At 31.6% G+C, this 260,895-nt stretch overlaps 1 protein-coding gene across 1 annotated transcript; it reads right to left on the bottom strand.

The window, feature by feature from the left end:
* Positions 1-18,244: 18,244 nt before the first annotated feature.
* On the bottom strand, positions 18,245-220,051 carry LOC130450403 (carbonic anhydrase-related protein 10). Its single transcript, XM_056788779.1, has 9 exons — positions 219,880-220,051; positions 219,200-219,250; positions 90,502-90,638; positions 85,681-85,872; positions 67,917-68,012; positions 55,134-55,200; positions 54,826-54,980; positions 27,289-27,429; positions 18,245-18,410 (listed from the first exon to the last, which is right to left on the bottom strand). Exons 1-9 carry the CDS (start codon positions 220,049-220,051, stop codon positions 18,342-18,344), a joined length of 1,080 nt encoding a protein of 359 aa, XP_056644757.1. The 3' UTR covers positions 18,245-18,341.
* Between the last annotated feature and the right edge of the window lie 40,844 nt (positions 220,052-260,895).

The raw sequence follows: 260,895 nt of genomic DNA, 5'->3' as shown, positions 1-260,895 counted from the left end.
TACAAATAAAAAATGAGAAAAAACTGGTTTTTCTTATATATAAAAAATTTTTAATATCATTAAAAGTCATTTAAATCCACTTCTGGACGTTCTGTATAAATTTCTAACTCCAAATTTGTTATAAATTTGAAAAATTTCGAAATATATTCAGTATTGTACTAGTATGATTAATTATTATACGGGGAAAATCGAAAGTAATTTAATAATAAGATACACGTCTTGTATTTGACAGTTACACGGACTGAATCTCTTAATTTAGGTTAGAAACGATTACTAACACTTCATCCCCACTCTAATCGAAGACTTGGAAGGAAAAATCACTGATAGAAATCAGCGATTAAGTGATTTTGAGCTAGCAATACTAAATAAAGAAACTACCTGGTAGATAGACGGTTCTAGGTTTTAAATTCTCGGTAATCTGATAAAAAAACACACTACTATGATAGAGGGAAATATAAAACGTCGTATCAGGGAAGATTTAGTACCTAGGGGAGGAAAACTTGTGGACAACATCTCAGAGTATCCAGAATTCGAGGTACAAACACCTGGATAAACTTCAGAGTTTCCTCAGTGATGTAAAATGGCGTTTGATCGACTGAATCTTCTAATTTAGGTTAGAGACGTTTACTAAAATTTCATCCCCACTCTAATCGAAGACTTGGAAGCAAAAATCACTGATAGAAATCAGCGATTAAGTGATTTTAAGCTGGCAATACTAAATAAAGAAACTACCTGGTAGATAGACGGTTCTAGGTTTTAAATTCTCGGTAATCTGATAAAAAAACACACTGAAATGATAGAAGGACATATAAAACGTCGTATCAGGGAAGATTTAGTACCTAGGGGAGGAAAACTTGTGGACAACATCTCAGAGTATCCAGAATTCGAGGTACAAACACCTGGATAAACTTTAGAGTTTCCTCAGTGATGTAAAAAGGAGTTTGATCGACTGAATCTTCTAATTTAGGTTAGAGACGTTTACTAAAATTTCATCCCCACTCTAATCGAAGACTTGGAAGCAAAAATCACTGATAGAAATCAGCGATTAAGTGATTTTAAGCTGGCAATACTAAATAAAGAAACTACCTGGTAGATAGACGGTTCTAGGTTTTAAATTCTCGGTAATCTGATAAAAAAACACACTGAAATGATAGAAGGACATATAAAACGTCGTATCAGGGAAGATTTAGTACCTAGGGGAGGAAAACTTGTGGACAACATCTCAGAGTATCCAGAATTCGAGGTACAAACACCTGGATAAACTTTAGAGTTTCCTCAGTGATGTAAAAAGGAGTTTGATCGACTGAATCTTCTTATTTAGGTTAGAGACGTTTACTAAAATTTCATCCCCACTCTAATCGAAGACTTGGAAGCAAAAATCACTGATAGAAATCAGCGATTAAGTGATTTTAAGCTGGCAATACTAAATAAAGAAACTACCTGGTAGATAGACGGTTCTAGGTTTTAAATTCTCGGTAATCTGATAAAAAAACACACTACTATGATAGAGGGAAATATAAAACGTCGTATCAGGGAAGATTTAGTACCTAGGGGAGGAAAACTTGTGGACAACATCTCAGAGTATCCAGAATTCGAGATACAAACACCTGGATAAACTTTAGAGTTTCCTCAGTGATGTAAAAAGGAGTTTGATCGACTGAATCTTCTAATTTAGGTTAGAGACGTTTACTAACATTTCATCCCCACTCTAATCGAAGACTTGGAAGCAAAAATCACTGATAGAAATCAGCGATTAAGTGATTTTGAGCTGGCAATACTAAATAAAGAAACTACCTGGTAGATAGACGGTTCTAGGTTTTAAATACTCAGTAATCTGATAAAAAAACACACTACTATGATAGAGGGACATATAAAACGTCGTATCAGGGAAGATTTAGTACCTAGGGGAGGAAAACTTGTGGACAACATCTCAGAGTATCCAGAATTCGAGGTACAAACACCTGGATAAACTTTAGAGTTTCCTCAGTGATGTAAAAAGGAGTTTGATCGACTGAATCTTCTTATTTAGGTTAGAGACGTTTACTAAAATTTCATCCCCACTCTAATCGAAGACTTGGAAGCAAAAATCACTGATAGAAATCAGCGATTAAGTGATTTTAAGCTGGCAATACTAAATAAAGAAACTACCTGGTAGATAGACGGTTCTAGGTTTTAAATACTCAGTAATCTGATAAAAAAACACACTACTATGATAGAGGGACATATAAAACGTCGTATCAGGGAAGATTTAGTACCTAGGGGAGGAAAACTTGTGGACAACATCTCAGAGTATCCAGAATTCGAGGTACAAACACCTGGATAAACTTTAGAGTTTCCTCAGTGATGTAAAAAGGAGTTTGATCGACTGAATCTTCTTATTTAGGTTAGAGACGTTTACTAAAATTTCATCCCCACTCTAATCGAAGACTTGGAAGCAAAAATCACTGATAGAAATCAGCGATTAAGTGATTTTGAGCTAGCAATACTAAATAAAGAAACTACCTGGTAGATAGACGGTTCTAGGTTTTAAATTCTCGGTAATCTGATAAAAAAACACACTACTATGATAGAGGGAAATATAAAACGTCGTATCAGGGAAGATTTAGTACCTAGGGGAGGAAAACTTGTGGACAACATCTCAGAGTATCCAGAATTCGAGGTACAAACACCTGGATAAACTTTAGAGTTTCCTCAGTGATGTAAAAAGGAGTTTGATCGACTGAATCTTCTTATTTAGGTTAGAGACGTTTACTAACATTTCATCCCCACTCTAATCGAAGACTTGGAAGCAAAAATCACTGAAGAACAAGAAAGGGTTGTTGGTTTTGTTGGTAATAACCACCACTTCGATTGGGTCGATTGGTTTCTAGTTTTATTAGCTCTTGAATCTTTAGGTGACTTACCAGGCTTCTTCTTCTTCTTTTCTCACTACGAGTTGAAGAGGAGGCGGGTTCAGTAGCACCACAAAGTTTTCCAAAACTTTTTGTTTTGGAATTGATTTCGTTTCTAATTTGAATGAATATCGATTATCGTCAAGATTGACCCTGTAGGATCAGTATTTTCGCAACGGGAAAATAACGCGTCTTCCTTTAGCGACGCGGGAATAATACGATAAAGGAAATAGCGTCAACGGCGTCCCCCCGTCATCGACTTGGACCGGCAACAGACTGAAAATGATTTAGAATTGAAAATTGCATTCATATCGTGAAATATGGTGACGCGATGTCACCACCTCGATTCTATTCAATGCATTGAATTCAATTGAATACGTCAAATTTATGTATCTGACTTTCCGCGAGATTTATTTTTGTTTTGTAAATTATTACCGTTGGGGAAATCGTACAAGTCGAAAGATATAAATTTTTTCCTTCCTACCAGTCGGTTTTATAACATATATATACATAAAAAACAATCGAAACAACGTGGACTGACGAGGGAGGACCGGGTACGTACAAAACGAAGACCGTTCCGTTTGTACTCAAGGTCATGACGTTTTTTTGGGATAATTTCCATTGAAATTAAAAAAACTATCAACGGCGATTACAATACAATCAAAATCAAAGCAAAAACTCCCGAATTTGACTAAGAAAAAAGTGTTGTTTACACCAAAACAACCAAAATGAATGAATTGCTACTTCAAACACCCAATTGCCAGATTTAGTCCCTTTTTCAAAATTTTTGTGTGCCAGACACATCTGGAACCCTAATAAATCCCGAGCCCAACGAAAAATAGTCGAACGGGTTCAAATCAGAGCTATATAGTGTGATTTCGAGCTTATCTCAGAGGCTGAGACTTGAGAACTTTCGTTGGCCTTTAAAGTGCAAATTTCCTTGTGGAAACTATTAGAATCGATGTCACATGACCTCGGATGACCGAATCGCACCTTCTTCATCAAGAAAAAACTCGTTATCAGACAGTTTCGCCCCCCAATTGACGATTTCTGATCGAAATTATTTGCGGGTGCATCGAATCCCTTATCCAAAGTAACCCCTTTTGTGTGCAAATCCGTATCTATGTTCACGAGAATTTCGTAACGGAAAGAATTTATCGGTAACTTCACCGCGGCTAGCGCCCTTTAAGTTTTCCGAAAAGTCCCGCGGATTCAAGCCGCTTAAATAATTCGATTTCAAATTTAATTCTTCGAGTTTATTGAAGCTTTTAAAAGCTTTATTTGCCACTCGAATGATCGCGTCGTCGGCCGAATTCAACACCACGAGGTTATCCAGATTTTCCACGGAATTTCGATTTTTTTTTAACGTTAATAAATTTATTCTTAATATTATTCATTGAATTTCGTTGATTTCTCGTATTTTAATCGATTATCGCAATTGAATATTTAGTATCATCTTTCATTTCTGTCAATATTTTAATCGATTGTTGCAATCGAAAACTTGGTTTCACTTTGATTCTCGATTCCGTCTATGTCGAGACAAATGATTATTAACCTCGACAACTGACATTGACAGTTATGACACATTTTGACTTTCTTATTGTCTGTGTTTTGTAGGTTATTCTTCTTTCTGTTTTAACTTGGCCTTTGCCCATTTGGTTACGCAGTAATCTAAAATGAATAGCGTTTTTAAAAGCGAATTTTAGGATTCGGGATTTACTATAAAATTGACGTTAATAAATTAAAACTCAAATTTATTCTTAATATTATTCATTGAATTTCGTTGATTTCTCGTATTTCAATCGATGATTATCGCAATTGAATATTTAGTGTCATCTTTCATTTCTGTCAATATTTTAATCGATTGTTGCAATCGAAAACTTGGTTTTACTTTGATTTTCGATTCCGTCTATGTCGAGACAAATGATTATTAATTTCGACAACTGACATTGACAGTAATGACACATTTTGACTTTCTTATTGTCTGTGTTTTGTAGGTTATTCTTCTTTCTGTTTTAACTTGGCCCTTGCCCATTTGGTTAAGCAGTAATTTAAAATGAATAGCGTTCTTAAAAGCGAATTTTAGGATTCGGGATTTACTATAAAATTGACGTTAATAAATTAAAACTCAAATTTATTCTTAATATTATTCATTGAATTTCGTTGATTTCTCGTATTTTAATCGATGATTATCGCAATTGAATATTTAGTGTCATCTTTCATTTCTGTCAATATTTTAATCAATTTTTGCAATCGAAAACTTGGTTTCACTTTGATTCTCGATTCCGTCTATGTCGAGACAAATGATTATTAATCTCGACAACTGACATTGACAGTAATGACACATTTTGACTTTCTTATTGTCTGTGTTTTGTAGGTTATTCTTCTTTCTGTTTTAACTTGGCATTTGCCCATTTGGTTAAGCAGTAATTTAAAATGAATAGCGTTCTTAAAAGCGAATTTTAGGATTCGGGATTTACTATAAAATTGACGTTAATAAATTAAAACTCAAATTTATTCTTAATATTATTCATTGAATTTCGTTGATTTCTCGTATTTTAATCGATGATTATCGCAATTGAATATTTAGTGTCATCTTTCATTTCTGTCAATATTTTAATCAATTTTTGCAATCGAAAACTTGGTTTCACTTTGATTCTCGATTCCGTCTATGTCGAGACAAATGATTATTAATCTCGACAACTGACATTGACAGTAATGACACATTTTGACTTTCTTATTGTCTGTGTTTTGTAGGTTATTCTTCTTTCTGTTTTAACTTGGCATTTGCCCATTTGGTTAAGCAGTAATTTAAAATGAATAGCGTTCTTAAAAGCGAATTTTAGGATTCGGGATTTACTATAAAATTGACGTTAATAAATTAAAACTCAAATTTATTCTTAATATTATTCATTGAATTTCGTTGATTTCTCGTATTTTAATCGATGATTATCGCAATTGAATATTTAGTGTCATCTTTCATTTCTGTCAATATTTTAATCAATTTTTGCAATCGAAAACTTGGTTTCACTTTGATTCTCGATTCCGTCTATGTCGAGACAAATGATTATTAATCTCGACAACTGACATTGACAGTAATGACACATTTTGACTTTCTTATTGTCTGTGTTTTGTAGGTTATTCTTCTTTCTGTTTTAACTTGGCATTTGCCCATTTGGTTAAGCAGTAATTTAAAATGAATAGCGTTCTTAAAAGCGAATTTTAGGATTCGGGATTTACTATAAAATTGACGTTAATAAATTAAAACTCAAATTTATTCTTAATATTATTCATTGAATTTCGTTGATTTCTCGTATTTTAATCGATGATTATCGCAATTGAATATTTAGTGTCATCTTTCATTTCTGTCAATATTTTAATCAATTTTTGCAATCGAAAACTTGGTTTCACTTTGATTCTCGATTCCGTCTATGTCGAGACAAATGATTATTAATCTCGACAACTGACATTGACAGTAATGACACATTTTGACTTTCTTATTGTCTGTGTTTTGTAGGTTATTCTTCTTTCTGTTTTAACTTGGCATTTGCCCATTTGGTTAAGCAGTAATTTAAAATGAATAGCGTTCTTAAAAGCGAATTTTAGGATTCGGGATTTACTATAAAATTGACGTTAATAAATTAAAACTCAAATTTATTCTTAATATTATTCATTGAATTTCGTTGATTTCTCGTATTTCAATCGATGATTATCGCAATTGAATATTTAGTGTCATCTTTCATTTCTGTCAATATTTTAATCAATTTTTGCAATCGAAAACTTGGTTTCACTTTGATTCTCGATTCCGTCTATGTCGAGACAAATGATTATTAATCTCGACAACTGACATTGACAGTAATGACACATTTTGACTTTCTTATTGTCTGTGTTTTGTAGGTTATTCTTCTTTCTGTTTTAACTTGGCATTTGCCCATTTGGTTAAGCAGTAATTTAAAATGAATAGCGTTCTTAAAAGCGAATTTTAGGATTCGGGATTTACTATAAAATTGACGTTAATAAATTAAAACTCAAATTTATTCTTAATATTATTCATTGAATTTCGTTGATTTCTCGTATTTCAATCGATGATTATCGCAATTGAATATTTAGTGTCATCTTTCATTTCTGTCAATATTTTAATCGATTGTTGCAATCGAAAACTTGGTTTCACTTTGATTCTCGATTCCGTCTATGTCGAGACAAATGATTATTAATCTCGACAACTGACATTGACAGTAATGACACATTTTGACTTTCTTATTGTCTGTGTTTTGTGGGTTATTCTTCTTTCTGTTTTAACTTGGCATTTGCCCATTTGGTTAAGCAGTAATTTAAAATGAATAGCGTTCTTAAAAGCGAATTTTAGGATTCGGGATTTACTATAAAATTGACGTTAATAAATTAAAACTCAAATTTATTCTTAATATTATTCATTGAATTTCGTTGATTTCTCGTATTTCAATCGATGATTATCGCAATTGAATATTTAGTGTCATCTTTCATTTCTGTCAATATTTTAATCGATTGTTGCAATCGAAAACTTGGTTTCACTTTGATTCTCGATTCCGTCTATGTCGAGACAAATGATTATTAATCTCGACAACTGACATTGACAGTAATGACACATTTTGACTTTCTTATTGTCTGTGTTTTGTGGGTTATTCTTCTTTCTATATTAACTTGGCCTTTGCCCATTCGGTTACGCAGTAATCTAAAATGAATAGCGTTCTTAAAAGCGAATTTTAGGATTCGGGATTTACTATAAAAGAACGTTGAATTACTGAGAAAAGAAGAATAACCTATCTAACCTATATTTTATACAATTTGTATAATATTTTGTATATTTTTTTTGTTAAAATTAAAAAAGAAACTACTAACTGTGGAATTATTTTTTATTAGTTGTTCAAAAAGGTAAATAAAAAACTATTTCAAACATTGTATCGATTCAGATATCTAGTGTATCTCCTGGAACTAAGTTTGGGACAAACTATACCTAAAATCGTGTTGAAAAATATCGATAGAGCGCAACTGCTCAAAAAATCTTCCAAAGTTCTGAAAGCTGTATGAGGCGTCGGATCATTTTTGATTAATTTAATTATTATTATGATTAATATGAATAGGAATTTGTTCATGACGTTACGGTTGATTTTGACATTTTTACTGCGGTTATGTGTCAACTTAAATGTCGAAGAAACGGTAAATGAGAAGAAGAATTTTGAGAAGGAACATAAAAAATAGGCATACGACAAACAAATAAAGAATCTGGTACAAAATTTGTTCAAGTTTAGTAGTTTTTTGATGTTTTGTAACCGAACTATTAGTTTTTTCAAAAAATTACCTCAGACAAAAATTATAGATCAAGAACTTACCTATAAAAAACGTATCATACTTTTTTTTGTAAACTCTACCGTTTCTGAGATATAACGATTCAAAAATTTATCTCAATGAATTTTTGTAGTTTCCCTATTATTTTTTATCTAATTTGACTAGACTATAACCCACGTAATTCGGAAAAAGTTGGTTACAATCATTTTGATGTTGTCTAAAGTTTCAAAATGACGTATGTCAAATTTCAATGCTGTCAACTTTCGATTCTCTTAACGATTTAATCGATTTTTGCGATTTAGAACTTTGTTATTCTGTATCTTCATTGTCGATTCTGTTTTCGATTCTTTTCAAGTGACACATCGATTCTCGATTCTATAGAAATATTCTAATCGATTCCGGTGATTGAAGGCGTCGTTCTTTGATCTGTCAACTCTCGATTCTCTTAACGATTTAATCAATTCTTGCGATTTAGAACTTTGTTATTCTGTATCTTCATTGTCGATTCTGTTTTCGATTCTTTTCAAGTGACACATCGATTCTCGATTCTATAGAAATATTCTTATCGATTCCGGTGATTGAAGGCGTCATTCTTTGATCTGTCAACTCTCGATTCTCTTAACGATTTAATCGATTCTTGCGATTTGGAACTTTGTTATTCTGTATCTTCATTCTCGATTGTGTTATCGATTCTTTTCAAGTGGCACATCGATTCTCGATTCTATAGAAATATTCTAATCGATTCCGGTGATTGAAGGCGTCGTTCTTTGGTGTGTCAACTCTCGATTCTCTTAACGATTTAATCGATTTTTGCGATTTGGAACTTTGTTATTCTGTATCTTCATTCTCGATTGTGTTTTCGATTCTTTTCAAGTGGCACATCGATTCTCGATTCTATAGAAATATTCTAATCGATTCCGGTGATTGAAGGCGTCGTTCTTTGGTGTGTCAACTCTCGATTCTCTTAACGATTTAATCGATTTTTGCGATTTAGAACTTTGTTATTCTGTATCTTCATTCTCGATTGTGTTATCGATTCTTTTCAAGTGACACATCGATTCTCGATTCTATAGAAATATTCTAATCGATTCCGGTGATTGAAGGCGTCGTTCTTTGATCTGCCAACTCTCGATTCTCTTAACGATTTAATCGATTTTTGCGATTTAGAACTTTGTTATTCTGTATCTTCATTGTCGATTCTGTTTTCGATTCTTTTCAAGTGACACATCGATTCTCGATTCTATAGAAATATTCTAATCGATTCCGGTGATTGAAGGCGTCGTTCTTTGATCTGTCAACTCTCGATTCTCTTAACGATTTAATCGATTTTTGCGATTTAGAACTTTGTTATTCTGTATCTTCATTGTCGATTCTGTTTTCGATTCTTTTCAAGTGACACATCGATTCTCGATTCTATAGAAATATTCTAATCGATTCCGATGATTGAAGGCGTCGTTCTTTGGTGTGTCAACTCTCGATTCTCTTAACGATTTAATCGATTCTTGCGAATTGGAACTTTGTTACTCTGTATCTTCATTCTCGATTGTGTTATCGATTCTTTTCAAGTGGCACATCGATTCTCGATTCTATAGAAATATTCTTATCGATTCCGGTGATTGAAGGCGTCGTTCTTTGATCTGTCAACTCTCGATTCTCTTAACAATTTAATCGATTTTTGCGATTTAGAACTTTGTTATTCTGTATCTTCATTGTCGATTCTGTTTTCGATTCTTTTCAAGTGACACATCGATTCTCGATTCTATAGAAATATTCTAATCGATTCCGGTGATTGAAGGCGTCGTTCTTTGGTGTGTCAACTCTCGATTCTCTTAACGATTTAATCGATTTTTGCGATTTGGAACTTTGTTATTCTGTATCTTCATTCTCGATTGTGTTATCGATTCTTTTCAAGTGGCACATCGATTCTCGATTCTATAGAAATATTCTAATCGATTCCGGTGATTGAAGGCGTCGTTCTTTGGTGTGTCAACTCTCGATTCTCTTAACGATTTAATCGATTTTTGCGATTTGGAACTTTGTTATTCTGTATCTTCATTCTCGATTGTGTTTTCGATTCTTTTCAAGTGGCACATCGATTCTCGATTCTATAGAAATATTCTAATCGATTCCGATGATTGAAGGCGTCGTTCTTTGGTGTGTCAACTCTCGATTCTCTTAACGATTTAATCGATTCTTGCGAATTGGAACTTTGTTACTCTGTATCTTCATTCTCGATTGTGTTATCGATTCTTTTCAAGTGGCACATCGATTCTCGATTCTATAGAAATATTCTTATCGATTCCGGTGATTGAAGGCGTCGTTCTTTGGTGTGTCAACTCTCGATTCTCTTAACGATTTAATCGATTCTTGCGAATTGGAACTTTGTTACTCTGTATCTTCATTCTCGATTGTGTTATCGATTCTTTTCAAGTGGCACATCGATTCTCGATTCTATAGAAATATTCTTATCGATTCCGGTGATTGAAGGCGTCGTTCTTTGATCTGTCAACTCTCGATTCTCTTAACAATTTAATCGATTTTTGCGATTTAGAACTTTGTTATTCTGTATCTTCATTCTCGATTGTGTTATCGATTCTTTTCAAGTGACACATCGATTCTCGATTCTATAGAAATATTCTAATCGATTCCGGTGATTGAAGGCGTCGTTCTTTGGTGTGTCAACTCTCGATTCTCTTAACGATTTAATCGATTTTTGCGATTTAGAACTTTGTTATTCTGTATCTTCATTGTCGATTCTGTTTTCGATTCTTTTCAAGTGACACATCGATTCTCGATTCTATAGAAATATTCTAATCGATTCCGGTGATTGAAGGCGTCGTTCTTTGATCTGTCAACTCTCGATTCTCTTAACGATTTAATCAATTCTTGCGATTTAGAACTTTGTTATTCTGTATCTTCATTGTCGATTCTGTTTTCGATTCTTTTCAAGTGACACATCGATTCTCGATTCTATAGAAATATTCTAATCGATTCCGATGATTGAAGGCGTCGTTCTTTGGTGTGTCAACTCTCGATTCTCTTAACGATTTAATCGATTCTTGCGAATTGGAACTTTGTTACTCTGTATCTTCATTCTCGATTGTGTTATCGATTCTTTTCAAGTGGCACATCGATTCTCGATTCTATAGAAATATTCTTATCGATTCCGGTGATTGAAGGCGTCGTTCTTTGATCTGTCAACTCTCGATTCTCTTAACAATTTAATCGATTTTTGCGATTTAGAACTTTGTTATTCTGTATCTTCATTCTCGATTGTGTTATCGATTCTTTTCAAGTGACACATCGATTCTCGATTCTATAGAAATATTCTAATCGATTCCGGTGATTGAAGGCGTCGTTCTTTGGTGTGTCAACTCTCGATTCTCTTAACGATTTAATCGATTCTTGCGAATTGGAACTTTGTTACTCTGTATCTTCATTCTCGATTGTGTTATCGATTATTTTCAAGTGGCACATCGATTCTCGATTCTATAGAAATATTATAATCGATTCCGGTGATTGAAGGCGTCGTTCTTTGGTCTGTCAACTGGAAATTTCAATCGATTCTTGCAAATTTAAGGTTAGGAATGAATTCTGTTCATCGAGTAATTTTTTTTTCAAATGAAACACATAATTAATAAACAAATATCAGCTTTATTTACAACGTCGCTTATAATTTTACGAAATAAATAAATTTTTGAAACACAAATATAATAAATTGTTTATAAACATTTCGCAGACTATTTTTTTTCCTATTATATATATATAATATTATACATCATTTTATTTAAATACCTTTTAGTATTTAATCCGTTTTCGATTCATAATTAGGCCAAAAGAAACTACTAATCGAACGAAATAAAAAACAAAAAAATAACATTTCCAAGACGAAATTATACTGATGAAGCACAACGATGTCGAAATCTATCTTTACTGATCTTAATTTGAAATCGAAGGATGATATGATATCGATAATTTATGAATGAAAAGTTTTTTTTTTTTCATAAAATTTTGATTTTTGATTGTCTTATCGCTTTGAATATTTCATCAATGATATAACAATCGTTTATTATATTAATATTACGATTTAATTATTGATATTGATATTAAAGTACTCCTAGTCGAAATTGAATGAAATATTTTGAAAAATTCGAGAAAATCATTTCAGTTTTCACGTCCTTTTATGATTTTACGAGAATGGTCCTGGAATTGTTTGAAAAATATTAGAAAATACACAATATCTGGCTGAGACTGCTCCTTTGTTAATATTAGTAACATATTGGATAGCAGAGTTTCGACGAGACCGCACGAAACGCGAAGATCAGCAGCATGAGGTGGCGAATTCAGAAATGCTGAAAAAAATCCTCAAAGCGGTACTGTATGATCGTCGATTGAAAGCGTGTGAGCTAATATCAATTGGAAATTTGGACAGGAGAAAGTTCTGTGTGAGATGGGTGCCCGCGTTTACTCACAATGTAACCACGCGTTTCCATCGAGTGTTTGGCAATGTTTCACAGAAATTTTTGCGCTGTTTTATAACCATGGATGAACCGTGGGTCCATCACTTCACGATAACAATCAAAACAATGTGCTGAAGAGGTAAAACTAGCTCCAAAGAAGGCAAAGACAAATCCATCTTCAGCGTCGGTTTGAATTGCTGTCTAATACACCCTATTCGCCAGATTTGGGCTCCTCTGATTATTTCCTTTTCCCAGACTAGTTGAAAATGGATCGGTGATCAAAAATTTTCCAATAATAAAGTTTTTTAATATAAAAACGGTATCGAACTTATTGAACATCGCTGGGAAAAGTTTATAAAGCTAAAAGTTGATAAATATATTTTTTTAAGGTACTTCGGGGACTACCCTCGTATAATAATGGAAAAGACGAATAGAACGTAGTCGAATTGTTGTCATTTTTCTTAATATTATTTAAATAAATCGGAATTTCTAGACTAATTTCGATCTTCGCATGCTTTCTAATTCAAATTAAATCATAAATAACATATACAGGGTGTTTTAATAAAAAATTAATACTAAATGAGCTGGTATCGTCGATTCAGAGATAAAACTCATTTATTAACCGTAGAAAGGTGAAATTAATTGCGTACAATCATGATATTTGTTATAATTCCAATGAAACTTGTACGGACAAGATTTCGTAAGTAATCTAATCAAAAATTTTGCTTAACGTCACAAAAAAATACCTGCAAGGAACTATATAACGAAAAAGTGGAAAACTAAAGTCCCAGTCGCCCAAATGGATGCGAATATTCAGATAAAAGAGGTTTTTTGGAAACGATCTGATTGAGTTTAATGCAGCTAAGACCCAGACTGATGTTTTTACAAAGAAGGCTGGCTGGATAGCTCAGAAATTATCTAAGACAGCTTCACAACAACAGCAACAGCTTCTAACTACCTTCGATCGGCCCAGCTTCGTCCAGGATGGCTCACATGTTTAGAGTTCGCTTTCCAAGCACGCTCTAAGGAAACTCGGCTCAATACGGAATAGATTTGACCAAAAACTTGAAGAGTTTTGAGCATAGAAGATCTAACTCTGTTTTACCACTACAAATGCGAAGAAAACTAGCACTGCAGCTCAGGAATGAGCTAAAACAGCTTCACAAAAACTTGGAGATCTCTTTAAGATCAAAAAGCAACAGCTTCCAATTATCTACGAGGCTCAGCTTCGTCCAGGATAGCTCACATGTTTGGAGCTCGCTTTCCAAGCACTCTCTGAGGAAACTCGGCTCAATACGGAAGGGATTTGACCAAAAACTTGGGGAGTTTTGAACATAGAGGATCTAACTCCGATTTACCACTACAAATGCGAAGAAAATTAGCACTGCAGCTCAGAAATGAGCTAAAACAGCTTCACACAAACTTGGAGATCTCTTTAAGATCAAAAAGCAACAGCTTCCAATTATCTACGAGGCTCAGCTTCGTCCAGGATAGCTCACATGTTTGGAGCTCGCTTTCCAAGCACTCTCTGAGGAAACTCGGCTCAATACGGAAGGGATTTGACCAAAAACTTGGGGAGTTTTGAACATAGAGGATCTAACTCCGATTTACCACTACAAATGCGAAGAAAATTAGCACTGCAGCTCAGAAATGAGCTAAAACAGCTTCACACAAACTTGGAGATCTCTTCAAGATCAAAAAGCAACAGCTTCTAATTATCTACGGCGCTCAGCTTCCTCCAAGATGGCTCACATGTTTAGAGCTCGCTTTCCAAGCACTCTGGGAGGAAACTAGGCTCAATACGGAAGGGATTTGACCAAAAACTTGGGGAGTTTTGAACATAGAGGATCTAACTCCGATTTACCACTACAAATGCGAAGAAAATTAGCACTGCAGCTCAGAAATGAGCTAAAACAGCTTCACACAAACTTGGAGATCTCTTTAAGATCAAAAAGCAACAGCTTCCAATTATCTACGAGGCTCAGCTTCGTCCAGGATAGCTCACATGTTTGGAGCTCGCTTTCCAAGCACTCTCTGAGGAAACTCGGCTCAATACGGAAGGGATTTGACCAAAAACTTGGGGAGTTTTGAACATAGAGGATCTAACTCCGATTTACCACTACAAATGCGAAGAAAATTAGCACTGCAGCTCAGAAATGAGCTAAAACAGCTTCACACAAACTTGGAGATCTCTTTAAGATCAAAAAGCAACAGCTTCCAATTATCTACGAGGCTCAGCTTCGTCCAGGATAGCTCACATGTTTGGAGCTCGCTTTCCAAGCACTCTCTGAGGAAACTCGGCTCAATACGGAAGGGATTTGACCAAAAACTTGGGGAGTTTTGAACATAGAGGATCTAACTCCGATTTACCACTACAAATGCGAAGAAAATTAGCACTGCAGCTCAGAAATGAGCTAAAACAGCTTCACACAAACTTGGAGATCTCTTCAAGATCAAAAAGCAACAGCTTCTAATTATCTACGGCGCTCAGCTTCCTCCAAGATGGCTCACATGTTTAGAGCTCGCTTTCCAAGCACTCTGGGAGGAAACTAGGCTCAATACGGAAGGGATTTGACCAAAAACTTGGGGAGTTTTGAACATAGAGGATCTAACTCCGATTTACCACTACAAATGCGAAGAAAATTAGCACTGCAGCTCAGAAATGAGCTAAAACAGCTTCACACAAACTTGGAGATCTCTTTAAGATCAAAAAGCAACAGCTTCCAATTATCTACGAGGCTCAGCTTCGTCCAGGATAGCTCACATGTTTGGAGCTCGCTTTCCAAGCACTCTCTGAGGAAACTCGGCTCAATACGGAAGGGATTTGACCAAAAACTTGGGGAGTTTTGAACATAGAGGATCTAACTCCGATTTACCACTACAAATGCGAAGAAAATTAGCACTGCAGCTCAGAAATGAGCTAAAACAGCTTCACACAAACTTGGAGATCTCTTCAAGATCAAAAAGCAACAGCTTCTAATTATCTACGGCGCTCAGCTTCCTCCAAGATGGCTCACATGTTTAGAGCTCGCTTTCCAAGCACTCTGGGAGGAAACTAGGCTCAATACGGAAGGGATTTGACCAAAAACTTGGGGAGTTTTGAACATAGAGGATCTAACTCCGATTTACCACTACAAATGCGAAGAAAATTAGCACTGCAGCTCAGAAATGAGCTAAAACAGCTTCACACAAACTTGGAGATCTCTTTAAGATCAAAAAGCAACAGCTTCCAATTATCTACGAGGCTCAGCTTCGTCCAGGATAGCTCACATGTTTGGAGCTCGCTTTCCAAGCACTCTCTGAGGAAACTCGGCTCAATACGGAAGGGATTTGACCAAAAACTTGGGGAGTTTTGAACATAGAGGATCTAACTCCGATTTACCACTACAAATGCGAAGAAAATTAGCACTGCAGCTCAGAAATGAGCTAAAACAGCTTCACACAAACTTGGAGATCTCTTCAAGATCAAAAAGCAACAGCTTCTAATTATCTACGGCGCTCAGCTTCCTCCAAGATGGCTCACATGTTTAGAGCTCGCTTTCCAAGCACTCTGGGAGGAAACTAGGCTCAATACGGAAGGGATTTGACCAAAAACTTGGGGAGTTTTGAACATAGAGGATCTAACTCCGATTTACCACTACAAATGCGAAGAAAATTAGCACTGCAGCTCAGAAATGAGCTAAAACAGCTTCACACAAACTTGGAGATCTCTTCAAGATCAAAAAGCAACAGCTTCTAATTATCTACGGCGCTCAGCTTCCTCCAAGATGGCTCACATGTTTAGAGCTCGCTTTCCAAGCACTCTGGGAGGAAACTAGGCTCAATACGGAAGGGATTTGACCAAAAACTTGGGGAGTTTTGAACATAGAGGATCTAACTCCGATTTACCACTACAAATGCGAAGAAAATTAGCACTGCAGCTCAGAAATGAGCTAAAACAGCTTCACACAAACTTGGATATCTCTTCAAGATCAAAAAGCAACAGCTTCTAATTATCTACGGCGCTCAGCTTCCTCCAAGATGGCTCACATGTTTAGAGCTCGCTTTCCAAGCACTCTGGGAGGAAACTAGGCTCAATACGGAAGGGATTTGACCAAAAACTTGGAGAGTTTTGAACATAGAGGATCTAACTCCGATTTACCACTACAAATGCGAAGAAAACTAGCACTGCAGCTCAGGAATGAGCTAAAACAGCTTCACGAAAACTTGGAGATCTCTTCAAGATCAAAAAGCAACAGCTTCTAATTATCTACGGCGCTCAGCTTCCTCCAAGATGGCTCACATGTTTAGAGCTCGCTTTCCAAGCACTCTGGGAGGAAACTCGGCTCAATACCGAAGAGATTTGACCAAAAACATGGAGAGTTTTGAGCACAGAAGATCTAACTCTGATTTACCACTACAAATGCGAAGAAAATTAGCACTGCAGCTCAGAAATGAGCTAAAACAGCTTCACGAAAACTTGGAGATCTCTTCAAGATCAAAAAGCAACAGCTTCTAATTATCTACGGCGCTCAGCTTCCTCCAAGATGGCTCACATGTTTGGAGCTCGCTTTCCAAGCACTCTCTAAGGAAACTCGGCTCAATACGGAAGGGATTTGACCAAAAACATGGAGAGTTTTGAGCACAGAAGATCTAACTCTGATTTACCACTACAAATGCGAAGAAAATTAGCACTGCAGCTCAGAAATGAGCTAAAACAGCTTCACGAAAACTTGGAGATCTCTTCAAGATCAAAAAGCAACAGCTTCTAATTATCTACGGCGCTCAGCTTCCTCCAAGATGGCTCACATGTTTGGAGCTCGCTTTCCAAGCACTCTCTAAGGAAACTCGGCTCAATACGGAAGAAATTTGGCCAAAAACATGGAGAGTTTTGAGCACAGAAGATCTAACTCTGTTTTACCAAAGCAAATGCTTTTCTGAGCTGTCTAACATAAGGGTTCGAGAGCACCAAGCTCGTCTGTAGATTTCCTTCTTTGGAGAAGAGCAAGACGGGGCTCTAAGCGGCTCTATCCTACATAATTTCAAGATCAATATCCACAGGTATCTTTTCATCGTTTTGTGCTTGCTTTTTACGTAAAAAAAAATGTATTTAGTGACCTCTACCTATAAATCGACGATGATTAAGAAACAATTACACTAATTTACACTTGTAGATTTTTATATACCCCCAAAAAAATCAATGTCAATCTAAAAATCAGAAATTTTCGCCATATAAAGTGACTTCAATTCAAATTTCGACAAATTCTACTAAAAATAATAAATAGATAGAAGATGTTATCGAAGATTTATTCCCTTCACTAACGAAATAAAAGATTTAAGGTTTTTTCGGATAAAAATATATTAAGAGATCCCTGTTTATGTATAATAAACAAAAAACGATTCAAAAACGACGAATATAAAGTCGAAATTTGTCATTTTAAACCTTTGAGCTGGGGGTATATATACATCCACGTAAATCAGAGTTATTTTCATACAGGCCTTGTATATATATACATAAATCTTTTTCGCAAATATGATATGTTTTATTTTGTGTTGTTATTAGCGCTAAGAAAGTTTGGTCACTTCACATTTTCCATTTCGAATTTCCACTTATTAGTTTTTATTCTAATCGAAAAATCAAAAAATGAAAAAAAAAAAAAATTGATATGGCACAATTTTCACGCGTCTAATGTTGTCTCCAGCTGTTCGCTCTGTAGTACACGTCTTTGTACATACTCGGACACTGTTTGCCGATCTATAAACAAAAAATATCGATACATACACATATATAATGACGAAAATTTGTTGTATCGTTAATCCTAATCCGTCAATAATTGATAAACCGTATTTTGAATTAATGACCGCGATTAATACGGTTGCTGGCGGCATCGAAACGAATTTAAATTCATCCCGAACATGATAATATTGATAATATTGAAAATAATGATGAAGAAATTAATAATATCGTCGACGGATTCGGGAAAATTGGAATTATTTGTGATTTTTTTGAGTTTAAACGGAAAAAAACCGTCTTTTTTAATTTATGAGTGGATAATTTTTACTACTGGGATCAGCATGTCCACCAATTAGTCCAGAAAACACTGTTGCTTTAGCAAAAATGGTCCTCTTGCAGAGCTGGGTCTTCTTGGATGATTAGAGACATCATTCATTGGACTTTTCTCTAAATAGACGCCATTTTCACGTTATGGGTATCGACGGTTTCCAAATGGTGAATGGAGATGGAAGAAACTGCAATCCACGTCATCTCTGAGTGCCTAGCAATCGATTTAAATACTTGGGAAAGCTCCACAGTTTATTTAATGACTCCAGAATATTCTAGCTGAAGCGCTTGGTTGTAATTTCAATTGGGGCAATATGTCTAAGTGGCTAGAGATCTTTGAACGCCCAGTATCTTTCTATGGCTACGAGAATGGTCCCAGAAGTACCTGGTTCGATCTGGAGTAGGTAGTCGCTCGAAAAGTCTCGATGTATTAGAAAGTACATGATCTATGCGGTAAATGTTCCAATTGGGGCAATATTTCTAAGTCCTTGGAGATTTTTAAACGCCCAGTATCATTCTATAACTTCGATGATGGTCCCAGAAGTACCTGGTTCGATCTGGAGTAGGTAGTCGCTCGAAAAGTCTCGATGTATTAGAAAGTACATAATCTATGCGGTAAATGTTCCAATTGGGGCAATATTTCCAAGTCCTTGGAGATTTTTAAATGCCCAGTATCATTCTATAACTTCGATGATGGTCCCAGAAGTACCTGGTTCGATCTGGAGTAGGTAGTCGCTCGAAAAGTCTCGATGTATTAGAAAGTACATGATCTATGCGGTAAATGTTCCAATTGGGGCAATATTTCTAAGTCCTTGGAGATTTTTAAATGCCCAGTATCATTCTATAACTTCGATGATGGTCCCAGAAGTACCTGGTCCGATCTGGAGTAGGTAGTCGCTCGAAAAGTCTCGATGTATTAGAAAGTACATGATCTATGCGGTAAATGTTCCAATTGGGGCAATATTTCTAAGTCCTTGGAGATTTTTAAATGCCCAGTATCATTCTATAACTTCGATGATGGTCCCAGAAGTACCTGGTCCGATCTGGAGTAGGTAGTCGCTCGAAAAGTCTCGATGTATTAGAAAGTACATGATCTATGCGGTAAATGTTCCAATTGGGGCAATATTTCTAAGTCCTTGGAGATTTTTAAAGGGCCAGTATCATTCTATAACTTCGATGATGGTCCCAGAAGTACCTGGTCCGATCTGGAGTAGGTAGTCGCTCGAAAAGTCTCGATGTATTAGAAAGTACATGATCTATGCGGTAAATGTTCCAATTGGGGCAATATTTCCAAGTCCTTGGAGATTTTTAAATGCCCAGTATCATTCTATAACTTCGATGATGGTCCCAGAAGTACCTGGTCCGATCTGGAGTAGGTAGTCGCTCGAAAAGTCTCGATGTATTAGAAAGTACATGATCAATGCGGTAAATGTTCCAATTGGGGCAATATTTCTAAGTCCTTGGAGATTTTTAAACGCCCAGTATCCTTCTATAACTTCGATGATGGTCCCAGAAGTACCTGGTTCGATCTGGAGTAGGTAGTCGCTCGAAAAGTCTCGATGTATTAGAAAGTACATGATCTATGCGGTAAATGTTCCAATTGGGGCAATATTTCCAAGTCCTTGGAGATTTTTAAATGCCCAGTATCATTCTATAACTTCGATGATGGTCCCAGAAGTACCTGGTCCGATCTGGAGTAGGTAGTCGCTCGAAAAGTCTCGATGTATTAGAAAGTACATGATCTATGCGGTAAATGTTCCAATTGGGGCAATATTTCCAAGTCCTTGGAGATTTTTAAATGCCCAGTATCATTCTATAACTTCGATGATGGTCCCAGAAGTACCTGGTCCGATCTGGAGTAGGTAGTCGCTCGAAAAGTCTCGATGTATTAGAAAGTACATAATCTATGCGGTAAATGTTCCAATTGGGGCAATATTTCTAAGTCCTTGGAGATTTTTAAAGGCCCAGTATCATTCTATAACTTCGATGATGGTCCCAGAAGTACCTGGTTCGATCTGGAGTAGGTAGTCGCTCGAAAAGTCTCAATATACTAGAAAGTACATGATCTATGCGGTAAATGTTCCAATTGGGGCAATATTTCTAAGTCCTTGGAGATTTTTAAACGCCCAGTATCCTTCTATAACTTCGATGATGGTCCCAGAAGTACCTGGTTCGACCTGGAGTAAGTAGTCGCTCGAAAAGTCTCAATATACTAGAAAGTACATAATCTATGCGGTAAATGTTCCAATTGGGGCAATATTTCCAAGTCCTTGGAGATTTTTAAAGGCCCAGTATCATTCTATAGCTACGAGGATGGTCCCAGAAGTACCTGGTTCGATCTGGAGTAGGTAGTCGCTCGAAAAGTCTCGATGTATTAGAAAGTACATAATCTATGCGGTAAATGTTCCAATTGGGGCAATATTTCTAAGTCCTTGGAGATTTTTAAACGCCCAGTATCATTCTATAGCTTCGAGAATGGTCCCAGAAGTACCTGGTTCGATCTGGAGTAGGTAGTCGCTCGAAAAGTCTCAATATATTAGAAAGTACATGATCTATGCGGCAAATGTTCCAATTGGGGCAATATTTCTAAGTCCTTGGAGATTTTTAAACGCCCAGTATCATTCTATAGCTTCGAGAATGGTCCCAGAAGTACCTGGTTCGACCTGGAGTAAGTAGTCGCTCGAAAAGTCTCAATATACTAGAAAGTACATAATCTATGCGGTAAATGTTCCAATTGGGGCAATATTTCCAAGTCCTTGGAGATTTTTAAAGGCCCAGTATCATTCTATAGCTACGAGGATGGTCCCAGAAGTACCTGGTCCGATCTGGAGTAGGTAGTCGCTCGAAAAGTCTCACTGTATTAGAAAGTACATGATCTATGCGGTAAATGTTCCAATTGGGGCAATATTTCTAAGTCCTTGGAGATTTTTAAAGGCCCAGTATCATTCTATAGCTACGAGGATGGTCCCAGAAGTACCTGGTCCGATCTGGAGTAGGTAGTCGCTCGAAAAGTCTCACTGTATTAGAAAGTACATGATCTATGCGGTAAATGTTCCAATTGGGGCAATATTTCTAAGTCCTTGGAGATTTTTAAACGCCCAGTATCATTCTATAGCTTCGAGAATGGTCCCAGAAGTACCTGGTTCGATCTGGAGTAGGTAGTCGCTCGAAAAGTCTCAATATATTAGAAAGTACATGATCTATGCGGCAAATGTTCCAATTGGGGCAATATTTCTAAGTCCTTGGAGATTTTTAAACGCCCAGTATCATTCTATAGCTTCGAGAATGGTCCCAGAAGTACCTGGTTCGACCTGGAGTAAGTAGTCGCTCGAAAAGTCTCAATATACTAGAAAGTACATAATCTATGCGGTAAATGTTCCAATTGGGGCAATATTTCCAAGTCCTTGGAGATTTTTAAAGGCCCAGTATCATTCTATAGCTACGAGGATGGTCCCAGAAGTACCTGGTTCGATCTGGAGTAGGTAGTCGCTCGAAAAGTCTCAATATACTAGAAAGTACATGATCTATGCGGTAAATGTTCCAATTGGGGCAATATTTCTAAGTCCTTGGAGATTTTTAAATGCCCAGTATCATTCTATAACTTCGATGATGGTCCCAGAAGTACCTGGTCCGATCTGGAGTAGGTAGTCGCTCGAAAAGTCTCACTGTATTAGAAAGTACATGATCTATGCGGTAAATGTTCCAATTGGGGCAATATTTCTAAGTCCTTGGAGATTTTTAAACGCCCAGTATCCTTCTATAGCTACGAGGATGGTCCCAGAAGTACCTGGTTGGATCTGGAGTAGGTAGTCGCTCGAAAAGTCTCACTGTATTAGAAAGTACAGTACATGTTTGAAGTTTGAAGACACCACGTGATTTAGTATTTGTTTGGCAGCTTATAGACTATATTTAGCACCCTCTGATCCCATTCCTGTTCCCAGATTTGAAAAAAATTATTCATTACTCAAAGATGTCCCGATAATGATTAATCTTAATTGCGAATGTGAAATTTTCCATAAACAAAAGTTACATCGATAATTTCCAGGCTTTATAAAGTTAAAAGGGCTATTTTGGGGTTTTCTGACAGTTGGCATTACGCGAAATATTCCTAAATCGAGTTTTTATCGACCGACAAGTGAATATTTCCGACGGAATCGTCTGTTTATTTTTCTTATATTTTGAATGCCCCTCGTATCGGAATGGATAGTAATTTAAAGTAATTCCGCCGGCGGTTAACATAACGATCTCGATCTTAACACAATGTCTAAACTTTCCAGTCGATTTACCGGGAAGGGTAACTTGAAGGGCGATATCCCGTCATAGGTACCTAAAATCAAATTCTCCAAGAAATACCAACGCGATAGGTATACACGAAACGAGAAAGATAGATGACTAATGATAACGGGATAACAATGTACTTAAACGTACCTTGTTAATATCAACTTCTACACAATCTATGCTGTTATCAAACAATGAGATTATCATAAATCATCATAAGCCAGCTGTCTAAACATTTAAGTCTTTACATACGCTTGCCGGGAGGTTAATCACCTGCTTGATGTGTCGTTGAGTGTATGTAAATTCGATGATTTTCTCTTGGTGTTGTTGTAATATGAATTTTTTTTTATGTTGATACCAGAATTTACGAAAATGACGCACTCCCATAGCCGTGGGTTGGTTTTGAAGTTTTGAAATTCCGTTACCTGAACTCACCGCAGTTCAATTTTATTTATATTCGATATATATATCGATGAACTTTTAGGTTCCAAACACTTCTTTCCGATTTTTATTTCGAGATCTGTTGGAAACGTTCCATACATTTGACATTTGACATTTGACAACCAACTGTATATAGATTGATGATAAATCTCATGTTTTGTTACAAATTAAGTGTTTGAACGGAATTATATTTGACATTTGACTAGCGATTTTATGTATATTGATAAATTTCAAGTTTTGTTACAAATTTAATGTCTAAACTGCACTATATTTGACATTTGACACGAAATTTTATGTAGATTGATAAATCTCGAGTTTTGTTACAAATTTAATGTTTGAACGGAATTATATTTGACATTTGACAAGCAATTTTATGTATATTGATAAATCTCAAGTTTTGTCACAAATTAGGTGTTTAAACGGAATTATATTTGACATTTGACAGGCGATTTTATGTAGATTGATAAATTTCAAGTTTTGTCACAAATTAAATGTTTGAACGGAATTATATTTGACATTTTACAAGCAATTATATGTATATTGATAAATCTCAAGTTTTGTCACAAATTTAATGTTTGAACGGAATTATATTTGACATTTGACAAGCAATTTTATGTATATTGATAAATCTCAAGTTTTGTCACAAATTTAATGTTTGAACGGAATTATATTTGACATTTGACAAGCAATTTTATGTATATTGATAAATCTCAAGTTTTGTCACAAATTAGGTGTTTAAACGGAATTATATTTGACATTTGACAGGCAATTATATGTATATTGATAAATTTCAAGTTTTGTTACAAATTTAATGGCTAAACTGCACTATATTTGACATTTGACACGAAATTTTATGTAGATTGATAAATCTCGAGTTTTGTTACAAATGAAATGTTTGAACTGCACTATATTTGACATTTGACACCCGTTCATATGTATATTTGTGAATCTCAAGTTTTGTTACAAATTTAATGGCTAAACTGCACCATGTTTGACATTTGACACAAAATTTTATGTAGATTGATAAATCTTGAGTTTTGTTACAAATGAAATGTTTGAACTGCACTATATTTGACATTTGACAATCGTTTTTATGTAGATTGATAAATCTCGAGTTTTGTTACAAATTTAATGTTTGAACGGAATTATATTTGACATTTGACAAGCAATTTTATGTATATTGATAAATCTCAAGTTTTGTCACAAATAAGGTGTTTAAACGGAATTATATTTGACATTTGACAGGCAATTATATGTATATTGATAAATTTCAAGTTTTGTTACAAATTTAATGGCTAAACTGCACTATATTTGACATTTGACACGAAATTTTATGTAGATTGATAAATCTCGAGTTTTGTTACAAATGAAATGTTTGAACTGCACTATATTTGACATTTGACACCCGTTTATATGTATATTTGTGAATCTCAAGTTTTGTTACAAATTTAATGGCTAAACTGCACCATATTTGACATTTGACACAAAATTTCATGTAGATTGATAAATCTCGAGTTTTGTTACAAATGAAATGTTTGAACTGCACTATATTTGACATTTGACACCCGTTTTTATGTAGATTGATAAATCTCGAGTTTTGTTACAAATTTAATGTTTGAACGGAATTATATTTGACATTTTACAAGCAATTTTATGTATATTGATAAATCTCAAGTTTTGTCGCAAATTAGGTGTTTAAACGGAATTATATTTGACATTTGACAGGCGATTTTATGTAGATTGATAAATTTCAAGTTTTGTTACAAATTAAGTGTTTGAACGGAATTATATTTGACATTTGACAAGCAATTATATGTATATTGATAAATCTCAAGTTTTGTCACAAATTAAATGTTTGAACGGAATTATATTTGACATTTGACAGGCGATTTTATGTAGATTGATAAATTTCAAGTTTTGTTACAAATTAAGTGTTTGAACGGAATTATATTTGACATTTGACAGGCGATTTTATGTAGATTGATAAATTTCAAGTTTTGTTACAAATTAAGTGTTTGAACGGAATTATATTTGACATTTGACAAGCAATTATATGTATATTGATAAATCTCAAGTTTTGTCACAAATTAAATGTTTGAACGGAATTATATTTGACATTTGACAAGCAATTTTATGTATATTGATAAATCTCAAGTTTTGTCACAAATTAGGTGTTTAAACGGAATTATATTTGACATTTGACAGGCAATTATATGTATATTGATAAATTTCAAGTTTTGTTACAAATTTAATGGCTAAACTGCACTATATTTGACATTTGACACGAAATTTTATGTAGATTGATAAATCTCGAGTTTTGTTACAAATGAAATGTTTGAACTGCACTATATTTGACATTTGACACCCGTTCATATGTATATTTGTGAATCTCAAGTTTTGTTACAAATTTAATGGCTAAACTGCACCATGTTTGACATTTGACACAAAATTTTATGTAGATTGATAAATCTCGAGTTTTGTTACAAATGAAATGTTTGAACTGCACTATATTTGACATTTGACAATCGTTTTTATGTAGATTGATAAATCTCGAGTTTTGTTACAAATTTAATGTTTGAACGGAATTATATTTGACATTTGACAGGCGATTTTATGTAGATTGATAAATTTCAAGTTTTGTTACAAATTAAGTGTTTGAACGGAATTATATTTGACATTTGACAAGCAATTATATGTATATTGATAAATCTCAAGTTTTGTCACAAATTAAATGTTTGAACGGAATTATATTTGACATTTGACAGGCGATTTTATGTAGATTGATAAATTTCAAGTTTTGTTACAAATTAAGTGTTTGAACGGAATTATATTTGACATTTGACAAGCAATTTTATGTATATTGATAAATCTCAAGTTTTGTCACAAATTAGGTGTTTAAACGGAATTATATTTGACATTTGACAGGCAATTATATATATATTGATAAATTTCAAGTTTTGTTACAAATTTAATGGCTAAACTGCACTATATTTGACATTTGACAAACAATTATATGTAGATTGATAAATTTCAAGTTTTGTTACAAATTAAGTGTTTGAACGGAATTATATTTGACATTTGACAAGCAATTTTATGTATATTGATAAATCTCAAGTTTTGTCACAAATTAGGTGTTTAAACGGAATTATATTTGACATTTGACAGGCAATTATATATATATTGATAAATTTCAAGTTTTGTTACAAATTTAATGGCTAAACTGCACTATATTTGACATTTGACAAACAATTATATGTAGATTGATAAATTTCAAGTTTTGTTACAAATTAAGTGTTTGAACGGAATTATATTTGACATTTGACAAGCAATTTTATGTATATTGATAAATCTCAAGTTTTGTCACAAATTAGGTGTTTAAACGGAATTATATTTGACATTTGACAGGCAATTATATATATATTGATAAATTTCAAGTTTTGTTACAAATTTAATGGCTAAACTGCACTATATTTGACATTTGACAAACAATTATATGTATATTGATAAATCTCAAGTTTTGTCACAAATTTAATGTTTGAACGGAATTATATTTGACATTTGACAACTAACTAATATGTTGATCGATACCTCAGTCATAGAATGCAGAGATACAGAGTGGATTTTGGAAAATTAAAAGTTATCTAATACGAAGAATATTAATAATAATAAAATATTCACGTTAAATTATATTTTCACAGATTTTTTTTCGTTCTGAACAAGATTTGATAATAAAACTAAAATCGATGAGTGTTCACCTTCACAATCTTCTTAACAAAGAAAATTTCTACCCCGAATGGCGACAAGATTTCCATTAAAAGGCTTATTACTGTTTGCGTAGTGTGTAAATACTTACATCACTTCGATGTTTAACATTGAAGTCAATATTTGTCCTTACTGGTCGGTGATGCAACGGTTGCGGTGGTCTGAAATTGTTTCCTAAGGGCGCTTTGGGGTGTTTGGCGTCCCCTTGCATTAGTCTTCGGAGACCGAGCATCTGCAATAAAGAAAATTTCGATTGAATTCGATAGGAAGTTGATTTTCAGAAGTGGGACTTGAATTTATCGCATTTTCCAAGTACTCCGGAAGGGATAAGACCCTCAAGATTCACCCGAATACAAAAGACTTCATATTTCAATCGATAATACCTAATTTAACTCACAGATGGCGGTAGTTACTATGATAAACATATCGGGTAGCAAAGTTTCGACGAGAGCGTACGAAATGCGTAGCTCAACAACACACTGGTCGACCAAATGAGACGACGACTATTTTTTTTTTCAAATTTTCGTATATAGAAACGAAACTTTCAGATACATAATGAATACACTCCGTATTTCGTTAGATCAAAGTATAAATCAAAGTAAAATAAACCGAAAGTAAAAAGGTTTGTGACCGTGTGAGAAACTTCGTAATTTGCATCGCTCGAAATGTAATTCAAAGTACTACATAGTTTCCGTTTCCCGTAGTGAGTCTAGATTTATGTTGCGACGAACTCTTCTAATCTGGATTATTTGGTCGGGTCGCCGCCTCCGCAAGACGACGGCGGCTGCTAGTCAGGCGGTCTCTGGAGACTTAACAACATCGGTCTTTACACTTAGACTGACGGAAAAGTAGAATTAGTACACTCGAAACAATTTTTGGTATCGAATCTATCAAAATTATCTCTATATTCGTGTCGAAATTGAGTTGGAACCAACGGGAATTTATCAATTTTATCAATTTAACATTTACACGTTCAAGATGGCGTGTACTTTATCACGAATTTTATGTATTCAGGTTACTTGGAGTGAATAAAACCTTTAGATAATGTTAATGGTCTGTTAAATATTGTAACCTTAGAAGATTGTTGTTGATTTACTATCAAACCCCTAATTTGGAAAGGTTAACACGTCTACGAGGGATCCTCGATGAATTTTCGTTCAACATACACCACAACGACAAACTCGAACCCACGACCGGCGAATTCGAACCCGAACGCAATTAAAGTGGTGGGATATACTAACAGTAGGGAACCTTTAGATCCCAAGCTCATAAAACCACGTACAAGTGAAGGTAATTAAAAAAAAAATGATTGATTATATAAATGAAATACAGTTTGTGATTGTTGTTGTTGTTTTTATGATTTCGGTGCGTGATTTTTGCACTATCTGTCGTTTATTTGGTTTTATTCGTTTTTCAGGATATTCCGAAGACTTTCCTGTGAAGTTTGTCCCACAACTCAATCAGATAGAGCGACTGTAATTGATTGAGATCGTTGTCATGCTGGATAATGAATTTTCATCAGATTATCAGTCGTATTTTCGCTGTGTTTCAAAGTAGAGTTAACACATGGATCTGACATCTGTTTCTTCTTTGACCTATGCAAAATCTTCAGCTAGATCCAAAAACCTCAAATTTTGATTCCATGAAACTCTTTCTCATTTTTTAATCGTTAAATTTTTACGTTTTTTAGCCCACTGCAACTTTGACATCTTCTCCAGCTTCTCAGAACCTCCCTTTCACTGTGAATGTGGGTACTCAAAGGTAGATTTGTAGATTCATTGATCTAAAGTACTATCTCTAAGCCTCTTAGTTAATATTCTTGCCATTATTGCAGGAATTACGAATTGGTATTCAAAAGAAGGTTTGGTCTAAAAAATATCGATTCTAGTACATTTATGCGTCTCACAGGACTAAACTACAATCATAAACAACGAAATAATCACAGTCGGAAAGTAATAAACGAATCAAATGGTACTTCCAAGTCTGAATTTGCGAGAACGAAACCAATTCATCAACGAATTCCACAAAAAGATGTTTTGGTTTAAAAAATAACGAATCTGGTACATTTATGCGTCTCACAGGACTAAACAACAATCATAAACAACGAAATAATCACAGTTGAAAAGTAATAAACGAATCGAACGGTACTTCCAAGTCTGAATTTGCTGCACGCAACCAATTCATCAACGAATTCCACAAAAAGATGTCTCGGTCTAAAAAATATCGATTCTAGTACATTTATGCGTCTCACAGGACTAAACTACAATCATAAACAACGAAATAATCACAGTTGGAAAGTAATAAACGAATCGAATGGTACTTCCAAGTCTGAATTTGCGAGAACGCAACCAATTCATCAACGAATTCCACAAAAAGATGTCTCGGTCTAAAAAATATCGATTCTAGTACATTTATGCGTCTCACAGGACTAAATTACAATCATAAACAACGAAATAATCACAGTTGGAAAGTAATAAACGAATCGAATGGTACTTCCAAGTCTGAATTTGCGAGAACGCAACCAATTCATCAACGAATTCCACAAAAAGATGTTTTGGTTTAAAAAATAACGAATCTGGTACATTTATGCGTCTCACAGGACTAAACTACAATCATAAACAACGAAATAATCACAGTTGAAAAGTAATAAACGAATCGAACGGTACTTCCAAGTCTGAATTTGCGAGAACGCAACCAATTCATCAACGAATTCCACAAAAAGATGTCTCGGTCTAAAAAATATCGATTCTAGTACATTTATGCGTCTCACAGGACTAAACTACAATCATAAACAACGAAATAATCACAGTTGGAAAGTAATAAACGAATCGAATGGTACTTCCAAGTCTGAATTTGCGAGAACGCAACCAATTCATCAACGAATTCCACAAAATGATGTATCGGTGTAAAAAGTATCGATTCTAGTACATTTATGCGTCTCACAGGACTAAATTACAATCATAAACAACGAAATAATCACAGTTGGAAAGGAATAAACGAATCGAATGGTACTTCCAAGTCTGAATTTGCGAGAACGCAACCAATTCATCAACGAATTCCACAAAAAGATGTCTCGGTCTAAAAAATATCGATTCTAGTACATTTATGCGTCTCACAGGACTAAATTACAATCACAAACAAGGAAATAATCACAGTTGGAAAGTAATAAACGAATCGAATGGTACTTCCAAGTCTGAATTTGCGAGAACGCAACCAATTCATCAACGAATTCCACAAAAAGATGTCTCGGTCTAAAAAATATCGATTCTAGTACATTTATGCGTCTCACAGGACTAAATTACAATCACAAACAAGGAAATAATCACAGTTGGAAAGTAATAAACGAATCGAATGGTACTTCCAAGTCTGAATTTGCGAGAACGCAACCAATTCATCAACGAATTCCACAAAAAGATGTCTCGGTCTAAAAAATATCGATTCTAGTACATTTATGCGTCTCACAGGACTAAATTACAATCATAAACAACGAAATAATCACAGTTGGAAAGTAATAAACGAATCGAATGGTACTTCCAAGTCTGAATTTGCGAGAACGCAACCAATTCATCAACGAATTCCACAAAATGATGTATCGGTGTAAAAAGTATCGATTCTAGTACATTTATGCGTCTCACAGGACTAAACTACAATCATAAACAACAAAAGAATCACAGTTGGAAAGTAATAAACGAATCAAATGGTACTTCCAAGTCTGAATTTGCGAGAACGCAACCAATTCATCAACGAATTCCACAAAAAGATGTCTCGGTCTAAAAAATATCGATTCTAGTACATTTATGCGTCTCACAGGACTAAATTACAATCATAAACAACGAAATAATCACAGTTGGAAAGTAATAAACGAATCAAATGGTACTTCCAAGTCTGAATTTGCGAGAACGCAACCAATTCATCAACGAATTCCACAAAAAGATGTTTTGGTTTAAAAAATAACGAATCTGGTACATTTATGCGTCTCACAGGACTAAACTACAATCATAAACAACGAAATAATCACAGTTGAAAAGTAATAAACGAATCGAACGGTACTTCCAAGTCTGAATTTGCGAGAACGCAACCAATTCATCAACGAATTCCACAAAAAGATGTCTCGGTCTAAAAAATATCGATTCTAGTACATTTATGCGTCTCACAGGACTAAACTACAATCATAAACAACGAAATAATCACAGTTGGAAAGGAATAAACGAATCGAATGGTACTTCCAAGTCTGAATTTGCGAGAACGCAACCAATTCATCAACGAATTCCACAAAAAGATGTTTTGGTTTTAAAAATAACGAATCTGGTACATTTATGCGTCTCACAGGACTAAACTACAATCATAAACAACGAAATAATCACAGTTGGAAAGGAATAAACGAATCGAATGGTACTTCCAAGTCTGAATTTGCGAGAACGCAACCAATTCATCAACGAATTCCACAAAAAGATGTCTCGGTCTAAAAAATATCGATTCTAGTACATTTATGCGTCTCACAGGACTAAATTACAATCATAAACAACGAAATAATCACAGTTGGAAAGTAATAAACGAATCGAATGGTACTTCCAAGTCTGAATTTGCGAGAACGCAACCAATTCATCAACGAATTCCACAAAAAGATGTCTCGGTCTAAAAAATATCGATTCTAGTACATTTATGCGTCTCACAGGACTAAATTACAATCACAAACAAGGAAATAATCACAGTTGGAAAGTAATAAACGAATCGAATGGTACTTCCAAGTCTGAATTTGCGAGAACGCAACCAATTCATCAACGAATTCCACAAAAAGATGTCTCGGTCTAAAAAATATCGATTCTAGTACATTTATGCGTCTCACAGGACTAAATTACAATCACAAACAAGGAAATAATCACAGTTGGAAAGTAATAAACGAATCGAATGGTACTTCCAAGTCTGAATTTGCGAGAACGCAACCAATTCATCAACGAATTCCACAAAAAGATGTCTCGGTCTAAAAAATATCGATTCTAGTACATTTATGCGTCTCACAGGACTAAATTACAATCACAAACAAGGAAATAATCACAGTTGGAAAGTAATAAACGAATCGAATGGTACTTCCAAGTCTGAATTTGCGAGAACGCAACCAATTCATCAACAAATTCCACAAAATGATGTATCGGTGTAAAAAGTATCGATTCTAGTACATTTATGCGTCTCACAGGACTAAACTACAATCATAAACAACAAAAGAATCACAGTTGGAAAGTAATAAACGAATCAAATGGTACTTCCAAGTCTGAATTTGCGAGAACGCAACCAATTCATCAACGAATTCCACAAAAAGATGTCTCGGTCTAAAAAATATCGATTCTAGTACATTTATGCGTCTCACAGGACTAAATTACAATCATAAACAATGAAATAATCACAGTTGGAAAGTAATAAACGAATCAAATGGTACTTCCAAGTCTGAATTTGCGAGAACGCAACCAATTCATCAACGAATTCCACAAAAAGATGTTTTGGTTTAAAAAATAACGAATCTGGTACATTTATGCGTCTCACAGGACTAAACTACAATCATAAACAACGAAATAATCACAGTTGAAAAGTAATAAACGAATCGAACGGTACTTCCAAGTCTGAATTTGCGAGAACGCAACCAATTCATCAACGAATTCCACAAAAAGATGTCTCGGTCTAAAAAATATCGATTCTAGTACATTTATGCGTCTCACAGGACTAAACTACAATCATAAACAACGAAATAATCACAGTTGAAAAGTAATAAACGAATCGAACGGTACTTCCAAGTCTGAATTTGCTGCACGCAACCAATTCATCAACGAATTCCACAAAAAGATGTCTCGGTCTAAAAAATATCGATTCTAGTACATTTATGCGTCTCACAGGACTAAACTACAATCATAAACAACGAAATAATCACAGTTGGAAAGTAATAAACGAATCGAATGGTACTTCCAAGTCTGAATTTGCGAGAACGCAACCAATTCATCAACGAATTCCACAAAAAGATGTCTCGGTCTAAAAAATATCGATTCTAGTACATTTATGCGTCTCACAGGACTAAATTACAATCACAAACAAGGAAATAATCACAGTTGGAAAGTAATAAACGAATCGAATGGTACTTCCAAGTCTGAATTTGCGAGAACGCAACCAATTCATCAACGAATTCCACAAAAAGATGTCTCGGTCTAAAAAATATCGATTCTAGTACATTTATGCGTCTCACAGGACTAAATTACAATCACAAACAAGGAAATAATCACAGTTGGAAAGGAATAAACGAATCGAATGGTACTTCCAAGTCTGAATTTGCGAGAACGCAACCAATTCATCAACGAATTCCACAAAAAGATGTCTCGGTCTAAAAAATATCGATTCTAGTACATTTATGCGTCTCACAGGACTAAATTACAATCACAAACAAGGAAATAATCACAGTTGGAAAGTAATAAACGAATCGAATGGTACTTCCAAGTCTGAATTTGCGAGAACGCAACCAATTCATCAACGAATTCCACAAAAAGATGTCTCGGTCTAAAAAATATCGATTCTAGTACATTTATGCGTCTCACAGGACTAAATTACAATCATAAACAACGAAATAATCACAGTTGGAAAGTAATAAACGAATCGAATGGTACTTCCAAGTCTGAATTTGCGAGAACGCAACCAATTCATCAACGAATTCCACAAAAAGATGTCTCGGTCTAAAAAATATCGATTCTAGTACATTTATGCGTCTCACAGGACTAAATTACAATCATAAACAACGAAATAATCACAGTTGGAAAGTAATAAACGAATCAAATGGTACTTCCAAGTCTGAATTTGCGAGAACGCAACCAATTCATCAACGAATTCCACAAAAAGATGTTTTGGTTTAAAAAATAACGAATCTGGTACATTTATGCGTCTCACAGGACTAAACTACAATCATAAACAACGAAATAATCACAGTTGAAAAGTAATAAACGAATCGAACGGTACTTCCAAGTCTGAATTTGCGAGAACGCAACCAATTCATCAACGAATTCCACAAAAAGATGTCTCGGTCTAAAAAATATCGATTCTAGTACATTTATGCGTCTCACAGGACTAAACTACAATCATAAACAACGAAATAATCACAGTTGGAAAGTAATAAACGAATCGAATGGTACTTCCAAGTCTGAATTTGCGAGAACGCAACCAATTCATCAACGAATTCCACAAAATGATGTATCGGTGTAAAAAGTATCGATTCTAGTACATTTATGCGTCTCACAGGACTAAACTACAATCATAAACAACAAAAGAATCACAGTTGGAAAGTAATAAACGAATCAAATGGTACTTCCAAGTCTGAATTTGCGAGAACGCAACCAATTCATCAACGAATTCCACAAAAAGATGTCTCGGTCTAAAAAATATCGATTCTAGTACATTTATGCGTCTCACAGGACTAAATTACAATCATAAACAACGAAATAATCACAGTTGGAAAGTAATAAACGAATCAAATGGTACTTCCAAGTCTGAATTTGCGAGAACGCAACCAATTCATCAACGAATTCCACAAAAAGATGTTTTGGTTTAAAAAATAACGAATCTGGTACATTTATGCGTCTCACAGGACTAAACTACAATCATAAACAACGAAATAATCACAGTTGAAAAGTAATAAACGAATCGAACGGTACTTCCAAGTCTGAATTTGCGAGAACGCAACCAATTCATCAACGAATTCCACAAAAAGATGTCTCGGTCTAAAAAATATCGATTCTAGTACATTTATGCGTCTCACAGGACTAAACTACAATCATAAACAACGAAATAATCACAGTTGGAAAGTAATAAACGAATCGAATGGTACTTCCAAGTCTGAATTTGCGAGAACGCAACCAATTCATCAACGAATTCCACAAAATGATGTATCGGTGTAAAAAGTATCGATTCTAGTACATTTATGCGTCTCACAGGACTAAATTACAATCATAAACAACGAAATAATCACAGTTGGAAAGGAATAAACGAATCGAATGGTACTTCCAAGTCTGAATTTGCGAGAACGCAACCAATTCATCAACGAATTCCACAAAAAGATGTTTTGGTTTTAAAAATAACGAATCTGGTACATTTATGCGTCTCACAGGACTAAACTACAATCATAAACAACGAAATAATCACAGTTGGAAAGGAATAAACGAATCGAATGGTACTTCCAAGTCTGAATTTGCGAGAATGCAACCAATTCATCAACGAATTCCACAAAAAGATGTCTCGGTCTAAAAAATATCGATTCTAGTACATTTATGCGTCTCACAGGACTAAATTACAATCATAAACAACGAAATAATCACAGTTGGAAAGTAATAAACGAATCGAATGGTACTTCCAAGTCTGAATTTGCGAGAACGCAACCAATTCATCAACGAATTCCACAAAATGATGTATCGGTGTAAAAAGTATCGATTCTAGTACATTTATGCGTCTCACAGGACTAAACTACAATCATAAACAACAAAAGAATCACAGTTGGAAAGTAATAAACGAATCAAATGGTACTTCCAAGTCTGAATTTGCGAGAACGCAACCAATTCATCAACGAATTCCACAAAAAGATGTCTCGGTCTAAAAAATATCGATTCTAGTACATTTATGCGTCTCACAGGACTAAATTACAATCATAAACAACGAAATAATCACAGTTGGAAAGGAATAAACGAATCGAATGGTACTTCCAAGTCTGAATTTGCGAGAACGCAACCAATTCATCAACGAATTCCACAAAAAGATGTCTCGGTCTAAAAAATATCGATTCTAGTACATTTATGCGTCTCACAGGACTAAATTACAATCATAAACAACGAAATAATCACAGTTGGAAAGTAATAAACGAATCAAATGGTACTTCCAAGTCTGAATTTGCGAGAACGCAACCAATTCATCAACGAATTCCACAAAAAGATGTTTTGGTTTAAAAAATAACGAATCTGGTACATTTATGCGTCTCACAGGACTAAATTACAATCATAAACAACGAAATAATCACAGTTGGAAAGGAATAAACGAATCGAATGGTACTTCCAAGTCTGAATTTGCGAGAACGCAACCAATTCATCAACGAATTCCACAAAAAGATGTTTTGGTTTTAAAAATAACGAATCTGGTACATTTATGCGTCTCACAGGACTAAACTACAATCATAAACAACGAAATAATCACAGTTGGAAAGGAATAAACGAATCGAATGGTACTTCCAAGTCTGAATTTGCGAGAACGCAACCAATTCATCAACGAATTCCACAAAAAGATGTCTCGGTCTAAAAAATATCGATTCTAGTACATTTATGCGTCTCACAGGACTAAATTACAATCATAAACAACGAAATAATCACAGTTGGAAACTAATAAACGAATCGAATTGTACTTCCAAGTCTGAATTTGCGAGAACGCAACCAATTCATCAACGAATTCCACAAAAAGATGTCTCGGTCTAAAAAATATCGATTCTAGTACATTTATGCGTCTCACAGGACTAAACTACAATCATAAACAACGAAATAATCACAGTTGGAAAGTAATAAACGAATCGAATGGTACTTCCAAGTCTGAATTTGCGAGAACGCAACCAATTCATCAACGAATTCCACAAAAAGATGTATCGGTGTAAAAAGTATCGATTCTAGTACATTTATGCGTCTCACAGGACTAAATTACAATCATAAACAACGAAATAATCACAGTTGGAAAGGAATAAACGAATCGAATGGTACTTCCAAGTCTGAATTTGCGAGAACGCAACCAATTCATCAACGAATTCCACAAAAAGATGTTTTGGTTTTAAAAATAACGAATCTGGTACATTTATGCGTCTCACAGGACTAAACTACAATCATAAACAACGAAATAATCACAGTTGGAAAGTAATAAACGAATCGAATGGTACTTCCAAGTCTGAATTTGCGAGAACGCAACCAATTCATCAACGAATTCCACAAAATGATGTATCGGTGTAAAAAGTATCGATTCTAGTACATTTATGCGTCTCACAGGACTAAATTACAATCATAAACAACGAAATAATCACAGTTGGAAAGGAATAAACGAATCGAATGGTACTTCCAAGTCTGAATTTGCGAGAACGCAACCAATTCATCAACGAATTCCACAAAAAGATGTTTTGGTTTTAAAAATAACGAATCTGGTACATTTATGCGTCTCACAGGACTAAATTACAATCATAAACAACGAAATAATCACAGTTGGAAAGGAATAAACGAATCGAATGGTACTTCCAAGTCTGAATTTGCGAGAACGCAACCAATTCATCAACGAATTCCACAAAAAGATGTTTTGGTTTTAATAATAACGAATCTGGTACATTTATGCGTCTCACAGGACTAAACTACAATCATAAACAACGAAATAATCACAGTTGGAAAGGAATAAACGAATCGAATGGTACTTCCAAGTCTGAATTTGCGAGAACGCAACCAATTCATCAACGAATTCCACAAAAAGATGTCTCGGTCTAAAAATATCGATTCTAGTACATTTATGCGTCTCACAGGACTAAATTACAATCATAAACAACGAAATAATCACAGTTGGAAAGTAATAAACGAATCGAATTGTACTTCCAAGTCTGAATTTGCGAGAACGCAACCAATTCATCAACGAATTCCACAAAAAGATGTTTTGGTTTTAAAAATAACGAATCTGGTACATTTATGCGTCTCACAGGACTAAACTACAATCATAAACAACGAAATAATCACAGTTGGAAAGGAATAAACGAATCGAATGGTACTTCCAAGTCTGAATTAGCGAGAACGCAACCAATTCATCAACGAATTCCACAAAAAGATGTCTCGGTCTAAAAAATATCAATTCTAGTACATTTATGCGTCTCACAGGACTAAACTACAATCATAAACAACGAAATAATCACAGTTGGAAAGTAATAAACGAATCGAATTGTACTTCCAAGTCTGAATTTGCGAGAACGCAACCAATTCATCAACGAATTCCACAAAAAGATGTCTCGGTCTAAAAAATATCAATTCTAGTACATTTATGCGTCTCACAGGACTAAACTACAATCATAAACAACAAAAGAATCACAGTTGAAAAGTAATAAACGAATCGAACGGTACTTCCAAGTCTGAATTAGCGAGAACGCAACCAATTCATCAACGAATTCCACAAAAAGATGTATCGGTGTAAAAAATAACGAATCTGGTACATTTATGCGTCTCACAGGACTAAACTACAATCATAAACAACAAAAGAATCACAGTTGAAAAGTAATAAACGAATCGAACGGTACTTCCAAGTCTGAATTAGCGAGAACGCAACCAATTCATCAACGAATTCCACAAAAAGATGTCTCGGTCTAAAAATATCGATTCTAGTACATTTATGCGTCTCACAGGACTAAATTACAATCATAAACAACGAAATAATCACAGTTGGAAAGTAATAAACGAATCGAATTGTACTTCCAAGTCTGAATTTGCGAGAACGCAACCAATTCATCAACGAATTCCACAAAAAGATGTATCGGTGTAAAAAATAACGAATCTGGTACATTTATGCGTCTCACAGGACTAAACTACAATCATAAACAACGAAATAATCACAGTTGGAAAGGAATAAACGAATCGAATGGTACTTCCAAGTCTGAATTAGCGAGAACGCAACCAATTCATCAACGAATTCCACAAAAAGATGTCTCGGTCTAAAAAATATCAATTCTAGTACATTTATGCGTCTCACAGGACTAAACTACAATCATAAACAACGAAATAATCACAGTTGGAAAGTAATAAACGAATCGAATTGTACTTCCAAGTCTGAATTTGCGAGAACGCAACCAATTCATCAACGAATTCCACAAAAAGATGTCTCGGTCTAAAAAATATCAATTCTAGTACATTTATGCGTCTCACAGGACTAAACTACAATCATAAACAACAAAAGAATCACAGTTGAAAAGTAATAAACGAATCGAACGGTACTTCCAAGTCTGAATTAGCGAGAACGCAACCAATTCATCAACGAATTCCACAAAAAGATGTTTTGGTTTTAAAAATAACGAATCTGGTACATTTATGCGTCTCACAGGACTAAACTACAATCATAAACAACGAAATAATCACAGTTGGAAAGTAATAAACGAATCGAATTGTACTTCCAAGTCTGAATTTGCGAGAACGCAACCAATTCATCAACGAATTCCACAAAAAGATGTATCGGTGTAAAAAATAACGAATCTGGTACATTTATGCGTCTCACAGGACTAAACTACAATCATAAACAACAAAAGAATCACAGTTGAAAAGTAATAAACGAATCGAACGGTACTTCCAAGTCTGAATTTGCGAGAACGCAACCAATTCATCAACGAATTCCACAAAAAGATGTTTTGGTTTAAAAAATAACGAATCTGGTACATTTATGCGTCTCACAGGACTAAACTACAATCATAAACAACAAAAGAATCACAGTTGGAAAGTAATAAACGAATCAAATGGTACTTCCAAGTCTGAATTTGCGAGAACGCAACCAATTCATCAACGAATTCCACAAAAAGATGTTTTGGTTTAAAAAATAACGAATCTGGTACATTTATGCGTCTCACAGGACTAAACTACAATCATAAACAACAAAAGAATCACAGTTGAAAAGTAATAAACGAATCGAACGGTACTTCCAAGTCTGAATTTGCGAGAACGCAACCAATTCATCAACGAATTCCACAAAAAGATGTTTTGGTTTTAAAAATAACGAATCTGGTACATTTATGCGTCTCACAGGACTAAACTACAATCATAAACAACGAAAGATTTACAGTTTGAGAAGTAATAAACGAATCGAAATTTTCCTTAAGAAATTTTTGATACATCCAAATATTAATACCCTTATACCGTAACCATTGTTCTAAAAGTAATTTCTAATTAGTTCCCGGGGATTATACGAGGGAAAACTAATATTTAGATATTAATTAAAGGGGAAATTTACGTAACAATGCGATTAGGAATTACGTTGAAGGTAAGTATGATGAGAATGTCCTCATTTGAAGGTATTGAATTACGTCTGTCACGCTAATGGACAGTTTATATGAAAATTTTGCGGGAAATGGTTTTACGTCTAGTACCGAGCGTGGAAAATAAATTGGTTAAACTTCAGGAGGGATTTTAAGTTGTGGAATAAAGTTTTACGGCACTTTTTATAGTTGTTATTGTTAGAAATTTTAATTGCGTCACTATTTATTTAAAACCGCGTTCACACGAATCATTTATATACCTAAATAACATTCTACAAAGTTCTAGAAACAAAAAAAATGAATAATTATGTTAAGTGATGAAAGGAAACGTCGAAGGCACGTCTGCTGTTTATAAAAAGACTCCGCGCGAATTCGCCGAATTTTAAAATTCCATCGAAGCTCGACAGGGACGGACTAAGGACTTATATCCCTATAAAAAGTCTAATGGCGTTAGATCAAAACTAAAAAACATAACCAAGCTAGTGAATATTTTGCTAATTGTTCTTTGAGGTAGAGGCGACAAATTTTTGAACTTATCCTGTATGGAATATGATTATTTGGAGTTATTTCTGTTAACAACAATTTGCTAAGTCACTGGAACTAGGGTGGGATTCATTTAGAATTATGGCGAACTTGTTGTTGAGCTACGTTCGCCAAATTTGCTAATTCCAATTTGGATAACTTTGAAATTTTGGCTGAAAGGCCCAGAAGGCTCAAAATGTAAACCATTAACTTCGAGAGGCAAATTAAATAATTTTACTGAAAAATACGGTTAAATAATAATATTTAAAGGAAAAAATTTATTTAGAAATATCGTTATTTATTGCTTTCGAAATTTTACGACTTCCATTTGTGTGTTTTGAATTTATATTATAAGTTATTTCGAGACATCACTGCCGGAAACCAAATAAAAATTTTAATTCGATACGTTATTAGTATTTATTTACTTCCTCGAGATGGAAATAAAAATTTTTCATTTACTTCTTTGCCTCGTAAATAAGAAATATCAAGAATTCCTTTTATTTATATTGGAATTATTGGACTAAAAAATTAGATAAAATATGATTGATCCAGGGGATATTTCGAAAATTTAGTAGAAAAACGTTGTATGTCGATCGATTTTTATTGGTTAAGAATCGAAATAAGTTAGAGGACAAAAAAGTTTCTCAAAATGTTAAAAAATAGTTATTTATGTGAAAACTCTCAAAATATTAGTGGAAAAAGGCATTTCCATACGAATTTCACACAATATTCCATCTATTAGCAAAAAAAACTAGAAAAATAAATAATCTCGCATCGACGCGATTTGAACCTGGGACCTATCGTATATGAGCCTTGAACACTAACCACTACACTAGGGAGACCTTAATAATACGTTTTTTTCACGCTCTATTGCATAAATTAGAGTTAAACAAACTCGAAAGTGTGTCTAAAGTAGAAAAAAAGTTTTATGGTAAAACTGCCTTTAAAATTGACATTTTTAATGACATCAAACAGTGTTAAAAATGATCAACATCGCTCTAGGAACGCAATAGATTTGTAGTGCACCTTTCCTTCCTGTATTTCAGGAAAAAACGATGTTGTTTGATAAAAATAATTTTATACAAACTTCAAACGAATTCCGTTATTTACAAAAAGTACATAAAACGTGCGGCGACTTCGCCAAATTTCAAAATTCCATTATAACCGTACAAGACCGGTTTCACGGCCCACATCGTGGACTTATTCGTAACAATTCGTAAAAAATTACGTCGATCTTTATAAGAATCGCTTGGTTAAGAATCGAAATAAGTAAGAGGACGAAAAAGTTTCTCAAAATATCAAGAAATAGTTATTTATGTGAAAACTTCCAAAATATTATTGGAAAAAAGGCATTTCCACACGAATTTCACACAATATTCCATCTACTAGCGAAAAAAAAAAAAAAAAATAGAAAAATGAATAATTTCGCGCCGACGCGACTTGAACCTGGGATCTATCGTATTTGAGCCTTGTACTCTAACCACTACACTAGGGAGACCTTAATAATACGTTTTTTTCACGCTCTATTGCATAAATTAGAGTTAAACACACTCGAAAGTGTGTCTAAAGTAGAAAAAAAGTTTTATGGTACATCTACCATTAAAATAGACATTTTTCCCTCCTGTAGTTCTGGAAAAAACGATGTTGTTTGATAAAAAAGGATTCCGCATAATGTACTTACGAAAATAATTTTATACAAACTTCAAACGAATTCCGTTATTTACAAAAAGTACGTAAAACGTGCCGCGGCTTCGCCAAATTTTAAAATTCCATTATAACCGTATAGGACCGGTTTCACGGCCCACATCGTGGACTTATTAGTAACAATTCGTAAAAAATTACGTCGATTTTTATAAGAATCGCTTGGTTAAGAATCGAAATAAGTTAGAGGACAAAAAAGTTTCTCAAAATGTTAAAAAATAGTTATTTATGTGAAAACTCTCAAAATATTAGTGGAAAAAAGGCATTTCCACACGAATTTCACACAATATTCCATCTATTAGCAAAAAAAACTAGAAAAATAAATAATCTCGCATCGACGCGATTTGAACCTGGGACCTATCGTATATGAGCCTTGTACACTAACCACTACACTAGGGAGACCTTAATAATACATTTTTTTCACGCTCTATTGCATAAATTAGAGTTAAACACACTCGAAAGTGTGTCTAAAGTAGAAAAAAAGTTTTATGGTAAAACTGCCTTTAAAATTGACATTTTTAATGACATCAAACAGTGTTAAAAATGATCAACATCGCTCTAGGAACGCAATAGATTTGTAGTGCACTTTTCCTTCCTGTATTTCAGGAAATAACGATGTTGTTTGATAAAAATAATTTTATACAAACTTCAAACGAATTCCGTTGTTTACAAAAAGTACGTAAAACGTGCCGCGGCTTCGCCAAATTTCAAAATTCCATTATAACCGTACAAGACCGGTTTCACGGCCCACATCGTGGACTTATTCGTAACAATTCGTAAAAAATTACGTCGATCTTTATAAGAATCGCTTGGTTAAGAATCGAAATAAGTAAGAGGACGAAAAAGTTTCTCAAAATATCAAGAAATAGTTATTTATGTGAAAACTTCCAAAATATTATTGGAAAAAAGGCATTTCCACACGAATTTCACACAATATTCCATCTACTAGCGAAAAAAAAAAAAAAAAAATAGAAAAATGAATAATTTCGCGCCGACGCGACTTGAACCTGGGATCTATCGTATTTGAGCCTTGTACTCTAACCACTACACTAGGAAGACCTTAATAATACGTTTTTTTCACGCTCTATTGCATAAATTAGAGTTAAACACACTCGAAAGTGTGTCTAAAGTAGAAAAAAAGTTTTATGATACATCTACCATTAAAATAGACATTTTTCCTTCCTGTAGTTCAGGAAAAAACGATGTTGTTTGATAAAAAAAGGATTCCGCATAATGTACTTACGAAAATAATTTTATACAAACTTCAAACGAATTCCGTTGTTTACAAAAAGTACATAAAACGTGCGGCGACTTCGCCAAATTTTAAAATTCCATTATAACCGTACAGGACCGGTTTCACGGCCCACATCGTGGACTTATTCGTAACAATTCGTAAAAAATTACGTCGATCTTTATAAGAATCGCTTGGTTAAGAATCGAAATAAGTAAGAGGACGAAAAAGTTTCTCAAAATTTCAAGAAATAGTTGTTTATGTGAAAACTTCCAAAATATTATTGGAAAAAAGGCATTTCCACACGAATTTCACACAATATTCCATCTACTATCGAAAAAAAAAAATAGAAAAATGAATAATTTCGCGCCGACGCGACTTGAACCTGGGATCTATCGTATTTGAGCCTTGTACTCTAACCACTATACTAGGGAGACCTTAATAATACGTTTTTTTCACGCTCTATTGCATAAATTAGAGTTAAACACACTCGAAAGTGTGTCTAAAGTAGAAAAAAAGTTTTATGGTACATCTACCATTAAAATAGAAATTTTTCCTTCCTGTAGTTCAGGAAAAAACGATGTTGTTTGATAAAAAAAGGATTCCGCATAATGTACTTACGAAAATAATTTTATACAAACTTCAAACGAATTCCGTTATTTACAAAAAGTACATAAAACGTGCGGCGACTTCGCCAAATTTTAAAATTCCATTATAACCGTACAGGACCGGTTTCACGGCCCACATCGTGGACTTATTACTAACAATTCGTAAAAAATTACATCGATCTTTATAAGAATCGCTTGGTTGAGAATCGAAATAAGTTAGAGGACAAAAAAGTTTCTCAAAATGTTAAAAAATAGTTATTTATGTGAAAACTCTCAAAATATTAGTGGAAAAAAGGCATTTCTACACGAATTTCACACAATATTCCATCTATTAGCAAAAAAATCTAGAAAAATAAATAATCTCGCATCGACGCGATTTGAACCTGGGACCTATCGTATTTGAGCCTTGTACTTTAACCTCTACACTAGGGAGACCTTAATAATACATTTTTTTCACGCTCTATTGCATAAATTAGAGTTAAACACACTCGAAAGTGTGTCTAAAGTAGAAAAAAAGTTTTATGGTAAAACTGCCTTTAAAATTGACATTTTTAATGACATCAAACAGTGTTAAAAATGATCAACATCGCTCTAGGAACGCAATAGATTTGTAGTGCACTTTTCCTTCCTGTATTTCAGGAAATAACGATGTTGTTTGATAAAAATAATTTTATACAAACTTCAAACGAATTCCGTTGTTTACAAAAAGTACGTAAAACGTGCCGCGGCTTCGCCAAATTTTAAAATTCCATTATAACCGTATAGGACCGGTTTCACGGCCCACATCGTGGACTTATTAGTAACAATTCGTAAAAAATTACGTCGATTTTTATAAGAATCGCTTGGTTAAGAATCGAAATAAGTTAGAGGACAAAAAAGTTTCTCAAAATGTTAAAAAATAGTTATTTATGTGAAAACTCTCAAAATATTAGTGGAAAAAAGGCATTTCCACACGAATTTCACACAATATTCCATCTATTAGCAAAAAAAACTAGAAAAATAAATAATCTCGCATCGACGCGATTTGAACCTGGGACCTATCGTATATGAGCCTTGTACACTAACCACTACACTAGGGAGACCTTAATAATACATTTTTTTCACGCTCTATTGCATAAATTAGAGTTAAACACACTCGAAAGTGTGTCTAAAGTAGAAAAAAAGTTTTATGGTAAAACTGCCTTTAAAATTGACATTTTTAATGACATCAAACAGTGTTAAAAATGATCAACATCGCTCTAGGAACGCAATAGATTTGTAGTGCACTTTTCCTTCCTGTATTTCAGGAAATAACGATGTTGTTTGATAAAAATAATTTTATACAAACTTCAAACGAATTCCGTTGTTTACAAAAAGTACGTAAAACGTGCCGCGGCTTCGCCAAATTTTAAAATTCCATTATAACCGTACAGGACCGGTTTCACGGCCCACATCGTGGACTTATTCGTAACAATTCGTAAAAAATTACGTCGATCTTTATAAGAATCGCTTGGTTAAGAATCGAAATAAGTAAGAGGACGAAAAAGTTTCTCAAAATATCAAGAAATAGTTATTTATGTGAAAACTTCCAAAATATTATTGGAAAAAAGGCATTTCCACACGAATTTCACACAATATTCCATCTACTAGCGAAAAAAAAAAAAAAAAAATAGAAAAATGAATAATTTCGCGCCGACGCGACTTGAACCTGGGATCTATCGTATTTGAGCCTTGTACTCTAACCACTACACTAGGGAGACCTTAATAATACGTTTTTTTCACGCTCTATTGCATAAATTAGAGTTAAACACACTCGAAAGTGTGTCTAAAGTAGAAAAAAAGTTTTATGGTACATCTACCATTAAAATAGACATTTTTCCCTCCTGTAGTTCTGGAAAAAACGATGTTGTTTGATAAAAAAGGATTCCGCATAATGTACTTACGAAAATAATTTTATACAAACTTCAAACGAATTCCGTTATTTACAAAAAGTACGTAAAACGTGCCGCGGCTTCGCCAAATTTTAAAATTCCATTATAACCGTATAGGACCGGTTTCACGGCCCACATCGTGGACTTATTAGTAACAATTCGTAAAAAATTACGTCGATTTTTATAAGAATCGCTTGGTTAAGAATCGAAATAAGTTAGAGGACAAAAAAGTTTCTCAAAATGTTAAAAAATAGTTATTTATGTGAAAACTCTCAAAATATTAGTGGAAAAAAAGGCATTTCCACACGAATTTCACACAATATTCCATCTATTAGCAAAAAAAACTAGAAAAATAAATAATCTCGCATCGACGCGATTTGAACCTGGGACCTATCGTATATGAGCCTTGTACACTAACCACTACACTAGGGAGACCTTAATAATACATTTTTTTCACGCTCTATTGCATAAATTAGAGTTAAACACACTCGAAAGTGTGTCTAAAGTAGAAAAAAAGTTTTATGGTAAAACTGCCTTTAAAATTGACATTTTTAATGACATCAAACAGTGTTAAAAATGATCAACATCGCTCTAGGAACGCAATAGATTTGTAGTGCACTTTTCCTTCCTGTATTTCAGGAAATAACGATGTTGTTTGATAAAAATAATTTTATACAAACTTCAAACGAATTCCGTTGTTTACAAAAAGTACGTAAAACGTGCCGCGGCTTCGCCAAATTTTAAAATTCCATTATAACCGTACAGGACCGGTTTCACGGCCCACATCGTGGACTTATTCGTAACAATTCGTAAAAAATTACGTCGATCTTTATAAGAATCGCTTGGTTAAGAATCGAAATAAGTAAGAGGACGAAAAAGTTTCTCAAAATATCAAGAAATAGTTATTTATGTGAAAACTTCCAAAATATTATTGGAAAAAAGGCATTTCCACACGAATTTCACACAATATTCCATCTACTAGCGAAAAAAAAAAAAAAAAAAATAGAAAAATGAATAATTTCGCGCCGACGCGACTTGAACCTGGGATCTATCGTATTTGAGCCTTGTACTCTAACCACTACACTAGGGAGACCTTAATAATACGTTTTTTTCACGCTCTATTGCATAAATTAGAGTTAAACACACTCGAAAGTGTGTCTAAAGTAGAAAAAAAGTTTTATGGTACATCTACCATTAAAATAGACATTTTTCCCTCCTGTAGTTCTGGAAAAAACGATGTTGTTTGATAAAAAAAGGATTCCGCATAATGTACTTACGAAAATAATTTTATACAAACTTCAAACGAATTCCGTTGTTTACAAAAAGTACATAAAACGTGCGGCGACTTCGCCAAATTTTAAAATTCCATTATAACCGTACAGGACCGGTTTCACGGCCCACATCGTAACAATATTTCATATTTTATCAATCTAACCGATTCTATATTTCATTTATGTTATTTGTTATTACAATTTTAGTTATATAGTATCCAACTAATTGAAATGAAACCCGTATCGTCGATATATTATCGTTAAATAACGAGCCGTTTATGTATGCGTTTCTTGACGTTTAATCATTCAATCAAATTAACAATGTCAACAGTAGGGGGCGCGGGTGTACCACATAAATATAATGGTGTTTAGGTAATTTGTTAAGTAGCGGTTTATATGAAAGAAACGTGAGATAAACATCAAGGTTTCACCGGCTAACTATTATTAATAATACAATTAATTTTTTATAAGGAATTTCTACACGATCGTTAATTGAATATAATATATACGAGGGCTGCTATTGAAGTTTTCAGTTGGACAAACAAAAACAAATATAAATATAAGAGTTTATCATCATTTTCAAAAATAAATTCATTCTAAACGGATCTATGCCGCGTTTGGAGCACGTTCATCGTAAAACAGTGTTGCCATATCTCAGAAATTAAGTAACAAGCAGTTTTATTGAGAATTTGTTCGATAAATCGTCTCGGTTCTATTTTTTTTTGTTTAAACATCTGATTAGTACCTTCTATAGAATTCTCCCTATGGATGATGATAAAAAAACAATTGAAGGACAAAATCTGAGGAACTAGCCAGGAATTAGTCACCATTTGGACTAAATCTGGCGAATAGGGTGTTTGAAATAGCAATTCAAACTTTAATACATTGATTTTGGTCATTGTATTAAGGGATGTGTGTACTGGTGCATTGTCTTGGTCAAACCAAGCCAAACTCGGTCGTTTCTGCTTGATTTCTTCGTCCAAACGTTGCATAATTATCGCCGTTGATATAATTTTACTTTTTTCAAGACAATTAATGAAAATTATCCCAAAAAACCGACGCCATAACCTCGACCGAAGACGGAACGGTTTTTGTCTTCTTGTCTCCATTGTTTCGATTATTCTTTGATCGATCTACGTTTCATAAAACGACCAGACACTCGACGGAAACATCTTCGTGCTAGATCGTGCACTTTCAGGTGATGATACTGCTTTGTGAATTTTCTAGAGTCGTTATCTGGTTTGTTAGATCACCTTTTTTGGTATTCGTAGGTGGTACGGTCTCGTCGAAACGCTACTCGATATGTTACTAACGGTAACGAAGGAAAAATCTCACTGGGAGCTTGTATATCGGTTGTGCTAAGGCCTTTGGAAAACGTGGCGTGTCTTCGAAGTTATTTTTGAAGAAACTATCGCCGGCTACTTCAGGAACCGTCCTCGTATTATGGAATTAACAAGAAATATGGGGGATCATTGATCGCTCGGCTATTTTCGATGGTGATTAACATGTAGAATGCAGATACTTTTATCGGAACTTTTTATCTCTTAAAACGGGTTTTTTGGCGTTACGGGAAATGGTGATTGAGTTATTGAGGACGTTCGCCTTGGATTTCTCTATTCGGAACACCTACTGTTTCATTTTTGGAATATGTATGGGTTTACAGTAGCGCAACAAACATTTCGGATCTGGTAATTCATCTGGAAATTATGTTTGAATCGTGTAAAAACAGAAATACTTGATTGGTTCAATGGAAATCCGCATGGTCTGCACTTTGAAGTAGTGTAAATGTTTTATAATACATGCAAAATTTCGAATCAATCGTCGGAATTGAACAATACCTTCGGTAGAGTCGAATAATTTGAAGGGTATTGTTGTGCAAATGAGGCTTTTATTGAAATTTCCTGTACTAGGGGGCTGCGTGCCCGATCCTAACTATATAATACAATTCATTTCGATTTTTTAACTTTTAACGTATCAGTGGGCAGAGAATAAGTAACTACCATATTGTTTTCTGTTTTAAGTTTACGAATTTGATAAAATTCCGCGCAAAAAGTGGAAAAAAAGCTCAATTGAAGTTGATGTAGAGTTTTACCCACAATCCAATCAATAAACCGTCGAAACGGTGTCTTATGCGACAAGTTACTGGTTGATTCGTTTATTACTTCTCAAACTGTGAATCTTTCGTTGTTTATGATTGTAATTTAGTCCTGTGAGACGCATAAATGTACTAGAATCGATATTTTTTAGACCGAGACATCTTTTTGTGGAATTCGTTGATGAATTGGTTGCGTTCTCGCAAATTCAGACTTGGAAGTACCATTCGATTCGTTTATTACTTTCCAACTGTGAATCTTTCGTTGTTTATGATTGTAGTTTAGTCCTGTGAGACGCATAAATGTACTAGAATCGATATTTTTTAGACCGAGACATCTTTTTGTGGAATTCGTTGATGAATTGGTTGCGTTCTCGCAAATTCAGACTTGGAAGTACCATTCGATTCGTTTATTACTTTCCAACTGTGATTATTTCGTTGTTTATGATTGTAATTTAGTCCTGTGAGACGCATAAATGTACTAGAATCGATATTTTTTAGACCGAGACATCTTTTTGTGGAATTCGTTGATGAATTGGTTGCGTTCTCGCAAATTCAGACTTGGAAGTACCATTCGATTCGTTTATTACTTTCCAACTGTGAATCTTTCGTTGTTTATGATTGTAGTTTAGTCCTGTGAGACGCATAAATGTACTAGAATCGATATTTTTTAGACCGAGACATCTTTTTGTGGAATTCGTTGATGAATTGGTTGCGTTCTCGCAAATTCAGACTTGGAAGTACCATTCGATTCGTTTATTACTTTCCAACTGTGATTATTTCGTTGTTTATGATTGTAATTTAGTCCTGTGAGACGCATAAATGTACTAGAATCGATATTTTTTAGACCGAGACATCTTTTTGTGGAATTCGTTGATGAATTGGTTGCGTTCTCGCAAATTCAGACTTGGAAGTACCATTCGATTCGTTTATTACTTTTCAACTGTGAATCTTTCGTTGTTTATGATTGTAGTTTAGTCCTGTGAGACGCATAAATGTACTAGAATCGATATTTTTTAGACCGAGACATCTTTTTGTGGAATTCGTTGATGAATTGGTTGCGTTCTCGCAAATTCAGACTTGGAAGTACCATTCGATTCGTTTATTACTTTTCAACTGTGAATCTTTCGTTGTTTATGATTGTAGTTTAGTCCTATGAGACGCATAAATGTACTAGAATCGATACTTTTTAGACTGAGACATCTTTTTGTGGAATTCGTTGATGAATTGGTTGCGTTCTCGCAAATTCAGACTTGGAAGTACCATTCGATTCGTTTATTCCTTTCCAACTGTGATTATTTCGTTGTTTACGATTGTAGTTTAGTCCTGTGAGACGCATAAATGTACTAGAATCGATATTTTTTAGACCGAGACATCTTTTTGTGGAATTCGTTGATGAATTGGTTGCGTTCTCGCAAATTCAGACTTGGAAGTACCATTCGATTCGTTTATTACTTTTCAACTGTGATTATTTCGTTGTTTATGATTGTAGTTTAGTCCTGTGAGACGCATAAATCTACCAGATTCGTTATTTTTTAAACCAAAACATCTTTTTGTGGAATTCGTTGATGAATTGGTTGCGTTCTCGCAAATTCAGACTTGGAAGTACCATTTGATTCGTTTATTACTTTCCGACTGTGATTATTTCGTTGTTTATGATTGTAGTTTAGTCCTGTGAGACGCATAAATGTACTAGAATCGATATTTTTTAGACCGAGACATCTTTTTGTGGAATTCGTTGATGAATTGGTTGCGTTCTCGCAAATTCAGACTTGGAAGTACCATTCGATTCGTTTATTACTTTTCAACTGTGAATCTTTCGTTGTTTATGATTGTAGTTTAGTCCTATGAGACGCATAAATGTACTAGAATCGATACTTTTTAGACCGAGACATCTTTTTGTGGAATTCGTTGATGAATTGGTTGCGTTCTCGCAAATTCAGACTTGGAAGTACCATTCGATTCGTTTATTCCTTTCCAACTGTGATTATTTCGTTGTTTACGATTGTAGTTTAGTCCTGTAAGACGCATAAATGTACTAGAATCGATATTTTTTAGACCGAGACATCTTTTTGTGGAATTCGTTGATGAATTGGTTGCGTTCTCGCAAATTCAGACTTGGAAGTACCATTCGATTCGTTTATTACTTTCCAACTGTGATTCTTTTGTTGTTTATGATTGTAATTTAGTCCTGTGAGACGCATAAATGTACTAGAATCGATATTTTTTAGACCGAGACATCTTTTTGTGGAATTCGTTGATGAATTGGTTGCGTTCTCGCAAATTCAGACTTGGAAGTACCATTCGATTCGTTTATTACTTTCCAACTGTGATTCTTTTGTTGTTTATGATTGTAATTTAGTCCTGTGAGACGCATAAATGTACTAGAATCGATATTTTTTAGACCGAGACATCTTTTTGTGGAATTCGTTGATGAATTGGTTGCGTTCTCGCAAATTCAGACTTGGAAGTACCATTCGATTCGTTTATTACTTTCCAACTGTGATTCTTTTGTTGTTTATGATTGTAATTTAGTCCTGTGAGACGCATAAATGTACTAGAATCGATATTTTTTAGACCGAGACATCTTTTTGTGGAATTCGTTGATGAATTGGTTGCGTTCTCGCAAATTCAGACTTGGAAGTACCATTCGATTCGTTTATTACTTTTCAACTGTGATTATTTCGTTGTTTATGATTGTAGTTTAGTCCTGTGAGACGCATAAATCTACCAGATTCGTTATTTTTTAAACCAAAACATCTTTTTGTGGAATTCGTTGATGAATTGGTTGCGTTCTCGCAAATTCAGACTTGGAAGTACCATTTGATTCGTTTATTACTTTCCGACTGTGATTATTTCGTTGTTTATGATTGTAGTTTAGTCCTGTGAGACGCATAAATGTACTAGAATCGATATTTTTTAGACCGAGACATCTTTTTGTGGAATTCGTTGATGAATTGGTTGCGTTCTCGCAAATTCAGACTTGGAAGTACCATTCGATTCGTTTATTACTTTTCAACTGTGAATCTTTCGTTGTTTATGATTGTAGTTTAGTCCTATGAGACGCATAAATGTACTAGAATCGATACTTTTTAGACCGAGACATCTTTTTGTGGAATTCGTTGATGAATTGGTTGCGTTCTCGCAAATTCAGACTTGGAAGTACCATTCGATTCGTTTATTACTTTCCAACTGTGATTATTTCGTTGTTTATGATTGTAATTTAGTCCTGTGAGACGCATAAATGTACTAGAATCGATATTTTTTAGACCGAGACATCTTTTTGTGGAATTCGTTGATGAATTGGTTGCGTTCTCGCAAATTCAGACTTGGAAGTTTCAAAACCATAAAACTATCTGTGAAAACACGTGCTTAAAATGAAAGTACCTAGAACGTGAAAAAATATGGATTTGCCTTGAGATTTTGCTACAGTAGACAGAAGATTCAGACAAACTGGTCGTTTTGAAAGGATGGTACTGAAGAAACCTCTTTTTGGAAGTCCAAATGAAATCAAAAAGATTACAAGGGGCTAAAACAGGAAAAAATTGGAGGCTTGGAAAGGGAGAGAGAATTTCATGCATTAATGAGTCAAATTTTAAGATTTTTGAGTGTTTATGCGCAGATCCAAACAAGATGCACGTGTAATCCTGACTGTAAAACAATGTGGGGGCTCGGTATTGCTTTGGGATTGTTTTGGAGAAAAGCCGATTGAAGATCTAGTGAAAATTGGAGATTACATACAAATAAAGTGCGGAAACTATCAAGATTTATCTAATTTTTTTTTGTATATATAGGACAAACAATCCAAAGACCACAATTTGGTAATCAACATAAGTTTTAGACAGGAAATCTCACTTGATCGGTTTTATAAATAGTTTCGCCCAGTATTGGGGAATTTGCGAGGACTATTTTATACGAGGATAGTCCAAAAAGTCCCAACAAATAATAAACAAAATAATATATCCATTTGATGCAGATACTGGTTGTTTTCTGATAAAAAATGTCATCGATGGAGATCGTGAGTGGAAATGGATCGAGAAAATCATATTTTCGACAAAATAGGTTCGTTAAAATGACGTCATTACAATAAAATCTATTATACTGAAAATTACATTAACAAATGTGGAAAGTTTCGAAATGGACGGTGAGATATGGATAATGTCGCTCGCTGTTTTCGCGTCCATAATTATTACATATCGTTTATAGGCATCGATAAAAGTTTTACGATGCTTTCAATTAGAAAATCGATAGTTAATACTGAACGACCTCAACAATTGAACGCGATTTTTACCGAAATGTTTTCGTCATATCATTTAAATCGAAACTTTCCCGAAAATTTTCAATTAATCGTTTATCGAATTATTTATTTGTTGATATAACTTTTGGAAAACGTGAATCCGCGTTCGGTTGTACTACCAGCGAAAAAAAATACCGAAATTATCGTACAAAAAATTTTTTTGTTCGATTTTCCATTTTTTTCAAACTTCGGCGGCAGCGCATGTTTCGCATCCGCCATAAATTAAAGTCTGAACGGAATCGTGATTGCAATAATTCATACAAATGAAAAATGTCGGTTGTAGCACTGAATAATGATTAGGTTACTTCCAAAGCATTAATAAATTATTCAATTTTAATTAATTACGTTATAAAACCTTAAAATCCATCGGGTATTTGTACAAATTTACTTTAAACTTCATCAGCATCATTTTGTGTTAAGCTTGGTTAGGTTATGTCTAGTTCTAGTCTTATTTTACCGCTTCTGCATAATCACAAATAATGCGAAAACATTTACAAACACAACTGGGATTTCAAAACTTCTAATTTCGATTCTAGAATATACCCACGCCAATTTTTCTGTACCTGGCCTGTCCTAGAGATGGCGGTAGTTGGTTAGGTTGGGTAGCAGAGTTTAGACGAGACCGTACGATCTTCTAAGTCTAAAAATAGTGATCCAACAAATGAGGCTACGAATTTGTAAACACATTCGAAAGGTTTCAGTCCAACCAATATAAAATCTGAACTAGATTCTACTCGGGGTGAGATTCCTCCTCCCCAGAAGAGTAATAACCGATTAACGAATTGAAATCCGACAGATTCATCCCTCTCAGATTATTTTTTGTTCCCAGTTGACAAGATATCAAAAAGCTTGAGTTGTATTCGAATGTAGATTTAATAAAAATCAAATCATAGACGATAATAGACAAAAAATTGATTTTTTTAAGACTAGGGTGTTGATTTAAATGGGGGAAATATACTGTACCTGTTGCTTGGTGATGTAAATTGGTTTGTTGAGAATCATCCAAGTGACTGTCTCGTGGCAAGCCGGCATAGTCGTCGAACCGTCGTACGTCATGTAGTAGTCCGTTTCGGGGAGTAGACCCCGAACTGACAGACGTTTCACTTCGATTTCATCCCCTGGGATACGCGTCGGAAGCGTGCATAAACAAAATCGACATTGTAAATACCAGAAGGGTGAATGTTCTATCACCGAAAACAGTGTAAAACAACAGATTATGAATTTTTCGAAACGAAAAAATATGATTTTATTGTTAAAATTATACTACTCACCCCCGTATCTAATTTTGTCTAGTTGATCGGTCAAAATCCTCAATTCAGGATTGGATAAATCCCCTAACTGTGAAAAAAAATAGGATTACATACAAAAATCGTTTTTTAGAATTCAAAATTTGTATACTACATGCTATAAACATTATTGATGATTCGATAAATGCGGTGATGTTTGAAAAACAGTTTTCCTAGCGATCCAATACTAATTTGCGCAACGATTTGAGGTTTTCAATATTATTGATGATTTGATAGATGCGCTAATGTTTAAAAAACAGTTTTCCTAGCGATCAAATACCAATTTGCGCAACGATTTGAGGCGATTCAACATTATTGATGATTCGATAAATGCGCTAATGTTTAAAAAACAGATTTCCTAGCGATCAAATACCAATTTGCGCAACGATTTGAGGTTTTCAATATTATTGATGATTTGATAGATGCGCTAATGTTTAAAAAACAGTTTTCCTGGCGATCATATACCGATTTGCGCAACGATTTGAGGCAATTCAACATTATTGATGATTCGATAAATGCGCTAATGTTTAAAAAACAGTTTTCCTAGCGATCAAATACCAATTTGCGCAACGATTTGAGGTTTTCAATATTATTGATGATTTGATAGATGCGCTAATGTTTAAAAAACAGTTTTCCTGGCGATCAGATACCGATTTGCGCAACGATTTGAGGCAATTCAACATTATTGATGATTCGATAAATGCGCTAATGTTTAAAAAACAGTTTTCCTAGCGATCAAATACCAATTTGCGCAACGATTTGAGGTTTTCAATATTATTGATGATTCTATAGATGCGCTAATGTTTGAAAAACAGTTTTCCTAGCGATCAAATACCAATTTGTGCAACGATTTGAGGCGATTCAACATTATTGATGATTCGATAAATGCGCTAATGTTTAAAAAACAGTTTTCCTAGCGATCAAATACCAATTTGCGCAACGATTTGAGGTTTTCAATATTATTGATGATTCTATAGATGCGCTAATGTTTGAAAAACAGTTTTCCTAGCGATCAAATACCAATTTGCGCAACGATTTGAGGCGATTCAACATTATTGATGATTCGATAAATGCGCTAATGTTTAAAAAACAGTTTTCCTAGCGATCAAATACCAATTTGCGCAACGATTTGAGGTTTTCAATATTATTGATGATTTGATAGATGCGCTAATGTTTAAAAAACAGTTTTCCTGGCGATCAGATACCGATTTGCGCAACGATTTGAGGCAATTCAACATTATTGATGATTCGATAAATGCGCTAATGTTTAAAAAACAGTTTTCCTAGCGATCAAATACCAATTTGCGCAACGATTTGAGGTTTTCAATATTATTGATGATTCTATAGATGCGCTAATGTTTGAAAAACAGTTTTCCCAGCGATCAAATACCGATTTGCGCAACGATTTGAGGCAATTCAACATTATTGATGATTCGATAAATGCGCTAATGTTTAAAAAACAGTTTTCCTAGCGATCAAATACCAATTTGCGCAACGATTTGAGGTTTTCAATATTATTGATGATTTGATAGATGCGCTAATGTTTAAAAAACAGTTTTCCTAGCGATCAAATACCAATTTGCGCAACGATTTGAGGTTTTCAATATTATTGATGATTTGATAGATGCGCTAATGTTTAAAAAACAGTTTTCCTGGCGATCAGATACCGATTTGCGCAACGATTTGAGGCAATTCAACATTATTGATGATTCGATAAATTCGCTAATGTTTAAAAAACAGTTTTCCTAGCGATCAAATACCAATTTGCGCAACTATTTGAGGTTTTCAATATTATTGATGATTCTATAGATGCGCTAATGTTTAAAAAACAGTTTTCCTAGCGATCAAATACCAATTTGCGCAACGATTTGAGGTTTTCAATATTATTGATGATTCTATAGATGCGCTAATGTTTGAAAAACAGTTTTCCTAGCGATCAAATACCAATTTGCGCAACGATTTGAGGCGATTCAACATTATTGATGATTCGATAAATGCGCTAATGTTTAAAAAACAGTTTTCCTAGCGATCAAATACCAATTTGCGCAACGATTTGAGGTTTTCAATATTATTGATGATTTGATAGATGCGCTAATGTTTAAAAAACAGTTTTCCTGGCGATCAGATACCGATTTGCGCAACGATTTGAGGCAATTCAACATTATTGATGATTCGATAAATGCGCTAATGTTTAAAAAACAGTTTTCCTAGCGATCAAATACCAATTTGCGCAACGATTTGAGGTTTTCAATATTATTGATGATTCTATAGATGCGCTAATGTTTGAAAAACAGTTTTCCTAGCGATCAAATACCAATTTGCGCAACGATTTGAGGCGATTCAACATTATTGATGATTCGATAAATGCGCTAATGTTTAAAAAACAGTTTTCCTAGCGATCAAATACCAATTTGCGCAACGATTTGAGGTTTTCAATATTATTGATGATTTGATAGATGCGCTAATGTTTGAAAAACAGTTTTCCTAGTGATCAGATACCGATTTGCTCAACGATTTGAAGCAATTCAACATTATTGATGATTCGATAAATGCGCTAATGTTTAAAAAATAGTTTTCCTAGCGATCAAATAGCAATTTGCGCAACAATTTGAGGTTTTCAATATTATTGATGATTCGATAAATGCGCTAATGTTTAAAAAACAGTTTTCCTAGCGATCAAATAGCAATTTGCGCAACAATTTGAGGTTTTCAATATTATTGATGATTCTATAGATGCGCTAATGTTTGAAAAACAGTTTTCCTAGCGATCAAATACCAATTTGCGCAACGATTTGAGGTTTTCAATATTATTGATGATTCGATAGATGCGCTAATGTTTGAAAAACAGTTTTCCTAGCACATAAATACCAATTTGCGCAACGATTTGAGGTTTTCAATATTATTGATGATTCGATAGATGCGCTAATGTTTAAAAAACAGTTTTCATAGCGATTAGAGACCAATTTGCGCAACATTTTGATTCAACATTATTGATGATTAGATAGATGCGCTAATGTTTAAAAAACAGTTTTCATAGCGATTAGAGACCAATTTGCGCAACAATTTGATTCAACATTATTGATGATTAGATAGATGCGCTGATGGTTGAAAAACAGTTTTCCTAGCGATAAGATACCAATTTGCGCAACGATTTAAGGCGATTCAACATTATTGATGATTCTTCAGATGCGCTGATGGTTGTAAAACAGTTTTCATAGCGATCAGATACCAATTTGCGCAACGATTTGAGGCAATTCAACATTATAAGTATGACATATGATATTCATGTGATACAAGTATTTTGAGTGAAAAACTTGTTTCCTTGTACACTTCCTAATCTTTGACATTTATTAATTCTTATTAATTCTTTATTGTTGTTTCTTTTTAATCAAAATTAATGTTTCTAATATCTGTAAACAACTGTAAATAGAACCCGTTCCGTATACGTCCGCCATTAATGTCAAACTTCATGATGTCTATGTCAGATTTGACATATTCCCCCCAGTGTTGCCACTTTAAACTTGAGTAGCTCCCGTATATCTTTTTAATGGTTAAGTTGTTTATCTTCTGTTTTTTTGTTAATAAAAATCGTTATTTTTCTCAATAGATACATTGATTAATTAGTTAAATACGTTCGTTTCCGAAAACAATGTAATATTAAATGATAATAAAAAAATTAAATAGGAAGTCTACTTAAAAACAAAACTCCCAACATTCAAAATCTCCTTAATAATTCTCCTTTGTTAACTATTTTATCAACTTGCTCTGAAACATAATTTGTAATAGACAACAAGTCAAAGTGAGTTAATTTATACGGAACTACGAGACCTCAAGTTTCCGTGAAACGATAAAAAAAAGTTAAAAAAGAGATGGAGATGCAGTTGATGTTAAAAATCCACTCTCGTGATCCATCGGAAGGATTTTAATTCAAAACAAAATTTCGAAGATATCGAAAATACCAAATTTCAAAAAGTCGTACAGAAACTTTAAGCTTTGACGTATGGTAACACTGATTTGATTATGTCAAATCTGTCATTACAATCTGAAGTTTGACACATACGTTTTCGAGCAGTCAAAACGTCTACGATTCTAACCTTAAATTGGTATTTTCCAAATTGAATTGATGTTTACAGTCTTTTACGTGATTTTTAAACACAAAATCAGAATTTAATGATGGGGAGACAAGGAAAATTCGTTTGGTACAGTTGTGATTGCGCTACCCTAGGAGAAGTCTTCCGGGTGAAGCTTCGACGTCTGTGGAGTGGCAGCTGAGTTTTCCTTAATGAAAAATGCAATTATAATAGAGGCAGGTACACGATGAAATTTGCATGATTACCTACCAGCTTAAGGGGGTTTTAAAAGTTGGACTACAATACAATTTGCATAACAAGGAGGGCGGTAGCGGCGGCGGCGGCGGCGTCAGCGCCGCTTGTGGTTGCAGAAACATTTACCTCTCCTTTATGTCTTTCTAACCGGTGGAGACGACGAAACCAAGATATGGCGAATTGTATAGTAATTTCCAGTTGTTTCCAAATGACATGAAACGTCGCGATTCAAACAGAAATATACAGGATGTTCTAGTTGAAACAACAAAGATTTTCTGGAGTTAAACAGTGAAAGTTTTTAGATGCTTGTGGAAAATGGACGACGTCGTTGGAAGATTCGATGTAGAACTAACGTTTGAGGCACTAAAAGTGGTTGAGGAACGATCAGAAGTTGAGCTGAATAAAAAATTAAAACCTAGTTTTAGGTGTAGAAACTACGGAAAACATTTACTAAAAGAAAATTTCGAAAAAAAAGAAGATAGAAGTGCCGTAATGAATTGAGCACTGTCATTGAACTTGTGAAAGGATGAAAAATGATTCTACTAGAAGAATTTCTGGTTTTTAGTCTTCATAATTTGGTTGAGAAGATGCCGTGGCTTCTAGAGGCTACAAAAAACATTTACTGGAGGAAAATTTCGAAAAAGAAGAAGATAGAAGTGCCGTAATGAATTGAGCACTGTCATTGAACTTGTGAAAGGATGAAAAATGATTCTACTAGAAGAATTTCTGGTTTTTAGTCTTCATAATTTGGTTGAGAAGATGCCGTGGCTTCTAGAGGCTACAAAAAACATTTACTGGAGGAAAATTTCGAAAAAGAAGAAGATAGAAGTGCCGTAATGAATTGAGCACTGTCATTGAACTTGTGAAAGGATGAAAAATGATTCTACTAGAAGAATCTCTGGTTTTTAGTCTTCATAATTTGGTTAAGAAGATGCCGTGGCTTCTAGAGGCTACAAAAAACATTTACTGGAGGAAAATTTCGAAAAAGAAGAAGATAGAAGTGCCGTAATGAATTGAGCACTGTCATTGAACTTGTTAAAGGATGAAAAATGATTCTACTAGAAGAATCTCTGGTTTTTAGTCTTCATAATTTGGTTAAGAAGATGCCGTGGCTTCTAGAGGCTACAAAAAACATTTACTGGAGGAAAATTTCGAAAAAAAAGAAGATAGAAGTGCCGTAATGAATTGAGCACTGTCATTGAACTTGTGAAAGGATGAAAAATGATTCTACTAGAAGAATTTCTGGTTTTTAGTCTTCATAATTTGGTTAAGAAGATGCCGTGGCTTCTAGAGGCTACAAAAAACATTTACTGGAGGAAAATTTCGAAAAAGAAGAAGATAGAAGTGCCGTAATGAATTGAGCACTGTCATTGAACTTGTTAAAGGATGAAAAATGATTCTACTAGAAGAATCTCTGGTTTTGAGTCTTCATAATTTGGTTGAGAAGATGCCGTGGCTTCTAGAGGCTACAAAAAACATTTACTGGAGGAAAATTTCGAAAAAGAAGAAGATAGAAGTGCCGTAATGAATTGAGCACTGTCATTGAACTTGTTAAAGGATGAAAAATGATTCTACTAGAAGAATCTCTGGTTTTTAGTCTTCATAATTTGGTTAAGAAGATGCCGTGGCTTCTAGAGGCTACAAAAAACATTTACTGGAGGAAAATTTCGAAAAAAAAGAAGATAGAAGTGCCGTAATGAATTGAGCACTGTCATTGAACTTGTGAAAGGATGAAAAATGATTCTACTAGAAGAATCTCTGGTTTTTAGTCTTCATAATTTGGTTAAGAAGATGCCGTGGCTTCTAGAGGCTACAAAAAACATTTACTGGAGGAAAATTTCGAAAAAGAAGAAGATAGAAGTGCCGTAATGAATTGAGCACTGTCATTGAACTTGTTAAAGGATGAAAAATGATTCTACTAGAAGAATCTCTGGTTTTTAGTCTTCATAATTTGGTTAAGAAGATGCCGTGGCTTCTAGAGGCTACAAAAAACATTTACTGGAGGAAAATTTCGAAAAAAAAGAAGATAGAAGTGCCGTAATGAATTGAGCACTGTCATTGAACTTGTGAAAGGATGAAAAATGATTCTACTAGAAGAATTTCTGGTTTTTAGTCTTCATAATTTGGTTGAGAAGATGCCGTGGCTTCTAGAGGCTACAAAAAACATTTACTGGAGGAAAATTTCGAAAAAAAAAGAAGATAGAAGTGCCGTAATGAATTGAGCACTGTCATTGAACTTGTGAAAGGATGAAAAATGATTCTACTAGAAGAATCTCTGGTTTTGAGTCTTCATAATTTGGTTGAGAAGATGCCGTGGCTTCTAGAGGCTACAAAAAACATCTACTGGAGGAGAATTTCGAAAAAGAAGAAGATAGAAGTGCCGTAATGAATTGAGCACTGTCATTGAACTTGTGAAAGGATGAAAAATGATTCTACTAGAAGAATCTCTGGTTTTTAGTCTTCATAATTTGGTTAAGAAGATGCCGTGGCTTCTAGAGGCTACAAAAAACATTTACTGGAGGAAAATTTCGAAAAAGAAGAAGATAGAAGTGCCGTAATGAATTGAGCACTGTCATTGAACTTGTGAAAGGATGAAAAATGATTCTACTAGAAGAATCTCTGGTTTTTAGTCTTCATAATTTGGTTAAGAAGATGCCGTGGCTTCTAGAGGCTACAAAAAACATTTACTGGAGGAAAATTTCGAAAAAGAAGAAGATAGAAGTGCCGTAATGAATTGAGCACTGTCATTGAACTTGTTAAAGGATGAAAAATGATTCTACTAGAAGAATTTCTGGTTTTTAGTCTTCATAATTTGGTTGAGAAGATGCCGTGGCTTCTAGAGGCTACAAAAAACATTTACTGGAGGAAAATTTCGAAAAAGAAGAAGATAGAAGTGCCGTAATGAATTGAGCACTGTCATTGAACTTGTTAAAGGATGAAAAATGATTCTACTAGAAGAATCTCTGGTTTTTAGTCTTCATAATTTGGTTAAGAAGATGCCGTGGCTTCTAGAGGCTACAAAAAACATTTACTGGAGGAAAATTTCGAAAAAGAAGAAGATAGAAGTGCCGTAATGAATTGAGCACTGTCATTGAACTTGTGAAAGGATGAAAAATGATTCTACTAGAAGAATCTCTGGTTTTTAGTCTTCATAATTTGGTTAAGAAGATGCCGTGGCTTCTAGAGGCTACAAAAAATATTTACTGGAGGAAAATTTCGAAAAAGAAGAAGATAGAAGTGCCGTAATGAATTGAGCACTGTCATTGAACTTGTTAAAGGATGAAAAATGATTCTACTAGAAGAATCTCTGGTTTTTAGTCTTCATAATTTGGTTAAGAAGATGCCGTGGCTTCTAGAGGCTACAAAAAACATTTACTGGAGGAAAATTTCGAAAAAAAAGAAGATAGAAGTGCCGTAATGAATTGAGCACTGTCATTGAACTTGTGAAAGGATGAAAAATGATTCTACTAGAAGAATTTCTGGTTTTTAGTCTTCATAATTTGGTTGAGAAGATGCCGTGGCTTCTAGAGGCTACAAAAAACATTTACTGGAGGAAAATTTCGAAAAAAAAAGAAGATAGAAGTGCCGTAATGAATTGAGCACTGTCATTGAACTTGTGAAAGGATGAAAAATGATTCTACTAGAAGAATCTCTGGTTTTGAGTCTTCATAATTTGGTTGAGAAGATGCCGTGGCTTCTAGAGGCTACAAAAAACATCTACTGGAGGAGAATTTCGAAAAAGAAGAAGATAGAAGTGCCGTAATGAATTGAGCACTGTCATTGAACTTGTTAAAGGATGAAAAATGATTCTACTAGAAGAATTTCTGGTTTTGAGTCTTCATAATTTGGTTAAGAAGATGCCGTGGCTTCTAGAGGCTACAAAAAACATTTACTGGAGGAAAATTTCGAAAAAGAAGAAGATAGAAGTGCCGTAATGAATCGAGCACTGTCATTGAACTTGTTAAAGGATGAAAAATGATTCTACTAGAAGAATTTCTGGTTTTGAGTCTTCATAATTTGGTTAAGAAGATGCCGTGGCTTCTAGAGGCTACAAAAAACATTTACTGGAGGAAAATTTCGAAAAAGAAGAAGATAGAAGTGCCGTAATGAATTGAGCACTGTCATTGAACTTGTTAAAGGATGAAAAATGATTCTACTAGAAGAATTTCTGGTTTTGAGTCTTCATAATTTGGTTAAGAAGATGCCGTGGCTTCTAGAGGCTACAAAAAACATTTACTGGAGGAAAATTTCGAAAAAGAAGAAGATAGAAGTGCCGTAATGAATTGAGCACTGTCATTGAACTTGTTAAAGGATGAAAAATGATTCTACTAGAAGAATTTCTGGTTTTGAGTCTTCATAATTTGGTTAAGAAGATGCCGTGGCTTCTAGAGGCTACAAAAAACATTTACTGGAGGAAAATTTCGAAAAAGAAGAAGATAGAAGTGCCGTAATGAATTGAGCACTGTCATTGAACTTGTTAAAGGATGAAAAATGATTCTACTAGAAGAATCTCTGGTTTTTAGTCTTCATAATTTGGTTAAGAAGATGCCGTGGCTTCTAGAGGCTACAAAAAACATTTACTGGAGGAAAATTTCGAAAAAGAAGAAGATAGAAGTGCCGTAATGAATTGAGCACTGTCATTGAACTTGTGAAAGGATGAAAAATGATTCTACTAGAAGAATTTCTGGTTTTTAGTCTTCATAATTTGGTTGAGAAGATGCCGTGGCTTCTAGAGGCTACAAAAAACATTTACTGGAGGAAAATTTCGAAAAAGAAGAAGATAGAAGTGCCGTAATGAATTGAGCACTGTCATTGAACTTGTTAAAGGATGAAAAATGATTCTACTAGAAGAATCTCTGGTTTTTAGTCTTCATAATTTGGTTAAGAAGATGCCGTGGCTTCTAGAGGCTACAAAAAACATTTACTGGAGGAAAATTTCGAAAAAGAAGAAGATAGAAGTGCCGTAATGAATTGAGCACTGTCATTGAACTTGTGAAAGGATGAAAAATGATTCTACTAGAAGAATCTCTGGTTTTTAGTCTTCATAATTTGGTTAAGAAGATGCCGTGGCTTCTAGAGGCTACAAAAAACATTTACTGGAGGAAAATTTCGAAAAAGAAGAAGATAGAAGTGCCGTAATGAATTGAGCACTGTCATTGAACTTGTTAAAGGATGAAAAATGATTCTACTAGAAGAATCTCTGGTTTTTAGTCTTCATAATTTGGTTAAGAAGATGCCGTGGCTTCTAGAGGCTACAAAAAACATTTACTGGAGGAAAATTTCGAAAAAAAAGAAGATAGAAGTGCCGTAATGAATTGAGCACTGTCATTGAACTTGTGAAAGGATGAAAAATGATTCTACTAGAAGAATTTCTGGTTTTTAGTCTTCATAATTTGGTTGAGAAGATGCCGTGGCTTCTAGAGGCTACAAAAAACATTTACTGGAGGAAAATTTCGAAAAAAAAAGAAGATAGAAGTGCCGTAATGAATTGAGCACTGTCATTGAACTTGTGAAAGGATGAAAAATGATTCTACTAGAAGAATCTCTGGTTTTGAGTCTTCATAATTTGGTTGAGAAGATGCCGTGGCTTCTAGAGGCTACAAAAAACATCTACTGGAGGAGAATTTCGAAAAAGAAGAAGATAGAAGTGCCGTAATGAATTGAGCACTGTCATTGAACTTGTTAAAGGATGAAAAATGATTCTACTAGAAGAATTTCTGGTTTTGAGTCTTCATAATTTGGTTAAGAAGATGCCGTGGCTTCTAGAGGCTACAAAAAACATTTACTGGAGGAAAATTTCGAAAAAGAAGAAGATAGAAGTGCCGTAATGAATTGAGCACTGTCATTGAACTTGTTAAAGGATGAAAAATGATTCTACTAGAAGAATTTCTGGTTTTGAGTCTTCATAATTTGGTTAAGAAGATGCCGTGGCTTCTAGAGGCTACAAAAAACATTTACTGGAGGAAAATTTCGAAAAAGAAGAAGATAGAAGTGCCGTAATGAATTGAGCACTGTCATTGAACTTGTTAAAGGATGAAAAATGATTCTACTAGAAGAATTTCTGGTTTTGAGTCTTCATAATTTGGTTAAGAAGATGCCGTGGCTTCTAGAGGCTACAAAAAACATTTACTGGAGGAAAATTTCGAAAAAGAAGAAGATAGAAGTGCCGTAATGAATTGAGCACTGTCATTGAACTTGTTAAAGGATGAAAAATGATTCTACTAGAAGAATTTCTGGTTTTGAGTCTTCATAATTTGGTTAAGAAGATGCCGTGGCTTCTAGAGGCTACAAAAAACATTTACTGGAGGAAAATTTCGAAAAAGAAGAAGATAGAAGTGCCGTAATGAATTGAGCACTGTCATTGAACTTGTTAAAGGATGAAAAATGATTCTACTAGAAGAATTTCTGGTTTTGAGTCTTCATAATTTGGTTAAGAAGATGCCGTGGCTTCTAGAGGCTACAAAAAACATTTACTGGAGGAAAATTTCGAAAAAGAAGAAGATAGAAGTGCCGTAATGAATTGAGCACTGTCATTGAACTTGTTAAAGGATGAAAAATGATTCTACTAGAAGAATTACTGGTTTTGAGTCTTCATAATTTGGTTAAGAAGATGCCGTGGCTTCTAGAGGCTACAAAAAACATTTACTGGAGGAAAATTTCGAAAAAGAAGAAGATAGAAGTGCCGTAATGAATTGAGCACTGTCATTGAACTTGTGAAAGGATGAAAAATGATTCTACTAGAAGAATCTCTGGTTTTTAGTCTTCATAATTTGGTTAAGAAGATGCCGTGGCTTCTAGAGGCTACAAAAAACATTTACTGGAGGAAAATTTCGAAAAAGAAGAAGATAGAAGTGCCGTAATGAATTGAGCACTGTCATTGAACTTGTGAAAGGATGAAAAATGATTCTACTAGAAGAATCTCTGGTTTTTAGTCTTCATAATTTGGTTGAGAAGATGCCGTGGCTTCTAGAGGCTACAAAAAACATTTACTGGAGGAAAATTTCGAAAAAGAAGAAGATAGAAGTGCCGTAATGAATTGAGCACTGTCATTGAACTTGTTAAAGGATGAAAAATGATTCTACTAGAAGAATTTCTGGTTTTGAGTCTTCATAATTTGGTTAAGAAGATGCCGTGGCTTCTAGAGGCTACAAAAAACATTTACTGGAGGAAAATTTCGAAAAAGAAGAAGATAGAAGTGCCGTAATGAATTGAGCACTGTCATTGAACTTGTGAAAGGATGAAAAATGATTCTACTAGAAGAATCTCTGGTTTTTAGTCTTCATAATTTGGTTGAGAAGATGCCGTGGCTTCTAGAGGCTACAAAAAACATTTACTGGAGGAAAATTTCGAAAAAGAAGAAGATAGAAGTGCCGTAATGAATTGAGCACTGTCATTGAACTTGTTAAAGGATGAAAAATGATTCTACTAGAAGAATTTCTGGTTTTTAGTCTTCATAATTTGGTTAAGAAGGTGCCGTGGCTTCTAGAGGCTACAAAAAACATTTACTAAAAGAAAATTTCAAAATATTATGAAAGAAGAGAGTGTTGGAATTCAGAAAAGGAAAGAGGCGGTAAAAATGGAGGCGAGAATTGTAGAAAACGATCGGAAATTCATGAAATGTGGTAAAGGGATTTTTCCGGAAAACTCAATACAAGATTTACAAAAAATCTTAGTTGAAAAAAATAAACCTCATTCGAAATAAATCATTCAGACGATTTTGTCGATTTTTTTCGATTAAAAAAACATTTTTTTTTTCAAATTTTCTCCCACATTCTGCCACATGTTTTTATAATTAACGGCATTGAAGCAACAATTTCTGAATGGATATCGATTTTTGCGCCTTGTTTACCGTCTGCTCTTCACTCTGGGGACACCGAGGCAATTAAACGCGCCTCTATAGGCCAAGCCGTAAAACATTTTATCCTAGTAAAATTCTACAGTGATCTGTACTTGAATTATATTCGAAATTTTTGTCATATTCTCATAAATATCACATAAAATTACTAATAAATACGAGAATGTTTACAAAGTCATTGAAAACTTCAACTATTGATATTGACAGCTGTCAAACAAATACTAAACAACATGGCGTACTTTTTGGATCATCCTCGTATACAATATTTACCAAATCATACATATAATGTGATAAAAAATTAAGAAGAAAACCATCGAAATGTCCAGAACAAAGTTTACGTTAAATCTATGATTAAAAAAAAAACATTTATTTCTTCTTTTTTTTGTAGAACTCTTTTTAGTCTTAGGATTCTCGTTTTCAAATATTCCAATCAACTATTGCACTAGATTTTTCGTAATTGAAACGATAAATGATAAAACTAAAAGTACTTAATTCGAAAACAATAAAGAAAACGGAATTCAATGATTATAATACGTAAAATTGGCTGTATCGCCCGAGAGGAAAAGGCCATACATTAAAGACAGTCACCTGTAAAAGAAGAGAAATAACTACGATCCCTTGAGCTTTGTGCAATGCCTCCGAGAAGTTGGAGTAAAGCTGTGAGTTGAAGCCGAAAATCTGGATCTGAAACAAAAATTATTACATTATTACACTGAGAAAAATGACGATTTAACCTAAAATATATACACATAACCTCGAATTACCAACAGAATGTTAATTGACAAGTTTTACTCGTATACGAGGGCTGTTACTTAAGTTTTATAACAGAAATATGAAAATTTATTATTGGAAATGGCTTTATTGTTTTTGGAAATATTCTCCATTAAAATCCATTAAGATTAAGATATGAAAATCTTTGCATATTCACCAGATTTAGCCCCCTCGGATTATTTCCCGTTTCCAGATTCGAATATCTCCATTATTATCAGGATTTTCCGCTAAATGTGGTTCGAAGACGTCCTCCAGGTCCAGATAGATAAATTTCAAGGGAATTTTTTTCTCGACGTATGTAAACAAGGGAAAATCTGGTTGTAACAAAAAAAAATGTGTGTCGAAATTTCCATCGTCTCACACAGATCTTTCCAATCATCACTTTATTGCTTTGGCGTTTATCGAATTTTCCACCCTTGTGTTTTCCTCTAGCAGGCGATTTTCCTTTTTATTATTTCTCCCTCAAATATTGATACTCAGTTCAGGATTACAGTAGGGCACTAGGGAGTGTGAAAGGTGAGATTTTCGATATTAGATTTTCATACGGGAATATATATATATATATGACAAGAAGTAAAACTTTTATGTACGTGAAATAATATACGAGTTACATTTCATCAAAAGACGTAAATTTCGAAATTATAGTACGAGGAATTATTTTTTTATACGTTTTTTTTTCATTATGGGAGATCAACGTAATATTCTGACAGATGACAGATGGATTTTCTTCAATATTTCAGGAGTCGTCACCTGGTTTGTTGTACCACCGTTTTTAGTCTAGTAGGTGGCACGGTCTCGTCGAAACTATACTAAAAAAATATCTAATAGAGCAACTACTGATTTTTCTAGATCAAGCAAGGTATTTTTGGTATCATCCTCGTAATTATCAATACCTATACTATATCTGTCAACCAAATTGGATTTTTTTGAGTATATTTCAGTTATTAGTTATTTTTAAATATGTTAGAAGTAGAATTTGGCACTATGAACTTATCAGAAGCCAATTTTTGACAAAATAGTTGAAAATACACCTTTTCAAATATGTATTACAACGTTGCCATATCAAAATTGTAGAAACTTCAAATTTATATACTGTCATTTTTCGAAAAAAAATACTTTAACTTTAACCCCGTATATATCTCTTATGTATGAAATTGAAAGAGTTTAGTATAGAAAATGAGTTAGATACACGTTTTTCCAATTGATTTATGTCAAAAATAAATCGGTATCTTGAATGGTTTCTAATATACAGGGTGTCCCACGTCGAGTTAAAATTATCTGTATATATAGCAAAATACTTGTAGTAAAATCATGAAAATTTCTACGTTTGGGTTTTCGAATACGATCTTTTTAACTAAAATATTTTCAAAGATAGCCGACTTCCTGTTATACCGGAAGTCGATTGTAACTTTGTTATTTTGAATAGAACACCCTGTATATTAGTACATTTTTGAAATCTACGTAAAATTTTCGTATACTTTTATCTAAATTTTTTTTCGAAAAATGTATACTTTTTGAATTATTAATTTTTTTGTAAAAAATTTGACCCTTATAAATTATTTTTTTACGAGGAAACCCTCAAAGATATGAAAATGCTTTTTATTCGGTTGCTTTTAGCAAGGTCAGACGTATTTGAATCTACGTTGAAAAATTTGTCATTTTGTACAGGGTGTGTGTAAAAAGTGTTCAAACTTCAAGTTAATAAATATCAAGCTTTTTTATTTTTTTTATTAGAACCACCCGGTTTTTTCTATTTTAATGCATTCAGGGATGAGAAATTAGGAAAATTCATGTATACTTCCCTATATCTAAATCTCACCCTTATACAGATATTAAATGTTTTCTGTAAATTTTTAGAGATGACTTGAACACTTTTTATACATACCCTGTATAAAATGAAAAATTTTTCAACATAGATTTAAATACGTCTGATCTTACTTGAAGTAACCGAATAGGAACCATTTTTATATCTTTAAGGGTCACTTTGTAAAAAAATAATTTAGAAGGGTCCGCAACGGTTGAATTTTTTAGAAAAAAATTAATAATTCAGAAAATATGCATTTTTCGAAAAAAATTACTTTAACTTTAACCCCGTATATATCTCTTATGTATGAAATTGAAAAGAGTTTAGTATAGAAAATGAGTTAGATACACGTTTTTCCAATTGATTTATGTCAAAAATAAATCGATATCTTAAATGGTTTCTAATATACAGGGTGTCCCACGTTGAGTTAAAACTATCTGTATATATAGCAAAATACTTGTAGTAAAATCATGAAAATTTCTACGTTTGGGTTTTCGAATACGATCTTTTTAACTAAAATATTTTCAAAGATGGCCGACTTCCTGTTATACCGGAAGTCGATTGTAACTTTGTTATTTTAAATAGAACACCCTGTATATTAGTACATTTTTGAAATCTACGTAAAATTTTAGTATACTTTTGTCTAAATTTTTTTTTCGAAAAATGTATACTTTTTGAATTATTAATTTTTTTGTAAAAAATTTGACCCTTATAAATTATTTTTTTACGAGGAAACCCTTAAAGATATGAAAATTGTTTTTGTACGGTTGCTTTTAGCAAGGTCAGACGTATTTGAATCTACGTTGAAAAATTTTTCATTTTGTACAGGGTGTGTGTAAAAAGTGTTCAAACTTCAAGTTAATAAATATCAAGCTTTTTTATTTTTTTTATTAGAACCACCCGGTTTTTTCTATTTTAATGCATTCAGGGATGAGAAATTAGGAAAATTCATGTATACTTCCCTATATCTAAATCTCACCCTTATACAGATATTAAATGTTTTCTGTAAATTTTTAGAGATGACTTGAACACTTTTTATACATACCCTGTATAAAATGAAAAATTTTTCAACATAGATTTAAATACGTCTGATCTTACTTGAAGTAACCGAATAGGAACCATTTTTATATCTTTAAGGGTCACTTTGTAAAAAAATAATTTAGAAGGGTCCGCAACGGTTGAATTTTTTAGAAAAAAATTAATAATTCAGAAAATATGCATTTTTCGAAAAAAATTACTTTAACTTTAACCCCGTATATATCTCTTATGTATGAAATTGAAAAGAGTTTAGTATAGAAAATGAGTTAGATACACGTTTTTCCAATTGATTTATGTCAAAAATAAATCGATATCTTAAATGGTTTCTAATATACAGGGTGTCCCACGTTGAGTTAAAACTATCTGTATATATAGCAAAATACTTGTAGTAAAATCATGAAAATTTCTACGTTTGGGTTTTCGAATACGATCTTTTTAACTAAAATATTTTCAAAGATGGCCGACTTCCTGTTATACCGGAAGTCGATTGTAACTTTGTTATTTTAAATAGAACACCCTGTATATTAGTACATTTTTGAAATCTACGTAAAATTTTAGTATACTTTTGTCTAAATTTTTTTTTCGAAAAATGTATACTTTTTGAATTATTAATTTTTTTGTAAAAAATTTGACCCTTATAAATTATTTTTTTACGAGGAAACCCTTAAAGATATGAAAATTGTTTTTGTACGGTTGCTTTTAGCAAGGTCAGACGTATTTGAATCTACGTTGAAAAATTTTTCATTTTGTACAGGGTGTGTGTAAAAAGTGTTCAAACTTCAAGTTAATAAATATCAAGCTTTTTTATTTTTTTTATTAGAACCACCCGGTTTTTTCTATTTTAATGCATTCAGGGATGAGAAATTAGGAAAATTCATGTATACTTCCCTATATCTAAATCTCACCCTTATACAGATATTAAATGTTTTCTGTAAATTTTTAGAGATGACTTGAACACTTTTTATACATACCCTGTATAAAATGAAAAATTTTTCAACATAGATTTAAATACGTCTGATCTTACTTGAAGTAACCGAATAGGAACCATTTTTATATCTTTAAGGGTATCCAAGTAAAAAAATAATTTATAAGGGTCTGCAATAGTTTAAATTATTTACAAAAAAATTAATAACTTAAAAAGTATGCATTTTTCGAAAAAAGTTTTTAGACAAAAGTTTACAAAAATTTCACGTAGTTTTCAAAAATGTATCAATATACAGGGTGTTTTATTTAATATAACAGAATTACAAACGTAGAAATTTTCATGATTTACTTAACCGTATACAACTCGTCGTGGGACATCCTGTATAGAATTTTTGATACGAACATGTAATTTCTTTTTAAATTTGACGATTTTTTGAGTTTGTAATTCCAAGTACCATTCCTATGATCTTTGTTTAGGGGTATTTAATTTTTTTTCGGTTGAAGTCTCTTTATTATATCGAATTTCCCGATTTTCGACCTTAAGAGTATTTGATCTGCTTATTTCGGTGGAATCTAGCTAGCTACGGTTTGGAAAACCGCATTTCGGGAAGCATCCAACATTGAAATTTAAATTTGAAATCTCTCTAGATAACTTAGCACTTAGCATTCACGTTTAAAGCGACTGTAAACCCACGAAACAATTCGACTGAAATCAAATTATTGAATTATGGATCTATAAACTTCAAAGTGTACGAAGAAAATTTTTAACACGCGCCTTTAGTAGAATTCATCTCATAAATGGTACAGTTTATGCATTCTGTTGCATTTCGTATTCTAATTGCATTTTCTGCACCCTAATTATAATTAGTTACAAACTTGGAGGTTTTCATAAATTATTACCACTCAGTTTTTTAATTATCACAATTACAATTTCGTACCGCGATTATTTGAACTGTAAATTAGTTTACAAATTTGAACAAACTGTTAAAAGTTTGAAAAAATCATACGATGCTTGTTTTAAAACAATTTCCGGTGAATATGCCCTCGAATTATTGCGAAAAACCGAAAAAATGTTCCAGCTTTGATTTCAATCGGCGGATGATTGTGCATCTTTTTGCGTTGTAAAGTATCGAGCCTCCAACTAATTCTGAACGTGGAATTGGTAATTGAATATCGTGCATCGCGTTTCTAAGCCACATTTTTATTTTTAATCTTTTAAAGAAGTTCAAGATTCGGTTTAAGGGTTTTTCGAGCGATTTTTGAGTACCACGAATGCAGTTCAAGTTGATTTAACCATCACTTGTGGAACTATTAGTTGATTGTGATTCAAAAACTGAGAGATAGCAGTTAATCGGCATTTCCGATTTCCGCCATCGCCGTAGATGGTACGGAATTTCATTAGAATGTTTCTCGAGATGTAATAATTTATGGAACCCATAAATTTCGAGAATACTGGACGAAATAATCACCTGGATTTCAAATGTTACTATATAAAACGTATTTTGCATTTACATCTATTTAAAATGTATTTATTTGAATTTCACGTTAATTTTGAATACGAAAATTGTTTAAATAATAGAAAAAATCGTGTAGTTGTTGATATTTCTTTTTATTATTGAATTATCGATCGACGAAAACCAAACTGAGGCACGAAACTTATCAAAAAAGTTTGTAGCATGTTTAAAAGCAAAACAACCAACTAATTTCTGACTTTTTCCATGATATTGACAAAAGCTTTTATGAATTCGGTAATTGCTTGTTAAACTTTCTAACTAAGCAAAGAATGGAAACGAAAAATTATCGACGAAAAAGGGATTTTATGGTTTTAAGAACGAACGTTTTCTCTGCAACCATAGATCTTTTCTAAAAATTACTTTGTGAACTCGTTTTATTTTCATTGTTGTATCAGAGTAAACAAAAAAAACGAATTCCAACAATTTCAAGTGATACTGCGAGGTGAAAGAGTTGAAAGTGACACTAACAGAAGGAAATAACATCTTAACAGATGAAGATAGAGGTTGTAGAAGAGATTCATTCATTCATTCATCATCCTATCTTCATTTGAAGCATTCTATTCAATTATAAATCACGTTCTCAACTTCCTGAATCAATTCTCTACTTCCTGAATGAATTCTCAACCTCCTGAATGAATTCTCAAATTCCTGAATGAATTCTCTACTTCCTGAATGAATTCTCAACCTCCTGAATGAATTCTCTACTTTCTGAATGAATTCTCTAGTTCCTGAATGAATTCTCTACTTCCTGAATGAATTCTCTACTTCCTGAATGAATTATCTACTTTCTGAATCAATTCTCAACTTCCTGAATGAATTCTCCACTTTCTGAATGAATTATCTACTTTTTGAATCAATTCTCAACTTCCTGAATCAATTCTCAACTTCCTGAATCAAATATCTACTTCCTGAATGAATTCTCAAATTCCTGAATGAATTCTCAAATTCCTGAATGAATTCTCTACTTCCTGAATCAATTCTCTACTTCCTGAATCAATTCTCTACTTCCTGAATCAATTCTCAACCCCCTGAATGAATTATCTACTTTCTGAATGAATTCTCCAGTTCCTGAATCAATTCTCAACTTCCTGAATGAATTCTCTACTTCCTGAATGAATTATCTACTTTCTGAATCAATTCTCAACTTCCTGAATGAATTCTCCACTTTCTGAATGAATTCTCAACCTCCTGAATGAATTCTCAAATTCCTGAATCAATTCTCAACTTCCTGAATCAAATATCTACTTCCTGAATGAATTCTCAAATTCCTGAATGAATTCTCAAATTCCTGAATGAATTCTCTACTTCCTGAATCAATTCTCTACTTCCTGAATCAATTCTCAACCCCCTGAATGAATTCTCTACTTTCTGAATGAATTCTCCAGTTCCTGAATGAATTCTCAACCTCCTGAATGAATTCTCAAATTCCTGAATCAATTCTCAACTTCCTGAATCAATTCTCTACTTCCTGAATGAATTATCTACTTTCTGAATCAATTCTCAACTTCCTGAATGAATTCTCCACTTTCTGAATGAATTCTCAATCTCCTGAATGAATTCTCAAATTCCTGAATCAATTCTCAACTTCCTGAATCAATTATCTACTTCCTGAATGAATTCTCAAATTCCTGAATCAATTATCAACCTCCTGAATGAATTCTCAACTTCCTGAATCAATTATCTACTTCCTGAATGAATTTTCCACTTTCTGAATGAATTCTCAACCTCCTGAATGAATTATCTACTTCCTGAATGAATTCTCAAAGTTTTAATCCTTCGAAATCATTGAAATACTAAAATAAATTCGAATATTTTTGAAATAAACCTCGTACATTCACGATTATCATGTTTACTGTGTTTTTCTCTTCGTCCAAACGCGTTATTTTGTTTTCAGTGTTAAAAAAATCAATTTTCAAGTTTAACAGGCGTATACATCGTTTATTTCTTTGCTCCATCTTGTACTATAAAATATAAACTCTAATACGAGGTTTATAAGCTCAAATTCTCACAAAACAAACCTCGTACATTGACGATTATTATAATTAGATTTAATTATCAAATAAAAAATGGAGAAAACGGAAACGAAAAAATTAATTGAAACTACGACTTCCCCTCGTAATTACTTTCACTGTAATATTGAATACTATTTATTTTTCTCGCCTAGTTCTTCATTAGAACTTCTCTTTATTTGGAATTCTTCTATATTTGATTTCCTTGGACGCTTTTTTATTATGTAGAGCCGGTCCTGCCTAGATGTATTGAAATTGAAAAAATTGGCGAAGGCGCGCGCGCGCGGAATTCGTTCGATGTTCGTTATAAGGTGCAATGTGAAATTTTCCGGGCTTTTCATCCAATATCTCGATGGAAACAACCTGATTCGAGACGAAACCGTCGAATATACAAACGGAAACTTATCTACGTAAAACAAACGGAGAGTCCAACATAAAAGCGAGTCTAAATAATCGCCATTTTGCGTCCGACGAAGAATTTTCACGTCAGTAATTCCGTAAAGAGACAACCAATGCAACCGTGCAGAATTCTGAAACTGAAATTCCCTACGATTCACATGGAATGCATTCTGAACGAGCATTAATTAAAGCCGGTTATCTGCAGGATTCCAATTGCGGCCGTAAGGCCGCAAATATCAATTAAGAACGTCCTGCAGGTCAACTAATAACTCAAATAACTGTTTTGGTAAGATTAAGATCATATATCAATCTATGCGAAATTTTGATTTGAAAATTTATCTGCGAGTCAAGTTATTGATAAAATCGTGAGAAAATCCCCTAAAAACATAAAAATAAATTCCATTCGATCATCCGTGTCATCATATATTCACAGATTGTCTTTGAATCGTCGAAATAAAATTTTATTTATCTTCAGTGAACGTTATCTGTATAGAGATGGGAATTTACGAAAAATTTTTTGATGTTTTCCACAGTAACCTTCTTAATTGGACCACCCCAGAACGTTCACCATCATCGGTGACTGTACGACCACGTTTAAATCAACAAACTTTTGAAGCGTCACTTAAAGCGCCATCTGTTGCTACTTAATATTCGAAATATGGCAACATCGATGTGCGATATGTCAAATCTGACATTGACATCATGACGTTTGACATTGTGAATGATGAACGTATGCAAAACGAGTTGAAATACGAGTGGTATTTGATTTGTTTATATATATTTGAAATTTTGGTAGATTTTCTATGATTTTCGACATAGATTGTATCAAAAAGTTTTGTTTTTTAGTGATGAAGCTTTTTATTACCTTATAAATTTCGAGGTTAACGTCTTTATACACCTGAAGAAGAGTTTGACGTGGTTAAACCACATGGAGGTGTCTCAATTCAAAACTGTGACCTCCAAAAATGTCCAAACATTTGATCGGTACTTTAGAACTCAATTTAATTGAACCAGGAGTTCTATGAAGTCAGAAAACACGTTTATCACTTCGCTACGCTTTTTCAGAAGATAATTGGTATGAAAATTTCGAAAAATTCAAGAAAATATTCCATCAATTCCAAGAAATAATTTAGATTCCAAAATACGAAGATTACTACTTAAATTTCGAAATATGGCAACATCGATGTGCGATATGTCAAATCTGACATTGACAACATGACGTTTGACATTTTGAATGATGAACGTATGCAAAACGAGTTGAAATACGAGTGGTATTTGATTTGTTTATGGATATTTGAGTATTTGTGACGAAACGTTTGTTTTTTTTTAGTACTAAAAGTAAAATATAATTAGTACAAACTTTAAATTTGTTTTTGAAATATTTGATTATCAATTTTCAACTGTAAATAAAAATGGATAATTCTAGACAAGACTTTTTATGATGTTTGTTATGAAAAAATTGAAATTAAAATGATTAAATCGACTATAAACTATTGTAAACAATTTGAGAAAAACAATTCTTCGTTTTCGAAATCTTTCCTGGTATTATAAACGTTATTTTCGACAGTCCACACCTCTACAAAATCATAAACGTTTCGTTAACTTCGAGTAGCTCGGAGTAGCAAATATTTTGATTCCTTTCAACTCGACTCAACTTTTCCAATACTAGTCGTCGTTCTTTTTGATTTCGCCGGATAATATTTTCGTCTGGATTTGTATCAAAGTTGGCGAAAAGCCTCGGAAAAAACTTTGTTTCGATTGAATGTTCTAGTTAATATTTGCGCTCAATTTTTTACTTTCATCAACAGCTGTTTTAACTGTTTTCCAATGGTGCACGGTTAACCAGAACGTTGTGGACGGGATGGCGGCCGGCGCGTCATATTTCATATTAAATATGCAAGTATTTACGAGTTAATGTTGTAGATTACAAGTTTTGACACGTAGATTCCCGATTCAGTCGTGGGAATCACGGATTTACATCTAAGTTGAAATTTATCGTCCTCAGGAAACTCCGAAGACGATTATTTATTCACAACTCAAATTTATAAGGTATTTTAGTTTAAATTACCACTGTATAGTACGTGAAATATACAGGTGTAGTTCGAAAATAAAAATTAAAGTTCTACAAACGATAAATTTCGATGTTTTAATCAAAATGGCTGCTGTATAATAAATTTTTTTAAAATTCATTTATCCGGAAAGTTTAAACATATAATTCAGTTCGTTTGAACTCGAAGTATTATCCCAAGGATATTCTTTCTTTTGGAGAAATCATCCGTGTAGTTTCACTCCATGAATATTTCCGATATACAACTGAAAACGCGTCGGATGTTTCAAATATTAAAAAGCCCTCGCCGGTCCAAACGGCAAACATTCTTCGAGAAAATATCAAATGTACAACATGCTGGTTTATTGAAATATGTAAGAAATAATCGAGAGGAGTCAAATCGGGAAATCTAGCCGGCCATTAGATCGTGCAGTTTTGTTTAAATCGAACGACGTTTTATCACAAAAAAATGTGTGAAACAGTGTTAAAGATCTTCAATAGCCCAGTAAAACATCGCGAAAATCAACTTTATTCGAATTTTAAAATTGATATAGTCCAGGAAAATTGCTTCACTGCTAGATTTATGAATAAGACAGTTCCGAAAGTTAGCTGGAGACAACTACAAGAAGTGCGAAGATTTGGAGTTGAATTACTTGGAGGATTCAATCAGAAACATACCACGACGTTGTGGTGATGGAATTCCGACTAAATCGTGTTTGAAAAATCATTTCGAGCACTTGGATTTGGAATTTAACTGATGAACGTGTTGATTATGATTCAGAGATCTTAATCGGGGAGTTTATGATGTTTGCGTAGATTTGGGGTCTGGTATATATTACGACCAAATGGATTTATTATTTTTTTGCATTCCCAATCCTTTTTAGAGAGTTTTTGATGAAAATATATCGTAGAATTCGTTTTGGTCCGTACTAAAAGATATATTATTGAAAACCGATGTAAATATCGGTGAATTAGGTCGAAAATCGATTTTTCTATTTGCAAATCGAGTGTTTCTGTTTCTATCCACATTAGTGGCGAATCTATACGATCTTGTACAACAATTTTCTCGTTTTTTTTTTTGTTTATTCGATATAACCCTAATTTGAATAAACTAATAATCGATGTAATCGTTATCGGATACTTTTCATGGAATTACTCCACGAAAACCGATTTCGATACACGTGATGAAACGATATCAAAATACAGTCGACTCCCTCGACCGCTCGTAAATTTGCTCGGTTGTCCCAAGTAAACCAATTACATGCAATTTGCGAACTGTCAGTTAGTCTCTACATAGTTTTGTATCATCGTTAAATTGAATTAGTCGTTAGTTTAACTTGCGCCAGGTGGAATAAACTTATCGGTTACTTCGTGTCAAAGTTCAACATAATTAGAACACGCACACACACACACATATATACGCACACACCTCGACGTTGTACAATCCCGTTTACATTAGATAATAACGAATCGATTTTTTTTTCATATTTCTTGTAAATATCTCGTTTTCTATGGGTTTTACGCTATTTGTATTCCTTATCAATATTGTAGAAAATTTAATTTTCTACAACTTTTCCATTTAACATTTTTTTATACGTTGAGCCGTTTCAGAGATAGAGGTCGTAGTCCTTCTGTAGGTTGTTGGGTTATATACGAATCGATTTTTTTTACATTTTTTGCAAATATCTCGTTTTCTATGAGTTTTACGCTATTTGTATTTCTTATCAATATTGTAGAGAATTTATTTCTCTACAACTTTTGTATTCAACATTTTTTTATACGTTGAGCCGTTTTAGAGATAGAGGGCGTAGTCCTCCTGAATGTTAAGTTAGGTTATATACGAATCGATTTTTATCGCATTTCTTGCGAATATCTCGTTTTCTATGGGTTTTACGCTATTTTTGTTTCCCATCAATATTGTAGAGAATTTATTTCTCTACAACTTTTGTATTCAACATTTTTTTATACGTTGAGCCGTTTTATAGATAGAGGGCGTAGTCCTCCTGAATGTTAAGTTAGGTTATATACGAATCGATTTTTATCGCATTTCTTGCGAATATCTCGTTTTCTATGGGTTTTACGCTATTTTTGTTTCCCATCAATATTGTAGAGAATTTATTTCTCTACAACTTTTGTATTCAACATTTTTTTATACGTTGAGCCGTTTTAGAGATAGAGGGCGTAGTCCTCCTGAATGTTAAGTTAGGTTATATACGAATCGATTTTTATCGCATTTCTTGCGAATATCTCGTTTTCTATGGGTTTTACGCTATTTTTGTTTCCCATCAATATTGTAGAGAATTTATTTCTCTACAACTTTTGTATTCAACATTTTTTTATACGTTGAGCCGTTTTAGAGATAGAGGGCGTAGTCCTCCTGAATGTTAAGTTAGGTTATATACGAATCGATTTTTATCGCATTTCTTGCGAATATCTCGTTTTCTATGGGTTTTACGCTATTTTTGTTTCCAATCAATATTGTAGAGAATTTATTTCTCTACAACTTTTGTATTCAACATTTTTTCATACGTTGAGCCGTTTTAGAGATAGAGGGCGTAGTCCTCCTGAATGTTAAGTTAGGTTATATACGAATCGATTTTTATCGCATTTCTTGCGAATATCTCGTTTTCTATGGGTTTTACGCTATTTTTGTTTCCCATCAATATTGTAGAGAATTTATTTCTCTACAACTTTTGTATTCAACATTTTTTTATACGTTGAGCCGTTTTAGAGATAGAGGGCGTAGTCCTCCTGAATGTTAAGTTAGGTTATATACGAATCGATTTTTATCGCATTTCTTGCGAATATCTCGTTTTCTATGGGTTTTACGCTATTTTTGTTTCCAATCAATATTGTAGAGAATTTATTTCTCTACAACTTTTGTATTCAACATTTTTTTATACGTTGAGCCGTTTTAGAGATAGAGGGCGTAGTCCTCCTGAATGTTAAGTTAGGTTATATACGAATCGATTTTTATCGCATTTCTTGCGAATATCTCGTTTTCTATGGGTTTTACGCTATTTTTGTTTCCCATCAATATTGTAGAGAATTTATTTCTCTACAACTTTTGTATTCAACATTTTTTTATACGTTGAGCCGTTTTTGAGATAGAAGGCGTAGTCGTCCTGAAAGTTGTTATATACGAATCGATTTTTTTCACATTTTGTGCAAATATCTCATTTTCTATTGGTTTTACGCTATTTGTATTCCTTAGCAATATTGTAGAAAATTTAATTTTCTACAACTTTTCCATTTAACATTTTTTTATACGTTGAGCCGTTTCAGAGATAGAGGTCGTAGTCCTTCTGTAGGTTGTTGGGTTATATACGAATCGATTTTTTTTACATTTTTTGCAAATATCTCGTTTTCTATGAGTTTTACGCTATTTGTATTTCTTATCAATATTGTAGAGAATTTATTTCTCTACAACTTTTGTATTCAACATTTTTTTATACGTTGAGCCGTTTTAGAGATAGAGGGCGTAGTCCTCCTGAATGTTAAGTTAGGTTATATACGAATTGATTTTTATCGCATTTCTTGCGAATATCTCGTTTTCTATGGGTTTTACGCTATTTTTGTTGCCCATCAATATTGTAGAGAATTTATTTCTCTACAACTTTTGTATTCAACATTTTTTTATACGTTGAGCCGTTTTATAGATAGAGGGCGTAGTCCTCCTGAATGTTAAGTTAGGTTATATACGAATCGATTTTTATCGCATTTCTTGCGAATATCTCGTTTTCTATGGGTTTTACGCTATTTTTGTTTCCCATCAATATTGTAGAGAATTTATTTCTCTACAACTTTTGTATTCAACATTTTTTTATACGTTGAGCCGTTTTAGAGATAGAGGGCGTAGTCCTCCTGAATGTTAAGTTAGGTTATATACGAATCGATTTTTATCGCATTTCTTGCGAATATCTCGTTTTCTATGGGTTTTACGCTATTTTTGTTTCCAATCAATATTGTAGAGAATTTATTTCTCTACAACTTTTGTATTCAACATTTTTTTATACGTTGAGCCGTTTTAGAGATAGAGGGCGTAGTCCTCCTGAATGTTAAGTTAGGTTATATACGAATCGATTTTTATCGCATTTCTTGCGAATATCTCGTTTTCTATGGGTTTTACGCTATTTTTGTTTCCCATCAATATTGTAGAGAATTTATTTCTCTACAACTTTTGTAATCAACATTTTTTTAAACGTTAGGCCGTTTTAGAGATAGAGCGCGTAGTCCTCCTGAATGTTGAGTTAGGTTATATACGAATCGATTTTTTTTACATTTTTTGCAAATATCTCATTTTCTATGGGTTTTACGCTATTTGTATCCTCCATCAATACTGTAGAAAATTTAATTCTCTACAACTTTTGTATATAACATTTTTTTATACGTTGAGCCGTTTCAGAGATAGAGGGCGTAGTCCTCCTGAATGTCAAGTTAGGTTATATACGAATCAATTTTTTTTACATTTTTTGCAAATATCTCATTTTCTATGGGTTTTACGCTATTTGTATCCTCCATCAATACTGTAGAAAATTTAATTCTCTACAACTTTTGTATTCAACATTTTTTTATACGTTGAGCCGTTTTAGAGATAGAGGGCGTAGTCCTCCTGAATGTCAAGTTAGGTTATATACGAATCGATTTTTTTCACATTTTGTGCAAATATCTCGTTTTCTATGGATTTTACGCTATTTGTATTCCCCACCAATATCGTAGAGAATTTAATTTTCTACAACTTTTGTATATAACATTTTTTTATACGTTGAGCCGTTTCAGAGATAGAGGGCGTAGTCCTCCTGAATGTCAAGTTAGGTTATATACGAATCAATTTTTTTTAAATTTTTTGCAAATATCTCATTTTCTATGGGTTTTACGCTATTTGTATCCTCCATCAATACTGTAGAAAATTTAATTCTCTACAACTTTTGTATTCAACATTTTTTTATACGTTGAGCCGTTTTAGAGATAGAGGGCGTAGTCCTCCTGAATGTCAAGTTAGGTTATATACGAATCGATTTTTTTCACATTTTGTGCAAATATCTCGTTTTCTATGGATTTTACGCTATTTGTATTCCCCACCAATATCGTAGAGAATTTAATTTTCTACAACTTTTGTATATAACATTTTTTTATACGTTGAGCCGTTTCAGAGATAGAGGGCGTAGTCCTCCTGAATGTCAAGTTAGGTTATATACGAATCAATTTTTTTTACATTTTTTGCAAATATCTCATTTTCTATGGGTTTTACGCTATTTGTATCCTCCATCAATACTGTAGAAAATTTAATTCTCTACAACTTTTGTATTCAACATTTTTTTATACGTTGAGCCGTTTCAGAGATAGAGGGCGTAGTCCTCCTGAATGTCAAGTTAGGTTATATACGAATCAATTTTTTTTACATTTTTTGCAAATATCTCATTTTCTATGGGTTTTACGCTATTTGTATCCTCCATCAATACTGTAGAAAATTTAATTCTCTACAACTTTTGTATTCAACATTTTTTTATACGTTGAGCCGTTTTAGAGATAGAGGGCGTAGTCCTCCTGAATGTCAAGTTAGGTTATATACGAATCGATTTTTTTCACATTTTGTGCAAATATCTCGTTTTCTATAGATTTTACGGTATTTGTATTCCTTATCAATATTGTAGAGAATTTAATTCTCTACAACTTTTGTATGTAACATTTTTTTATACGTTGACCTGTTTTAGAGTTAAAGGGCGTAATCCTCTTGAAGGTTGTTATGTTATACACGAATCGATTTTTTTTACATTTTGTGCAAATATCTCGTTTTCTATAGATTTTACGCTATTTATATCCATTATCAATATTGTAGTGAATTTAATTCTCTACAACTTTTGTATGTAACATTTTTTTATACGTTGACCTGTTTTAGAGTTAAAGGGCGTAGACTTCAGTAGAACTGAAGTCAACTACAAAAACTAATTTGTATCAACTCCAGTCCAGTCCAGTTCAGAGATTATGCGCACTGACAGCTTAGCAGGTAAATTAGGCATTAATTAAGGATGTCGTCAACTTTTTTTAGTTATTTGACAGTAGTTAAATCTGCCAATTACGTCTCTGTTTAGTTTATAATGATCAGATAAACAATTTTCGAAATCTCTCACTCACAGTGAACAGTGAGTCAGTAATCAAATTTAAACAAACATTTCGTACGGATTTTTTGTCCCCACACCCTTGTCGAAGAAAAAAATTAATAAAACCATTCTTTCAAAACCTCATACCGCCACTGAGAAAAATCTGTTAATAACGAAAAGAAGAAAGCGGGAAACCGCAGAATTTCTAATCTCCGGATTTCCTAAATTCTCAAAAGATATCAATGAAATTAATTACTTTATCCACTAATGTGATTTATGCTTTTAATAAGTTCTAATGTTTTAATTTTCCCGTTCGGCTTTCAACTTTTTCTCGTACCACAGCCAAAAGTTATGACGCGAAAAAGTATTCGACCGAAATATATTTTTTAACTTTAGAAATTCAGAAATTTCAACGTACGATGTTTTATAAACAATATAAACTTCAAAAACCCTACGTTTTTACCCCTGTTACTTTGATCTTGTCTATACGAGGTCTGGTTATTAAATAACGAGACTACGCGTCTAGAGGGCGCCCTAGACGCGTGGGGTATCTATATATCTTGTCTAAGCACGTCCCAAAACACGTTTCCGTCACTATTATAGTATTTGTGCAGTGGCTATTTGAAAAAAACTCCGATTAAGTGTTATAAATTGTTGCCAGAGGCCTTTGGGGACAATTCTCTATCTAGTGCGCGTGTTTTTGAATTGTGTTAGCGCTTTAGTGATGGCCTGAAGATGACCAGCCCCCAGGTTGACTTTTAACTCCTGAAACCGTGACCAAAATCAACCAAATTGTGCGTGCAAAGCGTCCTGATGATTGCCGAGGCTGCAAACGCCAAAAATCTGGCTCCTGGATCAATGGGTCCGCTCGGATTTCCTTAGAAAAAGATCTGCTTCGAAACAGACCCGATTTGAGTCGATGGAAGAGCTTCTGAAGGCACTAACCAAAGAAGACTTCCAGCACTGCTTAGATCAAAGGAAAAAACGTTTGGAAAGGTGTGTGGCGTGGGGAGGAGGGTATATGGAAGGGGAGTATTCGACTGGTGATGATAGATTGATTCTTGAACTCCCGCAGTACCATATTTCGGAAAAATCAATTTGGTTTTGGTGATTTTAGGTTTCCTTTCATTCAAACTTCCCACAGTTCGGCTCAATCTGAAGATGAAGACTTCCAACGATTGCTGTTACCTTCTGGTAGTCGAAGAGTATATTTTTTGACTCAGTTAGTTTCTGGAAAGTAAAGATCCTCGTTTGGGAAACAAGCTGATCAATTTTGAAGCAGACAGATTTGTACAAAGCTCAATTTACGATTACAAGAAGACAGTCTTGATTTGATAAAAACAAAGAGTGTTATTTCGGTTTTTCTTCGTTATTTTCACAGTTTTCAACCAGGAAAATTGCCTCGATGAAGATATTCAGACATACCTTTGTATATTTGATAAAAAAACAAATCTAATACGATAATTGGCGCAATATACCCGAATCGATGATAATCCAGATGTTCATTTCCTTGTTAAATTAGGTTTTCCTGTTTTCCCTCTTACTAAAATTCCGTTGTGGCACCGCGGGGAATCATCTCGTCGAAATTATTCTCATCTTGTATCATTTCAACTCAACTCACAAGCAGTATCATTAACAACTTCGTTGTTTTCCCTTTTCCATTCCAATCTCAAGAATGTTTGCCTTGAGCATTACGTCGTTTAGAAACTAGAACTGATTGATTATATCTAAATTTTGGTACTTACCTCGGCGGGGAAGGCGTATCCGTTTATTGAATGTTCGGATCCGAATTGATCGTGGAGACCGTAGTGGATGTGGATCTCTTGGAATTGATATTTGTAGGAAAGCGGACCACCGCTCACGTTGATATGTTGCCTGGTGTCGTTTTCCACGGTGAAGATCACGCTGTGACCGGTATTCATGATAGATCCGCTCACCTGCAATAAAAAATTATCTGAATTAAACATAGGAATGACTACATAACGATTATCCAAAATAACAACAATATTTATACTTTATTTCTGTTTAAAGTCTTTTATCTTTATGCATTTCTGTCTTTCGTTTGCTCTTTGTCTTCTTAATTGCTGGTTTTGGTCAAATTATCACTTTTAGTACATTCTTCCTCGTCAAGTCTTCCAAATACTGTTTGCACAGCTTCGAGAAACGCTTGGGATCGTTGACAAGCTTCAAGATCGAGTTCGCAGCTTTCTTTTATCGAAATCCCATCAGTTTTCATCAGGTTTCCAATGGATCAACCTCCAAAACATCCCCAAACCTTCTTTGTAATAATTTTGACTAATAATCGTCATTTATTTGGTTCTATGTTTTATCTAGAACATTTTTCATTTCCAATTCTTTCAAATACTGTTTGTACAGCTTCGAGAAACGCTTGGGATCGCTGACAAGCTTCAATATCAAGTTCGCAGTTTTCTTTCATCAAAATCCCTTCAGTTTTCACCAGGTATCCAATGGATCAACCTCCAAAACATCCCCAAACCTTCTTTGTGATAATTTTGACGAATAATCGTCGTTTATTTGGTTCTATGTTTTATCTAGAACATTCTTCATTTCCAATTCTTTCAAATACCTTTTGTACAGCTTCGAGAAACGCTTGGGATCGCTGACAAGCTTCAAGATCAAGTTCGCAGTTTTCTTTCATCAAAATCCCTTCAGTTTTCACCAGGTATCCAGTGGATCAACCTCCAAAACATCCCCAAACCTTCTTTGTGATAATTTTGACGAATTATCGTCGTTTATTTGGTTCTATGTTTTATCTAGAACATTCTTCATTTCCAATTCTTTCAAATACCTTTTGTACAGCTTCGAGAACCGCTTGGGATCGTTGACAAGCTTCAAGATCGAGTTCACAGTTTTCTTTTATCAAAATCCCATCAGTTTTCACCAGGTTTCCAATGGATCAACCTCCAAAACATCCCCAAACCTTCTTTGTAATAATTTTGACTAATAATCGTCGTTTATTTGGTTCTATGTTTTATCTAGAACATTCTTCATTTCCAATTCTTTCAAATACTGTTTGTACAGCTTCGAGAAACGCTTGGGATCGTTGACAAGCTTCAAGATCGAGTTCGCAGTTTTCTTTCATCAAAATCCCTTCAGTTTTCACCAGGTATCCAGTGGATCAACCTCCAAAACATCCCCAAACCTTCTTTGTGATAATTTTGACGAATTATCGTCGTTTATTTGGTTCTATGTTTTATCTAGAACATTCTTCAATTCCAATTCTTTCAAATACTGTTTGCACAGCTTCGAAAAACGCTTGGGATCGTTGACAAGCTTCAAGATCGAGTTCACAGTTTTCTTTTATCAAAATCCCATCAGTTTTCACCAGGTTTCCAATGAATCAACCTCCAAAACATCCCCAAACCTTCTATGTGATAATTTTGATGAATAATCGTCGTTTATTTGGTTCTATGTTTTATCTAGAACATTTTTCAATTCCAATTCTTTCAAATACCTTTTGCACAGCTTCGAGAAACGCTTGGGATCGCTGACAAGCTTCAAGATCGAGTTCACAGTTTTCTTTTATCAAAATCCCTTCAGTTTTCACCAGGTTTCCAATGAATCAACCTCCAAAACATCCCCAAACCTTCTTTGTGATAATTTTGACGAATAATCGTCGTTTATTTGGTTCTATGTTTTATCTAGAACATTTTTCAATTCCAATTCTTTCAAATACCTTTTGCACAGCTTCGAGAAACGCTTGGGATCGCTGACAAGCTTCAAGATCGAGTTCGCAGCTTTCATTTATCGAAATCCCATCAGTTTTCATCAGGTTTCCAATGGATCAACCTCCAAAACATCCCCAAACCTTCTTTGTAATAATTTTGACTAATAATCGTCATTTATTTGGTTCTATGTTTTATCTAGAACATTCTTCATTTCCAATTCTTTCAAATACTGTTTGTACAGCTTCGAGAAACGCTTGGGATCGCTGACAAGCTTCAATATCAAGTTCGCAGTTTTCTTTCATCAAAATCCCTTCAGTTTTCACCAGGTATCCAATGGATCAACCTCCAAAACATCCCCAAACCTTCTTTGTGATAATTTTGACGAATAATCGTCGTTTATTTGGTTCTATGTCTTATCTAGAACGTTCTTCATTTCCAATTCTTTCAAATACCTTTTGCACAGCTTCGAGAAGCGCTTGGGATCGTTGACAAGCTTCAAGATCGAGTTCACAGCTTTCTTTCATCAAAATCCCTTCAGTTTTCACCAGGTTTCCAATGGATCAACCTCCAAAACATCCCCAAACCTTCTTTGTGATAATTTTGACGAATAATCGTCGTTTATTTGGTTCTATGTTTTATCTAGAACATTCTTCAATTCCAATTCTTTCAAATACTGTTTGCACAGCTTCGAAAAACGCTTGAGATCGTTGACAAGCTTCAAGATCGAGTTCACAGTTTTCTTTTATCAAAATCCCTTCAGTTTTCACCAGGTTTCCAATGAATCAACCTCCAAAACATCCCCAAACCTTCTTTGTGATAATTTTGACGAATAATCGTCGTTTATTTGGTTCTATGTTTTATCTAGAACATTCTTCAATTCCAATTCTTGCAAATACTGTTTGCACAGCTTCGAGAAACGCTTGGGATCGCTGACAAGCTTCAAGATCGAGTTCACAGTTTTCTTTTATCAAAATCCCTTCAGTTTTCACCAGGTTTCCAATGAATCAACCTCCAAAACATCCCCAAACCTTCTTTGTGATAATTTTGACGAATAATCGTCGTTTATTTGGTTCTATGTTTTATCTAGAACATTTTTCAATTCCAATTCTTTCAAATACCTTTTGCACAGCTTCGAGAAACGCTTGGGATCGCTGACAAGCTTCAAGATCAAGTTCGCAGTTTTCTTTTATCGAAATCATTTCAGTTTCTACCAGGTTTCCAGTGAGTCTACCTCCAAAACATCCCCAAACCTTCGCCACAAACCTTTCCATATCTTTTTTCTATTGATTTAAGCAATGCTGGAAGTCTTCTTTGGTCAGGGTCTTTAGGAGGTCTGTTCTACAGTTTCCATCGACTCAAATCGGGTCTTTTTCCAAGCAGATCTAAGAGCTTTTGGTCGGGAATCAAATTTTTGGCACCAACTTGTGAGTAATTCCTTGTATAAGATTTTTCTAGCTGTTTACAGCTTCGTCAATCATCTGGATGCTCAATCGATGATCTATTCAGATCTATAGCCATGTTCAATACCCTTTTTAAGATAAGAATCGTCAAACTATATAGCCATCGACATCACCTCTTCATTTTTGAACAATTTTCGACCACAGAGCCATTCATTCAAGTCTGGAAACAGAAAATAATCCGAGGAATTTGAATCTAACGACGCCATAACCTCGCAAGCAGCCGGAACGGTTTTTGTCTTCTTTAAACCCGGTCCTCCCTCATCAGTCCACATTATTTTGATTGTTTTTTCATTCCAAGTGTCAAAATTTATCAAGCAATCGTTGGAAACATCTTCACGACGAATTTATTCAACTTTTCTGGAATAGTCACTTCATTTGGTCGACCACTGCGTGGCTGGTCTTCGCGGATGGTAGGGACTCGTTTGAATTAATAAACTCTACAAAATGGACACTAGCAGTGATATTATGAAGCAATTACATAAGCAAAACCAAGATTTAGTTTTTACCAAGGAGTTGTGATTGCAAAAGACGACAAAACAGAGATTACCAGCAAGTCCAGTATTCTCACCATTATTTGAGTGATCTACTGCCTTTTTGGCTGTTAATTTCAACATTCTCGATAGGTCTACCCATAGTCTCGCTTTTCAATATCTCCATTACTTATTTTATCTATTTCTTCGACAATATTTGAGTGGATTTCCACCTTACATCGTATCGGTTCTTCCGGAAGTCGTTTAGTCATCTTCTCGGCGTTGTTTTTTCGTCTTACCACCGCTCGAATATCTTCCAAGTCCACGTGGAATCGATACGAAGAAGATTCGGCGTTCAAAAAACCTCCCTCGGGAACTTTCTGTTGAATACGTAGACGGAAATCGTCAAAAACAGTTCGTTCCAGAAAACCTACAACACTGTTAACACTGACTTCCAACTAAACGATTCCGCGTTTCGTCATCGACTATATTTAAAGGGACAAACTATATAAATTATGAAACATCTGTTCGAGATTATCCCTCGAAATGATCCCATACCCTCGAAGCCCCTACCGAGTATTTAGATTCTAGTTGTGAACCGAGAGGGAGATCCAGGTAAGGATATAATGTTAAGCTCATCTATCCGCATCACGGAAAAGCGCCATCTATAATAAGGCGTCATTGAAACGACAGTCACATCCATACGGTAGTTCCGTAATCCGGGCAATCGTCACCGCGACCCGAGTTAACCACACGACAAGATGAAATGATATTGTCGAAGCTTTTACACGAAAAGATCCCCCATTTCGATTTATATATGATTCTAGATGATACGTTTGACGAAAATGAACGTCTCCAACTTTTTTTTTTATTCAATTTTTAAGTGATTAATGATAGTTTTAATCAAATTTGGACTAGGTTTGAACTATATAAATCTCGTTACTTACTCTGTGTTTATCTAGGTGGAGTGGTCGAAGATTGGGATCGAAAAGCAGCTTATTCGGTTCTAAATTAACTGGAGATTGTCGTCTGCCCTTATTGCACAACGACCATTCCGGATTAATGAGACCCCAAAACGCGGGACCTGGAAAAAAACGAGAAATAGACGTTTTTGTGAATACAAATTCAAATTGGAGTCTCCGATATGGTTCTGATCGTTTCTATTGATTCTGAATACATCGGTTAGAAAATAGGAAAGTTTATAGTTGACCTTGTAGTAAATAATGATGTATATCTTAACCGAAAACGAAGCATTTCTTTATTTTAGTGTTCCAAAGTTTATTTGACTATTTGTAGGTTATGTACCTCGTTCATTTAGTGACTTTATATCGAAATTACGTTTAGAATAATGAAAACAATTGTCGATTCACGTTTTATTTGAATAAAATCATTATTTCATAGTTATTAATTCGAAAAACGATTCTAAATACATCGGTTAGAAAATAGGAAAGTTTATAGTTGACCTTGTAGTAAATAATGATGTATATCTTAACCGAAAACGAAGCATTTCTTTATTTTAGTGTTCCAAAGTTTATTTGACTATTTGTAGGTTATGTACCTCATTAATTTAGTGGATTTATATCGAAATTACTTTAAGAATAATGAAAATAATTGTTGATTCACGTTTTATTCGAATAAAATCATTATTTCATAGTTATTAATTCGAAAAATGATTCTAAATACATCGGTTAGAAAATAGGAAAGTTTATAGTTGACCTTGTAGTAAATAATGATGTATATCTTAACCGAAAACGAAGCATTTCTTTATTTTAGTGTTCCAAAGTTTATTTGACTATTTGTAGGTTATGTACCTCTTTCATTTACCGACTTTTTATCAAAATTACTTTAAGAATAAAGAAAATAATTGTTGATTTACGTTTTATTTGAATAAAATCATTATTTCATAGTTATTAATCCGAAAAATGATTCTAAATACATCGGTTAGAAAATAGGAAAGTTTATAGTTGACATTGTAGTAAATAATGATGTATATCTTAACCGAAAACGAAGCATTTCTTTATTTTAGTGTTCCAAAGTTTATTTGACTATTTGTAGGTTATGTACCTCATTAATTTAGTGGATTTATATCGAAATTACTTTAAGAATAATGAAAATAATTGTTGATTCACGTTTTATTCGAATAAAATCATTATTTCATAGTTATTAATTCGAAAAATGATTCTAAATACATCGGTTAGAAAATAGGAAAGTTTATAGTTGACATTGTAGTAAATAATGATGTATATCTTAACCGAAAACGAAGCATTTCTTTATTTTAGTGTTCCAAAGTTTATTTGACTATTTGTAGGTTATGTACCTCGTTCATTTAGTGACTTTATATCGAAATTACTTTAAGAATAATGAAAATAATTGTCGATTCACGTTTTATTTGAATAAAATTATTATTTCATAGTTATTAATTCGAAAAATGATTCTAAATACATCGGTTAGAAAATAGGAAAGTTTATAGTTGACCTTGTAGTAAATAATGATGTATATCTTAACCGAAAACGAAGCATTTCTTTATTTTAGTGTTCCAAAGTTTATTTGACTATTTGTAGGTTATGTACCTCTTTCATTTACCGACTTTTTATCAAAATTACTTTAAGAATAATGAAAATAATTGTCGATTCACGTTTTATTTGAATAAAATTATTATTTCATAGTTATTAATTCGAAAAATGATTCTAAATACATCGGTTAGAAAATAGGAAAGTTTATAGTTGACATTGTAGTAAATAATGATGTATATCTTAACCGAAAACGAAGCATTTCTTTATTTTAGTGTTCCAAAGTTTATTTGACTATTTGTAGGTTATGTACCTCATTAATTTAGTGGATTTATATCGAAATTACTTTAAGAATAATGAAAATAATTGTTGATTCACGTTTTATTCGAATAAAATCATTATTTCATAGTTATTAATTCGAAAAATGATTCTAAATACATCGGTTAGAAAATAGGAAAGTTTATAGTTGACCTTGTAGTAAATAATGATGTATATCTTAACCGAAAACGAAGCATTTCTTTATTTTAGTGTTCCAAAGTTTATTTGACTATTTGTAGGTTATGTACCTCTTTCATTTACCGACTTTTTATCAAAATTACTTTAAGAATAAAGAAAATAATTGTTGATTTACGTTTTATTTGAATAAAATCATTATTTCATAGTTATTAATCCGAAAAATGATTCTAAATACATCGGTTAGAAAATAGGAAAGTTTATAGTTGACATTGTAGTAAATAATGATGTATATCTTAACCGAAAACGAAGCATTTCTTTATTTTAGTGTTCCAAAGTTTATTTGACTATTTGTAGGTTATGTACCTCATTAATTTAGTGGATTTATATCGAAATTACTTTAAGAATAATGAAAATAATTGTTGATTCACGTTTTATTCGAATAAAATCATTATTTCATAGTTATTAATTCGAAAAATGATTCTAAATACATCGGTTAGAAAATAGGAAAGTTTATAGTTGACATTGTAGTAAATAATGATGTATATCTTAACCGAAAACGAAGCATTTCTTTATTTTAGTGTTCCAAAGTTTATTTGACTATTTGTAGGTTATGTACCTCTTTCATTTACCGACTTTTTATCAAAATTACTTTAAGAATAATGAAAATAATTGTCGATTCACGTTTTATTTGAATAAAATTATTATTTCATAGTTATTAATTCGAAAAATAATTCTAAATACATCGGTTAGAAAATAGGAAAGTTTATAGTTGACATTGTAGTAAATAATGATGTATATCTTAACCGAAAACGAAGCATTTCTTTATTTTAGTGTTCCAAAGTTTATTTGACTATTTGTAGGTTATGTACCTCATTAATTTAGTGGATTTATATCGAAATTACTTTAAGAATAATGAAAATAATTGTTGATTCACGTTTTATTCGAATAAAATCATTATTTCATAGTTATTAATTCGAAAAATGATTCTAAATACATCGGTTAGAAAATAGGAAAGTTTATAGTTGACATTGTAGTAAATAATGATGTATATCTTAACCGAAAACGAAGCATTTCTTTATTTTAGTGTTCCAAAGTTTATTTGACTATTTGTAGGTTATGTACCTCTTTCATTTACCGACTTTTTATCAAAATTACTTTGAGAATAATGAAAATAATTGTCGATTCACGTTTTATTTGAATAAAATTATTATTTCATAGTTATTAATTCGAAAAATAATTCTAAATACATCGGTTAGAAAATAGGAAAGTTTATAGTTGACATTGTAGTAAATAATGATGTATATCTTAACCGAAAACGAAGCATTTCTTTATTTTAGTGTTCCAAAGTTTATTTGACTATTTGTAGGTTATGTACCTCATTAATTTAGTGGATTTATATCGAAATTACTTTAAGAATAATGAAAATAATTGTCGATTCACGTTTTATTTGAATAAAATTATTATTTCATAGTTATTAATTCGAAAAATGATTCTAAATACATCGGTTAGAAAATAGGAAAGTTTATAGTTGACATTGTAGTAAATAATGATGTATATCTTAACCGAAAACGAAGCATTTCTTTATTTTAGTGTTCCAAAGTTTATTTGACTATTTGTAGGTTATGTACCTCATTAATTTAGTGGATTTATATCGAAATTACTTTAAGAATAATGAAAATAATTGTTGATTCACGTTTTATTCGAATAAAATCATTATTTCATAGTTATTAATTCGAAAAATGATTCTAAATACATCGGTTAGAAAATAGGAAAGTTTATAGTTGACCTTGTAGTAAATAATGATGTATATCTTAACCGAAAACGAAGCATTTCTTTATTTTAGTGTTCCAAAGTTTATTTGACTATTTGTAGGTTATGTACCTCTTTCATTTACCGACTTTTTATCAAAATTACTTTAAGAATAAAGAAAATAATTGTTGATTTACGTTTTATTTGAATAAAATCATTATTTCATAGTTATTAATCCGAAAAATGATTCTAAATACATCGGTTAGAAAATAGGAAAGTTTATAGTTGACATTGTAGTAAATAATGATGTATATCTTAACCGAAAACGAAGCATTTCTTTATTTTAGTGTTCCAAAGTTTATTTGACTATTTGTAGGTTATGTACCTCATTAATTTAGTGGATTTATATCGAAATTACTTTAAGAATAATGAAAATAATTGTTGATTCACGTTTTATTCGAATAAAATCATTATTTCATAGTTATTAATTCGAAAAATGATTCTAAATACATCGGTTAGAAAATAGGAAAGTTTATAGTTGACATTGTAGTAAATAATGATGTATATCTTAACCGAAAACGAAGCATTTCTTTATTTTAGTGTTCCAAAGTTTATTTGACTATTTGTAGGTTATGTACCTCGTTCATTTAGTGACTTTATATCGAAATTACTTTAAGAATAATGAAAATAATTGTCGATTCACGTTTTATTTGAATAAAATTATTATTTCATAGTTATTAATTCGAAAAATGATTCTAAATACATCGGTTAGAAAATAGGAAAGTTTATAGTTGACCTTGTAGTAAATAATGATGTATATCTTAACCGAAAACGAAGCATTTCTTTATTTTAGTGTTCCAAAGTTTATTTGACTATTTGTAGGTTATGTACCTCTTTCATTTACCGACTTTTTATCAAAATTACTTTAAGAATAATGAAAATAATTGTCGATTCACGTTTTATTTGAATAAAATTATTATTTCATAGTTATTAATTCGAAAAATGATTCTAAATACATCGGTTAGAAAATAGGAAAGTTTATAGTTGACATTGTAGTAAATAATGATGTATATCTTAACCGAAAACGAAGCATTTCTTTATTTTAGTGTTCCAAAGTTTATTTGACTATTTGTAGGTTATGTACCTCATTAATTTAGTGGATTTATATCGAAATTACTTTAAGAATAATGAAAATAATTGTTGATTCACGTTTTATTCGAATAAAATCATTATTTCATAGTTATTAATTCGAAAAATGATTCTAAATACATCGGTTAGAAAATAGGAAAGTTTATAGTTGACCTTGTAGTAAATAATGATGTATATCTTAACCGAAAACGAAGCATTTCTTTATTTTAGTGTTCCAAAGTTTATTTGACTATTTGTAGGTTATGTACCTCTTTCATTTACCGACTTTTTATCAAAATTACTTTAAGAATAAAGAAAATAATTGTTGATTTACGTTTTATTTGAATAAAATCATTATTTCATAGTTATTAATCCGAAAAATGATTCTAAATACATCGGTTAGAAAATAGGAAAGTTTATAGTTGACATTGTAGTAAATAATGATGTATATCTTAACCGAAAACGAAGCATTTCTTTATTTTAGTGTTCCAAAGTTTATTTGACTATTTGTAGGTTATGTACCTCATTAATTTAGTGGATTTATATCGAAATTACTTTAAGAATAATGAAAATAATTGTTGATTCACGTTTTATTCGAATAAAATCATTATTTCATAGTTATTAATTCGAAAAATGATTCTAAATACATCGGTTAGAAAATAGGAAAGTTTATAGTTGACATTGTAGTAAATAATGATGTATATCTTAACCGAAAACGAAGCATTTCTTTATTTTAGTGTTCCAAAGTTTATTTGACTATTTGTAGGTTATGTACCTCATTAATTTAGTGGATTTATATCGAAATTACTTTAAGAATAATGAAAATAATTGTTGATTCACGTTTTATTCGAATAAAATCATTATTTCATAGTTATTAATTCGAAAAATGATTCTAAATACATCGGTTAGAAAATAGGAAAGTTTATAGTTGACATTGTAGTAAATAATGATGTATATCTTAACCGAAAACGAAGCATTTCTTTATTTTAGTGTTCCAAAGTTTATTTGACTATTTGTAGGTTATGTACCTCTTTCATTTACCGACTTTTTATCAAAATTACTTTAAGAATAATGAAAATAATTGTCGATTCACGTTTTATTTGAATAAAATTATTATTTCATAGTTATTAATTCGAAAAATAATTCTAAATACATCGGTTAGAAAATAGGAAAGTTTATAGTTGACATTGTAGTAAATAATGATGTATATCTTAACCGAAAACGAAGCATTTCTTTATTTTAGTGTTCCAAAGTTTATTTGACTATTTGTAGGTTATGTACCTCATTAATTTAGTGGATTTATATCGAAATTACTTTAAGAATAATGAAAATAATTGTCGATTCACGTTTTATTTGAATAAAATTATTATTTCATAGTTATTAATTCGAAAAATAATTCTAAATACATCGGTTAGAAAATAGGAAAGTTTATAGTTGACCTTGTAGTAAATAATGATGTATATCTTAACCGAAAACGAAGCATTTCTTTATTTTAGTGTTCCAAAGTTTATTTGACTATTTGTAGGTTATGTACCTCTTTCATTTACCGACTTTTTATCAAAATTACTTTAAGAATAAAGAAAATAATTGTCGATTCACGTTTTATTTGAATAAAATTATTATTTCATAGTTATTAATTCGAAAAATGATTCTAAATACATCGGTTAGAAAATAGGAAAGTTTATAGTTGACCTTGTAGTAAATAATGATGTATATCTTAACCGAAAACGAAGCATTTCTTTATTTTAGTGTTCCAAAGTTTATTTGACTATTTGTAGGTTATGTACCTCTTTCATTTACCGACTTTTTATCAAAATTACTTTAAGAATAAAGAAAATAATTGTCGATTCACGTTTTATTTGAATAAAATTATTATTTCATAGTTATTAATTCGAAAAATGATTCTAAATACATCGGTTAGAAAATAGGAAAGTTTATAGTTGACCTTGTAGTAAATAATGATGTATATCTTAACCGAAAACGAAGCATTTCTTTATTTTAGTGTTCCAAAGTTTATTTGACTATTTGTAGGTTATGTACCTCTTTCATTTACCGACTTTTTATCAAAATTACTTTAAGAATAAAGAAAATAATTGTCGATTCACGTTTTATTTGAATAAAATTATTATTTCATAGTTATTAATTCGAAAAATAATTCTAAATACATCGGTTAGAAAATAGGAAAGTTTATAGTTGACCTTGTAGTAAATAATGATGTATATCTTAACCGAAAACGAAGCATTTCTTTATTTTAGTGTTCCAAAGTTTATTTGACTATTTGTAGGTTATGTACCTCTTTCATTTACCGACTTTTTATCAAAATTACTTTAAGAATAAAGAAAATAATTGTTGATTTACGTTTTATTTGAATAAAATCATTATTTCATAGTTATTAATCCGAAAAATGATTCTAAATACATCGGTTAGAAAATAGGAAAGTTTATAGTTGACCTTGTAGTAAATAATGATGTATATCTTAACCGAAAACGAAGCATTTCTTTATTTTAGTGTTCCAAAGTTTATTTGACTATTTGTAGGTTATGTACCTCTTTCATTTACCGACTTTTTATCAAAATTACTTTAAGAATAAAGAAAATAATTGTCGATTCACGTTTTATTTGAATAAAATTATTATTTCATAGTTATTAATTCGAAAAATGATTCTAAATACATCGGTTAGAAAATAGGAAAGTTTATAGTTGACCTTGTAGTAAATAATGATGTATATCTTAACCGAAAACGAAGCATTTCTTTATTTTAGTGTTCCAAAGTTTATTTGACTATTTGTAGGTTATGTACCTCTTTCATTTACCGACTTTTTATCAAAATTACTTTAAGAATAAAGAAAATAATTGTCGATTCACGTTTTATTTGAATAAAATTATTATTTCATAGTTATTAATTCGAAAAATGATTCTAAATACATCGGTTAGAAAATAGGAAAGTTTATAGTTGACCTTGTAGTAAATAATGATGTATATCTTAACCGAAAACGAAGCATTTCTTTATTTTAGTGTTCCAAAGTTTATTTGACTATTTGTAGGTTATGTACCTCTTTCATTTACCGACTTTTTATCAAAATTACTTTAAGAATAAAGAAAATAATTGTCGATTCACGTTTTATTTGAATAAAATTATTATTTCATAGTTATTAATTCGAAAAATGATTCTAAATACATCGGTTAGAAAATAGGAAAGTTTATAGTTGACCTTGTAGTAAATAATGATGTATATCTTAACCGAAAACGAAGCATTTCTTTATTTTAGTGTTCCAAAGTTTATTTGACTATTTGTAGGTTATGTACCTCTTTCATTTACCGACTTTTTATCAAAATTACTTTAAGAATAAAGAAAATAATTGTCGATTCACGTTTTATTTGAATAAAATCATTATTTCATAGTTATTAATTCGAAAAATGATTCTAAATACATCGGTTAGAAAATAGGAAAGTTTATAGTTGACCTTGTAGTAAATAATGATGTATATCTTAACCGAAAACGAAGCATTTCTTTATTTTAGTGTTCCAAAGTTTATTTGACTATTTGTAGGTTATGTACCTCTTTCATTTACCGACTTTTTATCAAAATTACTTTAAGAATAAAGAAAATAATTGTCGATTCACGTTTTATTTGAATAAAATCATTATTTCATAGTTATTAATTCGAAAAATGATTCTAAATACATCGGTTAGAAAATAGGAAAGTTTATAGTTGACCTTGTAGTAAATAATGATGTATATCTTAACCGAAAACGAAGCATTTCTTTATTTTAGTGTTCCAAAGTTTATTTGACTATTTGTAGGTTATGTACCTCTTTCATTTACCGACTTTTTATCAAAATTACTTTAAGAATAAAGAAAATAATTGTCGATTCACGTTTTATTTGAATAAAATTATTATTTCATAGTTATTAATTCGAAAAATGATTCTAAATACATCGGTTAGAAAATAGGAAAGTTTATAGTTGACCTTGTAGTAAATAATGATGTATATCTTAACCGAAAACGAAGCATTTCTTTATTTTAGTGTTCCAAAGTTTATTTGACTATTTGTAGGTTATGTACCTCTTTCATTTACCGACTTTTTATCAAAATTACTTTAAGAATAAAGAAAATAATTGTCGATTCACGTTTTATTTGAATAAAATCATTATTTCATAGTTATTAATTCGAAAAATGATTCTAAATACATCGGTTAGAAAATAGGAAAGTTTATAGTTGACCTTGTAGTAAATAATGATGTATATCTTAACCGAAAACGAAGCATTTCTTTATTTTAGTGTTCCAAAGTTTATTTGACTATTTGTAGGTTATGTACCTCGTTCATTTAGTGACTTTATATCGAAATTACTTTAAGAATAATGAAAATAATTGTCGATTCACGTTTTATTTGAATAAAATTATTATTTCATAGTTATTAATTCGAAAAATGATTCTAAATACATCGGTTAGAAAATAGGAAAGTTTATAGTTGACCTTGTAGTAAATAATGATGTATATCTTAACCGAAAACGAAGCATTTCTTTATTTTAGTGTTCCAAAGTTTATTTGACTATTTGTAGGTTATGTACCTCTTTCATTTACCGACTTTTTATCAAAATTACTTTAAGAATAAAGAAAATAATTGTCGATTCACGTTTTATTTGAATAAAATCATTATTTCATAGTTATTAATTCGAAAAATGATTCTAAATACATCGGTTAGAAAATAGGAAAGTTTATAGTTGACATTGTAGTAAATAATGATGTATATCTTAACCGAAAACGAAGCATTTCTTTATTTTAGTGTTCCAAAGTTTATTTGACTATTTGTAGGTTATGTACCTCGTTCATTTAGTGACTTTATATCGAAATTACTTTAAGAATAATGAAAATAATTGTCGATTCACGTTTTATTTGAATAAAATCATTATTTCATAGTTATTAATCCGAAAAATGATTCTAAATACATCGGTTAGAAAATAGGAAAGTTTATAGTTGACATTGTAGTAAATAATGATGTATATCTTAACCGAAAACGAAGCATTTCTTTATTTTAGTGTTCCAAAGTTTATTTGACTATTTGTAGGTTATGTACCTCGTTCATTTAGTGACTTTATATCGAAATTACTTTAAGAATAATGAAAATAATTGTTGATTCACGTTTTATTCGAATAAAATCATTATTTCATAGTTATTAATTCGAAAAATGATTCTAAATACATCGGTTAGATAATAAGAAAGTTTATAGTTGACCTTGTAGTAAATAATGATGTATATCTTAACCGAAAACGAAGAATCTTTGATTCTTTCATGAATTTATCAACGCTTTTCTGGAATTTCGTGACGCCTTTTCTTTAAAATTATTGATTATACTATTTCCATGAAATTAACGATTATTTCAAACTAAAATTCACATTATTTGACTCTGGGATATTACGAGGAAGATCCCAGAAGTAACTGACCGTAATTTCCTCTTACCAACGATGTAAGTAATCGTGAAACTGCTCTAAATTAGCATCAACTGTTGAAATCAACTCTTCATTGTTGTTTAACCACCGAGTTTCCAAGTCTGGTCTGCAGATAACGTGGAACAGTCTTTGCTTTTCTTTGAACCAAATCCTCTCTTGTCATTTCATTGTTTTGATCTTTCCGACGTTGTTTTTGTTTCATTTTGATCACCAATCTTGCGCACAGCTTTCTCATGTATGCACTTTTTGAAATCTACAACGATTTTGTTCAATACTTCTCAAGTTGTCACCTCATTTGTTGTACCACCGTTTTCGGTCTTCGTAGGTCGTACGGTCTCGTCTAAACTTTGTTCGATCCATCACATATTAAAGTTCGTTATTTGAACTACGAAATAATGAATAATATGAAATGATTGAATCAATTTCAAATCTTATACATTCGTGAGTTTTTTCGTCGTGGTCGGTTATAAGTTATTTCAATTGTTAGAGCTTATTCTCTAATTAATCCAATTCATTCGGGGATTTCTAAAAATGGTAACGAATATTTCATCTCAAGAAAATTTAATTAAATGTTACGTAAAAGAAAATGAAATAAGGCTTCGAAGTGAGTTTATTCAAAACACACAACGTTCGCGTAACGTGACATTTTAGTAAGAAGTTTTTCCATTTAATCCTTGAGAGAGAGAGAGAGAGAGATAAATAGAGACAGAATACAACGCACTTTCTACTAAATACGCCTTCAAATTATTACGAAAGATTTGATAGAATTGATTTCAATTGGCAAATGATTGTGTATCTTTTTGCGTTGTAAAGTATTGAGCCTTGACTAATTTTGAACGTGGGTGTGGAGTAGATGGGTAAAAGTTGTGCTCCGCGTTCCTAAATGATTTTTTATTTTTAATCTTTGCTAAAAACCAAAATTTTAAAGTAAATAATGGAGATAGAGAAGATTTAGATAAGTTTAATGATAAAAATGACAGGGGGGCAAATAAAAAATGAAATAATAAAGTAAAAAACCATAAGAAGTAGTAGAAAAAAATGATATATTACATAATAAATCCCCAAACGATTTTGACATCGATATTTTTTGATTTTACTTTGTGTTTATAAGATTTTTTTTATGATTTTTGAGAAAATCTTTTGTTGATTTCCGTAATGATTACGATCGCGAGATAATCCATAGCCAAATTAAATCTCCTTTTGCTTTATGTCTCTTTCGTCTCATGGGAATCCCCCTACAGCTAATTATCGCATTTGTCAGTCTCAATTAGAAACGTAGGGCTGAAGGGTGTGATTTAGAAGCTTTGAGAATTGCCAGAGAATGATGAATATACTAATTATTTCGATATGAATTCCTGCAGGAGCACTTAATGCTTACATATTGATGCAGGTAGGTGTACCAAAATTGCATATATAAGTTTCGACGAGTTTGAATTGCGAACACGTACGAAAACTGAAATTCTTTACAGATTTCGATGAATCAAGGTTTTTGCCAACCAATATCCATCAAATTATGAAGTATGGAGAGCTAAATACAAAGTAATGTCAAAAAGACAGAGAGGTTGAATCGTTTAAATTATAATAGAAGTACCTCAGTCATTTAGTGGATTTATATCGAAATTACTTTAAGAATAATGAAAATAATTGTCGATTCACGTTTTATTTGAATAAAATCATTATTTCATAGTTATTAATTCGAAAAATGATTCTAAATACATCGGTTAGAAAATAGGAAAGTTTATAGTTGACATTGTAGTAAATAATGATGTATATCTTAACCGAAAACGAAGCATTTCTTTATTTTAGTGTTCCAAAAAGTTTATTTGACTATTTGTAGGTTATGTACCTCAGTCATTTACTGACTTTTTATCGAAATTACTTTAAGAATAAAGAAAATTATTGTTGATTTACGTTTTATTTGAATAAAATCATTATTTCATAGTTATTAATTCGAAAAATGATTCTAAATACATCGGTTAGAAAATAGGAAAGTTTATAGTTGACCTTGTAGTAAATAATGATGTATATCTTAACCGAAAACGAAGCATTTCTTTATTTCAGTGTTCCAAAGTTTAATTGACTATTTGTAGGTTATGTACCTCTTTCGTTTACCGACTTTTTATCAAAATTACTTTAAGAATAATGAAAATAATTGTCGATTCACGTTTTATTTGAATAAAATCATTATTTCATAGTTATTAATTCGAAAAATGATTCTAAATACATCGGTTAGAAAATAGGAAAGTTTATAGTTGACATTGTAGTAAATAATGATGTATATCTTAACCGAAAACGAAGCATTTCTTTATTTTAGTGTTCCAAAAAGTTTATTTGACTATTTGTAGGTTATGTACCTCGTTCATTTAGTGACTTTATATCGAAATTACGTTTAGAATAATGAAAATAATTGTCGATTCACGTTTTATTTGAATAAAATCATTATTTCATAGTTATTAATTCGAAAAATGATTCTAAATACATCGGTTAGAAAATAGGAAAGTTTATAGTTGACCTTGTAGTAAATAATGATGTATATCCTAACGGAAAACGGATCATTTCTTGTTTTTTGTGTTCTAAAGTTTATTTTACTATTTGTAGGTTAATTATACAAAAAAAATTAAGAGAAATTATTTTTTTGTGATATTAACAATCAAATTTGTAAATATTAATTACTAATCATTCGTTTGGGCGCAACTATAGAGTTCGTGGCCCCCTCGGTACCCTTGATACCTCATTTTTTTCGATAATTCCCAGCCTAGTACGAGATTTTTCACTTTTTCTATTTCTATTGTCGTGTCCCCACATTTGACATCGTCAAATAAAAATTTTTCCCATCGACTACATACATGGATTTAATACGAGCAAACCACGTTAGAAAAATTCGTTTTCTTTTTTATTTGAAGCATGCGAAACTCGCATAAAATACTCCGGACACCCCTCGGTTACTAAACTTTCAAATTATTTCCGATTTCGGCCTGTTTATGCACGTGTCGAACATGACAAACCGTGAAAAATGAACGTATGATATGTTGAGCGAAACAAATTAATATTTCCACCACGTAGACGTTTCAGTAGATCAGTAGATATCGATATATGTTATAAACTTTCATTTGCTCCTCGTATATTCAAAAATCAAATTGAAGTTGGACACAAGGTGCTAGTTTGAAATGGATATAAAGAAAAAAAGGAAGCTCCCTCGTAATCAAATCGATTGTCCTAGGGGACGACGGAGGATTTAGTAGTTGATCAAAATGTTATCATCCGATAGAAATTATTTTAAATTGTTGTATGAATATCATAAAATCATTATTTCATAGTTATTAATTCGAAAAATGATTCTAAATACATCGGTTAGAAAATAGGAAAGTTTATAGTTGACCTTGTAGTAAATAATGATGTATATCTTAACCGAAAACGAAGCATTTCTTTATTTTAGTGTTCCAAAGTTTATTTGACTATTTGTAGGTTATGTACCTCTTTCATTTACCGACTTTTTATCAAAATTACGTTTAGAATAATGAAAACAATTGTCGATTCACGTTTTATTTGAATAAAATTATTATTTCATAGTTATTAATTCGAAAAATGATTCTAAATACATCGGTTAGAGAATAGGAAAGTTTATAGTTGACCTTGTGGTAAATAATGATGTATATCTTAACCGAAAACGAAGCATTTCTTTATTTTAGTGTTCCAAAGTTTAATTGACTATTTGTAGGTTATGTACCTCAGTCATTTAGTGACTTTATATCGAAATTAAGTTTAGAATAATGAAAATAATTGTTGATTCACGTTTTATTTGAATAAAATCATTATTTCATAGTTATTAATTCGAAAAATGATTCTAAATACATCGGTTAGAGAATAGGAAAGTTTATAGTTGACCTTGTAGTAAATAATGATGTATATCTTAACCGAAAACGAAGAATTTCTTTATTTTAGTGTTCCAAAGTTTAATTGACTATTTGTAGGTTATGTACCTCAGTCATTTAGTGACTTTATATCGAAATTAAGTTTAGAATAATGAAAATAATTGTTGATTCACGTTTTATTTGAATAAAATCATTATTTCATAGTTATTAATTCGAAAAATGATTCTAAATACATCGGTTAGAGAATAGGAAAGTTTATAGTTGACCTTGTAGTAAATAATGATGTATATCTTAACCGAAAACGAAGAATTTCTTTATTTTAGTGTTCCAAAGTTTAATTGACTATTTGTAGGTTATGTACCTCAGTCATTTAGTGACTTTATATCGAAATTAAGTTTAGAATAATGAAAATAATTGTTGATTCACGTTTTATTTGAATAAAATCATTATTTCATAGTTATTAATTCGAAAAATGATTCTAAATACATCGGTTAGAGAATAGGAAAGTTTATAGTTGACCTTGTGGTAAATAATGATGTATATCTTAACCGAAAACGAAGAATTTCTTTATTTTAGTGTTCCAAAGTTTAATTGACTATTTGTAGGTTATGTACCTCAGTCATTTAGTGACTTTATATCGAAATTAAGTTTAGAATAATGAAAATAATTGTTGATTCACGTTTTATTTGAATAAAATCATTATTTCATAGTTATTAATTCGAAAAATGATTCTAAATACATCGGTTAGAAAATAGGAAAGTTTATAGTTGACCTTGTAGTAAATAATGATGTATATCTTAACCGAAAACGAAGAATTTCTTTATTTTAGTGTTCCAAAGTTTATTTGACTATTTGTAGGTTATGTACCTCAGTCATTTAGTGACTTTATATCGAAATTCAGTTTAGAATAATGAAAATAATTGTTGATTCACGTTTTATTTGAATAAAATCATTATTTCATAGTTATTAATTCGAAAAATGATTCTAAATACATCGGTTAGAGAATAGGAAAGTTTATAGTTGACCTTGTAGTAAATAATGATGTATATCTTAACCGAAAATGAAGCATTTCTTTATTTTAGTGTTCCAAAAAGTTTATTTGACTATTTGTAGGTTATGTACCTCAGTCATTCAGTGACTTTATATCGAAATTAAGTTTAGAATAATGAAAATAATTGTTGATTCACGTTTTATTTGAATAAAATCATTATTTCATAGTTATTAATTCGAAAAATGATTCTAAATACATCGGTTAGAAAATAGGAAAGTTTATAGTTGACCTTGTAGTAAATAATGATGTATATCTTAACCGAAAACGAAGAATTTCTTTATTTTAGTGTTCCAAAGTTTATTTGACTATTTCTAGGTTATGTACCTCAGTCATTTAGTGACTTTATATTGAAATTAAGTTTAGAATAATGAAAATAATTGTTGATTCACGTTTTATTTGAATAAAATCATTATTTCATAGTTATTAATTCGAAAAATGATTCTAAATACATCGGTTAGAGAATAGGAAAGTTTATAGTTGACCTTGTAGTAAATAATGATGTATATCTTAACCGAAAACGAAGAATTTCTTTATTTTAGTGTTCCAAAGTTTAATTGACTATTTGTAGGTTATGTACCTCAGTCATTTAGTGACTTTATATCGAAATTAAGTTTAGAATAATGAAAATAATTGTTGATTCACGTTTTATTTGAATAAAATCATTATTTCATAGTTATTAATTCGAAAAATGATTCTAAATACATCGGTTAGAGAATAGGAAAGTTTATAGTTGACCTTGTGGTAAATAATGATGTATATCTTAACCGAAAACGAAGAATTTCTTTATTTTAGTGTTCCAAAGTTTAATTGACTATTTGTAGGTTATGTACCTCAGTCATTTAGTGACTTTATATCGAAATTAAGTTTAGAATAATGAAAATAATTGTTGATTCACGTTTTATTTGAATAAAATCATTATTTCATAGTTATTAATTCGAAAAATGATTCTAAATACATCGGTTAGAAAATAGGAAAGTTTATAGTTGACCTTGTAGTAAATAATGATGTATATCTTAACCGAAAACGAAGAATTTCTTTATTTTAGTGTTCCAAAGTTTATTTGACTATTTGTAGGTTATGTACCTCAGTCATTTAGTGACTTTATATCGAAATTCAGTTTAGAATAATGAAAATAATTGTTGATTCACGTTTTATTTGAATAAAATCATTATTTCATAGTTATTAATTCGAAAAATGATTCTAAATACATCGGTTAGAGAATAGGAAAGTTTATAGTTGACCTTGTAGTAAATAATGATGTATATCTTAACCGAAAATGAAGCATTTCTTTATTTTAGTGTTCCAAAAAGTTTATTTGACTATTTGTAGGTTATGTACCTCAGTCATTCAGTGACTTTATATCGAAATTAAGTTTAGAATAATGAAAATAATTGTTGATTCACGTTTTATTTGAATAAAATCATTATTTCATAGTTATTAATTCGAAAAATGATTCTAAATACATCGGTTAGAAAATAGGAAAGTTTATAGTTGACCTTGTAGTAAATAATGATGTATATCTTAACCGAAAACGAAGAATTTCTTTATTTTAGTGTTCCAAAGTTTATTTGACTATTTGTAGGTTATGTACCTCAGTCATTTAGTGACTTTATATCGAAATTAAGTTTAGAATAATGAAAATAATTGTTGATTCACGTTTTATTTGAATAAAATCATTATTTCATAGTTATTAATTCGAAAAATGATTCTAAATACATCGGTTAGAAAATAGGAAAGTTTATAGTTGACCTTGTAGTAAATAATGATGTATATCTTAACCGAAAACGAAGCATTTCTTTATTTTAGTGTTCCAAAGTTTAATTGACTATTTGTAGGTTATGTACCTCAGTCATTTAGTGACTTTATATCGAAATTAAGTTTAGAATAATGAAAATAATTGTTGATTCACGTTTTATTTGAATAAAATCATTATTTCATAGTTATTAATTCGAAAAATGATTCTAAATACATCGGTTAGAAAATAGGAAAGTTTATAGTTGACCTTGTAGTAAATAATGATGTATATCTTAACCGAAAACGAAGCATTTCTTTATTTTAGTGTTCCAAAGTTTAATTGACTATTTGTAGGTTATGTACCTCAGTCATTTAGTGACTTTATATCGAAATTAAGTTTAGAATAATGAAAATAATTGTTGATTCACGTTTTATTTGAATAAAATCATTATTTCATAGTTATTAATTCGAAAAATGATTCTAAATACATCGGTTAGAAAATAGGAAAGTTTATAGTTGACCTTGTAGTAAATAATGATGTATATCTTAACCGAAAACGAAGAATTTCTTTATTTTAGTGTTCCAAAGTTTATTTGACTATTTGTAGGTTATGTACCTCAGTCATTTAGTGACTTTATATCGAAATTAAGTTTAGAATAATGAAAATAATTGTTGATTCACGTTTTATTTGAATAAAATCATTATTTCATAGTTATTAATTCGAAAAATGATTCTAAATACATCGGTTAGAGAATAGGAAAGTTTATAGTTGACCTTGTGGTAAATAATGATGTATATCTTAACCGAAAACGAAGAATTTCTTTATTTTAGTGTTCCAAAGTTTAATTGACTATTTGTAGGTTATGTACCTCAGTCATTTAGTGACTTTATATCGAAATTAAGTTTAGAATAATGAAAATAATTGTTGATTCACGTTTTATTTGAATAAAATCATTATTTCATAGTTATTAATTCGAAAAATGATTCTAAATACATCGGTTAGAAAATAGGAAAGTTTATAGTTGACCTTGTAGTAAATAATGATGTATATCTTAACCGAAAACGAAGCATTTCTTTATTTTAGTGTTCCAAAGTTTAATTGACTATTTGTAGGTTATGTACCTCAGTCATTTAGTGACTTTATATCGAAATTAAGTTTAGAATAATGAAAATAATTGTTGATTCACGTTTTATTTGAATAAAATCATTATTTCATAGTTATTAATTCGAAAAATGATTCTAAATACATCGGTTAGAAAATAGGAAAGTTTATAGTTGACCTTGTAGTAAATAATGATGTATATCTTAACCGAAAACGAAGAATTTCTTTATTTTAGTGTTCCAAAGTTTATTTGACTATTTGTAGGTTATGTACCTCAGTCATTTAGTGACTTTATATCGAAATTAAGTTTAGAATAATGAAAATAATTGTTGATTCACGTTTTATTTGAATAAAATCATTATTTCATAGTTATTAATTCGAAAAATGATTCTAAATACATCGGTTAGAAAATAGGAAAGTTTATAGTTGACCTTGTAGTAAATAATGATGTATATCTTAACCGAAAACGAAGCATTTCTTTATTTTAGTGTTCCAAAGTTTAATTGACTATTTGTAGGTTATGTACCTCGTTCATTTAGTGACTTTTTATCGAAATTACTTTAAGAATAATGAAAATAATTGTCGATTCACGTTTTATTAAAAAAAAAAATCACTTAGAAAATACGAAAATTCATAGTTGACAAAGAAAAAAAGAAAGTAACCAACTCGATTGCCCTTCAGTTGTTGATCAAAATATTTTTATCCGATAGAAATTATTTGAAATTGTTGTTCGAGTATAATAAAATAAAAACATATCGAATCCGTTTTTTTCTTTCGAGACTCACCGTTTTGTTAAAAGCTATTCACATATTTATAACGCAAATATAGGACAAAAACCTTTTTAAAGCAAACACGTCCTCTCATTCATTTTATTAATTCAACACAGTCGAGTAGAATATTATCTTTTGTACTGTACGTAATACTTAAAACAGTATATAAATAATATACACACGAGCTTTACTTCAGTAGAAAAAAAAGCACTTAAAGGAGGCGTTACAGACAAAGCTGTAAATATGTCCGAAAATACACAGAGCTATCAGTTTCTCGAAGCACTTTAGCACGCTCCGAAAACCCATTAGGGGTTTTTGCGGGCAGCAGGTGAAGTTAAGGAATGCTGGTAGACCTTCTACTTGGGATAGATTGACCTGGGGGCCACTTTTTATCCGCATCTGGAGTCTTCCCACAGATCCCAATGCATAGGAAATAGGAAATATCACATATTGAACGATTTTATACATAAACGTCACCAACGATTTTTCTACAAACGCGGAAATGTTGAGAAAATTTCCAAAAACGAAAATTCATTTGTGATACGATAAAAATAATGATGTCAATTCACGAAAAGTAAATAGAAAAGAAACTGACACGTCAGCGGTTTCAGAAAGAGTATTTTTCATTTATCGATATGGAAAAAGCGTTCGATAAAGTTCCGAAAGTACCAGGTCTAAACTAGAGATGGCGGTAGTTACTTGTACACAATCTATTCAAGTTTGATCAATCATTACTGAACGTTTTTAACGATTTTGTGTTAAAATACTTTTATTTCGAAGACCTCACCTTCGTTTTCAAGAGTTTAGACGAGACTTTACGACCTACGAAGACCAAAAACGGTGGTATAACAACTTAAAATTCAATTATATGGAACGAAAACCTAGAAGAAAACGAAGGTAATGACAACAAACACCAGAAATCAAAAAATTGAAGTATTTGGAACTATATTCAGCGAATGGCTGCGAATTATTGGAGTTAAATAGTATAAGAGAAAAGAATCGGTGGCCGAAACATCATTACTGAACGTTTTCGAAGACCTCGGCTCAACCAACATAAAAATTATACCGGGCAAGACTGTCTTTTCGTTTTCAAGAGTTTAGACGAGACTTTACGACCTACGAAGACCAAAAACGGTGGTATAACAACTTAAAATTCAATTATATGGAACGAAGACCTAGAAGAAAACGAAGGTAATGACAACAAACACCAGACATCAAAAAATTGAAGTATTTGGAACTATATTCAGCGAATGGCTGCGAATTATTGGAGTTAAATAGTATAAGAGAAAAGAATCGGTGGCCGAAACATCATTACTGAACGTTTTCGAAGACCTCGGCTCAACCAACATAAAAATTATACCGGGCGAGACTGTCCTTTCGTTTTCAAGAGTTTAGACGAGACTTTACGACCTACGAAGACCAAAAACGGTGGTATAACAACTTAAAATTCAATTATATGGAACGAAAACCTAGAAGAAAACGAAGGTAATGACAACAAACACCAGAAATCAAAAAATTGAAGTATTTGGAACTATATTCAGCGAATGGCTGCGAATTATTGGAGTTAAATAGTATAAGAGAAAAGAATCGGTGGCCGAAACATCATTACTGAACGTTTTCGAAGACCTCGGCTCAACCAACATAAAAATTATACCGGGCAAGACTGTCTTTTCGTTTTCAAGAGTTTAGACGAGACTTTACGACCTACGAAGACCAAAAACGGTGGTATAACAACTTAAAATTCAATTATATGGAACGAAAACCTAGAAGAAAACGAAGGTAATGACAACAAACACCAGACATCAGAAAAATGAAGTATTTGGAACTATATATAGAGAAAAGTTGTGACCGAAACCAGTTGATTTGCCAACGACCAATAGGAACTTGACCAAACAAGGCAAATGACAACAGAGGAAGACCCGAAAACGACGCGATTAAAAGTGTTTCGAATAAGAAAAATCCGACGTCGAACTAAACAAAGTTTTCTTACCAGAGAGACCAGGATGGTGAAAATTTAAGGTGACTTGGAATCAATTATTTGTTTAACTAGGATAAAATCAGTTAGTGACGCCTCTGTTCGAACTTTTGCTCGAAGTGGGTTCTCCTTTTGTGATGGATAACATTTTTATCCTTCGGGTAGCACGTTAAATCAAACGAGAATAGAATTTTCTTTTTGTTTGTTTTTAAAGAGAAATTAGAAATAACTACAGAGTGCTATTCGAAACTTTGCTCATATTTAACACGTTCGCTGCCGAAGTAAGTTTGAAAATACGATTCAAACAGGTTAACGGGTTCTTATGGAGTTTAAAACTCTAGTTTAAAAGGTTATTTCTATAAATATGAAGAAGCTGTATTCTTTTGTTAATATAGACTCATAAATTGCAATTTATGTCGTTAATAATACAAAAAAATTTTGTTTACCGAAAATTTTTTCATTACTTATATGGAAAAAGATAAAAAAATAAATAATTTGACTCGAAACTTGTATTTGTGAACGTTTGTAGTGGCCGCGGATGAATAGTTTGGTTAAAAATGATGATTTTACAAAAATATTTTCATTATTTAATTGAAAAAACATGAAAAAATAAATATTCCACCATATAATTTAATTACAAATTGAATTTACGTTGAATTTGACTCGAATTTGTATGGATCGAATCTAGTTTCGGAGAAACTTGTATTTGTGGACGTTCGTAGCGGCCTTGGATGAATAGTTTGGTTAAAAATGATGGTTTTACAAAAATATTTTCATTATTTAATTGAAAAAACATGAAAAAATAAATATTCCACCAAATAATTTAATTACAAATTGAATTTACATCGAATTTGACTCGAATTTGTATGGATCGAATCTAGTTTCGGAGAAACTTGTATTTGTGAACGTTTGTAGTGGCCGTGGATGGATAGTTTAGTTAAAAATGATGGTTTTACAAAAATATTTTCATTATTTAATTGAAAAAAGATGAAAAAATAAATATTCCACCAAATAATTTAATTACAAATTGAATTTACGTTGAATTTGACTCGAATTTGTATGGATCGAATCTAGTTTCGGAGAAACTTGTATTTGTGAACGTTTGTAGTGGCCGTGGATGGATAGTTTAGTTAAAAATGATGGTTTTACAAAAATATTTTCATTATTTAATTGAGAAAAGATGAAAAAATAAATATTCCACCAAATAATTTAATTACAAATTGAATTTACATCGAATTTGACTCGAATTTGTATGGATCGAATCTAGTTTCGGAGAAACTTGTATTTGTGAACGTTGGTAGTGGCTTTGAATGGATAGTTTGGTTAAAAATGATGGTTTTACAAAAATATTTTCATTATTTAATTGAAAAAAGATGAAAAAATAAATATTCCACCAAATAATTTAATTACAAATTGAATTTACGTTGAATTTGACTCGAATTTGTATGGATCGAATCTAGTTTCGGAGAAACTTGTATTTGTGAACGTTTGTAGTGGCCGTGGATGGATAGTTTAGTTAAAAATGATGGTTTTACAAAAATATTTTCATTATTTAATTGAGAAAAGATGAAAAAATAAATATTCCACCAAATAATTTAATTACAAATTGAATTTACGTTGAATTTGACTCGAATTTGTATGGATCGAATCTAGTTTCGGAGAAACTTGTATTTGTGAACGTTTGTAGTGGCCGTGGATGGATAGTTTAGTTAAAAATGATGGTTTTACAAAAATATTTTCATTATTTAATTGAGAAAAGATGAAAAAATAAATATTCCACCAAATAATTTAATTACAAATTGAATTTACATCGAATTTGACTCGAATTTGTATGGATCGAATCTAGTTTCGGAGAAACTTGTATTTGTGAACGTTGGTAGTGGCTTTGAATGGATAGTTTGGTTAAAAATGATGGTTTTACAAAAATATTTTCATTATTTAATTGAAAAAAGATGAAAAAATAAATATTCCACCAAATAATTTAATTACAAATTGAATTTACATCGAATTTGACTCGAATTTGTATGGATCGAATCTAGTTTCGGAGAAACTTGTATTTGTGAACGTTTGTAGTGGCCGTGGATGGATAGTTTAGTTAAAAATGATGGTTTTACAAAAATATTTTCATTATTTAATTGAGAAAAGATGAAAAAATAAATATTCCACCAAATAATTTAATTACAAATTGAATTTACATCGAATTTGACTCGAATTTGTATGGATCGAATCTAGTTTCGGAGAAACTTGTATTTGTGAACGTTGGTAGTGGCTTTGAATGGATAGTTTGGTTAAAAATGATGGTTTTACAAAAATATTTTCATTATTTAATTGAAAAAAGATGAAAAAATAAATATTCCACCAAATAATTTAATTACAAATTGAATTTACATCGAATTTGACTCGAATTTGTATGGATCGAATCTAGTTTCGGAGAAACTTGTATTTGTGAACGTTTGTAGTGGCCGTGGATGGATAGTTTAGTTAAAAATGATGGTTTTACAAAAATATTTTCATTATTTAATTGAGAAAAGATGAAAAAATAAATATTCCACCAAATAATTTAATTACAAATTGAATTTACATCGAATTTGACTCGAATTTGTATGGATCGAATCTAGTTTCGGAGAAACTTGTATTTGTGAACGTTGGTAGTGGCTTTGAATGGATAGTTTGGTTAAAAATGATGGTTTTACAAAAATATTTTCATTATTTAATTGAAAAAAGATGAAAAAATAAATATTCCACCAAATAATTTAATTACAAATTGAATTTACATCGAATTTGACTCGAATTTGTATGGATCGAATCTAGTTTCGGAGAAACTTGTATTTGTGAACGTTTGTAGTGGCCGTGGATGGATAGTTTAGTTAAAAATGATGGTTTTACAAAAATATTTTCATTATTTAATTGAAAAAAGATGAAAAAATAAATATTCCACCATATAATTTAATTACAAATTGAATTTACGTTGAATTTGACTCGAATTTGTATGGATCAAATCTAGTTTCGGAGAAACTTGTATTTGTGAACGTTTGTAGTGGCCGTGGATGGATAGTTTAGTTAAAAATGATGGTTTTACAAAAATATTTTCATTATTTAATTGAAAAAAGATGAAAAAATAAATATTCCACCATATAATTTAATTACAAATTGAATTTACGTTGAATTTGACTCGAATTTGTATGGATCGAATCTAGTTTCGGAGAAACTTGTATTTGTGGACGTTCGTAGCGGCCTTGGATGAATAGTTTGGTTAAAAATGATGGTTTTACAAAAATATTTTCATTATTTAATTGAAAAAACATGAAAAAATAAATATTCCACCAAATAATTTAATTACAAATTGAATTTACATCGAATTTGACTCGAATTTGTATGGATCGAATCTAGTTTCGGAGAAACTTGTATTTGTGAACGTTTGTAGTGGCCGTGGATGGATAGTTTAGTTAAAAATGATGGTTTTACAAAAATATTTTCATTATTTAATTGAAAAAAGATGAAAAAATAAATATTCCACCAAATAATTTAATTACAAATTGAATTTACGTTGAATTTGACTCGAATTTGTATGGATCGAATCTAGTTTCGGAGAAAATTGTATTTATGAACGTTTGTAGTGGCCGTGGATGGATAGTTTAGTTATAAATGACTCTTGTTTTGTCTACCTTATTTATTTAAAAGTGAAAATTTTCGACAGAAGTTTTATTAGCAACGATTTTTTGCTGTGGAACTTTTTCCCCATCCGCTGTAACGTAAGTACTTCTGATTAACCAAACATGGATCTTCCGCCGATAAAACTTTATAAATTCGCTTCACCTGTTCATCATTTACCTCCGTATTAGAAGCTTCACCATCTGGAATTATTTAGGAGTACGAAGAAGTACTTCTTTCAGCTCAATATACTTTTCCCAGTGATTATTCTCTTAAATTTGTTCGACCACCGCTTTTGGTCTCCGTAAGTCGTAAAGTCTCGTCTAAACTTTGCAATAAAACTTTCCGTTCGAATCTATCTTTGTTTTTAACGGGTTCTGGTAATTTTTTTTGTCTTATCACTGATTTTTCATGTTCCTATTGTACAAATAAATCCATTTCTCATTATAAAACACACACACACTACATAAAATTACTCTGAAAACTACGACGACAATAAAGAAGAAACTTTTCATGACCCACATTCGTATTCTTTGTTGCTTAGATTTGATCTAATATAAGAATCAAAGGTAAAGAATGGAATAAACAACGACACAACAAAATTCGAGCCAAGAAATCTCGCCACCCCTTGGAAAATTTCATGTAATTACATTTAGAGGGTTGCGTGTAGAAAAGCAATTCGAAACGGTTATCCTTGGTAATGGAAGTCGATGTTGATGACGAAATAATGAAGGACTTTCAACAATTGTCTGTTTACAGGGTCGAAATCTTTATATAAAAGAATTATCATAAGGAATAATCATTTAAACATTTTCCGTAATGGCTACTTCTCTTTGTGTCGCCAAAGAAAACACAAATTCGTAATAACGTGAAGTATAAAGTGAAAAGATTCCACCAAAATGGATCAGAGACAAGGGAGAACAATAAAAACAAAGTGAAGAGGTCAACCAGACAGGAAACACCTTCTGGGAAGACCAAGAGGTAAGAAGACTTGTTGTCGAAGTCAAAAATTAACTTGGATTTGATTGGGTGCTTGATCTAGATCTGGCAGTTGCACCAGAAGGAAGTTACAGCTACTACCATTAACTTATCAAGCCTAATTTTGCTTTAGGATCGTTCCTGATGAGATATTGCCTACTGGGAAGACCAAGAGCAAGCTGGAATGACCAAGAGGTAAGAAGACTTGTTGTAGAAGTCAAAAATTAACTTGGATTTGATTGGGTGCTTGATCTAGTTCTGGCAGCTGCACCAGAAGGAAGTTACAGCTACTACCATTAACTTATCAAGCCTAATTTTGCTTTAGGATCGGAGGAATACGGAAATTGATAGAAGCTTGAACGAACAACCCGAGGTTGGTGTCACTACAGCTGCTTCTATTTCATTGGAGAAGTTTGAAGCTTCAGTGTAGATGTGTCGAGGAATTTGGTGGAAAGAACGAAGATAAAAGTTGAAGTTTTGATTTACCAGAATGGTATGGGACTGAAACCTTCAGATTAGCTTTCTGGAAGGGAGTTCTTGGTTTTTGAAACGAGCTGGGGAAGTTGGTTCTTCAGCTTCACTGCAAAGGCTCTGGTGAATGATTTTTTCTTGCAGTCTATCGAAAATTCTTTCATTATTTAATTGAAAAAAGATGCCAGACTTTGTCGAATGCTCCAGTAATGTCGAGGAACAAAAAAACATCGTTTTCAAGTCCAGTAGCTGGTGTAGTTCGATTTTTTTGACCGATCCCGTATAATCTTTTATGAAAATATCCTTTCTTAAGCATGGAGTATCAACGAGGGTCCATTTATAATTATTAAAGTCCTTTAGTTAATTCGAAAACCTCTCCGAATCCGACTTCAATTAAAACCAGGCCAGATCGAAAGACTTGACTCTTCATCTGGAAACTGGAAGAGGCAATTAACCAAATATAATACCGCTAATTACTAATTGGATTTTTCATGTAATTAAGAGATTATATCGAATGGGATTTTGGATTTTATTCAGACGTTAGATCCTAATTAAGAAGTATTGGTTTTCTCGAATCGCTTAGTAAATTCTATTGATGATGATACACATTTTTATAATTCATCTTTTTAAAAGAATGAAAACCGATGACATATGATGGTTCAACCTCGATCTACGATATTAATTTTTGAGCTACCACCTTTATTTGACAATTCTTTCATAAAGCAATTGATAAATTACGTCTACAATCTGAAGAATCGTCAACGAATTCCAGATCTGTAGGAGAATGACGATAAATCGGGCTATTGACACACAGATGGCGCTGCAATTGTCAAATCCATATGACGTTCATGAAATACCAACTTTTAAAAGATTATTTGTGATATTTAATGACATTTCGATGAAGAAGTGATGTCATAATTCGAAAATATTGAAAAATAAGTGTCATTAACAAGAAAAACTCTTTTCTGAACCGTCCAACATAAAATATCAATCACTAAGTCAATAATGACATAAAGATGGCGGCGCAATTGTCAAATCCATATGACGTTTACGAAATACCAACTTTTAAAAGATTATTTGTGATATTTAATGACATTTCGATGAAGAAGTGATGTCATAATTCGAAAATATTGAAAAGGAAATGATATCAACAAGAAAATCTCTTTTCTGAACCGTCCAACATGAAACATCAATCACTAAGTCAATAATGACATAAAGATGGCGGCGCAATTGTCAAATCCATATGACGTTTACGAAATACCAACTTTTAAAAGATTATTTGTGATATTTAATGACATTTCGATGAAGAAGTGATGTCATAATTCGAAAATATTGAAAAGGAAATGATATCAACAAGAAAATCTCTTTTCTGAACCGTCCAACATGAAACATCAATCACGAAGTCAATAATGACATAAAGATGGCGGCGCAATTGTCAAATCCATATGACGTTCACGAAATACCAACTTTTAAAAGATTATTTGTGATATTTAATGACATTTCGATGAAGAAGTGATGTCATAATTCGAAAATATTGAAAAATAAGTGTCATTAACAAGAAAAACTCTTTTCTGAACCGTCCAACATAAAACATCATCCAATAAGTCAATAATGACATAAAGATGGCGGCGCAATTGTCAAATCCATATGACGTTCACGAAATACCAACTTTTAAAAGATTATTTGTGATATTTAATGACATTTCGATGAAGAAGTGATGTCATAATTCGAAAATATTGAAAAATAAGTGTCATTAACAAGAAAAACTCTTTTCTGAACCGTCCAACATAAAACATCATCCAATAAGTCAATAATGACATAAAGATGGCGGCGCAATTGTCAAATCCATATGACGTTTACGAAATACCAACTTTTAAAAGATTATTTTTGATATTTAATGACATTTCGATGGAAAAGTGATGTTATAATTCGAAAATATTGAAAAGGAAATGATATCAACAAGAAAATCTCTTTTCTGAACCGTCCAACATGAAACATCAATCACTAAGTCAATAATGACATAAAGATGGCGGCGCAATTGTCAAATCCATATGACGTTTACGAAATACCAACTTTTAAAAGATTATTTGTGATATTTAATGACATTTCGATGAAGAAGTGATGTCATAATTCGAAAATATTGAAAAGGAAATGATATCAACAAGAAAATCTCTTTTCTGAACCGTCCAACATGAAACATCAATCACTAAGTCAATAATGACATAAAGATGGCGGCGCAATTGTCAAATCCATATGACGTTTACGAAATACCAACTTTTAAAAGATTATTTGTGATATTTAATGACATTTCGATGAAGAAGTAATGTCATAATTCGAAAATATTGAAAAGGAAATGATATCAACAAGAAAATCTCTTTTCTGAACCGTCCAACATGAAACATCAATCACGAAGTCAATAATGACATAAAGATGGCGGCGCAATTGTCAAATCCATATGACGTTCACGAAATACCAACTTTTAAAAGATTATTTGTGATATTTAATGACATTTCGATGAAGAAGTGATGTCATAATTCGAAAATATTGAAAAATAAGTGTCATTAACAAGAAAAACTCTTTTCTGAACCGTCCAACATAAAACATCATCCAATAAGTCAATAATGACATAAAGATGGCGGCGCAATTGTCAAATCCATATGACGTTCACGAAATACCAACTTTTAAAAGATTATTTGTGATATTTAATGACATTTCGATGAAGAAGTGATGTCATAATTCGAAAATATTGAAAAATAAGTGTCATTAACAAGAAAAACTCTTTTCTGAACCGTCCAACATAAAACATCATCCAATAAGTCAATAATGACATAAAGATGGCGGCGCAATTGTCAAATCCATATGACGTTCACGAAATACCAACTTTTAAAAGATTATTTGTGATATTTAATGACATTTCGATGAAGAAGTGATGTCATAATTCGAAAATATTGAAAAATAAGTGTCATTAACAAGAAAAACTCTTTTCTGAACCGTCCAACATAAAACATCATCCAATAAGTCAATAATGACATAAAGATGGCGGCGCAATTGTCAAATCCATATGACGTTCACGAAATACCAACTTTTAAAAGATTATTTGTGATATTTAATGACATTTCGATGAAGAAGTGATGTCATAATTCGAAAATATTGAAAAGGAAATGATATCAACAAGAAAATCTCTTTTCTGAACCGTCCAACATGAAACATCAATCACTAAGTCAATAATGACATAAAGATGGCGGCGCAATTGTCAAATCCATATGACGTTTACGAAATACCAACTTTTAAAAGATTATTTGTGATATTTAATGACATTTCGATGAAGAAGTGATGTCATAATTCGAAAATATTGAAAAGGAAATGATATCAACAAGAAAATCTCTTTTCTGAACCGTCCAACATGAAACATCAATCACGAAGTCAATAATGACATAAAGATGGCGGCGCAATTGTCAAATCCATATGACGTTCACGAAATACCAACTTTTAAAAGATTATTTGTGATATTTAATGACATTTCGATGAAGAAGTGATGTCATAATTCGAAAATATTGAAAAATAAGTGTCATTAACAAGAAAAACTCTTTTCTGAACCGTCCAACATAAAACATCATCCAATAAGTCAATAATGACATAAAGATGGCGGCGCAATTGTCAAATCCATATGACGTTCACGAAATACCAACTTTTAAAAGATTATTTGTGATATTTAATGACATTTCGATGAAGAAGTGATGTCATAATTCGAAAATATTGAAAAATAAGTGTCATTAACAAGAAAAACTCTTTTCTGAACCGTCCAACATAAAACATCATCCAATAAGTCAATAATGACATAAAGATGGCGGCGCAATTGTCAAATCCATATGACGTTTACGAAATACCAACTTTTAAAAGATTATTTTTGATATTTAATGACATTTCGATGGAAAAGTGATGTTATAATTCGAAAATATTGAAAAGGAAATGATATCAACAAGAAAATCTCTTTTCTGAACCGTCCAACATGAAACATCAATCACTAAGTCAATAATGACATAAAGATGGCGGCGCAATTGTCAAATCCATATGACGTTTACGAAATACCAACTTTTAAAAGATTATTTGTGATATTTAATGACATTTCGATGAAGAAGTGATGTCATAATTCGAAAATATTGAAAAGGAAATGATATCAACAAGAAAATCTCTTTTCTGAACCGTCCAACATGAAACATCAATCACTAAGTCAATAATGACATAAAGATGGCGGCGCAATTGTCAAATCCATATGACGTTTACGAAATACCAACTTTTAAAAGATTATTTGTGATATTTAATGACATTTCGATGAAGAAGTGATGTCATAATTCGAAAATATTGAAAAGGAAATGATATCAACAAGAAAATCTCTTTTCTGAACCGTCCAACATGAAACATCAATCACGAAGTCAATAATGACATAAAGATGGCGGCGCAATTGTCAAATCCATATGACGTTCACGAAATACCAACTTTTAAAAGATTATTTGTGATATTTAATGACATTTCGATGAAGAAGTGATGTCATAATTCGAAAATATTGAAAAATAAGTGTCATTAACAAGAAAAACTCTTTTCTGAACCGTCCAACATAAAACATCATCCAATAAGTCAATAATGACATAAAGATGGCGGCGCAATTGTCAAATCCATATGACGTTCACGAAATACCAACTTTTAAAAGATTATTTGTGATATTTAATGACATTTCGATGAAGAAGTGATGTCATAATTCGAAAATATTGAAAAATAAGTGTCATTAACAAGAAAAACTCTTTTCTGAACCGTCCAACATAAAACATCATCCAATAAGTCAATAATGACATAAAGATGGCGGCGCAATTGTCAAATCCATATGACGTTTACGAAATACCAACTTTTAAAAGATTATTTTTGATATTTAATGACATTTCGATGGAAAAGTGATGTTATAATTCGAAAATATTGAAAAGGAAACAAGAAAATCTCTTTTCTGAACCGTCCAACATGAAACATCAATCACTAAGTCAATAATGACATAAAGATGGCGGCGCAATTGTCAAATCCATATGACGTTTACGAAATACCAACTTTTAAAAGATTATTTGTGATATTTAATGACATTTCGATGAAGAAGTGATGTCATAATTCGAAAATATTGAAAAGGAAATGATATCAACAAGAAAATCTCTTTTCTGAACCGTCCAACATGAAACATCAATCACTAAGTCAATAATGACATAAAGATGGCGGCGCAATTGTCAAATCCATATGACGTTTACGAAATACCAACTTTTAAAAGATTATTTGTGATATTTAATGACATTTCGATGAAGAAGTGATGTCATAATTCGAAAATATTGAAAAGGAAATGATATCAACAAGAAAATCTCTTTTCTGAACCGTCCAACATGAAACATCAATCACGAAGTCAATAATGACATAAAGATGGCGGCGCAATTGTCAAATCCATATGACGTTCACGAAATACCAACTTTTAAAAGATTATTTGTGATATTTAATGACATTTCGATGAAGAAGTGATGTCATAATTCGAAAATATTGAAAAATAAGTGTCATTAACAAGAAAAACTCTTTTCTGAACCGTCCAACATAAAACATCATCCAATAAGTCAATAATGACATAAAGATGGCGGCGCAATTGTCAAATCCATATGACGTTCACGAAATACCAACTTTTAAAAGATTATTTGTGATATTTAATGACATTTCGATGAAGAAGTGATGTCATAATTCGAAAATATTGAAAAATAAGTGTCATTAACAAGAAAAACTCTTTTCTGAACCGTCCAACATAAAACATCATCCAATAAGTCAATAATGACATAAAGATGGCGGCGCAATTGTCAAATCCATATGACGTTCACGAAATACCAACTTTTAAAAGATTATTTGTGATATTTAATGACATTTCGATGAAGAAGTGATGTCATAATTCGAAAATATTGAAAAATAAGTGTCATTAACAAGAAAAACTCTTTTCTGAACCGTCCAACATAAAACATCATCCAATAAGTCAATAATGACATAAAGATGGCGGCGCAATTGTCAAATCCATATGACGTTCACGAAATACCAACTTTTAAAAGATTATTTGTGATATTTAATGACATTTCGATGAAGAAGTGATGTCATAATTCGAAAATATTGAAAAATAAGTGTCATTAACAAGAAAAACTCTTTTCTGAACCGTCCAACATAAAACATCATCCAATAAGTCAATAATGACATAAAGATGGCGGCGCAATTGTCAAATCCATATGACGTTCACGAAATACCAACTTTTAAAAGATTATTTGTGATATTTAATGACATTTCGATGAAGAAGTGATGTCATAATTCGAAAATATTGAAAAATAAGTGTCATTAACAAGAAAAACTCTTTTCTGAACCGTCCAACATAAAACATCATCCAATAAGTCAATAATGACATAAAGATGGCGGCGCAATTGTCAAATCCATATGACGTTCACGAAATACCAACTTTTAAAAGATTATTTGTGATATTTAATGACATTTCGATGAAGAAGTGATGTCATAATTCGAAAATATTGAAAAATAAGTGTCATTAACAAGAAAAACTCTTTTCTGAACCGTCCAACATAAAACATCATCCAATAAGTCAATAATGACATAAAGATGGCGGCGCAATTGTCAAATCCATATGACGTTCACGAAATACCAACTTTTAAAAGATTATTTGTGATATTTAATGACATTTCGATGAAGAAGTGATGTCATAATTCGAAAATATTGAAAAATAAGTGTCATTAACAAGAAAAACTCTTTTCTGAACCGTCCAACATAAAACATCATCCAATAAGTCAATAATGACATAAAGATGGCGGCGCAATTGTCAAATCCATATGACGTTCACGAAATACCAACTTTTAAAAGATTATTTGTGATATTTAATGACATTTCGATGAAGAAGTGATGTCATAATTCGAAAATATTGAAAAATAAGTGTCATTAACAAGAAAAACTCTTTTCTGAACCGTCCAACATAAAACATCATCCAATAAGTCAATAATGACATAAAGATGGCGGCGCAATTGTCAAATCCATATGACGTTCACGAAATACCAACTTTTAAAAGATTATTTGTGATATTTAATGACATTTCGATGAAGAAGTGATGTCATAATTCGAAAATATTGAAAAATAAGTGTCATTAACAAGAAAAACTCTTTTCTGAACCGTCCAACATAAAACATCATCCAATAAGTCAATAATGACATAAAGATGGCGGCGCAATTGTCAAATCCATATGACGTTCACGAAATACCAACTTTTAAAAGATTATTTGTGATATTTAATGACATTTCGATGAAGAAGTGATGTCATAATTCGAAAATATTGAAAAATAAGTGTCATTAACAAGAAAAACTCTTTTCTGAACCGTCCAACATAAAACATCATCCAATAAGTCAATAATGACATAAAGATGGCGGCGCAATTGTCAAATCCATATGACGTTCACGAAATACCAACTTTTAAAAGATTATTTGTGATATTTAATGACATTTCGATGAAGAAGTGATGTCATAATTCGAAAATATTGAAAAATAAGTGTCATTAACAAGAAAAACTCTTTTCTGAACCGTCCAACATAAAACATCATCCAATAAGTCAATAATGACATAAAGATGGCGGCGCAATTGTCAAATCCATATGACGTTCACGAAATACCAACTTTTAAAAGATTATTTGTGATATTTAATGACATTTCGATGAAGAAGTGATGTCATAATTCGAAAATATTGAAAAATAAGTGTCATTAACAAGAAAAACTCTTTTCTGAACCGTCCAACATAAAACATCATCCAATAAGTCAATAATGACATAAAGATGGCGGCGCAATTGTCAAATCCATATGACGTTTACGAAATACCAACTTTTAAAAGATTATTTTTGATATTTAATGACATTTCGATGGAAAAGTGATGTTATAATTCGAAAATATTGAAAAGGAAATGATATCAACAAGAAAATCTCTTTTCTGAACCGTCCAACATGAAACATCAATCACTAAGTCAATAATGACATAAAGATGGCGGCGCAATTGTCAAATCCATATGACGTTTACGAAATACCAACTTTTAAAAGATTATTTGTGATATTTAATGACATTTCGATGAAGAAGTGATGTCATAATTCGAAAATATTGAAAAGGAAATGATATCAACAAGAAAATCTCTTTTCTGAACCGTCCAACATGAAACATCAATCACTAAGTCAATAATGACATAAAGATGGCGGCGCAATTGTCAAATCCATATGACGTTTACGAAATACCAACTTTTAAAAGATTATTTGTGATATTTAATGACATTTCGATGAAGAAGTGATGTCATAATTCGAAAATATTGAAAAGGAAATGATATCAACAAGAAAATCTCTTTTCTGAACCGTCCAACATGAAACATCAATCACTAAGTCAATAATGACATAAAGATGGCGGCGCAATTGTCACATCCATATGACGTTTACGAAATACCAACTTTTAAAAGATTATTTGTGATATTTAATGACATTTCGATGAAGAAGTGATGTCATAATTCGAAAATATTGAAAAGGAAATGATATCAACAAGAAAATCTCTTTTCTGAACCGTCCAACATAAAATATCAATCACTAAGTCAATAATGACATAAAGATGGCGGCGCAATTGTCACATCCATATGACGTTTACGAAATACCAACTTTTAAAAGACTTTTATCAAAATGGACGCCGCGTTTACTCACAGTTGATCAAAAATAAGAAAGTGTCGATGATTCGGTGCAATAAATCAGATTTTTTGTTTTGATATGTGATAATAGATGAAACGTGGATCCATCACTTCAATCCGGAATCAAAACGATCATCACCTGAACGAACCACGACCCGAAAACCACATCCTAAACGTCCAATGGTACAAAAATCAGTTATGGTTTCAGTATTTTGTGATGCGCATGGTATATTATTAATCGATTATCTCCAAAAGGAAGATACGATCGATATCGAATACTACATAGAGTTTGTGGATCGAAGAAGAAACCAATGTTTCACCAATAGGCACTGATCGAACGAATTAAACTCCAAAGTGCTTCTTTATCCATTATATAGTCCAGATCTGACCCTCAGTGATCGCTGATCTTAAAAAATGTTTTCCGGTAAGAAATTCAGCTCAAATGAAGCAGCAATTGCTGAAGGTGGCGCTTATTTTGAAGCTAAAGACAAATCCTTCTACAACCACTGCATTTTAGAAGCTGGAGAAGCTTTGGAATGTTTGTATTGCTCTTGAAGGAGATCGCATTGATGAATAAAATCGTCTTAGCCGCCAAAACATTGCCATTATCAAACAATTCAGATAATAACCCAACACTAAAGGAGAACTTATTAATCGTTTAAAATTACACGTTTATTTTAGTTGATAACGTTTTTACAAACGTTTCTATTATCGACAGAATGTTCCAGATGACGTTTTGTGATCTGAGATCGAATTTAACGAAATTTAAACCTGCTGCACGAAAAAATAAAAATAGATTAGAGTTAAAGCTCAATAGTTCGGTGAAGTAGTATTAGTTCAGTGTCAATTTGTGAACGTTAACAAACTGGAAAAGACTTTTGCAATTAAGGGGCTCTGCTGCTCGAGTTCAGGGTCCGTTAATTTTCTTCCCTGAAAGTTTTGAAAGACGTTTCAGTTTACATCTGCAAATGTTGAACATCCAGATTACCTGTCATTATAATTTTCTTGAGCGCGTATTTAACCGAACCGGGCCAACTTCCTACATTAGGACAGTTCATAAATCTGCCTCGGAGTTGGTTTTACGTCGATTACATTTTCCAACTTTCCAGAACCTCGAAATAGTTTCTATATATCCTGAGTAGCGAGCAACAGATCAAACGTTTTATTAGGAAAACTTTCAAACTTTTCCTTTTTTTATTTTTTCTTTTTTTTCTTAGAGCTGATTGTGGGAGTTTCTTCACAAATACTGAAATTAGTGGACTTCTCGTAGTATCCCAGTTTATATTTACGAACAGACAACACCGACACATCCATCTTGGAAGTTAAATTATGAGTTTGCTGATTTGATTTAACTACCACACCGATTCAATACACCTTCAAAATTAGCTGTAACTATTTTTTTGGTTCCTATGAAGACATCCAGACTTGGAATTCCACCTACGTCTTCCTAACCGATTAAGAAGCTACTGAAATCGTAATTTGAACGGCTTTTTACTTGTTAAATAGTCATTGCCTGGCCTATATCCGCGATAAGTATTTTCCGGTTCGTTAACTCGAACAAATTGGCACGTTCCGCGACGAACAAATGTTTCTCGAGAAACAAGTGAAAAACCAGCAACCTTTTCCTTGAGTATGGGCATCTCTTTCCCGCCCATCTCATTTTTTTTTCGACGATTGAATTCCAGCTCATAGTCCATTAAGCAACGGAAATTATCTATAACACGTTTCGACTTTTTGCGAAAGTTTTTATCAAATTTGTGCCTCGACTATATTTTGTATTTAGTTAGCTACGAGATATCATTGAAATATAACCTAACATCGATAATTAATGATGTCGTTTCCTTTTTTTTGTTGCCTCGACGAAATTCAAAACATTCGATTTGTTTGACCACCGCTTTTGGTCTTCGTAGGTCGTACGGTCTCGTCGAAACGCTGCTACCCAACATTTTACTATTCATAACGAAGGGATAATATCACCCAGAGTAGAATCTAGTCCAATTTTCATATTAGGTGGGTTAAGACCCAAATAAAACTATAAAATTTAGAACCCAGCTGTCAAAAAAACTGCATCTTCTATTTTATAAGTTTCCAGGTTTCCAGATGTGATTTTAAAACATTCGATTTGTTTGACCACCGCTTTTGGTCTTCGTAGGTCGTACGGTCTCGTCTAAACTTTGCTACCCAATATTCTACTATTCATAACGAAGGAATAATTTCACCCAGAGTAGAATCTAGTTCAATTTTCATATTAGTTGGGTTAAGACCCAAATAAAAGTATAAAATTTAGAACCCAGTTGTCAAAAAAACTCCATCTTCTATTTTATAAGTTTCCAGGTTTCCAGATGTGAATTCAAAACATTCGATTTGTTTGACCACCGCTTTTGGTCTTCGTAGGTCGTACGGTCTCGTCTAAACGCTGCTACCCAACATTTTACTATTCATAACGAAGGGATAATAACACCCAGAGTAGAATCTAGTTCAATTTTCATATTAGTTGGGTTAAAACCCAAATAAAAGTATAAAATTTGGAACCCAGTTGTCAAAAAAACTCCATCTTCTATTTTATAAGTTTCCAGGTTTCCAGATGTGAATTCAAAACATTCGATTTGTTTGACCACCGCTTTTGGACTTCGTAGGTCGTACGGTCTCGTCTAAACGCTGCTACCCAACATTTTACTATTCATAACGAAGGGATAATAACACCCAGAGTAGAATCTAGTTCAATTTTCATATTAGTTGGGTTAAAACCCAAATAAAAGTATAAAATTTGGAACCCAGTTGTCAAAAAAACTCCATCTTCTATTTTATAAGTTTCCAGGTTTCCAGATGTGAATTCAAAACATTCGATTTGTTTGACCACCGCTTTTGGACTTCGTAGGTCGTACGGTCTCGTCTAAACGCTGCTACCCAACATTTTACTATTCATAACGAAGGGATAATAGCACCCAGAGTAGAATCTAGTTCAATTTTCATATTAGTTGGGTTAAGACCCAAATAAAAGTATAAAATTTAGAACCCAGCTGTCAAAAAATCTCCATCTTCTATTTTATAAGTTTCCAGGTTTCCAGATGTGATTTTAAAACATTCGATTTGTTTGACCACCGCTTTTGGTCTTCGTAGGTCGTACGGTCTCGTCGAAACGCTGCTACCCAACATTTTACTATTCATAACGAAGGGATAATATCACCCAGAGTAGAATCTAGTCCAATTTTCATATTAGGTGGGTTAAGACCCAAATAAAACTATAAAATTTAGAACCCAGTTGTCAAAAAAACTCCATCTTCTATTTTATAAGTTTCCAGGTTTCCAGATGTGAATTCAAAACATTCGATTTGTTTGACCACCGCTTTTGGACTTCGTAGGTCGTACGGTCTCGTCTAAACGCTGCTACCCAACATTTTACTATTCATAACGAAGGGATAATATCACCCAGAGTAGAATCTAGTTCAATTTTCATATTAGTTGGGTTAAGACCCAAATATAAGTATAAAATTTAGAACCCAGCTGTCAAAAAAACTCCATCTTCTATTTTATAAGTTTCCAGGTTTCCAGATGTGAATTCAAAACATTCGATTTGTTTGACCACCGCTTTTGGACTTCGTAGGTCGTACGGTCTCGTCTAAACGCTGCTACCCAACATTTTACTATTCATAACGAAGGGATAATAACACCCAGAGTAGAATCTAGTTCAATTTTCATATTAGTTGGGTTAAAACCCAAATAAAAGTATAAAATTTGGAACCCAGTTGTCAAAAAAACTCCATCTTCTATTTTATAAGTTTCCAGGTTTCCAGATGTGAATTCAAAACATTCGATTTGTTTGACCACCGCTTTTGGACTTCGTAGGTCGTACGGTCTCGTCTAAACGCTGCTACCCAACATTTTACTATTCATAACGAAGGGATAATAGCACCCAGAGTAGAATCTAGTTCAATTTTCATATTAGTTGGGTTAAGACCCAAATAAAAGTATAAAATTTAGAACCCAGCTGTCAAAAAATCTCCATCTTCTATTTTATAAGTTTCCAGGTTTCCAGATGTGATTTTAAAACATTCGATTTGTTTGACCACCGCTTTTGGTCTTCGTAGGTCGTACGGTCTCGTCGAAACGCTGCTACCCAACATTTTACTATTCATAACGAAGGGATAATATCACCCAGAGTAGAATCTAGTCCAATTTTCATATTAGGTGGGTTAAGACCCAAATAAAACTATAAAATTTAGAACCCAGTTGTCAAAAAAACTCCATCTTCTATTTTATAAGTTTCCAGGTTTCCAGATGTGAATTCAAAACATTCGATTTGTTTGACCACCGCTTTTGGACTTCGTAGGTCGTACGGTCTCGTCTAAACGCTGCTACCCAACATTTTACTATTCATAACGAAGGGATAATATCACCCAGAGTAGAATCTAGTTCAATTTTCATATTAGTTGGGTTAAGACCCAAATATAAGTATAAAATTTAGAACCCAGCTGTCAAAAAAACTCCATCTTCTATTTTATAAGTTTCCAGGTTTCCAGATGTGAATTCAAAACATTCGATTTGTTTGACCACCGCTTTTGGACTTCGTAGGTCGTACGGTCTCGTCTAAACGCTGCTACCCAACATTTTACTATTCATAACGAAGGGATAATAACACCCAGAGTAGAATCTAGTTCAATTTTCATATTAGTTGGGTTAAAACCCAAATAAAAGTATAAAATTTGGAACCCAGTTGTCAAAAAAACTCCATCTTCTATTTTATAAGTTTCCAGGTTTCCAGATGTGAATTCAAAACATTCGATTTGTTTGACCACCGCTTTTGGACTTCGTAGGTCGTACGGTCTCGTCTAAACGCTGCTACCCAACATTTTACTATTCATAACGAAGGGATAATAGCACCCAGAGTAGAATCTAGTTCAATTTTCATATTAGTTGGGTTAAGACCCAAATAAAAGTATAAAATTTAGAACCCAGCTGTCAAAAAATCTCCATCTTCTATTTTATAAGTTTCCAGGTTTCCAGATGTGATTTTAAAACATTCGATTTGTTTGACCACCGCTTTTGGTCTTCGTAGGTCGTACGGTCTCGTCGAAACGCTGCTACCCAACATTTTACTATTCATAACGAAGGGATAATATCACCCAGAGTAGAATCTAGTCCAATTTTCATATTAGGTGGGTTAAGACCCAAATAAAACTATAAAATTTAGAACCCAGCTGTCAAAAAAACTCCATCTTCTATTTTATAAGTTTCCAGGTTTCCAGATGTGATTTTAAAACATTCGATTTGTTTGACCACCGCTTTTGGTTTTCGTAGGTCGTACGGTCTCGTCTAAACGCTGCTACCCAACATTTTACTATTCATAACGAAGGGATAATATCACCCAGAGTAGAATCTAGTTCAATTTTCATATTAGTTGGGTTAAGACCCAAATAAAACTATAAAATTTAGAACCCAGCTGTCAAAAAAACTCCATCTTCTATTTTATAAGTTTCCAGGTTTCCAGATGTGAATTCAAAAACATTCGATTTGTTTGACCACCGCTTTTGGTCTTCGTAGGTCGTACGGTCTCGTCTAAACTTTGCTACCCAATATTTTACTATTCATAACGAAGGAATAATATCACCCAGAGTAGAATCTAGTTCAATTTTCATATTAGTTGGGTTAAGACCCAAATAAAACTATAAAATTTAGAACCCAGCTGTCAAAAAAACTCCATCTTCTATTTTATAAATTTCCAGATGTGAACCTCTGGAGTTTCTTGGTATCTAACACTTCCAGAGTAGTTCGTTTTCTATATAACTTATTCCGCAGGTGTCAATTTTTTTATTAAAACATCGGGGGCGAATCTATCTTACTTATAACTAATTTATCCATAAATCAACTTGAAAATATCAACTACAACTAAATGCTTATCTAATTATTAACGCTGTAATTTATTTAAATACACAATTTTCTTTTTAAATCACATAGGAAGTGAATAGCTTACAAAAACTATACGAAGAAACGTCGTTTTATAACCGGCGCATTCACCAAAGTCTAGTATAGTTTAATATGATGAAGCAGGACCGGTTTTATGGGTATTATGAGAATCAATTAGTGGAAAATAGAATTAGAAATGAGATATCTGATGATTTGGGCGTGTGAGGTCAGTCGAAATCTCATTGTGGAGACGTTTGGAGAGAAATAAAGTTTCGGGAAAGTTTTGAAAGTGTATTTTATATCGTCTTGGATGTTTTTCACATTAGCACAATACAACGGGCTAGAAAGAAGAAATGTCATTACTGAAACTGTTCAAGTTTCTTTGCTTAATGTTGGGACTTTTGTAGGAAACAGAATTTTAGTGGAATTTCATTTTGAAAGGGAAATACGGTGCGGGAATTGGGTTGTTGGGAATGAAAAATGGAAAATGCTTTGTTAGTTTTTAAATGTTTGAGGAAATTATCAATTTTTCATTAAGATTTGAAGGATTAGGTCAATTTTTTCGAGAATTACCATCGTTTTTTGATTTTTTTTTTAATTCAAATTTCCCTGTTTTAGAAATTTCGAAAATTCTCTTTACTACTGCTGTTTAAATTTTTTTTATTGTGAAAATTATGGAATTTTTCAAAATTTTATGTTTCTCTAATAAATTACTAATTTCCGTTTTTGAAATTTTTATATTTTTCGAATTTCAATACGCAAATTTTTCGTATAGAAGAAATTTTCAAAATTCTATCAACAGGATTCTAATATTTTTGAAAATGTACACATTTTCCATATTTTATTAAACTCTTCAAATGGTTTTTCCAAATTTGCACCAAAATTCGTTTTTTTCATTACCTTTTCTATGTTCTAGATATTTTCAAATTTTTTCGCGGTTGAATTTCAAATTTTAAAAATTCTCTCGAACACAGGATTTTTATTTTTTCAAATTGGGCACACTATATGCGATTTTCGGATTTCCAAAGTTTATAATTTTCCTAATATTTGAAGATTTCTTGATTTTTCATGATTTTTTTCCAAAAAATTTTTAGTGTCTAAGATTCATTTTCATATTTTCAGCTCCAAGTATTTTCCATATGCCTTGAATTTTCAGATTTTTTCGTTTCAAAATACCGCAAAATTTACAGATTTCTATAAAGTTTTTTTTTAAATTTTCAGTATCGTTCATATGGTAAATTTTTGAAATTCTTAGAATTTGTCGGTTCCATTATAAATTTTCAAAACACAGCTTTCGAAATCAAAAACAATTTTTTTAATAATTAAAATTCTTCAAACTTTTCCATATTTTTTAGGATTCTCCGAAATTTTCTGATTTTCCTACACATAATTTTGAAATTGTATTTACTTCACAAATTTTTCAAAATTTTCAATTTTTTTTCATATTTTATATGATTTTACGAAATTTTCATATTTTTGGAGCAAACTAAACAAAATTTTGGAATTTTCAAAATTTGTTTAGAAACTTTTTTAGTTTCTCGAAGCTTTTCCAGTTTTCGAAAATTGATTTTTCCCTAAATCTTCCAAATAATTTTGAAATTGTATTTACTTCACAAATTTTTCAAAATTTTAATTTTTTTTCATATTTTATATGATTTTACGAAATTTTCATATTTTTGGAGTAAACTAATGAAAATTTTGGAATTTTCAAAATTCGTTTAAATCTTTTTTAGTTTCTCGAAGCTTTTCCAGTTTTCGAAAATTGATTTTTCCCTAAATCTTCCAAATAATTTTGAAATTGTATTTACTTCACAAATTTTTCAAAATTTTAATTTTTTTTCATATTTTATATGATTTTACGAAATTTTCATATTTTTGGAGTAAACTAATGAAAATTTTGGAATTTTCAAAATTCGTTTAAATCTTTTTTAGTTTCTCGAAACTTTTCCAGTTTTCGAAAATTGATTTTTCCCTAAATCTTCCAAATAATTTTGAAATTGTATTTACTTCACAAATTTTTCAAAATTTTAATTTTTTTTCATATTTTATATGATTTTACGAAATTTTCATATTTTTGGAGTAAACTAATGAAAATTTTGGAATTTTCAAAATTCGTTTAAATCTTTTTTAGTTTCTCGAAGCTTTTCCAGTTTTCGAAAATTGATTTTTCCCTAAATCTTCCAAATAATTTTGAAATTGTATTTACTTCACAAATTTTTCAAAATTTTAATTTTTTTTCATATTTTATATGATTTTACGAAATTTTCATATTTTTGGAGTAAACTAATGAAAATTTTGGAATTTTCAAAATTCGTTTAAATCTTTTTTAGTTTCTCGAAGCTTTTCCAGTTTTCGAAAATTGATTTTTCCCTAAATCTTCCAAATAATTTTGAAATTGTATTTACTTCACAAATTTTTCAAAACTTTCAAAATTTTTTCATATATTATATGATTTTACGAAATTTTCATATTTTTGGAGCAAATTAATCAGAATTTTGGAATTTTCAAAATTTGTTTAAAAACTTTTTTAGTTTCTCGAAGCTTTTCCAGTTTCCGAAAATTGATTTTTCCCTAAATCTTCCAAATAATTTTGAAATTGTATTTACTTCACAAATTTTTCAAAATTTTCAATTTTTTTTCATATTTTATATGATTTTACGAAATTTTCATATTTTTGGAGCAAACTAAACAAAATTTTGGAATTTTCAAAATTTGTTTAGAAACTTTTTTAGTTTCTCGAAGCTTTTCCAGTTTTCGAAAATTGATTTTTCCCTAAATCTTCCAAATAATTTTGAAATTGTATTTACTTCACAAATTTTTCAAAATTTTAATTTTTTTTCATATTTTATATGATTTTACGAAATTTTCATATTTTTGGAGTAAACTAATGAAAATTTTGGAATTTTCAAAATTCGTTTAAATCTTTTTTAGTTTCTCGAAGCTTTTCCAGTTTTCGAAAATTGATTTTTCCCTAAATCTTCCAAATAATTTTGAAATTGTATTTACTTCACAAATTTTTCAAAATTTTAATTTTTTTTCATATTTTATATGATTTTACGAAATTTTCATATTTTTGGAGTAAACTAATGAAAATTTTGGAATTTTCAAAATTCGTTTAAATCTTTTTTAGTTTCTCGAAACTTTTCCAGTTTTCGAAAATTGATTTTTCCCTAAATCTTCCAAATAATTTTGAAATTGTATTTACTTCACAAATTTTTCAAAATTTTAATTTTTTTTCATATTTTATATGATTTTACGAAATTTTCATATTTTTGGAGCGGATTCATGTCAAATTTTAAATATTCATGAGATTTTACCACGAAAATCTACAAATTTCACGAATACTTCACGAATTTCCCAAAAATTTCCAAAAAAACTCCCATACCGTATCGCAAATCCGTATTTCTCAAAGTATCTTTGATACGTTTCCGAATCCAACACTTCCCATCAACTTTCCAAATAACCACAAATTCCAATAATCCATTGTGACCAAAAACAACGTATCCCCTTTTTAATTTTCCCTAAAAACAACTTCCTTGTTCGTTCGATACGACAAATTCCTTCTTTTTTCACCTTTGAAACGTCACCGTATTTACCCCAAGAAAACCATCGCCCATAATTCCGATCCCCCGCTCCTTCAAGCACCCACTCTCACAGAAAAGAAGAGGAAAAACCCCAATTCCCACGTGTGGGCTTTTCTATCAGGCCACTAGATAATTTATCTTTTGTTTCGTTTCGAACGAAGTCTTTTGTTTTCGGCACGTTTTGTTCCTCCTCAAAAATAAGCGCTATAATATGTTGGTTTTTTTTTAATTACAAAAATGTTGAAGCTCTCGTTATCGGGGGCGATGTATCCGGAGAGCAATCGAAAAAACTACCCCCTTCTCCAGAGGTTATTACAGTTTAAAAAAGTCGTTTCGCAATCTTATGACCGTTAAATTTTCTTTGTAATAATATGGAGGAGCCATCCACAACGAATATGGTTTCGAGGTCGTATAATATAAAATTCAGATTGCCCCTATTTGTTTTTCATGAATACTCGAAATTTATGTGAGATTTCGTATCATTTGCACGTGTGGGGAAACTCAAATCGCTGTTTTAACTATAATAAAATTTCCCTGTGAAATATGGAAAATTACGGATCGTGCTTTAATATGTTTTATCACTTCGAAATCGAGGGGGACGTAAAATCAAACAATGTTTTATATCTCGATTCGTTTACAACAGAAATCGCGTTTTTATGGGACTTCATTTGAAAGTTGTTCGTTCTGTATTCATTTACAAACTTAAAATTGCGTTTTTAGTGTTCCATGTAGTGAAAGTGACTGCAAAACGCTTTCGGGACGCTCTGGAGTAGACACTTCAATATTGACAGCTGACAGTTGACAGTTTCATTTCGATGATTTCGCATAACCTCAAATCTTTAGTGTTTCTGGGTTGTTGGGAATGAAAAATGAAAAATGCTTTGTTAGTTTTTGAATGTTTGTGGAAATTATCAATTTTTCATTTAGATATGAAGGATTAGTTCGATTATTTTAGAATTACGATCGTTTTTTGATTTTTTTTAATTCAAATTTTCCAGTTTTCTAAATTTCGAAAATTCTCGAAACTACTGTTGTTTACATTTTTTTTAATTGTGAAATTTATGGAATTTTTCGAAATTTTATGTTTCTCTAATAAATTAATAATTTCCGTCTTTGAATTTTTTATATCTTTCGAATTTATATACGCAAATTCTTCGTATAGAAGAAATTTTCAAAATTCTATCAACAGGATTCTAATATTTTCTAAAACGTACAAATTTTTCCAAATTTGATGAGTCTCTTCACAGTTTCAAACGGTTTTCCCAAATTTGCAAGAAAATTCGCATTTTTCATTACCTTTTCTGTGTTCTAAATATTTTCAAATTTTTTCCCGGTTGAATTTCAAATTTTAAAAATTCTCTTGAACGCAGGATTTTTATTTTTTCAAATTTGGCACATTATAAGCGATTTTCGGATTTCCAAAGTTTATCATTTTCCAAATATTTGAAGATTTCTTGATTTTTCATGTTTTTTATCCAAAATTTTTAGAATCTAAGATACGTTGTTATATTTTCAGCTCCAAGGGTTTTCCATATGCTTCAAATTTTCAAATTTTTTGGTTTCAAAATACCGCAAAATTTCAGAAAATTCTAAATTTTCAAAATTTACAGATTTCTATAAACAGTTTTTTTTTTTAATTTTCAGGATCGTTCATATGATAAATTTTTGAAATTTTTAGAATTTGTCGGTTCCATTATAAATTTTCAAAACGCAGCTTTCGAAATCATAAACAATTTTTTTAATAATTAAAATTCTTCAAACTTTTCATATTTTTTAGGATTCTACGAAATTTTCAGATTTTCCTATACGTATGATTCAATATTTTCATATTTTTGAAGCAAATTAATTAAAATTTTTGAATTTACAAAATTTGTTCAAAAACTTTTTTAGTTTCTCGAAGCTTTTACAGATTTCGAAAATTGATTTTTCCCCATAGCATCCATATAATTTTGAAATTGTATTTACTTCACGAATTTTTCAAAATTTTCAAAATTTTTCCATATTCTCTATGATTTTACGAAATTTTCATATTTTTTAAGCAAATTAATCGAAATTTTTGAATTTACAAAATTTGTTCAAAAACTTTTTTAGTTTCTCGAAGCTTTTACAGATTTCGAAAATTGATTTTTCCCCATAGCATCCATATAATTTTGAAATTGTATTTACTTCACAAATTTTCCAAAATTTTCAAAATTTTTCCATATTCTCTATGATTTTACGAAATTTTCATATTTTTTAAGCAAATTAATCGAAATTTTTGAATTTACAAAATTTGTTCAAAAACTTTTTTAGTTTCTCGAAGCTTTTACAGATTTCGAAAATTGATTTTTCCCCATAGCATCCATATAATTTTGAAATTGTATTTACTTCACGAATTTTTCAAAATTTTCAAAATTTTTCCATATTCTCTATGATTTTACGAAATTTTCATATTTTTTAAGCAAATTAATCGAAATTTTTGAATTTACAAAATTTGTTCAAAAACTTTTTTAGTTTCTCGAAGCTTTTACAGATTTCGAAAATTGATTTTTCCCCATAGCATCCATATAATTTTGAAATTGTATTTACTTCACAAATTTTCCAAAATTTTCAAAATTTTTCCATATTCTCTATGATTTTACGAAATTTTCATATTTTTTAAGCAAATTAATCGAAATTTTTGAATTTCCAAAGTTTGTTCAAAAACTTTTTTAGTTTCTCGAAGCTTTTACAGATTTCGAAAATTGATTTTTCCCCATAGCATCCATATAATTTTGAAATTGTATTTACTTCACGAATTTTTCAAAATTTTCAAAATTTTTCCATATTCTCTATGATTTTACGAAATTTTCATATTTTTTAAGCAAATTAATCGAAATTTTTGAATTTACAAAATTTGTTCAAAAACTTTTTTAGTTTCTCGAAGCTTTTACAGATTTCGAAAATTGATTTTTCCCCATAGCATCCATATAATTTTGAAATTGTATTTACTTCACGAATTTTTCAAAATTTTCAAAATTTTTCCATATTCTCTATGATTTTACGAAATTTTCATATTTTTTAAGCAAATTAATCGAAATTTTTGAATTTCCAAAGTTTGTTCAAAAACTTTCTTAGTTTCTCGAAGCTTTTACAATTTTCGAAAATTGATTTTTTTCCCATAGCTTCCATATAATTGTGAAATTGTATTTACTTCACGAATTTTTCAAAATTTTCAAAATTTTTCCATACTTTATAGGATTTTACGAAAATTTCATATTTTTTAAGCAAATTAATGGAAATTTTTGAATTTCCAAAGTTTGTTCAAAAACTTTTTTACTTTCTCGAAGCTTTTACAGATTTCGAAAATTGATTTTTTTCCCATAGCTTCTATACAATTTCTAAATTCCATTTATTTTACAAATATTTCAAAAGGATTTTCCATATGCTCTAAATTTTTAAATTTTTTGGTTTCAAAATACCTCAAAATTTCAGAGAATTCTAAATTTTCAAAATGTCATCAATCTTACGAAATGAATTTTCCGAAATTTTTCATAATCCATGAAAATTTATATTATTTTTTTTGTGTCAAATATTTTCCAGATATTTCATTGCAATTTCCAAAATTTACAGATTTCTGTAAACTTTCGTTTTTTTTTAATTTTTAGTATCGTTGTTCGTTCCGTATTTATTTACGTACCGAAAGCTGCGTTTTTAGTGTTCCATGTAGTGAAAGTGACAGTTGACAGTTGACAGTTCAGTACTGCAAAACACTTTCGGGACGCTCTGGAGTAGACACTTCAATGTTGACAGTTGACAGTTTAACTTCGATGATTTCGCATAACCTTGAATCGTCGTCTAAAAAATGTTGTGTTGGACTCGTCCAACAAAGTAGCACTACCGGAATGTAGTGTGATATAAGTACGTATCTTATTACAAAATTTCTTCATCGATAACAAACTAAAAATATTATCGAATGAACGAGGGTTCAACTACCCCCTCGGATATTCAATAACACATTTACCCTACCACGTTATTGACATAAAAATCGATGATGTTGATGGTTCTTTTGTTTTCGAATTCGGCTCGACTTTATTCAAATTAATATAGGGATTAGGCCGATTCTTTTATGATTAAAAACAAAAAAAAACTCTACGTGCGGCTGTCAGGTTATTTGAAAAGATAAAAGGGGATATTATACCCAATGGTATTGTTTCCATAAGCCGTCGAAAAATATTAAATATTCGTTTCTACTAAATCGCTTAACAATGCGGAAGACGTACCAGAAATTCTTAAAAACGGGCTCTGTTGTCGACGCGCCGCGTTCTAAACGACCGCTATCTGTAACAACCAACCAGAGTTGCCGTTAGTTCAAAGAATGAAATACCAATCGGCGGTTTTTTCACGCGGATTGGTATTTTCCGAATGATCATTCAAGAAAAATGTACTGGATCGACCAGAATCCTTATTTACGAAGTTTCTTTATTAGATTTGTATTAAACAATTCGCGATTCGTTTAATTATACGGATTATGTTTTATATTTATGTTTACATAAATTGCTGAATGTGTAATAACTACCTTTTACATGTTTAATGAAATTTATGAACGTTATTTTGATTTCTATGAACGTGGTCCTTTGCGTAGGTTCAACTTGATTCATATTTTTATGACTTTCGAGGTTGATAACCACTACAACCGACTAGAATCTGGTGATGATGGTTTGCGGGGACAAATAGAAAAAAATCGAGCACTTCCAAAGTGGTTTCGACAAAATTTTAAGTTTGGTTTTAGTTATTTTCTCGTATAACGCCATTGAAAATGTCAAACTTCATGATGTCAACGTCAGTTTTGACATATTCCAATTAATGTTGTCATATCTCAAAACTTAATTAGCAATCGTCGTTTATTTGAACAAAGTTTTATGGCAACCGTGTAAAAAATAGTATCTGTAAACTCAAATGATACTCGTAGGACAACGCCATTAGAAGTGTCAAACTTCATTATGTCAACGTCAGATTTGACATATTCCAATCAATGTTGTCATATCTCAAAACTTAATTAGCAATCGTCGTTTATTTGAACAAAGTTTTATGGCAACTGTGTGAAAAATAGTATCTGCAAACTCAAATGACACTCGTAGGACAACGCCATTGAAAATGTCAAACTTCATGATGTCAATGTCAGATTTGACATATTCTAATCAATGTTGTCATATCTCAAAACTTAATTAGCAATCGTCGTTTATTTGAACAAAGTTTTATGGCAACTGTGTGAAAAATAGTATCTGCAAACTCAACTGACACTCGTAGGACAACGCCATTGAAAATGTCAAACTTCATGATGTCAATGTCAGATTTGACATATTCTAATCAATGTTGTCATATTTCAAAACTTAATTAGCAATCGTCGTTTATTTGAACAAAGTTTTATGGCAACTGTGTGAAAAATAGTATCTGCAAACTCAAATGACACTCGTAGGACAACGCCATTGAAAATGTCAAACTTCATGATGTCAATGTCAGATTTGACATATTCTAATCAATGTTGTCATATCTCAAAACTTAATTAGCAATCGTCGTTTATTTGAACAAAGTTTTATGGCAACTGTGTGAAAAATAGTATCTGCAAACTCAAATGACACTCGTAGGACAACGCCATTGAAAATGTCAAACTTCATGATGTCAATGTCAGATTTGACATATTCTAATCAATGTTGTCATATTTCAAAACTTAATTAGCAATCGTCGTTTATTTGAACAAAGTTTTATGGCAACCGTGTGAAAAATAGTATCTGCAAACTCAACTGACACTCGTAGGACAACGCCATTGAAAATGTCAAACTTCATGATGTCAACGTCAGTTTTGACATATTCCAATTAATGTTGTCATATCTCAAAACTTAATTAGCAATCGTCGTTTATTTGAACAAAGTTTTATGGCAACCGTGTAAAAAATAGTATCTGTAAACTCAAATGATACTCGTAGGACAACGCCATTAGAAGTGTCAAACTTCATTATGTCAACGTCAGATTTGACATATTCCAATCAATGTTGTCATATCTCAAAACTTAATTAGCAATCGTCGTTTATTTGAACAAAGTTTTATGGCAACTGTGTGAAAAATAGTATCTGCAAACTCAAATGACACTCGTAGGACAACGCCATTGAAAATGTCAAACTTCATGATGTCAATGTCAGATTTGACATATTCTAATCAATGTTGTCATATTTCAAAACTTAATTAGCAATCGTCGTTTATTTGAACAAAGTTTTATGGCAACTGTGTGAAAAATAGTATCTGCAAACTCAAATGACACTCGTATGACAACGCCATTAAAAACGTCAAACTTCATGATGTCAATGTCAGATTTGACATATTCTAATCAATGTTGTCATATTTCAAAACTTAATTAGCAATCGTCGTTTATTTGAACAAAGTTTTATGGCAACTGTGTGAAAAATAGTATCTGCAAACTCAAATGACACTCGTATGACAACGCCATTAAAAACGTCAAACTTCATGATGTCAATGTCAGATTTGACATATTCTAATCAATGTTGTCATATTTCAAAACTTAATTAGCAATCGTCGTTTATTTGAACAAAGTTTTATGGCAACTGTGTGAAAAATAGTATCTGCAAACTCAAATGACACTCGTAGGACAACGCCATTGAAAATGTCAAACTTTATGATGTCAATGTCAGATTTGACATATTCTAATCAATAGTGTCATATTTCAAAACTTAATTAGCAATCGTCGTTTATTTGAACAAAGTTTTATGGCAACTGTGTGAAAAATAGTATCTGCAAACTCAAATGACACTCGTAGGACAACGCCATTGAAAATGTCAAACTTCATGATGTCAATGTCAGATTTGACATATTCTAATCAATGTTGTCATATCTCAAAACTTAATTAGCAATCGTCGTTTATTTGAACAAAGTTTTATGGCAACTGTGTGAAAAATAGTATCTGCAAACTCAAATGACACTCGTAGGACAACGCCATTGAAAATGTCAAACTTCATGATGTCAATGTCAGATTTGACATATTCTAATCAATGTTGTCATATTTCAAAACTTAATTAGCAATCGTCGTTTATTTGAACAAAGTTTTATGGCAACCGTGTGAAAAATAGTATCTGCAAACTCAACTGACACTCGTAGGACAACGCCATTGAAAATGTCAAACTTCATGATGTCAACGTCAGTTTTGACATATTCCAATTAATGTTGTCATATCTCAAAACTTAATTAGCAATCGTCGTTTATTTGAACAAAGTTTTATGGCAACCGTGTAAAAAATAGTATCTGTAAACTCAAATGATACTCGTAGGACAACGCCATTAGAAGTGTCAAACTTCATTATGTCAACGTCAGATTTGACATATTCCAATCAATGTTGTCATATCTCAAAACTTAATTAGCAATCGTCGTTTATTTGAACAAAGTTTTATGGCAACTGTGTGAAAAATAGTATCTGCAAACTCAAATGACACTCGTAGGACAACGCCATTGAAAATGTCAAACTTCATGATGTCAATGTCAGATTTGACATATTCTAATCAATGTTGTCATATTTCAAAACTTAATTAGCAATCGTCGTTTATTTGAACAAAGTTTTATGGCAACTGTGTGAAAAATAGTATCTGCAAACTCAAATGACACTCGTATGACAACGCCATTAAAAACGTCAAACTTCATGATGTCAATGTCAGATTTGACATATTCTAATCAATGTTGTCATATTTCAAAACTTAATTAGCAATCGTCGTTTATTTGAACAAAGTTTTATGGCAACTGTGTGAAAAATAGTATCTGCAAACTCAAATGACACTCGTAGGACAACGCCATTGAAAATGTCAAACTTTATGATGTCAATGTCAGATTTGACATATTCTAATCAATAGTGTCATATTTCAAAACTTAATTAGCAATCGTCGTTTATTTGAACAAAGTTTTATGGCAACTGTGTGAAAAATAGTATCTGCAAACTCAAATGACACTCGTAGGACAACGCCATTGAAAATGTCAAACTTCATGATGTCAATGTCAGATTTGACATATTCTAATCAATGTTGTCATATCTCAAAACTTAATTAGCAATCGTCGTTTATTTGAACAAAGTTTTATGGCAACTGTGTGAAAAATAGTATCTGCAAACTCAAATGACACTCGTAGGACAACGCCATTGAAAATGTCAAACTTCATGATGTCAATGTCAGATTTGACATATTCTAATCAATGTTGTCATATTTCAAAACTTAATTAGCAATCGTCGTTTATTTGAACAAAGTTTTATGGCAACCGTGTGAAAAATAGTATCTGCAAACTCAACTGACACTCGTAGGACAACGCCATTGAAAATGTCAAACTTCATGATGTCAACGTCAGTTTTGACATATTCCAATTAATGTTGTCATATCTCAAAACTTAATTAGCAATCGTCGTTTATTTGAACAAAGTTTTATGGCAACCGTGTAAAAAATAGTATCTGTAAACTCAAATGATACTCGTAGGACAACGCCATTAGAAGTGTCAAACTTCATTATGTCAACGTCAGATTTGACATATTCCAATCAATGTTGTCATATCTCAAAACTTAATTAGCAATCGTCGTTTATTTGAACAAAGTTTTATGGCAACTGTGTGAAAAATAGTATCTGCAAACTCAAATGACACTCGTAGGACAACGCCATTGAAAATGTCAAACTTCATGATGTCAATGTCAGATTTGACATATTCTAATCAATGTTGTCATATTTCAAAACTTAATTAGCAATCGTCGTTTATTTGAACAAAGTTTTATGGCAACTGTGTGAAAAATAGTATCTGCAAACTCAAATGACACTCGTATGACAACGCCATTAAAAACGTCAAACTTCATGATGTCAATGTCAGATTTGACATATTCTAATCAATGTTGTCATATTTCAAAACTTAATTAGCAATCGTCGTTTATTTGAACAAAGTTTTATGGCAACTGTGTGAAAAATAGTATCTGCAAACTCAAATGACACTCGTAGGACAACGCCATTGAAAATGTCAAACTTTATGATGTCAATGTCAGATTTGACATATTCTAATCAATGTTGTCATATTTCAAAACTTAATTAGCAATCGTCGTTTATTTGAACAAAGTTTTATGGCAACTGTGTGAAAAATAGTATCTGCAAACTCAAATGACACTCGTATGACAACGCCATTAAAAACGTCAAACTTCATGATGTCAATGTCAGATTTGACATATTCTAATCAATGTTGTCATATTTCAAAACTTAATTAGCAATCGTCGTTTATTTGAACAAAGTTTTATGGCAACTGTGTGAAAAATAGTATCTGCAAACTCAAATGACACTCGTAGGACAACGCCATTGAAAATGTCAAACTTCATGATGTCAATGTCAGATTTGACATATTCTAATCAATGTTGTCATATTTCAAAACTTAATTAGCAATCGTCGTTTATTTGAACAAAGTTTTATGGCAACTGTGTGAAAAATAGTATCTGCAAACTCAAATGACACTCGTAGGACAACGCCATTGAAAATGTCAAACTTCATGATGCCAATGTCAGATTTGACATATTCTAATCAATGTTGTCATATCTCAAAACTTAATTAGCAATCGTCGTTTATTTGAACAAAGTTTTATGGCAACTGTGTGAAAAATAGTATCTGCAAACTCAAATGACACTCGTAGGACAACGCCATTGAAAATGTCAAACTTCATGATGTCAATGTCAGATTTGACATATTCTAATCAATGTTGTCATATCTCAAAACTTAATTAGCAATCGTCGTTTATTTGAACAAAGTTTTATGGCAACTGTGTGAAAAATAGTATCTGCAAACTCAAATGACACTCGTAGGACAACGCCATTGAAAATGTCAAACTTCATGATGTCAATGTCAGATTTGACATATTCTAATCAATGTTGTCATATTTCAAAACTTAATTAGCAATCGTCGTTTATTTGAACAAAGTTTTATGGCAACCGTGTGAAAAATAGTATCTGCAAACTCAACTGACACTCGTAGGACAACGCCATTGAAAATGTCAAACTTCATGATGTCAACGTCAGTTTTGACATATTCCAATTAATGTTGTCATATCTCAAAACTTAATTAGCAATCGTCGTTTATTTGAACAAAGTTTTATGGCAACCGTGTAAAAAATAGTATCTGTAAACTCAAATGATACTCGTAGGACAACGCCATTAGAAGTGTCAAACTTCATTATGTCAACGTCAGATTTGACATATTCCAATCAATGTTGTCATATCTCAAAACTTAATTAGCAATCGTCGTTTATTTGAACAAAGTTTTATGGCAACTGTGTGAAAAATAGTATCTGCAAACTCAAATGACACTCGTAGGACAACGCCATTGAAAATGTCAAACTTCATGATGTCAATGTCAGATTTGACATATTCTAATCAATGTTGTCATATTTCAAAACTTAATTAGCAATCGTCGTTTATTTGAACAAAGTTTTATGGCAACTGTGTGAAAAATAGTATCTGCAAACTCAAATGACACTCGTATGACAACGCCATTAAAAACGTCAAACTTCATGATGTCAATGTCAGATTTGACATATTCTAATCAATGTTGTCATATTTCAAAACTTAATTAGCAATCGTCGTTTATTTGAACAAAGTTTTATGGCAACTGTGTGAAAAATAGTATCTGCAAACTCAAATGACACTCGTATGACAACGCCATTAAAAACGTCAAACTTCATGATGTCAATGTCAGATTTGACATATTCTAATCAATGTTGTCATATTTCAAAACTTAATTAGCAATCGTCGTTTATTTGAACAAAGTTTTATGGCAACTGTGTGAAAAATAGTATCTGCAAACTCAAATGACACTCGTAGGACAACGCCATTGAAAATGTCAAACTTTATGATGTCAATGTCAGATTTGACATATTCTAATCAATGTTGTCATATTTCAAAACTTAATTAGCAATCGTCGTTTATTTGAACAAAGTTTTATGGCAACTGTGTGAAAAATAGTATCTGCAAACTCAAATGACACTCGTAGGACAACGCCATTGAAAATGTCAAACTTCATGATGTCAATGTCAGATTTGACATATTCTAATCAATGTTGTCATATCTCAAAACTTAATTAGCAATCGTCGTTTATTTGAACAAAGTTTTATGGCAACTGTGTGAAAAATAGTATCTGCAAACTCAAATGACACTCGTAGGACAACGCCATTGAAAATGTCAAACTTCATGATGTCAATGTCAGATTTGACATATTCTAATCAATGTTGTCATATTTCAAAACTTAATTAGCAATCGTCGTTTATTTGAACAAAGTTTTATGGCAACCGTGTGAAAAATAGTATCTGCAAACTCAACTGACACTCGTAGGACAACGCCATTGAAAATGTCAAACTTCATGATGTCAACGTCAGTTTTGACATATTCCAATTAATGTTGTCATATCTCAAAACTTAATTAGCAATCGTCGTTTATTTGAACAAAGTTTTATGGCAACCGTGTAAAAAATAGTATCTGTAAACTCAAATGATACTCGTAGGACAACGCCATTAGAAGTGTCAAACTTCATTATGTCAACGTCAGATTTGACATATTCCAATCAATGTTGTCATATCTCAAAACTTAATTAGCAATCGTCGTTTATTTGAACAAAGTTTTATGGCAACTGTGTGAAAAATAGTATCTGCAAACTCAAATGACACTCGTAGGACAACGCCATTGAAAATGTCAAACTTCATGATGTCAATGTCAGATTTGACATATTCTAATCAATGTTGTCATATTTCAAAACTTAATTAGCAATCGTCGTTTATTTGAACAAAGTTTTATGGCAACTGTGTGAAAAATAGTATCTGCAAACTCAAATGACACTCGTATGACAACGCCATTAAAAACGTCAAACTTCATGATGTCAATGTCAGATTTGACATATTCTAATCAATGTTGTCATATTTCAAAACTTAATTAGCAATCGTCGTTTATTTGAACAAAGTTTTATGGCAACTGTGTGAAAAATAGTATCTGCAAACTCAAATGACACTCGTATGACAACGCCATTAAAAACGTCAAACTTCATGATGTCAATGTCAGATTTGACATATTCTAATCAATGTTGTCATATTTCAAAACTTAATTAGCAATCGTCGTTTATTTGAACAAAGTTTTATGGCAACTGTGTGAAAAATAGTATCTGCAAACTCAAATGACACTCGTAGGACAACGCCATTGAAAATGTCAAACTTTATGATGTCAATGTCAGATTTGACATATTCTAATCAATGTTGTCATATTTCAAAACTTAATTAGCAATCGTCGTTTATTTGAACAAAGTTTTATGGCAACTGTGTGAAAAATAGTATCTGCAAACTCAAATGACACTCGTATGACAACGCCATTAAAAACGTCAAACTTCATGATGTCAATGTCAGATTTGACATATTCTAATCAATGTTGTCATATTTCAAAACTTAATTAGCAATCGTCGTTTATTTGAACAAAGTTTTATGGCAACTGTGTGAAAAATAGTATCTGCAAACTCAAATGACACTCGTAGGACAACGCCATTGAAAATGTCAAACTTCATGATGTCAATGTCAGATTTGACATATTCTAATCAATGTTGTCATATTTCAAAACTTAATTAGCAATCGTCGTTTATTTGAACAAAGTTTTATGGCAACTGTGTGAAAAATAGTATCTGCAAACTCAAATGACACTCGTAGGACAACGCCATTGAAAATGTCAAACTTCATGATGCCAATGTCAGATTTGACATATTCTAATCAATGTTGTCATATCTCAAAACTTAATTAGCAATCGTCGTTTATTTGAACAAAGTTTTATGGCAACTGTGTGAAAAATAGTATCTGCAAACTCAAATGACACTCGTAGGACAACGCCATTGAAAATGTCAAACTTCATGATGTCAATGTCAGATTTGACATATTCTAATCAATGTTGTCATATCTCAAAACTTAATTAGCAATCGTCGTTTATTTGAACAAAGTTTTATGGCAACTGTGTGAAAAATAGTATCTGCAAACTCAAATGACACTCGTAGGACAACGCCATTGAAAATGTCAAACTTCATGATGTCAATGTCAGATTTGACATATTCTAATCAATGTTGTCATATCTCAAAACTTAATTAGCAATCGTCGTTTATTTGAACAAAGTTTTATGGCAACTGTGTGAAAAATAGTATCTGCAAACTCAAATGACACTCGTATGACAACGCCATTGAAAATGTCAAACTTTATGATGTCAATGTCAGATTTGACATATTCCAATCAATGTTGCCATTAACTAGCCGCCTTCGAATTGAAGTTTATATGAAAAAAGTTGAAAAATAGAAGACAGTTTTCAACTTCATCCTTCATCACCACTCGAATAAAATTGTAATTGAATAATGCAAAACCCTTCCGTGGACATCTACTACAACCGATGCGGACTTAAGCCGTGACCCGTTCGGAATTAGCACCTTGCAGAGGAATTAACCATCCTTTGAATAGCTCTACTGGTAATACACAAACCCATTAAACATCCCCGCGTCCTTAGCCCTTAATATTAATTTGACACACCTGCAACCCCGACTAGAAATCGACAAAAGGCATATATTGAACCAAGAAACCGAAAATTACATCGAAAATAACCGTTTAATCCAATAACAAAGTTTTTTATTTTTATACCGAATAGATTTTTGACGGTTCGAAAAAAACGCCGTAGATGGCGCTTGTACATGTTTAGAATGTCGCCGTTCGATTATGTGTATTACAAACGAAATCCCTCGAAAAAAATCATCGAAATCAATCGTAAATAATCATGTTCTGAGTATACCAGATGGATATTAACGGTTCAAACTTTATCGAATTCAATAACGATCGAAAAATTAAACTCGGCTCAAACCATGGAGGTTAAAAGGGCTTTTAGAGCAATTAACAATTGTTTGAACTTTGTTTTACTGCCGAATAAGAGGTAAGCAGTGGTACGAGAGCACAAACACTGTTTGCTCATTCAATATTTAGGTTAACGTCAAAATCATCTTAGTAGTTTGATATTTCAGGTAATATTCCTGTAAGGCGGAATCCTATAAAATTATTAGATAGAGAATTTGAACTGATAATATGATTTTAGACATAAAATAATATTGATATTGGATGAGTAACCGATAAATAATCATTTCCTGAACTTTAGTGTAAGAATATTAAATAGAAAATTACGTCGTGATGTGATTGACACAAAGATGGCGGCGCAATTGTCAAATTAACGTGACGTTTACGAAGTACCAACTGTCATAAAACTATTTTTGACATTTCATGACATTTCGATTTGTCAGAACAAACTGACAGCTATTTAAGTGAAGTTGCTGTCAAAACAATTGATTAAAAATAATTTCGTGTGTTAATTTATCACTGCAAATACTGTACAAGTTCAGAACTGATTTCTAACTGTCAAAAATAATAACCTAACCTTCCAGTTAATTGAAATGTTTCTTTTGTCTATGGACATTTGTAGAGGTGGACGCTTGGTGGTTCCTATTTCAAAATCCGCCACATTTGTAATTTTTTTCCTATTAAATGAATTATGTAGATACTGGAATACGGTTTATAACAGTTTGTTTTAGCGCAACCACTATAGATACATAATTTGTGGTTAAAAGCGACTCTAATGACATGTAAACATTCGACTAATTAACTGGAATGACCGTTTTCTGTTTTGGTATCCATTTAAGCACTCGATGGTCGGTTAATAATTCACGGAATATGTTTTCATTTAATTAGAAAGTCATGTTTTGAATTTTATTTAAAAGAGACTCCATTTTATACAACGGAGTTATTGTATTAACTCTAAGTAACAAAATGGCGGATAGGTAACATTGTATAGTCCAGTGAATGATTTTATTTTAGGTTAGGTTAGGTTAGGTAATGGTGATTTTTAGGTTAAAACTAACCATAGAAATCGATACAAAAAAGCATTCTGAACATAAATTGTTCTATGGAATTTTTTCGAATAATCGGTAATTTTTGGGTTAAATTTAGTTTTATTTTGATAAAATATTTATTAGACTGATGATTTTGAAAATTGAATAAGTGGAAAACGGTTAATTTTACGAAAAAAATGTATTAGACCTTTTTTGAAGAACTTAAAAAAACAATTCAAATGAGTTTTTAAGAAAGTTTGTAATACATAAAATAAGGGAGTTATGACGAAAATAAAATTATAAATTCATTTCATGGGAAAAATGTTATTTCAACCCTTGATTTTGCCACCCTAATTAAAATAAAATTTTATAAATTTGCAAATCACTTCAATTGAATACAAATGATGAGTTCAAGAAGTTTGAATGGTTTATAGGGGTTGATTTTGAAAAAAAAATAATGTTTACAATGGAGAAAATATTTTTTAATTTTTTCTTTCATTGAAAATAACTTAAAAAATATAGAAGATACGTTAAAACTGCTACAAAACAAAAAGTAAGATTTTTTCTTGATAAAAATTTTATTTTTTTTATTTTTGTTTTAATTTCAGAATTAACCGAGATATAACCTTTGGAACTTCACAGTAGCTTGAGACTGATATCATTTTGGAACGTTTTGAACGTTTCCTTTTATAAAATTTGAGGTTTTAATAAATTTTTCCTACAAAATAGTTTTTGAATCGATTCATCCAGCACAAAAACTAACTAATTTTAGGGTAACAATCAAGGATATGGTTAAGGAAGACTTTCCACATATAAATATGGGTTGGAATATATTAATTAGGGGTTAAAAAACATAAATAGTACCCTAAAACAATCATACTATATTTATTTTAATCGTACAAATGCTTTTTTTTACTTTCTGAATGATTTAACTTTTATTTAATGGAATTTTGATATTAAGGGGTAGTTTTCACCCCTTAGAATAATTCACACATATTAGTATAGGGTGAATTTTGAAGTGGACGGTAAATAGAACTTGATTTCAAAATTTCACGCAAATCCATGCGTTTAGACGAGACCGTACGACCTATGAAGACCAAAAACGGTGGTCGAACAAATCAGATGACGTCTTCAGAAATATTAAAGCAAATCTACAACACATCGTGCGTTGAATCGTATATTAATCAAAAACAGAGTCGTAGAATTATTTTTTTGTTCCCAAATTTGAAAAAATTGCTCGGCGGACAAAGATTTTCCAACAATTAAGATGTCGGCAGTTAATGTTGATGATTCTTGAGTGAAATACCTCACGTACAACCGAAATCTCTTCGCCCTGTTAACGCAGATGGCCTTTGATAGAACTAGTACCGATTTTGAGTTACAAAATCAAATTTTCAAAATCTAAAAAAACAAAACTACTTATTTGTATTGTTTAAACAATAAGTTTTTGAATAGACCGTAAACTGAACTAAATTCTATTCAGTTCGTGATTGATACTTCGTTTTCAACAGTAAAATATTGTGTAGCAAAGTTCAGACGAGACCGTACGACCTATGAAGACCAAAAACGGTGGTCGAACAAATTAGATGACGTCTTCAGAAATATTAAAGCAAATCTACAACACATCGTGCGTTGAATCGTATATTAATCAAAAACAGAGTCGTAGAATTATTTTTTTGTTCCCAAATTTGAAAAAATTGCTCGGCGGACAAAGATTTTCCAACAATTAAGATGTCGGCAGTTAATGTTGATGATTCTTGAGTGAAATACCTCACGTACAACCGAAATCTCTTCGCCCTGTTAACGCAGATGGCTTTTGATAGAACCAGTACCGATTTTGAGTTATAAAACCAAATTTTCGAAAATTTTAAAAACCAAAACGTGCCGTTTGTATTGTTTAAACAATAAGGTTTTGAATAGACCATAAACTGAACTAAATTCTAGTCAGTTTGTGACTGCTACTTCGTTTTCAACAGTAAAATATTGTGTAGCAAAGTTTAGACGAGACCGTACGACCTATGAAGACCAAAAACGGTGGTCGAACAAATCAAATGACGTCTCCAGAAATATTGAAGCAAATCTACAACACATCGTGCGTTGAATCGTATATTAATCAAAAACAGAGTCGTAGAATTATTTTTTTATTCCCAAATTTGAAAAAATTGCTCGGCGGACAAAGATTTTCCAACAATTAAGATGTCGGCAGTTAATTTTGATGATTCTTGAGTGAAATACCTCACGTACAACCTAAATCTCTTCGCCCTGTTAACGCAGATGGTCTTTGATAGAACCAGTACCGATTTTGAGTTATAAAACCAAATTTTCGAAAATTTTAAAAACCAAAACGTGCCGTTTGTATTGTTTAAACAATAAGGTTTTGAATAGACCATAAACTGAACTAAATTCTAGTCAGTTTGTGACTGCTACTTCGTTTTCAACAGTAAAATATTGTGTAGCAAAGTTTAGACGAGACCGTACGACCTATGAAGACCAAAAACGGTGGTCGAACAAATTAGATGACGTCTTCAGAAATATTAAAGCAAATCTACAACACATCGTGCGTTGAATCGTATATTAATCAAAAACAGAGTCGTAGAATTATTTTTTTGTTCCCAAATTTGAAAAAATTGCTCGCCGGACAAAGATTTTCCAACAATTAAGATGTCGGCAGTTAATTTTGATGATTCTTGAGTGAAATACCTCACGTACAACCTAAATCTCTTCGCCCTGTTAACGCAGATGGTCTTTGATAGAACCAGTACCGATTTTGAGTTATAAAACCAAATTTTCGAAAATTTTAAAAACCAAAACGTGCCGTTTGTATTGTTTAAACAATAAGGTTTTGAATAGACCATAAACTGAACTAAATTCTAGTCAGTTTGTGACTGCTACTTCGTTTTCAACAGTAAAATATTGTGTAGCAAAGTTTAGACGAGACCGTACGACCTATGAAGACCAAAAACGGTGGTCGAACAAATCAAATGACGTCTCCAGAAATATTAAAGCAAATCTACAACGTATAATGCGTTGAATCGTATATTAATCAAAAACAGAGTCGTAGAATTATTTTTTTGTTCCCAAATTTGATAAAATTGCTCGCCGGACAAAGATTTTCCAACAATTAAGATGTCGGCAGTTAATTTTGATGATTCTTGAGTGAAATACCTCACGTACAACCGAAATCTCTTCGCCCTGTTAACGCAGATGGCCTTTGATAGAACTAGTACCGATTTTGAGTTATAAAACCAAATTTTCAAAATCTAAAAAAACCAAATTGGGCTGTTTGTATTGTTTAAACAATAAGTTTTTGAATAGACCATAAAATGAACTGAATTCTAGTGAGTTCATGACTGCTACTTCGTTTTCAACTGTAAAATATTGTGTAGCAAAGTTTAGACGAGACCGTACGACCTATGAAGACCAAAAACGGTGGTCGAACAAATCAAAATTTAAAAAATTCAAAACAACTTGTTTGTGTTGATTAAACAATAAGTTTTTGAATAGACCATAAATTGTATTGTATTCTACATAATAAAGACGCGTAAATTCCAACGTACTTGAAAATTATTCTCAAGTGTTAACTTCCAGTAAGTATAATGAGTAAAGTTTACAAAACAAGTTAGAAATAACAACTATTATATAAAATATCAAAATAACAGTTCATGGACGTTACAATAAATTTATATTTCTTCAGAACCCGAAAAATTTGTTGCTCCAAGGAAGAAAATATTCAGAACTAGCTTCAAAATTAAAAATTTCACTTGTGGTACTTATTTTTTATGTTACTTTCGATTTTCCATATAAGACAGACATCTCACTATTTACAAAATAGATTAAAAGATCATAAATACGATTTTTAAGCCTGGTAATGTCTCTCTGACCTCTTGTTAGAGTTTATAAGTTATGTATATATAACCGATTAATTCCTAATATAATTCAAACAAGGTACAAGCCATTCAATAATCCACGGCCGTTTAACTGACCCAAAATTATCTCCCCGACCTTTATCTCTCGTTTTGTTACAATAAGAAGCTGTTAATTAAATAAACCCCGTACAAGATAATCCCAAATTGAACGTTCCTCATTTAGATGTTCGTTTCGGAACATTGGGAATCGTATCGGAAAAAAATTGAGTGACAATAATTGATTAATCCATTCAAGATTGGTCTACTACAAGAATTGATACTCAAGTTTCAAGATACACCGGATAAATTTATTGATTTTCAAAATAATTTTGATTGAGATCGATTAATCGTTTCTTAGAGTGTAGAAAAGCGTTAAACTCGCAATTTATTGGAATAAGAAGAAATCACTGGGTACTAAATAGGGAGTGTACGGTGGATGATGCTTCAATTCGATGTTTTGACCGTTTAAAAGCAATTTTTGTTTGAATTGATGTTTGAGAGCTCGAATTGTAGTTGTGGCGGATGTTTCCTCGGTTTTTCTGATTGTGTACCATTCAGAATTGATCGTTCTACGTTGCTCTAGGGGTCAAACTTTTGGGATCCGTGGTATAAACCAAATTTAAACAAATTGACCAACGGATAAATCAAAGTATTGTATAAAATAGTAAATTATCTAGTTTTTTTTTTTTTTAAAAGTTCGAACTTTTGTTTTAGCATTCATGCTCAATTCGAAAACGGAATATTTCCATTTTACGATATCGAATGGATTTGCAATCAAATCAAATCCAAAGTGAATGAGTGGGCAATATAAAGTTTGAACATCTCGATCTATATCGCCACGAATCTGACGCCGAGAAAGATCGCGCAATTTCTTTGAAATATATAACAAGATGTTCTCGATTGGTTAATCTGAAGAAAAAATCGATTTTGATTCATGAAATTGTGAGATAATCGATCAAATCGATATACAAATAATAAATCCAATCATAAAGATAAAGCCACTGAAATAAATATCCCGATTAGAAGATTTTTAACGTTTTGTATGAACTAAATACACAGATTTTCAATGATAAAGTAGCTATCTACCTTTCCGACTAAATAGATGACATTTTGACAGCTGTCACTGTCAATTTTCTTAATACAAACTTCATTTAAATGAAGTGTCATTTACGAAAATTTAAGAACTAATTAAAAGTCAACGTACGAATGGTTTTAAATAAATATTAACATTAAAAATCATCGGTGTGTACAGAGGAATGTATTTGGATTGTTTATACTACGAGGGTTATCTGAAAAAAAAAATTATGATCGTCAAATTGAGTTCGGAAAGTTTTTAGACAGTTAAATATAAACTATAGTTTTACGTAGATTCTGACGCCGAGAAATATCGTGTAATTTCTTTGAAATATGTAACAAGACGTTCTCGATTGGTTATTCTAAAGAAAAAATCGATTTTCGATCAAATCGATACACAAATAATAAATCTAATCATTAAGAGAAAGCCACTGAAATAAATATCCCGATTAGAAGATTTTTAACGTTTTGTATGAACTAAATACACAGATTCCCAATGATAAAGTAGCTATCTACCTTTCCGACTAACTAGATTGACATTTTGACAGCTGTCACTGTCAATTTTCTTAATACAAACTTCATTTAAATGAAGTGTCATTTACGAAAAGTTAAGAACTAATTAAAAGTCAACGTACGAATGGTTTTAAATGAAAATTAACATTAAAAATCATCGGTGTGTACAGAGGAATGTATTTGGATTGTTTATACTACGAGGGTTATCTGAAAAAAAAAATTATGATCGTCAAATTGAGTTCGGAAAGTTTTTAGACAGTTAAATATAAACTATAGTTTTACGTAGATTCTGACGCCGAGAAATATCGTGTAATTTCTTTGAAATATGTAACAAGATGTTCTCGATTGGTTATTCTAAAGAAAAAATCGATTTTCGATCAAATCGATACACAAATAATAAATCTAATCATTAAGAGAAAGCCACTGAAATAAATATCCCGATTAGAAGATTTTTAACGTTTTGTATGAACTAAATACACAGATTCCCAATGATAAAGTAGCTATCTACCTTTCCGACTAACTAGATTGACATTTTGACAGCTGTCACTGTCAATTTTCTTAATACAAACTTCATTTAAATGAAGTGTCATTTACGAAAAGTGTAATCACTAATTAAATATCAACGTACGAATGGTTTTAAATAAATATTAATATTAAAAATCATTGAAGAAGTTTATTTCGATTGTTTAAACTACGAGGGTTGTTAAAAAAAATTATGTTCGTCGAATTGAGTTTTTAGACAGTTGAAAATAAACTATAGTTGTACGTAGATTGTTTTCTATATCGTATTTTTAATAGAAAAATGTACAAAAACGAAATTTTATGCTGCGTTTGTTCATTTTTGCGAAGGTATTTTCTCGATTCGAAAGAATCAGTTTTCTGTTAGAATAAGAAGCATGTAAGCCATACGATTTGAAATTTTATTTTATAAAATTGGAATTGTTTGGATAGTTTCCGATCTACTTACGTGAAATTAAATTTTCTGCTTCTTTTTCCAACGACAAACCGATACATCCGGAGTAATCCAGGTCTCTAGATTTATTTGTTTTTACATCGGGATAATGTATAGATAAAATCGTCCGCGGAAAATTTTATTACCGACGTTAAAGTGAGACAGAACTTTCATATTTCGTCCATATTTTTATATTTGAGTGAAAAGTTTGAGAAAACTGATAAGAAAAATACGAAAGCTTCATTTTAAAATCGTTGTATTACAAATTTTGGAAACGTATCTTTCACTTTCAATTAAATCTAATTTAAATTCCTTTTTTATCCACGAGGATGGTCCCACTAGTACGCGGTCTAGCCTAGAGATGGCGCTCATCATCATCATCATCATTATTATCATCATCATCACCATCATCATTATCTTTATCAAGCCTTTTAATTTTTTTGATTATTTTTGATTTTGAGATTTTCGGGAGATTTACTCAGAATTAGTGACTCAAACGAAGAAATTACTGAATATCTTTTTTGTAGAGCATTTTGTGCTCTATATTTTTTGTAAGGGCAGTTTTTTTCGAATTCGTCGTGGTTTTCGAGTTATTTCCGAAAATCCGCGCGCGTTATTTTGTTAGGCTTAATCAGTAACCCAAAAACGTCTACCTGTACTGTAAAACATCTCAAAATTCAATTTTAATAATTATTTATCCAAAAAAATTAGTAAAAGTATTAATATTGACAACGTAGTGGTTTAGTTAGAGAAATATATATATTAAGTGATGATTTATTTAGTTGCATTGAAAATCAGCGAATGGATTTAATTTATACACAAAATTAGTTTAATTTTATCCAATATTTGTATACGAATAATTATTAGAGTGGAAATTAATTATATTTTACTATTTTTATGTCAACAAATCAATTTTCAAACGATATTTTCAATATTAAAACCAGTATTGACTTTGACGGTTTTTATACAAAAAAGTTGTAACTGTCTATGTTATTTGCTTTTTGTATCTCATCTTTTTTGAGTAATCTTCAACGAATCCTTCAGTACCAGAATCCCTTCAACTGCTAACTCAAAATTGTTTGTTATTTCACTAATTTTAATAACTACCAAAGTAAATCCAAATCCAATAAAGAATTCAGTGGGAAAATTTATCTCCTGAGGTTATTTTGACAATTGGTTCGATCAATATGTCAAAATAGAGGGATAGAGCAATAGAATATAGAGAAAAAATGATAGAGAAAGTAGATAGAAATGATATAAATGTAAAAACAACATGGCGGAATGTAAAAGGGCTTGGAAAAATTACTTTTGTAGCAAATATTAAAAAATTGATGACTGGAGGTTATTTTGACAATTGTATGTCAAAATAGGGGAATAGAGCAATGGAATATGGAGAAACAATGATAGAGAAAGTGGAAAGAAGTGATATGAATGTACAAACAACATGGCGGGATGTAAAAGGGCTTGGAAAAAATACTTTTGTGGCAAATATTAAAAAATTGATGACTGGAGGTTATTTTGACAATTGTATGTCAAAATAGGGGAATAGAGCAATGGAATGTGGAGAAACAATGATAGAGAAAGTGGAAAGAAGTGATATAAATATACAAACAACATGGCGGAATATAAAAGGGCTTGGAAAAAATATTTTTGTGGCAAATAATAAAAAATTGATCACTCGAGGTTATTTTGACAATTGGTTCGATCAATATGTCAAAATAGAGGGATAGAGCAATAGAATATAGAGAAAAAATGATAGAGAAAGTAGATAGAAGTGATATAAATGTACAAACAACATGGCGGAATGTGAAAGGGCTTGGGAAAATTACTTTTGTAGCAAATATTAAAAAATTGATGACTGGAGGTTATTTTGACAATTGTATGTCAAAATAGGGGAATAGAGCAATGGAATGTGGAGAAACAATGATAGAGAAAGTGGAAAGAAGTGATATAAATATACAAACAACATGGCGGAATGTGAAAGGGCTTGGGAAAATTACTTTTGTAGCAAATATTAAAAAATTGATGACTGGAGGTTATTTTGACAATTGTATGTCAAAATAGGGGAATAGAGCAATGGAATGTGGAGAAACAATGATAGAGAAAGTGGAAAGAAGTGATATAAATATACAAACAACATGGCGGAATGTAAAAGGGCTTGGGAAAATTACTTTTGTAGCAAATATTAAAAAATTGATGACTGGAGGTTATTTTGACAATTGTATGTCAAAATAGGGGAATAGAGCAATGGAATGTGGAGAAACAATGATAGAGAAAGTGGAAAGAAGTGATATAAATATACAAACAACATGGCGGAATGTGAAAGGGCTTGGGAAAATTACTTTTGTAGCAAATATTAAAAAATTGATGACTGGAGGTTATTTTGACAATTGTATGTCAAAATAGGGGAATAGAGCAATGGAATGTGGAGAAACAATGATAGAGAAAGTGGAAAGAAGTGATATAAATATACAAACAACATGGCGGAATATAAAAGGGCTTGGAAAAAATATTTTTGTGGCAAATAATAAAAAATTGATCACTCGAGGTTATTTTGACAATTGGTTCGATCAATATGTCAAAATAGAGGGATAGAGCAATAGAATATAGAGAAAAAATGATAGAGAAAGTAGATAGAAGTGATATAAATGTACAAACAACATGGCGGAATGTGAAAGGGCTTGGGAAAATTACTTTTGTAGCAAATATTAAAAAATTGATGACTGGAGGTTATTTTGACAATTGTATGTCAAAATAGGGGAATAGAGCAATGGAATGTGGAGAAACAATGATAGAGAAAGTGGAAAGAAGTGATATAAATATACAAACAACATGGCGGAATGTGAAAGGGCTTGGGAAAATTACTTTTGTAGCAAATATTAAAAAATTGATGACTGGAGGTTATTTTGACAATTGTATGTCAAAATAGGGGAATAGAGCAATGGAATGTGGAGAAACAATGATAGAGAAAGTGGAAAGAAGTGATATAAATATACAAACAACATGGCGGAATATAAAAGGGCTTGGAAAAAATATTTTTGTGGCAAATAATAAAAAATTGATCACTCGAGGTTATTTTGACAATTGGTTCGATCAATATGTCAAAATAGAGGGATAGAGCAATAGAATATAGAGAAAAAATGATAGAGAAAGTAGATAGAAGTGATATAAATGTACAAACAACATGGCGGAATGTGAAAGGGCTTGGGAAAATTACTTTTGTAGCAAATATTAAAAAATTGATGACTGGAGGTTATTTTGACAATTGTATGTCAAAATAGGGGAATAGAGCAATGGAATGTGGAGAAACAATGATAGAGAAAGTGGAAAGAAGTGATATAAATATACAAACAACATGGCGGAATGTGAAAGGGCTTGGGAAAATTACTTTTGTAGCAAATATTAAAAAATTGATGACTGGAGGTTATTTTGACAATTGTATGTCAAAATAGGGGAATAGAGCAATGGAATGTGGAGAAACAATGATAGAGAAAGTGGAAAGAAGTGATATAAATATACAAACAACATGGCGGAATGTAAAAGGGCTTGGGAAAATTACTTTTGTAGCAAATATTAAAAAATTGATGACTGGAGGTTATTTTGACAATTGTATGTCAAAATAGTGGAATAGAGCAATAGAATATGGAGAAACAATGATAGAGAAAGTAGATAGAAGTGATATAAATGTAAAAACAACATGGCGGAAGTAAAAGACTTAGAAAAAATACTTTCGTAGCAAATAATAAAAAATCGATCACTCGAGGTTATTTTGACAATTGTATGTCAAAATAAGGGAATAGAGCAATGGAATATGGAGAAACAATGATAGAGAAAGTAGATAGAAGTGATATGAATGTACAAACAACATGGCGTAATGTAAAAGGGCTTGGGAAAATTAGTTTTGTAGCAAATGATAAAAAATCGATCACTCGATGTTATTTTGACAATTGTTTCTACTAATATGTCAAAAAGGTGATAGATATGATAATAAATGAGGTACTACATTCAAATTGAAGCCAGCTACGACGATGGCTACTTAAGTTTCAAGATATGGCAACACCGCGCGCGACGCGTTTTAATTATTTCAAAGTTTATTAAACTTTAAAAAGCTGGTATATACAAAACGACACTCTTAGTAAACCCATCGGTATGTTTGGGCAGGAAATTCCATCACCAAAACTGTCAACAAGGTATATACAAGGGAAACGCAATTTTTTCGTAATTGACAAATAAAATTTGGATCACCACCCCTTATCAACATATTATATCGAAAATAACTGCGTTTAAATCCAAATAAACGAAGTAGGCAATAACATTTTTATAATAATCAATCATCCTGTATAGTAAACAACTTTTTTTCCGTCGTTTGTACATACAAAGCTTCATTATTAGTAATATTCATATCAGCATCGAACGTTTCGCAATCCAGTAGATAACCGAGATCGTTAAGGCAATAATCGGACGTATACCTGTATTGCAGAAACTGTCAACGCCACCTGTGTTTCATCAATTGTTTCACCCGCATTCCATCATGCCAAAAGTGATTATTAATTAGTACATCGGCAAGTCAAAGAGTCAAACGGTGCATATTATAACTAGAGTTTGATAAACTCGATGATTGATTGATTGATTGATGTTCAATAAACCAACAACACTGATTCATTCAAATTATTTCTGGGATTCGTTGATACGGACAAAGCAATTAAAAAGCTAAACCATCAATTAATTATCTTCCATTTGTGCCATTTTCAAAAAGTTATTTCGAAACTTGGTTTTCCACCAAAAGACTCCATCTATCTCTGGTCTCTATTTCCTCCTCTTCCTAGTATACTTCCTTCAACACCTCGTCGTTGTCCTGGTTAACACCAAAAGGTGTTTCTCCACCAAATATAGCTTCTCAGATGCAACTCACGTTCAAACCTCCAAAGATCATCTGGAAATAGGAATTTACCTTCCACCATACATCTAATTGCAAAATAATTGGTTCCATCTTCCCTTGGTCATCCCATAACATTTTTCTTCAGCTTTGGTGTACGTGGTGCAACTGTTGTTGAAGGAATCGTCCACAATCTTCTCTCTGTCGTTCCAAATGGCAATTCCTTATGGAACCAGAGATGTATTTATCTGTTTCGGAATCCCCAAGTTCATTATAAAGCTAGAAAAAGAGTTTTTCTATCAGATACCTTCATGCTGACGAGTTTTGGAGCTTAAGACATTACTCCTAAGCGTAGATTGTACTACTTGGAACCTTGAGATCGTTAAGTTGATGGTTCCAGCAGATGCATGGATCCCTACTGATTCCAAGTGACGAAGAGGATTCTTATCTTCATTAATAAGTCTAGGGAATACCAAGAGCTCGGGAACAACAACCCTTTTCATACCAAACACCCTGTGGAGACTACCACTACACCAACACTCCCAATGGGGTTGTGTAAACACCAATTAAGGTTCAGCTCAACGATTATTGGTCTGAATTGAGTACGTTTTGATGTAATATCATTTTCAAGTTTTATTTTTTGTAGTATCGAAGCTCAATTAATACTTAATGGAGACCAATTCCGATAAACTGGGAAAAAAGATAGAGAGGGAGGAAATAAAAAAATCCACGGTTGAAAAAAAAATCCTTCAATTTTAGCAACAAGAGTACGTGACACAAACACGATAAAAAATATAGAATGTATTGGGTTGTCATGAACAAACTCCGGAATTGTTTTTAGAACAAAAAAAAAACAATCAAATCGGATTCTGAATATTTTAGGCCGGTATTTGAACCAATCGCGTCATTATTTGTAACAATAGAAAATCGTTTTTCAATTATTTGGATACTTTCGTTTTCCAGTTCTGGAATATCTTAGGTTCATATCTGCGAACTCGTCCCCGATATGGACCGTGAAGCTGGTTCTTTCTTAGATTTGGTGAAATCGGAAATTTCGAACTAATTTCTAGGATTTTTGAGAAATGCATTGCCCAGGAAAGTGCAGGAGTGGATCCAGACACCGATTTAAACATCCAGCTTCGGTTATATATGATTTCCTGGAGGAATTTCCATCTAAGAGGAAGATAATGTTAAGAAATCGTCCCCGATATGGACCGTGAAGCTGGTTCTTTCTTAAATTTGGTGAAATCGAAAATTTCGATCTAATTTCCAGAGTTTTTGAGAAATTCATTGCCCAGGAAAGTGCGGGAGTGGATCCAGACACCGATTTAAACATCCAGCTTCGGTTATATATGATTTCCTGGAGGAATTTCCATCTAAGAGGAAGATAATGTTAAGAAATCGTCCCCGATATGGACCGTGAAGCTGGTTCTTTCTTAAATTTGGTGAAATCGGAAATTTCGATCTAATTTCTAGGATTTTTGAGAAATGCATTGCCCAGGAAAGTGCAGGAGTGGATCCAGACGCCGATTTAAACAACCAGCTTCGGCTATATATGATTTCCTGGAGGAACTTCCATCTAAGAGGAAAATAATGTTAAGAACTCGTCCCCGATATGGACCGTGAGGCTGGCTCTTTCTTAAATTTGGTGAAATCGGAAATTTCGAACTAATTTCTAGGATTTTTGAGAAATGCATTGCCCAGGAAAGTGCAGGAGTGGATCCAGACACCGATTTAAACATCCAGCTTCGGTTATATATGATTTCCTGGAGGAATTTCCATCTAAAGGAAGATAATAATGTTAAGAAATCGTCCCCGATATGGACCGTGAAGCTGGTTCTTTCTTAGATTTGGTGAAATCGGAAATTCCGAACTAATTTCTAGGATTTTTGAGAAATTCATTGTCCAGGAAAGTGCTGGAGTGGATCCAGACGCCGATTTAAACAACCAGCTTCGGCTATATATGATTTCCTGGAGGAACTTCCATCTAAGAGGAAAATAATGTTAAGAACTCGTCCCCGATATGGACCGTGAAGCTGGCTCTTTCTTAAATTTGGTGAAATCGGAAATTTCGAACTAATTTCTAGGATTTTTGAGAAATGCATTGCCCAGGAAAGTGCAGGAGTGGATCCAGACACCGATTTAAACATCCAGCTTCGGTTATATATGATTTCCTGGAGGAATTTCCATCTAAAGGAAGATAATAATGTTAAGAAATCGTCCCCGATATGGACCGTGAAGCTGGTTCTTTCTTAGATTTGGTGAAATCGGAAATTCCGAACTAATTTCTAGGATTTTTGAGAAATTCATTGTCCAGGAAAGTGCTGGAGTGGATCCAGACACCGATTTAAACATCCAGCTTCGGTTATATATGATTTCCTGGAGGAATTTCCATCTAAGAGGAAGATAATGTTAAGAACTCGTCCCCGATATGGACCGTGAGGCTGGCTCTTTCTTAAATTTGGTGAAATCGGAAATTTCGAACTAATTTATAGGATTTTTGAGAAATTCATTGCCCAGGAAAGTGCGGGAGTGGATCCAGACACCGATTTAAACATCCAGCTTCGGTTATATATGATTTACTGGAGGAATTTCCATCTAAAGGAAGATAATAATGTTAAGAAATCGTCCCCGATATGGACCGTGAAGCTGGTTCTTTCTTAGATTTGGTGAAATCGGAAATTCCGAACTAATTTCTAGGATTTTTGAGAAATTCATTGTCCAGGAAAGTGCAGGAGTGGATCCAGACACCGATTTAAACAACCAGCTTCGGCTATATATGATTTCCTGGAGGAACTTCCATCTAAGAGGAAAATAATGTTAAGAACTCGTCCCCGATATGGACCGTGAGGCTGGCTCTTTCTTAAATTTGGTGAAATCGGAAATTTCGAACTAATTTCTAGGATTTTTGAGAAATTCATTGCCCAGGAAAGTGCGGGAGTGGATCCAGACATCGATTTAAACATCCAGCTTCGGTTATATATGATTTCCTGGAGGAACTTCCATCTAAGAGGAAAATAATGTTAAGAACTCGTCCCCGATATGGACCGTGAAGCTGGCTCTTTCTTAAATTTGGTGAAATCGGAAATTTCGAACTAATTTATAGGATTTTTGAGAAATTCATTGCCCAGGAAAGTGCGGGAGTGGATCCAGACACCGATTTAAACATCCAGCTTCGGTTATATATGATTTACTGGAGGAATTTCCATCTAAAGGAAGATAATAATGTTAAGAAATCGTCCCCGATATGGACCGTGAAGCTGGTTCTTTCTTAGATTTGGTGAAATCGGAAATTCCGAACTAATTTCTAGGATTTTTGAGAAATTCATTGTCCAGGAAAGTGCTGGAGTGGATCCATACGCCGATTTAAACAACCAGCTTCGGCTATATATGATTTCCTGGAGGAACTTCCATCTAAGAGGAAAATAATGTTAAGAACTCGTCCCCGATATGGACCGTGAGGCTGGCTCTTTCTTAAATTTGGTGAAATCGGAAATTTCGAACTAATTTCTAGGATTTTTGAGAAATTCATTGCCCAGGAAAGTGCGGGAGTGGATCCAGACATCGATTTAAACATCCAGCTTCGGTTATATATGATTTCCTGGAGGAACTTCCATCTAAGAGGAAAATAATGTTAAGAACTCGTCCCCGATATGGACCGTGAAGCTGGCTCTTTCTTAAATTTGGTGAAATCGGAAATTTCGAACTAATTTCTAGGATTTTTGAGAAATTCATTGCCCAGGAAAGTGCAGGAGTGGATCCAGACGCCGATTTAAACAACCAGCTTCGGCTATATATGATTTCCTGGAGGAACTTCCATCTAAGAGGAAAATAATGTTAAGAACTCGTCCCCGATATGGACCGTGAAGCTGGTTCTTTCTTAAATTTGGTGAAATCGGAAATTTCGATCTAATTTCTAGGATTTTTGAGAAATTCATTGCCCAGGAAAGTGCGGGAGTGGTAGAGCAGATATGGTTTGATGATTTTACCAAATATTCTCCATTAAGATCAATAAACTTGCGTTCGAACCAAGTTTTTCCCACCAGATTGACGTACCTCCAAAACAAGTGATTTGAACGCTTCGATCACTTCTTCAGGTTGACCTCGCAATTGATTTCGAGTAAAAAAGAATCGTTGAGTACCAAACGAGGCGGATAATTCCTCTTCTAGTCTTATAGACATCTTTTTTTTGAGCCATCACGTCTATAGAATATTGAGTTTATCCTGGTGGAGCTAATCCCCAGAAGAAACAACACGTCTTGAGTACGTTCACCACCAAAAATGACAGGGATTCCTGGTGATACTCATAGTGAACACACTATGTGCACTACCACCGTCAATTACACTGCGTGAGGCGCGTTTCGATAACTAAGTTATCGTCTTCAGAGACTGAAGGTAAACTGTTTACCGTAGATGTCTATATTTTTGGTTCCGATCTGTTTTTAAGTAATTATTACCTATTCCCAAAAATTTTCAATTATAAATCGAGTGTATCGGCCTATTTTGGCTGATACGGGACATTCTAATATTGGATTATCGCTCCGTATTCCGAAATAGCGAGCATTGTCTCCGTGTCTGCATTTGAGACACTTGATCTGATACACAAATACATCTTAAAATTTATTGCCAACATCGTGATTGGCTTGCAGAGAAATTGCAATTTTTACGTTCCGTTGCTTTTCAATTTTCCTTCAAAACGTATTTTCTCATAGCGAATGCATATACTCCAAGTCGAGTATATCCAAATGATGAAAATAATAACACAGAAGTTGAAAATGAAAAAATTCAAAAACAAAAACAGAAATCACGGCGAGAATTCTGAAAGAAAAATTAAAAACTATTCATTGGTACTATTGGAAATACAGAAGAAACAATTAATGATAATAAAAAATTACTGATAAAGATAGAAGACGTGAAAGAAGGTATAATAACAATTGAAGATGATGTAGAAAGATACGAAGACAGTATTTTTGAAGGAAATGATATAAACTAGATTAAAAAAACAAGTAGGTGGAGTTCAAATTTAACAAACAATACAGAATACAAAAATTGAAGCTTGGGAATGCACCAGGGATAGACCAAAAACGATAGACATGGTAAAACCACCAGAGAGATTAGGATCAGTATCTAGCAATGACTTATCGATGTCTTATAATGAGTCCAGAAGACCTAGAGGTAGAATATTGGATGATCCAATTGATTTCCACGAATTGGTTTGTTGAAATCTTCAAGTTTTCAGCGACAAAACGAAAAAACGAAACCATAGACAACGGATATGAATAGGGGAATAGAAAATGATAGGAAAAAGTGCGTAGTTAATCAGACAAAGGATCAGTGATGTCTTAAGGGAGATACCTCAATGGAAAACCGAAATTATTACACCAAAATCGACTAGCGTCGTTCGAAGAAGACCATGAACTTCATGAAGAAGTGAACCAGCTTCGAGAAGACTTTATTGGTGCTACTAGATTTGTTCAATCTACCTTAGAATTATTCGCTGGTTTGCAACATCCCTAATCGTATCAAGAACGCACAACCGACTTCAGGAAGAAGTTTCTTCAATTAGAAAAAGAGCAGATCCCAACTTCTAGGGTAGATCTTCTATCTGGTGGTGGAAAATGCTACAAAGAATCCGCGACCGTGTCTTGGGAGTAAACCATCAATACCTGGTGAAGATGGTGTCCAGGAAAGTGCATGAATGGGTCTAGACGTCGATTTAAACGTCCAGTCTCGGCTATATATGATTTCCTGGAGGAACTTGCATCTAAGAGGAAGATGATGTTAAGAACTCGTCCCCATATAAGCCGCGAAGCTGGCCCTTTCTAAAATTTTGCAAAATCGGAAATTTCGAACTAATTTCCAGGGTTTTTGAGAAATTCATTGCCCAGGAAAGTGCAGGAGTGGATCCAGACGCTGATTTAAACATCCAGCTTCGGCTATATATGATTTCCTGGAGGAACTTCCATCTAATAGGAAGATAATGTTAAGAACTCGTCCCCGATTTGGACCGTGAAGCTGACTCTTTCTTAAATTTTGCAAAATCGGAAATTTCGAACTAATTTCCAGGGTTTTTGAGAAATTTATTGCCCAGGAAAGTGCAGGAGTGGATTCAGACGCCGATTTAAACATCCAGCTTTGGCTATATATGATTTCCTGTAGGAACTTGCATCTAAGAGGAAGATGATGTTAAGAACTCGTCCCCGATATGGACCGTGAAACTGGTTCTTTCTTAAATTTGATGAAATCGGAAATTTCGAACTAATTTCTAGGATTTTTGAGAAATTCATTGCACAGGAAAGTGCAGGAGTGGATCCAGACGCTGATTTAAACATCCAGCTTCGGCTATATATGATTTCCTGGAGGAACTTCCATCTAATAGGAAGATAATGTTAAGAACTCGTCCCCGATTTGGACCGTGAAGCTGACTCTTTCTTAAATTTTGCAAAATCGGAAATTTCGAACTAATTTCCAGGGTTTTTGAGAAATTTATTGCCCAGGAAAGTGCAGGAGTGGATCCAGACGCCTATTTAAACATCCAGCTTTGGCTATATATGATTTCCTGGAGGAACTTGCATCTAAGAGGAAGATGATGTTAAGAACTCGTCCCCGATATGGACCGTGAAACTGGTTCTTTCTTAAATTTGATGAAATCGGAAATTTCGAACTAATTTCCAGGGTTTTTGAGAAATTTATTGCCCATGAAAGTGCAGGACTTGATCCAGACGCCGATTTAAACATCCAGCTTCGGCTATATATGATTTCCTGTAGGAACTTGTATCTAAGAGTAAGATAATGTTAAGAACTCGTCCCCGATATGGACCGTGAAGCCGACTCTTTCTAAAATTTTGCAAAACCGGAAATTTCGAACTAATTTTCTAGAATTTTCGAGAAATTCGTTCTGGATATATAAACGACTTTGTGTAACGGAGTTAGTTTGTAATAATGAACGGAACGACATAGAAAAATAACCGGGGAATTTAGAGAAATTAAAAAAAACTTGGTGATATGATTTAAATATTATCTTTATCACATAAATAGTGGGAAGTGAAAACAAAATTATTTTCTCGATAAAAGCAACGGCGTGAAAAAGTCAATTATCGAGGTTATGTTCTATTCATCGCAATCACCCTCCATACATCATTGAGTGGCGGGTTCGAAATAGAGAATCAACCCCTAGCAAACCTTCTAACCTTTTATAAAAAGAGACAGAATCACGCAAAACGAACATTACAAGAGTTTTTACGAGTTTTTTTCTGAATAAAACAACAACTGTAAATTATCCACTACTAGAATTGCGACAAGAAAAAAATAAAGGATAATCCAAATACAACGTTTTTTTATTTTTTTTTTTTTTGGTTGTTGTTCTGCTTGATATAGCTGCTTTCCAGTGGCGGCGATGAAGATCATTTTCCGAGAAATTTTCCACAATTTTTCTACGAGGAATCACTAGAGAATCCCAATCCGCGAAATACCTTCCTCAATGGATCAAATAAATAATAATCACATCGCTATGAATCGGGATTACAAAGAGGACGTTTCAGTATTTCCTAATCCCATTATTATCAAGTCCGAAGAAGCGTTTGATGGATTCCAATTACATATTTCGAAGGTACGTCGTTAGTGACTCTAATATATATATATATATATATATATATATATAAAAACTCTCTTCTTCTTCTTTTTCAGTTATCCACAATTTGTCGTCTTTAGAGACGCCAGCTCCTACAATAATAATTATCGCAACCGGTATTATTTTATCCTGAAAGTTATTGCTCTGCATCCAGACCCGACTGGTTGCTTTAATCCCATAATTATACAAAAGTTTAAAATAAAACTTCTTCTTGTAACCAAAGCGTCGGGTTTCCGGTATAAAACAAATGCACACAGTAGTAGTCCCAAGCGAGCGCTGGAAAGGGCACACTATAAAATCGTACGTATTATTGTTAGTACAGTCAAATTGTCGATAAAACGAACCTTCCTGTAATTCAAACGTGAATTTAATTGTTGACTACTCATAGCAGTGACACTTTTGACCCCCAAGAAAAAAATATAATTTCTGGAATGTTTAATCGGTTCTAAAAAACTGAAAATATCGTCGAAAGAAGAAGAACGCCATCTAGTATATAACGCGTAAGCTGTTGAGCACATAAGCCTCCAGATAGACCGATTTGACGTTACCAAAGTTCGATGACCTTTGAGAGGCCGATCAGAGACAATATAACCTCAAAAATTTTGGTTGAAATATATGACGTAACACTAAATGGTGTTAACATGAAGAGGATTGAGGAAATAACTCTGGGGATCAGTTGAAAAGTAGCTTATGATGTGGTATTTACTAGTCACCATGATTTTAGCTGGAAAAATCTGTGGATGCGATAATCAAACTCAATTTACTACTAACATAACCTAATCTAAACTAAACTAACGAAAACTCAATTTACTATTAACCTAACCTAAACTAAACTAACCTAACCTAACCTAACTAGAATTCAATTTATAACTTATCTAACCTGATATAAACTAACCTAACCTCACTAAAATTCAATTTACCACTAATCTAACCAAATCTCAATTTACTACTAACCTAACCTAATCTAAACTAAACCAAACTAACGAAAACTCAATTTACTATTAACCTAACCTAAACTAATCTAACCTAACCTAACGAGAATTCAATTTATAACTTATCTAACTTGATATAAACTAACCTAACCTCACTAAAATTCAATTTACCACTAATCTAACCAAATCTCAATTTACTACTAACCTAACCTAATCTAAACTAAACCAAACTAACGAAAACTCAATTTACTATTAACCTAACCTAAACTAATCTAACCTAACCTAACGAGAATTCAATTTATAACTTATCTAACCTGATATAAACTAACCTAACCTCACTAAAATTCAATTTACCACTAATCTAACCAAATCTCAATTTACTACTAACCTAACCTAATCTAAACTAAACCAAACTAACGAAAACTCAATTTACTATTAACCTAACCTAAACTAATCTAACCTAACCTAACGAGAATTCAATTTATAACTTATCTAACCTGATATAAACTAACCTAACCTCACTAAAATTCAATTTACCACTAATCTAACCAAATCTCAATTTACTACTAACCTAACCTAATCTAAACTAAACCAAACTAACGAAAACTCAATTTACTATTAACCTAACCTAAACTAATCTAACCTAACCTAACGAGAATTCAATTTATAACTTTTCTAACCTGATATAAACTAACCTAACCTCACTAAAATTCAATTTACCACTAATCTAACCAAATCTCAATTTACTACTAACCTAACCTAATCTAAACTAAACCAAACTAACGAAAACTCAATTTACTATTAACCTAACCTAAACTAAACTAACCTAACCTAACTAGAATTCAATTTATAACTTATCTAACCTGATATAAGCTAACCTAGCCTTGCCAAAATTCAATTTACCACTAATCTAACCTAACCTAACGAAAATTCAATTTATAACTTATCTAACCTGATAGAAACTAACCTAACCTCACTAAAATTCAATTTACCACTAACCTTACCAAATCTCAATCTACTACTAACGTAATCTAATCTAAACTAAACCAAACTAACGAAAACTCAATTTACTATTAACCTAACCTAAACTAAACTAACCTAACCTAACTAGAATTCAATTTATAACTTATCTAACCTGATATAAGCTAACCTAGCCTTGCCAAAATTCAATTTACCACTAATCTAACCTAACCTAACGAAAATTCAATTTATAACTTATCTAACCTGATAGAAACTAACCTAACCTCACTAAAATTCAATTTACCACTAACCTTACCAAATCTCAATCTACTACTAACGTAATCTAATCTAAACTAAACCAAACTAACGAAAACTCAATTTACTATTAACCTAACCTAATCTAAACTAACCTAACCTAACGAGAATTCAATTTATAACTTATCTAACCTGAAATAAACTAACCTAACCTCACCAGAATTCAATTTACCACTAAACAAACCAAATCTCAATTTACTACGAATCTAACCAACTATTTTTTGTTTGTCTTCTTTCCCAATTTCCCTAGTAGTTTTAGGTTGATTATAGTACGAATTTGCCCGTACTAATGAACATTGTTGTTTATTTAAAACCAACCGATGTTGTGGGATTCGTTTCTCCAAAGGTGTGCGCGGGATAATTATTTTCAAACAAATATCTCATTTCGAGTTTATCTTATCTTGATCTAGCGCATTCTCGCTGTCAAATTGACAGAACTGTCATTATTTTATTAGATATATGATGAAAACGTCGATTTATCAATATCGAACTGAATCCTTCTCTGATAATTGAAAGGATACAACAGCTCAAACTGCTAGGAATCAACTAGTGTGATTAAATTTATATAATCCATTAGATTGAAAAATTGGAGGGTGGAGAAGTTCGTACGTTCGTTTTTCACGAAGATAGAAAAAATTTAATGAGACGTAACACGCTATCATAAACAGTTTTATCGTGAATCCAAAAAAATTAATAAACACTGTCTCTTACGTTCTTAATTCACTTAAATATCTTACACTACACTTCACTAATTTATATAATTCGCTTAAATAGTTTATTCAAATTTTTATTTCGGTAGATTCGTCACTATTATTCATTAAAAACTGAACTAAACTCATTCCACAAGAATTCTAAGAGTTCTAGGAAATAAAGAAACAAAACAAATGAGTGGATACTTTCCTCAATATTATTCGAAAGAAACAATGTAAGTAAACCGTCTGCTATAATAAAAAATCTATGAAAAAAGTTAGAGGTGGAATTTTAGAATTCCATCAAATCCAGGCAGGACCGGCTTCAGGGAGGAGACGCGTTCGTAATAGTACGTTTTCACCTACCCTGGTATCAACGTGATTCGTGGTTTTAGCTTATTAGTTGTGGATTAGTTAAAAGGTAACTTTTGGAAATTGGAAACGATATTTTCGAATTGGTGACTATGTTTTGAGTTGTTACGAAAAGAAAAACAGAAAATATTGAAGTTTGTGAAGCAATTTGTGAAAACTCAAAGAATTTCGACGGTTTACAATTGAAGAAAATGATTTCCAATGGAAAATTCATGAATACTAACTAAAAATAATCGTGGTTTTAGCTTATTAGTTATGGATTATGTTTTGGATTAGTTAAAATATAAATTTTGGAAATTGGAAACGATATTTTCGAATTGGAGACTATGTTTTGAGTTGTTACGAAAAGAAAAACAGAAAATCTTGAAACTTATGAAGCAATTTGTGAAGACTCAAAGAATTTCGACGGTTTACAATTAAAGAAAATGATTTCCAATGGAAAATTCATGAATTCTAACTAAAAATAATCGTGGTTTTAGCTTATTAGTTATGGATTATGTTTTGGATTAGTTAAAATATAAATTTTGGAAATTGGAAACGATATTTTCGAATTGGTGACTATGTTTTGAGTAGTTACGAAAAGAAAAACAAAAAATCTTGAAACTTATGAAGCAATTTGTGAAGACTCAAAGAATTTCGACGGTTTACAATTAAAGAAAATGATTTCCAATGGAAAATTCATGAATTCTAACTAAAAATAATCGTGGTTTTAGCTTATTAGTTATGGATTATATTTTGGATTAGTTAAAATATAAATTTTGGAAATTGGAAACGATATTTTCGAATTGGTGACTATGTTTTGAGTTGTTACGAAAAGAAAAACAGAAAATATTGAAGTTTGTGAAGCAATTTGTGAAAACTCAAAGAATTTCGACGGTTTACAATTGAAGAAAATGATTTCCAATGGAAAATTCATGAATACTAACTAAAAATAATCGTGGTTTTAGCTTATTAGTTATGGATTATGTTTTGGATTAGTTAAAATATAAATTTTGGAAATTGGAAACGATATTTTCGAATTGGAGACTATGTTTTGAGTTGTTACGAAAAGAAAAACAGAAAATCTTGAAACTTATGAAGCAATTTGTGAAAACTCAAAGAATTTCGACGGTTTACAATTGAAGAAAATGATTTCCAATGGAAAATTCATGAATTCTAACTAAAAATAATCGTGGTTTTAGCTTATTAGTTATGGATTATGTTTTGGATTAGTTAAAAGGTAATTTTTGGAAATTGGAAACGATATTTTCGAATTGGAGACTATGTTTTGAGTTGTTACGAAAAGAAAAACAGAAAATCTTGAAACTTATGAAGCAATTTGTGAAGACTCAAAGAATTTCGACGGTTTACAATTAAAGAAAATGATTTCCAATGGAAAATTCATGAATTCTAACTAAAAATAATCGTGGTTTTAGCTTATTAGTTATGGATTATGTTTTGGATTAGTTAAAATATAAATTTTGGAAATTGGAAACGATATTTTCGAATTGGAGACTATGTTTTGAGTTGTTACGAAAAGAAAAACAGAAAATCTTGAAACTTATGAAGCAATTTGTGAAGACTCAAAGAATTTCGACGGTTTACAATTAAAGAAAATGATTTCCAATGGAAAATTCATGAATTCTAACTAAAAATAATCGTGGTTTTAGCTTATTAGTTATGGATTATATTTTGGATTAGTTAAAATATAAATTTTGGAAATTGGAAACGATATTTTCGAATTGGAGACTATGTTTTGAGTTGTTACGAAAAGAAAAACAGAAAATCTTGAAACTTATGAAGCAATTTGTGAAAACTCAAAGAATTTCGACGGTTTACAATTGAAGAAAATGATTTCCAATGGAAAATTCATGAATTCTAACTAAAAATAATCGTGGTTTTAGCTTATTAGTTATGGATTATGTTTTGGATTAGTTAAAATATAAATTTTGGAAATTGGAAACGATATTTTCGAATTGGTGACTATGTTTTGAGTTGTTACGAAAAGAAAAACAGAAAATCTTGAAACTTATGAAGCAATTTGTGAAGACTCAAAGAATTTCGACGGTTTACAATTAAAGAAAATGATTTCCAATGGAAAATTCATGAATTCTAACTAAAAATAATCGTGGTTTTAGCTTATTAGTTATGGATTATGTTTTGGATTAGTTAAAATATAAATTTTGGAAATTGGAAACGATATTTTCGAATTGGTGACTATGTTTTGAGTTGTTACGAAAAGAAAAACAGAAAATCTTGAAACTTATGAAGCAATTTGTGAAGACTCAAAGAATTTCGACGGTTTACAATTGAAGAAAATGATTTCCAATGGAAAATTCATGAATTCTAACTAAAAATAATCGTGGTTTTAGCTTATTAGTTATGGATTATGTTTTGGATTAGTTAAAATATAAATTTTGGAAATTGGAAACGATATTTTCGAATTGGTGACTATGTTTTGAGTTGTTACGAAAAGAAAAACAGAAAATCTTGAAACTTATGAAGCAATTTGTGAAGACTCAAAGAATTTCGACGGTTTACAATTGAAGAAAATGATTTCCAATGGAAAATTCATGAATTCTAACTAAAAATAATCGTGGTTTTAGCTTATTAGTTATGGATTATGTTTTGGATTAGTTAAAATAAAAATTTTGGAAATTGGAAACGATATTTTCGAATTGGTGACTATGTTTTGAGTAGTTACGAAAAGAAAAACAAAAAATCTTGAAACTTATGAAGCAATTTGTGAAGACTCAAAGAATTTCGACGGTTTACAATTAAAGAAAATGATTTCCAATGGAAAATTCATGAATTCTAACTAAAAATAATCGTGGTTTTAGCTTATTAGTTATGGATTATATTTTGGATTAGTTAAAATATAAATTTTGGAAATTGGAAACGATATTTTCGAATTGGAGACTATGTTTTGAGTTGTTACGAAAAGAAAAACAGAAAATCTTGAAACTTATGAAGCAATTTGTGAAGACTCAAAGAATTTCGACGGTTTACAATTAAAGAAAATGATTTCCAATGGAAAATTCATGAATTCTTACTAAAAATAATCGTGGTTTTAGCTTATTAGTTATGGATTATGTTTTGGATTAGTTAAAAGGTAACTTTTGGAAATTGGAAACGATATTTTCGAATTGGAGACTATGTTTTGAGTTGTTTCGAAAAGAAAAACAGAAAATCTTGAAACTTATGAAGCAATTTGTGAAGACTCAAAGAATTTCGACGGTTTACAATTGAAGAAAATGATTTCCAATGGAAAATTCATGAATTCTTACTGAAAATAATCGTGGTTTTAGCTTATTAGTTATGGATTATGTTTTGGATTAGTTAAAAGATAAATTTTGGAAATTGGAAACGATATTTTCGAATTGGAGACTATGTTTTGAGTTGTTACGAAAAGAAAAACAGAAAATCTTGAAACTTATGAAGCAATTTGTGAAAACTCAAAGAATTTCGACGGTTTACAATTGAAGAAAATGATTTCCAATGGAAAATTCATGAATTCTAACTAAAAATAATCGTGGTTTTAGCTTATTAGTTATGGATTATGTTTTGGATTAGTTAAAATATAAATTTTGGAAATTGGAAACGATATTTTCGAATTGGAGACTATGTTTTGAGTTGTTACGAAAAGAAAAACAGAAAATCTTGAAACTTATGAAGCAATTTGTGAAGACTCAAAGAATTTCGACGGTTTACAATTAAAGAAAATGATTTCCAATGGAAAATTCATGAATTCTAACTAAAAATAATCGTGGTTTTAGCTTATTAGTTATGGATTATGTTTTGGATTAGTTAAAATATAAATTTTGGAAATTGGAAACGATATTTTCGAATTGGAGACTATGTTTTGAGTTGTTACGAAAAGAAAAACAGAAAATCTTGAAACTTATGAAGCAATTTGTGAAAACTCAAAGAATTTCGACGGTTTACAATTGAAGAAAATGATTTCCAATGGAAAATTCATGAATTCTAACTAAAAATAATCGTGGTTTTAGCTTATTAGTTATGGATTATGTTTTGGATTAGTTAAAATATAAATTTTGGAAATTGGAAACGATATTTTCGAATTGGAGACTATGTTTTGAGTTGTTACGAAAAGAAAAACAGAAAATCTTGAAACTTATGAAGCAATTTGTGAAGACTCAAAGAATTTCGACGGTTTACAATTAAAGAAAATGATTTCCAATGGAAAATTCATGAATTCTAACTAAAAATAATCGTGGTTTTAGCTTATTAGTTATGGATTATGTTTTGGATTAGTTAAAAGGTAACTTTTGGAAATTGGAAACGATATTTTCGAATTGGAGACTATGTTTTGAGTTGTTTCGAAAAGAAAAACAGAAAATCTTGAAACTTATGAAGCAATTTGTGAAGACTCAAAGAATTTCGACGGTTTACAATTAAAGAAAATGATTTCCAATGGAAAATTCATGAATTCTAACTAAAAATAATCGTAGTTTCAGCTTATTAGTTATGGATTATGTTTTGGATTAGTTAAAATGTAACTTTTGGAAATTGGAAACGATATTTTCGAATTGGTGACTATGTTTTGAGTTGTTACGAAAAGAAAAACAGAAAATCTTGAAGCTTCTTTATTGTATTAGAAAAATAAAGTTTCTTTTCGAATGAAAAGCTGTGCGTTACATTTAAGATAAAAATATTTGTATTTCGTTTTTTTCTCTGTGAGAAAATTTATCTCGGTGGATATTCTATATAATAATATGATAGTTTAAATGAGATATACGATATCTAGTCTGAACAAAACACGTCAATGCGAGTCGCTCTTTCGAACAGTTCGACCATTGTCCCCTGAAAATTGGACGTACGTGCCTTCGGTCGTTGTCGAGTTTTGTTGCGAAAAATCAACAAATATCTGCAGATCCTCCAGGGAGTCATTAACGATAAAAAAGGAGACAATCGAAGTTGGAAATTTCACAGCTAGAAAATAGGTCGACGGACATTTCTCTTTAAAAAAGAAAGAAAAAAAAAATTGAAGACTTGCTTAGGGAGTAAAGATCGTTGAAATATACGAGGTGCAAAATTTTCTGTGTGTGTGTACGATGTACATTATTCAATGTCAATTTTATAAACTTTGAACGTAAACTTATTTAGATGATTCTCCACGTGAAATACGTCGAACTCCAACTTTTTCGCGACATCGAAAAATCGTCACGGTTTTTATCCGAAATGTTTCTTTTCCTATATCGAACTTTTGCTCTTTCGCTACTTCGAATAAAACATCACTAAACCTGAAAGGAAGTTCATGTTTCTCTAAGTAAGATATTAAGTCAGAATCCTTTCGGAATTCAATAATATTTCGCCGTGATATTTCCCTGTAAAGTATCACGTTCAAATAATACAAAAAGAAATCTCAATAATCGTAAGTCTTAAAGAAACTATCGCAGTGTAAAATGGCACTTTCCAGACTTTGTAAATCACTAACTGCTGGTCTAACTGCAGCTGGGATGACGAAAACCAGCTTCAATACCATCTTGAACATCTGGAACGGTCAGAATCGTCATGTTTTCCAAAATAACATCTTCATTTTTGATCTGGGAACAGATCTAACTAAACAGATAGTAATTTCAACTTTAAATAGTCAATTTTGTCCATTGCAATAATGATTGTATGAGCCGGTGCATTGTCTTAACGAAACAACACTTTTTACTTCGTTTTCCTCGCTCGAAATTCCTGGAATCGTCATTTTATGATGCTGCTGGTCTTCCCAGATCGTACAGTCTCGTCTAAACTATCCTGCTAGATAATATTTCACTATTGATCACTGAGAAGCTGTTTAATCCAACGTAGAATCTAGTTCAGCTTAGAAATACGGTTGGTGGTTGTCAAATAATGAATATCAAATTTGGAAACATTTTTCGAGTAACTACCGCCATCTCTAGGTCATTTCTAGGTACTTGTAGATCATATGAGATAGTTATGCGTTTTGTTAAAGGATTATTTATCATTTTGGAATCGATTTGGTCGGTTAGTTTTGAAAATATTTTTGTCTTAACCTAATTTCGAAACTTCATCTGTCAACTGTCTGATTAATTATTTTTCGAACGCTCGAATGATGTTTGTAGTGATATACCACAAAGGTAAAAGTTGCTGAGCTCAATATTGTGTATAAATCTCCCCATAATTTCGGTAAATGCCTTCCAACTTCCCATTTTCCTTTGAAGAAATCATCTCTTATCTATAAATGTTGTTCGTGCACACAGATTTCCTTTTCTCGGTCCTACCTATCTCTGAACAAGTCGAGTTTCTCCTATTTTGGGGGAACAATGGTAGCTCAGGCTTTTTGATGTCGGCACACAAGTTCGTTTATACTCTTTGTGATTGACTTTAACTCGATTTCACTTAAAATTGTTTGTCAGTTTATGCCCACATTTACTTTTCTATTCTCTATGCCGTGTACAAAAGACCGCCCAGAGCGTCGTTTTACGTGAACTCCCTTCTTTACTCCAACGAATATTCAACACTATTACGAGGGTTGAAACTGGAAAACCGTCGAAAAAAAAAAATAACTCGATGAATTTCCAATAATTTTTTATTTAAATAGAAAGGGTTGAGGGCTCGAAACAGGTGGATACTTTAAACGGCGATATCTCCGTTAGTTTTTGACTTACAGGAATAACAAAACAACCAAAATATTTATTGAACAAAAATTGACAATTTTTTTTCTTATAACTTTTTACGTATCTTTCATAATTTTAGAGTTATTCGTTAAAAATACTTTGAAAACGAGGTTTAGGTTACTTATCCAAAGTGGTTACTTTAAACGGCAATATCTCCGTTATTTTTCAAGTTACATTAATAATGAAAAAAACCAAATTGTTTATTGAACAAGAATTAACAATTTTGTCTTATATAACTTTTTACGTATCTTTCATAATTTTAGAGTTATTCGCGAAAAATAGTTTGAAAACGAGGTTTAGGTTATTTTCCGAAGGGGTTACTTTAAACGGCGATATCTCTGTTATTGTTCGAGTTACGAAAGTACTGAAAAAACCAAAATACTTATTGAATAAAAATTGACAATTTTGTATTGTATGACTTATTATGTATCTTTCATAATTTTAGAGTTATTCGCGAAAAATAGTTTGAAAACGAGGTTTAGGTTATAATCCGAAGGGGTTACTTTAAACGGCGATATCTCTGTTATTGTTCGAGTTACGAAAGTACTGAAAAAACCAAAATACTTATTGAATAAAAATTGACAATTTTGTATTGTATGACTTATTATGTATCTTTCATAATTTTAGAGTTATTCGTTAAAAATACTTTGAATACGAGGCTTAGGTTACTTATCCAAAGTGGTTTCTTTAAACGGCAATATCTCCGTTATTTTTCAAGTTACATTAATAATGAAAAAAACCAAATTGTTTATTGAACAAGAATTAACAATTTTGTCTTATATAACTTTTTACGTATCTTTCATAATTTTAGAGTTATTCGCGAAAAATAGTTTGAAAACGAGGTTTAGGTTATTTTCCGAAGGGGTTACTTTAAACGGCGATATCTCTGTTATTGTTCGAGTTACGAAAGTACTGAAAAAACCAAAATACTTATTGAATAAAAATTGACAATTTTGTATTGTATGACTTATTATGTATCTTTCATAATTTTAGAGTTATTCGCGAAAAATAGTTTGAAAACGAGGTTTAGGTTATTTTCCGAAGGGGTTACTTTAAACGGCGATATCTCTGTTATTGTTCGAGTTACGAAAGTACTGAAAAAACCAAAATACTTATTGAATAAAAATTGACAATTTTGTATTGTATGACTTATTATGTATCTTTCATAATTTTAGAGTTATTCGTTAAAAATACTTTGAATACGAGGTTTAGGTTACTTATCCAAAGTGGTTTCTTTAAACGGCAATATCTCCGTTATTTTTCAAGTTACATTAATAATGAAAAAAACCAAAATACTTATTGAATAAAAATTGACAATTTTGTATTGTATGACTTATTATGTATCTTTCATAATTTTAGAGTTATTCGCGAAAAATAGTTTGAAAACGAGGTTTAGGTTATTTTCCGAAGGGGTTACTTTAAACGGCGATATCTCTGTTATTGTTCGAGTTACGAAAGTACTGAAAAAACCAAAATACTTATTGAATAAAAATTGACAATTTTGTATTGTATGACTTATTATGTATCTTTCATAATTTTAGAGTTATTCGTTAAAAATACTTTGAATACGAGGTTTAGGTTACTTATCCAAAGTGGTTTCTTTAAACGGCAATATCTCCGTTATTTTTCAAGTTACATTAATAATGAAAAAAACCAAATTGTTTATTGAACAAGAATTAACAATTTTGTCTTATATAACTTTTTACGTATCTTTCATAATTTTAGAGTTATTCGCGAAAAATAGTTTGAAAACGAGGTTTAGGTTATTTTCCGAAGGGGTTACTTTAAACGGCGATATCTCTGTTATTGTTCGAGTTACGAAAGTACTGAAAAAACCAAAATACTTATTGAATAAAAATTGACAATTTTGTATTGTATGACTTATTATGTATCTTTCATAATTTTAGAGTTATTCGTTAAAAATACTTTGAATACGAGGTTTAGGTTACTTATCCAAAGTGGTTACTTTAAACGGCAATATCTCCGTTATTTTTCAAGTTACATTAATAATGAAAAAAACCAAAATACTTATTGAATAAAAATTGACAATTTTGTATTGTATGACTTATTATGTATCTTTCATAATTTTAGAGTTATTCGCGAAAAATAGTTTGAAAACGAGGTTTAGGTTATTTTCCGAAGGGGTTACTTTAAACGGCGATATCTCTGTTATTGTTCGAGTTACGAAAGTACTGAAAAAACCAAAATACTTATTGAATAAAAATTGACAATTTTGTATTGTATGACTTATTATGTATCTTTCATAATTTTAGAGTTATTCGTTAAAAATACTTTGAATACGAGGTTTAGGTTACTTATCCAAAGTGGTTACTTTAAACGGCAATATCTCCGTTATTTTTCAAGTTACATTAATAATGAAAAAAACCAAAATACTTATTGAATAAAAATTGACAATTTTGTATTGTATGACTTATTATGTATCTTTCATAATTTTAGAGTTATTCGCGAAAAATAGTTTGAAAACGAGGTTTAGGTTATTTTCCGAAGGGGTTACTTTAAACGGCGATATCTCTGTTATTGTTCGAGTTACGAAAGTACTGAAAAAACCAAAATACTTATTGAATAAAAATTGACAATTTTGTATTGTATGACTTATTATGTATCTTTCATAATTTTAGAGTTATTCGTTAAAAATACTTTGAATACGAGGTTTAGGTTACTTATCCAAAGTGGTTTCTTTAAACGGCAATATCTCCGTTATTTTTCAAGTTACATTAATAATGAAAAAAACCAAATTGTTTATTGAACAAGAATTAACAATTTTGTCTTATATAACTTTTTACGTATCTTTCATAATTTTAGAGTTATTCGCGAAAAATAGTTTGAAAACGAGGTTTAGGTTATTTTCCGAAGGGGTTACTTTAAACGGCGATATCTCTGTTATTGTTCGAGTTACGAAAGTACTGAAAAAACCAAAATACTTATTGAATAAAAATTGACAATTTTGTATTGTATGACTTATTATGTATCTTTCATAATTTTAGAGTTATTCGTTAAAAATACTTTGAATACGAGGTTTAGGTTACTTATCCAAAGTGGTTTCTTTAAACGGCAATATCTCCGTTATTTTTCAAGTTACATTAATAATGAAAAAAACCAAATTGTTTATTGAACAAGAATTAACAATTTTGTCTTATATAACTTTTTACGTATCTTTCATAATTTTAGAGTTATTCGCGAAAAATAGTTTGAAAACGAGGTTTAGGTTATTTTCCGAAGGGGTTACTTTAAACGGCGATATCTCTGTTATTGTTCGAGTTACGAAAGTACTGAAAAAACCAAAATACTTATTGAATAAAAATTGACAATTTTGTATTGTATGACTTATTATGTATCTTTCATAATTTTAGAGTTATTCGTTAACAATACTTTGAATACGAGGTTTAGGTTACTTATCCAAAGTGGTTTCTTTAAACGGCAATATCTCCGTTATTTTTCAAGTTACATTAATAATGAAAAAAACCAAATTGTTTATTGAACAAGAATTAACAATTTTGTCTTATATAACTTTTTACGTATCTTTCATAATTTTAGAGTTATTCGCGAAAAATAGTTTGAAAACGAGGTTTAGGTTATTTTCCGAAGGGGTTACTTTAAACGGCGATATCTCTGTTATTGTTCGAGTTACGAAAGTACTGAAAAAACCAAAATACTTATTGAATAAAAATTGACAATTTTGTATTGTATGACTTATTATGTATCTTTCATAATTTTAGAGTTATTCGTTAAAAATACTTTGAAAACGAGGTTTAGGTTACTTATCCAAAGTGGTTACTTTAAACGGCAATACCTCCGTTATTTTTCAAGTTACATTGAAAATGAAAAAACCAAAATATCTGTTGAATGAAAAATGACAATTTTGTATTTCATAACTTTTTACGTATCTTTCATAATTTTAGAGTTATTCGCGAAAAATACTTTGAAAACGAGGTTTAGGTTATTTTTCCAAAGTGGTTACTTCAACCGGCAATATCTCCGTTATTTTTTGAGATAAGTTAATAATAAAAAAACCAAAATATTTATTGAACAAAAATTGACAATTTTGTTTATTATAAATTTTCTCGTATCTTTCATAATTTTAGAGTTATTCGCGAAAACTACTTTGAAAACGAGGTTTGGGTTATTTTCCAAGGGGGTTATTTTAAATGGCGATATCTCCGTTATTTTTTGAGATAAGTGAATAATAAAAAAACCAAAATATTTATTGAATAAAAATTGACAATTTTGTTTACCATAAATTTTCTCGTATCTTTCATAATTTTAGAGTTATTCGCGAAAAATAGTTTGAAAACGAGGTTTGGGTTATTTTCCAAAGTGGTTATTTTAAATGGCGATATCTCCGTTATTTTTTGAGTTACGAAAATAATGAAAAAACCAAAATATTTATTGAACAGAAATTGACAATTTTGTGTTACATAACTTTTTACGTATCTTCCATAGTTTTAGAGTTATTCGCGAAAACTACTTTGAAAACGAGGTTTGGGTTATTTTCCAAGGGGGTTATTTTAAATGGCGATATCTCCGTTATTTTTTGAGATAAGTAAATAATAAAATAACCAAAATATTTATTGAATAAAAATTGACAATTTTGTTCACTATAAATTTTCTCGTATCTTTCATAATTTTAGAGTTATTCGCGAAAAATAGTTTGAAAACGAGGTTTAGGTTCTTTTCCAAAGTGGTTATTTTAAATGGCGATATCTCCGTTATTTTTAGAGTTACGAAAATAATAAAAAAACCAAAATATTTTTTGAATAAAAATTGACAAGTTTGTTTTGTATAATTTTTTACGTATCTTTCATAATTTTAGAGTTATTCGCGAAAAATACTTTGAAAACGAGGTTTAGGTTATTTTTCCAAAGTGGTTAATTCAACCGGCAATATCTCCGTTATTTTTTGAGATAAGTTAATAATAAAAAAACCAAAATATTTATTGAACAAAAATTGACAATTTTGTTTATTATAAATTTTCTCGTATCTTTCATAATTTTAGAGTTATTCGCGAAAACTACTTTGAAAACGAGGTTTGGGTTATTTTCCAAGGGGGTTATTTTAAATGGCGATATCTCCGTTATTTTTTGAGATAAGTGAATAATAAAAAAACCAAAATATTTATTGAACAAAAATTGACAATTTTGTTTATTATAAATTTTCTCGTATCTTTCATAATTTTAGAGTTATTCGCGAAAACTACTTTGAAAACGAGGTTTGGGTTATTTTCCAAGGGGGTTATTTTAAATGGCGATATCTCCGTTATTTTTTGAGATAAGTGAATAATAAAAAAACCAAAATATTTATTGAATAAAAATTGACAATTTTGTTTATTATAAATTTTCTCGTATCTTTCATAATTTTAGAGTTATTCGTGAAAAATAGTTTGAAAACGAGGTTTAGGTTATTTTCCAAAGTGGTTATTTTAAATGGCGATATCTCCGTTATTTTTTGAGTTACGAAAATAATGAAAAAACCAAAATATTTATTGAACAGAAATTGACAATTTTGTGTTACATAACTTTTTACGTATCTTCCATAGTTTTAGAGTTATTCGCGAAAACTACTTTGAAAACGAGGTTTGGGTTATTTTCCAAGGGGGTTATTTTAAATGGCGATATCTCCGTTATTTTTTGAGATAAGTAAATAATAAAATAACCAAAATATTTATTGAATAAAAATTGACAATTTTGTTCACTATAAATTTTCTCGTATCTTTCATAATTTTAGAGTTATTCGCGAAAAATAGTTTGAAAACGAGGTTTAGGTTCTTTTCCAAAGTGGTTATTTTAAATGGCGATATCTCCGTTATTTTTAGAGTTACGAAAATAATAAAAAAACCAAAATACTTATTGAATAAAAATTGACAATTTTGTATTGTATGACTTATTATGTATCTTTCATAATTTTAGAGTTATTCGTTAAAAATACTTTGAAAACGAGGTTTAGGTTACTTATCCAAAGTGGTTACTTTAAACGGCAATACCTCCGTTATTTTTCAAGTTACATTGATAATGAAAAAACCAAAATATCTGTTGAATGAAAAATGACAATTTTGTATTTCATAACTTTTTACGTATCTTTCATAATTTTAGAGTTATTCGCGAAAAATACTTTGAAAACGAGGTTTAGGTTATTTTTCCAAAGTGGTTACTTCAACCGGCAAATCTCCGTTATTTTTTGAGATAAATTAATAATAAAAAAACCAAAATATTTATTGAACAAAAATTGACAATTTTGTTTATTATAAATTTTCTCGTATCTTTCATAATTTTAGAGTTATTCGCGAAAACTACTTTGAAAACGAGGTTTGGGTTATTTTCCAAGGGGGTTATTTTAAATGGCGATATCTCCGTTATTTTTTGAGATAAGTGAATAATAAAAAAACCAAAATATTTATTGAATAAAAATTGACAATTTTGTTTACCATAAATTTTCTCGTATCTTCCATAATTTTAGAGTTATTCGCGAAAACTACTTTGAAAACGAGGTTTGGGTTATTTTCCAAGGGGGTTATTTTAAATGGCGATATCTCCGTTATTTTTTGAGATAAGTGAATAATAAAAAAACCAAAATATTTATTGAATAAAAATTGACAATTTTGTTTATTATAAATTTTCTCGTATCTTCCATAATTTTAGAGTTATTCGCGAAAAATAGTTTGAAAACGAGGTTTAGGTTATTTTCCAAAGTGGTTATTTTAAATGGCGATATCTCCGTTATTTTTAGAATTACGAAAATAATGAAAAAACCAAAATATTTATTAAACAGAAATTGATAATTTTGTGTTACATAACTTTTTACGTATCTTCCATAATTTTAGAGTTATTCGCGAAAAATAGTTTGAAAACGAGGTTTAGATTATTTTTCCAAAGTGGTTACTTCAACCGGCAATATCTCCGTTATTTTCCAAGTTACAGGAATAATGAAAAAACCAAAATATTTATTGAATAAAAATTGACAATTTTGTTTACTATAATTTTTCTCGTATCTTTCATAATTTTAGAGTTATTCGCGAAAAATTGTTTGAAAACGAGGTTTAGGTTATTTTCCAAAGTGGTTATTTTAAATGGCGATATCTCCGTTATTTTTCAAGTTACAGGAATAATGAAAAAACCAAAATATTTATTGAATAAAAATTGACAATTTTGTTTACCATAAATTTTCTCGTATCTTTCATAATTTTAGAGTTATTCGCGAAAAATAGTTTGAAAACGAGGTTTAGGTTATTTTCCAAAGTGGTTATTTTAAATGGCGATATCTCCGTTATTTTTAGAATTACGAAAATAATGAAAAAACCAAAATATTTATTAAACAGAAATTGATAATTTTGTGTTACATAACTTTTGACGTATCTTCCATAATTTTAGAGTTATTCGCGAAAATGACTTTGAAAACGAGGTTTAGATTATTTTTCCAAAGTGGTTACTTCAACCGGCAATATCTCCGTTATTTTTCAAGTTACAGGAATAATGAAAAAACCAAAATATTTATTGAATAAAAATTGACAATTTTGTTTTGTATAACTTTTTACGTATCTTTCATAGTTTCAGAGTTATTAAACTATTATTAAATTGAAAAAAAAATGAAAAACACGTTTTCAACTATTTTCGTGCATTTTTTCGAAAAATACGTATACTAATTCGTTCTAACTTCAAAATAGTATGAATAACACTGAAATAATACTAATTATAAATGGTCCAAGGTTAATTTTAATTCTGATATAAATGCTACAGGTGTAATTGATTATTTTTCTTTAAAAACCAATTTACTTTTAACTATAACTTCTTTAATTTTGGTCCAATTTTCTTTTGTAAATGCTCATTTTAAAGGTCTTTTCAAGCACTACAAAAAACTTCGGAAGCATTATGCACGTGAAATTAACCTATTTTTCGTTATTTGAAATTGAACGATCGATTCGAGTATTCTCCCCAAAAAAAGTTTACTTTCACTAATCATATATCGCTTTGTATTTGACGTAGAACATTTTACAAAAAACAAATTTGTTTATTTTTTCATGAGGTATAATTTTGTCCATCACACTTTTTTTAGTAAAATCTGTAGTTTTTGAGTTATTCGCGAAAAATACTTTGAAAACGAGGTTTTTTCTATTAAAAATTCAACCGCGAATAACTAAAAAAATATTGATTTATCGAAAAATTTCTCTTCATATTTTTTGATCAAAATTTAATTATCTATCGATTCCTGGTGTTATTTTTGAAAAATAATTTTCATCCCTTTGAAGGGTTGTCAACCCTTAACGAGATAGAAGCGTCAATCGGCGTTATGTCACTAACGATTATTGACCTTTTTTCTAACTATGTTCCAAATTTCAAGTAAATCGGTTCTGTTTTAAAAAAGCTGAAGCTGAAAAGCTTCACTGAGTGCACTATTGGAAAAAGGTACCAGTAAGTACCTGCATGCTCAAATTTATCAGTGCCCCTTTATTAATGCACGTATTTGAGGTTCATCAAGGATACCTGCTTCCAATTTTTCAGTATTTAAACCAGGGTAACAGTTAAAAAATCAACCACCTTTAAATTAAAGTTAGTTTCAATATATAAATAATTTTCTGAGTATTCTAAATGACCCCACATTTTTCTTTCATACAAATTTATACATTTTTTTTTATTTCGCGATTAAATCGAATAAATAACAAACGAAAATTTATACAAGAACCGAAATTTATTTACATTACCAAACCACGAGATTTATTATTCAATTCGCCCTCAACATTCTTATTTATTTTGCGTTTAAAAGGGTTTCAACGATAACAAATGAAAATTCCACTGTTTAATACCAATTATTAAGCCAAATCGACTTAATTCAATTACAGACATCATCTCTACCAGGGGTGATCTTAAAGTACCGCATCCGCGTGCAAAAAACTATCCAATTCCATCTTAGAAGTACTTGGTTTGACCTAGAGATGGCGGTAGTTGTTTGAAACATGTTTCAAGTTTAAAGACGCCATGTTGTTTAATATTTGACAGCCATCAATACTGATCTAGACTCCATTCCATTAGAAAATGAGTTAAGGTACATTTCGTGAATATAATCTCGGCAAAAAAGTGGAATTTTTCCAATAGTTTTTCATGTATTAATCAATCGAAATTGAAAATCATATTAAGTAAAAAAGATATTTACAAAAATTAACTGAAAAGTATCTCGTTTAGAGGAAGCAGGATTTGGAATCGAATGATTTCGAAATGTCCTCGAATGGGATCTGTACCCCGTAAGCGATTTCCTTTTGTGAAAAGCTGTAAGGGAGATTTTCTAATTAAGAGTTGTTTTTCCTTTGATTTTTTCATGGTTCGCGGAGCGTGAGGTTCGTTGTTGGAATTCGAATTGGCTATTGGTTTTTTTTTTAATGGGAACTGAAAGGATTTGACTGTACGAATCGTAAACGGAAAGATGAAAGATGAAACTAGTACATTTCGTTGCGTGAGACAATGATAGGGTTATTTGATGAGTAATTGTCGGCATCGCAATCTATAAATTTCATACTTAACCACTTTTCAAAGATATTTTCGTGAATTTGAACGAATGGTTAAAGAAATTCGGCATCGCAATCGATAAATTTCATGCTTAACCACTTTTAATAAATATTTTCGAGTATTTGAACGAATGATTAATGACATTCGGCATCGCAATCGAAAAATTTCATACTTAACCTCTTTTCAAAAATATTTTCGTGTATTTGAACGGATGATTAATGATATTCGGCATCGCAATAAATAAATTTCATACTTAACCACTTTTCATAAATATTTTCGTGTAGTTGAACGAATGGTTAATGAAATTCGGCATCGCAATCGATAAATTTCATGCTTAACCACTTTTCATAAATATTTTCGTGTAGTTGAACGAATGATTAATGAAATTCGGCATCGCAATCGATAAATTTCATACTTAACATCTTTTCAAAAATATTTTCGTGTATTTGAACGGATGATTAATGATATTCGGCATCGCAATAAATGAATTTCATACTTAACCACTTTTAATAAATATTTTCGTGTATTTGAACGAATGGTTAATGAAATTCGGCATCGCAATCGATAAATTCCATACTTAACCACTTTTAATTAATATTTTCGTGTATTTGAACGAATGGTTAATGAAATTCGGCATCGCAATCGATAAATTTCATGCTTAACCACTTTTCATGAATATTTTCGTGTATTTGAACGAATGGTCAATGACATTCGGCATCGCAATCGATAAATTTCATGCTTAACCACTTTTCATAAATATTTTCGTGTAGTTGAACGAATGGTTAATGAAATTAGGCATCGCAATCGATAAATTTCATACTTAACATCTTTTCAAAAATATTTTCGTGTATTTGTACGAATGGTCAATGACATTCGGCATCGCAATCGATAAATTTCATGCTTAACCACTTTTCAAAGATATTTTCGTGTATTTGAACGGATGATTAATGATATTCGGCATCGCAATCGATAAATTTCATGCTTAACCACTTTTCATGAATATTTTCGTGTATTTGAACGAATGGTCAATGACATTCGGCATCGCAATCGATAAATTTCATGCTTAACCACTTTTCATAAATATTTTCGTGTAGTTGAACGAATGGTTAATGAAATTAGGCATCGCAATCGATAAATATCATGCTTAACCACTTTTCATGAATATTTTCGTGTATTTGAACGAATGGTCAATGACATTCGGCATCGCAATCGATAAATTTCATGCTTAACCACTTTTCAAAGATATTTTCGTGTATTTGAACGAATGGTTAATGAAATTCGGCATCGCAATCGATAAATTTCATGCTTAACCACTTTTCATGAATATTTTCGTGTATTTGAACGAATGGTCAATGACATTCGGCATCGCAATCGATAAATTTCATGCTTAACCACTTTTCATAAATATTTTCGTGTAGTTGAACGAATGGTTAATGAAATTCGGCATCGCAATCGATAAATATCATGCTTAACCACTTTTCATGAATATTTTCGTGTATTTGAACGAATGGTCAATGACATTCGGCATCGCAATCGATAAATTTCATGCTTAACCACTTTTCATGAATATTTTCATGTATTTGAACGAATGGTCAATGACATTCGGCATCGCAATCGATAAATATCATGCTTAACCACTTTTCATGAATATTTTCATGTATTTGAACGAATGGTCAATGACATTCGGCATCGCAATCGATAAATTTCATGCTTAACCACTTTTCATGAATATTTTCGTGTATTTGAACGAATGGTCAATGACATTCGGCATCGCAATCGATAAATATCATGCTTAACCACTTTTCATGAATATTTTCATGTATTTGAACGAATGGTCAATGACATTCGGCATCGCAATCGATAAATTTCATGCTTAACCACTTTTCATGAATATTTTCGTGTATTTGAACGAATGGTCAATGACATTCGGCATCGCAATCGATAAATATCATGCTTAACCACTTTTCATGAATATTTTCATGTATTTGAACGAATGGTCAATGACATTCGGCATCGCAATCGATAAATTTCATGCTTAACCACTTTTCATGAATATTTTCATGTATTTGAACGAATGGTCAATGACATTCGGCATCGCAATCGATAAATATCATGCTTAACCACTTTTCATGAATATTTTCATGTATTTGAACGAATGGTCAATGACATTCGGCATCGCAATCGATAAATATCATGCTTAACCACTTTTCATGAATATTTTCGTGTATTTGAACGAATGGTCAATGACATTCGGCATCGCAATCGATAAATATCATGCTTAACTACTTTTCATGAATATTTTCGTGTATTTGAACGAATGGTCAATGACATTCGGCATCGCAATCGATAAATTTCATGCTTAACCACTTTTCATGAATATTTTCGTGTATTTGAACGAATGGTTAATGAAATTCGGCATCGCAATCGATAAATTTCATGCTTAACCACTTTTCATGAATATTTTCATGAATATTTTCATGTATTTGAACGAATGGTCAATGACATTCGGCATCGCAATCGATAAATTTCATGCTTAACCACTTTTCATAAATATTTTCGTGTAGTTGAACGAATGGTTAATGAAATTCGGCATCGCAATCGATAAATTTCATGCTTAACCACTTTTAATTAATATTTTCGTGTATTTGAACGAATGGTTAATGAAATTCGGCATCGCAATCGATAAATTTCATGCTTAACCACTTTTAATTAATATTTTCGTGTATTTGAACGAATGGTTAATGACATTCGGCATCGCAATCGATAAATTTCATGCTTAACCACTTTTCATGAATATTTTCATGTATTTGAACGAATGGTCAATGACATTCGGCATCGCAATCGATAAATATCATGCTTAACCACTTTTCATGAATATTTTCATGTATTTGAACGAATGGTCAATGACATTCGGCATCGCAATCGATAAATATCATGCTTAACCACTTTTCATGAATATTTTCGTGTATTTGAACGAATGGTCAATGACATTCGGCATCGCAATCGATAAATATCATGCTTAACTACTTTTCATGAATATTTTCGTGTATTTGAACGAATGGTCAATGACATTCGGCATCGCAATCGATAAATTTCATGCTTAACCACTTTTCATGAATATTTTCGTGTATTTGAACGAATGGTTAATGAAATTCGGCATCGCAATCGATAAATTTCATGCTTAACCACTTTTCATGAATATTTTCATGAATATTTTCATGTATTTGAACGAATGGTCAATGACATTCGGCATCGCAATCGATAAATTTCATGCTTAACCACTTTTCATAAATATTTTCGTGTAGTTGAACGAATGGTTAATGAAATTCGGCATCGCAATCGATAAATTTCATGCTTAACCACTTTTAATTAATATTTTCGTGTATTTGAACGAATGGTTAATGAAATTCGGCATCGCAATCGATAAATTTCATGCTTAACCACTTTTAATTAATATTTTCGTGTATTTGAACGAATGGTCAATGACATTCGGCATCGCAATCGATAAATTTCATGCTTAACCACTTTTCATAAATATTTTCGTGTAGTTGAACGAATGGTTAATGAAATTCGGCATCGCAATCGATAAATTTCATGCTTAACCACTTTTAATTAATATTTTCGTGTATTTGAACGAATGGTTAATGAAATTCGGCATCGCAATCGATAAATTTCATGCTTAACCACTTTTAATTAATATTTTCGTGTAATTGAACGAATGGTTAATGACATTCGGCATCGCAATCGATAAATTTCATGCTTAACCACTTTTAATTAATATTTTCGTGTATTTGAACGAATGGATAATGAAATTCGGCATCGCAATCGATAAATTTCATGCTTAACCACTTTTCATAAATATTTTCGTGTAGTTGAACGAATGGTTAATGAAATTCGGCATCGCAATCGATAAATTTCATGCTTAACCACTTTTCGAAGATATTTTCGTGTATTTGAACGAATGGTTAATGAAATTCGGCATCGCAATCGATAAATTTCATGCTTAACCACTTTTCATAAATATTTTCGTGTAGTTGAACGAATGGTCAATGATATTTCATAAGATAAATTGAAAACTAAAAATATTTGAAGTTTTTTACGATTTCGCCGCAACTTCTGGCGACATCCTGTATAATTGAGTCGCAATAACAAAGCTCCTGTAAGTACAAAAGGGCTGTTTAGCAATTATGAAAATCAAATGTGAAATGGACGACCTTTTACCTTCAGGGTTAGTCAAAAACATGGGGGTTTGTATAGCATTGTATAGGGTTGTTTAAATAAAATAATGATAACTTTATTTATACACAATGACCACGTATAATTTTCGCAACTAGTTCTTGTTATAAATTAATCATACGATTGTTAATTCAGCTGTCAAATGTCATAATCAAAAAGTTTCAACCCAATATTCATCAAAATGATTCGAATATATGAAAAAATATCATTTATAACTCTTTTCTGAATCGAAAAACTAGTTTAATTTACGAAGATGGTCCTAGAAGTACCTAGCTTGACCTAGAGATGGCGGTAGTTACTTGAAAAATATTAGAAAGTACACAAAGTATACAGTATATGATAAAACAAACATCAAACGAATTCCGGGTATATCAAACGTACCGCGCCTTCGCCAAATGTACAACGAGCTGTTTATTTGTTGTTTTTGTTCTTATTTTTGCCTGTAGTTGTGTTATTTTCTGTTTTTTCATCAGATCCTACGTTTTTCTCTATTTTTGTTATTAAATAGTTGATATTTAACTATTTACCTTATTCAGTTTTTATAATATTAAATGGAAAAGGAACTACGATGAAATAACTTATTTAATTTGACGTGGATACCAAACAAGTTTATAGGTTCATCATACAAAAGATGATTAATGACTATTTCCCTTTCACCTCAGATTTTCATCAGTCACTTCAGTCTATTTCAATCTGATTCTGATAGAAATTTCACTAAACTGTTTATGCAATTAACCGGTTTATACTTTGATACCTTCTAACTCACTTAAAACAAAAAATTATCGAGTATATCAGATCTAGTTTCCACAGAAAACTATTTAATAAGTCCTTGAGCAAAATTTGTAGTTTTGTGGTACAAAAGTGAACTAGATTCTATTCCGAGCGAGTTATTATTAGTAACATATCGGTTTCGACGAGACCGTACGATCTACGAAGACCAAAAGCGGTGGTCGAACAAATTGGATGACGACTCCAGAAATGTTGGAGAAAATCCATAAAACACAACAGAATGATCGTGGATTTTGAATACAGGAGGTAGTAGACATAGTAGGTATTTCAAAAATCGTGGTACATCCCAAATTAACAATTTAATAAGTCCCGGAGCGCAATTTTTATAATGAAATTAAAAAGATGGGTCTAGAAGTACTTGGCCTTATCTAGAGATGGCGGTAGCTGCTTTAAAAATCTAATTGGTCATCGTTTTGTGGTACAAAGCTGATTTAGATTCTATTTAGAGCGAGTTATTATTAGTAACATATCGGTTTCGACGAGATCGTACGATCTACGAAGACCAAAAGCGGTGGTCGAACAAATTGGATGACGACTCCAAAAATGTTGAAGAAAATCCATAAAACGGAACTGAATGATCGTGGATTTTGAATACAGGAGGTAGTAGACATAGTAGGTATTTCAAAAATCGTGGTACATCCCAAATTAACAATTTAATAAGTCCCGGAGCGCAATTTTTATAATGAAATTAAAAAGATGGGTCTAGAAGTACTTGGCCTTATCTAGAGATGGCGGTAGCTGCTTTAAAAATCTAATTGGTCATCGTTTTGTGGTACAAAGCTGATTTAGATTCTATTTAGAGCGAGTTATTATTAGTAACATATCGGTTTCGACGAGATCGTACGATCTACGAAGACCAAAAGCGGTGGTCGAATAAATTGGATGACGACTCCAAAAATGTTGGAAAAAATCCATAAAACGGAACTGAATGATCGTGGATTTTGAATACAGGAGGTAGTAGACATAGTAGGTATTTCAAAAATCGTGGTACATCCCAAATTAACAATTTAATAAGTCCCGGAGCGCAATTTTTATAATGAAATTAAAAAGATGGGTCTAGAAGTACTTGGCCTTATCTAGAGATGGCGGTAGCTGCTTTAAAAATCTAATTGGTCATCGTTTTGTGGTACAAAGCTGATTTAGATTCTATTTAGAGCGAGTTATTATTAGTAACATATCGGTTTCGACGAGATCGTACGATCTACGAAGACCAAAAGCGGTGGTCGAACAAATTGGATGACGACTCCAAAAATGTTGAAGAAAATCCATAAAACGGAACTGAATGATCGTGGATTTTGAATACAGGAGGTAGTAGACATAGTAGGTATTTCAAAAATCGTGATACATCTCAAATTAACTGAGTATTTGGCAATGTAATAAGGTGTAGTCGATATACAATTCGTCTAAAAAAAGTTGGTACTCAAAAATCGTCCTAAAGAGGCTTTAAACATCTCGTACGGATCGATTTTTTGTTTATTTAAGTTACAAAAAGGCATATTACCGAGAGTGTGGAAAAAAAAACAATAGGTTTATATTGAAATTTCCCTTCCTGCAACTGACAAACGGAAAATTCACAACTGACGTTCAAAAAAAAGTTCGTTTCAAAACAATAAGATATGTCATCACATTTTCGAAAAATCCAAAGTCCGTAATAGGATTCGGGCAGATTTTCTATCAGTTTACACCCGAAACAAAAGCTTTCTCGCGATACTTTCCACCGGAGTTTTATTTCCGTTCCCGCAGTTGTGAAAACAATTCGGAAAAGGGTCATAATAAACCGAAAGGGTCTTCCTACTATACGGAGGAATTCGGTGGGGTTAATTTCACGGTACATTTTCTTAAGGGATCGGCGTTTATTGTAATTCAAATTGACCGTGATTTTAAGGGTCGAAATAATATCAAACCAGCACCTCAATCTCGACAACTACAAAAGTTTTTCGTATCTGGGAGAAATTAATTTTTATTTTAAATTGAAACGATCTAATCTGGTAGATTTCGAGAAGTTTCCCCAGTAATTTCTGATATATTTGAAATATACTCGAGAAAAGTTGAAACATAAATCTTCCGGCGGCGGCATTTGCCACAAGGTGACGATAACGATCTCAGTAACCTTCGACTTTTCCGAAAATTATATTTCTAACTCGCGGCGTAAACTTTATGGAAAGTAAACAAATTATCGGATGAATCATTTGACCGACCGTATTGGAAAACTCGCCGAAATGATTAATTAGATGTACTTGGGAACTTTTAACTTTTTATTCGGTCTTCAATCAAATTTTCATTAGGTTATAATCGTTCGATGGAGGGCCGCGAATTCTTAACCTCTCTATCAACTTTATCCGATCAGATTATGATGAAAAACGAAAATTACAACATTTAGATACGGGGGTTTCACATGCTTCAATCGTACACGTAAATTTCAACAGTAATTTCACACTTTCACATCCTCCTGGTACATTAAAAAGTGAGGTTATGCAGTCCCGGGTGTTATCTAAGCTTCGTAACATATCAATCTAACATCTAGTGCAGTTATTTACGAATTTGGACGATGTTTTGTTAGTTCAAAACGTTTTAGAGCCACTACCAGTTAGCGAAACTTTTTCCTTACCTTAATCACGATGATATGGAGCTTCGAGGTCAAATTTCCAAATTGTACATAGTAGGAATCGTGTGTCGAATGTAAGAAAACAATTTTCTCTTTTTTTTTAACAAAAAAACAAAATCAAATTCGAACGAAAATTGTTGAACGACTTATAAGACGAAATACCGTCGAAACTAGTCAATAGTGACAAATCTCCTCATAAGTGCGAACCATTGGGGATGTCATATCGACAAAAAGGTCGATTTGAAGTCACGTTCTTTAGAGGAGATGCAATTCAATATTCTTCGAGGCATTAGCCAGGAAAGTAGTTGTTTTCTCCTCTGATGAACGGCGGAATATAGATTCGAAATATCAAATTTCCAAATTGTAAATAGTAGGAATCGTGTGTCGAATGTAAGAAAACAATTTTCTCTTTTTTTTTTTAACAAAAAAACAAAATCAAGTTCGAACGAGCGTTGTTGAACGACTTATAAGACGAAATACCGTCGAAACTAGTCAATAGTGACAAATCTCTTCACAAGTGCGAACCATTGGGGATGTCATATCGACAAAAAGGTCGATTTGAAGTCACGTTCTTTAGAGGAGATGCAATTCAATATTCTTCGAGGCATTAGCCAGGAAAGTAGTTGTTTTCTCCTTTGATGAACGGCGGAATATAGGTTCGAAATATCAAATTTCCAAATTGTAAATAGTAGGAATCGTGTGTCGAATGTAAGAAAACAATTTGGACGTAGTTTTGTTGGTTCAAAACGTTTTAGAGCCACTACCAGCTGGCAAAACTTTTTCCTTACCTTAACCACGATGATATGGAGCTTTGAGGTCAAATTTCCAAATTGTAAATAGTAGGAATCGTGTGTCGAATGTAATAAAACAATTTTCTCTTTTCTTAACAAAAAAAACAAAATCAAGTTCGAACGAAAATTGTTGAACGACTTATAAGACGAAATACCGTCGAAACTAGTCAATAGTGACAAATCTCTTCACAAGTGCGAACCATTGGGGATGTCATATCGACAAAAAGTTCGATTGAAGTCACGTTCTTTAGAGGAGATGCAATTCAATATTCTTCGAGGCATTAGCCAGGAAAGTAGTTGTTTTCTCCTCTGATGAACGGCGGAATATAGATTCGAAATATCAAATTTCCAAATTGTAAATAGTAGGAATCGTGTGTCGAATGTAAGAAAACAATTTGGACGTAGTTTTGTTGGTTCAAAACGTTTTAGAGCCACTACCAGCTGGCAAAACTTTTTCCTTACCTTAACCACGATGATATGGAGCTTTGAGGTCAAATTTCCAAATTGTAAATAGTAGGAATCGTGTGTCGAATGTAATAAAACAATTTTCCCTTTTCTTAACAAAAAAAAACAAAATCAAGTTCGAACGAAAATTGTTGAACGACTTATAAGACGAAATACCGTCGAAACTAGTCAATAGTGACAAATCTCTTCACAAGTGCGAACCATTGGGGATGTCATATCGACAAAAAGGTCGATTTGAAGTCACGTTCTTTAGAGGAGATGCAATTCAATATTCTTCGAGGCATTAGCCAGGAAAGTAGTTGTTTTCTCCTTTGATGAACGGCGGAATATAGATTCGAAATATTAAATTTCCAAATTGTAAATTTTGGCGGTTCATTTTTCAAATTGAAATACTCCCAAACGTGCATGTAATAAAAAAAGATTCCGCGCTCATAAAATTTTCTGTTTTTTATCAGCAAAAAACTGAATCAAGTGCGATTGAAAGATGTCCGTCGTTTGTGAAACTTTGACCATTCGGAGAATTCTAGAAACTTCGAAATAAATAGTAATCAGATAGTACCAGATCAGGGCTATGTTGTGGATGAGGCGTCACTTCCCAGCCAAGCTCCAATATTATCCCACGAGTTGCCAAAGATGCCAAATCACCAAATTTCTTTATTCCACAGATTCCCTTTTGGGAAAGAGCCTCAAAAATAAAATAAAAGTTTGTTATTTTTAAATTTGTATTTGAAATAATTTAACGTAGCTGTACTAACATGTATAAATATTGGTTTGAACAAACAATAAGGAATAACAAAGAAGGAAGACGGTCCGTGTTATTTCAGTTCAGTTTCAGTTACAGTGTAATCGCTTCTAATAATAATACAAATTCCACCTGATGTGCTTCGTTCTCTCTGAATATGCGACTGCGGCGTACGGCTTACGGCTTACACGACTCTCACGGTTACGATACGTATAATAGATGTTCGGAAGTATGTCGAGTTTCGAGCAATATCACTAACTAGAAACAACGAGGGGAAAAGAATTAAATTACAAGGTTTGTATATATCATACGGTTATTTATACGACTCGTTTCACTAGAAACGGATATAAGAGAAGAAATTTCCCTTTTTTTTAACAAAAAAAAACAAAATCAAGTTCGAACGAGGGTTGTTAAACGACTTATGAGACGAAATACCGTCGAAACTAGTCAATGGTCACAAATTGACATCACGTTCTTTGGAGAAGATGCAATTCAATATTCGTCGAGGAACTAGCCAGGAAAGTAGTTGTTTTCTCCTTTGATGAACGGCGGAATATAGATTCGAAATATCAAATTTTCAAATTGTTAATAGTAGGAATCGTGTGTCGAATGTAAGAAAACAATTTGGACGTAGTTTTGTTGGTTCAAAACGTTTTAGAGCCACCACCATTTGGCAAAACTTTTTCCTCACCTTAACCACGATGATATGGAGCTTTGAGGTCAAATTTCCAAATTGTAAATAGTAGGAATCGTGTGTCGAATGTAGGAAAATAATTTTCCCTTTTTTTAACTAAAAAAAAACAAAATCAAATTTGAACAAGGATTGTTGAACGACTTATAAGACGAAATACCGTCGAAACTAGTCAATGGTGACAAATTTCCTCACAATTGCGATCCATTGGGGACTTTATATCGACAAAAAGTTCGATTGAAGTCACGTTCTTTAGAGGAGATGCAATTCAATATTCTTCGAGGCATTAGCCAGGAAAGTAGTTGTTTTCCCCTTTGATGAACGGCGGAATATAGATTCGAAATATCAAATTTCCAAATTGTAAATAGTAGGAATCGTGTGTCGAATGTAAGAAAACAATTTTTCCTTTTTTTTAACAAAAAAACAAATTAAAGTTCGACCGAGGGTTGTTAAACGACTTAAAAGACGAAATACCGTCGAAACTAGTCAATAGTGACAAATTTCCTCACAATTGCGATCCATTGGGGACTTTATATCGACAAAAAGTTCGATCTTTAGAGGAGATGCAATTCAATATTCTTCGAGGCATTAGCCAGGAAAGTAGTTGTTGTCTCCTTTGAAGAACAGCGGAATATATATTCGAAATATCAAATTTCCAAATTGTAAATAGTAGGAATCGTATGTCGAATGTAATAAAACAATTTTTCCTTTTTTTTAACAAAAAAACAAAATCGAGTTCAGACGAGGGTTGTTGAACGAAATACCGTCGAAACTAGTCAATGGTGATAAATCTCACAATTGCGATCCATTGGGGATGTTATATCGACAAAAAGGTCGATTTGAAGTCACGTTCTTCAGATGATATTTAATTCAATATTCGTCGAGGCATTAGCCAGGAAAGTAGTTGTTGTCTCCTTTGAAGAACGACAGAATCGCCAAAACATTCCTCGTCGTGTCTTTCCATCCACGGAACTCAGTCGGTAACTCTCATTTAACCACCTGATCTTCTTAAAAGTTCAATTGGTAAGCGTCAACTTTATATCTAATATAATCGAAAGGAAAAAGTCCATAGATTCCGAATCGGGATTGCGTGCGGGCCAAATTATGTCACATATCCTCGAGATCAAGTTTCCATAAACAATTTCACGTATTCGTGAACGTATGGAACAATTTTTTCCTCTATAACCATTGAACAACTTTGGTAGTCATTCCTAAAAACAAAATCGTCCTTTGGGATCCATTTTGGTGTACAGGTTACATCTAAATATGTCGAATGTTTTATTTTGATATAACTTCAACGTTTCAACTTCAATTCGATGGTTATCAAGTACCATTTAATGAAGTTTCTCGATTCTACTATATCTTAAATTATTCTTAGTGAAATTTTTGGTTTTTCCATCAAATCCCACTCAGGATTTTTCTATTTTTTCTAAACACCATATCGATTTGAACCTTTCCTATCACCTGGACCTCCTATTATTATTCTACTGTATATTAACAGAGATCCTAGTCTTCTAATTGAATCACTTCCAGGTGTAGTGCTCTGGAGTTCACGCTTCGGAAGAGGCTTCGTTCTAAGTCCTAGTTATAGCGTCTTCAAGGTGTTCGTCGAGGTAGTGCTTCGATAGAACTCCTGTTGTAATGATAATATTCGATCCTCGCGTGCATTACAAAGTTTTGAGACACCCTATGATATTCAAATTTACAATGATGGATTTTATTTCCGTCCCGGGCCATCAGAAATAGAATAAAAATGACATCGGGGTCGGCGTTCGTCTCGAAATCCGTTACCCTTCCATAGACATTAATTCGGTCTGGATATCCCGTGTAGTTTAAGGATATAAAGAGAAGTAAGAGTCCGGAAAAGGGGAAACGAGAAAGCGACGGATGGCTGACGGAATACAAAAACTAGACGAATAGAAGAAGAAAAAAAAAAGGGCCGAGCGCCGCTAGTTCTACTCGGCGTAACGAGAACCCGCCACCCAAGAGTAACATTATGCAAAATAGGTTTCCGAAGTGCACAGGCCAGTAGATTGTTCTTGCTTCGGAGCGTTATTATAGAGAGATTTCAGACCTCGGGCAGTGGTGGAGAAAATCTCATTTCGTAATATGTTGACGTTTTATAACTACGATGTTTAATAATAAACGATTACGTTAACCATCGAACTATATCACATATTTTCAAGACGAATCGTACAGTTTAATGGCGGACGATGAAGAATCACGTGGACGCCCGTCTCGTTCACGTAAACCAAAAAAAAAACGTCAAGATACGTCAAGTTCTTCAAAATAACCATTTTTTTCAAATCTGGAAATAGAAAATAATCCGAGGGAGCTAAATCTGACGAATGGAGTCCACGAACCCGGTCCTCCCTCTTCAGTCCATTGTTTTGATTGTTTTTTTTTTTTGCTTGGGGCTTGAAATGATGGACCCAAGTTTCATTCATAGCGCAAACGCGGCAACCTTCTTGTACAGAGCTTTCTCGTGCCCAAATTTCTGATTAATATGCGATATACTGCAATTTTTATAATGCCTACTATGTCTAGAAGCTCGCGCACTTTCAGTCGACGATCATCCAGTGGATTTTCTTCAACATTTTTGTATTCGTCAGGTAATTTGTTCGACCACCGTTTTTGGTCTTCGTAGGTCGTACGATCTCGTCGAAACCGCTATGTTACTAAAGATAAAGAAGGCGCAGTCTCGTCTAGAGTAGAATGAATCTAGATCAGAACAAATGTAAACAATGTTTTATCTCTAATTATTTTTTTGTTGATGTCTTGAGACTCACCGGACTTATTTTTTGACATTCGACATTCGACATTCGACATTCGACATTCGACATTCGACATTCGACATTCGACATTCGACATTCGACATTCGACATTCGACATTCGACATTCGACATTCGACATTAGACATTCGACATTCGACATTCGACATTCGACATTCGACATTCGACATTCGACATTCGACATTCGACATTCGACATTCGACATTCGACATTCGACATTCGACATTCGACATTCGACATTCGACATTCGACATTCGACATTCGACATTCGACATTCGACATTCGACATTCGACATTCGACATTCGACATTCGACATTCGACATTCGACATTCGACATTAGACATTAGACATTAGACATTAGACATTCGACATTCGACATTAGACATTCGACATTCGACATTCGACATTCCACACGAACAAAAATGTTTTTTCAAATTAAAGATACGAAATTTAGGTTGAAAATAATATAAAAATTGTTTGAATTAGACGATTTCAAACTAAATTTGTGGTTATCTATGTACGAGGATTAAAATAATGAGATTAATCAACCATTTCCCGTGGAATTTGCGGTTTTGTAGATTTATTAATTACATCCGTATTCAAGCCACGTAAATTAATTACACAACGTCCTTTATTCCAACTCTTGATGACGGTCGGTAAGGATACATTTGAACCTACAAAATGAAGTAGTCGCAGAATTTTTCGTAGATTTTTTCGAACAAAAAAAAAATGACAGCAAAAAAAACTATTACGGACCTAAGAATCCCGATTTTTCATAATAGTTTCTCCTCGAGTGCCTTTGCGATACGAAACGGCTTCTCAAAGATTAATTTACCATTGTCGAAATATGAAGTTGTCCTGTGGGGTCCTTTTGAGTGAAGGCTCATTTTCCAAACGGTTAGACGATCCGGCAATATATATATATATATATATATATGTATATATATATATATATACACTATATATACTCGCATCTTTTATTTATACGAAATATCCTTTTATTGTATAAAAACTGAAGGGTATTAATTCGAAATCTAGCGAAAATAAATCATATTGTAGCGAAAACAATCATAAATATTTCAGTTTTTTCATTAGAAATAATTCATTTCGTTCTTTCCACTACGACTATCAATTATATACTGCTAAAACATTCATTTATACAGATTAGGACCGACTACACGGTCTATGTCGTGGACGAGTTAATAGTAATACGCAGCTGGGCAACTTCCAATTACTCGACAAGACAATTGTACCTTTCGCAGACGAAATTTTGATATTTTTCATTAAAAAACTTGAAAACATGTACTGTATATGTAGTTTTTAATTTTCAAATAACTACCGCCATCTATAGATCATGCTAGGTACTTCTGGTACCATCCCAGATCACTTAAATGTGTAATTGATGTAAAAATTATCAAATAAAATTATGATGATGATTCGATCTATTTTACACATGTTGTGATGTTTGTCCTATGTATCGGATTAAAAAGTGTAAGAAAACGACATTAATTAGTTTTTTTTTGGATTTTATTATAAATATTCGTTAAACATACATCGACGTTTGTCATATTTCAATGTGATCATACAATTATCGTAAATTTAATTTAATTTTGCGTTTTATAGAGGAAAATAGCATGCGGTTTACGATATATTGATAAAATCTCTCGTAAAATTCTAATCTCGTAAAATCCTATAAAATAAAAAGGACGAGTCACGCATATATCCTTTCAAACTAACTGCTAAGGTAAAGCAAACTAATTATACTGGCCTACGAAAAAAAAATCTGATACGTAGGGAGTTTTTTTTGTGCCAGATCTCGGAGATCTGTCTTTCCAGGACCCAGCCCGACGATTTATCCCATTCCTTCGGCAGGTACAGTCCTGTAGGCACTTCATACACTAATAATCCATCTTCCTCTGGAGTCGTGTCTGCTTTGCGATGGAAGTTTCCCTTTATTATGGTGTATTGGTGCCCATGGACCACGTTCTTGAGGAATTTCCACTCAGATGCACCATCATACTCGCCAGAGCTGAAAAATTAGGCCTAATAGTCAAGTCGTTAGCTCTAGACGTTTATTTCTAAGAAAGTTTCAGTCAGGTTCATCAGGAATTGATCTCCTACAGCTTTTACGAGGCCAAGATGTTTTTGGACCCAGTACTGATCCCTGTGGTACTCCATTGTCCATTTGGAAGATCTTGGGCGCTTTTCTATTCGATTGGTACGCGATGCAATGATACTTATTAGACTTTCAGGATAATAATATGAATTTATTGAATTATTTGAAAGATTTATCGATTAAATCTTATTACAAAACACGCAGGCACAAACTCGATAAACCTCCGCGTCAGGATGTTTCAAGTAAAACTTATCGGTATCGGTAATAATTCATATTTATAGTTATAATGTTATTTTGTTATCTGGTCGGGTACACGCCTATACAAATATCGTATATTCCACAAAACGGAACGACGAATTTAATACTTTGTATACCTAGTGTAAAACGTGACCAAATTATCTATTTAAATCAATTCAAATCGAAAATTAATTGAAATGTGTATCTTGTAGATTAATTATAGAAGTACTGTTCGAAATATCAATTTATTTCCGTTTCTTATTGTATTTTTACACTCAAACAATATTCAGAGCATGATTTAACGACGATTTAGCCGCATCGAGCGCTGCGATCGATTCAATTATTCACCTAACCTAACTTAACCTAACCTAACTTAACTTTCCTACTGTATACTTCGATTTTATTGAAAAAAACTGTAATTATTGAATTATTTTGAGACAGAAAATGATTTGCATTTGTGTATAAGTTGTTTATTTGAAAAATGTTATCGATTTTTACGTCAAGCCGGGTTTCTATATTAGATTAACGATATTTATATCTTGAGATATGTCTCGAGTTGGTGAGACCATAAATCAAAAAAAAAAAAATTCTTTTGTAAAGTTGGGGGCATAATAACAACTCTTGTCGATAAAGTTCTTTTTTTTTTCTCTCTTCGAGACTGTTATTGAAACATTTTAATAAACTGAACCCAGAAAAAATCCCGACTGGCTTCTTAATGATTCCGAAGGAGCTATCGTATAATTCTAAGAGGAAAATGAGTCGTTGAAAAACGGAAAATACGGTCAAAAAAAAAGAACTTTTCGAATATTTTTTTTTGTACAATTTTAAACTTGAATGATTCGGTATGAAATAATCTCAAATCAATAATCTACGGATTGTTTCAATTTGCAATTGGAAAACATCAAAATTAACTTTTCGTTCGATGTTTGAAAAGTGAATAATTATCTTGATAACTAACAAAATGTTTGAACTGGTTGGAAACCCTGTGGATTTAAGTCCAAACTGTATATTCTGATTGATATTTGGGATTGAATTTGACAGTTTAAATGATATATGTCAGCTGTCAATTGTCAAAAACAATCGTTCACGGAACAAAAACTTGAAATAATAAATTGATTGACTTTGATTCAACTTCAGAATATTAATTTACATCCCGGACCGTGAGATTTTTGAGTATTTGAAACAAAACAATCCACCTAAGGAACTAACTGGTTGGAAAGTTTCCGGAAAAGTCTAGAAGAAGTCCCGACATCGAAATGCAAATGAAACGAATTCGGGATTGAATTTGACAGTTTAAATGATATATGTCAGCTGTCAATTGTCAAAAACAATCTTTCACGAAACAAAAACTTGAAATAATAGATTGATTGACTTTGATTCAACTTCAGAATATTAATTTACATCCCGGACCGTGAGATTTTTGAGTATTTGTAACAAAACAATCCACCTAAGGAACTAACTGGTTGGAAAGTTTCCGGAAAAGTCTAGAAGAAGTCCCGACATCGAAATGCAAATAAAAACGAATTCGGGATTGAATTTGATAGTCTAAATGATACATGTCAGCTGTCAATTGTCAAAAACAATCGTTCACGGAACAAAAACTTGAAATAATAGATTGATTGACTTTGATTCAACTTCAGAATATTAATTTACATCCCGGACCGTGAGATTTTTGAGTATTTGAAACAAAACAATCCACCGAAGGAACTAACTGGTTGGAAAGTTTCCGGAAAAGTCTAGAAGAAGTCCCGACACATCGAAATGCAAATAAAAACGAATTCGGGATTGAATTTGATAGTCTAAATGATACATGTCAGCTGTCAATTGTCAAAAACAATCGTTCATGGAACAAAAACTTGAAATAATAAATTGATTGACTTTGATTCAACTTCAGAATATTAATTTACATCCCGAATTGTGAGATTTTTGAGTATTTGTAACAAAACAATCCACCTAAGGAACTAACTGGTTGGAAAGTTTCCGGAAAAGTCTAGAAGAAGTCCCGACACATCGAAATGCAAATAAAAACGAATTCGGGATTGAATTTGATAGTCTAAATGATATATGTCAGCTGTCAATTGTCAAAAACAATCGTTCACGGAACAAAAACTTGAAATAATAAATTGATTGACTTTGATTCAACTTCAGAATATTAATTTACATCCCGGACCGTGAGATTTTTGAGTATTTGAAACAAAACAATCCACCTAAGGAACTAACTGGTTGGAAAGTTTCCGGAAAAGTCTAGAAGAAGTCCCGACATCGAAATGCAAATGAAACGAATTCGGGATTGAATTTGACAGTTTAAATGATATATGTCAGCTGTCAATTGTCAAAAACAATCTTTCACGAAACAAAAACTTGAAATAATAGATTGATTGACTTTGATTCAACTTCAGAATATTAATTTACATCCCGGACCGTGAGATTTTTGAGTATTTGAAACAAAACAATCCACCTAAGGAACTAACTGGTTGGAAAGTTTCCGGAAAAGTGTAGAAGAAGTCCCGACATCGAAATGCAAATAAAAACGAATTCGGGATTGAATTTGATAGTCTAAATGATACATGTCAGCTGTCAATTGTCAAAAACAATCGTTCACGGAACAAAAACTTGAAATAATAGATTGATTGACTTTGATTCAACTTCAGAATATTAATTTACATCCCGGACCGTGAGATTTTTGAGTATTTGAAACAAAACAATCCACCGAAGGAACTAACTGGTTGGAAAGTTTCCGGAAAAGTCTAGAAGAAGTCCCGACACATCGAAATGCAAATAAAAACGAATTCGGGATTGAATTTGATAGTCTAAATGATACATGTCAGCTGTCAATTGTCAAAAACAATCGTTCATGGAACAAAAACTTGAAATAATAAATTGATTGACTTTGATTCAACTTCAGAATATTAATTTACATCCCGAATTGTGAGATTTTTGAGTATTTGTAACAAAACAATCCACCTAAGGAACTAACTGGTTGGAAAGTTTCCGGAAAAGTCTAGAAGAAGTCCCGACACATCGAAATGCAAATAAAAACGAATTCGGGATTGAATTTGATAGTCTAAATGATATATGTCAGCTGTCAATTGTCAAAAACAATCGTTCACGGAACAAAAACTTGAAATAATAAATTGATTGACTTTGATTCAACTTCAGAATATTAATTTAAATTGCGGACCGTGAGATTTTTGAGTATTTGAAACAAAACAATCCACCTAAGGAACTAACTGGTTGGAAAGTTTCCGGAAAAGTCTAGAAGAAGTCCCGACATCGAAATGCAAATGAAACGAATTCGGGATTGAATTTGACAGTTTAAATGATATATGTCAGCTGTCAATTGTCAAAAACAATCTTTCACGATACAAAAACTTTGAAATAATAAATTGATTGACTTTGATTGGATTGGAGGTGTTTGAAATGTTGATTTTGAAGTCAAGAAAAATCAACGAATACCAGTATAGAAAGAAGCCAAGATGAATCCTAAAAATCGTACCGAAATCAAAGAAAATTGGTTGAAATCTGAGGAAATTGGAGAGTTTTCCTGGTTTTACAATTTTGATGTGAAAAAATCGCTAAAATCAAGGTTCAATTGATTGTTTCCTTCGAATTTAGAGGCATTGTTCACGATGTACGAGTTAAAGTTTTGTAACATCTCAGAGCCGGTGTGCATCGATCAAATTTGTCAGTTTTTGGTCTTAATTTCAAGCTACCCGCTTTAATCACGCTTCGGGGATGGCGCGCGAATGAAATGGACGCCATTAAGGCGAAAACGACATTGCAACCGAAGACTTCCACATATTTTATTACTCTCTCACTAATAAAAATAGACTTTAAGAAAAATAGACGAAAATCGTTGAAAAATAGACAAAAATCGTTAGTCTACTTTCCGGATTACACAAACTGATATCGAAAACGAAAATGATGAAAGTTTTTCATGCGTCAGTACGAAAACTTGAACTTTCCGCATATCAATCACCTACTGAAAGATAGGAAATGAACAGGTACAAATTTTCCCTCGAGTGTATTAAGGGCTTTTGTTATTTTCGCTCCGATACTCAACACGCAAGAACCGTCGAAATTTTTTTTAAATTTTTTATTTCAATATTTAATCGCGCCAAAAAAAAAAACGAATCGGAAGATATAACGATTCAAATATGGACGTTCAGACGTTTCGAATGGAGGGAAATACTGCTGCAATTTACGTCAAGAGGAAATGAAAGAATATTTTCACGTCAATGAAGTTATTTCATAAATTAGAGAGATTTTCAATAACGTGACGTTTTTCGTAGAATTATCGATAGCTCGTATCGTTTTCATAAGAAAAAACGCGTCGATCCGGCTCTAAATATACAGGGTGTCGATGTAAAAAACGCCGGAATCGAACAATCCATCTACTGGAAGTATCACGAACCACAGATAACACAAAACGTGTATGGGAAATCAACTCGTGCTTTATCCAAAAACCAACGAGCGTAGACACTTTCTAGATGTGAAATGGAAGAAGATTTTGATCATGGAGTATTCCATGATACATTTTGTATGTGTCAGTTAAGTCCACGTGCTCTAAATCAAATAAAATTTTGTTGTAATCGAATCCGCAACTTTGAAGGCTTATAACTCAAAATTTTTCGTCCCAGAACAACCTGTATACAATCATAAATTATTACCACCTAAAAGTGGTTAGTTTACTTGAAATTCCTCGTCAAAATATTAGGTAAAGACAAACTTTATACAAATACACTGCCGGACAAAAATTTGGGACTACCAAGTGTACAAAAACTGAATAAAACTACAATTAAGTATTTGATCGAACTAAAAAATATCTACAGTTGAGTAAACTTCACGAAAAAGTTCAATAGGATCGAGATCCGGGCTTTGAGGAGGCCAAACCTTACTTTCTGTCCCAAATATCCTTTTTTATAATTTGGAATTATGTTTAGGATCAACTAGAACAAATCTGAATGTCAATTATGGTGTCTTGAACGTTATGAGGGGCGTAGTTAAAAGTTTGAGCGGTGTAGTTCCTCAGGGTTCAGTATTGGAACCACTGTTGTATATAAACGATTCATCGGGGTGTCAACCATCGATCAAATCAAGTCAACATCGAGGTAAATGTATTATTTAACATCCACATTGAAAAAAAATCAACCCAATGATTTAATTTTCATCTTTTTGATAATGAATTATGTACAGTGTGTCCCTTATTTGGTAAAACGTTTAATGTTGTGTTTAATTTGAAAAATATTGTTATTACAACGACAAGAAAGGACAATCGGTATAATAACACACTTTTTCATACGACTCGACGTGCCGGACAACCTGTTTATGCATCGGATTTTTGTTAAAAAATGCTCCAGTTTTGTAAAATAATCTGATTTAATTTAATCGGTATCTGTTGATATTATTAACAGTTCGAACACGAATAGCGATCGATTCAATCACCAAATCCACTAGAGACCGTGATTTCCATATGCAGTTGTCCTTTTTACAACGTTTATCGATGGAAAACGTCAAATTTTACAGATGAAAAACTTTTATCCGAGTATCTAATAGCGATAGAACAATTATTTATTGTAGTATCAACATATTTTCCTCAAAAAACAACAATTTTCCGTTAATTGTTTAACAAATCCTTATACGCGAGTGGAATACTATATTTTATCCACGACTAACACCCTATAACGCAATCCTGGACATCCTGGTCACTCGCTTTTCAAAATTTAAGACTTTCTAATGTTAGCAATCGAAAATATCGTCATTGGTACTGAATATGTCGAAGAAAAACCTTGAACTCAAGGTTGATGATGACCTGCATCGTAATTATGACAATAACTGACGGTTCTTATTCGGAATTTTAGTGGAAGATGTTCCCTTAGTCGGTGAGTCCTTAGCCCTTTGGTTTTGCAGCTCCATCGAAACCGTGGTACGTCAAACGCATTCACGTCGTTGACAGTTCGATGTTAACGTTCCGTGACTCAAAAATCGATACTCCCGCTTCGAATCTGCTCTAGGAAAGTTTATTTCTTCACTTTTTTTCGTTTGTACAAAACTTAATTTAGTAGATAAAATTAAAACAAATTATAACGACAACGATTAATGATTTATGTGTATTATTAAGGTCGTACCTATGAAATTGGATGAATTATACTAATTAGTTGAGTTCTGCTGTTGGTTAGAGGTTGGGTTGAGTGAATTTTCTACCCGATTCTGTTAGCTAAGAAGAGTTGGATCCATACAGGTTTGGTTCTAACGGTTTGAGAAATCCGGCAACAATGGAAGGCATGTTTATGAATGTATTTGTACCAACTGGATTGGTAGTGCATTTGATATTCATATTTTACAAGAAAAAACGACGATGTTCGATGATAGAAGGACTTGGCGCTAGCACTCTCCGAAATTATAGACCCCATAACTTCTGAGGGATGTAGCTGGTTATAAAGATGAATAACCACCAATTTCATGTTCTTAGTTTCCTCATATGCCTCTCAGTATATAACCTATGAGTCTTCAATCGTTTCTTGGTGTAAATTTTGTGTATTGAGCAACTGTATGTAATTGGTGGTCGTTTTCTGATTTTAGTTTCATTGTTTTCTTCATACACCTCCTCGTATCTCCATTTTCTATGTTTCCTATTACATTTCCACTGCTCGTACGTTGATGACGCTATATATTTAGTCAAAACACATGATCTCAGAGAAGTTAGTTCTTGCTTCCTGGTTACAATCAATTTCCAAATTATTAGGAGCCCAGAAAGATTCATGATTACTTGTCAAATTGTTACAGAGTTATTACGTAGATTTTGATTTAATGATTAGGACCCAGAAAAACTCATAATCACTTTAATTCGATGACTAGAACATTCCAAAACTATCTCTACATCAAATTTTGTACAGTTATTACGTTATTTTAGATTAAATGATTAGGAACCCAGAAAGATTCATGATTACTTGTCAAATTTTTACAGAGTTATTACGTAGGTTCTGATTTATTGATTAGGAGCCCAGAAAGACTCATAATCACTTTAATTCGATGACTAGAACATTCCAAAACTATCTCTACATCAAATTTTGTAAAGTTATTACGTTATTTTAGATTAAATGATTAGGAGCCCAGAAAGATTTATGATTACTTGTCAAATTGTTACAGAGTTATTACGTAGATTCTGATTTAATGATAAGGAGCCCAGAAAGACTCATAATCACTTTAATTCGATGACTAGAACATTCCAAAACTATCTCTACATCAAATTTTGTACAGTTATTACGTTATTTTAGATTAAATGATTAGGAACCCAGAAAGATTCATGATTACTTGTCAAATTTTTACAGAGTTATTACGTAGATTCTGATTTAATGATTAGGAGCCCAGAAAGACTCATAATCACTTTAATTCGATGACTAGAACATTCCAAAACTATCTCTACATCAAATTTTGTAAAGTTATCACGTTATTTTAGATTAAATGATTAGGAGCCCAGAAAGATTTATGATTACTTGTCAAATTTTTACAGAGTTATTACGTAGATTCTGATTTAATGATTAGGAGCCCAGAAAGACTCATAATCACTTTAATTCGATGACTAGAACATTCCAAAACTATCTCTACATCAAATTTTGTAAAGTTATCACGTTATTTTAGATTAAATGATTAGGAGCCCAGAAAGATTTATGATTACTTGTCAAATTGTTACAGAGTTATTACGTAGATTCTGATTTAATGATTAGGAGCCCAGAAAGACTTATGATCACTTTGATTCGATGACTAGAACATTCCAAAACTATCTCTTCGCCAAATTTTGTAAAGTTATTACGTTATTTTAGATTAAATGATTAGGAGCCCAGAAAGATTTATGATTACTTGTCAAATTGTTACAGAGTTATTACGTAGATTCTGATTTAATGATTAGGAGCCCAGAAAGACTCATAATCACTTTAATTCGATGACTAGAACATTCCAAAACTATTTCTACATCAAATTTTGTAAAGTTATCACGTTATTTCAGATTAAATGATTAGGAGCCCAGAAAGATTTATGATTACTTGTCAAATTGTTAGAGAGTTATTACGTAGGTTCTGATTTATTGATTAGGAGCCCAGAAAGACTAATAATCACTTTGATTCGATGACTAGAATATTCCAAAACTATCTCTTCGCCAAATTTTGTAAAGTTATCACGTTATTTTAGATTAAATGATAAGGAGCCCAGAAAGATTCATGATTACTTGTCAAATTGTTACAGAGTTATTACGTAGGTTCTGATTTAATGATTAGGAGCCCAGAAAGACTTATGATCACTTTGATTCGATGACTAGAACATTCCAAAACTATCTCTTCGCCAAATTTTGTAAAGTTATTACGTTATTTTAGATTAAATGATTAGGAGCCCAGAAAGATTTATGATTACTTGTCAAATTGTTACAGAGTTATTACGTAGATTCTGATTTAATGATTAGGAGCCCGGAAAGACTCATAATCACTTTAATTCGATGACTAGAACATTCCAAAACTATCTCTACATCAAATTTTGTAAAGTTATCACGTTATTTTAGATTAAATGATTAGGAGCCCAGAAAGATTTATGATTACTTGTCAAATTGTTACAGAGTTATTACGTAGATTCTGATTTAATGATTAGGAGCCCAGAAAGACTTATGATCACTTTGATTCGATGACTAGAACATTCCAAAACTATCTCTTCGCCAAATTTTGTAAAGTTATTACGTTATTTTAGATTAAATGATTAGGAGCCCAGAAAGATTTATGATTACTTGTCAAATTGTTACAGAGTTATTACGTAGATTCTGATTTAATGATTAGGAGCCCAGAAAGACTCATAATCACTTTAATTCGATGACTAGAACATTCCAAAACTATTTCTACATCAAATTTTGTAAAGTTATCACGTTATTTCAGATTAAATGATTAGGAGCCCAGAAAGATTTATGATTACTTGTCAAATTGTTAGAGAGTTATTACGTAGGTTCTGATTTATTGATTAGGAGCCCAGAAAGACTCATAATCACTTTAATTCGATGACTAGAACATTCCAAAACTATCTCTACATCAAATTTTGTAAAGTTATCACGTTATTTTAGATTAAATGATTAGGAGCCCAGAAAGATTTATGATTACTTGTCAAATTGTTACAGAGTTATTACGTAGATTCTGATTTAATGATTAGGAGCCCAGAAAGACTTATGATCACTTTGATTCGATGACTAGAACATTCCAAAACTATCTCTTCGCCAAATTTTGTAAAGTTATTACGTTATTTTAGATTAAATGATTAGGAGCCCAGAAAGATTTATGATTACTTGTCAAATTGTTACAGAGTTATTACGTAGATTCTGATTTAATGATTAGGAGCCCAGAAAGACTCATAATCACTTTAATTCGATGACTAGAACATTCCAAAACTATCTCTACATCAAATTTTGTAAAGTTATTACGTTATTTTAGATTAAATGATTAGGAGCCCAGAAAGATTTATGATTACTTGTCAAATTTTTACAGAGTTATTACGTAGATTCTGATTTAATGATTAGGAGCCCAGAAAGACTCATAATCACTTTAATTCGATGACTAGAACATTCCAAAACTATCTCTACATCAAATTTTGTAAAGTTATCACGTTATTTTAGATTAAATGATTAGGAGCCCAGAAAGATTTATGATTACTTGTCAAATTGTTACAGAGTTATTACGTAGATTCTGATTTAATGATTAGGAGCCCAGAAAGACTTATGATCACTTTGATTCGATGACTAGAACATTCCAAAACTATCTCTTCGCCAAATTTTGTAAAGTTATTACGTTATTTTAGATTAAATGATTAGGAGCCCAGAAAGATTTATGATTACTTGTCAAATTGTTACAGAGTTATTACGTAGATTCTGATTTAATGATTAGGAGCCCAGAAAGACTCATAATCACTTTAATTCGATGACTAGAACATTCCAAAACTATTTCTACATCAAATTTTGTAAAGTTATCACGTTATTTCAGATTAAATGATTAGGAGCCCAGAAAGATTTATGATTACTTGTCAAATTGTTAGAGAGTTATTACGTAGGTTCTGATTTATTGATTAGGAGCCCAGAAAGACTCATAATCACTTTGATTCGATGACTAGAATATTCCAAAACTATCTCTTCGCCAAATTTTGTAAAGTTATCACGTTATTTTAGATTAAATGATAAGGAGCCCAGAAAGATTCATGATTACTTGTCAAATTGTTACAGAGTTATTACGTAGGTTCTGATTTAATGATTAGGAGCCCAGAAAGACTTATGATCACTTTGATTCGATGACTAGAACATTCCAAAACTATCTCTACATCAAATTTTGTAAAGTTATCACGTTATTTTAGATTAAATGATTAGGAGCTCAGAAAGATTTATGATTACTTGTCAAATTTTTACAGAGTTATTACGTAGATTCTGATTTAATGATTAGGAGCCCAGAAAGACTCATAATCACTTTAATTCGATGACTAGAACATTCCAAAACTATCTCTACATCAAATTTTGTAAAGTTATCACGTTATTTTAGATTAAATGATTAGGAGCCCAGAAAGATTTATGATTACTTGTCAAATTGTTACAGAGTTATTACGTAGATTCTGATTTAATGATTAGGAGCCCAGAAAGACTTATGATCACTTTGATTCGATGACTAGAACATTCCAAAACTATCTCTTCGCCAAATTTTGTAAAGTTATTACGTTATTTTAGATTAAATGATTAGGAGCCCAGAAAGATTTATGATTACTTGTCAAATTGTTACAGAGTTATTACGTAGATTCTGATTTAATGATTAGGAGCCCAGAAAGACTCATAATCACTTTAATTCGATGACTAGAACATTCCAAAACTATTTCTACATCAAATTTTGTAAAGTTATCACGTTATTTCAGATTAAATGATTAGGAGCCCAGAAAGATTTATGATTACTTGTCAAATTGTTAGAGAGTTATTACGTAGGTTCTGATTTATTGATTAGGAGCCCAGAAAGACTCATAATCACTTTAATTCGATGACTAGAACATTCCAAAACTATCTCTACATCAAATTTTGTAAAGTTATCACGTTATTTTAGATTAAATGATTAGGAGCCCAGAAAGATTTATGATTACTTGTCAAATTGTTACAGAGTTATTACGTAGATTCTGATTTAATGATTAGGAGCCCAGAAAGACTTATGATCACTTTGATTCGATGACTAGAACATTCCAAAACTATCTCTTCGCCAAATTTTGTAAAGTTATTACGTTATTTTAGATTAAATGATTAGGAGCCCAGAAAGATTTATGATTACTTGTCAAATTGTTACAGAGTTATTACGTAGATTCTGATTTAATGATTAGGAGCCCAGAAAGACTCATAATCACTTTAATTCGATGACTAGAACATTCCAAAACTATCTCTACATCAAATTTTGTAAAGTTATTACGTTATTTTAGATTAAATGATTAGGAGCCCAGAAAGATTTATGGTTACTTGTCAAATTGTTACAGAGTTATTACGTAGGTTCTGATTTAATGATTAGGAGCCCAGAAAGACTCATAATCACTTTAATTCGATGACTAGAACATTCCAAAACTATCTCTACATCAAATTTTGTAAAGTTATTACGTTATTTTAGATTAAATGATTAGGAGCCCAGAAAGACTCATAATCACTTTAATTCGATGACTAGAACATTCCAAAACTATCTCTACATCAAATTTTGTAAAGTTATTACGTTATTTTAGATTAAATGATTAGGAGCCCAGAAAGATTTATGGTTACTTGTCAAATTGTTACAGAGTTATTACGTAGGTTCTGATTTATTGATTAGGAGCCCAGAAAGACTCATAATCACTTTAATTCGATGACTAGAACATTCCAAAACTATCTCTACATCAAATTTTGTAAAGTTATTACGTTATTTTAGATTAAATGATTAGGAGCCCAGAAAGACTCATAATCACTTTAATTCGATGACTAGAACATTCCAAAACTATCTCTACATCAAATTTTGTAAAGTTATCACGTTATTTTAGATTAAATGATTAGGAGCCCAGAAAGATTTATGATTACTTGTCAAATTTTTACAGAGTTATTACGTAGATTCTGATTTAATGATTAGGAGCCCAGAAAGACTCATAATCACTTTAATTCGATGACTAGAACATTCCAAAACTATCTCTACATCAAATTTTGTAAAGTTATCACGTTATTTTAGATTAAATGATTAGGAGCCCAGAAAGATTTATGATTACTTGTCAAATTGTTACAGAGTTATTACGTAGATTCTGATTTAATGATTAGGAGCCCAGAAAGACTTATGATCACTTTGATTCGATGACTAGAACATTCCAAAACTATCTCTTCGCCAAATTTTGTAAAGTTATTACGTTATTTTAGATTAAATGATTAGGAGCCCAGAAAGATTTATGATTACTTGTCAAATTGTTACAGAGTTATTACGTAGATTCTGATTTAATGATTAGGAGCCCAGAAAGACTCATAATCACTTTAATTCGATGACTAGAACATTCCAAAACTATCTCTACATCAAATTTTGTAAAGTTATCACGTTATTTCAGATTAAATGATTAGGAGCCCAGAAAGATTTATGATTACTTGTCAAATTGTTAGAGAGTTATTACGTAGGTTCTGATTTATTGATTAGGAGCCCAGAAAGACTCATAATCACTTTGATTCGATGACTAGAATATTCCAAAACTATCTCTTCGCCAAATTTTGTAAAGTTATCACGTTATTTTAGATTAAATGATTAGGAGCCCAGAAAGATTTATGGTTACTTGTCAAATTGTTACAGAGTTATTACGTAGGTTCTGATTTATTGATTAGGAGCCCAGAAAGACTCATAATCACTTTAATTCGATGACTAGAACATTCCAAAACTATCTCTACATCAAATTTTGTACAGTTATTACGTTATTTTAGATTAAATGATTAGGAACCCAGAAAGATTCATGATTACTTGTCAAATTTTTACAGAGTTATTACGTAGATTCTGATTTAATGATAAGGAGCCCAGAAAGACTCATAATCACTTTAATTCGATGACTAGAACATTCCAAAACTATCTCTACATCAAATTTTGTAAAGTTATTACGTTATTTTAGATTAAATGATTAGGAGCCCAGAAAGATTTATGGTTACTTGTCAAATTGTTACAGAGTTATTACGTAGGTTCTGATTTAATGATTAGGAGCCCAGAAAGACTCATAATCACTTTAATTCGATGACTAGAACATTCCAAAACTATCTCTACATCAAATTTTGTAAAGTTATTACGTTATTTTAGATTAAATGATTAGGAGCCCAGAAAGATTTATGGTTACTTGTCAAATTGTTACAGAGTTATTACGTAGGTTCTGATTTATTGATTAGGAGCCCAGAAAGACTCATAATCACTTTAATTCGATGACTAGAACATTCCAAAACTATCTCTACATCAAATTTTGTAAAGTTATCACGTTATTTTAGATTAAATGATTAGGAGCCCAGAAAGATTTATGGTTACTTGTCAAATTGTTACAGAGTTATTACGTAGGTTCTGATTTAATGATTAGGAGCCCAGAAAGACTCATAATCACTTTAATTCGATGACTAGAACATTCCAAAACTATCTCTACATCAAATTTTGTAAAGTTATTACGTTATTTTAGATTAAATGATTAGGAGCCCAGAAAGATTTATGGTTACTTGTCAAATTGTTACAGAGTTATTACGTAGGTTCTGATTTAATGATTAGGAGCCCAGAAAGACTCATAATCACTTTAATTCGATGACTAGAACATTCCAAAACTATCTCTACATCAAATTTTGTAAAGTTATTACGTTATTTTAGATTAAATGATTAGGAGCCCAGAAAGATTTATGGTTACTTGTCAAATTGTTACAGAGTTATTACGTAGGTTCTGATTTAATGATTAGGAGCCCAGAAAGACTCATAATCACTTTAATTCGATGACTAGAACATTCCAAAACTATCTCTACATCAAATTTTGTAAAGTTATTACGTTATTTTAGATTAAATGATTAGGAGCCCAGAAAGATTTATGGTTACTTGTCAAATTGTTACAGAGTTATTACGTAGGTTCTGATTTATTGATTAGGAGCCCAGAAAGACTCATAATCACTTTAATTCGATGACTAGAACATTCCAAAGCTATCTCTATGTCAAATTTTGTAAAGTTATTACGTAAGTTCTGATTAAAATCGTTTAACGCATGTTAGAACTAGAAATTATGTATATTATCGAAAATTTATTATAGCTGAAATTATGGATGGAAAGAAAATCCACTTAGTTTAATTAATACCGGTTATTTATAAATGAAAAACATATTAAATATTTATAATTTGAAAATAGATCGCATGTATTAAATCCAGTTACCAACAATTAATTAGGAAACTTTAGTTTCGTTAACAAATTAACTGGAAGGTTGATTACGGTAATAATGATGGAAAATATCGCATGACTCCCTTAAAAACGAACATTGTTATATTAACTTTCTGATGCACGTTCGCTTCTCTGAAAATTACAACCGTTTCTAATCTAAATACGGTTTTTTATGTTTGAAACTTGTAAAACTCAATCTTAAATATTACCTACATTTTGATAAACCCTCGTAACTACCTCGCAAACTTGCTTGATTATCAATCAAGAGGTTTCGGTCTCAATGGTGACACTTTTGATGATGATTCCTCCGAAGATTTTGGGCCAAGTTTCGAACTTTGAGTCATTCAAAGAAAAACCGAAGAAAAATGATCTGAACCGGAACGTTGGTAATGAACATAAAGATGCTGAATAAAATAGTAACAACAGAGATGATACAACTGAAGAAAATAGTAGATAAAACAAAAAAGAATAGAATATGGTATGAAGTGATTATAGAAAAGCGAAAATAGGAACCAGAAGGGGAAAAAAGTCCAGGAAAACTACTTCAATAGTTTGACATTCAAATAAGCATAAAATTTGATGGTACCGGAAGTATTTGGCCCAAGTATTTTGGAAAATCTTCGACCACCTTGTTGTTTTTCCAAATACTAGAACAGAAAATAATCCCAGAGGGCTAAATCTGGTGTATACATAGCCAATTCAAACTTCAATTCATCAATATGGACTGCATTTCAGCTGGTGGATTATTTTGATAAAACAACACTTCCTTTCGTAATCAAATGTGTCGTTTCTGATACAGTGATATATTTTAAACCATCCAGGTACTACGTTCATCAAAATTTTCGAGTTTTTCTTTGTTTAATTGGCCCTATCCGTATCTTCAATATTCAACACATCGTCTTATCGTGATTTCGTGTTTTGTATAAGATTTTTCAAAAATCAAGAACTTGTTAGAACTTTGTAGAGTATTTAGTAGTAGCTACCTTCTTTTTCTACATACATCTACAATACCAGTTCATAGTTTAACCGATAGATGGAGCTATCCGCCATTTATTTTATAGTTTCGAATGTATTAAGTTGGGAAAAGCTTCGTGCCGTTTTAATTGTGTATTTTTAGACTTACGAGTTTTGTTTTCACGACAACTATATGTGTTTTATAAAAAGGAAGTATTTGTCTCGTTATGAATCTCACATTCGATGATAAAAAACGTTTTAAGTATCATTTTTATAATGATTCTTTCATAGGGTATTCGTTATTTTCCAGATACGTCAACGCTTTCAGCTTTTGCGCCGTTGCCGGTTCGTTACCTCTTATACGATTAATTAGACGGAAAGAACAGGTCAAATCGATTATTAACTCACCTGATATGCCGTCGTACGTCCACCATTCTTCCCAACTTACAGCGGAAGACACTAAAATAACAAAAAAATGGATTATATAATATATTATGTTTGTATAACTTTTTTAAATAAATTCGAGATATACACAAAAGCCTTTACGCCAGAAAAAGTTTTATTTATAACATTTTATTAATTATATACAGTGTGAACGCATAAATTCGCGACACAAGCTACTTAAACGCTTCTCAAACTTAAAATACTTGAAACGGGTGGAGTTTTAATCCACGATATAATATTTTGGTTGACTCTGCGTTTTTATTCCTCAAACTAGTTGGGGAATCATATACGAACGATCCTTGAAGAAATGACGTCATATCTGAACGTAAAAGCAACCTAACCTAACTTAACCAAAGCTATAGGGCATCAAAGTTATCAGAGGAAAGCTTTTAAACTTATCACGGGGATGTGGTACGGAAAAACATCGATTTTAAGGAAGTTTAAGCTCCAAATCCGCACATGAAGGTGAAGTAACCAGCTAAACTATTTTTGTTAACTTGTCACTAGTCAGAAAACAGATTTTTCTATGATTTAAACTGTCCAGGTCTTTGGTTAACTCAGGATCGCCTATAAGTCGAATTGTTCTCTTCTATATTGAGTCGATCATTTTTTATGAAACTTCTAACCTCAATACCCAATTTTACGCTCATACAAGACCAAATCCTCAGCTGCAGTACTAGACTTTTTCGCAAAAACGTCTGCTTGGTTATTTGCTGCTTTATTCTGAATCAGACTCCATCCCAGAATGTTTTCAGGCTCGGTATTGATCATAGGAAGTTGTTGCTGCTTATTTGACGTGTAGTTGACAAGTTGCATCTCCTAATAACTCTCTGAGGTGTGTTCGTCGATAATAATTTGGTTGGATCGGTTTTTGAGAAAAACACCAAATCAGTCGATGGGCCCGAACGATAAACTGTATGATATTAATGTATTTAGGAGATTGACGTACTAAATTTAATTAAAAACGTGTTTGATATGTCTAGAACGACTGATTTGGAGACTCCAAGTTTATCTATGGCCTCGATTTTAGCTTTAAGTAGTCAAAACTTTGATTTTTTATAACTGTGAATATGGAAGTTCTATCGTATGTTTTGGATTTAACAAATTAAGGTAAACAACTAGCTTTTGGTCATCCTGAGCTCCTCCCTCTACAAATATCTTCAATATGATGGTATAGATTTGGTCTTTTCAAATTGTAGAACGTTAAACGGTTTGTTTTAACCAATGACTAGTCAGCAAACAGAATTTTCTATGCTTTAAACTGTCCAGATCTTTGGTTAACTCAGGATCGCCTATAAGTCGAATTGTTCTCTTCTATATTGAGTCGATCATTTTTTATGAAGCTTCCTTGGTTAAATCGACCACGTGAGATATAGCTTCTAACCTCAATACTCAATTTTACGCCCATACAAGACCAAATCCCCAGCTGCAGTACTAGACTTTTTCGCAGAAACGTCTGCTTGGTTATTTGCTGCTTTATTCTGAATCAGACTCCATCCCAGAATGTTTTCAGGCTCGGTATTGATTATAGGAAGTTGTTGCTGCTTATTTGACGTGTAGTTGACAAGTTGCATCTCCTAATAACTCTCTGAGGTGTGTTCGTCGATAATAATTTGGTTGGATTGGTTTTTGAGAAAAACACCAAATCAGTCGATGGGCCCGAACGATAAACTGTATGATATTAATGTATTTAGGAGATTGACGTACTAAATTTAATTAAAAACGTGTTTGATATGTCTAGAACGACTGATTTGGAGACTCCAAGTTTATCTATGGCCTCGATTTTAGCTTTAAGTAGTCAAAACTTTGATTTTTTATAACTGTGAATATGGAAGTTCTATCGTATGTTTTGGATTTAACAAATTAAGGTAAACAACTAGCTTTTGGTCATCCTGAGCTCCTCCCTCTACAAATATCTTCAATATGATGGTATAGATTTGGTCTTTTCAAATTGTAGAACGTTAAACGGTTTGTTTTAACCAATCACTAGTCAGGAAACAGAATTTTATATGCTTTAAACTGTCCAGGTCTTTGGTTAACTCAGGATCGCCTATAAGTCGAATTGTTCTCTTCTATATTGAGTCGATCATTTTTTATGAAGCTTCCTTGGTTAAATCGACCACGTGAGATATAGCTTCTAACCTCAACACCTAATTTTACACCCATACAAGACCAAATCCCCAGCTGCAGTACTAGACTTTTTCGTAGAAACGTCTGCTTGGTTATTTGCTGCTTTATTCTGAATCAGACTCCATCCCAGAATGTTTTCAGGCTCGGTATTGATTATAGGAAGTTGTTGCTGCTTATTTGACGTGTAGTTGACAAGTTGCATCTCCTAATAACTCTCTGAGGTGTGTTCGTCGATAATAATTTGGTTGGATCGGTTTTTGAGAAAAATACCAAATCAGTCGATGGGCCCGAACGATAAACTGTATGATATTAATGTATTTAGGAAATAGACGTACTAAATCTAAATAAAAGCTTGTTCGATTTGTCTAAAACGACTGATTTGCAGACTCCAAGTTTATCTATGGCCTCGATTTTAGCTTTAAGTAGTCAAAACTTTGATTTTTTATAACTGTGAATATGGAAGTTCTATCGTATGTTTTGGATTTAACAAATTAAGGTAAACAACTAGCTCTTGGTCATCCTGAGCTCCTCCCTCTACAAATATCTTCAATATGATGGTATAGATTTGGTCTTTTCAAATTGTAGAACGTTAAACGGTTTGTTTTAACCAATCACTAGTCAGGAAACAGAATTTTATATGCTTTAAACTGTCCAGATCTTTGGTTAACTCAGGATCGCCTATAAGTCGAATTGTTCTCTTCTATATTGAGTCGATCATTTTTTATGAAGCTTCCTTGGTAAAATCGACCACGTGAGATATAGCTTCTAACCTCAATACCCAATTTTATGCCCATACAAGACCAAATCCTCAGCTGCAGTACTAGACTTTTTCGCAAAAACGTCTGCTTGGTTATTTGCTGCTTTATTCTGAATCAGACTCCATCCCAGAATGTTTTCAGGCTCGGTATTGATTATAGGAAGTTGTTGCTGCTTATTTGACGTGTAGTTGACAAGTTGCATCTCCTAATAACTCTCTGAGGTGTGTTCGTCGATAATAATTTGGTTGGATCGGTTTTTGAGAAAAATACCAAATCAGTCGATGGGCCCGAACGATAAACTGTATGATATCAATGTATTTAGAAGATTGACGTACTGAATTTAGTTAAAAACGTATTTGATATGTCTAGAACGACTGATTTGGAGACTCCAAGTTTATCTATGGCCTCGATTTTAGCTTTAAGTAGTCAAAACTTTGATTTTTTATAACTGTGAATATGGAAGTTCTATCCTATGTTTTGGATTTAACAAATTAAGGTAAACAACTAGCTTTTGGTTATCCTGAGCTCCTCCCTCTACAAATATCTTCAATATGATGGTATAGATTTGGTCTTTTCAAATTGTAGAACGTTAAACGGTTTGTTTTAACCAATCACTAGTCAGGAAACAGAATTTTATATGCTTTAAACTGTCCAGATCTTTGGTTAACTCAGGATCGCCTATAAGTCGAATTGTTCTCTTCTATATTGAGTCGATCATTTTTTATGAAGCTTCCTTGGTTAAATCGACCACGTGAGATATAGCTTCTAACCTCAATACCTAATTTTACGCCCATACAAGACCAAATCCCCAGCTGCAGTACTAGACTTTTTCGCAAAAACGTCTGCTTGGTTATTTGCTGCTTTATTCTGAATCAGACTCCATCCCAGAATGTTTTCAGGCTCGGTATTGATTATAGGAAGTTGTTGCTGCTTATTTGACGTGTAGTTGACAAGTTGCATCTCCTAATAACTCTCTGAGGTGTGTTCGTCGATAATAATTTGGTTGGATCGGTTTTTGAGAAAAACACCAAATCAGTCGATGGGCCCGAACGATAAACTGTATGATATTAATGTATTTAGGAAATAGACGTACTAAATCTAAATAAAAGCTTGTTCGATTTGTCTAAAACGACTGATTTGCAGACTCCAAGTTTATCTATGGCCTCGATTTTAGCTTTAAGTAGTCAAAACTTTGATTTTTTATAACTGTGAATATGGAAGTTCTATCCTATGTTTTGGATTTAACAAATTAAGGTAAACAACTAGCTCTTGGTCATCCTGAGCTCCTCCCTCTACAAATATCTTCAATATGATGGTATAGATTTGGTCTTTTCAAATTGTAGAACGTTAAACGGTTTGTTTTAACCAATGACTAGTCAGCAAACAGAATTTTCTATGCTTTAAACTGTCCAGATCTTTGGTTAACTCAGGATCGCCTATAAGTCGAATTGTTCTCTTCTATATTGAATCGATCATTTTTTATGAAGCTTCCTTCGTTAAATCGACCACGTGAGATATAGCTTCTAACCTCAACACCTAATTTTACGCCCATACAAGACCAAATCCCCAGCTGCAGTACTAGACTTTTTCGTAGAAACGTCTGCTTGGTTATTTGCTGCTTTATTCTGAATCAGACTCCATCCCAGAATGTTTTCAGGCTCGGTATTGATTATAGGAAGTTGTTGCTGCTTATTTGACGTGTAGTTGACAAGTTGCATCTCCTAATAACTCTCTGAGGTGTGTTCGTCGATAATAATTTGGTTGGATCGGTTTTTGAGAAAAATACCAAATCAGTCGATGGGCCCGAACGATAAACTGTATGATATCAATGTATTTAGAAGATTGACGTACTAAATCTAGTTAAAAACGTGTTTGAGATGTCTAGAACGACTGATTTGGAGTCTCCGGGTTTATCTATGGTCGCGATTTCTGATTTCAATAGACAATACTGTTTAAACAAATGTACTTAATGAACCTAGAAGGTTTTTGATGAGTATTGACCTTTAGATTTGCTATAAAAACGATTTAACTTTACTCCTACACTTTGATTGTTTATTATTTGAAATTGTCGATGAGAAAAATACGGCAATGGATAAAAGGACGTTGTTCGAAATCACATCTTCGATTACTTTACAATCGAATGCTTCGAAGCGAACGAAATAAGATAAAAAAAGACAAAGAGTAACCGAGACGGCTATAGTAAATTTTTCTTCTGCTTCTTTTCCTTTCATTAACTATTCGAATTAAATCGGAAAAGTTTTTAAACATAAATCTGCTGTTTGGAAAGAGGAAGAGATCGCTATCTGCAGAATCCGTCCTTATTCTTTTCGGAGATGTTACCTGATTCGATTACTTTAATTGTTTCCGTTTCGTTGTCAGTTTTCGCGAGTTTTGTTATTGTCGATAGTTCAGAAAATAATACGGTAGGAATCAGATGGGAAAATATATACCAGAAGACGTTTTTATTTATAGTTTAAACTATATTTGAGTGAAAACTAACTATTAGTATGTTCTAAAACTAGTAAATAAGTTAGAATGAATCTTCGAATCCCCGAGGATCGACTCAAGATTGCGAAATTCTCGCGTTACAAATTAGGAAGCTCGCAGACGCCGAATCCCGAGGATTTGCCGAGCTCCAGAAAAATTAAACCATTTATTATTAACAGTCGAAAAAAAAAAGAAAGTTTCCGCAACTGGGAATTGTTTTAGTACCCCCAGTTTTTGTTTCTTTCTCCAACTTAAAGTTATATTTCATGTTGTCGGAAAACAAAGAAATTTCTCGCAATTGTGCGAGATTCATGCACAAGATATTTTTCTTTACAAACTTGAGGATAATTTTTCGAATATGCCGCACAGAAAAAAACTAAATTTGTAGGTTATAATTTTCTAATCTGATATTTAGAATTTTTTTCGCAGCTTGTTTCTTATATTTTTCTCCCATATAAAACGAATATTGAGCCGTAGATTACGAGGGTAGCATGAAAATTATGGTCGTATTGAGACGTTACTAACACAAAGGTAAAATTTGAGTTCCACGCAAAAATTTCCATATCTTTTGAACCGATCAAAGTAGTTTAGCGTTCGAACGTGCTTCGGGTATTGATATTCATTTTATTATACGATATTTTCCACTAGAACAACTCCCATATCCCATAAATTATAAAACGTATAACAAAATTAATTCAAACAATGTTTTTAGTAATAATCTATTCATTTTTTAACTTTTATATACATACAGTTTCAGTACTTTAACCAACGAGACATTTTTTTTTAGCCTGAGAACATAAAATAATCCAAGGGAACTAAATCTGGCGAATAAAGTACATAAAGTAACAATTTAAACTGGTATCTTCATGTAACAACATTTATTTTTCGATATTTTTGGTGAAACGTAGTAGTTTTTTGAAAATTATCCCACTAGAATCCCAAAAAAATCAACATCATGCAGATAAAACGATATTTGCCTTCTTTCGAGCTGATTCTACCTCTTCAGCACATTGTTTTGATTGCTATTTTGTATCGAACGTGAAGTGATGAACCCACGTTTCATCCTTGGTTATAAATTTCTTGCAAAACATTGCCAAACACTTGCACACAGCTTTCTCATGTCGAAATATTCAGTTAAAATAATTTCATCGAGAACTTTCAGTCGACGATTGTTTGTTTGACCGCTGTTTTTGGTCTTCGTGGGTCTAATGGTCTCGTCGAAACTTGCTATTTAATATTTTACTAAATATAACGAAGGAATTGTTATATAAAAAAAGTTTATTCATATGGCTGTCAAGCAAATACTAAAAACGAAAATTTATAAATTGATTACAAACTTCTTGATTCTGAAAAAGTCACAATGACTCAAATCAGGTTCTAAATAAACTTTGTTCTTTTTCTTAACACATTTTTCGGTATATTTTGTGCACAAAATAGTTTTTTCTTTGATAATCATCGTTCAAAGTTTTTTTGTGCGATTTACTTTACGTTTCTATGCTTATGTGACTATCCTCCTTCAATTGCGTGACAAAAAAAAACCAATAAATGAAAAACTAGCCGATATTTATACAAAATACGAATCAAAACGTTTCGACGTATTCCCTAAATATTAGAAATCCACTTTGAACAGGACAGTACCGGTTTCACGGCCTATGTCGTGGACGAGTTATAACGCCTGACGTATCTACATGTTTTATTTTCACGTTTTGGGCCATAAGTTTTCCTCAATATCTTCTTTTTGAATGAGTTTATGAGAAAAATCAATTTTTGTGTTGAGATTTATGGATTGTGCCTTATTTGTATGGTTGACCTTTGTGTTTCCGTTTCCATTTTTGAGGAGCTGGAAAATTTTATCGATATCCAAAAAGATTTACGCAAAAAAAGGAGTTGCTTCTAATTATGAAAAGTTTTTAGCAGTGAGTCTCGATTTAATTGGAAATGGGGCTGCGTACACTCATATATTTCATCGTCTAAGTTCAGATTAGAGTCCACCGCAGACAAACGTCACTTAGTACGATTTCCATGCACGTTTGTCACTCTTAATCCAGATCATCTCCTGTAACTTGTCTTTTTTTCCCTTTTGGTTTAGCTCGTGATAAATTAATTTTATTTTCCACGAAAACGGTTGTCTTGGATAGAAATAAGAAAGAAAATAGAGAGAAAAGGGCATTTGTATTTTTTTTATGATAGTTTCGACGGTTTTCTTCCGATTTAGTCGTATAACAAAGTTGTCATACCAAAATTAATCGTACTATAAATTTATATAGTGTCATTTTTCTAAAAATGATTATTTTAAATTAAATCCTGTATATTTCACATAAAAATGAATCTGTTGGAATTCATTGTGAAAAGTCATTTAGAGAAATATCTTCCAAATCGATTCATGTCAAAAATAAATCGATATCTCGAATAGTTTCAGAAATATGGAACTTTTTATACAAGCATGTCAAATTTTTTTTGAAATTTCTAGATTTTTGAATTTTGTAAGCTTTGTATGATTTTGAAAGAGCAATTGTTTTATTTATGATAGTTTCGACGGTTTTCTCCCGATTTACTTGTATAACAACGTTGCCATACCAAAATTAATCGTACTATAAATTTATATAATGTCATTTTTCTAAAAATGATTATTTCAAATTAAATCCTGTATATTTCACATAAAAATGAATCTGTTAGAATTCATTGCGAAAAGTCATTTAGAGAAATATCTACCAAATCGATTCATGTCAAAAATAAATCCATATCTCGAAAAGTTTCGGAAATATGGAACTTTTTATACAAGCATGTCAAATTTTTTTTGAAATTTCTAAATTTTCTCAGTTTTGTACGCTTTTTATGATTTTGAAAGAGCAATTGTATTTTTTCTATGATAGTTTAGACGGTTTTCTTCCGATTTATTCGTATAACAAAGTTGTCATACCAAAATTAATCGTACTATAAATTTATATAATGTCATTTTTCTAAAAATGATTATTTTAAATTAAATCCTGTATATTTCACATAAAAATGAATCTGTTGGAATTCATTGTGAAAAGTCATTTAGAGAAATATCTTCCAAATCGATTCATGTCAAAATAAATCGATATCTCGAATAGTTTCAGAAATATGGAACTTTTTATACAAGCATGTCAAATTTTTTTTGAAATTTCTAGATTTTTGAGTTTTGTAAGCTTTGTATGATTTTGAAAGAGCAATTGTATTTTTTCTATGATAGTTTAGACGGTTTTCTTCCGATTTATTCGTATAACAAAGTTGTCATACCAAAATTAATCGTACTATAAATTTATATAATGTCATTTTTCTAAAAATGATTATTTTAAATTAAATCCTGTATATTTCACATAAAAATGAATCTGTTGGAATTCATTGTGAAAAGTCATTTAGAGAAATATCTACCAAATCGATTCATGTCAAAAATAAATCCATATCTCGAAAAGTTTCGGAAATATGGAACTTTTTATACAAGCATGTCAAATTTTTTTTGAAATTTCTAAATTTTCTCAGTTTTGTACGCTTTTTATGATTTTGAAAGAGCAATTGTATTTTTTCTATGATAGTTTAGACGGTTTTCTTCCGATTTATTCGTATAACAAAGTTGTCATACCAAAATTAATCGTACTATAAATTTATATAATGTCATTTTTCTAAAAATGATTATTTTAAATTAAATCCTGTATATTTCACATAAAAATGAATCTGTTGGAATTCATTGTGAAAAGTCATTTAGAGAAATATCTTCCAAATCGATTCATGTCAAAATAAATCGATATCTCGAATAGTTTCAGAAATATGGAACTTTTTATACAAGCATGTCAAATTTTTTTTGAAATTTCTAGATTTTTGAGTTTTGTAAGCTTTGTATGATTTTGAAAGAGCAATTGTATTTTTTCTATGATAGTTTAGACGGTTTTCTTCCGATTTATTCGTATAACAAAGTTGTCATACCAAAATTAATCGTACTATAAATTTATATAATGTCATTTTTCTAAAAATGATTATTTCAAATTAAATCCTGTATATTTCACATAAAAATGAATCTGTTGGAATTCATTGTGAAAAGTCATTTAGAGAAATATCTTCCAAATCGATTCATGTCAAAAATAAATCGATATCTCGAATAGTTTCGGAAATATGGAACTTTTTATACAAACATGTCAAATTTCTAGATTTTTGAGTTTTGTAAGCTTTGTATGATTTTGAAAGAGCAATTGTATTTTTTCTATGATAGTTTCGACGGTTTTCTTCCGATTTATTCGTATAACAAAGTTGTCATACCAAAATTAATCGTACTATAAATTTATATAATGTCATTTTTCTAAAAATGATTATTTCAAATTAAATCCTGTATATTTCACATAAAAATGAATCTGTTGGAATTCATTGTGAAAAGTCATTTAGAGAAATATCTTCCAAATCGATTCATGTCAAAAATAAATCGATATCTCGAATAGTTTCGGAAATATGGAACTTTTTATACAAACATGTCAAATTTTTTTTGAAATTTCTAGATTTTTGAGTTTTGTAAGCTTTGTATGATTTTGAAAGAGCAATTGTATTTTTTCTATGATAGTTTCGACGGTTTTCTTCCGATTTATTCGTATAACAAAGTTGTCATACCAAAATTAATCGTACTATAAATTTATATAATGTTATTTTTCGAAAAATGAATATTTCAAATTTAATCCTGTATAGCTCTTACAAAAATGAAACTGTTGGAATCCAATGTAGAAAGTCATTTAGAGAAATATCTACCAAATCGATTCATGTCAAAAATAAATCCATATCTCGAAAAGTTTCGGAAATATGGAACTTTTTATACAAGCATGTCAAATTTTTTTTGAAATTTCTAAATTTTCTCAGTTTTGTACGCTTTTTATGATTTTGAAAGAGCAATTGTATTTTTTCTATGATAGTTTAGACGGTTTTCTTCCGATTTATTCGTATAACAAAGTTGTCATACCAAAATTAATCGTACTATAAATTTATATAATGTCATTTTTCTAAAAATGATTATTTTAAATTAAATCCTGTATATTTCACATAAAAATGAATCTGTTGGAATTCATTGTGAAAAGTCATTTAGAGAAATATCTACCAAATCGATTCATGTCAAAAATAAATCCATATCTCGAAAAGTTTCGGAAATATGGAACTTTTTATACAAGCATGTCAAATTTTTTTTGAAATTTCTAAATTTTCTCAGTTTTGTACGCTTTTTATGATTTTGAAAGAGCAATTGTATTTTTTCTATGATAGTTTAGACGGTTTTCTTCCGATTTATTCGTATAACAAAGTTGTCATACCAAAATTAATCGTACTATAAATTTATATAATGTCATTTTTCTAAAAATGATTATTTTAAATTAAATCCTGTATATTTCACATAAAAATGAATCTGTTGGAATTCATTGTGAAAAGTCATTTAGAGAAATATCTTCCAAATCGATTCATGTCAAAAATAAATCGATATCTCGAATAGTTTCGGAAATATGGAACTTTTTATACAAACATGTCAAATTTTTTTTGAAATTTCTAGATTTTTGAGTTTTGTAAGCTTTGTATGATTTTGAAAGAGCAATTGTATTTTTTCTATGATAGTTTAGACGGTTTTCTTCCGATTTATTCGTATAACAAAGTTGTCATACCAAAATTAATCGTACTATAAATTTATATAATGTCATTTTTCTAAAAATGATTATTTTAAATTAAATCCTGTATATTTCACATAAAAATGAATCTGTTGGAATTCATTGTGAAAAGTCATTTAGAGAAATATCTACCAAATCGATTCATGTCAAAAATAAATCCATATCTCGAAAAGTTTCGGAAATATGGAACTTTTTATACAAGCATGTCAAATTTTTTTTGAAATTTCTAAATTTTCTCAGTTTTGTACGCTTTTTATGATTTTGAAAGAGCAATTGTATTTTTTCTATGATAGTTTAGACGGTTTTCTTCCGATTTATTCGTATAACAAAGTTGTCATACCAAAATTAATCGTACTATAAATTTATATAATGTCATTTTTCTAAAAATGATTATTTTAAATTAAATCCTGTATATTTCACATAAAAATGAATCTGTTGGAATTCATTGTGAAAAGTCATTTAGAGAAATATCTACCAAATCGATTCATGTCAAAAATAAATCCATATCTCGAAAAGTTTCGGAAATATGGAACTTTTTATACAAGCATGTCAAATTTTTTTTGAAATTTCTAAATTTTCTCAGTTTTGTACGCTTTTTATGATTTTGAAAGAGCAATTGTATTTTTTCTATGATAGTTTAGACGGTTTTCTTCCGATTTATTCGTATAACAAAGTTGTCATACCAAAATTAATCGTACTATAAATTTATATAATGTCATTTTTCTAAAAATGATTATTTTAAATTAAATCCTGTATATTTCACATAAAAATGAATCTGTTGGAATTCATTGTGAAAAGTCATTTAGAGAAATATCTTCCAAATCGATTCATGTCAAAATAAATCGATATCTCGAATAGTTTCAGAAATATGGAACTTTTTATACAAGCATGTCAAATTTTTTTTGAAATTTCTAGATTTTTGAGTTTTGTAAGCTTTGTATGATTTTGAAAGAGCAATTGTATTTTTTCTATGATAGTTTAGACGGTTTTCTTCCGATTTAGTCGTATAACAAAGTTGTCATACCAAAATTAATCGTACTATAAATTTATATAGTGTCATTTTTCTAAAAATGATTATTTTAAATTAAATCCTGTATATTTCACATAAAAATGAATCTGTTGGAATTCATTGTGAAAAGTCATTTAGAGAAATATCTTCCAAATCGATTCATGTCAAAAATAAATCGATATCTCGAATAGTTTCAGAAATATGGAACTTTTTATACAAGCATGTCAAATTTTTTTTGAAATTTCTAGATTTTTGAATTTTGTAAGCTTTGTATGATTTTGAAAGAGCAATTGTTTTATTTATGATAGTTTCGACGGTTTTCTCCCGATTTACTTGTATAACAACGTTGCCATACCAAAATTAATCGTACTATAAATTTATATAATGTCATTTTTCTAAAAATGATTATTTCAAATTAAATCCTGTATATTTCACATAAAAATGAATCTGTTAGAATTCATTGCGAAAAGTCATTTAGAGAAATATCTTCCAAATCGATTCATGTCAAAAATAAATCGATATCTCGAATAGTTTCGGAAATATGGAACTTTTTATACAAACATGTCAAATTTTTTTTGAAATTTCCAGATTTTTGAGTTTTGTAAGCTTTGTATGATTTTGAAAGAGCAATCGTATTTTTTCTATGATAGTTTCGACGGTTTTCTTCCGATTTATTCGTATAACAAAGTTGTCATACCAAAATTAATCGTACTATAAATTTATATAATGTTATTTTTCGAAAAATGAATATTTCAAATTTAATCCTGTATACCTCTTACAAAAATGAAACTGTTGGAATCCAATGTAGAAAGTCATTTAGACACATATCTTCCAAATCGATTCATGTCAAAAATAAATCGATATCTCGAATAGTTTCGGAAATATGAAACTTTTTATACAAGCATGTCAAATTTTTTTTGAAATTTCTAAATTTTCTCAGTTTTGTACGCTTTTTATGATTTTGAAAAAGCAATTGTATTTTTTCTATGATAGTTTAGACGGTTTTCTTCCGATTTATTCGTATAACAAAGTTGTCATACCAAAATTAATCGTACTAAAAATTTATATAGTGTTATTTTTCGAAAAAAAAATTGTTTATATTTAACCCTGTATATTTCTCATAAAAACGAAACTGTTGGAATCAAATATGAAAAGTTATTTAGATACATATTTTCTCGATTGATTCATGTCAAAAATGAATCGATATTTTGAGAAAAATCCCCTTTAAAACGAAAGTATACAAACAACCATTTTTTCTCAATGTACTTTCATTCGATGTACTTTTTTCGAAAAATTTCATTTGATGAATGCAATTTTTTAATTTTTTTTCAGGTATATTCATACAATTTACTCTACAATTTTTTTTTAAAAAAGCTCAAATTTAAAAGTTTTATCACAAATCTTTCTTACACGCGAAAAAATATTATATAACAATAGATATTAATATTTATAGAATTTTTTTCCAACATTTAGTCGAGTCACGAAACGGGAGCTTCTCCTGACGTCCGAAGGGCGTCTAATTTACGAGTAAAATGGAACTAGGGGGTGCGTGTGCATCGCCATTATTAGATATCATCAAGGGAAACACCAAAACAGAGACAGTACCCCATAGAGATGTGCAAATTAGTTGTTTTCTATATAAATATCACGAAACCAATTTATGAAGTTGAAGGAAATTTATTTAGTGCCACATCGACACTTTACAGTTATATACAGGGTGTTTTTATACACCTCCCGTTAGTATTTTCAATAAATAATTACAATTTATGTTAATTTTTGTCAGAATCTTTCTTTATGGCGAACAGTTTTCTTTGATTTTGATAGATTTTGTTTTGATCACTCTGTATAAGGAAATTATTCGAATGTATTTCGTTAATAGGTTTTTCTATTAATTAAAAAATAGCGATGGATATTTTGTAATCAGCAATTTACCGATTCTGTGGAGATTTAATTGAAAATAGAAACGTAGTTCTGTCCGAAATCGCTGTCGAACTAAATTTGATCGTAAAATTTATTATTTTTCGTTCCGGCGTTATTTTTTATTTTTTTTTTAATTTCAAATTTATGTCATGTTGTGGAGAGATGAAAAAAAAAATGATTTTCCAATTATATTTTTCTATCAAATCCGGTTTTAATAAACAAAAATCGAATCAAAAATCCAATTAATTCGGAAAATAACATATGTGCGTGAAAAAATATTTTTTTTTCACCTCGAATATCAATTTTTTTGAATGCCCTATCCATCTAAGCCCTAAATCTTTATGTACAAAAAGTTTCTGTTCGTTAATCTTGATAAAATTCGACAACGGCTGGACTGATTTGGTTAATTTTGATCTTGAATTGTACAAAGTGGTCTTAACCCCGCGTATGCCGATTATTCCATTCGATTCGATTTTGAACGGTGACAATTTGTACCGGAAATTGGTCTGGACGTTGCAATAACCATAAATAAATCGCAAGGTTTGAGAAATCAACTTTTTTCCCTTCTTTTCGTGCAATTACACGTCGCGTTGTCAAAATAAAAATATAGTTCATACTTTTAGCGATAGTTAAGCTTTTGCGCACTTTTTGTACGCATAGAAATATTACATAACCTCCACATTAAGACTCCTTACTCAGTTACAATATTAGATACAATGCTGAAGCGAAATTTGACTAATTTTCATGTTTTAATAATTTTTTTCAACCAATAAAGGTTATTTTTAATATATTGTGTTTCAAACCACATGTTAGATATTTCCATGATCTAAATGCAGCTTAAGAATTACTTTGATAGTTGTTTAATAGATATCTAGGTTTTAAAAGTGACGGGAGACATGTATGGCAACGTTTCAAGTTCTAAAATAGAAAAAAATAAATAAATAGACTTTTCTAGAAAGAATAACTGTGAATAAACCGCCTGCTACTGAAAAAATCATATACAAATGAATATTGAACGAGTTTCGCCGTTTATAAAAAAAGTTTGATGCGAAAAGCGCCGCGCGAATTCGCCCAATTTTAGAAAATTGTGTAGTAGCTAAACAGGGCCGTCCTAAGGAACCTCTTGGCTAACTTTTTCTCAATAGTTTCAGAAAAAGTGATTATAAATCAAAAAAATATGAAAGAAAAGCAAATCGAAGGCATTTTATTGAAACATAACCTATATTTTTAGAGTAATCTTCTCTATTTATGACCTAATCATCCATGTAATTTATGTTGTGTATCGTAAAGATTTGTGTACTCATATGAATGTTATTTGAGTTGTTTAGAGATATTAAAAACATTCATCTTTGAAACAAAATCATTTTTCGCAACGTTTCAAGTTCTAGAACCAAAAAAAAATAAATAAATAGACTTTTCCAGAAAGAAATACCGTGAATAAACCGCCTGCTCCTGAAAAAATCATATACAAAAGAATATTGAACGAGTTTCGCCGTTTATAAAAACATTTTGATGACGAAAAGCGCCGCGCGAATTCGCCGAATTTATGAAATTCTGTAGTAGCCGAACAGGGTCGGCCTAAGGAACCTTTTTGCTAACTTTTTCTCAACAGTATCACAAATAGTGATTATAAATCAAAAAAGTATGAAAGAAAAGGTAATCGAAGGCATATTATTGGAACATATCCTAATTACCCATGTAATTTATGTTGTATATGGTGAAAATTTGTGTACTCATACGATTGTTATTTGAGTTGTTTAGAGATATTAAAAACATTCATCTTTGAAACAAAGTCATTTTTTGATCTTAAAACTCGAGTAGCAGCCTTTATTTTTTCAAAAATATAGGAAAGAACAAGCGAAACACTTCCATCGGGATTTAAAAGTGACGGGAGACATGTATGGCAACGTTTCAAGTTCTAAAATAGAAAAAAATAAATAAATAGACTTTTCTAGAAAGAATAACTGTGAATAAACCGCCTGCTACTGAAAAAATCATATACAAATGAATATTGAACGAGTTTCGCCGTTTATAAAAAAAGTTTGATGCGAAAAGCGCCGCGCGAATTCGCCCAATTTTAGAAAATTGTGTAGTAGCTAAACAGGGCCGTCCTAAGGAACCTCTTGGCTAACTTTTTCTCAATAGTTTCAGAAAAAGTGATTATAAATCAAAAAAATATGAAAGAAAAGGTAATCGAAGGCATTTTATTGGAACATAACCTATATTTTTAGAGTAATCTTCTCTATTTATGACCTAATCATCCATGTAATTTATGTTGTGTATCGTAAAGATTTGTGTACTCATATGAATGTTATTTGAGTTGTTTAGAGATATTAAAAACATTCATCTTTGAAACAAAATCATTTTTCGCAACGTTTCAAGTTCTAGAACCAAAAAAAAATAAATAAATAGACTTTTCCAGAAAGAAATACCGTGAATATACCGCCTGCTACTGAAAAAATTTATATAAAAATGAATATTGAACGAGTTTCGCCGTTTATAAAAACATTTTGATGACGAAAAGCGCCGCGCGAATTCGCCGAATTTATGAAATTCTGTAGTAGCCGAACAGGGTCGGCCTAAGGAACCTTTTTGCTAACTTTTTCTCAACAGTATCACAAATAGTGATTATAAATCAAAAAAATATGAAAGAAAAGGTAATCGAAGGCATATTATTGGAACATATCCTAATTATCCATGTAATTTATGTTGTATATGGTGAAAATTTGTATACTCATACGATTGTTATTTGAGTTGTTTAGAGATATTAAAAACATTCATCTTTGAAACAAAGTCATTTTTTGATCTTAAAACTCGAGTAGCAGCCTTTATTTTTTCAAAAATATAGGAAAGAACAAGCGAAACACTTCCATCGGGATTTAAAAGTGACGGGAGACATGTATGGCAACGTTTCAAGTTCTAAAATAGAAAAAAATAAATAAATAGACTTTTCTAGAAAGAATAACTGTGAATAAACCGCCTGCTACTGAAAAAATCATATACAAATGAATATTGAACGAGTTTCGCCGTTTATAAAAAAAGTTTGATGCGAAAAGCGCCGCGCGAATTCGCCCAATTTTAGAAAATTGTGTAGTAGCTAAACAGGGCCGTCCTAAGGAACCTCTTGGCTAACTTTTTCTCAATAGTTTCAGAAAAAGTGATTATAAATCAAAAAAATATGAAAGAAAAGGTAATCGAAGGCATTTTATTGGAACATAACCTATATTTTTAGAGTAATCTTCTTTATTTATGACCTAATCATCCATGTAATTTATGTTGTGTATCGTAAAGATTTGTGTACTCATATGAATGTTATTTGAGTTGTTTAGAGATATTAAAAACATTCATCTTTGAAACAAAGTCATTTTTCGCAACGTTTCAAGTTCTAGAACAAAAAAAATTAATAAATAGACTTTTCTAGAAAGAAATACCGTGAATATACCGCCTGCTACTGAAAAAATTTATATAAAAATGAATATTGAACGAGTTTCGCCGTTTATAAAAACATTTTGATGACGAAAAGCGCCGCGCGAATTCGCCGAATTTATGAAATTCTGTAGTAGCCGAACAGGGTCGGCCTAAGGAACCTTTTTGCTAACTTTTTCTCAACAGTATCACAAATAGTGATTATAAATCAAAAAAATATGAAAGAAAAGGTAATCGAAGGCATATTATTGGAACATATCCTAATTACCCATGTAATTTATGTTGTATATGGTGAAAATTTGTGTACTCATACGATTGTTATTTGAGTTGTTTAGAGATATTAAAAACATTCATCTTTGAAACAAAGTCATTTTTTGATCTTAAAACTCGAGTAGCAGCCTTTATTTTTTCAAAAATATAGGAAAGAACAAGCGAAACACTTCCATCGGGATTTAAAAGTGACGGGAGACATGTATGGCAACGTTTCAAGTTCTAAAATAGAAAAAAATAAATAAATAGACTTTTCTAGAAAGAATAACTGTGAATAAACCGCCTGCTACTGAAAAAATCATATACAAATGAATATTGAACGAGTTTCGCCGTTTATAAAAAAAGTTTGATGCGAAAAGCGCCGCGCGAATTCGCCCAATTTTAGAAAATTGTGTAGTAGCTAAACAGGGCCGTCCTAAGGAACCTCTTGGCTAACTTTTTCTCAATAGTTTCAGAAAAAGTGATTATAAATCAAAAAAATATGAAAGAAAAGGTAATCGAAGGCATTTTATTGGAACATAACCTATATTTTTAGAGTAATCTTCTCTATTTATGACCTAATCATCCATGTAATTTATGTTGTGTATCGTAAAGATTTGTGTACTCATATGAATGTTATTTGAGTTGTTTAGAGATATTAAAAACATTCATCTTTGAAACAAAGTCATTTTTCGCAACGTTTCAAGTTCTAGAACAAAAAAAATTAATAAATAGACTTTTCTAGAAAGAAATACCGTGAATATACCGCCTGCTACTGAAAAAATTTATATAAAAATGAATATTGAACGAGTTTCGCCGTTTATAAAAACATTTTGATGACGAAAAGCGCCGCGCGAATTCGCCGAATTTATGAAATTCGGCAGGGTCGGCCTAAGGAACCTTTTTGCTAACTTTTTCTCAACAGTATCACAAATAGTGATTATAAATCAAAAAAATATGAAAGAAAAGGTAATCGAAGGCATATTATTGGAACATATCCTAATTATCCATGTAATTTATGTTGTATATTGTAAAAATTTGTTTGATTAACAAATCTTGAACGGAAATCTTTTCAAATATACAAACATCCGTTTCCGATTCTATCCGAAGGATATACGGAGTACGGCCCGCAATAAAGTTCCCCCCTTCCTTAACGGATTAACCCCGAAACCGTGTGTTCTATAAGCAATAACTTCTCATGAAAGAAGAAGACAAAGCCTCGCCCTGCGAACACAACACCATTCACGACATGACAAAAATGAAATTTGACAAAAAACCTTTCGGCGCGCGGCCTTGTGGGAGACGCGCCGGAGAGAGGCTCTAACTTCTACAAGAAGTTATGTAACATTTTGTGTTTCTCCTGGGAAAGATATAATAAAGACGTGACGCGAAATAGTTGCCTCGACCGTTTATGGGAAAGAATAGCCGACAGGAACCGCATACAGGTTTAAACAGACAACAAGTTTATTTGTGGTACAAGTCGACGAAAACTGTTTTTTAAATATCTCGAGGTTTTCGTTCTTATTTATACATACAAAGATTATTCCAGAAGTATCTGGTCCAGAAAAAGAAAAGTTTCTTCTCAAATTAGCCTTTAATTACCGATATTTTCTATTCGTTGTCGGGAAATCTTCGGCCAACGATCCATTTTTTAAATTACGGGATGGAAATTAATCCCAGGAGGTTAGATCCGGCCATACGGCGCATGAGGTAGCGATTCAAACTGCAATGTAATCAAATCATTTCCTCGCCCGAAAAAAACCGACGCTACTACCTCGCACGCAGTCGGAACGGACTTTGCCTTCTTCGAACCCGGTCCTCCCTCATCAGTCCACGTTATTTCCATTGTTTTTTTATTTCGAATGCCAAAATTCGGCTTTAGTTTTGTAAAACGTTTTCTCACACCCAAATTACGAATAATATGTTATAAATCACATTTTTGGAATGTCTACTAAGACATCCGGTACCGATTCGTGGATTTAGTTCACCATCAACGGTTGTAAAAACGAATATTAAACAACTTGACGTCTCCGTGGTATTTTCCAAGCAACTACCGCCATCTATAGGTCAAACTAGGTACTTTAAGGATCGTCCTCGTATATAAATATACGAGGGCGGTTCAAATATGATCGAGATAAACGCTATAGTTGACGCGATCATTTATTTTGAACTACGACGGTTTAAATCAAACTCGACTGATTTAGAATTTGTTTTTTTCATATTTTTTTTATAAAATCGTGATTTATAACCTCAAAATTTTAATCAAAGACATATATATATATATATATATATATATATAACTGCTTGGTTCCTCACTAACAAAGTGACGTAGCTTTTAGTTGCTAAAGCATGTTTCACGCGCGAACTACGATCATGAGTGAACGTCAAGTGCCGATAGCCCTTACGCGGCGTGCAGTCATTGGTTTTTTCGGTTGGAAAAGTCGTAAATTTACAAAATTAATTCGATAGTGGGTTTGCTATATTTAAATAGCCAAAAAACGACAGCGAAACCGTCGAAAATTAAACTTATCGCGATAAACAACGTTCCGGAGGACCGTGGGATGAAAATTCGGTTTAATTCGGCATTAATATTTGTATTGTGGAATCTAACGTCCATGAAACGTCCCAACGGATTTTCCAAAATGATTTACCGATTCGATATATTTTAAATTCATATTTTATTTTTCATTTTTCAAATTGAGTGTATATTAGGCGGCGAAAGAAAAATTTTTCTTTCTCTATAATAAATTTCCGACCCCGCCAATGTCCTGTTGTCGCTTCGGAGACCCACCCCTTTCAGTATGTGGTCAAAACGAAAAATGTTTGGTTTAAATTTATGATCTCGGGAAATAATTTTCAGCTTTTGTATAATTGAATCGGGTAGTTTCAGCTCTTGAAAGAAGATAGATATGATTTTAGAGGTTAATGGAACTTGAATATTATATCAGGTACGAACTACGTAGATATATATATATATAGTGTGTATTAAAAAAAAACTCTTCCGTATAGACTGGTGATTCTTTTTGGAAACTCAAATTCTTCATGAATATTCGGAAATCGAATACGTTCTTTTATAACTTAGAAAAATGTTTTTAAATAGCTTGTAGATAAAACAACCCTTAATTTAATGCTTTTTATCTTTTAAAAAGTCAAAGCGTATTGAGAGATGTCGCTTTTTCATCCCTTAGAATATACGGTGTATTATTTTATAATCAGTTATAGGGATAAATATTTATTAAAAAAGATGTTTAACATTTCTGATTTGGGGAATACCAAAAAATCTACTATATGATGTGATATCGAGATTTATACACAATTTTCATCGAAAAAATGATTTTTACTTGTTTTTCCATCCTTTTGAAAGTTTTAAATAATACAATGCCCTACCAAAACCTTCAAATTTGAATATTTCTAATTAAAACTCAGAGAAAATCAAATTTATGATATAAGATCGAGATTTATACATAATTTTTATCAGAAAACTGGTTACTGCTTGCTTTTCCATCATTTTGAAGGTTTTATAAGATACAATGCCCTATCAAAACCTTTAAATTTGAATATTTCTTAAAAAAAATCAGAGAAAATCAACTTTATGATTAAATATCGAGATTTATACACAATTTTCATCGAAAAAATGATTTTTACTTGTTTTTTCATCATTTTGAAAGTTTTAAATAATACACTGCCCTACCAAAACCTTCAAATTTGAGTATTTCTTAAAAAAAATCAGATTTATGATATAATATCGAGATTTATACACGATTTTCATTGAAAAAATGATTTTCACTTGTTTTTCCATTATTTTGAAAGTTTTAAATAATACAATGCCCTACCAAAACCTTCAAATTTGAATATTTCTTAAAAAAAATCAGAGAAAATCAAGTATATGATTAAATATCGAGATTTATACACAATTTTCATTGAAAAAATTATTTTTACTTGTTTTTCCATCATTTTGAAAGTTTTGAATATTACAATGCCCTACAAAAACCTTCAAATTTGAATATTTCTTTAAAAAAATCAGAGAAAATCAAGTATATGATTAAATATCGAGATTTATACACAATTTTCATCGAAAAAATAATTTTTACTTGTTTTTCCATCATTTTGAAAGTTTTGAATATTACAATGCCCTACAAAAACCTTCAAATTTGAATATTTCTTAAAAAAAATCAGAGAAAATCAACTTTATGATTAAATATCGAGATTTATACACAATTTTCATCGAAAAAATAATTTTTACTTGTTTTCCCATCATTTTGAAAGTTTTGAATATTACAATGCCCTACAAAAACCTTCAAATTTGAATATTTCTTTAAAAAAATCAGAGAAAATCAAGTATATGATTAAATATCGAGATTTATACACAATTTTCATCGAAAACATAATTTTTACTTGTTTTTCCATCATTTTGAAAGTTTTGAATATTACAATGCCCTACAAAAACCTTCAAATTTGAATATTTCTTAAAAAAAATCAGAGAAAATCAACTTTATGATTAAATATCGAGATTTATACACAATTTTCATCGAAAAAATGATTTTTTCTCATTTTTACATCATTTTGGATGTTATATTTGATACAATGCCCTACAAAAACCTTCAAATTTGAATATTTCAAAGAAAAAATCAGAGAAAATTAAATTTATGATATAATATCGAAATTTATACACAATTTTCATCAAAAAACTGATTTTTACTTTGTTTTCCATCATCTTGGATGTTTTATATGATACAATGCCCTACAAAAACCTTCAAATTTGAATATTTCAAAGAAAAAATCAGAGAAAATTAAATTTATGATATAATATCGAAATTTATACACAATTTTCATCAAAAAACTGATTTTTACTTTGTTTTCCATCATCTTGGATGTTTTATATGATACAATGCCCTACAAAAACCTTCAAATTTGAATATTTCAAAGAAAAAATCAGAGAAAATTAAATTTATGATATAATATCGAAATTTATACACAATTTTCATCAAAAAACTGATTTTTACTTTGTTTTCCATCATCTTGGATGTTTTATATGATACAATGCCCTACAAAAACCTTCAAATTTAAATATATCTAATAAAAAATCAGAGAAAATCAAGTATATGATTGAATATCGAGATTTATCCAAAATTTCCATCAAAAAAATGATTTTTCCTCCTTTTCTAATCATTTTGAAAGTTTTATATAATACAATGCCCTACCAAAACCTTCAAATTTGAATTTTTCCTTAAAAAAATCAGAGAAAATCAAGTATACGATTAAATATCGAGATTTATACACACTTTTCATAGTTAAATTAACAAAAATTCATCATATACCTTGAAAGAATCCAATAAAAATATCAATGTGAACAAAGTTTTCCATTAGAAATTAATTGGACCCAAAGGATGTCTCTTAGCACTCAATTGATGGCATATACTACAAGGATAAATCTGAAAAGTGAACGTTCCCATCAACTAGATCTGTCATACACCGAAGATGAGTTTTCGGAAAGTTACGAAACGTTTAATAACATAGTTAATGAAACTGTGAATAGTGTTGAAGCCGCTGTCGCTTTTTTCAGCCTCAGCTGCGATAATTAGTCCTAGTTCTTTCAGGAAACCGAAATCATTCAAAGAATGTTTTCCTCGGGGTTAATCGAGATCGATTTGAGGGATGTTTGGCTCTAAAAAGACGATTAGAAAGCATAAATAACATGGAGGTGTCTACACATTCTTTATTTTCTAGTTTTGTGGAAAAAACTATGCGTGCATTCACGAAAATCTTCACGCTTCAGTAACAAGTCTGAACTAGCTTGAAATAGTGTTTTAACTGGTTGCTTCAATTCATTTTGTTGTAGCAGAGCTCGAACGATCATTCGGACGAGTTGTTTTGAAAATTGGATCACAAAATGTCAGTCCAAAGAGGGTTTAACACCAACACAAAGCAAAAATAGAATGGGGGCTGTTTACAGTGACCCACGTGATCGAATTCTTGTCTTGTTGGCATAGTTGAAAACTCAGTTAAGGTGAAATCTTATTTTCGTGTTGTCACAACTTAACTAGCAACCCTCGTAGAAATAGAAACGTTTTTATTAATGATATTAATAACGAAAATCGTATTATAAAACAAAACAAGCTTTCGTTTACCAAAATGTAATACCGGGTATCGATGGGTTTTCAATGTTTTATTTAAAACCCGAATAAACATGAATTCGACACAAAAAACAAAACAAAACGCTGCTGTTAAAATCTCCGTATGATATTCGATTTGAATCGCGTTCCATGACAATTTTTTACGTTGACGGTTCGGCAAATATTTTCATTCTATCAATATTCATAATCTCTTTATATATATATATATATACGTATATACGGGGTGTTTAAAAGAAAGTGATGTCGAGTCTACGATGGACATGGAAAATATTTAGTTCTGTCTTTTGATTCTTGAGGTGAATTCACCTGTGTAGCATAAATTTTTTTTTCGAGATTCGATCAAACTGCGTGATCCATGGTGTTGAAATCAGTGAATCGAATCAAACAAGAAAAATCAGTTTTCTGATGTCGATATTTAGACGTATACTTGATTTTTTCTGAGAAATATTCAAATTTGACGGTTTTGGTAGGGCAGTGTATTATTTAAAACTTTCAAAATGATGGAAAAACAAGTAAAAATCATTTTTTCGATGAAAATTTTGTAAAAATCTCGATATTTAATCATATACTTGATTTTCTCTGATTTTTTTTAAGAATTATTCAAATTTGAAGGTTTTGGTAGGGCATTGTATTATTTAAAACTTTCAAAATGATGGAAAAACAAGTAAAAATCATTTTTTCGATGGAAATTTTGTAAAAATCTCGATATTTAATCATATACTTGATTTTCTCTGATTTTTTTTAAGAAATATTCAAATTTGAAGGTTATGGTAGGGCATTGTATTATTTAAAACTTTCAAAATGATGGAAAAACAAGTAAAAATCATTTTTTCGATGAAAATTTTGTAAAAATCTCGATTTTTAATCATATACTTGATTTTCTCTGATTTTTTTTAAGAAATATTCAAATTTGAAGGTTATGGTAGGGCATTGTATTATTTAAAACTTTCAAAATGATGGAAAAACAAGTAAAAATCATTTTTTCGATGAAAATTTTGTAAAAATCTCGATATTTAATCATATACTTGATTTTCTCTGATTTTTTTTAAGAAATATTCAAATTTGAAGGTTATGGTAGGGCATTGTATTATTTAAAACTTTCAAAATGATGGAAAAACAAGTAAAAATCATTTTTTCGATGAAAATTTTGTAAAAATCTCGATATTTAATCATATACTTGATTTTCTCTGATTTTTTTTAAGAAATATTCAAATTTGAAGGTTTTGGTAGGGCATTGTATTATTTAAAACTTTCGAAATGATGGAAAAACAAGTAAAAATCATTTTTTCGATGAAAATTTTGTAAAAATCTCGATATTTAATCATATACTTGATTTTCTCTGATTTTTTTTAAGAAATATTCAAATTTGAAGGTTTTGGTAGGGCATTGTATTATTTAAAACTTTCAAAATGATGGAAAAACAAGTAAAAATCAATTTTTCGATGAAAATTTTGTAAAAATCTCGATATTTAATCATATACTTGATTTTCTCTGATTTTTTTTAAGAAATATTCAAATTTGAAGGTTTTGGTAGGGCATTGTATTATTTAAAACTTTCAAAATGATGGACAAACAAGTAACAATCATTTTTTCGATGAAAATTTTGTAAAAATCTCGATATTTAATCATATACTTGATTTTCTCTGATTTTTTTTAAGAAATATTCAAATTTGAAGGTTTTGGTAGGGCAGTGTATTATTTAAAACTTTCAAAATGATGGAAAAACAAGTAAAAATCATTTTTTCGATGAAAATTTTGTAAAAATCTCGATATTTAATCATATACTTGATTTTCTCTGATTTTTTTTAAGAAATATTCAAATTTGAAGGTTTTGGTAGGGCATTGTATTATTTAAAACTTTCAAAATGATGGAAAAACAAGTAAAAATCATTTTTTCGATGAAAATTTTGTAAAAATCTCGATATTCAATCATATACTTGATTTTCTCTGATTTTTTTTAAGAAATATTCAAATTTGAAGGTTTTGGTAGGGCATTGTATCATTTAAAACTTTCAAAATGATGGAAAAACAAGTAAAAATCATTTTTTCGATGAAAATTTTGTAAAAATCTCGATTTTTAATCATATACTTGATTTTCTCTGATTTTTTTTAAGAAATATTCAAATTTGAAGGTTTTGGTAGGGCATTGTATTATTTAAAACTTTCAAAATGATGGAAAAACAAGTAAAAATCATTTTTTCGATGAAAATTTTGTAAAAATCTCGATATTTAATCATATACTTGATTTTCTCTGATTTTTTTTAAGAAATATTCAAATTTGAAGGTTTTGGTAGGGCATTGTATTATTTAAAACTTTCAAAATGATGGAAAAACAAGTAAAAATCATTTTGTCGATGAAAATTTTGTAAAAATCTCGATATTTAATCATATACTTGATTTTCTCTGATTTTTTTTAAGAAATATTCAAATTTGAAGGTTATGGTAGGGCATTGTATTATTTAAAACTTTCAAAATGATGGAAAAACAAGTAAAAATCATTTTTTCGATGAAAATTTTGTAAAAATCTCGATATTTAATCATATACTTGATTTTCTCTGATTTTTTTTAAGAAATATTCAAATTTGAAGGTTTTGGTAGGGCATTGTATTATTTAAAACTTTCAAAATGATGGAAAAACAAGTAAAAAACATTTTTTCGATGAAAATTTTGTAAAAATCTCGATATTTAATCATATACTTGATTTTCTCTGATTTTTTTTAAGAAATATTCAAATTTGAAGGTTTTGGTAGGGCATTGTATTATTTAAAACTTTCGAAATGATGGAAAAACAAGTAAAAATCATTTTTTCGATGAAAATTTTGTAAAAATCTCGATATTTAATCATATACTTGATTTTCTCTGATTTTTTTTAAGAAATATTCAAATTTGAAGGTTATGGTAGGGCATTGTATTATTTAAAACTTTCAAAATGATGGAAAAACAAGTAAAAATCATTTTTTCGATGAAAAGTTTGTAAAAATCTCGATTTTTAATCATATACTTGATTTTCTCTGATTTTTTTTAAGAAATATTCAAATTTGAAGGTTATGGTAGGGCATTGTATTATTTAAAACTTTCAAAATGATGGAAAAACAAGTAAAAATCATTTTTCGATGAAAATTTTGTAAAAATCTCGATATTTAATCATATACTTGATTTTCTCTGATTTTTTTTAAGAAATATTCAAATTTGAAGGTTTTGGTAGGGCATTGTATTATTTAAAACTTTCGAAATGATGGAAAAACAAGTAAAAATCATTTTTTCGATGAAAATTTTGTAAAAATCTCGATATTTAATCATATACTTGATTTTCTCTGATTTTTTTTAAGAAATATTCAAATTTGAAGGTTTTGGTAGGGCATTGTATTATTTAAAACTTTCAAAATGATGGAAAAACAAGTAAAAATCAATTTTTCGATGAAAATTTTGTAAAAATCTCGATATTTAATCATATACTTGATTTTCTCTGATTTTTTTTAAGAAATATTCAAATTTGAAGGTTTTGGTAGGGCATTGTATTATTTAAAACTTTCAAAATGATGGACAAACAAGTAACAATCATTTTTTCGATGAAAATTTTGTAAAAATCTCGATATTTAATCATATACTTGATTTTCTCTGATTTTTTTTAAGAAATATTCAAATTTGAAGGTTTTGGTAGGGCAGTGTATTATTTAAAACTTTCAAAATGATGGAAAAACAAGTAAAAATCATTTTTTCGATGAAAATTTTGTAAAAATCTCGATATTTAATCATATACTTGATTTTCTCTGATTTTTTTTAAGAAATATTCAAATTTGAAGGTTATGGTAGGGCATTGTATTATTTAAAACTTTCAAAATGATGGAAAAACAAGTAAAAATCATTTTTTCGATGAAAATTTTGTAAAAATCTCGATTTTTAATCATATACTTGATTTTCTCTGATTTTTTATAAGAAATATTCAAATTTGAAGGTTTTGGTAGGGCATTGTATCATTTAAAACTTTCAAAATGATGGAAAAACAAGTAAAAATCATTTTTTCGATGAAAATTTTGTAAAAATCTCGATTTTTAATCATATACTTGATTTTCTCTGATTTTTTTTAAGAAATATTCAAATTTGAAGGTTTTGGTAGGGCATTGTATTATTTAAAACTTTCAAAATGATGGAAAAACAAGTAAAAATCATTTTTTCGATGAAAATTTTGTAAAAATCTCGATATTTAATCATATACTTGATTTTCTCTGATTTTTTTTAAGAAATATTCAAATTTGAAGGTTTTGGTAGGGCATTGTATTATTTAAAACTTTCAAAATGATGGAAAAACAAGTAAAAATCATTTTGTCGATGAAAATTTTGTAAAAATCTCGATATTTAATCATATACTTGATTTTCTCTGATTTTTTTTAAGAAATATTCAAATTTGAAGGTTATGGTAGGGCATTGTATTATTTAAAACTTTCAAAATGATGGAAAAACAAGTAAAAATCATTTTTTCGATGAAAATTTTGTAAAAATCTCGATATTTAATCATATACTTGATTTTCTCTGATTTTTTTTAAGAAATATTCAAATTTGAAGGTTTTGGTAGGGCATTGTATTATTTAAAACTTTCAAAATGATGGAAAAAACAAGTAAAAATCATTTTTTCGATGAAAATTTTGTAAAAATCTCGATATTTAATCATATACTTGATTTTCTCTGATTTTTTTTAAGAAATATTCAAATTTGAAAGTTTTGGTAGGGCATTGTATTATTTAAAACTTTCAAAATGATGGAAAAACAAGTAAAAATCATTTTTTCGATGAAAAGTTTGTAAAAATCTCGATATTTAATCATACACTTGATTTTCTCGGATTTGTTTAAGGAAAAATTCAAATTTAAAGATTTTGGTAGGGCATTGTATCATATACAATTTCCAAAATGATGGAAAAACAAAGAAAGATCAGTTTTCCAATGAAAATTATGTATAGATCTCGATATTACATCATAAATTTGATTTTCTCTGATTTTTTCTTAGAAATATTTCAAATTTCAAATTTGAAGGTTTTTGTAGGGTAGTGTACAATCTTGAACTATGAAAATACTTAATAATAACTTAAAACAATGATTTTCAGTGAAATTCATATATTTCTTTAAGACAAAACTGAGACTTTATGAGGGTTATATATAAACTAAAATAATAAAAATTCTAGTTATTATAAATTATAGGTTAGAGATTCTTCTTTTTTACTATATAACCTATCCAAAAGTCAAGTATAACAAGAAGAAGAAATCTTCTCAACCTTTTCTGACATACGAGGAAATAAAATAGACAAAAAATAGTCAAATCGACAACAATTAACCATCCTTCTTGCCGTAGATAAAAGAATCCATTAAATTGTCGTATTAGATAATTATTTCATTATACACGTGTATAATTTATTAAATTTCTGGAAGCGGTGGTTCGGCAATTTGCCGAAAATTGCAATTTAAGTAGATAAACGCGCAGGTGTCGTATACAGGAATTAACGCAACTAATTTCTAATATAGTCTCTTTCCACTTATTAAGCATTACTTCTACGCGAAAACCTGAGAGGGTATATCCGAGATCTAAACGGCAAAACGCATGTTCCGAAGAATCCCATTAAACTTTTTTCATTAACTTTGATGGGGTTTTTAGTTACTTTTTGTTAATTTAACAGTCACCGGAAGGGGTTTCAACAATCAACCACGAAAATCGACTATACGATTAAATATCAAGATTTATACACAATTTACATCAAAAAAACTGATTTTTCCTTGTTTTCCCATCATTTCGAAAGTTTTAAATGATACAATGCCCTACCAAAACCTTCAAATTTGTTTTTTTCCTTAAAAAAATCAGAGAAAATCGAGTATACGATTAAATATCAAGATTTATACACAATTTTTTCGAAAAAATGATTTTTACTTGTTTTTCCATCATTTTGAAGGTTTCTTATGATACAATGCCCTACCAAAACCTTCAAATTTGAATATTTCTCAAAAAAAATCAGAGAAAATCGAGTATACGATTAAATATCGAGATTTATACACAATTTTCATCAAAAAAACTGATTTTTCCTTGTTTTTCCATCATTTCGAAAGTTTTAAATGATACAATGCCCTACCAAAACCTTCAAATTTGAATATTTCTCAAAAAAAATCAGAGAAATTCGAGTATACGATTAAATATCGAGATTTATACACAATTTTCATCAAAAAATCTGATTTTTCCTTGTTTTTCCATCATTTCGAAAGTTTTAAATGATACAATGCCCTACCAAAACCTTCAAATTTGAATTTTTCCTTAAAAAAATCAGAGAAAATCAAGTATACGATTAAATATCAAGATTTATACACAATTTTTTCGAAAAAATGATTTTTACTTGTTTTTCCGTCATTTTGAAGGTTTCTTATGATACAATGCCCTACCAAAACATTCAAATTTGAATATTTCTCAAAAAAAATCAGAGAAATTCGAGTATACGATTAAATATCGAGATTTATACACAATTTCCATCAAAAAAACTGATTTTTCCTTGTTTTTCCATCATTTCGAAAGTTTTAAATAATACAATGCCCTACCAAAACCTTCAAATTTGAATTTTTCCTTAAAAAAAGTAGAGAAAATCAAGTATACGATTAAATATCAAGATTTATACACAATTTTTTCGAAAAAATGATTTTTACTTGTTTTTCCGTCATTTTGAAGGTTTCTTATGATACAATGCCCTACCAAAACCTTCAAATTTGAATATTTCTCAAAAAAAATCAGAGAAAATCGAGTATATGATTAAATATCGAGATTTATACACAATTTTCATCGAAAAAATGATTTTTACTTGTTTTTCCATTATTTTGAAAGTTTTAAATAATACAATGCCCTACCAAAACCTTCAAATTTGAATATTTCTTAGAAAAAATCGGAAAAAATCAAGTATATGATTAAATATCGAGATTTATACACAATTTTTATCATAAAACTGATTTTTTCTTGTTTTTCCATCATTTTGAAGGTTTTTTATGATACAATGCCCTACCAAAACCTTCAAATTAAAATATTTCTTAAAAAAAAATCAGAGAAAATCAAGTATATGATATAATACCCAAATTTTTGTGAATATTTCAACCAAAAAATCATTTCTATGGTTTTTTTTTGAAATTTAATGGTTTCAGATTGTACAATGCCCTACCAAAACAGTCCAATTCGAAAATAATCGCAAAAAAATGAGAAAGAGACAACGTAAAGCAGTTTATACTGTCTTTTCATGCCTTATTAATACTAAATATCCAAATTTTAGAAATAATATCACAAAAACATATTAAACAAAAAGTTTAATCATCGTTAAACCTCGTAAATGAATAACGAATCGGTATTAATCAACGCATACGTCATTAATGACGTGTATACATTCTCAATATGAACTGTCTATACCTTATTTTTCATTCCCTTTTTCCATAATCGGAAAATTGACTGCCGAACAATATTTTCAGGAAATTTATTAACTATTTTCAATTATTGATGAACGCCCATGAAACACATAAGCTGATGGAGTAGTCGCGTGAGATTCTTTAATTAATGGAACGTTTATTTATTCTTGACGTTCATAAAATATAACGATGAGGTAAGGTTCGCTTTAGTTAGAAAAAGAAAACAATATATAAACCATATAATGAAGAATCATTAATATAAAACCGAAATAATCGATGTGCGAATCAAAATATTTTCATGGGAAAATAGTACAAGTTTTTCCTATTACTATTTCACAAAGCCAAGCCGAAAATACGTTTAACAACATTGCAATATTTCAATATATACGTCCTATATCAATCAAAGAGATTTCCCTAGATCTCAGAAAAGCTACAAACAACGTTGCTACAAGTTTTGTAAACACCTGGAAATACACCACGTTTGACAACACTGTAATAATTCATATTTTGGAAAAAAAATTATCTATAGATAAAAGACGTTTTATTTTCATGGAATTTAGCCCCTAAAAACACTCTTAACACAAATTACAATATATATTCAAAAAAGATAGTTTATAAATACAAATGACAGTTTTTTTTGTAAAAGACAGCATCTAAAAGCAAATCACGGTTTGTTTTTGTAAAAAAATGTCTCTATACATTTAATACGATTTGTTTTCGTGAAAATTGGCCCCTAACAAACACTATAAACACAAATTACAATATATATTCAAAAAAGATAGTTTATAAATACAAATGACAGTTTTTTTTGTAAAAGACAGCATCTAAAAGCAAATCACGGTTTGTTTTTGTAAAAAAATGTCTCTATACATTTAATACGATTTGTTTTCGTGAAAATTGGCCCCTAACAAACACTATAAACACAAATTACAATATATATTCAAAAAAGATAGTTTATAAATACAAATGACAGTTTTTTTTGTAAAAGACAGCATCTAAAAGCAAATCACGGTTTGTTTTTGTAAAAAAATGTCTCTATACATTTAATACGATTTGTTTTCGTGAAAATTGGCCCCTAACAAACACTATAAACACAAATTACAATATATATTCAAAAAAGATAGTTTATAAATACAAATGACAGTTTTTTTTGTAAAAGACAGCATCTAAAAGCAAATCACGGTTTGTTTTTGTAAAAAAATGTCTCTATACATTTAATACGATTTGTTTTCGTGAAAATTGGCCCCTAACAAACACTATAAACACAAATTACAATATATATTCAAAAAAGATAGTTTATAAATACAAATGACAGTTTTTTTCGTAAAAGACAGCCCCTAAAAGCAAATCACGGTTTGTTTTTGTAAAAAAATGTCTCTATACATTTAATACGATTTGTTTTCGTGAAAATTGGCCCCTAACAAACACTCCAAACACAAATTACAATATATATTCAAAAAAGATAGTTTATAAATACAAATGACAGTTTTTTTCGTAAAAGACAGCCCCTAAAAGCAAATCACGGTTTGTTTTTGTAAAAAAATGTCTCTATACATTTAATACGATTTGTTTTCGTGAAAATTGGCCCCTAACAAACACTCTAAACACAAATTACAATATATATTCAAAAAAGATAGTTTATAAATACAAATGACAGTTTTTTTTGTAAAAGACAGCATCTAAAAGCAAATCACGGTTTGTTTTTGTAAAAAAATGTCTCTATACATTTAATACGATTTGTTTTCGTGAAAATTGGCCCCTAACAAACACTATAAACACAAATTACAATATATATTCAAAAAAGATAGTTTATAAATACAAATGACAGTTTTTTTCGTAAAAGACAGCCTCTTAAAGCAAATCACGGTTTGTTTTTGTAAAAAAATGTCTCTATACATTTAATACGATTTGTTTTCGTGAAAATTGGCCCCTAACAAACACTATAAACACAAATTACAATATATATTCAAAAAAGATAGTTTATAAACACAAATGACAGTTTTTTTTGTAAAAGACAGCCTCTAAAAGCAAATCACGGTTTGTTTTTGTAAAAAAATGTCTCTATACATTTAATATGATTTGTTTTCGTGAAAATTGGCCCCTAACAAACACTCTAAACACAAATTACAATATATATTCAAAAAAGATAGTTTATAAATACAAATGACAGTTTTTTTTGTAAAAGACAGCATCTAAAAGCAAATCACGGTTTGTTTTTGTAAAAAAATGTCTCTATACATTTAATACGATTTGTTTTCGTGAAAATTGGCCCCTAACAAACACTCCAAACACAAATTACAATATATATCAACAAAAGACAGTTTCTAAAAACAAATGACAGTTTTTTTTTGGTAAAAGACAATCTCCAACTGTAAATGACAGTTTATTTTGGTGAAACAAGTCTTTATAGATGGAAGACGATTCGTTTTCTTGGAAATCAGCCCCTAAGAAACCCTCTCTAAAGACAAATAATAGTTTCCTTAAACATATAATATCTTATAATTGATAAACTAACAGTAATTTAAATGAAGTGCATTTAGAAAAAATCTAATCTAATATCCCATCTCCAACTCATAAATAACAAAGTACACTCGTTGTTTTATCATCTGAGTTACGAAGATAAAGGTGCAAAATACGAAACTGTGTTTTCTCGACGTTTCTTATAGATTCTATATGAGCCCCACCTTCTATTTTATGGTTTATCGAACGATCATCGGTACCAATTTTGTGTAAATTATTTAAGCCCATCAATTTTTAACAAGATTTATATGTAATCGAACCTACGTGGTTTATTCGTTGGATACGAGGGGATGCGGAAAAGTTGTAATAGCTGTTTACATCATAGACACGTTGCCAAATCGAAATTGGGCAACCAGTTACGGGAAATTATAAAAAAATATGAAAATATAGAAAGTAAATTTTTTTAGAAATAATTTATGCACGTAAATATGAAATTTTCATATCTCTGGCTATATATAAACATGAATCGGTTATTGTCGAATGATTTTCGAACAGAAATAGTTTACAGTGTTGCCACTATTACAAAAGTTTCGTTAGAAGCTTGGAAAAGTACGCAAACAACAAAAATATGAAACATAAAGAAATAGGAAACAATATTTTCAAAATTTTCCGAAATTCCGTAACTTCTACATTCGTTTGACAATCTTTTGAAGCCTGGCTGTCAAAAAAACCAACCGCTTTCGATTTTTTCAGGAATTTTCCTCAAAATTCCACTTTTGAAGGCAATTTTTTCGACTAAATATGGAATTTTATGAAATTTCAATAGCTCTGGCTATACATAAACGTGAGTCGGTTGTTGTCGATTGATTTTCGAACAGAAATAGTTTACAATGTTGCCACTATTACAAAAGTTTCGTTAGGAGCTTGGAAAAGTACGGAAACAACAAAAATATGAAACATAAAGAAATACGAAACAATATTGTCAAAATTTTCCGAAATTAAGTAACGTCTACATTCGTTTGACAATCTTTTGAAGCCTGGCTGTCAAAAAAACCAACCGCTTTCGATTTTTCAGGAATTTTCCTCAAAATTCTACTTTTGAAGGTAATTTTTTCGAGTAAATATGGAATTTTATAAAATTTTCATAGCTCTGGCTATACATAAACGTGAGTCGGTTGTTGTCGAATGATTTTCGAACAGAAATAGTTTACAGTGTTGCCACTATTACAAAAGTTTCGTTAGGAGCTTGGAAAAGTACGAAAACAACAAAAATATGAAACATAAAGAAATACGAAACAATATTGTCAAAATTTTCCGAAATTAAGTAACTTCTACATTCGTTTGACAATCTTTTGAAGCCTGGCTGTCAAAAAAACCAACCGCTTTCGATTTTTCAGGAATTTTCCTCAAAATTCTACTTTTGAAGTTAATTTTTTCGAGTAAATATGGAATTTTATAAAATTTTCATAGCTCTGGCTATATATAAACAGAAATAAGTAACAGTGTTGTCACTATTACAAAAGTTTCGTTAGAAACTTGGATTTCACTTTTGAAGACTGCTTTTACCAAAAACAAATACAATCCCACAAAGATTAGAATCTAGTTCAACATAAACTGTATAGATCGCGTATTTTCTGATATTTTTCAAGCAACTACCTGAGATCAGACCGGGAATTTCCGTGACAATCCTCGATAATTCATATTTTTTATCACTGAGATATTTCCCTATTTCAAATCAACCCTGTATATTGATATGTTGTAATGAACGAGGCTCAAAATAATTTTGAAATAATTAAAAGAAAGTGATTAAGGACGTCGAGTCGCTTAAGGTTATTCAAGAGGCATCTCGCGTTCAAACATGTAAATATAGCTTGTAAAACATTTAAGCAAAATGTCGGGTGTTTTTACGAGATGAAAGGGTGACGGTTTGATGCAAATTACATTGAATGAAAGAACAGAGACGGCTTCGGCACATCCATTAATATATTATAGAAAAAAATAAATACTTTTCACAAACTTGCGACTCTGAACTGAATTCGGTCCTGCTCGAGTTTGTCTCGTGGTAGAATTTTATCATTTAGCTTGGATTCCCCGAGGAGGACCCACTAAACAGACTACTCATAAAATGCTTAACAATGTTCCTACCCAGGGGTGAGCAAATCATCCCTCAGCCAAGGGCAATCTATTAATATTCATGTCACGTGAAGTGCAAGATAAAGTAACTTGATGTTGGATTTTCTTGGTGATCATCAGATTATTTTAATTATTTTCAGTCATCGATAGTTAAGGGATGGTTTAGACTATAAACAACACCAGTTGAATTGTTTAGCAATAAAATATTTCCATAATGAAATCTAGAAATGCAAATAAAGAAAGGATTCAGAAAGTTTTTCCAAATATTAATATTATAGACAAACGATTCTAACAGGAAAATGACGATGAGTTTTTAAAAAAAAATGTCTCGATACATTAAAGACGATTTATATTCGAAAAAGATAGTTTCTAAATACAAATGACAGTTTTTTCCCTTAAAAAACAGTCTCTAACGATAAATGACAGTGTGTTTTTGGAAAACAATGTCTCCACAGATAAAAGACGTTTTGTTTTCTTGAAAATCAGCCCCTAACAAACACTCTAAAGACAAATTACGATTTATTCTCGAAAAATATGGTTTCTAAAAACAAATGATAGTTTCTTTTTGTAAAAGACTGTCTTTAACGGTAAATAACAGTTTGTTTTTGTGAAATAATGTCTTTACAGATAAAAGACGTTTTGTTTTCTTGAAAATCAACCCCTAACAAACACTCAAAATACAAATGACAATCCATATTCGAAAAAGATTGTTTCTAAAAACAAATGACAGTTTTTTCTCTTAAAAGACAGTCTCTAACAGTAATGGACAGTGTGTTTTTGTAAAAAAATGTCTCTACAGATGAAAAACGATTTTATTTCGCGGAAATTAGCCCCTAACAAACACTCTAAATACAAATAACGATTTATATTCGAAAAAGATAGTTTCTAAATACAAATGACAGTTTTTTCTCTTAAAAGACAGTCTCTAACAGTAATGGACAGTGTGTTTTTGTAAAAAAATGTCTCTACAGATGAAAAACGATTTTATTTCGCGGAAATTAGCCCCTAACAAACACTCTAAATACAAATAACGATTTATATTCGAAAAAGATAGTTTCTAAATACAAAAGACAGTTTTTTCTCTTAAAAGACAGTCTCTAACGATAATTGACAGTGTATTTTTGTAAAAAAATGTTTCTACAGATGGAAAACGATTTTATTTCGCGGAAATTAGCCCCTAACAAACACTCTAAATACAAATAACGATTTATATTCGAAAAAGATAGTTTCTAAATACAAATGACAGTTTTTTCTCTTAAAAGACAGTCTCTAACGATAATTGACAGTGTATTTTTGTAAAAAAATGTTTCTACAGATGAAAAACGATTTTATTTCGCGGAAATTAGCCCCTAACAAACACTCTAAATACAAATAATGATTTATATTCGAAAAAGATAGTTTCTAAATACAAATGACAGTTTTTTCTCTTAAAAGACAGTCTCTAACGATAATTGACAGTGTATTTTTGTAAAAAAATGTTTCTACAGATGAAAAACGATTTTATTTCGCGGAAATTAGCCCCTAACAAACACTCTAAATACAAATAATGATTTATATTCGAAAAAGATAGTTTCTAAATACAAATGACAGTTTTTTCCCTTAAAAAACAGTCTCTAACGATAAATGACAGTGTGTTTTTGGAAAACAATGTCTCCACAGATAAAAGACGTTTTGTTTTCTTGAAAATCAGCCCCTAACAAACACTCTAAAGACAAATTACGATTTATTCTCGAAAAATATGGTTTCTAAAAACAAATGACAGTTTCTTTTTGTAAAAGACTGTCTTTAACGGTAAATAACAGTTTGTTTTTGTGAAATAATGTCTTTACAGATAAAAGACGTTTTGTTTTCTTGAAAATCAACCCCTAACAAACACTCAAAATACAAATGACAATCCATATTCGAAAAAGATTGTTTCTAAAAACAAATGACAGTTTTTTCTCTTAAAAGACAGTCTCTAACAGTAATGGACAGTGTGTTTTTGTAAAAAAATGTCTCTACAGATGAAAAACGATTTTATTTCGCGGAAATTAGCCCCTAACAAACACTCTAAATACAAATAACGATTTATATTCGAAAAAGATAGTTTCTAAATACAAATGACAGTTTTTTCTCTTAAAAGACAGTCTCTAACAGTAATGGACAGTGTGTTTTTGTAAAAAAATGTCTCTACAGATGAAAAACGATTTTATTTCGCGGAAATTAGCCCCTAACAAACACTCTAAATACAAATAACGATTTATATTCGAAAAAGATAGTTTCTAAATACAAAAGACAGTTTTTTCTCTTAAAAGACAGTCTCTAACGATAATTGACAGTGTATTTTTGTAAAAAAATGTTTCTACAGATGGAAAACGATTTTATTTCGCGGAAATTAGCCCCTAACAAACACTCTAAATACAAATAACGATTTATATTCGAAAAAGATAGTTTCTAAATACAAATGACAGTTTTTTCTCTTAAAAGACAGTCTCTAACGATAATTGACAGTGTGTTTTTGGAAAACAATGTCTCCACAGATAAAAGACGTTTTGTATTCTTGAAAATCAGCCCCTAACAAACACTCTAAAGACAAATTACGATTTATTCTCGAAAAATATGGTTTCTAAAAACAAATGACAGTTTCTTTTTGTAAAAGACTGTCTTTAACGGTAAATAACAGTTTGTTTTTGTGAAATAATGTCTTTACAGATAAAAGACGTTTTGTTTTCTTGAAAATCAACCCCTAACAAACACTCAAAATACAAATGACAATCCATATTCGAAAAAGATTGTTTCTAAAAACAAATGACAGTTTTTTCTCTTAAAAGACAGTCTCTAACAGTAATGGACAGTGTGTTTTTGTAAAAAAATGTCTCTACAGATGAAAAACGATTTTATTTCGCGGAAATTAGCCCCTAACAAACACTCTAAATACAAATAACGATTTATATTCGAAAAAGATAGTTTCTAAATACAAATGACAGTTTTTTCTCTTAAAAGACAGTCTCTAACGATAATTGACAGTGTATTTTTGTAAAAAAATGTTTCTACAGATGAAAAACGATTTTATTTCGCGGAAATTAGCCCCTAACAAACACTCTAAATACAAATAATGATTTATATTCGAAAAAGATAGTTTCTAAATACAAATGACAGTTTTTTCCCTTAAAAAACAGTCTCTAACGATAAATGACAGTGTGTTTTTGGAAAACAATGTCTCCACAGATAAAAGACGTTTTGTTTTCTTGAAAATCAGCCCCTAACAAACACTCTAAAGACAAATTACGATTTATTCTCGAAAAATATGGTTTCTAAAAACAAATGACAGTTTCTTTTTGTAAAAGACTGTCTTTAACGGTAAATAACAGTTTGTTTTTGTGAAATAATGTCTTTACAGATAAAAGACGTTTTGTTTTCTTGAAAATCAACCCCTAACAAACACTCAAAATACAAATGACAATCCATATTCGAAAAAGATTGTTTCTAAAAACAAATGACAGTTTTTTCTCTTAAAAGACAGTCTCTAACAGTAATGGACAGTGTGTTTTTGTAAAAAAATGTCTCTACAGATGAAAAACGATTTTATTTCGCGGAAATTAGCCCCTAACAAACACTCTAAATACAAATAACGATTTATATTCGAAAAAGATAGTTTCTAAATACAAATGACAGTTTTTTCTCTTAAAAGACAGTCTCTAACGATAATTGACAGTGTATTTTTGTAAAAAAATGTTTCTACAGATGAAAAACGATTTTATTTCGCGGAAATTAGCCCCTAACAAACACTCTAAATACAAATAACGATTTATATTCGAAAAAGATAGTTTCTAAATACAAATGACAGTTTTTTCTCTTAAAAGACAGTCTCTAACGATAATTGACAGTGTATTTTTGTAAAAAAATGTTTCTACAGATGAAAAACGATTTTATTTCGCGGAAATTAGCCCCTAACAAACACTCTAAATACAAATAATGATTTATATTCGAAAAAGATAGTTTCTAAATACAAATGACAGTTTTTTCTCTTAAAAGACAGTCTCTAACGATAATTGACAGTGTATTTTTGTAAAAAAATGTTTCTACAGATGGAAAACGATTTTATTTCGCGGAAATTAGCCCCTAACAAACACTCTAAATACAAATAACGATTTATATTCGAAAAAGATAGTTTCTAAATACAAATGACAGTTTTTTCTCTTAAAAGACAGTCTCTAACGATAATTGACAGTGTATTTTTGTAAAAAAATGTTTCTACAGATGAAAAACGATTTTATTTCGCGGAAATTAGCCCCTAACAAACACTCTAAATACAAATAATGATTTATATTCGAAAAAGATAGTTTCTAAATACAAATGACAGTTTTTTCCCTTAAAAAACAGTCTCTAACAGTAATGGACAGTGTGTTTTTGGAAAACAATGTCTCCACAGATAAAAGACGTTTTGTTTTCTTGAAAATCAGCCCCTAACAAACACTCTAAAGACAAATTACGATTTATTCTCGAAAAATATGGTTTCTAAAAACAAATGACAGTTTTTTCTCTTAAAAGACAGTCTCTAACGATAATTGACAGTGTATTTTTGTAAAAAAATGTTTCTACAGATGAAAAACGATTTTATTTCGCGGAAATCAGCCCCTAACAAACACTCTAAATACAAATAACGATTTATATTCGAAAAAGATAGTTTCTAAATACAAATGACAGTTTTTTCTCTTAAAAGACAGTCTCTAACAGTAATGGACAGTGTGTTTTTGTAAAAAAATGTCTCTACAGATGAAAAACGATTTTATTTCGCGGAAATTAGCCCCTAACAAACACTCTAAATACAAATAACGATTTATATTCGAAAAAGATAGTTTCTAAATACAAATGACAGTTTTTTCTCTTAAAAGACAGTCTCTAACGATAATTGACAGTGTATTTTTGTAAAAAAATGTTTCTACAGATGAAAAACGATTTTATTTCGCGGAAATCAGCCCCTAACAAACACTTTAAATACAAATTACGATTTATCGATCGGTAAGGAATGATTTAAACTATAAACAACGCTTGTTAAATAATTTAGAAATATAATATTTTTATAATGAAATCTGGCTAATTGTTCCATGGAAATATAGAAAGATTTCAGAAAGGATTATTCACAGTTTTTTCAAATATTAAAAAACCAACGACTCTAAAAATCTGTTATTATAAAGTTCCAGTTATTGTAGAAAGTTAGAAAGCTTCAAATGATATTTATAACGTTTCCTGTATACTTTTCAAGTTAATAACGTTAGTTCTCTATCTATAATTCCTTTTGAATCATACATGGGAGAGCAGCGAGAAATTTTCAGACGGATGGCCGTCGTTTGTAACGTAATGACGGCCGCAATACTCCAGCTGGTGATTTACACCCATCAATTTTAAGAGGCGGCTCGAACGGTATTACAAAGTCCCGTCCCCGATGCCGGCACCTTATCGTCGATTTTTTCCTTACCTGGGACGGCGTTCGCTGATATCTTTTTATGTAAGTCAATTAATCAGAATGGGAATGGAAAAAGATGAGCTCTCCCGAAGGAATAATGTCTATCCGTGTAGGTAGGAAATCGACAGTAGTTGATGGGGATTACACCTATTTTTTTCTTGGGGAACAAATAGAGGGATTTATTTACGAAAACGCGGCGTACGAGGAGTAAATTTCCTGTTTTTTAATTAGGAAAAAATATATATCGAGATCTAATTAAAATATCTTGATAAAGTTACGAACTAGTAACTTGCAGAATGTCGGAAAATGTAAAATAACTTCGGAAAACTTCGTTATAAAAAGTTTTAATAATAAAATTATCGATTTCTATGACGGCTACTCTATGAAAAGTTTCTAATTATTGCGATTATCGATGAGTTCTGTGATTTACACACAAATGTCATT

The sequence above is a fragment of the Diorhabda sublineata genome, chromosome 1, assembly GCF_026230105.1.
Source record: "Diorhabda sublineata isolate icDioSubl1.1 chromosome 1, icDioSubl1.1, whole genome shotgun sequence".
NCBI classification, from domain to species: Eukaryota; Metazoa; Arthropoda; class Insecta; order Coleoptera; family Chrysomelidae; genus Diorhabda; species Diorhabda sublineata.
Note: the sequence above shows the minus strand (reverse complement) of the source record. Positions and strands in the feature narration are given on the sequence as shown.

Bases quoted from the DNA above. Each gene is read 5' to 3' on its own strand.
- LOC130450403 (XM_056788779.1), bottom strand. From the start codon at position 220,051: ATGCAACTTGTCAACTACACGTCAAATAAGCAGCAACAACTTCCTATG. The intron at 55,201-67,916 runs GTGACTGTCTTT...TTTTTTTCACAG, and splicing joins TTATTTCTCTTCTTTTACAG to TTAGGGGATTTATCCAATCC. The intron at 18,411-27,288 runs GTAAGTATTTAC...TTTTGTTTATAG, and splicing joins ATGTTAAACATCGAAGTGAT to ATCGGCAAACAGTGTCCGAG.